Source organism: Salvelinus namaycush, chromosome 34 (assembly GCF_016432855.1).
Source record: "Salvelinus namaycush isolate Seneca chromosome 34, SaNama_1.0, whole genome shotgun sequence".
In the NCBI taxonomy this organism is placed as follows: Eukaryota; Metazoa; Chordata; class Actinopteri; order Salmoniformes; family Salmonidae; genus Salvelinus; species Salvelinus namaycush.
The window spans coordinates 8,322,402-8,610,759 of NC_052340.1; the positions used below are offsets into that span (position 1 = coordinate 8,322,402).

The following is a 288,358-nucleotide window of genomic DNA, read 5'->3' on the forward strand; positions in this document are numbered from 1 at the left end:
ACCACTTTACAATAGTGCATCTAACTCTTTTAAGGGGGGGGGGGGGGGGGGGGGTTAGAAGGATTACTTTATCCTATCCTAGGTATTCCTTAAAGAGGTGGGGTTTCAGGTGTCTCCGGAAGGTGGTGATTGACTCCGCTGACCTGGCGTCGTGAGGGAGTTTGTTCCACCATTGGGGTGCCAGAGCAGCAAACAGTTTTGACTGGGCTGAGCGGGAACTGTACTTCCTCAGAGGTAGGGAGGCGAGCAGGCCAGAGGTGGATGAACGCAGTGCCCTTGTTTGGGTGTAGGGCCTGATCAGAGCCTGAAGGTACGGAGGTGCCGTTCCCCTCACAGCTCCGTAGGCAAGCACCATGGTCTTGTAGCGGATGCGAGCTTCAACTGGAAGCCAGTGGAGAGAGCGGAGGAGCGGGGTGACGTGAGAGAACTTGGGAAGGTTGAACACCAGACGGGCTGCGGCGTTCTGGATGAGTTGTAGGGGTTTAATGGCACAGGCAGGGAGCCCAGCCAACAGCGAGTTGCAGTAATCCAGACGGGAGGTGACAAGTGCCTGGATTAGGACCTGCGCCGCTTCCTGTGTGAGGCAGGGTCGTACTCTGCGAATGTTGTAGAGCATGAACCTACAGGAACGGGACACCGCCTTGATGTTAGTCTATCCACCCACTTAAAGTCCAATCTCACTGATTTGGCATGTCTCGGTGTGTAGCCTACTCTTGAGGTGAGCCATATTGTCCACAATTTGTTTTCAGAACATTCAGGAACGTACAGGAAATAAAATGGATGTGTGTTATCTTTTATTGAAGAGCCCCTGACCAGGGAAATGCACTAGGAACAAGTGGCTGGATTTGGCCTGGAGCGAGGGGAGAAAGGATGGGGTACAGTCTTGTTTCACCCCACTTCTAAAAATGTCAACTGCACACTCATACACACACACACACACACACACACACACACACACACAGTTAGTGGTGTAATGTACTTAAGTGAAAATACTTTAAAGTACTATTTACAGTTGAAGTCGGAAGCTTACATACACCTTAGCCAAATACATTTAAACTCAGTATTTCACAATTCATGACATTTAATCCTTGTAAAAATTCCCTGTCTTAGGTCAGTTAGGATCACCACTTTATTTTAAGAATGTGAAATGTCAGAATAATAGTAGAGAGAATTATTTATTTCAGCTTTTATTTCTTTCATCACATTCCCAGTGGGTCAGAAGTTAACATACACTCAATTAGTATTTGGTAGCATTGCCTTTAAATTGTTTAACTTGGGTCAAACATTTCAGGTAGCCTTCCACAAGCTTACCACAATAAGTTGGGTGAATTTTGGCCCATTCCTCCAGACAGAGCTGGTGTAACTGAGTCAGGTTTTATAGGCCTCCTTGCTTGCACACGCTTTTTCAGTTCTTCCCACAAATTTTCTATAGGATTTAGGTCAGGGCTTTGTGATGGCCACTCCAATACCTTGACTTTGTTGTCCTTAAGCCATAACTTTGGAAGTATGCTTGGGGGTCATTGTCCATTTGGAAGACCCATTTGTGACCAAGCTTTAACTTCCTGACTGATGTCTTGAGATGTTGCTTCAATATAGCCACATAATTTTCCTCCCTCATGTTGTCATCTATTTTGTGAAGTGCACCAGCCCCTCCTGCAGCAAAGCACCCACACAACATGATGCTGCCACCACCGTGCTTCACGGTTGGGATGGTGTTCTTTGGCTTGCAAGCCTCCCCCTTTTTCCTCCAAACATAACAATGGTCATTATGGCCAAACAGTTCTATTTTTGTTTCATCAGACCAGAGGACATTTCTCCAAAAAGTACGATCTTTGTCCCCATGTGCAGTTGCAAACTGTAGTCTGGCTTTTTTATGGCGGTTTTGGAGCAGTGGCTTCTTCGTTGCTGAGCGGCCTTTCAGGTTATGTCGATATAGGACTCGTTTTACTGTGGATATAGATACTTTTGTACATGTTTCATCCAGCATCTTCACAAGGTCCTTTGCTGTCGTTCTGGGATTGAGTTGCACTTTTCACACCAAAGTACATTCATCTCTAGGAGACAGAACGCGTCTCCTTCCTAAGCGGTATGACAGCCGCGTGGTCCCATGGTGTTTATATTTGCGTACTATTGTTTGTAAAGATGAACGTGGTACCTTCATGCGTTTGGAAATTGCTCCCAAGGATGAACCAGACTTGTGGGGGTCTACAATTTTTTTTTTAGGTCTTGGCTGATTTCTTATGATTTTCCCATGATGTCAAGCAAAGAGGCACTGAGTTTGAAGGTAGGCCTTGAAATACATCCACAGCTACACCTCCAATTGACTCAAATTATGTCAATTAGCCTATCAGAAGCTTCTAAAGCCATGACATAATTTTCTGGAATTTTCCAAGCTGTTTAAATCACAGTCAACTTAGTGTATGTAAACTTCTGACCCACTGGAATTGTGATACAGTGAATTATAAGTGAAATAATCTGTCTGTAAACAATTGTTGGAAAAATTACTTGTGTCATGCACAAAGTAGCTGTCCAAACCGACCTTCCAAAACTATAGTTTGTTAACAAGAAATTTGTGGAGTGGTTGAAAAACGAGTTTTAATGACTCCAACATAAGTGTATGTAAACTTCAGAATTCAACTGTAAGTATTTTGTTGAGTTATCTGTACTTTACTATTTATATTTTGGAGAACTTTTACTTCACCACATTCCTAAACAAAATAAATGGACTTTTCACTGCATACATTTTCCCAGACACTCAAAAGTACTCGTTACATTTTGAATGCTTAACAGGACAGGAAAATAGCCAATTCATCACTTATCAAGTGAACACCCCTGCTCATCCATACTGCCTCTGATCTGGTGGACTCACTAAACACAAATGCTTAATTTGTAAATGCTGTCTGAGTGTTGGAGTGTGTCGCTGGCTATCAGTAAATTTAAAAAAACAAGAAAATGGTGGTGTCTGGTTTGCTTAATATTAGCAATTTGAAATTATTTATACTTCTACGTTTACTTTTGATACCTAAGTATATTTTTGCAATTACATTTACTTTTGATACTTAAGTATATTTAAAACCAAATAGTTTTAGACTTTTTACTGGATTACCTTCACTTATACTTGAGTCATTTTCTATTAAGGTATCTTTACTTCCACTCAAGTATGACAACTGGGTACTTTTTCAATCACTGATCACATACTCGCTCTTACACACACACACACACACACACACACACACACGCACACGCACACACGCACACGCACACACGCACACGCACACACACACACATCTTCCTACTCACTTTGATCACGTATGCCCTGAACATGGTCTATTCAGCTCAATTTGCTTACACCTTCCTCTGTTGAACTGACACACCAGCACTGTTAAGCTTTTCCACACATGCATGTTCATCATGCTTGAGAGAACTGCTGAGTTGAGAGCATCGCATGAGACGTATTTATATACATGTATACATTTCATTGGTGGGAGATGAGGCCGCTGCGCAAGCATTGTTTTGAGTTTCATCTAGTCATAATTGAACGGAACACTACGGTCCCTTGATTTCAGGTCAGGAGAAGCAGGATGTGATGATGCCCAATGGTTGTTCCATGTGATGGTGGTTAACCATGGTGATTGTCCTGTACTGAAGTAGCTCTCCTCGATTATTGGTGTGTATGTAAACCTATGGTCTGTATTAAGCACTGGGATAGAATGTCCATTCTGAGGGCATCAGATTCCCCTAATGCACCCTCATCTTCTCAACGCCTGAACAGCTCTTAAATCCTCCATCTCTTCTCTCATCCCAGTGAGCAGCACAAAGCACTGTGTCCATTACTCCACCTCTGTCAGATTATCTGGTGTGTGTGTGGACGGATGATCCCTTTTTTTCGCAAGGGAATTAACCGCAGATTATTTTTGTTAACACGGGGGTTTGTCATCTCCTCAAAACAGGGCTCTGGGTTATATAAGTAACTTCATCTGCTCCTCTTTGTTATCCCCTATTAATTGGACTGGTTTGCCATGCTATCGTCCCCGATGACATGAGAGAGCGCATTTATTTGATTGCCATTGTTTGGATCCCAAAGTGACGGGATCCGTCAAACTCGGACGCGCCAGTGCCCCTGGAGGTAAGATGGTACAGGGCTCTTCTCACTGGGTGGCTTAGGGGAGGAAGGCACTTTGCATGTCATCTAACTGTTTTCAATAAGAGTAGAGGGATGTAAAAGTCTCCTTTGGTTCCTCTAGTGTAGGGATGGGCAACTGGCAGCCTGCGGGCCATGCCCCCCTTTTGTTGGCCCGCGGTTCAATATCCCAAAAAAGGGAAAACAATATATACTGTACATCAACACTATTATCCCAGAAACCCTAGACCCACTCCAATTAGCATACCGCCACAACAGATCCACAGATGATGCAATCTCTATTGCACTCCACACTGCCCTTTCCCACCTGGACAAAAGGAACACCTACGTGAGAATGCTATTCATTGACTACAGCTCAGCGCTCAACACCATAGTGCCCTCAAAGCTCATCAATAAGCTAAGGACCCTGGGACTAAACACTTCCCTCTAACTGGATCCTGGACTTCCTGACGGGCCGCCCCCAGGTGGTAAGGGTAGGCAACAACATCTGCCACGCTGATCCTCAACACAGGGGCCCCTCGGGGGTGCATGCTCAGTACCCTCCTGTACTCCTTGTTCACTCATGACTGCACAGCCAGGCATGACTCCAACACCATCAATAAGTTTGCCGATAACACAACAGTGGTAGGCCTGATCACCGACAACGATGAGACAGCCTATAGGGAGTAGGTCAGAGACCTGGCCGAGTGGTGCCTAGACAACAACCTCTCCCTCAATGTGATCAAGACAAAGGAGATGATTGTGGACTACAGAAAAAGGAGGGCCGAGCATGCCCCCATTCTCATTGATGGGGCTATAGCGTAGCAGGTTGAGAGCTTCAAGTTCCTTGGTGTCCACATCACCAACAAACTAACATGGTCCAAGCACACCAAGACAGTCAGCTATGAAGAGGGCATGACAAAACCTATTCCCCCTCAGGAGACTGAAAATATTTGGCATGGGTCCTCAGATCCACAAAAAGTTCTACAGCTGCACCATCGAGAGCATCCTGACTGGTTGCATCACTGCCTGGTATGGCAACTGCTCGGCCTCCGACCACAAGGCACTACAGAGGGTAGTGCGTATGGCCCAGTACATCCCTAGGGCCAAGCTTCGTGCCATCCAGGACCTCTATACCAGGCGGTGTCAGAGGAAGGCCCTAAAAATTGTCAAAGACTCCAGCCACCCTAGTCATAGACTGTTCTATCTGCTACAACACAGCAAGGCTTCTAAACAGCTTCTACCCCAAAGCCAGAAGACTCCTGAACATCTAATCAAATGGCTACCAAGACTATTTGCAGTGACCTCCTCTTTTACGCCGCTGCTACTCTCTGTTATTATCTATGCATAGTCACTTTAATAACTCTACCTATTAGAGGTCGACCAGGTGAATATTAACCAGGTAAAATTGTGTCACTTCTCTTGCGTTCATTGCATGCAGAGTCAGGGTATATGCAACAGTTTGGGCCGCCTGGCTCGTTGCAAACTAATTTGCCAGAATTTTACGTAATTATGACATAACATTGAAGGTTGTACAATGTAATAGCGATATTTAGACTTAGGGTTGCCACCCGTTCGATGAAATACGGAACGGTTCCATATTTCACTAAAATAATAAACATTTTGTTTTCGAAATGATAGTTTCCAGATTTGACCATATTAATGACCAAAGGCTCGTATTTCTGTGTTTATTATATTATAATTAAGTCTATGATTTGATATTTGATGTAGCAGTCTGACAGCGGTGGTAGGCAGCAGCAGGCTTGTAAGCATTCATCCGAACTTTACTGTGTTTGCCGGTAGCTCTTAGCAATGCTTGATGAACAGCGCTGTTTATGACTTCAAGCTCCTGAATTAGGCTGGCAATACTAAAGTGCCTATTAGAACATCCAATAGTCAAAGGTATATGAATTACAAATGCTATAGAGAGAAATAGTCGACGCGTCATAATTCCTATAATAACTACAACCTAAAACTTCTTAACTGGGAATATTGAAGAACTGGGAATATTGAACCACCAGCTTTCATATGTTCTGAGGAAGGAACTTAAACGTTAGCATTTTTACATGGCACATTTGCACTTTTACTTTCTTCTCCAACACTGTGTTTTTGCATTATTTAAACCAAATTGAGCATATTTCATTATTTATTTGAGATTAAATAGATTTTATTTATGTATTATATTAAGTAAAAAATTGTGTTCATTGTTCATTCAGTATTGTTATAATTGTCATTATTACAAATATATATATATAAAAATCGGCTAATTAATCGGTATCGTCTTTTTTTGGTCCTCCAATAATCGGTTTTGGTATTGGCGTTGAAAAATCATAATCGGTCGACCTCTAATCTGAACTTGTAGCAATCATGGTCGAATTACCGACTGGGGGAAGCCATTTTTTTGTTGTCACTCTTGGTGATTAGGGCCCCCAAAAGGGTAGGGCTGGCTCCGACAGCATGTGTGGGTGTCACGCCCTGACCTTAGAGAGCCTTTTTATGTCTCTATTTGGTTTGGTCAGGGTGTGATTTGGGTGGGCATTCTATGTTCTTTATATCTATGTTTTGTATTTCTATGTTTTGGCCGGGTATGGTTCTCAATCAGGGACAGCTGTCATTCGTTGTCTCTGATTGGGAATCATACTTAGGCAGCCTTTTTTCCTTTGGTGTTTGTGGGTAGTTGACTTTGTTAGTGGCACTATAGCCCTAGTAAGCTTCACGGTCGTTTCTTTGTTTCTTGTTTTGTTGGCGACATTCTAAATAAAAGAAAATGTACGCTCACCACGCTGCACCTTGGTCCGGTCATTTCCACCCTGACGACGTCCGTGACAGTGGGTATGGATGTGGGTACGCAGAACCAGCAAGCCACTACAGCCCATCATGACGAGTTCAGATTTTTTGTGGCCCCCCCACTCCCATCAAAGTTACCCAACCCTTCTCCAGTGAGTCAGTGGATAATACACAACTTTCAGACATTCTTTTTCGATTTAAGAAGTTATCTGACCATTTTATCCACCACAAATACTCTGGAGACGTTAAACTCTCAGATAAAACAGTTCCCAAAAGGTAGAATATAACAATTGTATTGGCTGATTTGTTAAGATTGCCGTAAGCGGTTTACTTTTCATTATTATTCAAATTGTTAATGGCCTTGGTTCAGCTCCCAGAAAACAAAAGACATTAACTAAATCGAGTTGAAAGTAGCAAAGCTCTCTTTTACTAAAGTTATTATAGGAACATCTGAGTCATTTTGCATGAGATTAGCTTGCGGAAGCATTTAAAGTGCAACCAATTACATTTTCTATGGAGACTCAGATGTGTCGTTGTCAAACTTGACCATAAAGAATAACTAATTTTTTTTGTTTAAAGTAGGATATTACCACAAGCGAACATTTCCACTGTTAATGTGGATACTAAACATTTCTATGATCTTGTAACCCACCCCCTGATGAATTTGTATTAGGTGTTATGTCTAACTCAAGAGTCCCGGTTACATGGCCGTTAGGATAACAGTAGTTCAGCCACTATGTATCCCAATCCTTCTCAGCTGCAATGTGACTCATTTTGTTCCATTATTAATGCTTCATCACCCTATCCACCCCCAGTCCCCAACCCTCTCAATTATGCCCCCCATCCAAAAGTCCATGGAGCATAGAGGAATTACAGTCTGGACAGAGGATGTACTGTATATGGTTAAAAAAAAAACACTAAAAAAAACAGGGATGTCTGGTTCAATGCTTGTAAGCCACAATAATTGACTCTCCATCTGCTGCGATGGCCAGAGGACTGAGAACTAAGGACAGATGAAGCTGACCAGAAGTTCACATAAACCCGGTGAGATAAGGGCACACTGAAACATACACATCCTCACTGTTGCGTTGTTCTTATATCCTCAACCTCATTCACATATGCTCTGCACTCTCACGCACTTATTTGGTCACATGCATGCACATACACGCAAATGCAAGCATCTATGCACGCACGCACATTCTGAAGGGGATTGTTGGCCTGTGACAGTAAATCTCTTGAAAGAGGATGACCTAGTACATTTCAAGTGCAGTGAAGTTGCTGCACTTGACAGTCTCTGTCAGCTACCATCATCCTCCACCTTTATCTACTGTGTGCCTTGTTGTGCCACAGACATTATGGTAAAACTCTTTGGCTCAACTTTCTTCTTTCCTTCCATCACACTTAGGCATGATCTGTCAATACAAGCACAATTTGTCAATACAAAAAACAAAGCCACTGTTCCTCGTGGGCGGGCACACGTGGAGAAAAACATATTGAAAAAACGAAACATTTCCTCACTTCCAGTTCAAGAATGAGGACTATATACTAAATCAGTTTGAAACGGTGTCTATAGACATTTAATAAGCATAGCACTCGATGGCTTTTACTGTCAAACATTGTGTGTTTCTACAGTGTAACTATGCCAGCTTGGCAATGGAGCAGATGCTCAGTACATGTAAGCCTGTGCCCTACTTCAGGCATCTCATTGACATTCTGCCACTTGATTTTAAAAAAATGCAAAAGAAAGAAGTTAATTAAACTATTACCAGCTGCTTATGCCCTTCCATCAAGTTCACTCAGCTGTAAAATAATCAAAATAATGGAGGAGATTGTTTGAGCTTATATGCCTTAACTTTTGAAAATTCAAAACTTTCACACAACGTTTATCAAAGCAAGAAATTATTATGAAAGAAGAAGCAAAGTACTTTAAGCATATGTTCTCTTTTCAGCCTCCTCCATTTCCACTAACTATACTTAACTGTAAGGATTTTTTCCCTAATAATAGTGTAAAATTAACACCTGTACAGAAAGACTTGTGTGAGGGCCAAATTGCAGGGGAGGAACTTCTTGATGCAATTAAAGCCTTTAGGCCAGGGGAAAATCCAGGGCTGGATGGCATACCAGTTGAGGTAAATGAAACCTTTTTTGATCTACTCAAAGATCCACCATAAGCATGATTTAACCACTGCTATAAAAATGGTAAACTATTAGGTGCTCAGCAAGAAGGTTTGATTTCACTTTTACTGAAACAGGATAGAGGTGGTAAGTATAAAGATCCAGTCAAAACAAGAGGCCACTTCAGTGTTGTAATGAAAACATCCTCGCAAAATGTATAGCACATAAAATTAAAAAAGGTGTTGTCGGATATTATTCATCCTGATCAGACAGTTTTTTTACATGGAAGATATATTGACGATAATATAAGACAAGTCCTTGAAACAATAGATCACTCTAGGAAACCAGGTCTGGTATTCATAGCATATTCTGAAGTACAACTAGAATTTATATATAAATGCCTGGAGTATTTCAAGTTTAGGAGAATCTGTTAAAGTTACAGTGCATTCAGAAGGAGTATTCAGACCCCTTAACTTTTTCCACATTTTGTTACGTTGCAGCCTTATTCTGAAATGGAATACATAACACCCCCCCCCCCCCCCCCCCCCCCTCCCACACACACAAATCTACAAACAGCACATAATGACAGAATGAAAACAGATTTTTAGACATTTTTGCAAATTTAGTAAAAGTAAAACAGAAAACAAATTTACATAAGGTACAAACAAAAGTTTGGACACACCAACCATTCAAGGGTTTTTCTTAATTTTTACTATTTTCTACATTGTAGAATAATAGTGAAGACATCAAAACTATGAAATAACCCATATGGAATCATGTAGTAACTGAAAAAGCGTTCAACAAATTAAAATATATTTTATATTTGAGATTCTTAACATTAGCTACACCTCCAGGCTGTGCAAGGGTTATTTGACCAAGAAGGGTGATGGAGTGCTGCATCAGATGACCTGGCCTCAACAATCACCCGACCTCAACCCAATTGAGATGGTTTGGGAAGAGTTGGAGCGCAGAGTGAAGGAAAAGCAGTCAACAAGTGCTCAGCATATGTGGGAACTCATTCAAGACTGTTGGAAAAGCATTCCAAGTGAAGCTGGTTGAGAGAATGCCAAGAGTGTGCAAAGCTGTCATCAAGCCAAAGGGGGGCTACTTTGAGCAATCTCAAATATAAAATATATTATGATTTGTATAACACTTTTTTGGAGTTAAACAAAGGTGTATCCTGTTTCCATTGATCATCCTTGAGATGTTTCTACAACAGGATTGGAGTCCACCTGTAGTAAATTCAATTAATTGGGCATGATTTGGAAAGGCACACACCTGTTGTCTATATTAGGTCCCACAGTTGACAGTGCATGTCAGAGCATAAACCATGAGGTTGAGGTTGAAGGAATTGTCCATAGAGCTCCGAGACAGGATTGTGTGGAGGAACAGATCTGGGGAAAGGTACCCCAAAAAATTCTGCAGCATTGAATGTCCCCAAGAGCACAGTGGCCTCCATCATTCTTGAATGGAAAAAGCTTGGAACCACCAAGACTCTTCCTAGAGCTGTCCGCCAAGCCAAACTGAGCAATCGGGGGAGAAAGGCTTTGGTCAGGGAGATGACCAAGAACTCGATGGTCACTCTGACAGTGTTCCAGAGTTCCTCTGTGGAGATGGGAGAACCTTCCACAAGGACACCATCTCTGCAGCACTCCACCAATCAGGCCTTTATGGTAGAGTGGCCAGACGAAAGCCACTCCTCAGTAAAAGGAACATGACAGCCCACTTGGAGTTTGCCAAAAGGCATCTGGTCTAATGAAACTAAGATTGGACACTTTGGCCTGAATGCCAAGCTCACGTCTGGAGGAAACCTGGCACCATCCCTACGGTGAAGCATGGTTGTGGCAGCATCTTGCTGTGTTTTTCAGTTGCAAGGACTGGGAGACCAGTTAGGATCGAGGGAAAGATGACCGGAGCAAAGTACAGAGAGATCCTTGAGGAAAACCTGCTCCAGAGCGCTCAGGACCTCAGACTGGGGAGAGGTTTCACCTTCCAAAAGGACAATGACCCTAAGCACACAGCCAAGACAACGCAGGAGTGGCTTTGGGACAAGTCTCTGAATGTCATTGAGTGGCCCAGCCAGAGCCCGGACTTGAACCCGATCGAACATCTCTGGAGAGACCTGAAAATAGCTGTGCAGCGACGCTCCCCATCCAACCAGACAGAGCTTGAGAGGATCTGCAGAGAAGAATGGGAGAAACTCCCCAAATACAGGTGTGCCAAGCTTGCAGCGCCATACCCAAGAAGACTCGAGGCTGTAATCGCTGCCAAAGGTGCTTCATCAAAGTACTGAGTAAAGGGTCTGAATACTTATGTGAAAGTGATATCATTTTTTTGTTGATACATTTATAAAAATGTTTTCACTTTGTCATTATGGCGTAGTGTGTGTAGATTGATGATGACAAAAGATATTTCATAAATTTTAGAATAAAGGAACAAAATGTGGAAAAAGGGGTATGAATACTTTCTGAATGCACTGTATAATGGTTAGTACTTATACATTATAAATAATGTTTTTAGTCATATCTAGATGTACATTACATCAAAACATCAAATTACTTTATTTTTGCTGTAACTACTGAACATCTAAAAAGTGCCATGTATGTAAAAATGTGTGTAGAATGTACATGTACAAACAAAAGAAAAAGCTGTATTAACAAAATATGTTTTGAAATGACTTGCCTTTCTGTCGGTTTAGGATCTTAGCATCTAACATGAAATGTGATTCAAAGTAAATAATTGAGAATGCTATAGGCCTAAGTATGTCTGGCAGTGCAGTCAATGTTTTTTAAATTATATTTCCGCACTAGGAGGTTGAAATAACACTGAAATTGTTAAAATTATGATAATGCCCTTTTAGTGTAGGATATTTTATTACATTTTTTGCATGGAATTGTTTAGGTGGGAGTGAAGTTTTTGACCCAGAGCATGATATCCCAATCAGATCTGATTATTCTATGACCAGTCATCTTTTATTTGCTTATGTATTCTCCTACTTTGAAGGGGTTAGCGGGGTAGGCTCTAGAGTCTAGATGATCCGCAAATCAGGGCTGTTTATGTAAGTATTTAACATTTTTATCAACACGACAACACAATAAAAATTAGCATTTCAATGACAAAAGGGGGCTCAGGAAAATAAATGATAACTGGCAGCTTCATTAAATAGTACCCGCAAAACACCAGTCTCAACGTCAACAGTGAAGAGGCGACTCCGGGATGCTGGCCTTCTAGGCAGAGTTCCTCTGTCCAGTGTCTGTGTTCTTTTGCCCATCTTAATCTTTTATTTTTATTGGCCAGTCTGAGATATGGCTTTTCCTTTGCAACTCTGCCTAGAAGGCCAGCATCCCGGAGTCGCCACTTCACTGTTGACTGTGAGACTGGTGTTTTGCAGGTACTACTTAATGAAGCTGCCAGTTGAGGACTTGTGAGGCGTCTGTTTCTCAAACTAGACACTCTAATGTACTTGTCCTCTTGCTCAGTTGTGCACCGGGGCCTCCCACTCCTCTTTCTATTCTGGTTAGAGACAGTTTGCGCTGTTCTGTGACGTGAGTAGTACACAGCGTTGTATGAGATCTTCAGTTTCTTTGCAATTTCTCGCACGGAATAGCCTTCATTTTTCAGAACAAGAATAGACTGACGGGTTTCAGAACTGTCAAACTGCACAAACTGTCAGAAACCGTCTCAGGGAAGTGCATCTGCCTGCTCGTTGTCCTCACCAGGGTCTTGACCTGACTGCAGTTCGACGTCGTAAGAGACTTCAGTGGGCAAATGCTCACCTTCGATGGCCACTGGTATGCTGGAGATGTGTGTTCTTCACGGATTAATCCAGGTTTTAACTGTACCGGGCAGACGACAGACAGCATGTATGGAGTTGTGTGGGCGAGCGGTTTGCAGATAATGTTGTGAACAGAGTGCCCCATGCTGACGGTGGGGTTATGGTATGGGCAGGCATAAGCAATTTGAATGCACAGAGATACTGTGACGAGATGCTGAGGCCCATTGTCGTACCATTCATCCGCCATCATCACCTCATGTTTCAGCATGATAATGCACGGCCCCATGTCGCAAAGATCTGTACACATTTCCTGGAAGCTGAAAATGTCCCAGCTCTTCCATGGCCAGCATACTCACCAGATATGTCACCCATTGATTGAGCATGTTTGGGATGCTCTGGATTGACGTGTACAACAGCGTGTTCCAGTTCCCACCAATAACTTCACACAGCCATTGAAGAGGAGTGGGACAACATTCCACAATCAACAGCCTGATCAACTCTATGCAAAGGAGATGTGTCACGCTGTATAAGGTAAATGGTGGTCACACCAGATACTGACTGGTTTTCTAATCTACACACCCTTACTTCTTTTTTCAAGGTATCTGTGACCAACAGATGCATGTATGTATTCCCACTCATGTGAAATCCATAGATCAGGGCCTAATTAATTTATTTAAATTGACTGGTTTCCTTATATGAACTGTAACGCTGTAAAATATTTGAAATTGTTGCATGTTGTGTTTATGTTTGATCCGTGTACATAACCTTTCAAATAAACGATGAAGTGGGTAATGTAAATTGTTGCAATAACCAGCAGGAGTCCAGGAAATCTCTCAACTTCAAATGAAATAATGCATTAGCACTGGGTATGTACACACATGGATGTCAGTGAAAGATAAACGCAGTGACAAATCTGCATGATCATTAGGCTATAATTTCCATATCATTATAAATGTATGACAATGATTATGCTTAGTATTAGTCTGTTATTAGTAGTGGTGGTGGTAGGCTAGTAAAAGTAATAAGTTACCAGGTTTATACTCAATTTTAAAAAAGCACAATACTCCAGATGGAACAATTTGCCAGAGGTGATCATTTTCCCGCAGTCATTCATTTACCAACAGCAAGAAATAGCCTAATCCCTTTCAGCCCCTTTGCTGCACCTGATAGCCTACCCAGCACAACAGCGCGCATCATGTCGCTCACCTGTCTGCATCCAAACGCCATTCACCTGTGCTGAAGTAAGTGAGACACTGCAGGCTACTGTTGCGCCACACGTGCTATGACGTAGGCAACCTTGAAAAACACTAGCATACTTTGAAAAACAGTAGTCTGTCCGAAATCTCATAATAAGTGTTCACTACATTACTTGATTAGCGTAATTGTAGCCTTAAAACCGTGATGTCGTTGAGCTCTAAAATATTACAATTAGAGCGGAGGGTTTCTTACCTGCGCTGACATCAAGGATAACTCCATCATTGGGTTAATGGGGTTCGGGAATCGTCAGGCTGTTAGAAAATGCAATACACTAACAGTGTGTAAAATGTAAGATTGAGTACGAAAGCTTCGTATTCAGCGAGGTCTCATCCGTGGTGCACACTACTAGGCTTCGCTGGAACAGCACGATCTTGATTCGTCTAAACGCACTTAATGGAAGAGCCCACCCAGTGGATTCGTGCTGCAGGCGTGCAAGGCAACCTTGCAGAATTATTGATGCAAGTTTGCCTTTGACAGTTAAACTCTTTGACACTTCTACCCACTACATCCCCTTCCTCTTTTCCTTCATATGTTTTGAGGGGAGGACATTCTATTGGAGATGGATACTTGAATTATGTATTTATGTTTGAGTTCATTGACACAAGATAGGCAAGCTCTGTTATTCCCCCTTGTAAACAGGATTGGACTGGCCATTGGTATTTCGTGCAAATGCCAGATGGGCTGGTCCATTTTTAGCCTAATAGGCCTGTCTTAACTCGTTTTTGTTTTTTTGTTGCACAAAATGATCATTATCTGGCTAATAATCGGGGCCTCAAGGAACAAAATGGGCCAGTGTGGGGGCCTCAAGGGGGACAAAAATTGGCCCGTTTGTCAGAAATGCCAGAGATTGTCATTGCTCCCAGTCCGCCCGATTCTAACTCCGACAGAAAACATGTTGATGGCAGTGGTTTAAAAATACTTTAAAGTACTACTTAAGTAGTTTTCTTGGGTATCTATACTTTACTTTTTATATTTTTGACAACTTTTACTTCACTACATTCCTAAAGAAAAGAATATACTGTTTACTCCATACATTTTCACTGACACCCAAAAGTACTTGTTACATGATGAATGCTTAGCAGGTCAAGAAAATGGTCAAATTAAAGCACTTCAAGAGAATGCGTGGGCATCCCTACTGCCTCTGATCTGGCAGACTCACTAAATACAAATGCATTGTTGGAGTGTATCCCTGACTATCCGTAAAATGGTGCCATCTGCTTTTGTCACGCCCTGACCTTAGAGATCCTTTTTATGTCTCTATTTGGTTTGGTCAGGGTGTGATTTGGGGTGGGTATTCTATGTTCTATTATTTGTATTTCTATGTTTTGGCCGGGTAGGGTTCTCAATCAGGGACAGCTGTCTATCGTTGTCTCTGATTGAGAACCATACTTAGGTAGCCCTTTTCCCACCTGTCTTTGTGGGAGGTTAACTTTGTTAGTGGCACTTATGCCCTGTAAGCGTCACGGTCGTTTTTGTTATTTATTGTTTTGTTTGCCGACATTTTAACAAATAAAAAGATGTACACTCACCACGCTGCACCTTGGTCCACTTCATTCAACAGCCGTGACAGCTTTACTTAATATAAGGAATTTGAATTGATTTATACTTTTTATTTTGATACTTAAGTAGATTTTAGCAATTACACTTACTTTTGATACTTAAGTATATTTACTTTTAGACTTTTACTTAAGTAGTATTTTACTGGGTGACTTTCACTTTTACTTGAGTAACTTTCTATTATGGTATCTATACTTGTAACGTTCGTCTTGTGGTGATTGAACGGACCAAGGCGCAGCGGGTGATGAATACATACTGAATTTATTTAACAGACGAAACACTGACAAAACACTATAACAAACTACAAAACAATAAACGAAGGCAACAGACCTGAAACAAACGAACTTACATATAGACGAAGAACGCACGAACAGGAACAGACTACCTAAAACGAACGAACAAACGAAACAGTCCCATGTGGTATACACTGACACAGGAACAATCACCCACAAACAAACAGTGAGAACAACCTACCTTAATATGGCTCTCAATCAGAGGAAACGACACACACCTGCCTCTAATTGAGAACCATACCAGGCAAACCATTAACCCAACATAGAAAACACATAACATAGACTACCCACCCCAACTCACGCCCTGACCAATTAAACACATACAAAACAACAGAAAACAGGTCAGGAACGTGACAATACTTTTACTCAAGTATGACAATTGGGTACTTTTTCAACCACTGGTTGATGGGTTCAGTGTAGGCATGAGATTTAAGAAGGATATTACCTATATTTACCTTCCTTGACCTGTAGTAGGCTTGGGTCACACATGGATTAAGAAATGGTGGTGTATCATGCAGACCTACTACCGATCCAAAGTTTTAGAACACCTACTCATTCAAAGGTTTTTCTTTATTTTTACAATTTTTTTACATCATAGAATAATAGGGAAAACATCAAAACTATGAAATAACACATATGGGATCATGTAATAACCAAAAAAGTGTTAAACAAAATATATTTGAGATTTGAGATTCTTCAAAAAGCCACCCTTTGCCTTGATGACAGCTTTGCACACTCTTTGCATTATCTCAACCAGCTTCATGAGGTAGTCACCTGGAATGCATTTCAATTAACAGGTGTGCCTTCTTAAAAGTTAAATAAAAGTTAAACAAACCTGCCATGAATAATGCATAGAATAGGCTTTTTTATAGCAGTTTGGAGCAGTGGCTTCTTCCTTGCCGAGCGGCCTTTCAGGTTATGTCTATATAGGACTGGTTTTACTGTGGATATAGATACTTTTGTACATGTTTCCTCCAGCATCTTCACAGGGTCCTTTGCTGTTGTTCTGGGATTGATTTGCACTTTTCGCACCAGAGTGCGTTCATCTCTAGGAGACAGAACGCGTCTCCTACCTGAGTGGTATGACGGCTGCGTGGTCCCATGGTGTTTATACTTGCGTACTATTGTTTGTACAGATGAACGTGGTACCTTCAGGCGTTTGGAAATTGCTCCCAAGGATGAACCAGACTTGTGGAGGTCTACAATTTTTTTTCTGAGGACTTGGCTGATTTCTTTTGATTTTCCCATGATGTCAAACAAAGAGGCACTGAGTTTGAAGGTAGGCCTTGAAATACATCCACAGGTAAACCTCCAATTGACGCAAATGATGTCAATTAGCATATCAGAAGCTTCTAAAGCCATGATATCATTTCCTGGAATTTTCCAAGCTGTTTAAAGGCACAGGCAACTTAGTGTATGTAAACTTCTGACCCACTGGATTTGTGATACAGTGAATTATAAGTGAAATAATCTGTCTGTAAACAATTACTTGTGTCATGCACAAAGTAGATGTCCTAACTGACCTTCCAAAACTATAGTTTGTTAACAAGAAATTTGTGGAGTGGTTGAAAATTTGTTTTAATGACTCCAACCTAAGTGTATGTAAACTTCCGACTTCATCTGTATATACACACAGTACCAACAAAAGTTTGGACACACCTACTCATTCAAGTTTTTTTTCTACATTGTTGAATAGTGAAGACATCAAAACTATGAAATAACACATATGGAATCATGTAGTAACCAAAAAAGTGTTCAACAAATCTAAATATATTTTAGATTCTTCAAAGTAGCCACACTGTCACGGAATCCCCGGTACTGCTGCTCATTCCGTTTACCAGCTCTGTTGGTCTTGTGAGTACCTGTCCTCTGTTGTATCGGCTTGCGTCTATTTATTCGAGTTTTACACCTCGCTCTTTGTTTGGGTTACAGCCCTGTGTTATATATATATACACATGTTTGTTTTGGGCTTCGTCCATGTCATGTTCATGACGTACATTATTTTGGATAGAGAAATAAAACCTATTTCGTATTCCTGCTCCTATCTCCTATCATTATACAACGTGACACACCCTTTGCCTTGACAGCTTTCCACACTCTTGCCAATTTTCTCCACCAGCTTCATGAGGTAGTCACCTGGAATGTTTTTCCAACAGTCTTGGAGGAGTTCCCACATATGCTGAGCACTTGTTGGCTGCTTTTCCTTCACAATACCATGATTTTCACAAAATGTAATGCATAGAATAGTCCTTTTTTGCATAGAATAGGCTTAGAATAGGCTTTTATCATAAGACTCAAGCTCCTCCTCTCTCCCAGACGGCCGTAGCCCATTCCAATGCCCACCCAGTCAGCAGAGAAATACCCGTGGCAACCTTAGACCTCTCGTGGTGGGAGTTCCCATCTGATGTGCGAAATAGAGGGAGCACTGAAGGAGGAAGCCACGGCATTTGGATGGTGTCCCGTCATATTTCTCCGGGCCGGATAGACGGGCATCGCTGACCTGAGTGGGTTGCTGAATGGGCTGGTGTGCTGACTCGATAGACTGGCTCTAGAATATCCTCCGCTGTTGAGACGTTGTAGACTGAGGAGAACATCATGCATGGCCGTCCCCAGTTGAGCCAACTGATCATGTTGTTGATGAAGAAGGTCGCCTTGTTCATTGATCATCTGGGAGATGTCTGGTTGTCCTGCTGCTTCCATATTTTGAGTTGGTATTCTGTAATGATGGGGCGGTGAGTCGGAAGCAGGTGCAACGTTTTAATAAAACAACAAAACCAAGACCACAGCACTAACATAATGTAACGATCGTCGTAAGGATCGGACCAAAACGCAGCGTGGTATGTATCCATATTTATTTGAATACTTTAAACACGAACAAAAACAATAAACAGAAAGAAACCAACGACGCTACAGTCCTGAACTTGAGAACATAAAAACATGAACGCACGAACAGGAACAATCACCCACAAACAAACAGTGAGAACAGCCTACCTAAATATGGTTCCCAATCAGAGACAACGTAAAACACCTGCCTCTGATTGAGAACCATATCAGGCAAATCAGACAACCCTAAACCAAACATAGAAACGCATAACATAGAATGCCCACCCAGCTCACGTCCTGACCAACTAAACAAAGACTGAACAAAGGAAATAAGGTCAGGAACGTGACACATAAGGCAGTGTTTCCCGATACACAAGAACAATACCAACTGATGAGGTAACATGGGAGAGTGACATATAAAGGGGAGGAAATGATGAAGGTAATGGAGTACAGGTGTGAATCATAATGATTCACAGGTGCGTGTAATGATGAGTGCCAGGTGTGCATAATGATGAATCCCAGGACCGGTGGTTAGTACTCTGGCAACGTTGTATGCCGTAGGGGAGGAGCAGGAGCAGACGTGACAATAATAAGCTTCTGAACACTTCTACATTCATGTGGATGCTACCATTATTACGGATAATCCTAAAAGAATCGGGAATAATGATGAGTGAGAAAGTTAGAGGCACAAAGATCATACCCCCAAGACATGCTAACCTCTCACCATTACCAATAACAGGGAAGGTTTTCATTTCTCAGTCATTTACAATTTATTCATGATTATCCATAATCATGGTAGCATCCAGATTAACATATTCTATTCTTATTTAGATTATAAGTGACTCCAAAATGACAATATATTATTTACCATTCATTTCTATTGGCCACAATGTAATCTGAAACACAACCAAAACAAACTGCAAATGCATCCAACAAGTTTGCAGAGTAGACAAGCTTGATCTAGTCATTGCGTACTAGGAAAATGGGACCAAAAACTAAAATGTTGACTACTTTAATGCACATTTAAGTGAATTTGTCCAGATACTTATGACCTCTTCAAATAGGTGGACTAGATACATAAAGTGCTTTCATTTCTAAATGGTAAAACAGATATGTATTTTATTTATTCATTTATTTTATTTAACCTTTATTTAACTAGGCAAATGAACTAGTCGTATGAAAACACCCCCAAAAAATTTGACATTCTGTACTGTCTCCTCATATGAAACATTTGATCGAAAGTATAGAGCCAAATTAAAAGTTTTCGCTTCAATTTCCTGTAACACACATGTAACACACTGTGCTGCTGCTTCTAGTCTTGACATCCAATTGAAATACAGTATTTTGCCAATGTTTAGATACTTGAGATGGAGTCTGTCAGAGTGTGTCAGCCACAGCTTTAGACCTCTTCTCTTGCCATCATCTGTATCTCCCTTTCTGTCTAAGATGAATGGGATTCGGGTCAAACTCATTAAAACCTGAATCGATATCTGTCCTTAAGCTCTGTGCCAAGGGCACTGTATCCCTAAAGTAGGAGTGAGTGTCACAGGGCAAATTAGGATGGACTTCCCCTTTGGCAAACAGTAGTGTTTTGTTGAGTTTTCATTAGTACATATTCCCTATTTAGTCAAACACATTGTTACACCCACCAATAAGAATGAGCTACTACTATTAGTACTACAGTAGTACTATAGATAATGTGTATCAGTGCTGCTCCTTATGTACTATTACAGTACTACACATATTATTATACCAATAGTATATGACAACAAATCACATCTCTTCTCTCTACTGTATGTCCTGAATTACTAGACTCCAAGGGGATGACCTCGCTGCACTCTATCACAGTCACAGCATTCATAATGGTACTGTGTGGGATGCGTGGATGCTCGGCAGCTTATGCGTCATATGATTAAACACATACATTGGCAGGCGAACCGTAATAGGTACGAACCTGCCTCAACCACCCCACACTCCCCTAGCCGACAGATGTTTAACCTTTAACTGCAGTGGGCTAAATCAGGGTCACACAAAAGTGTTTCTTGGTAGTCTTAAACAAATCTAGTTTGAAACAAAAGTCTACACCTCACACGCATGCTTATGAGCTTTAAAAAAAGAAGACACCTGTACCATGTCAGATAGAGTTAAAATGTATAAAATGCTGATTTTGCATCCAAATATTACACTTTACATACACATCACAGAAGACTGAAACAAAACCGTTTGCCATAGAAACACCAGATTTTCTGCGTTTTTTTTGGAAAGAATGTTTATTCATTCTGAAAAATATTAATAACATTCCACTCATGAGCTCACTAGGTCATTTGACTGCAGGAAAGCGCTACACCTTTGCACCCGAGTCTGGACTGGGACAAGTGCTTGAGGAGGTTCTTGGGGAGGACTTGGACAATTATTCAAACAATCATCTTTATTCAACATCGATTAATTATTGCAATAATGAGGCTGGTCGACCCCCCACCCGTTGAACCGAGTAACCTAACCTTTACACAAATGCAGAGTACAATATATAGCTGACACTAACAATGCTCAGTCATGGTTGGTTCAACCCCCCTTTATTTAGACCAAGGAGCATCATAAGCCACTCTGGGTTCATCCTGTTGTTATCTGCACGTGGGTTGTTGTCTTAACCCCACCCTGACTTAGTTTCCCAGATGTAAGGATGATTTTGAGACAATGAGGGATTGTTCTACTCCTAAGCTATCTCTAGTAAAACACATTCTTGTCTCTGTAATGCAGTCTTTAACCCATTTGTTAGCTCAAGCCATCTCCAGTGACCATACGCCCAGATTAGCCGCAGGGAACTCGAGTGGAGCCCTTGAAAACACAGACACTAACAGGACAGAAATGTCTTACTATTAGTTAAATATTAATTGTTAACCATTAATATCAAATAAACCAGGTAAATATGTAATTATTCTATCGCAGGGGACACTTGGGAAGGCCAAATTTCTGTCTAAGTTCAAAATGCTATCTTTATATGGCACTAAACAGTGTTTTGCTCCAGCTAGTGCCATATTGTTGCATGGCTGGAGATCAAAGACGAAAAGAGTGTGTTGTACAGTACCATTAAATTGTCTTTAGTAGTTGCTCATGTTGCTCATGTACTGAAAAGGCATCAGCTGGAGCTTACAAAGTCCTTTGGGAGGAATTTAGCTCTACGAAATCTACAAGGGGAGACTCATATAGTTAAATTGAGTCTTTGTAGTTCAATAAAAAATGTACTGAAACATTTTGTAAACAATTCTTGCAGTCTTGTAGGCAATTCTAACATTGCCAAGCTGATAATGTTATCGATTTCTCTGTCAAGGGATGCGCAGTTATTGACAATTTTCCTACATCCTACTGTATCCACCCACATCCCAATTTCCCATTCCTTGCTGCTGGGGGATCAGAGTGCAGCGTGGCTATGCACTTCTCGAGCAAGAGTTATTTTCATCTTGGCTCGCATGCCAGCTATATTCACAAACCACCCGTGGCGGTGTACTTTTGCGTACATTTCTGAGAAAAGCATGATGCTCGCTGTAATTCGCCAGTCGTGCATCCTAGTGACATTATTTGTGTTTGGTTCGTGTTGCATTAGCACCAACGAACCAGTGGCAGAGAGGACACTCGGGTCGGGTTTCGGCCCCTTTCCATCATGCCCATCAACCTTCCTCCCCTTTTCCCCTGAAACAGCTCCCACCACCACCTCAGCTCATGATAATGCTTACAGTAATGTAGCTATAGCATGTGACCGGGAGAGTGCATGGAGTCTTGTTCAATGGAATGAGAACATAATGGGGGCTGATGCTGACTAATGTATTGTGGATGCACTGAGTGGCTTGTTACGTCCACTTGCACATCTGTAGGATTACTGCAACCATCACATCAAGTACACTCAGCAGAGTCAAACCCCACTCATGATGAATAATAGCCTCTCCAAAATAGATGGAGACTGGTTGGTTTTACGGTATATCCCTGTCATTGTACTGATGAACTTCACATCACTCCTGAGAACAACTCCGTGTGGATGGCTGCCTCTTCAAACCTCAATATGTCCACCAAGTTATGGTCACTTTGCCACGTTCATTTATCACATTGAGACCCAGTAATGCTACAGTGCACGTGCTATGGCGTGTTTGTCCCTCTCACGTAGGTAAAGCCATTGTTGGAGAGATGGATAGGACACTGTTACTAGGTCAGTTAGGGCAGTTTTCTCCTCTCTTAATGGATTTGACATGCAAATTCCTAATTTTGCTCTAGTAATGGGCAAAGAACTTCAAATAGAGCTTGTTACGGATTCTGATGACGGGAGGGATTTTCAGTTCATATGGGGTAATGAAGCCAAATAATCTTCTGAAACTTGCCCTAGGTCTTGAAAACAAAGATTATGCAGTGCAATTGTGCATTTCTCCTCATGTAGTACAAAAACGTAAATTAAAAAATCGTCAAGGTACTGTATTTCAAAAGTGGAAACACATTACATACAGTATCTATTATTCTCAAGTTCCTCTTGTGTCGTTAATCCATCAGGTTCAGGTCGAATTCATAATGAAATGGGAAAATATGAATTTCCTTTGCATGTGACTTCAAATTGAAGTAAGACTTTTAAGGTCACCTTTTTTGGGGGATTACCTCTAAGCCATTTAAAAATGAAAACATCTCATAATAGCGAACAAGGTGAAAGAGCTCAAGTGTAATGCTCACAGCACCATAGGACTAGCGGCGGTTCTTCTCTCAAAATAAAACACTATTTGGTTGTTAACAGGGTGACAAGAAAAAGTAACCTCCTTCCCATTTCTCTTTCCACCTCAAGACGATAACTGCACTGTGCAGAATGTGTCGTTTTGAAAGGCAGCTATGTCACAGCCCTCAGTTAAAGTACACCCACTGGCAAAGTGGTGTTTATTGTCAACAGAAATATAACAAAACACAATGTATGTTTGAGCTGGATTTGACATTATACATAGACATCAAACAGAACAAAACTATACAGTGCCCCTAACTTCCGGACGAGCACTTTTTGGAGCAGGGTTGAAGCAGGGTCAGGTTTTCAGCAGTAGTTGTGAAAGCAGCAGCATGATGTCTTCTCTCTGAGCCAGAGTGGCAGTTTAGCTTTAAAAAAGAACACCTCCTTTCTGGCACAGAGCGTGAATGTACCCTATTACTGAGGATGTTGCTGGTTCTGTGAAAACGGTTGCTGTTCATGAATTATACACTGAGTGGGAATGTGCTCTTTCCATGACAGACTGACCAACTGAAAAGGTATGATCCCTTATTTATGTCACTTGTTAAATCCACTTCAGTCAGTGTAGATGAAGGGGAATAGACAGGTTAAAGAAGGATGTTTAAGTCTTCGAGACCATTAAGACATGGGCTGCAGTCCAAACTCAATGTAGACATCCCTCGGCCTTAAAACCTCAGCCCTAAAATGACATTTTACATCATCACATCAGAGTGTACCTTAAATGTCCCTTGCCCAAGCTAGGGAGTGTGATGATCAGAGAGGCAACATCCTTGGTGGAAATCGTGAAGTTGAGTTTAGAAACACTCAACCTAAAGCTATTAAATGTAACTAGCAAGCTAACGTCGATAGCAAGCACTCCTGTCAGGTAGCTAGCTACAGTTACCCATGTGTCTCAAGAATGGTCCAAAGGACACCAGCCAACTTGACACAACAGTGGGAATTATTGGCGTCAACATGGGCCAGCATCCCTTTAGAATGCTTTAGACACCTTGTAGAGTCCATGGCCCGAATAATTGAGGCTGTTCTGAGGGCAAAATGGTGTGCCACTCAAAATTAGGAAGGTGTTCCTAATGTTTTGTACTCTTAGTACATGTTGAGTCTTCTCTATCACAGCTTCATAACAGCAGAACATAGTCCTCCTGAGGGACTCTATTCCCTGTATGCTGCTGTTGTGCCCTCAGATCAAGTTCAACTCTTTGTGAGAAATGTATGTTTTTCAAAGCAGAACCGTAGGGACCTTAGGGAATAAGTTGTGTTAGCTTAGAGGTGATGCTTCTACATCACTGGGTTCATCTGCACTCAAATGTCATGCAACTGCCATGACTGTCACCGCTCGCCAGATATCCTGCAGCAAATCAATGTGAACTCCTGACAAAGCGATGGTCTGTTAGTATATATTTTTTTTAAGTTAAACAAATTCACCATGCTTAAAGGCCAAAAGCAGCCATTTTTATTTCAATATCAAACCATTTTTGGGTAACAATTCAGGACTTTACTGTGATGTTTCTGTAACAGTATAACTTTAGTCTGTCCCCTCGCCCCGATCCGGGCGCGAACCAGGGACCCTCTGCACACATTAACAACTGACACCCACGAAGCATCGTTACCCATCGCTCCACAAAAGCCATGGCCCTTGCAGAGCAAGGGGAACCACTACTTCAAGGCCTCAGAGCAAGTGACGTCACCGATTGAAAGGCTATTAGCGCGCACCACCGCTAACTAGCTAGCCATTTCACATCCGTTACACTCACCCCCCTTTCGACCTCCTCCTTTTCCTCAGCAACCAGTGATCCGGGTCAACAGCATCAATGTAACAGTACAACTTTAGTCCTCCCCTCGCCCCGACCCGGGCGCGAACCAGGGACCCTCTGCACACATCAACAACAGTCACCCACGAAGCATCGTTACCCATCGCTCCACAAAAGCCGCGGCCCTTGCAGAGCAAGGGGAACCACTACTTCAAGGTCTCAGAGCAAGTGACGTCACTTTGAAGGGCTATTAGGCTATTAGCGCGCACCACCGCTAACTAGCTAGCCATTTCACATCCGTTACATTTCCATTAAAAACAATGGTCAAAAATTACTTTTAAGCAAAAAATACTTTAAAGCAAGAATTTTGTTAAGACTGTGTGGGAGTGGCCTGATAGAGGGGCCTAATTGGAGGGACTTAATGGGAGGGATATATAACCTGAAAACTAGCATTGGTAGAGAAATTTGGAATTATTTGTTTCAAGTTTTAATGTCACATGCACAAGTACTTTGAAATGTCTTTCTTGCAAACTCAAAACCTAACAATGCAATAATCAATACCGATGTATTACTAGAAAAAAAACACAAGAAATAAGAATAATAAATATGAAATACACAATAAAGTAAGTAAGTGAGCATACTAAATACCCTCCTTTGTTATTGGTCTATTAACTTATATTGGCTGGTGATGTCACCAGCCAAAACTCCACCCATGCAAAAACCTGCTGATTAGAAGGTCCTATCTAAATTATATTTTCAACCCGCAAATATATCACATTTTTCCACACTTTTACAGTGTTAGTTTCATCAGCTGTTGTACAATTGATACAAAACACAGGAAATACATAAGATTGACTGCACTGGGCCTTTAAATTATAAAAAATAAAAATAAACTCTACAGTTGGCACTTAACATTGACTTTGCTTTTCTTACTGTTGTCTAAAACACAAAGTTACCTTGTCATCTTAAAACACTTTGGGCCTGAGTCAAATGGACCAGCAGTTTGACTGCAGGGATATTACTACCTTCAAAGTTCTCTGCAGGTAGTCCCTTATCTAAGCTTTTATCCTTTAGAAATGCACCTAGTGCACCATAGAGACTGTAGAAAATAAAGGGGACTATAAGTTAATGCAGGGCAGGAGCAGAAAGACCAAACTAGTACTTCTGACCTGAGTCATTGACCACTGGGTGTCTAGACCCATGACAGTCAGGTGAATTTATTTTCAACCTCTGGTGCATCTCATTTTGTGTGTCCTTAGATTGACTCATTTCCCATGGACATTTCTCATTTCTCATGCACCCTCAAGTAACCTGACCTCACAAATATGTCAGCAGTAAGGATAGACATGACGGCTCCTGAACACACTTGGCCCGGCTAACACGTTAAAATGCATCTCTGGTTGGACATCGAACTGTCCCAAATGGCATGAATCATTGAACAAAGCTGGTTGAATGCTATCCCTAAACATCCAAAACATCCATGCCATGGATCTGTGCACTTACTCAGCGGGCTCCAGTACCTTCAAAAACAAACACACCCTAATAAGTCAGCAATGGGGGTAAGGATTGTCACGATCGTCAAAAGGACTGAGAGAGGAACAAGGCGCAGCGCGTGGAAAGTACATCTTCTTTTTATTTCAAGAAGGAAAAAACAAAACAACAAACGTGAAGATATCAAACATAAGTGCTGACACAAAACACTTCGACATAGACAATTCCCCACAAACAGCTAAAGCCTATGGTTGCCTTAAATATGGCTCCCAATCAGAGACAACAATAACCAGCTGTCTCTAATTGAGACCCAATTCAGGCAACCATAGACTTTCCTAGATACCTACACTCAACCATAGACACAGCTAGACTTCTATACTAAACATAAACCCAACTACTCTAATAAACCCCCTAAACCTTACAACCACCCTAGACACTACAAAAAACACATACATTCCCCATGTCACACCCTGACCTAACTAAAATAATTAAGAAAACAAAGAATACTAAGGCCAGGGCGTGACAAGGATGGACATGACTGCTCCTGTGAATGCCACCGTTCTGCACATTAAAACTGATTCGTACTCAGTTCCACACCATCAGAGAGGCTAAATTAACCTATCATGCTGTGCTTTCTACATGCCCACCAGGAGGCTCCTAGATGGGAGGATATCCCTCTCTCTGCTCTAGGCTATCATTCATTTATCCCTAACGACATACTGGAGAGAAGGACACATACAGTTGAAGTCGGAAGTTTACATACACTTACGTTGGAGTCATTAAAACTTGTTTTCAACCACTCCACAAATTTCTGGTAAATAAACTATAGTTTTGGCAAGTCGGTTTGGACAACTACTTTGTGCATGACACAAGTAATTTTTCCAACAATAGTTTACAGACAGATTATTTCACTTATAATTCACTGTATCACAAATCCAGTGGGTCAGAAGTTTACATACACTATGCCTGTGCCTTGAAATAGCTTGGAAAATTCCAGAAAATGATGTCCTGGCTTTAGAAGTTTATGATAGGCTAATTGACATAATTTGAGTCAATTGGAGGTGTACCTGTGGATGTATTTCAAGGCATACCTTTAAACTCAGTGCCTCTTTGCTTGACATCATGGGAATATCAAAAGAAATCAGCCAAGAAATTGCAAAAAATTGCAGACCTCCACAAGTCTGGTTCATCCTTGGGAGCAATTTCCAAATGCATGAAGGTACCACGTTCATCTGTACAAACAATAGTACGCAAGTATAAACACCATGGGACCACGCAACCGTCATACCACTCAGGAAGGATATGCGTTCTGTCTCCTAGAGATGAACGTACTTTGGTGCGAAAAGTGCAAATCAATCCCAGAACGGCAGCAAAGGACCTTGTGAAGATGCTGGATGAAACAGGTACAAAAGTATCTATATTCACAGTAAAACGAGTCCTATATCGACATAACCTGAAAGGCCGCTCAGCAAGGAAAAAGCCACTGCTCTAAAAGCGCCATAAAAAAGCCAGACTACGGTTTGCAACTGCACGAGGGGACAAAGATTGTAGTTTTGGAGAAATGTCCTCTGGTCTGATGAAACAAAAATAGAACTGTTTAGCCATAATGACCATTGTTATGTTTGGAGGAAAAAGGGGGAGCCTTGCAAGCCAAAGAACACCATCCTAACCGTGAAGCACGGGGGTGGCAGCATCATGTTGTGGGGGTGCTTTGCTGCAGGAGGGACTGGTGCATTTCACAAAATAGATGACATCATGTGAAAGGAAAATGATGTGGATATATTGAAGCAACATCTCAAGACATCAGTCAGGAAGTTAAAACTTGGTCACAAATGGGTCTTCCAAATGGACAATGACCCCAAGCATACTTCCAAAGTTGTGGCAAAATGGCTTAAGGACAACAAAGTCAAGGTATTGGAGTGGCCTTCACAAAGCCCTGACCTCAATCCTATAGAAAATGTGTGGGCAGAACTGAAAAAGCTGGTGCAAGCAAGGAGGCCTACAAACCTGACTCAGTTACACCAGCTCTGTCAGGAGGAATGGGCCAAAATTCACTGTACTTATTGTGGGAAGCTTGTGGAAGGCTACCCGAAACATTTGATTCAAGTTAAATAATTTAAAGGCAAATACTAATTGAGTGTATGTATACTTCTGACCCACTGGGAATGTGATGAACGAAATCAAAGCTGAAATAAAAGCTGAATAATCTACTATTAATCTGACATTTCACATTCTTAAAATAAAGTAGTGATCCTAACTGACCTAAGACAGGGAATTTCTACTAGGATTAAATGTCAGGAATTGTGAAAAACTGAGTTTAAATGTATTTGGCTAAGGTGTATGTACACTTCCGACTTCAACTGTATGCCTAAGGTGCATTGATTTTACTGTAGTGCAAAAAGGCTACACGCACACACACACAGTAAGACATACACAAACACAGAGTCATGCACTCATACAGTATACACACACAGACAAAAAGGGTCTCTAATGGTAAGCTGCACACAGTATCTTTCACAGATGAGCTGCTGCGCTCTCTCTTGTCTACGGTACAGCTCCAAATGTCACGACCATTCACATCATACCAACAAGCACAAAGCACTGATCCCAGGTCAGGTCCTACACAATGAAGAAGTCCAAAGGTACCAGGGTGGTTAGACAGAATAGACACCCTACTACATGACAGAGTGGTTGATGAAGACGAAGCAGGGTGGTTTTGGGGTCAAACGTTTGACAAGCAGGATCTACGATGGTTGAGGGAGAGTGTGACACTATAACCTCACGCGTAGGCTTGGTTAGACTGCAAGGCAGAGAGAATGGAGGAGACAAAGAGAAGGAAATCAAGTCACATTGTGCTGTTCTTTACCTGACTGGATACCCTGAGGAAGGAGGTTTCTCTCTCATCCCATTTTCTTTATAGTTGTCTGTCTTAGATGAATTAGAGGCTACAGTATACGCTGAAACAGCGCTTTCTTGTGTCGTTACTGTGAATGGAGACTTGTTAAACGAGAGGCTATGCAAATGGGACATTTGAGGCAGTGTTCATAGCGCTCACAGCAGGGTCACTTGACATGAACATGAAAATAAATGAATCTGAGAATGAGACTGATTCATCCAGATCCATTCATGTAACATTTACCAAAGAGAAGTAACACTGCTCACTATAAAATGCAATGAATCAAGCTTGATTCCATAGTATATCTCTTCACAAATCTACACAGGGGAAAAAACATGTTATGGCTCAGCTCTGTGCCCCCGGTTGTTGCAGTCGGCGACTGTACAGACCACCCCGGATGGATGGATGGAGGGAAGGGAAGGACGGGCAGCCATGGGCCTGGGGGTCTCAGTGGAGCAGAACGTCATCAGGTAGCTTCAGTCCCCTGAGCAGCAGCTCGGCTCCATCTGTTCCTGCTTGGGTCGCCTCACCACGCACGCACGTCACTGTTCCAAACGGAGATCCAGCACCCTCCGTCACCCTGATCTGTGTCCCAATGGGGGGGCTGGGTCGCGCTAACATCCATCTTTCACAGAGAAAGTGGCTGTGTGACATGACAGCATGAAGGAGTCTCTCATGCAATTAGAGGCAGTCAAGGCATCTGATTGATTTGTGCACGGCCAAAGAGAGCCCAAAATCCACGACAGCAATGTTTAAAATACTTGTTTTAACCACTTCGTCTTGAAAACTGTATTTTATCTTAGTGGGAATAGCCTCCTACATACATAAAGATTAGGCATGCGTGACCTCATTCGACCTACCCAAAACACCCATCATATCTCATTGCATTACATAACTAATTGATGGATGTAATCGACAGCTGTGGGAGTTTGCAGTTCATCACAAACACTACTATGTGGCACAGACGGTGAAAACAGAACCTTTCCAAGAACCACTAGAACTCTCTCTACTCAGAATCCATTTGTCCATTGACCTCATTCACTTCTTTTTCAGTGCTCTCCTGTGGCTGCCTCCTGCCTTCGCTGTGATGTAACCACTTAAATGTTTGCGTAGTGAATCAGGATGAGCCCGATTGGTGGGTTTAGGTCAACACATCTCAGGGACCAATCCACCTCATCCACCTCCTGATAAGCAATGTGAGGACAAGCCAACCAACCGATTTACCAGTCAGCTAAACTGATTAGTAGCCAACCCTAAGTCGACCAGATTCTCTCACACACACTTTTCCATACAGTTTTTATCACAAACCTTCAACTTTAATATTTTGACCAGCAGAGGGCAAGCATGCACTGTGTGTCTTTATCAAAGCCAATTTGTCATTTCATGTAATGTATTCTCCATTACTAACACTAGAGGGTGCAATGGCCCAATTTAACTCCCACATGTGTGTATTGATTAAAGTATAACCATGCAATACTGTAATAGTCATATACACTACCGTTCAAAAGTTTGGGGTCACTTAGAAATGTCCTTGTTTTTGAAAGGAAAGCAACATTTTTGTCCATTAAAATAACATCAAATTGATCAGAAATACACTGTAGACATTGTTAATGTTGTAACTGACTATTGTAGCTGGAAACGGCTCACAAGTCCTCAACTAGCAGCTTCATTAAATAGTACCCGCAAAACACCAGTCTCAACGTCAACAGTGAAGAGGCGACTCCGGGATGCTGGCCTTCGAGGCAGAGTTCCTCTGTCCAGTGTCTGTCCATCTTAATCTTTTGTTTTTATTGGCCAGTCTGAGATATGGCTTTTTCTTTGCAACTCTGCCTAGAAGGCCAGCATCCCGGAGTCGACTCTTCACTGTTGACGTTGAGACTGGTGTTTTGTGGGTACTATTTAATGAAGCTGCCAGCTGCCAGACTTGTGAGATGTCTGTATCTCAAACAAGACACTCTAATGTACTTGTCCTCTTGCTCAGTTGTGCACCGGGGCCTCCCACTCCTCTTTCTATTCTGGTTAGAGCCATTTTGCGTTGTTCTGTGAAGGGAGTAGTACACCGCGTTGTACGAGATCTTCAGTTTCTTTGCAATTTCTCACATGGAATAGCCTTCATTTCTCAGAACAAGAATAGACTGATGAGTTTCAGAAGAGAGTGCTTTGTTTCTGGCCATTTTGAGCCTGTAATCGAACCCACAAATGCTGATGCTCCAGATACTCAACTAGTCTAAAGAAGGACAGTTTATTGCTTCTTTAATCAGAACAGCAGTTTTCAGTTGTGCTAACATAATTGCAAAAAGGTTTTCTAATGATAAATTAGCCTTTTAAAATGATCAACTTGGATTAGCTAACACAACGTGCCATTGGAACACAGGAGTGATGGTTGCTGATAATGGGCCTCTGTATGCCTATGTAGATATTCCATAAAAATCAGCCGTTTTCAGCTACAATAGTCATTTACAACATTAACAATGTCTATACTGTATTTCTGATCAATTTGATGTTATTTTAATAACAAAAAAAGTGCTTTTCTTTCAAAAACAAGGACATTTCTAAGTGATCCCAAACTTTTGAATGGTAGTGTGTGTATATATATATATATATATATATATATATATATATATATATATATATATATATATATATATATATATATATATACACAGTATATATATATAGACAGAGAGATATTATATGCACACACACACACATGCTTCAACATGCAAGGCACTTAACTCCTAAACTGATCCTGCTCTCCAACCTCTGTGTCTCTCTCTCTCTCTCTCTCTCTCTCTCTCTCTCTCTCTCTCTCTCTCTCTCTCTCTCTCTCTCTCTCTCTCTCTCTCTCTCTCTCTCTCTCTCTCTCTCTCTCTCAGCAGGGTTGGAACAAAGGAAGACATTTCTGTGTCTGTGACAACTGACAATAAAGTATATCATATCAACACACTTACACAAGTTTCCCAAAAAGACTTCCAAAAATAGACTTGTGTGTAAATGCTTCCATGTCTGCACACATGCATGCGTCGCTCGGGATGGGGTGGTTAGGTTGTTATGCCTGATATATAAGTCACCCAGACAGCTATATTTTAAATCAATGCCATGGTAAACAGTCCGTCACATTATCACAGGCCTCTTCTTCTCCTTCATCTTCTGGGTCAGACAATCCATCCTCTCAAACTGAAAATAGTTCTTAAACTGATGATCCCCAGACATTCATCATATAATAGTGAAAACTATTGTCGTTCTTGTGGCTTACATCTTCAATGCCTATTTAGATGGAGAGATCAGTGAGCTGGCCCAAATGAAGGAAGGAATGAATGAAAGGAACTGTGTGATCACGTCATTGAGCAGCCCACTGAAGTGCTGCATACACAATGACCCCAGCTTCTTTCTCAAGGCCATCGGACTGTTTAACAGCCATCACTAACACACAGGGGCTGTTGCCTATATACAGATTTGAAATCATTGGCCACTTTAATAAATGGATCACTAGTCACTTTAATAATGCCACGTTCAGAAGTTGGGGGTCACTTAGAAATGTCCTTGTTTTTGAAAGAAAATATATGTTATATATGTTATATAAATTACTATCGTAGCTGGAAATGGCAGATGTTTTATGGAATATCTGGAACAAGGCAGTTAACCCACTGTTCCTAGGCTGTCATTGTAAAGAAGAATTTGTTCTTAAATGATTTGCTTAGTTAAATAAAAAATTATATCAATGTTGTGTTAGCTAATCCAAGCGAATCATTTTAAAAGGCTAATTGATCATTAGAAAACCCTTTTGCAATTATCTTAGCACAGCTGAAAAAGATTGTGCTGATTAAAGAAGCAATAAAAATTGCCTTATTTAGACTAGTTGAGTATCTGGAGCATCAGCATTTGTGGGATCGATCACATGCTCAAAATGGCCAGAAACAAAGCACTTTCTTCTGAAACTCGTCAGTCTATTCTTGTTCTGAGAAATGAAGGCTATTCAATGCGAGAAATTGCAAAGAAACTGAAGATCTGGTACTACGCTGTATACTAACTACTCCCTTCACAGAACAGCGCAAACTGACTCTAACCAGAATAGAAAGAGGAGTGGGAGGCCCCGGTGCAGAACTGAGCACGGTTTTTCTGATCAATTTGATGTTATTTTAATGGACAAAAAAAATACTTTTCTTTCAAAAACAAGGACATTTCTAAGTGACCCCAAACTATGTATATATTCTTATTCCATTCCTTTACTTAGATTTGTGTGTATTAGGTAGTTGTTGTGGAATTGTTAGATTACATGTTAGATATTGCTGCACTGTTGGAACTAGAACCACAAGCACTTTGCTACACTCGCAATAACATCTGCTTACCATGTGTGTGATCAATAAAATTTGATTTGATTTCTATGTGACTGAAGGTTATGACCTCCACGGCTATTCCCTACCCTGACGCGCTAACTCTCCATCGGTGAAACACCTCCACAGCTTTTCCGTAACGTTACAGTTACTCCTCTTCATTATGTAAACTGGCACAAGTCATATAAGCTTTTTCTATGTGTGTAGTTCTTGGCACGCAATGAACTACAGATCTAAAGGGTTAATGATATCAAAGTTATGTTTCATTATTTTTGCTGTAGCATCTAAAACATACTTTTTGCCTGCAGTCAATTTAAATCTCTGACAGATTCCGGGTTCTGTGAAATGACAGGGGATCAACACATGTACAGGATAAGTCCTGCCCACCTGCTCCTCTCATAGGGTATCTGAGACATCCATCATGATGGCAATAGAACACAGACCAAACCTTACTTCCCTATGTCTAGGGTTTGCTCTCACCACCATAGCCAGTCACAACTAAGCTGACAAGTGTATACAGATAGGCAATCAGGGTGGCTTTAGCCTCATGGTAAAGTGCACAAAGGGCATTCTATAGGCCAGCAAGCTGTGACAGGTCCACATATCAACTCTTGACCACAAACAATTGGAACATGATGGTGTCAGGGAGAAGGGGCGCTCCCATTTACTTTTCCCCCATTCTCTGATTGTTAACAGGCTCCTTGGGGATTTACTGATGTGACAGACAGACAGAGATCTGTAGCAGCTCTGTCATGCATTGACCAAAGCAGAAACAGTCTCTTAGGCTTTGTGTTGAAATCAATGACATGCAATTTGCTATGGTGACACACACAATGCACAAGACACAGGGCAAATACCTAAAAGCACACAGACCTCCATCTCAAAACCGGAATGGAACTAAACACTTTTCAGTGGTAGCTCATTTTTCTGAAAAACATCTGTTTGTGGACTCCAGCTTTGAGCCAGAGATCATTTTTACGCATGAGAAATAACTATAGATAAGAGTTAGGGACAACAAACTAATAGAGCCACAACAAGGGGAACTCGAATAAACACTTGCTGAAGATGGTAGACGGAACAGAAAGGAAAAACAGATCACATAAGATAAAATCGGGCAGCTCTTGAGTAGAAATACAATAGCTCTAGGGGTGGGGGTACAGGGTGCCTTCAATAATTTTTCAACTCGAACTAGCTAGCTAACATTAGCTAGCTAGCCAACTCATTTAAACTCAGACAATGATAGCTAACTAACCCAGATTTGCAAGTTAGGTAGCTAGCTAGCCAGCTAGCTGGGATTCAAGAGGCTTTGTTTTCTAACCCCAAACAACATACCAGTTCTCATACGTTTATCATGCATTTCCTAGGGCAAAAACAATTGAAGGATGGTACTTGTCTACTACACATATAGCTATGGCAGCAAATGGCAAAACATGTCCGCAATATCAAAGCATAGTAACGGCGTCAGAGTCACCGGCCTGAATCTATTAGTTACAGTCCCTCTATTACCATATATAATTACTTCCAAACTAGAGAAAGTTATTTCTCTTGCTATTATGTTTGAGTAATTATATTTTATTTCATTCACAGCCTATGTACAAAACCTGGTGTATTTGTTGTTCAGCAGCACCGTGGGAACCCACCTACCATATCAGGAGCTGTTACAGAAGGCGGAGGAAGTGGCCAGACACCAGCCCCGCTTCAGAGTAACGGAGGACACTTTGACAAGATCAGATGTTACCAACTTGATTAAAGGCAAAAATACTACCACTTTTCTGTCCTGGAATTCACCTAACCATCATAGATAATGATGTGATCAGTGCTGTGTGTGTTTGTATGCATATTTAACCAGGTAAGCTAGTTGAGAACAAGTTCTCATTTACAACTGCAACATGGCCAAGATAAAGCAAAGCAGTGTGACACAAATAACAACACAGAGTTACACATGCAATACACAAGCGTACATATCATGTATATGATATATGTGTACATACAGTGCTGTGAAAAAGTATTTGCCCCCTTCCTGATTTCTTATTTTTTGTCACAAAATGCAGTTTTTAAGTGCTAATTTTATTTATTAAGGGAAAAAAGCTAGCCGAACCTTCATGGCCCTATGTGAAAAAGTAATTGCCACCTAAACCTAATAACTGGTTGTGCCACCCTCAGCAGCAACAACTGCAATCAAGCGTTTGCGATAACTGGCAATGAGTCTTTCACATCGCTGTGGAGGAATTTTGGCCCACTCTTCTTTGCAGAATTGTTTTAATTCAGCCACATTGGAGGGTTTTCAAGCATGAACCGCCTTTTTAAGGTCACGCCACAGCATCTCAATCGGATTCAAGTCCGGACTTTGACTAGGCCACTCCAGAACCTTCATTTTGTTTTTTTAAGCCATTCAGAGGTGGACTTGCTGGTGTGTTTTGGATCATTGTCCTGCTGCAGAACCCAAGTGCGCTTCAGCTTGAGGTCATAAACTGATGGCCAGACATTCTCCTTCAGGATGTTTTGGTAGAGAGCAGAATTCATGGTTCCATCAATCACAGCAAGTCATCCAGGTCCTGAAGCAGCAAAGCAGCCCCAGACCATCACACTACCACCACCATCACCACCATCACCACCATCACTACCATCACTACCACCACCATCACACTACCACCACCACATTTGACTGTTGGTATGATGTTCTTTTCCGAAATGCTGTGTTACTTTTACACCAGATGTAACGGGACGCACACCATCCAACAAGTTCAACTTTTGTCTCGTCAGTCCACGGAATATTTTCCCAAAAGTCTTGGGGATCATCAAGATGTTTTTTGCCAAAAGTGAGACGAGCCTTTATGTTCTTTTTGGTCAGCAGTGGTTTTCGCCTTGGATCTCTGCCATGAATGCGATTTTTGCCCAGTCTCTTATGGTTGAGTCATGAACACTGACCTTAACTGAGGCCTGCAGTTCTTTAGCTGTTGTTGTGGGTTCTTTTGTGACCTCTTGGATGAGTCGTCGCTGCGCTCTTGGGGTAATTTTGGTAGGCCGGCCACTCCTGGGAAGGATCACCACTGTTCCAATTTTTCTCCATTTGTGGATAATGGCTCTCACGTGGTTCGCTGGAGTCCCAAAGCTTTCGAAATGGCTTTGTAACCCTTTTCAGACTAATAGATGTAAATTACTTTGTTTCTCATCTGTTCCTGAATTTCTTTGGATCGCGGCATGATGTCTTTGCTTTTTGAGATCTTTTGGCCTACTTCACTTTGTCAGACAGGTTCTATTTAAGTGATATATTGATTCAACAGGTCTGGCAGTAATCAGGTCTGGGTGTGGCTAGTGAAATTGAACTCAGATTTCCAAAAAATGTGATTAACCACAGGAAATTCATGATGTAACAAGGGGGGGGAAATTACTTAGTCACATAGGGCCATGAAGGTTTGGATAGCTTTTTTCCCTTAATAAATAAAATGATCACTTAAGAACTGCATTTAATGTTTACTTGGGTTATCTTTGTGTAATATTAAAATTTGTTTGATGATCTGAAACATTTAAGTGTGACAAATGTGCAAAAAAATAAGAAATCAGGAAGGGGCAAATACTTTTTCACAGCACTGTATATATGGTATGTGTACATATATATGATATGATATGATATGATATGTGGCTCTGTTCACGCCAGGGGAACTGAGCAGGAGTTAACAACTTCGGTGAAACTCCACATGATTTGATGTGTTGCACTTGCATTTAGTAGAGTCTATGAATCACATAATTAAGCATAGTACTTGCGTCAAACGGAAGAATCAAGGACACAGATGGTTCCTGATGGTGTGAGATTCTCTCTGGTGTTTACAGAACTGGTGCTGTGAGATTGGGATATCAGGATTCAAGGTTGCAATGAGATTATGATATCAGGATTCAAGGTTGCAATGAGATTATGATATCAGGATTCAAGGTTGCAATGAGATTAGGATATCAGGATTCAAGGTTGCAATGAGATTATGATATCAGGATTCAAGGTTGCAATGAGATTAGGATATCAGGATTCAAGGTTGCAATGAGATTATGATATCAGGATTCAAGGTTGCAATGAGATTAGGATATCAGGATTCAAGGTTGCAATGAGATTAGGATATCAGGATTCAAGGTTGCAATGAGATTATGATATCAGGATTCAAGGTTGCAATGAGATTATGATATCAGGATTCAAGGTTGCAATGAGATTATGATATCAGGATTCAAGGTTGCAATGAGATTAGGATATCAGGATTCAAGGTTGCTATGAGATTAGGATACCAGTACTTGCTTAGACAAAGCCATTGTAACAGTACAGCAAAGAATGCAATATATGGGAAGATTAATGGCTGCAGTATTGCCTTTAAAATGAGTACATGATGCATGGAATTCTAAGGCATGAATGTGTGAAAGTGTGTCTTCTTATTTTAAAATGTGTAGTTCTGGCCTTGTGCTGTACTTGTCTATTAATGTTATTTCTTTTGCTTTGTGTGCTACTTTAGTTAATGAGAATCCTAATAAAACTCAAAATCATGACCAATATCTGTGATGAGAGGGGCCTGGAGCTGATCTACGCTGCCATGCCCATCAGGCGCAGGTAAAATACCTCAGAAAGGACTATAGGTGATTAGTAATAAGACAGCACATCACAAGTGTTTAGTAATATCAGAATCCCATTTATTCGCCAAATACATTTGCATGTACAGGAATTTGACTCTGAAATTGTGCTGCCACAATAAAACATTGTAAAGATTGACAAATAGAATATACAGACAAGATAATACCACCCTTTCAATACATGTGTCACTAATAAACACTACCTTTATTTTGTACAGATGGAGGACAGGAGTGAGGCTTTGGTCATGGAGTCCTCTGACTGAAAGACAGGTTGATACTAATGTCTGAATTGGGAGAGACATTGCGCTCAGCATTGAAATTATACAAGACATAGTATATTACTTTAAAGGTCTTTCGTATGGTACTATCAATAGGGGGCAGGACCCTGTGTATTCTTCAAGCATGTCAGGGAACTCCTATTTTATACGGGAAACCATACAGGAAGGAATGACAAGTGACATGTTTGGCAAGGTAGCCCCAGCATGCACCAGACAAATTGCTGATGGGGGACAGTATCTGTATCAGCTGTGAATGACAATCGAAGATGAAAGACGTGTAATATTTGCACATTGTTATATTAGCAGAACACTGCTTCTACACTATAATGTAAAGGATGGTTTATTCGACATGGAACTGTGGCACGTAGAACTGTTACACGTAGAACTTCTCAAAACACTTTCCCGAATATCTACATACAGTAAGTTCAGCAATTGCACTCTTCTCATATTATTCTGTAGGCTACTGACATCCTGGAGGAAGCTTTGAATTGGTCAGTGGCCTACAGAGTGGCATGAGAAGTGTGCCATCCTCCTGCATCTCAGGATGGAGTGTAATGCTCTCCACCCCTTCTGCACCTGTCCATAACTTGTAATACACTAGAGACTTGAAGAAATAACCTCACCCAGTGAGCTGTGCATGTCACTAGCTATGTTTCCATGAACTTGTCCAGTGATTTTTTTTGTCAACATTTAGAAAGTTCTACACAACTGGATTAGCTGAGCATCTGGAGATGGCGAGTCAGTCAGGAGGGGGGAAAATCCAGCTTTGAAACGTTGTGCTCTCCATAGCAAAGCTAGCTTAGCTTACCTCGCTGTACTCACTACTGCACTTGTTTGTTGTGATTGATTGATAAAGACACACCCAAGACACACCCACATCAAACCATACCCCCAAGACAACTGTTGTTTGGCTTCAGTCATGGCCGCCAGCATTTCTTAATAAGCAAGCAAAAGAAAACGAGGCCATATCAGGAAGTTCAGACCCCACTTTAAATGGGCTGCTTTAGCGACCTAGCATTAGGACAAAAAAACAAGTAGGCATTAGAAAAGCCATCCACACTTTGTTAAGGTTATTGGAAGTCAAAAAAGGAAACTTCTGATAAGCAATACAACTTTTTTTGAGAAAGTTCTCACTTGAATGGAGTGAGAACTAAGCTTTAAAAACTATAAAACAGTTTCCTAGTTACCAAACATGTCTGACATGCAGCAGAGAGGAAGATAAAGGTGAAGTGAGAGAGTTTTCAAAATCAGTTCACAAAAATAAGTCCACAAAGTTTTATATGGGTATCAATGAGTGTTGAATTTGGTCAACAAAAAATAGAATTGCCAATTTTCCACCTGAGCCTTATTTGCTCGAATAGAAGTTTAGTAATGGTAAGGAATGCAGTGCATTCGGAAAGTATTCAGATCCCTTCACTTTTTCCACATTTTGTTATGTTACAGCCTTATTCTAAAATTGATTATTTTGTTGTTTTTTCCTTCATCAATCTACACACAATACCGCATAATGCCAAACCAAAAACAGTGGAGGGTTTGGCCAGGGTAGGCTGTCATTGAAAATAAGCATTTGTTCTTAACTGACTTGCCTAGTTAAACCACCTAGACCTGGCCGCCCAGCCACACTTTGCAATCGGGGGAGAAGGGCCTTGGTCAGGGAGGTGACCAAGAACCCGATGATCAATCTGACAGAGCTCCAGAGTTCCTCTGAGATGGGAGAACCTTCCAGAAGGACAACCATCTCTGCAGCACTCCACCAATCAGGCCTTTACGGTAGATTGGCCAGACGGAAGCCACTGCACAGAAAAAGGCACATGACAGTCCACTTGGAGTTTGCAAAAAGCCACCTAAGACTCTTAGACCATGAGAATCAACATTCTTTGGTCTGAAGAAACCAAGATTGAACTCTTTGGCCAGAATGCCAAGCGTCACATCTGGAGGAAACCTTGCACCATCCCTACGGTGAAGCATGGTTGTGGCAGCATCATGCTGTAAGGATGTTTTTCAGCGGCAGGTACTGGGAGACTAGTCAGGATTGAGGATAAGATGTACGGAGCAATGTACAGAGTGATTCTTGATGAAAACCTGTTACAGTGCTCAGGGCCTCAGACTTGGGCGAAGGTTCACCTTCCAACAGGACAATGACCCTAAGCACACAGCCAAGACAACGCAGGAGTGGCTTCGGGACAAGTCTCTGAATGTCCTTGAGCTGCCCAGCCAGAGCCCGGACTTGAACCCGATCGAACATCTCTAGAGACCTGAATATAGCTGTGCAGCGAGGCTCCATATCAAACCTAACAGAGCTTGAGAGGATCTGCAGAGAAGAATGGGAGAACCTCCCCAAATATAGTTGTGCCAAGCTTGTAGCGTCATACCCAAGAGGACTCAAGGCTGTAATCACTGCCAAAGGTGCTTCAAAGTAATGAGTATTTCCGGGTATTTTTTTTAATACATTTGCTAAAATTTCTAAAAACCTGTTTTTGCTTTGTCTTTATGGGGTATTGTGTGTAGATTGATGAGGGGGAAAAAACAATTTCATCCATTTTAGCATAAGGATTAAAGGCAAGGGGTCAGATTACTTTCAGAATGCACTGTGTGTATGGTATACTTGTCCTGTTGATTATGCTGCAAACATGGCCTTTGCTTTGGGCTTAATAACATTTTGCGAAGTGGTACCATTTTCCATTTTTATTTGAATACTCAATATAATATAAACAATACATGAAATATAGCACAATTTTGCAAACATTTCCAAACACTAATATAAAGAGTAGTAGTGCAGAGAAATGCAGGACTGTAATGCCCCATTCTCCTCTTTTAAACATTAACATGATGTATAACTCTGGCAAAAGTTGAGTTTCAATTGTTTGTATAGAACTAGCAATATTTCAGTTTTTCAATATTTCATAACTTGAAAATAATTAAGAGGGGTGAAAAATTTTCATCTTCATACACATCTGAATCCTCCACAAAAGATTCCCTTTAGTTCCAAAATGCAGGTCCCTCATACATCATGAATAAAGTTGGATTGTCATAGTTAAAGTTTAGGAAACAAAATAAAACCCATTGTACAGACGAAATATCTAATTCAATGAAACATACCCTGTGGAAAAATATCAGGTGCTGCAATGTGAAAAAAACAAAAGCTAATTTGGATTTGAATAAAAATATGCATTTTCATAGTGTACAAACTAAGTGATTTTTCTACCCTAATACTGTACACAAACTGGTAAAATGACTGGTGCTGAAAAAGTCTGAGCACACACAGGGCATTGAGGACACATTGTAAAAACTCACATTCTGAGGTTACATTTTACCCACAAGTCCCTGAATTTAAGTACTTCTGTCAGTTCAGTTTAAGTGGTGGAGTGATGAGAGGGATAAGGAAGCCAATTCTGGCTCTGGCTCTGTTCTGGGTTGAGGAGGTGCCACTGTCCACAGGGACAGCAGATGGTCTTGAGTCTGCTCCAGGCTCTTCCATCCCATTGGTCCCTGGTCACTTCTCGTCTGGTCCAAAGCAAAAGCTCTATAATGGCAGAAAGCCCTGCACTGCAGCTAACTAGAAAGGATGGTCAACTCCATGATTTTTCTAGCGGTGTGTTGCACTATAAAAAAATACTTGTTTGTTTAAACATTGTTATTCAGTGGTTAGCTGTGTGTTAACAGTGTTTCGGGAATGTTTAGCATGCTTACAGTCAATATCTTTGTTATGATATAGGACACAGTACAGCTGTGTGTTGTACTGTATCATTCAGTATACATCGCCATGCACTACAGCCTAGACCAGTGTTTCCCAACTCCGGTCCTTGAGTACCACCCGACAGTACATATTTTTGTTGTGGCCCCGGTCAAGTACACCTGATTCTACTTGTCAAATAATCAAGCCCTGGCAAGTTGAATCATGCGTTTTGTCCGGGGCTACAACACAAATGTGTGCCGTTGGGGATAGCCTACTCGAGGACTGGAGTTGGGAAACACTGGTCAAGACAGCAATCAGCCCAAACACGCCACAGTATTGGGTGGTTTAGGTAAGTATATCTGGAAGTCCATTCTGTCCATCCCCATTACTATTCACTCCGATTCACTTCACTGTGGACGGCATAGTGAACAGGAATCATGTCATTACACCAATATAAGTGATTGTGTTAAAGAAAAAAGCATCAGGAAGCATTTCCATTACAGCTACCAAAGTGTCTCTTCAATGACATCAGTAAGGCAAGTGTTTTTTCAAGGTGAGGAGTGTAGGTCTGTGTTCTGTTCAAGTAATGAACTCTTCTGGAAGCCCTGGAGATTGACTTGAGATGTAGTTTTGCAGCAAGGTTGGCAATTGGGGCAAAAACAACACGTGCTGTACTAGTGTATGAGTGAAACTCATGGAGGTGAACAGATAATGCATGTGCTGCACATCACAGCAGTATCGCAAAGCCACATCTGACACCCTACCGGTTAAATACTCGGACGTCGATTATGAATGGAAACCCAATATTTTGCTTTAACTGGTGCAGTGACAAGCCATATTCAGCTTTTCAGTTGAAAATGGCATGTTGCCTACAGTGGGAATGGGGGGGTCCGTTTCTGTGAATGTGTATTACATTACAATATTAAAATCTAATTAATTACAAAGTCATACATGAATGTGGGGAAATATAATGATCATCAATTGATAATAATGATACAAATTAGTTTTGACTCTTATCAGTCTCTTTTGTTATTGTAGTTAACACTTATAAATCACAAGATAAAATGTGTGGAAACAGGTGTATGAAACGAGCTCCAAGGATATTCTCTTGGTATCACATCTTCTCAGGTTTGAGCTTGTTAGTAGAAAAGAGTATATTGAGGATGAAATGAATATTGAGGCCTGCTCTTCGTCCAGCGCAGTGATATTGGGGTCTCAGTGAACGGCCTCTCACTATGTGAGGGTGCATGTCATATCCTTCAGCATTGGAATGTGGTCCAGGTGACAATGCCATTTTGACCAGGATTAAATCCTCCATCACTTCCTCAACGGACAGAGTCTTTGTGCTTGTTGACAAATGTTAACACTAGCGAACAATAAAGTGTGAATTCAGAACAAAAATGCCAACAAAAAAATTATAATTAGGTAAATATGTGTTGAATGACTAATCAAAACAGGGTGAATTTATCTAAAGATCTACAAATAATGCATGTGAGAGAGTCTGTACAAAACAATAGCCTTGTCATCGAAGAAATGGTGGAGGTTTCCCATGTTTCTGATATCAAAATGGCCATGTACATGAATTAACCTGCTCTTCCTCACCCTGCTGGGCCTAAAGATGGAAAGGATGGCGATATGGTCAGGCACTGCTTAGATTTTTTTTGGGGGGGTGAAGCGCGATAACACTGGTGGTCTTGACAGACTTGGTCCTACTCCTTCTTGGTCCACCTCCATTTTCGCCCTGTCGCTGCATGCGTTCCCCTCTCCCGTGGTGACATGTCAGCCTGGACCGTGGTCCAGTACTGGTTGGATGGTTGCGGTGGTAGTGGTCAGATGGTGGTGTATATGTAGACGAAGATGACCACCAGCAGGTTGAGCACGGTCCCGATGATCCCGAGCACGGCCAGGATGCGCTCCTCTCGGTCGTCCCCAGGGTCCTCGGCGTGGGCGTGGCAGACATGCCGGCCGTGGGGGACCATGTTTACCATCAGTAAGCCCCACCCCCACAGGGTGCTATGCCTACAGATAGGAGGAGAGAGATGAGTGGGATACTGCCATTTACCTGTTGTAAGTCATGTTTATGCTGTACCTTATGTAGAGGTCTCCAATTCTGATGTTAAAAGACAGACAGACATGTTCATATTACTCAAGGGATGAAAAAGTTAACGAAGAACAAAATCAAGCATTACTTTTTTCTTATGATGACCCATATTTGGGTAACCTTTTCTATGGTTCCAGCATAACAGTGAGAGGTTGAGCTGGGCAGCCCAGGGTCCCTGCTCCTCTCCATTTCCATGCAAGAGCCCCATGTGTTCATTCAACATGATGCCCATGTCAAACGGAAAGTTTTATCGTCCAATTCCAGCCTCATCATGGGACGACAGTACTGTGCTACTTTGTCATCGAGGGACCATTCAAGAGGACTGAAGTAGAGAGGACAGATTGTCGTGGGTGTCTATGGAGTGCTCTTACTGATACAGCTTACAATGTGGGTTCCCGTGTGGCGCAGCGGGGCTCCCGAGTGACCGCAGCAGTCTAAGGCACTGAATCTCAGTGCTAAGAGGCGTTACTACAGACCCTGGTTCAATTCCAGGCTGTATCACAACCGGCCATGCCTGGGAGTCCCATAGGGTGGCGCACAATTGTCCCAGAGTCATCCTGGTTAGGGTTGGGCCGGGGTAGGCCGTCATTGTAAATAAGAATTTGTTCTTAACTGACTTGCCTAGTTAAATAAAGGTTAAATAATAAAAAATTAAAACAAGAAGGGAGTCCTGGTCAGTTTGTGACAAAACAGAAACAAACTCTCTCCTGTACTGCACTTGTTGGCTTCTCGCTGCACAATAGAATAAACAGAATAAACAGAATAAACAATAGAGGAGCCAACAGATGTTGTAGCAGCATTGGGGGCCCCAGCGAGGCCTGGGAGACAGTAATGTCTCCCTCTCTCTGCTCTGATGTGACTTAGCCATTCAGCGGTGAAACACGATTATTTCCAACCCAATTAGGGGGAAATACATGTGGCATCTCCTCGCTCCAGGCCCCAGCCAGGGAGTCACTCACTCACACATGGCCCCGGTGAGTCCTCTCCACGCTGGCCTCTCAGAGGGGGAGGGAAAAAAGACTGTTCCCTGCCGAATGACGAGAGAGAGAGGGAATTAATAAATTAGAGAGAATGTGAGGAGGGAGAGAGAAGGAGAGAAAGGGGAGAAGAAGAGAAAGACAGGGATGAAAAAACGAGAGAGTATGATGAAAAGAGATAGTAGATGTGGCGGTCTCAAGCAGCGTTCTTAATAGATTCCACACTACCTCATGATGCAGCGGAAACGAACAGGCTACAATGGTTTTAAAGGGTCTCCTGTGGAACATAAACATTTAATGATGCTTCTCCTGCCTACACCCAGGTTTAGATTCTCAGTTCTGCACTCCCCTTTGACTCCTCCAGCTTCATTGGATCTCATCATAACCTAATTTCAATTTACGTGCAACTGGTAGCCGACTGACTCAGTTACTCACTCCATACCCATAAAAAGGGCCTCTCCCAAAGCCCCAGGTGTAACAGTGAGTCACTGGGTGTTGACAGTGGACAGGGATCTGATGGGATGGGTGGGGATCAGTCTCGGTATGTGCCCTCTAGCCCAGCTCCAGTGTCACTGAGAAAACCCATAGCAATGTGATGCCTATTTACCTGTAATCAAGGCATTACCAACCCAACAGATATTATCTTCTACAAGCATCAACCAGTATTGAAAATCATTTTGTGTAGATGGTATAAAAATACTTTCTTTAGGTATATTGGTCCTCATACAGGTTGCCGGTATACAGGTTCTTCATTTACCCACCACAGCATATGGATTACACTAACCTATTCTATAAGAACCACATTGAGGTAGATGATAGGAAATTGATGCTCTAGGGGCAGACCCCTCAATGGCCAGACACAGTGATTGACATGGCAGTCAGCCTATCAGAGGCATATCCACAATCATCATCATCAGTAAAAGATCACGTATAACCCACTTATTTTGAGTCCGTAGCAATGCTCGATCTTAGCCAGTCTGTACACAATACAGGCCGATTCAGAAAGCAAGTATTAGTGATGCTTCATAGGCTCGCTGAGATTACAAGACATCACCCTGCAACATTAATATCATAAGGGATCAGAGCGAGACGCCATCGATGATTAATGCACGTACATTTGCTCCTTAAAGAGCAACAGCACAGCGGAGTTAGAGACAGAGAGAACGCTACTGGAGCTACTTCAATGGAGGAGCCTGGCTGGACCTCCATTTCCAGTCCTCATTAGAGTCAACAGAAAACGATTAAGTTAAACAGCGTTCAAATGAGACCAAAATAGCAGCGTGTGCAGCTCAGTCCAGACACTTTCTCTGCAAGAGTCTAATGGAAACCTCTTGATCATTTATAGTTCCGAAACCTTTTTAAAGACGACCCCGCTCCGAAATCTCCAAGCTCAGACTCCTCCATTTCTTTAGGCTTTTCTGAAGACAGTCTACTAATGGACTGTGCATCTGAGCACTTTACATCTCAAGTGTAATGGGAAAGGTTTTGAGATATAAAGACAAATGTAATTGTGTGTACTCGTCTACAGTGCCAAGTACTTTGCCCCCCCTCCCATTTTCGCACTGGCAGGTAGAGTTGTACAGTATCGCCCTCTGTACACTGGGCTCGATAGGGAGCTAGCTATCTTTAAGATCATAAACAACTGCTGCTGGCTTCCAGCCAAACACTTTAATCTCTCTTTAGTGCTTAGAGATAGGTGTTGATGAAGTGTTGGCGACATCGGACCGTTCACCTTGGGGAACCATGCAAGCACGCACACGGCAGGGAGAGAACTCCGGGTCACCGCTGCTGAGAGAGAGAGGTCGATAACGGAATGTTCCCAGTTTCACGCAACACTAATTGCCAGTTAAATCACTGTCGCAGAGTAGAGATCCATTCTTATATAGTTTGTTACTACTATTGTAGTGTTACTGGCAAACAGGAGGAGAGAAGTGGTACTGCACACACGATCTAGAAAAACAGTTAGAAACATGTTCTAGCTCCTGGTACCACAACGTTATATATTTAGGAGTCAGTATCCACCCAGAGGTGTAAATATGAAGGAATAATGAAAGACGGAGCAGTGTAAAAAAAAAAAGAGAGGTATATTTAGGAGATGTCTTCAAACGGTGGTGTTTGTCTTGGAGGGACCATATTTAGGTCTTGTATTAACCTGGTCTATGCCTTCTGACATCCATAGATGCTGGAACTTGCTGCCCCATAACAGGATTAAAATAGCTCTCTCTCTCTCTCCAATAGAGGGATGCACACACACAACTCGTGTGGAGCCAAGTCCTTCAGAAATGGGGCAAAAATAAACCAGAAGCACAACGTACTGACATTGGATCAGAGTTGTGTTTGTCAGGGGAATGCTGCTGGCATGGAGGTATGGTTTGTGAGCGTAAGCGGGAGTAATGAGATGCCTCTGTTGTTCTTTCGATTGGTGTGTCAGTCACTGGCAACTATGTAGGCTGTCTCACTTGAAATGGATGAACACTCCCAAACCGCCTCCTACCATCATGTCAGCCATTACAGCCCGGATACCTGACTAATTCTGTATTCAACGCTGTTGTTGCTATGTCGTTTAGACGACAACATTGTCTTGGCACCACCATATTGTTGTCTTCTGACATTTTTGCAATATTCAAAAGCAGTCGTTCGTTTATGAATCGCTAAATATAGAAAAGTAGCCAAAATTTGATTAAACTGACCATGACTGTAAACGCTTCTCTTGTGGGATGAAACACTAAACTTTGTCAAAGAAAATTATTGTTCGATACAGTATGTGCTCCAAATAAATTATAAATGGCATGGTTACAGCCTTGAACACAGAGATAAAAACCGTAGAGATATGCCTAACCCCAGATTTTCTCCCCGCTCTATCTTTCATGGGTCTGTCACACATTGTGTCTGGTCTTAAAATAATCATGAGATTTGCATGTTGCACAATGCATATTTTCCAGAAGTACAACATATCACGGGCTCATCCTTCTGGCCTGAAATGCTGACCGACCACACGGTAACACACAGTAACTTAGAAACTCAATTTTAACTCAGCCCTGACACTTTAACTGAAGAATGCCGATGAGAATAGGTATTGTTTCAATAAATGCATATCAATACGTACTGTATATCTCTAATTAATGCTCAGGGAATGAGTTAGGACAATTCCAGGGGGGTGGAAAACAGGAAGCAAAAATCATATTTATAAAATGAAAATACAATTGAAAGAGCTGCAATTCAATATATTGCCTTATTGAATGCAAGAGTATTGGATTCTCAATTTAGATAACACTGTTATGCCACCCCATATGGAACGACAGATAATGTGGCCATAATGTAATTGTTCTAGGAAGAGTCTGGATGTCTCAGGCAAGTGAAAAAAAGTACACGTACCTCTTAAAGACATAGTGCTGACCTTTCCCCAAAACTAACACTATATTAGAACCCTTACTAAAACAGCACAGACACACTCACATACACACAACAAGATGAGTCACAGAGAGAGATGGCAGAGGAACCAGACCCTTATGACGGCCCAGACATCCACAGGCCTCGTTATAAGCTATGATGGACAGGCAGCGTGGGAGGGAAGAGTGGTGCCCGGGGCCAACGGATGACTGTCAGATCGCTTCCCATTCTTTCGCGCATCTTTCGCTTTTTCCCGCTCGGATTAGTGACTAACTGTCCTTCCGACCAGAGCATGTGGACTGACACTGGATTCAATTCCTCGCTTCCCCTTTTTCCGGTGTTATTCCCACTCCCATTCCCATTAGCTTCACCAGTGACCTCTTTTGGGATCTCTCCTTGATGTTCAAGAGGTCGCAGGTTAATTGTGCGCTTTCCCATTTTCCTCCCTTTCTCTGCAAATTAAATTGACATTTACTGGTAACACCTAGTGGCTGGGGGGGCAGCAATGCATTCCCTCTATCTCCACCTCTCCTCCAACCAATAAAACTGAGAGATGGTGGCTTAACTGACTTCATCTAATCAAATACAAGTTGATTGAGTGGTGTTTCAGAGAGAGATTGGGGGACAAAATGTGAAAGGCAGGGGGATATGTAGAGGCTCTTGAAGGAGAAAACAGACCAGAGACCACTCTGCTTTCCTGTGGCATCCAGCTACATTCTGATTGATCAATCCCTCCTCCCCTGGCTTTTCTGTGAATGAATCTGACTCGTGGGAATGGCCTGTGCAGCCACACATGTCTGGGATGAAAGCCCGTGTTGATAGTGATAGATGGACATGCTTCTCACTGACATAGGGACATACACCCAGGGGGCCAATTCACACCTGTCAGCCATGCAAAAACATTCAAATTGATGAGGGAATTCAGTACTGACACCAAACAGTTACATGGGAATTTTCAAAGTGGGAAAGTTACAGACACCGTATTTTGTACATGAATATGTCAAACAAATGTGCAACATCACATTACGATCATAATTCTTTATTTTTTTATATTTTTTTTAATGTTTCAAAAGTAAGGATATGGTTTAACAAAACAAAAAAAATTATGTCAAAAAGGAGTCCGAAGGTATAGCACAAGTGCAAGCATATGAGCATTATCCTACAGGATACGTGTGCTTACAAAACTATAGTACATTCTCTGCTTTAAGCGGAGGGCTTTTCAGCATGAAGCTATCTGACCGTGTGACCTATTGAAAACACTGACAGGACTCGCTATTGCAGATGCTGGAATTAACGTAGTGGACATTCTGGTTTTTGCCCTAGCACTACACAGCTGAATCAAATAATGAGAGCTTAATATTGAGTTGGTTATTTGAATCAGCTGTGTAGTCCTAGGGCAAAAACCAAAACGTGCACCAACGGGTGGCCCCAAGACCGAGTTTGGGAAACCCTGCTTTAGAGCAGGGATGGGCAACTCTAGTCCTCAGGGGCCTGACTGATGTCACACTTTTGCCCCAGCCCCAGCTAACACACCTGAATGCAATAATCAACTAATCATGATCTTCAGTTTAGAACACAATTTGTTTTAATCAGCTGCTAGGGATGGGGGAAAAGTTGGACACCACTCCGCCCCCGAAGACTGGAGTTCCCCATCCATGCTCTAGAGTAAACAACAACCTGACCTCTGACCCAGCTCACCTTCTAAACAAACCCCTGTGGGAAAATATAACACAATGAAGGTGAAAGGAAGTAACCGCCTCATTAATGGAGTCCCATGGGAGCAACATAGTACTCTTCAACAACATGTTCAGTGACTGTTTCTCTGTTTGGCTTTTTATCTATTCAATAAACATTAAGAAGTTGTATCGGATAACATCTTGCTCTCTTTTTCCTCTCATACAGTAGCACGACACAATGACACTCGTCATGCACAGACAGACAGGCAGACGCACGCACGCATGCACACATGTACGCACACATGCACATGCTCACACACACACACATCTCTGACTGTAATGTACAGTATGTCAACTAATGACTTGCATACTCACCACACATTGCACCAGCGGGGTAGCCAATATGCCCCTTCTTTTTTGCTATTCCAGTACCCTCTCCATGTCTCCACCTTCTTGCAAAGCTCCTTCTCCACCCCCTCCCTTTCCCCCTGCACACTTCTTTCTTCCTGGTCCAGGTCTCTCGCTGTTGGAAAATAGTTCAAAATGTCCTTCTGCAACACAGATTTGTTTGCAGTTAGTTTGTGTTTCACTGAAGCAGTCCCTCTGAAACTCTGATGCTTTTAAGTATTGCTTTGGCTTCTCAAGTAGAATAAAGTCCTTAACTTGGCTTTGTATATGGTTCGACTGTTTTTAGTTCAATCTCCAGAAGGAAGAGTCCCACCTGGTCTGATCTGAGCCTTTCCTCAGGTGTCACGAACCTCTTTCCACTGTGTCGGTAATGGAACATGGATGTATGCTTTTTCAACATGCCTGTCGCTATCAATATTTGATAGGAACTCTTGCGGTTAGAGCTTGATTCCCACTGTCTTTGTCGTGAGACTGTGGACAACGTTTACCCTCCTCTTCATATAGTCGAAGTCCCATCTTCTGTCCCAGAGGTCAGTCTGCTCAGTGTCAGTTCTGCGTCAAAGTCTTCACAAAACATCATCTGATCCTTTGCACTTGTTGTGGACCTTCAAAAGAGTCTTCCCGACCCCAAAATGATGTATTATTCAATTCTATCTTTCTATTTCTCTGAATAAGATCTGCTGCTGGTTGGAGCTGTATTCAAGTAGGAGGGGGTTCTCCATAGTGACAAAAAGGGCTGGGAATGTAGCCATAACACGAATCAGGCCAATGAGAATGGCACTGGATGAGAGGCGGATTGTGAGATAAACAAAAAAGAGAGACCCCTGAAGGAGCTGCTGAACTGACAGCAGAGGAGATAGTGAAGGAGCAGGTGAAGGAGGAGGAGGAGGGAGGAGGTTGCAGAAAAACATGTGGGGGTGGGATGGAGGGGAGGGGGACAGGTGGGTCAGGTTGCGTGTCTAGCTGTCCACTGGTCCTCTGTCACACCCATGGATTTCCTCAGAGGACACAAAGTTGTGAGTAACAGTCACAGAATCCCAGATAGGTCTTATATCGCTCTCTCTCTGAGGCTGTCAAAGTTACTCCATATGCTCATCCATCCATCATTCTCCCTCTCTTACCCTCGCTCTCTTCTTCGGTTCTTCTCTTGACTTCCCCTCGGTGTCAGGTGGTTGGCTGTCGGATACCCTGCTTCTCCTCTCACAGGAACGGATGAGGATTTAAAGCCTGGTGGTTAACCTGTAGTGGAATCCCTTTTTATTGCTTGTCCACGTTTTCATGATCCTCTGAAAGAGGATACACTATTTTTCTGTCCATCACTTTCAGGTTTACAGGTTTGCACCTTTTCACAATTCCACCGTCTCTCTGTTTCTCTCACTCCACATGCGTCTCTGTGTATCGCTGAGCAGTTCTCTTCCCCCTCCCTCTCTCGCTCTCTCCACTTTGAAGCTCCTAGAACAGCTACTAACTGGCAGCATCCAAAATCCATTCATAATCCTGCTTTATAAATGACCCATGTTCCTTGTCATGCACACACTAATACACAAAAAGATACCAGCACACACTCTGGGGAGACATAAATAATGGAGTGTTAGGTTTCAGTAGTATATAGTATGGTTATAAATAAAATACAACAAATGACACGAAATATCTGACTCAAAACAACAATTTGAGCACTACTCACAAGGACGTTACCACAGAACTAGTCTAAGTCTCAAGCAGCAGAATCAGTGCTGCTGTAATAACAGGTCCCATTTCTGGTATAGCACCAGTATGAGCTGCTGTATTCTCTACAGTCATCCAGTAACACCGGTGCCAATGTGCCTGGGACTGTGGCCCACTGGCCTCCAGCTCCATACCCACTACCCAACGCCACCATCTGGGCACTGGCACTGACAGCCAGCACACAGGCTGACAGATGGGGAAACATGCTAGCTGGAACCAAGGAGGAGGCATTACAGTTCTGCCGGTCTCTGTTTATGTTTGGGTGGATTTGTGGAGTTGGTGCCATTAGGTTGTTGAAATACAATGAACGGAACGGAACTTATACTGCAAAGTTACCTCACGTTCTTTGCTACATGTTCTAAATAGGTACAGCAAGTACACACACAGACACACACACACACACAGAGAAAAGTGCAAACATACATTATCGCATTATCAGAGATTTAAATGACATGAATGAATGCTTTGTTGCAAGGTGTGACGAATGAAAATCACTTCCTGTAGCTTAAGCTTTATTGACGAAAAACTTTTCAATCAACACCGTAGGTGGTGAAACTTCATTTATTTTATTTTTTAAATGTTCTCCGCCAACTGGAGCAAAGCCACCAAATAATTAACTGGAACCATGGCGATGGCGAGTAGGAGAATAACCCTTTCTGTAGGCTGAATGGGCACACTATCTTTCGATTAGCAGAACACAGGGGATAGACGACACTCACTGTGACATAGAAGGGCTAGTGTAATTGGAAAGTGTGTTGGCACTGGAAAGAAAGTAAGGGAGTGGGAGGTGGTTGGGGAGGGGGGGCAGTCAGAAGGGAGGCAGTCAGTCCTTTTATAATTATTTCCTCCTTTATTTAGGGGAAACTCCTCCATCTTTTTTTTACCTCGAGGAAAATTCTGATAAGAACACACACAGATGTGACAGATGTGCACACACACACACTCTACTCACCTCTTTCTCCCATTGCCGGATATCCTTGGGTCTGACTTAACCCATAATCAAGCAGCAGGTGGTTGCTAAGCATCTGCCTCTGTGGAGACCCCTGCTGCATCACAGCCAGCCTGCTGAAGACAATTCAGATGAGTAAAAAGTAAGAGAACGGAACGAGGGAGGACTGGTGAGGACTGGTGAGGACTGGTGAGGACTGGTGAGGCTGTTATAAAGCATTCAGCGTGTTATACTTTAGATGTTTAGGAACGGACTCCGGAGAAGTTACATAATATATGCATGCTGTCATGGCTGTCATGTCAAGTAATGTTATATTGACGCGCACCCTACGGATGTAGGCTGTTATGATGGAACATTCAAATGTTGTGCTGTCCCAGGTATACTCTCGTTCGCATATATCCCTCAGAAAACAACTTGACAACAAGAATCATTCTCCTAAAGCAACACGGTCTGAGTCATGCACCCTGGTGCCTCTGAAGGTAGAGAGACAGGCAGCAGCACCCCTCTCCATGAGTGACTCTGTGGGGATGTGACGGAAGAGGAAGTACAGCTAGTACAGCTAATAAAATGTTGACCTCTGAGGGACCTCTCTTTACAAGCATTCTACAGTAATCTTAGAGAACCTGCAGAGGGTGTATATCAGGAGACAAATACCCCAAAATAACATTAGGGAGCTACAGTATATCAGGTCATTCCACGAATAGAGTACATTTTTGGTAGTGTAACTTGGTACTCATTGAAGGGTTTTTCTTTATTTTTACTATTGTCTACATTGTAGAATAATGGTGAAGACATGAAAACTATGAAATAACACAAGGAATTATGTAGTAACCCAAAAGGTGTTAAATCATAATATATTTCTTCAAATAGCCACACTTTGCCTTGATGACAGCTTTGCACACTCTTGGCATTCTCTCACCCAGCTTCATGAGGTAGTCACCTGAAATGAATTTCAATTAACAGGGGTGCCTTCTTAAAAGTTAATTTGTGGAATTGCTTTCCTTCTTAATGCGTTTGAGCCAAAATCAGCCATAATTCCCCTTGTGACAGGGGGATTGGAAGCTCTTTGTGTGCAACAGGGAGGGGCAATTGAGTGCAAGCTTCACCAAAAAAATGTTGTAAAAAAATGTTGACACGCTATGCCTGACACGCTCTGTTTTCAACCACAAAACACCAGAAAATGGACAAAAAGAGTAGGACCAGCTCATCTGCTTTTACGCTATGATTTGACTATTATAGGTTTAATGTCCCGTTTGAAAAAGGAATAGTTTCAACGTATTAAAATAAGAGTTCAGTTCACATAACAGGGTTGACCTTAAAATGAGGGACAGTAAATTAATCACTAATCACATGAAATAAATAGTAATCTTCAGAAAGGACTTTGTCAAAGCAAAAACATGACTACCCACTGTGCACACACTTTGTTGAATGAACGTTGTTTCCATGTCATTTCAATGAAATTGTATTGAACCAACGTAGAATAGACATTGAATTGATGTCTGTGCCCAATGGGTAAGGTTTTACAATTGTAACGGATGTGAAATGGCTAGCTAGTTAGCGGGTACGCGCTACTAGCGTTTCAATCAGTTACGTCACTTGCTCTGAAACCTAGAAGTAGTGTTGCACCTTGCTCTGCAAGGGCCGTGGCTTTTGTGGAGCGATGGGTAACGATGCTTCGTGGGTGTCGGTTGTTGATGTGTGCAGAAGGTCCCTGGTTCGCGCCCGTGTCGGGGCGAGGGGACGGTTTAAAGTTATACTGTTACATTGATGCTGTTGACCCGGATCACTGGTTGCTGCGGAAAAGGAGGAGGTTGAAAGGGGGGTGGGTGTAACGGATGTGAAATGGCTAGCTAGTTAGCGGGTACGCGCTACTAGCGTTTCAATCAGTTACATCACTTGCTCTGAAACCTAGAAGTAGTGTTGCACCTTGCTCTGCAAGGGCCGCGGCTTTTGTGGAGCGATGGGTAACGATGCTTCGTGGGTGTCAGTTGTTGATGTGTGCAGAAGGTCCCTGGTTCGCGCCCGTGTCGGGGCGAGGGGACGGTTTAAAGTTATACTGTTACACAATGATGGTGAAAACTTAAAGAAACGTTGGCGTTAAGTGGGCTAAAATCTTCCTTGATGTTGGAAAAACATGATGAGGAATATGTAAAAACACTGCTTTTTGGCACTTTAACAATTCTTTATTCATATAAAACATCTGACATTGAAAGGGAGGCAAAAATGTACTCTATTCTTTTGAACAACCGATGTGTCATATTAATGTTAGACGTAACAAGACCTCAAAGTAGCACAATTTCCACATAATTCCACAGTAGAGAAGTGCAAATTCCCAAGAGGCAATTTTGTTTAATTTTGACCACTTCTATTCTAAGCTGTGCACGTAGATCAAGTTCCAGCATAAATTAAACCAATAAACTAATATTTATGAAAAGCCATAGAGTAGAAAAAAAAATTTCCTGGGGTTTGTGTAGCTCGAGGCTACCACCCACATCCCAACACACACCGTGACCTATACACAAACCATGTGCTGTATGCAAACAGACACACACAAATGCACGCCGCATACACAATCTCAAACTCACTCATGCACAATTACCATCTGCATCATTAGCCCTATCAAGCCTGTTGCACATTGAAAATCTCCTCGAGCAAAATGCTGCTCAGTTCTCCCAGTTTGCGACAATAAAAATCCCTGTTTCAACAGGAGGAGGAAGGAGAGATATGCTAAACTAATTAAAGCACTCACGTGGAACAGAAGACCGAGACCAGGGGGATAAAGAATAAAGCGTCTGTGCATACCAATAGTGGAGTGGGTGTGTGTACACCGTAGAGACTCATGGAACTCCATGCTATGTACATTTGCTCACAGTTCAACTCACTTCATCTTCGCCATACATAGTTCATCCACCTAGCTGGATCTGGAGTCATAGAGATCGCATTGGTCCAAGACGGCCAATAAAAGTTACCGTTGTTGCAGGGGCCTTTTTTTAGTCATGGGAGAAGTGAAACGTAATGTGAATGTAATTGACTTAATGGTATCATTACACAAAGAAATGTCAACGTGCCACTGCAATGCTAGTACTGATGCCTATCCTATCATATAGCCCATTGGCCTCCATCTTATCAATCAGATCAAAGGCCTGCTTTGCTCCACTGATTGTTAGCCATTTAATGATGGAGCCTGCAGCAATATAAGCTATATACAGTAGGATATCACAGGGTAATTCACTATTTCCACCACGGTCTTCATTAGCACATTTCCACGGCCCCAGGGAACGTGGCGTCTTACAGGCAGAGTACTGGGCAGGCCGGGGAAGCTCCCAGGCGTGAAACAGCCAGTGACTAAGATAACCAAGCTAGCTTTGATTGCTCAGGTTAATATCGAGAGATGGGGGAGGGTGTGTTTGGGTGATTATGATTATAGTTGGAGTCTAAGCTCATCAGAGTTACGTTAGAGGTTTGATAATAACATCTCTCTCATTTCCCTGGCCAGTGGTTACAGCTCTCCAATTCCCCTAGCTAACCCTAATCAACCCCCGGGGGGGCTATTCACACCATGCATGGGATTGTGGCAACCATGAGATTAGAGGTTCTTCCTCTCTAATTTCCAATTTTAGTCCAATGTCAGTCACATGTCACATCAAAAGGGAACTAGGATGTCGCTAGGCTTATATTTAGGTTTGGCTCTTAGGTTTTTAAAGCTGCAAAAACTTGATATCCATAGTGTGCCAGGCTGAGGCCCTCCCAATCTACACTGAGTGCACAAAACATTACGAACACCTTTCTAATATTGACACCCTTTTGCCCTTAGAATAGTCTCAATTTATCGGGGCATGGACCACAAGGCATCAAAAGTGTTCCACAGGGATGCTGGCCCATGTTGACTCCAATGCTTCCCACAGTTGTGTCATGTTGGCTGGATGTCCTTTGGGTGTTAGACCATTCTTAGTACACATGGGAAACTGTTGAGCTTGAAAACCCCAGCAGCGTTGCAGTTCTTGACACACTGAAACCAGTGCGCCTGGCACCTACTACCATACCCCGTCCAATGGCACTTAAATATTTTGTCTTGCCCATTCAACCTCTGAATGGCACACATACACAATCCATGTCTCAATTGTCTCGAGGCTTAAAAATTCTTCTTTAACTTTCATCTACACTGATTGAAGTGGATTTAACATGTAACATCAATAAGGGATTGTAGTTGTCACCAGGGTTCGCCTGGTCAGTCTGTCATGGAAAGCGTTCCTTATGTTTTGTACACTCAGTGTATTTGGACACACTCAGTGTCTAAGCATCTGAACAAGACCTAGAGGGAAACTATGACAGGCCATGTGATTGTGGGCTGGGTTGAGACGGTATCTACCCGCTCCCAAACGCAGATTTCCCCATGCTGTATAGTTTCATGGGTATTTATCTTATATTAAATTATCTCCCTGCAATATGTATTTATCATTGTCATTTCTCTGAAGCCTAGGCATTCATTTACAGCCTAGTTTCACATTAAAGGAAAAATCCACTCAAAAAGTATTGATATTTTTATTTAATTAGGCCACTGTTGATACAGTCACAAAATGTTTTGCATGTCAGCAGTCAAGTTTTCAAGATATAGGATTTTCAAGAAGCAAAGTGTCACTTGCCACATCATCATAACGATACGTTTTGCGTCATAATGATACGTTTTGCGTTATATGATGTATTTTGCTTCATTCTGCAAAATGCATTATATCGACTCTGCCAAAAACATACAATAGACTAAAACAAATACAGTATTTCAGATTACTGTCTCACTTGTCATTACTGGTGAAACAGCCTCTTTATCAAGCATGAACAATTATACAATCAGAAAGAATACAATCAGAAACGTGTCCTTTGCCTCAATTAGTTTGTATATCTGTACCATTGCTGCCATCTAGTGGCTTTTTGAATATCCTTCACCTCCGCACATTTTCAAATTCTTCTCCTATTTCAAATTCCTTTGCACCAAATCAATGGTGTACATGCTACAGCTTCAGAGTTTTTCAATACATTTTGGATATAGCCTGTCTGTCTCAGTCTGAGCAAAGCTTGAACTGTTCTAATCATGAACTTTCATTGTTTACCTAAAACAACATTTGGTCTGCAAATAAATGTTTATCTTCTCATTAACGCTTCCTTTTCCACTCCTTATTTATTTGTATTTATTTATCTGTTATTTTACCAGGTAAGTTGACTGAGAACACATTCTCATTTACAGCGACGACCTGGGGAATAGTTACAGGGGAGAGGAGGGGGATGAATGAGCCAATTGTAAGCTGGGGATGATTAGGTAGCCATGATGGTTTGAGGGCCAGATTGGGAATTTAGCCAGGACGCCGGTGTTAACACCCGTACTCTTAACATAAAGTGCCATGGGATCTTTAATGACCTCAGAGAGTCAGGACACCCATTTAACGTCCCATCCGAAAGACGGCACCCTACACAGGGCAGTGTCCCCAATCACTGCCCTGGGGCATTGGGATATTTTTTTAGACCAGAGGAACGAGTGCCTCCTACTGGCCCTCCAACACCACTTACAGCAGCATCTGGTCTCCCATCCAGGGACTGACCAGGACCATATTTCTTATTTCCTTATTTCTTTCAGGTAACAGAGCCAGTGAATATGCAGTACTGCCTATAGCCCTCCCCAGCTGCACAGGTGTTGGGTCCAGGAGGGACATGGAGGCATCCTTGGAATCATTGGGACAATGCTCCACCTTTTGGTGGTGGTGTTTGTGTATGTTTACACTCCAGTGCACCAAGCATCATGACAGAAAGAACTGCTCCCCTTAATTGCATAGATTGATTACTTATCCACACGCAAAGTCCACGCACAGGTAGCGGATAGCTCTCTTCAATAGCTTATCACTGACATGTATCACGCCACATATTAATCAGGGGTTAAGCAATATAATATTTGTGATCACTGCAAGGCATGATAGTCTACATGTTGCAAATCATGAAGGTCCACAGAGATAGAAAACATATGATGGGGTGGCAGGTAGTATAGGGGTTAAGAGCATTGGGCCAGAAACCAAAAGGTTGCAGGTTTGAATCCCTGACCTGACTAGGTGAAAAATCTGTTGATGTGCCCTTGAGCAAAGCACTTAATGATTACATACTGTTTTACCCACTTTACATGCATATACTGTATTCTAGTCAAGGCTCATCCTATGTATGCCTAACTACTGATGTACACACTTTTTCTATTCATATACTGTCCATAATGTCTATACACACCATCATATACATATTTATTTATATTCCAGACTGTGCCATTGCTTGTCCTGATATTTTTAAATTCCTTTCTTTTTATTTTGGGGATTTGTGTGTATTGTTTTTTATTATTAGGTATTGCTACACTTTTGGAGGTAGAAACAGGAGCATTTCGCTGCACCTGCGATAACATCTGCAAAATATGTGTATGTGACCAATTACATTTTATTTTATTTAATCGTAATTGCTCCTGTAAATCGCTCTGGGTAAGAGAGTCTGCTAAATGACTAAAATGAATAAATCAATTGCTTATTGAATCTTATTGTAATTATTTGAGTGTGCTGTTGCAAATTGTATTATTGTCAAACGTCCTGCCTCGAGGATGCTGGTAGCCTAGATACAGGCAGACTCTTCTGTAGGCTGTAGTGGTCACCCCTCTATTTCCATTTCTATGCACGGGTCCTACACATATCTGATTGGCTGTGCTGTTCTTATATTTTAGAACTCCTATCCAATTGGCTCAAAGTTTTTAAACCGAACTTTAAACCAGTTTATTTTCTATTTGAGAAGGAGATCATCTAGCCTATTAATTGCATTTGCAAAAACAGGCAAAACTAAGACATATGTGCTCTAATTTTATATGATTTTGTTTTGGCTCACCCATTGCATAAAATGTGTTGTATTTTTTAGTATCAACATTTTATTTTTGTTTTAAAAATTTCCTGGCAATTCCGTTGCTCTTGGATTATTTATAGGGTCGATGTGTAACGCAGAAGAGACCTCTAAAGATGTCAAGCAGGAGATATGCTAACTTATTCTTTCTTGGGGTGGCATTTATTTTATTTTTTACATTTTCGAAATTATCTGGGACACTAGTGAGGCGTTCAACCCATAAAAGAGTGCACGAGACGCAGCGGAGAACTGCGGGCAGGTACCACCATACGACCGTTAATTATCAAGTTTATCACACTCAGTGGAGGATGCCAACGACTTCAAAACCCACATTAAAACAGAAACAGTTCCATTTTAATGGAAAGAAACACTGGAAATACGCAACTAATGTGACACTACAGTTAAACGGGTGAGTAGCCTAGTGATAAATGTGATTTAAAAATGGTAGTACAGCCTACAACTCCGGACCACAACAGTCAAAAGCAGGTGGTTTACAATAGCTACATAATGTAGCCTATAGTATACATAATCAGTCCATGTTTGATAGCTTCATGAACATTTTGATTAAGACAGTAAACATTTGGGGGTTTATTATTTTGTCTAATAACGTGTCAATTATTGTCCTATGGAAAATCATACTACAGAACAGAATGCTTTGAAATACATTATTTTCCTGATGGGTAGTTTAAATTATCCATCAAAGTAGTAGACCACAATCCAATGTGAATGTTTTATGCTTGCACTAGTCCCTCTTGGAATGTGTGAAATTCTTCTATTTGACAAGAGTTATCAATGTATACGGTGACTTAACTGCACATTTGTTTCAAGTGCATGACAACAAGTGATAAATGGACCCAAAGTCAAATCACACCGGACTGGGAAATGGCACTTCATGCACAACAAACAGTTAATGGAGTTTGCCACTTTCTGAACTTTGGCCAGATTAGAGACAACACATTTATCATCCGGTGAAGTATTCCCCTGACCTGCAGAGGAAATGTTGATCATTAAAGCTAGGGGAGGAATTTTGATTATCCCATTGCATTGGCACATTACAGTACTTCGGGTCATGAGCGTGGAACCGTGTACAAGCTCTCTAAGCAATGAATAGGAGGAATCATTACTTCCCTTTTTCCAGACCGCCTAATCTGGATTATTTGAATGCCTCAACTCATGTTTTCATTAAGTGAAAAAACATTTCACTAATTGAGGTAAATTAGTTGTGTGTACTAGTATCACCAACAGGCCATTTCTCTTTGTGGGCCACGACAGTCCCACTCTGCTCTACTTAGCCCCAATGCACAGAAGGAGCCTGAATGAATGTCCAAAATAAACACTCGTTGTTCCGCTCAGGGGGCTCTGGGGTGAGGGTGCAGGCTGGGCCCGAGGGGGTAAATGGGAGAACTTTCACAGTCACTGGAGGGTGGACGAGGGGAGTTTGCGTTCAGGTTAGTCACGCTAGCTGGCCACAGAGTGGCGGTTCAGCAGTTCAACCCAGGCTTAGGGGATTGAACGGAGCGACAGACCTTCCCCAGAAACTGGCATCGCTTCAAAGCCTCTTTGATGAGGATCTTTAGCAGCCCACGTCATGTTAAAGAGGGTCAAATATATTATTGATCTGCTCTAAGGGGGTGAAGTGGAGGGAAGTGGGAAGAAATTCCTAAACTCTGCTAGAACAAGAGCATGAATTGACTTGGCGGAGCTGCAGTGAGCCCATAGTGTGTGACTGTAACTAAGGCTCTCTTTGTGTGAGCCTTTTTTATTCACAGCCACAGAGCTCCTCTGAAACATTGCGGTATTATGAGGTGCTTGTACTGTACGGCAGGCTATAGGCACTAACACAGCACATGCCGCAATACAGAAGATCTCGGACTCTCTCGTGTTCAAGAACATTAGTCCCGCTCCAGAGCAGAGAGATCCTAGAACTAAGGAGTCATCATTCAGTCTGAGCCTTTTAGAATAACTCCTCGAAGATGAGAGGATAGAAAGCCCAAGTCTAAGAGTCAGGCACTTCAGAATCAGTGCTCAGTCACCAGAAGAAAACAGTCAAGATAGAAAGATGGATGGCCTGTGGCAGTGGACGGGAGCTGTGTGAGTATGCAGGCTCTTAATAGGGGTGGCTCCTCCACCCAGACGACAGGTCCCACTTAGTTCTGTAAACACAGGGCCTGGGGATTCTTCTACTGTATTAGAGCAGTGTCAGCACTGCATTAAGACCCGACTAGAGACAAAACAGGCAGTAATTTTCCATAATCACCACTGCTGACAACTCCCTATTTGGAATGAAAGCACCGCCCCTTGTCTCAGTGGTTTCTGTATTCAGGTGTCAGGAGGAGACACTGACCACACTGAATGAACAACCCTCACCCCATCGCCTAGCTGACCCCTTCGTCATGTGACCCACACCCTATCTGTTGAGTGAGGCCATGTGCAAAAATTGACACATCCACTAGCTGGTATCTACATTTTAGTCATTGAGTAGATACTCTTATCCAGAGCGACTTACAGTAATGAGTGCATACATTTACATACTGTTCCCCTGTGGGAATCAAACCCACAACCCTGGCATTGCAAGCGCTATGCTCTACCACCTGAGCTGCACAGTAGGAGGACTAACACCCGTCTTCATAGTTGGAAAAACCCGGGTGGTGTACAGTTCAACACCGGCACTGAAGGGAACTGTCAGTCAGAGATGCTACAGCTATCACAGTCCTGTTTATGTGTTTGGGTAGGAAGTTTGCACATATTTTGTTGAGATCAGATGTCGCTGGTCAATTAAAAAATCCTTCATGATGGTGTCTAAACTGAAAGATCAGCAATTTAGCGGTGATGTTTTAGTAATTCCGGCGCAACAATGGTCTGGTAAAGTCTGTTTTGGCAGTGACATCTGCTGAATTAGCCTCCAACTTGGCCCTGGGGTTAAAGGTTATTCCCAGTCTCCCAGACAGGCTCACCTTCCTCTGGGTCAGTTCACTGCTGGGTATGAATAGGGGCCCTACCTCTTCTCCTTTGCAGACCCCCAGTCAGCCGCTGTTGGAAGAGGCTCCTGGCCCACTATTTGCAAACACACAATAAAGCCAGGAAACTGTAACTAATTAGCAAATCCCACAAAGACGGTATAAGGGGAGCTCGGTGGCGCGGGTCACGCTGAGCTGTCACTTTGAAGTGGGAGTCGTCACCCTTGCTTGTGTTGGCGTGCTAATTGCCTCTTCTCCCAGAAGCCCCCTGGATAAACAGGCGGGTGCCCCAGAAACGAGACGCTGCGGAGGACCCTTAATCCAGTTTTGTTTACCCAATCTGTGAAGGAGAGTGGCCAAGCGGCTGGCCCAGAGACAGACATATGGCCAGACCAGTGTGGGAACACAATATCTGTCATCCATTGTGCACGGTACGGACAGAGGCCCTTCTCACCCAGGGCAACCACACCATGGCCCCTCATTCATATTCATAGCTCCTGTTTTAAACACCCTGAATCGATTACGTCCAAAGGCAAGTGTAAAGACATGGAGGTGTTCATTGTTTCTCACTGAAGCAACCGTACATTTCTGGCCCAAGTAGTTTTTTTATGAATATCCAGGGAGTTGTGAAAATAGGACCGTGTTTAGATCCTTTTGTGATCAAATCAAGTGATTTATTTTGTATTCATGACCTTGAACTGTAATAAAGCAGTAGTGTCTGTGATTTTTGAGTATGTGGGGTTCCTGTCTTTAAGCATAATCTTAATTTATGACAGCCTAAACTATGTACTGTGATAACTGCTGCCAAGGGCGGACTTGCCATTGGCATTTCGGCAAATACCAGATGGGCTGGTCCATTTTTTGCCTAGTAGCTCTGTCTAACTTGGATTTTTTTTGCAAAATTATCATTATCTGGCTAATAATGGTGGCCTCAAGGAACAACATGGGCTGTTGTGGTGCCCTTGAGGGGGAAAAGGGTCCTGTTTGGGGGCCTTAAGGGAAAAATGATCAAGTGTTAGAAATGCCAGGGGACATTTTTGGTCCCAGTCCACCCCTGACTGCTGCAGTGATCTCATCCTGCTCAGATTCCTGTAGACTCAGCTATCTTTAACATGCTGTCTGTCTCCCATGCTCTCTGCAGGCCTAATGTATGTGGAAACAGGTGCTGCCACGGATGGACCGTTTCACCCAAGACTCAGAAATGCACCAAACGTAAGTTTTTCTTTCTCCAAACATAGCAGGACTGTCAGCCCTTCCATTATGTGTAATGTTGTTCCACATTGTTGTGGAAATATGATATAAAGATCTTGTCATACCGTATCATGGAATATCATGAATAGCCAAGTCCATTTTATTTTGTATTTTTTACTTTAGTTTATTTCGTAAATATTTTCTTAACTCTATTTCTTGAACTGCATTGTTTGGTTAAAGGCTTCTAAGTAAGCATTTCACGGTAAGGTCTACACCTGTTGTATTCGGTGCATGTGACAAATAAAATTTGATGCATGAATCAGTTTTTTTTCTTGCAAGAAGCCATTTCAGGCTGTCAATCAAGTTAAAGTAGCTAGCTTGTCTATCACCATCTTAGCTTGCATGCCTGCTGGCAAGGTTGGTAGACTTTAGAAAAGCAAGCAATAACTAAATATACTGACTACCATTCATTATTTTACCCAGATTTTATCAGAGATGAAGAGAAGCATATTTTTGGGTTTCTTAAAAAAAAAAGACAATGCAGGCCTAGCCCCCCTCCGGACCACCCCCCAGCCATCCTCATGTACTTTATGCCCCCTCAGATTTTTGGGCTTTATGACACCCGTGAAGACAGTCCCTATCATGGTACTTGTGAATGGTCTATTCCCAGTACTGTATATAGACGGCAAGCTGTTAATAGTTGGTTTAATAAGGAGCGAGAGAGCATCAATCATGCTCTATAGGACAATGGAATGTTCTCTCCACCCAGCTGGAAGTTGTAATGTCACATCCAACATCAGCAGAACCCAGTCCAACCTGTGTTTTCTCCCATTTCACTCAGGCATACATCTGGAGCATGTATGATTTCATTGTATCATCATTTTCTGATTATGGTGGATGTGTGGATGGCAAATATGAATTCCGGTCAAGACCTACACAGTTTACAGATATATCTTAATTTGACCTTTTTAAACCTCAAATACACTACAATTTTCATTTCCCACTGGAAAATTCTCTGCAACAACAGATTTATCAAATTAAAATAGGACACCTGTAGGCTTGCAGGGTGTAGCAAAAAGTGTCCGGTATCGATGTGTTTCGATAGGTTATAAAAGTGAATATGTCATGTGTGTTGACAGTGTTGAGCACCTCTGGTCTTAGAGAGCCTGTCTTAGGCTGCATCGACACAGGCAGCCCAATTCTGATATTTGTTTTCGCTAATTGGTCTTTTGACCGATCAGATCAGCTCTGAAAAAGATCTGATGTGATTGGTCAAAAGACCAATTAAGTGGGAAAAAATATCAGAAATTGGGCTGCCTGTGTAAACACAGCCATAGTGGTCTGTGATGGTGGCCAAACCTGGATTTGACCCTGGACCAGCAAGCCTTTAGCTAAACCCCTGACAGGCCTGGGCCAATATTCTTAAAGTGTCTCAGAGTAGGAGTGCTGATCTAGGATGTAGATACCCCCCTGTCCATTTAATCATGATCTAAAAGGCAGAACTGATTCTAGATCAGCAATGTAACTCTGAGACAGTTTATGAATACAGGCACTACTTTGTCTACACACCATGCTGTACACTGAGAAGAGGTCAGGACCTTTGAAGAAAGGAAGAGCTCCTATTCATGTCCGTCTCCAACACATCTCTGTGGTGTTATCATTATACTTTACACCTCCATAAGCCTTGTTTACAGGGATTTGAACACATTTACTTGATCCAACCACTTGACCCAGAGGATTTAAAGGGCCAGTGTCATGTCAAAACAACCTGGCTCAGCATTTCTGCATAGCTCTGCACTCTGTCAGGAAGCCCAAACTTACTGTGAATCTCACACAGTCACACACATTCATTCATGCACACACAAATAAACACCCATACTTCCTTTCCCCCTCTGAGGTTTAGTGATGCAAGATATAGCCACACTGAGAAGGAAACTCTGAATCTAGGCCTAAATCTGCTTCCACTTCAATCAGATCAAGCCTTAACCGCCGATAGCCGACACCCACATAGCTGATGTTTTGTCATTGTCGGAGGTGGAACTGCGTTGGAGCTGTCAAATCGGTGAGCAGCTGCTCTTCTGATCATCGTCATGAAACAACACCTGTCTCACTCGCGTTACAAGTTCAGAACGAGAAAGTGTAGGCCTAGTCTATATAGAAATATGAGTCTCAAATTGAAAATCATGAAACTAAATAATGAGGGTTTCTATCATCCTAATGGAGGTGTAGATACATCTCACATTCCAGTGTTCCATCTTGTAAACAAGACTGCATGGGATTTCTTTTAATGCGACTCAGTGCAGCCAATAGCAATGTCCGCATTAGGTATAACGCCAGGAGCCGCTTGTGCATTTGACAGCCCTTACGCAGTTCCACCTCCGGCACCGCCAAAACAACCGCTATGCGGATGTCGGCTAAAGCCGATCTGATTGAATAGAGCCCTTAGTTAGATTCAGTCCACTGTGCACTTTGAGTTTCACTTCTGTTTGAGCACATTGTGCTAGCCTTCATGCGAAAAAAATCCATGGAGAAAAAGTGTTTCCGTGCACAACTCCTGAAACAATGTCAGTAAGCGGTGCCCATCGCTGTTGATATTCATGGAGGCGGCCAGGAGATTTGTGGTAAGCTGCTGGGTTTGGGATACGCTGTTGTTGTCTGTGGCCAATGGGCCATTACTGGAGCCCTCCAGGGGGTTCGACCCGGGCACAATGACGCCCAGCCAGGGATGATGGGAGAAATCAAGAGCTAGGGGCCAGGGGTGGGGGCCTGGAGGAGCACGGAGCCCATAAACTTTGCATCGTGTATGCATGAATGCCCCCTCCCTTTATCCAGGACCATGGCTCTCTCCCTCCTCTCCCCTTTTAATTTCTTCATTTATTTCAGGGGAGTGAAATCTTGACATTCACCATTGGCTGTTTTCCTTGTTAAGTTACAATGCACATTAAGCTGTTTGTCCTACTGAGTTTTTACTGAGATTGTGCTGGTCAAACCAGTTATCCTCTTACGCTTGACTTTCTGCTCAGGTATCTTAGCCCTCTCAACCACAGTCCACTGTTCTGGTTTAATGAACATTCTCCTCCTCTCTCTCCTCTCACTTGAAGCAAGGTGCCTTCCACGCTGCCACAACGGAGCCGTGTGCAGGCAGCCCAACATCTGTGAATGCAGAACGGGCTTCTACGGGGCCCGCTGTGAGTTTGCAAGCGTGACGTACGGCCTCGTAGGCTTTCCCTGGGCCTTACTGCGCCCCACCAGCCCCATGGTCAGCACCACCACCACCTCAGCACCAAGCATCACCCTCCCACCAACCACCGTCATCCCCACCACCACCACCCCAGTGCCCGCTGAGACCACAGCTGCATGGAGGACAGAGGGGACACCAGCCAGCACCACCAACCCAGTGCCCGCTGAGACCACAGCTGCATGGAGGACAGAGGGGACACCAGCCAGCACCACCAACCCAGAGACCAAGAAATATTACGCTGTGCGCTGGCAACCTCTTACGTGAGTTTCTGACTTCTCTTTACTGTGCACTGCCTTGATTTACTGCATCACCAGCTTGTGCCATTTAGTCCCTTCTCTACTCCTCCATTTCCTCCTCCTCTCAGTTTGCTGGCTTTGAAGTGGCAGTCTCCAGTCAGAGGCCTGGGTTAGCCCAGCATGTGGGCCACAGGTGCAGTGTGTCTGTGGCACTTAGTTTGGTCCACCTGATGCAGCGCAGGTGTTAGAATCAGGGCACCTTTCCAAATGATTGAGAGGGTTGGCTCAGTGCCAGCCCAGGGGTTTATATAGAGTACAGTTAAGCAATAAGGCACGAGGGGGTGTGGTATATGGCCAATATACCACGGATAAGGGCTGTTCTTAGGCACGACACATCGGAGTGCCTGGATACAGCATTAGCTGTGGTATATTGGCCATATACCACAAACCCCTGAGGTGCCTTACTGCTATTATAAACTGGTTACTAAAGTAATTAGAGCAGTAAAAATAAATGTTTTGTCATAGCCATGGTATACTGTCTCATATACCACGACTGTCAGCCAATCAGCATTCAGGGCTGGAACCACCCAGTTTATAATATGAAATATAAGTTGACAAAAATATGAAGACTTATCGTTTTGTGCTGTAGACCAGATCATATTTTATTCATCATCAATATTTAATTTGGCAGCTAATTGAACCTTTAGTAAACAAATAAAAAGCCCACACTTAATCCAGTGGTGACAATATTTTGTAGTCTCAACTGATAGAGAGGTAACCCTTAAGTTTGCAGAATGTGAAAGCAGCCTTCTATTACAATTAACAGGTGGAGTTACCCATGATAGTCAGCAGGTGGAACTCTTCTCCAAATAAAATCTACTGTAAATCATAGTGGAACTAATACTGTACTGCAAATGGAGCGAGCAGCTGTGTGTGTGTGTGTGTGTGTGTGTGTGTGTGTGTGTGTGTGTGTGTGTGTGTGTGTGTGTGTGTGTGTGTGTGTGTGTGTGTGTGTGTGTGTGTGTGTGTGTTCTTGTTCATAGTAAAGAGATGTGGTTTCTACAAGTGGTCCTAGTATTTTATTTTCAAAACCGTTAATTATGCAGACAAAGGTCAAAATGAGTGACGGAAAGAGACCAAACAGCCCTTGAAGGCATGCAGGAGGATTGCCTGTGAAAGAAATACATCTTTATGCTCTGAAATGAAAAATAAAGCTTTTAGTCTCCATAAGTCTTTTGCCAAAATTAGAAAGTCATTGGTGGATGACTGCTGTTGGAAACTTTAATGTTCATCATTCATATAATAGTTCAGGGATTCTTCAACTTTTTCAGCCTGGGACCCAAATGAAAAAAATCTGTGTTTTCCTGGGACCCATGCTCATGAAAACATGGCACTTTTTTTTTTAGTGGCCCCCCTCTTGCCAGCATTTTGCAATGGGACGTAGAGGCAATATTGCCGTTTTAAAGCAAGTTCCATGAAATACTACAGATTTTTCCATGGGGCAGAAAGAAATCTTTGCAGATTTAAAGCTAATTTCCTGCAATTCAAATTGTACACATTTATGCCATGTTAATATGATATGAGTGAAAGTGACTAACAAAAATCTATGGCTAGACTAACTTAACATTCTAAACATTGTTAGCTGACAACGCTAATTGGAGTGACTGTCAGTGACTGACACAACCAAATGTCCGAAATTACACCTTGTGTATTCTACTATTCTAACTCTCAAAAGTAATTTACTCTGACATGTCACGACCCACTTTGGGTTCATGTGCCTCGTCAGAGTCGTCTTGTGGCGTTGATGTCTTTTTAACCAACTTCAACAATTCCCATGTTATTTTATGTATACAATACTGCAATTTTAGTTATTTCATGTGTACACCATATTGCCTTGTGTAGTGATTCAATTACTGCACAAGTCAGGTTTTTATATATTTGAGGAGCATTGTCTAGCTGTGTACAGGCTACAGTACTAGTCAAACGTTTGGACACACCTACTCATTCAAGGGTTTTTCTTTATTTTTACTATTTTCTACATTGTAGAATAATAGTGAAGACATCAAAACTATGAAATAACACATATGGAATCATGTAGTGTTAAACAAATCAAAATATATGTTATGTTTGAGATTCTTCAAAAGGAGCCACCCTTTGCCTTGATGACAGCTTTGCACACGCTTGGCATTCTCTCAACCAGCTGTTTTCCAACAGTCTTGAAGGAGTTCCCACAAATGCAGAGCATTTGTTGGCTGCTTTTCCTTCACTCTAAGGTCCAACTCATCCCAAACCATCTCAATTTGGTTGAGGTCAGGGAATTGTGGAGGCCAGGTCATCTGATGTAGCACTCCATCATTCTCCTTCTTGGTCAAATAGCCCTTACACAACCTAGAGGTGTGTTTTGGGTCATTGTCCTGTTGAAAATAAATGATTGTCCCACTAAGCGCAAACCAGTATTTTGTATTCTGTCTGTGTGGCGTATCGCTGCAGAATTCTGTGGTAGCCATGCTGGTTTAGTGTGCATTGAATTCTAAAAAAAAATCACTGACAGTGTCACCAGAAAAGCACCATCACACCACCTCCTCCATGCTTCACATTGGGAACCACACATGTGAAGATCATCTCACAAAGACAGTGCGATTGGAACCAAAAATCTCAAATTTGGACTCAGACTAAGGACAGATTTCCACCAGTCTAATGTCCATTGATCATGTTGGCCCAAGCAAGTCTCCTCTTATTATTGGTGTTCTTTAGTAGTGGTTTCTTTGCAGAAATTCAACCATGAAGGCCTGATTCACACAGCCTTCCTGAACAGTTGATGTTGAGATGTGTCTGTTACTTGAACTCTGAAGCATTTATTTGGGCTGCAATCTGAGGTGCAGTTAACTCTAATGGACTTATCCTCTGCAGCAGAGGTAACTCTGGGTCTTCCTTTCCTGTGGTGGTCCTCATGAGAGCCAGTTTCATCATAGCGCTTGATGGTTTTTGCGACGTTCTTGAAATGTCCCCGCATTGACTGACCTTCATGTCTTAAAGCAATTATGGACTGTTGTTTCTCTTTGCTTATTTGAGCTGTTCTTGCCATAATATGGACTTGATCTTTTACCACCCCTACCTTATCACAACACAACTGATTGCCTCAAACGCATTAAGAAGGAAAGAAATTCCACAAATTAACAAGGCACACCTGTTAATTGAAATGCATTCCAGGTGTCTACGTCATGAAGCTGGTTGAGAGAATGCCAAGAGCGTGCAAAGTTGGCATCAAGTCAAAGGGTGGCTACTTTGAAGTATCTCAAATATAAAACAAATTGTTTCACACTTTTTTGCTTACTACATGATTCCATATGTTATTTCATAGTTTTAATGTATTCACTATCATTATACATTGTAGAAAATAGTAAAAAATAAACTAAATCACTTGAATGAGTAGGTGTGTCCAAACTTTTGACTGGTACTGTATGTCTCCAATTAGGACTAATGAGGAAAACAGAGTTTCCCTTTACATCCCCCAGCATCCACTGCTACTCATTCACAAAAGCAGCAAAAACACTGTCTGCAAAATAGATATCCACTGGAGGCCTGAGGCCTCCAGCTCTGTGGGAATTTGGACCGAATCACCATAATCGTTTCTGATTATGTGTATAGTGAAATTGTATTGTTTCAGTGGCGACCTCAACATTGTTTTTTTTATACCAAGGCTGTTGACATTTACAACATAACAAATGTCTTCTTGATCACTACTTGATTTTGTGTCTTGTATTGTCGTGGCAAACCAACTTGCTGTTCCAGCCAAAGGTAGAGCATCACCACCCTATGTCACATGCATCACTACAAACAAAGCAACCTTTCAAAAGATTTAAGGGAGCTTTGTTTGATTTGAGCCTTGTGTTTGTGTCTGTGTACAATGAAATCATGTCTTCCTCAGATTAAAAAACACACAGTGGAGAAGTTAAACCCAGGAGTGATTTAAGGCATCTTGAAAAGGACGGAGCGTCTTCTCTCGTCTTTGGCTCTGCTTCTCGTCTCATTCCTGAGTTCACATTTCACTAACCCAGCTTCCTCATCCATGTAAACAGTTTGATCTCTGCAGGCCTCAACGCCGCAGTATGTTGGATTTAAACTAAATTACACCTCTATGATTTGTGTCCCAAATGGCACCATATTCCACATGTAGTGCACTACTTTTGACGCCCCTTGGTAAACAGTAGTGCACTACATAGGGGATAGGGTGACGTTTGGGACACAACCCATGTGGGGGCGTTAATCCACTGCTTTGACTCAAACCATGGAATGGAAGCATGTTTGTTTACTGTGAACCAAAGCCAAAGCTGTCTGATGTACAGTATGTATGCATTACTATGGCCATTCTATAGGATTACATGCAATCTGCTAGACTGTGCTGCTGTAGGTCAGATTGATGGAATAGGTACAACCACTGACCATCCATCTCTGCTCTGTTTGCTGTCCAGTCTAAGTCAAGTGAAATGCCTCAGACCACCAGACCGGCTCCCTGTCATCACACACACACACACACACACACGTCTGGGTTTAGTCTGGTTCCGAGACAGTTAGACATAAACTCTATTTGTTCTTAGGGTATGACCCCAGTGCCTCTTCATAGTTTGACTTCTCCTTATCTCTATTCTCATGGCTTTTAATCATTCTGCCCAGCAACAACACCCAGGGATCAGGATATTGGATAGAATTTTTGCGACGTGTCCAAATAGTTTCGTAATGTTTTTAGGTAAAACGAATTTTAAACCTTTTAAACCTCTTTTGGTAGCAATTTGCTTCTGCTTGGTTTCAAGTTACTCTGAGTTGATTTAGGCAACCTTTTTGGAACACGCTAAAAGGGGTCCTACTCCAACTATACTCATTGTTTTGCGTTCAACGATGCTAATGCTAAACTGTAACTAAGTAAATATCTTGGGTCACTGATTCACTAGATCCATGGTACTCAACAGGTTTCCATAAGAAGGTAAATGTAGTATGTAATGTAGGTAAATAGTCCTAACACGCCCATGCAGTTCTGTACTAGTGGCTCGGCCACAGGTAGACTCTGTAAGATCACTCTGTCTGCAGGCACAGTGCATTCAGAATTCCACAGAATGACATAGGCATCTGAAACGAGGCAGAACCGCTGTCTGTCTGAAAAAACAGTGCTGTAATCTGGGACCGGCATCGCGCGGACTGAAGTCTGCCCACACAGAGTGGGCTATGACACGACGGAGCGCTTACAACTAGGCAGAACGGAGCTGTGTGTGTGAAAGCAGTGCGGTAATCTAGGAGTGCCATCTTGCAGTGTTGACCTGGTTGCAGTGCACTGACTTCAGCCGGGGAAGGAAGAGGGTCGATCCTAGATAAACAGCATACACACAATAGACTATTGAAATGCCAGCACATTGCAGCCGGCACAGTAGGCTGACGTCCACCTCATGGACTAGTGACATACTAAATGTCAACATGCTTTTCACCCCGTTGTTGATCTATGTGTTGAGAGATTAGACTTTAAAAAAAATCTTTCAACATAATTGAACCACATCCTGTTCTAGATGTAGAGCTCATTCCTAGAGGTTTTCCACAGTGGTGTGTTGTTAAGTAAACAGTGATCGCATTAAAACATAGGGATTTTGACAGTCCTTATTAATGACTATGGGAGGTTCATGTACAGTACTATCTTGGTATGGTGGAGCCTGTAACAGACTGAGGTCTGTCACCCCAATGCTGATTTCTCAAGCTTGAATGAGCTGGCCTCCCATTTGTTTGATTTTGCATTCACCACACTCCTCACTGTAATGAAGAACACTGGCTTTATCCCTACTCCCACTATGCACATCCGCTGAATCTGTTTGATGTTGGATGTTTGTTTCAAGTTCTGTTCCCCCCCCCCCAAAAAAGTTATTGTCAGTCAAGTGCAGGTCAGGACTGCATGTTCAGCTGGGGAATATCAAAATGATGCTATCACCAAAACATATCCAACTTCAAGGTTCAAGTGTCTCTCAACTACTGAGAGATTCATACATGGCTGACCAAACCAGCTCCGTGCTTGTGCCATCGTGCGCATGTTGATTTTGTTTACGTCTACCAGATGCGTTCATGACACGCAGTTTTAAATACCAAAACCAACTCTGAACCAACTATATTAATTTGAGCACAGGTCAAAAAACACATGAAACATTCATGGACATTTAGCTAGCTTGCTGTTGCTAGCTAATTTGTTCTGGGAGATAAACATTGGGTTGTTATTTTACCTGAAATGCATATGGTCCTTTGTAGAATTCAAAACCATTTTTAGTCACACAAAATCATGTGTTCTCAACTCCGACAATTAATCTACAGATAAAAAGGGAAACATGGTTAGTTTTTAGGTATTTTTCTTTGATTAATCTTTCCTCATTTATTCTTCTTGTGTGAATTTGATATGGTGTTTGGTAACCAACTTTGAGGAGCATTACCGCCACCCACTGGACTGGAGTGTGGACCTCGTTCATCTTACAATCACCCACGTGCAGTTTGGATGAAATGATTGAATAACATGTATGTGTAAACTATTTCTTAGATGTTTTTCAATACATTTTAATATTTGTAGCTACTTTTTAAGTAAATACCTGTAGTCAACTTGTGCAATATGTTAGGAGATGAAGCAGATTGCATTCTTCATTTCACCTGTCACATTATTTTACATTGAGGCTTACCGTAGTTCCCCAGATCAGTTGAGATAGCTGTGTATTTGGTTTAACTTGCTAGTTAGCTAAGTAAGAGGCTAAATTAGTATGGAGACAGGGGATGATATAGTGTTAGCTTTCTGCCGTGTTTGAGAAGTCAAAGCTCTTTGTAGGAGTTATCTGTACAGCTGCCACTGCTATATTGATTTCCTCGAGTTTTTTTTCTCTCCTTCTTGGCCCCTCAGTCTGCTCCTCCATCTATTCTCTGAGCAGAGCAGGCCGGTAGATCATTGTCCTAGCGACTCCAGACTCCACACAGACACATCTTGTACACATGCTGCTCCAGAGCCAGTGTTGTTCCTTCAAACAAGCATGCGTCAAAACTTTGTTCATTTGCACAATGCCTCTCTTTCACATTTGCTTATAAATGTCCAAACTCAACAAAAAATGACATTTGGTAGCTACTACCTATATATGTATAACTTTATAAGCTGGATTTCCTGTCTTTGCAATTAGTTTATTTTCGTATGTGCTCGTTAGCATATTTAGCTAGCAGCCTCTATGGAAATTCGCTATTACTTGTGCTAATTTTGTTAGCATTCTGGTAATAGACACATTTTGTGCTTTTAGTGCCCCCTTGTGTACTAAACCGCAAATACCGTAAATCCTGGGATGTGTGAAGGACGGTATGACGATATAAAAATCTAGATACAGCCCAACACTAGAAGAGAGTGAGACAAATATATCATTTTAGTAATGACTAATTTGATATAGTGCCTCTCTCAAATAACAACCATCCACGATTGCCCTACTTTTACACAGGCTTTCCATTACGTAAAACTATATTTCAAACATCCATCTCCTGCTTTAGTGCAGTAAAACACTATTTAAGGTGAATGTTTAAGGTGAATGTTTTTATGTTTGTGTTATAGTCTACAGTACGTCAGACACATTGCTCTCATGGCTCACTTGAGACTCACTCATCCAGTGTGAAAAATATAAAGTCTGAGCAGACTTTTGGGGTGTGTTAGAAAAACAACTGCAGAGAAATACAAATAAAAACATCTAGGTTGCTGGCAATTCACGGTAATTGTAAGCACAAGGCGTACTAAAATGGTATTACTGTATGATTGAGTGGAAATAAGGTGGGTGAGGTTGTGTGTGTGTACTCTATTGAGAGTTCCGCAGGTACACTCGAATGCACTGTAAATACATGCTAGAAGGTTAACTTGGGCAATATCAAAAAAGTAATCCAGACCCTGCTTACAAAATTGGCTAAGCTCCTGCCCCTTTTTTCCCATGTTTTATCCATTTGCCATGGAAACCGTGAATTGCCAAACAACCCTGGGCCAAGAAGACGTTAGGGCTTGAGAAAGACATGGAGTCTGGCCGATAAGTCCCCGGCCTAGTCAGTGTGTCTGCCCCAACAAGCTGATAAACTGATAACTGTGTATAAAAAAAACATGGATGAACATGTCATGGGTTTTCTTTCATTTCTTGGCAGATGCTGTAGGAGAGTTGGTGCTGATCAAATAAGTCTCTAATTGAATTAACTAGCTATAGTTGCTTGCATAATACACTACAATAGTGTATCTGATGTACCCCCATGTAAACAATACAGTGAGTAAATCTTTAGGCCAGGGAGTTTATCTAGCTGCCAATCTAGTGTTCTAAATTGCTGTCAGTAGTAACAGACGCACGGCAATGAGTTATACTATACACACTCTTAGTTACCGTACTTATTGACATTCTGTCTGTTGTCTCTCCTGCCCAGTCTGAAGGAGGCCCAGTCTGTTGACTGTCTGTAGTCGCCTCTGTCCAAACTGAAGGAGGCGCAGTCTGTTGACTGTGTGTTGTGTCTCCTGTTCAGTCTGCAGGAGGCCCAGTTACTGCTACTAAAGAAGGCATTGGCCCGTGGCGGCCGAGGCGACAAGATGACCACCATCCTGATGAAACACATCGAGACAGAGAGGAAGAAGCTCCAATCAGCCTCACAGTCAGACCTACAGGGCACTCAGACCACAAATGTCAAGACCTTCCACAGCCAGAAGGGCCAGTACACTGTCCACGTGAGCCCACCTGCAGGTGAGTACAGACAGGCCCTTCACTTAGACACCCAGCCTCTCTTACTTTGACCACCCTATGTGCTGAAAACATGGGTTGTTGTGATGAGTAATATTATAATTGTCATGGCAGCAAATGATCAGATATCATATTGTGTTAGGTTGTGATTAACAGGGTGTTGATGTTGAATGCCTTGCTCCCAATGGACTGGTGGTGACAAAGTAATGTGTTTAGAATGGATATCGTGTGGGTACATCCATGAACATAGCATGGAATTTGCCACGAAAACTTTCCACATCAAAAATAAAACACCCTGACTTTATTTGAATGATTTAACCCATGTCCTAGTTGTTTACACTTTAGGAATAAGATAAGGTTATCGGTCAGACCGGTACGTACCCTCAAAACCCATTGTGACCAATTCCTGACATTGTTTTTCTTGGCCAACTGGCATAGGTACAGTAATGGCCCAGATGATGGACAATGTTTAACTAATGGGAACCCCCAAATCTCCTGCCAAAATGACCTCATGGCATGTGGGAACCAATCTAATCGAAGGGTTAAACTGGCATATTTTTTACGAGGGTGGACATAATCTCCCACAATGAGATTCCAGTCCCTTTAGCTCAGATTTTAACTCCATAGTAGCGGAATCTAATAGGAGAAAATGACCTGTTTGCAACTGGCATTAGTTGGCCTGCCATAATATGGCGAACCATATTTTAGTTATGTACTGCAAGTTCTCTGGTGTGGTATTCATTTTTATCTGCGACACATAGCTCTGACAACTTTACACTACTGATTTGTAGGGTAGTGTAATGTTTAGGCCTATCACTCAGCGCTATTTAAGACATGATCTCACAGCTAAATAGCACATTAGTTGCACTTACCCAACACCACAAGCAAGAGCACTATATTTCTCTCAGCAACCTGGTTTGCCTAACAATGTAAGGCCCATTCTAAATATTGTACAGCTGTATCTACATACCACTGCTGTGCCCTACTTTCTTTTAATATCCAAATGGTTAAAGTCACTCGAACAGAGCATGTTGTCTCGCATGGAGAGAGAGTATGACTCTATAATGCTTGATTTTCCCCTCAAAAGCCAATTTAAATATCTGCTACAAAACGTTACTCCAAGTTTCCAAATCAGAGAAGTAAGGGTCAGGTTTTTTATTTTTTCAGATTTTTTTCCCCAGAAGTGAGAAAGTGCTCAACATTTTCAAGGCAATCTGTCAACATTCCACAAGGGCTGATGGTCCTAGTTTTTTGTGTCCCCTAAGTACGCAAGCGCTTGGATGTTTTTTTTCCTGCAAATGTTTGTGTAAGAGGTCCTTCTCTAAATTCCTCCATCGGTTTAATCGTCCCGGGAGTCAGAGAGGGCTTCTCCTCTTTTGAGTGGCAAGCAGGAGCATTGTAGATGAACAGTTGCTGTGTATAAATAAAGTATTTGTTAACACAAGATAAATACTTAATTTTCCCTCCCTTTGCAATCCCCTATGGGCTAAGATTAAACAGGGCCATTGGCCACTGATGTGATCATTATACTGTAATTTCTGTTTTCACACCTGTCAATCACACTTGGTAATCTCACTAAAGAAATGTAATTTTAAAACCAACAAAGAGTTAGCACACCCCGTTTAAGGGTCATAAACCAAAGTCTGCTATGTAATGTGGGGAGTTATTTCCAATCGTTCAATCTCTTCATAATGTTGATCTGCTGATTCGCCTTGAACAAGGCTGGAGAAAAACCCTGCAAACATAAAGGCCATCATGCAGACGTATACACACTCAACCTCCATGAAGATAAACAACACACACACACACACATAGTTCCATTCTTGGTCCTTTACAGAGCCACTCGACTGATTCATAGTATTTTGGTAGCTGTTGCTTCCATGTGTGGAGGGGCAATCTGTTTTACATGGAGCAGAGCTTCCTGTTTGTAATTGGAATAATACTCCTATCTGGGGAACATGTGTGTGTGTGAGGAGGACTGGTCTGGACAACTGGCAGAGGGATTGAGTGCACTGAGACAGAGACCCAGGCTGCACTAAATGTCCTGCACCTGCAGGACCTAAACATAAAGGACGTGCTTCCTCCAAGGTGAAACTTCACGTTCGGATTCACATCATTTACTGGCTAACTAACAGCAATTTACTATAGCTAATAATCCCCAACCTTGGAGCATTTTTAGGGCAGTATTTGAAAGGTTATAAGTGAATGCTAATTGGACTACAGTTTTTATATTGACTAATATCCCTAATAAAACACTTAAAAAGGAGGCAAAACAACCTGAACTGTGACCTCATTGACCCATACAAGAAAACATTGTGAACAACACCTGTCCTGAGCAGACACCAATACCTCCTCCTCCCCCAGCAAGACAGGAACCCACAGTCCAGACCCAGACGGCTCGTCCCAGCGGTAGCATGGTCATTTACTGTGTGTCCTAGCCTACGCCAAGGCCCTCCCCTCTCGCTCTCTTTCTGGCAGTATATCCCAACTCCCAGCCTCCCAGTCCTGGCTCATAATGACTCACCACTCTGGGCCGGGCCAGGTTGAGCTACAGGTGCGGGTCAGACCAGCGGTGCGATGCCAAAGGGCTGTTACACAAACAGGGGAGCAGGGAGACTGCCTCCTCAGGTGGTTCAGACACTCCATATAAGTGATGACCACTGAGCAAAGTACCAGTGTACCTGTAGTTCCTTTCAGAACCCAGGAGGAGCTGTTACAGAATCCAGTTCTCTCTAAGTTCTAGCTTGGTCTGTTCCTATGACCTATATTAGGTCATTCTCCCTAATTTGTTGATGACCCGTAAGCTTCAAGTAAAACATCATTCTCTCAGCAAGTAACCTCACCTAGCCTTTGATGTGGTCTAGGGCCTTGGTGAAGTTGCCTAGCGTGTGCCTCACTCGCTGTCCTCCCATTCCTGTCTTCCAGGTTTTATACTGGTGAAACTGGAGATATTGCTGTAATGGGGCACCTGTGTTTGAGCCCAGTCCAACGCAGCTGTTTGTCTTCCAAACTGGACAAGGCATTTCTGCTCAGCTTTGCTTAGGGATTCTTTATTAGTGAATATAAAGAACAAGTCATGTTTGTAAATCTAACGACCATACAGTTTTAGCTCATAACGTTAGCATTACAATGAATCTCTTTGTAAATTGGTTTCTATATTTTCCATTCTTTACCATTCCTTTCCTAGCAAAATAATTGAGGTGTTTCCATCAACCTCCTTTTTCCCCGAATCGAGTTGGGATGTTTCTGGGGTTTATATGAATGACCATAAAAGGATTTTTTAACATTTGACTCCTATAGTTTTCTCATGTGATGTTTTAGTGAAAGTGATGTGATTTCACCCTAGTGGGCCTACAGGTCCAAGTGCTTACAGCGGTAAGACTGATGTGAGACAGTGCAACGTGGATGCAGCCCGTTTCTTTCCCCTGTTGCTCAGGAATGAGCTGGCTCGGTAAGGCAACAGGTTTAATGCACATTGTGTATGTCACGGAAGAGCCTGTGGGGCTTGTGAAATGACAGCTCTAAAAATGCGTAGAGAAAGGAAAATAACCCCCCCCCCCTTCCCCGCTCCCTTATGAGCAGAACGAGAGAGAGAAAGATGACTTCACCACCACAGTTTACAGCGCCAGCGAGGACCTGAAACTCAAACCTTGCATCACCCACCCAACTCCCTCCTTATGGTCTCTTCCTCAGATGACAGAACGGTCCATGTTATGAAACTAGAAGGGGGAGTGGGGAGTACAAGGAAAAGGTGGGGGGGGGGGAAACAAAACAGATTACGGTTACAGCATAACGGCAGGGTACAGAGAGAGGGTCAGGGGCCGCAGTGAAGAGTTCCCAGTACAGGGGGATGGATTGGATCCCTTATAAACATTGTGTTTGGAGGCTCGCCCAGAGCATTCTCGCTATACTGCTTCCAATTAAGTGGACAGGCACTCTCTCTTAAGAAAGCTTTTTTTTGTTGTAGCACTCACACACACGGATGCTTCCCTCCTCAAAGTTCATAATTTCTTTGGTTGGTGTGTTTAGGGAAAAAAGAAGGGAAGCGTTGGGTCTGTTTTTCTTTTTTTCCTCCTCTCTTCCTTCCCCTCCTCGTCCTGCGCCAGTTGCGAGAGAGTGTGAGAGAGAGAGAGAGAGAGAGTGTGATTGAAAGAAGCGTAAGAGTAAGCGTGGAATTCCCTGGTCTTCCCCTCACATCTCTTCCTGCCGTGCGTGGCAGCTCTTCTCGTGGATCTCTGTGGTGTCTCTTCTCCGTGGGATGCATCGTCAGTAAACGGACGGCACCATGCTCCAGCTCAGACCCAGACTCAGTCTCCTACCGCTGCTCTACCTCTGCTTCGTCTTCTTCCCCCTTCCAGCCAGCAACCAGACCGCCAGCCACCGAGGAGGAACGGCAGCAGGGGCAGGAAGGAGAGGAGCTGAGCGCATCAAGGTGCTCTTCACCCCGACCATCTGCAAGGTGCGCTGCACCCAGGGACGCTGCACCAACTTCTGCGAGCAGGGCAATGTGACCACCCTCTACAACAGTGAACAGGGGGGCCGGGCTGCGCTGGGACCGGGCTTCAGAGTCTGTAAGTTCTCTCACTTGTTATCTCTGTTTACCATCTCTCTCTGTAAGCATGTAGTATACTGTATTCTCTCCTAGCCATAAGTAGCCAGAGGACTCAACCCGGGCTTCATTGAGACCTCCCACTCTGGGGTCCAGACAGACTGACATTACGGGTAAGCCACTGGGAATGATGAGCTGGAGGTGTGGTTGTAGCATCACTGTGATTTTAGGTCAGTGGTGGAGACAGGTTTGGGAGAATGGTAAGGGCTAGACCTTAAATGTGGACAGGTTGGAGGGATGAGAGAGTAGCCCCTTGGCTCTGCTGGCCTCCTTTACAGGTATTCACACCGTCTTGAGAGGCGACCATCCAGACGTGCACATATTTACCCAGGCTCAGAGCACTGCATTGGGACCATGCTTACATGAGATCCACTTCAAATAGTGTGTGCGTGTGCAAGTGTGTGTGAGAGAGAGAGACAGAAAGATTGTCTCCCTTCCAGCACCTTGAGGAATGTATGACCAAACATCAAGGTTCATGTACTCTTTGATGGATCCATTCTACATGCCAGGGAATCTCTATCTCCTCTCAGACTGTGTGTGTGTAATGTGTGAGCTTATGACAGTGAATCATTTGTTCTTTGGATGTTCTTTCTGTCTGTTGCCATATTGATAGTGTTGCCATCTGTATGGGTGAGACCGACAGAGAGCTATCCGCTATCCGGTCTCAGACCATCCATGAAACATTATTATGTGTTTTCTTTCAAGATAATGGTCCATATTTCCATAGAAATGACACTGAACAAAAATATAAACTCAACGTGCAACAATTTCAAAGATTTGACTGAGTTACAGTTCATATATGGAAGTCAGTCAATTTAAATTCATTAGCTCCTAATCTATAGTTTTCACATGACTGGGAATACAGCTATGCATCTGTTGGTCACAGATACCTTCAAAGAAAAGTAGGGGCTTGGATCAGAAAACCAGTCATTATCTGGTGTGACCACCATTTGCCTCATGCCGCGCGACACATCTCTATTGCATAGAGTTGATCAGGCTGTTGATTGTGGCCTGTGGAATCCTTGTGACATGGAGCCGTGCATTGTAATGATGAATGGCACGACAATGGGCCTCAGGATCTTGTCACGGTATCTCTGTGCATTCAAATTTCCATCAGTAAAATGCAGTTGTGTTCATTGTCCGTAGCTTATGCCTGCCCATAGCTGTCCGGGTGGCTCGTCTCAGACGTTCCCGCAGGTGAAGAAGCTGGATGTGGAGGTCCTGGGCTAGCGTGGCTACACTTGGTCTGAGGTTGGGACATACTGCCAAATTCTCTAAAATGACGTTGGAGGCGGCTTATGGTAGAGAAATAAACATTCAATTATCTGGCAACAGCTCTGGTGGAAATTCCTGCAGTCAGCATTCCAATTGCATTCTCCATAAAAATTTGAGACATCTGTGGCCTTGTGTTGTGTGACAAAACTGCACATTTTAGAGTGGCCTTTTATTGTCCCCAGCACCCGTGTAATGATCATGCTGTTTAATCAGCTTCTTGATATGCCACACCTGTCAGGTGGATGGATTATCTTGGCAGAAGAAATGCTCACTAACAGGGATGTAAACTAATTTGTGCACCGAATTTGAGAGAAATTAGCATTTTTTGTGTATGGAAGAATTCTGAGATCTTATTTCAGCTCATGATACATGGGACCAACACTTTACATGTTGTGTTTATATTTTAGTTAATTTCATGTCTGACTTTCCCTTCAAGTCATTTTGACGGAAGTTATTCAAGTGTGGCTCTAGCGACCCACATTGAGACTCTAGGCATGCCAGAGAAGACATAAGGAGAAAAGTTTGAAATGTAGACCAGCTGGATTCAGCTGATTCTCTGTTTGTTATTCCTGAGTGTCAAGAAGATGCACAAGCCAAGTCTCCTACAGTATATCACTGGTCTCAGCATGCAGGTGCACAGAGGAGATATATCATGATGTCTTAAACCACATTTAGGGTTATATTCAATACAGGGTAGTAAATAAAGTGGTATTTTTACCACCCTCCCCCTTCTCTCTCGCTCTCGCTCTCTCTCTCCATCTTTCTTTATCCATCTCTCTCTCTCTCTTCATTTCTCTCTTTCTCTCTCTCTCTCTCTTCATTTCTCTCTCTCTCTCTCTCTCTCTCACCACCCCTCTCTCTCTTCATTTCTCTCTCTCTCTCTTCATTTCTCTCTCTCTCTTCATTTCTCTCTCTCTCTCTCTCTCTCTCTCACCATTACTCTCTCTCTCTTCATTTCTCTCTCTCTCTCTTCATTTCTCTCTCTCTCTCTCTCTCTCTCACCATCCCTCTCTCTCTCTCTCTTCATTTCTCTCTCTCTCCCTCTCTCTCTCACCATCTCTCTCACCCTTACGCCTGTTGTTTCTTCACCCTTCCTCTTGATCTTGTTGCCCTGCTTGTTGTAATCTTGCGGTACTCGTTTCTATAATGCAGTCATTCGGAGTGCGACTTCTTTACACACTCGCTGCCTCCTAGACTGAGACATTAAGGCAGACCGACACAAGACTCCAAATCCGTCCAAGGATTAAGTGGAGATTAGCTGCATTTGTTCAGTAATAAAACTAAACTTCAGTGACCAGACCAACACTGCCTCGTGTCTGGCTAATCAGAGAGATTGTGTGTTTTTGTCTGTGTTTTGATACACCGGCCCAGAGTAATTGTATTTCCTCATAGTTTCTGAACAAGCCTTAGTTTTATGTTCTGAGCCAGAGTGCCTTGACCCTAGACCGGGGGATTTTTAGATGTTTGAGAGTTGAGATGAGAGGAGTTAGTTGCATAATGTTTGGAAATGATGGACGGACGCGACTAGGGCCGTTGCATATGAAGCTAATCACAGCCACGTGTTTCCTGTACTACCATCATGTCCATCAGCGCTGGCTTGTTACCATCATCACATCATTTATATCCAGGCTCCATAACAACCTCTCTGGTTTATAGGGGGTGGTAAATGAATGCACAAGATGTGTTGCAATGTTTAAGACGACTGCCTTGGAGTTGGCTCTTGAATTACCTAGATGATATAATGCAATAAAATGCTACACCCTAATTATTGCCACGAAGAGCCATCTGTTTACTTGTGTAACAAATCAAATTGTATTGGTGTAGACTTTACTGTGAAATGCTTACTTGATATTTATTGGAAAGGATCACCACCTTGCACTTTCCCCACCCTGTGAAGTTAATAATAATGTATTTAATCTGTGGCCTAATAAACTGTTTAAAAGTGCGTGCGTGTGTGCGTGTGTACCGTCAATATGCATGTGTGTGAGCGTATGTAGTGTGTGGGTAGAATCTAGTGGGTGTGCATAGTGCCGGTGCAAGAGTCAGTGCAAAAAATACAATAAATAATAAAGCGGGTCAGTAACCAGGTTAACCTCCAACCTTTTTATGCGAGTAAAGTACATGTCCGATAAAAAATGTCATGACAGGCCTGATGGAAACATAATTTTTTCGGTAAACTTTTCAAATGTTGACAAAACAAAATACGCTAGATGGGATCTTTTTGTGTAGGTAAAATGCATTATGCGAGAAATGTTTGTGGAAATGCTTTTATGTGCATATACTGATATAATAACCATCATATGGAAGTAAACTCGGGAGTCACACGATGACATGTTGTGTGGTCCTCCCACTATGTCAAAGCATGCAGTTTATTAGGCTACAGATTAAATCAATTTATTATTAACTTCACAGTGTGGTGAAAGTGCAAGGTGGTGATCCTTTCCAATAAATATCAAGGGTCTTATTCTGGTGACATGATAATAATGCTTGGCTGCCGTTTGACAAATAAAAATGATCTCGCTCTTTTGTTCGTAGTAATTTCAACATGTAGGTTATACATGCGCTCTAGCCAACAGTGCCCAGATAGCGCTGTTGTCACGCCCTGACCTTAGAGAGCCATTTTATTTCTCTATTTGGTTAGGTCAGGGTGTGATTAGGGTGGGCATTCTATGTTTCCTATTTCATTGTTTTTGGCCGAGTGTGGTTCCCAATCAGAGGCAGCTGTCTATCGTTGTCTCTGATTGGGAATCATACTTAGGTAGCCTTTTTCCCACCTGTGTTTTGTGGGTAGTTATTTTCTGTTTAGTCTCTGTTACCTGACAGAACTGTTCGCTTTCGTTTTGTTACTTTGTTCGAGTGTTTTTTGATAATAATTTATATCATGAACACTTTTCACGCTGCGCTTTGGTCCACTCCTTCCGACGACAGGCGTTACAGCTGTTGGCTAGAGCACGCGTGCCAATTCCAGAGTTGGCACACTCGCTATATAACGCAACATTCTTTGTGAGAAAACCATCAGTAGAGTTGAAAATGCGATGGAAACCCATTTAACTTGTATTTTTATTCGGCACATGGGAATTTAACCGCAAAATGGATTTTTATGTGCACTACGTCATCACGTACAGCCTTTGATCTGCAAAAAGTACATATGATGGAAACATCTCTGGTGGGAATATGTGCATATTGTTTTTATGCAGATTTGAGAATATTAGCATTAAAATCTGTTGCCAATTGGATGGAAACCTAGCTAATGTAAATAGTCCGGGTAGGCATTTGATTAACTGTTCAGCAGTCTTATGGCTTGGGGGTAGAAACTGTTCAGGAGTGTTTTGGTCCCAGACTTGGTGTGCCGGTACAGCTTGCCATGCGGTAGCAGAGAGAATAGTCTATGACTTGTTTGGCTGGAGGCTTTACCAATTTTTAGGGCCTTCCTCTGACACCACCTGGTATAGAGGTCCTGGATGGTAGGGAGTTCGGCCCCGCTGATGTACTGGGCCGTACACACTACCCTCTGTAGCGCCTTGCGGTCAGATGCCGAGCAGCTGCCATACCAAGCGGTGATGCAGCCAGTCAAGATGCTCTCAATGGTGCCGCTGTAGTTCTTTTTGAGGATCTAAGGGCCGATGCTGTCACGAGAATTTTTATCCCAATGTTCTAACTGAACTATTTTATAGCTTTGACCAATTCCCAGAGGTTGTAAGGCTCTGGTTAATGAAGAATTAGACAAAGTCCCAGTCTGCAATAGATCAACACTTTATTCAGAGAGCGCTCTGACCCTCAAATGCAGAGCCAGTCTTTTTATACACATACACACACACAATTTCTTATCATAGGCTACTCCCTGCTTAGACAGGCAGTATTTATCTCACTACCCCCATGCATAGTTATCTCGTCTCACAGTTGCTCCCTGCTTGCATAGCTACAAAAGAATACAATGCCCTAGTTATAATTCTAACCAAGCTACACACATCATCAGATTATATTCTTATGATTCTAACACATTTCACACAGTCATACAGTTTCAGGGTGGAATACTTTAGTCATTATCTTAAACATACAAATTCTTCTATCAGATGCCAAACCTTTTCATCATCCTGAAGGGGAAGAGACATTGTCGTGCCCTCTTCACGACTGTGTTGTTGTGTTTGGGTCATGATAGGTCCTTCGTGAACTTGAAACTCTCGACCTGCTCTACTATAGCTGTGTCGATGTGACTGGGGGCGCGTTCGGTCCCCCCCCTATTTGCTGTAGTCCACGATAAACTCCTTTATCTTGCTGATATTGAGGGAGAGGTTGTTGTCCTAGCACCACCCTGCCAGGCCCTTGACCTCCTCCCTATAGGCTGTCTCATCGTCGTTGGTGATCAGTCAGGCCTACCACCGTTGTGTCGTCGGCAAACTTAATGATAGTGTTGGGAGTCGTGTGTACTGTAGTCATGTTTCTCAATGTAGACCTATGTCTACAGTCAACTTTGAACATTTCATTAATTCATAATAACCCAGACTTGGTAAGCTTTAAAAATCTGCCAAGCCAGTTGTTTGTTTTCCTATGACCTGAGTAATGCCCCATACAGTACCTTGTATAAACAGGCTCAGGGAAAGTCCCCTCCCCTTTTGTCCGCTTAGCATACGTCTGGTTTATAGGCTTGTTCCTAGACCAGGTCATTCAGATGATGTCAGCTCGAACTCAGACTTATGTACAAACAAGCCCCCCCCCCCCCCCCCCCCCCCCCCCCCAAATGCACACAGACCATGTCACTGGCCAGTCACATGTCCGGTGGGGTAGCATGAAACAGACAGACCAGTAACTCAGTAACCAGTGGCTCATTATCCCCTAGCACCATGCATGTTACATTAGACACTACACAGTGCTCAACTGTGTACTAGTGTAAAATATACTTGTTTTGTCTTGCCATACTTACAGTATACAGTGCATTTGGAAAGGTATTCAGACACCTTGCCTTTTTCCACATTTTGTTACGTTACAGACTTATTCTAAAATGGATTAAATCGTTTTTTTCCCTCATCAATCTACACACAATACCCCATAATGACAAACCAAAAAACGTTTTTTATAAATGTTTGCAAATTTATAAAAAGAAACCAACTGAAACATCACATTTACATAAGTATTCAGACCCTTTACTCAGTACTTTGTTGAAGCACCTTTGGCAGCGATTACAGCCTAGAGTCTTCTTGGGTATGACGCTACAAGCTTGGCACACCTGTATTTGGGGAGTTTCTCCATTCTTCTCTGCAGATCCTCTCAAGCTCTGTCAGGTTGGATGGGGAGCGTTGCAGCACGGCTATTTTCGGGTCTCTCCAGAGATGTTAGATCGGGTTCAGGTCTGGGCTCTGGTTGGGCCACTCAAGGACATTCAGAGACTTGTCCCGATGCCACTCCTGTGTTGTCTTGGCTGTGTACTCAGGGTCGTTGTCCTGTTCGAAGGTGAACCTTCGCCCCAGTCTGAGGTCCTGAGCGCTCTTGAGCAGGTTTTCATCAAGGATCTCTCTGTACTTTGCTCCGTTCATCTTTCCCTCAATCCTGACTGTTCTCCCAGTCCCTGTTGCTGAAAAACATCCCCACAGCATGATGCTGCCACCACCATGCTTCACAGTAGGGATGGTGCCAGGTTTCCTCCAGACGTGACACTTGGCCAAAGAGTTCAATCTTGGTAACATCAGACCAGAGAATCTTGTTTCTCATGGTCAGAGTCCTTGGCAAACTCCAAGCGGGCTGTCATGCATTTTACAGCTTCCGTCTGGCCACTCTACCATAAAGGCCTGATTGGTGGAGTGCTACAGAGATGGTTGTCCTTCTGGAAGGTTCTCCCATCTCCACAGACGAACTCTGGAGCTCTTTCAGAGTGATCATCAGGTTTTTGGTCACCTCCCTGACCAAGGCCCTTCTCCCCCGATTGTTCAGTTTGGCCGGGCGGCCAGCTCTAGGAAGAGTCTTAGTGGTTCCAAACTTCTTCCATTTAAGAATGATGTAGGCCACTGTGTTCTTTCGGACCTTCAATGCTGCAATGTTTTGGTACCCTTCGCCAGATCTGGGGCTAATGTTGTCTCTGAGCTCTACAGACAATTCCTTCGAACTCATGGCTTGGTTTTTGCTCTGACATGCACTGTCAACTGTGGGATCTTATATAGACAGGTGTGTGTCTTTCCAAATCATGTCCAATCAATTGAATTTACCACAGGTGGACTCCAATCAAGTTGTAGAAACATCTCAAGGAAGATCAATGGAAACAGGAGGCACCTGAGCTAAATTTCGCGACTCATAGCGAAGGGTCTGAATACTTATGTAAATAAGGTATTTCTGTTCTTCTAAAAAACTGTTTTTGCTTTGTCGTTATTGTGTGTAGATTGATGATGGGAAAAAAGTAATTTAATCAATTTTACAATAAGGCTGTAATGTAACAAAATGTTGGAAAAGTCAAGGGGTCTGAATACTTTCCGAATACACTGCAGTGTCACTCTCTGGTCCTATTTTCTACGACCCAGTCGATGCCCTCTGGCATGGACTTGTGAAAAATGTCTGTCAGGCAGATGTGGTCAACAGAGCCCAGAATATCTCTGTAAATATCTCAGAGCATATTTGACCGTTCAAAGAGAGACCTAACTTTCCAACTATTCAAAGCGAGGAGGTGCTATGGCAGTGTTGATCTGGGATGGTTTGGATAACTGCCATTATGATTAGTTTTATTGCTGCAGTTGAACCTCATGCTGATTGCTAGTGTAACAGTGTTGCTTTCGTCTCTCTCCTCGCCCCTACCTGGGCTCGAACCAGGGACCCTCTGCACACATCAACAACTGCCTCCCACGAAGCATCATTACCCATCGCTCCACAAAAGCCGCAAAATCAGCTACTTCAAGGTCTCAGAGCGAGTGACTTCACTGATTGAAACATTATTAGCGCGCACCCCGCTAACTAGCTAGCCATTTCACAACGGTTACACTCACCCCCCTTTTGACCTCCTCCTTTTCCGCAGCAACCAGTAATCCGGGTCAACAGCATCAATGTAACCGTGTTGCTTCCGTCCCTCTCCTCGCCCCTACCTGAGCTCAAACCATGGACCCTCTGCACACATCAACACCCTCGAAGCATCGTTACCCATCGCTCCACAAAAGCCGCGGCTGTTGCAGAGCAAGGGGAACAACTACTTCAAGGTCTCAGAGCGAGTGACGTCACCGATTGAAACGCTATTAGCGTGCACTCCGCTAACTAGCTAGCCATTTCACACCGGTTACACTAGCTGCACTGAGGCAAACTAGATGAAACACTACAGTGAGTCTATTTGCAAGTAAGCATTTCATTGTACCGTGTACACTATGCTGTATCCTGTGCATATGATAAATCAGCTTTGATTTCATTTGATTCCAAATGCCAGCTGCTTTATTTGAATCAAGTTGCATTCCTGGTATTAATAAAGCTTTCTGCTGTATTAATATCCTTCTCACCCATATTGAGGAGGGTTGTCTTGCTAAAGGTACAGGCCGGGGGTGCATGAGGACATCATGGGTTAAGCATCTCTGTGCAAGCTGTGGAAACTATGGCCAGCTGAACCTTCCTTCTCCTGCATGCAAAGAGGGAGCCCAAATGGCATGTGTCTTTGATTTGCCTCAAAACATTTCCCTGTACACACACACACACACACACTTTTTGATTATTTCCAGGGAGGGCTAATGCTGTCAACCTTGAAGTACATACACACACACACGCCCAGAATGTTTGAGTGATGACACCCATTTTTAAACCACCCTTTCGAGTGAAATCCTCTAAGGCCTAGCTGCAAAGCCTGGGGACACAGGAAGTGATGTCAGGGGGGTCCACTGGTGTCCCTCCATCATTTAGACAGGTATTGTGCCACTAAACACCAATAAAACAGCTTCTGGTGAAAACCAAAACTCTACATGGTGTGATGACCTGTTGTTCCATACTTGCCTGAGAGATGTACTCCATTACCTGGATATGAGTGCAGTGAAAGACATGGGGAACTTCTCTGAGAAGAGAGGGCTAACGTTGTGTGTCTCATGGAGGGCCTGAGGAGAACTGAGCAGCTGCTCAGTGCCTCTCAACAGCTCAGCTGACATCACTGTTTTTCATGGGAGGCACCTGCACCCTTGCCTGGCTACCCATCCACATCGCTCGGGCCAAACGCCACGCCCACTAACGTTTCTTCTCCACGATGAATCTGGTTTGCTTCCTCCCCGACGACTTCTCGAATGCGAACACATTCAAACCGTTCTGATTGGTCCCAGAAACCGATGGGTTGGACCAGAGCTGGTCTACATGAATCAGCACAAACGACTTCTGGGATGGTAGGTTCAGACTCATGTATGGAGCGATTGATAGAGCAGCCAAATTAAATTCAGGATGAGTCGTCAGGCAACTTTCTCTCCCTCTCTCTGTCTTTCTGCCTCTCTTTTCCCATTCTGTCCCTCTCTCTGTCTCTCTCCCTCTTTTTCTCTCTCTCTCTACCTAATTTCCCCTCTCCCTGTGTAAACTGGTGTGGATGGATCCGTTGCATCTGGAGGGACACACACGTCCGACTCGGAGCAAACAATTAGGTCACCTTCTCAGTTTGCACACTGTACATGACCTCATCACCACGGCTACGCCACAGCGGGGAGTACACACACTGATACACTGCATATGTTCCACACATGATTTCTCCACCGGAAACCTACTCCACACAGCGGAACGCTGCTGCTCTAACCCCGGGGGCCGGACACAGGTTCTCTGCGATAGGAACCTAGAAAACTCCGAAGCCACTGTACTGTAAATTCCTCTTGTAAAAGGCTTTTTCCTGACAAAACCACCAACCTTTTTCCTGTTCCTCACCGTGGCCTCTGGAACAATGGGCGAGAGCATGCCAGAAACTGAGAAAAGAGACCTGTACGGTAGTTACCCCGACGCTGACACGCTCACTGGAGCCCAGAGGACTTCGTATTCAGACGGAAAATCAATTCTGTGCCCCCCCTAGGGAAAGGAAGAACACTAAAAATGATGGATCAGTGTGTACTTTGGACAGCCTTCAGCTGCCGTCGTCTTTCCAAGTTCCGGGAAGGCTCGGGGAAAGGTGAAGGCCTATAATCAGTGTGACTGTCGGGACCTCGTACAGATCAATAGTTGTGTTTTACAGTATCCTCTCCAAACCACTCTGATGAGAGGAAACAGGTTCAGCTGAACCCTCTTACTTGATTGCAGGATCATTTGAGTGGTAAAATTACCACAGAACACAAACGCAAAGAGTGTTTAAGAGAGAGCAAGTTTATATTCTACCTAATTAAAATATGGATAGAAAGTCACACAAGCAAGTCCATCAGTACATCCATATTTTTCTCTCTCTCTCTCTCTCTCTCTCTCTCTCTCTCTCTCTCTCTCTCTCTCTCTCTCTCTCTCTCTCTCTCTCTCTCTCTCTCTCTCTCTCTCTCTCTCTCTCTCTCTCTCTCTCTCTCTCTCTCTCTCTCTCTCTCTCTCTCTCTCTCTCTCTCTCTCTCTCTCTCTCTCTCTCTCTCTCTCTCTCTCTCTCTCTCTCTCTCTCTCTCTCTCTCTCTCTCTCTCTCTCTCTCTCTCTCTCTCTCTCTCTCTCTCTCTCTCTCTCTCTCTCTCTCTCTCTCTCTCTCTCTCTCTCTGCCTAGCTGCAGTGCTGTTGTAAAGTAATTTCCATGGACTTGGGCATGGGCCAGGGCCAAGCTTTCCAATGTTATTATTATTATGAGCATTAATACAACACAGCCATGTGATATGGAAAGCATGTGCTGGTGGGCATAATAAGCAGAGACATGGTTTTCGTCAGAGTGCTGCTTGTTTTCCATTCATTGTGGTAAAAAAGGGGGACACAATGTAAAGATTGTATTTGTGTGCTCTGTAACCAATCAGTGTTGTTTTGAATGGCATTGTTTACAGTGTGCCCAAACGGTCTATCAATTATCTCTGTCACAAGGACATGTGTTGGAGGTTTTCCCTTGTTGTCTTGGTTGGCTAGGTAGGCGTAAAATTGTTTGACTCTGCCCTTGGTTTTGTAGTCGGATTGTATCTGAATTGTGAGTTTGTGTTGTTACATTTGAACCGCAACAGGGAGGAACTCTTGGCCCTAATTGTACCTGAACCATAGAAATCACTACAGGACATAAAACAAGAGGGTTATAGTTTCTCTAAGCTCCAGAGTTCTATTTCAGTTGTTGATGTCTTGGACTCCGTGTTTCTCCCTCAATCTGGTCACAGTTAACAGAGCCATTCTGTTTGTCTCTCCCCCTCCCTCCCTCCCTCCTCTGTTTCTCCTCTAGTCCTGTGCCCCATGTTGTGTCAAAATGGAGGGGTCTGCATCCAGAAGGACCGCTGCCTCTGCCCGCCAACCTTCACCGGCAAGTTCTGCCACATCCCCGTGGCCACGCCCTCCACCAATGACATTGAGAAGCCTCCGCGCATCCCCTCGGTGCTGGCCAGTCAGCAGCTGCTGACCCAGTCGGAGTACATTCTCCCCCTGCAGAGCCAGCAGCAGAGCCACAGTCAGCCCAGCGGTGGTAAGTGTGACAAGGCCAGCCTCATTTGTGGCAGCGGTGGGATCTGAATGGTGATGAATGAAACACAAGTTGCTCTTAAATTAATACATTAGACACAAATCTTTAAAGCAGAGACCAATGTCTCTAGTGAAGGATCCTCTCCTTGACAGTAAGACTGGGATTCATATAAAATAGAAGAAGGAAGAGCTCTTGAATGAGCACAACAACAGCTAATTCTCTGCATATTGAGGTGTGATTCTGACATGTTGATCAAATACATTTGACAATCATAGCTAACAGCATTTTTTCACATTTTCAAATGAACCATCATTAATTGCCTAATAATGCATTAAAAAATGATGCTTTCGTCTGACATTAGTCATCTGTGGTTTGGCTTTGAATGTGCAAAAATTATCAACTAAGGTTCACACGTCACACAGTTACACACGTCTTTCCTGTAGATGAATTACATTCAAACTGCACCGTGTGTGCTGAGCTAAAGATGACAGTTATACATGACTGTTTTCCCTTGGCCAGGACTCAAATTGTACCTCTCAGTGCCAATAGGTAATAAGCCTAGAAACACGGACAGGAATTCCTCTAGGTCTCTGAGACAATCACAAATTTCCCATTGTTTTAACATCATTACAATGCGTATGAGAACACTCCGATTCAGCTACTTACGAATACTCTCACTGTCTTGCCAAATGTGAATTTTGGATGTTATGACAGCCAGATGTTTCTGACCAAATTGTATCAGTTGACATACACTCTCAGATGGTGAAGTATATTTGTACAACATGAAGAAAAGGCAAACACTGACGTTTCCCTGCATGGCGGTATTGAGACCCTGGAAAATGTACGTCATCATATTCGCCAATCACTACTAACTACGCAGTCGGTGAACTCTGAAGCTTTAGCAGTTACCCTGCAGTTAGATGACACTTGTTTTAGGATGCAATATGGTTGGCAATCTTCTGCTGCCTTTAAAGATGTTATCATAAAAATGCAACTCTGAGTGCATGTGTATTTGTCCATGCTCTATAAAGCCCTACGACATCAGTGTGGCTTGTGATCGCTCCGAGGGGGGGGGAGGGGGGGGGGTTGGTGAAACACAACCAAAAGTTTATGACAGTGAAACCTAAACAATATGCTAAACTCATACTAACAAAAGAAATGTCGGGCTCAATTATGTTGACGAGCTGCTTCCAAAAGTCCACGCTCTGTTCCAGGGCTGGGAGAGTGTTTGGGAGTGGAGATCTGAGTGCTTACGCAACCTCACTGAGGAGACCTACGTTGATAGAGGGGTCTTAGACTTAGCTGGCCTGCCAATAGAGTACCACAGTATGAGTCATAATACCCATAAAGCCTAGCGGTCAAACAAGGAAATGGTTCCAATCATTTTTCCACCATTCATTTTTCCCATAGGGGATTTTAGAAACACTTAAAATAAGGGCTCTGTTTCGTGTATGCTTACCCTGGCGTGATGTTTTAATAACAGTGTAAATCTCTCTAGGACAAGGTGACTTTTATCAATATATTCGCCTGTATCTACTCCCCAAAAATGAAATGCTAATTAGCTGCTAATGTGACTATCATAAAGAACTACAAATGCCATGATTATATGGACGAGACTGCCGAATCGAGGCAAAGGTAAGAATCTCTGGATTAACTATCTAATGCTAGCTACATTTAGTAATGAATAAATTGGCAACATTTCTTTAAATTGAGAATTCTGTGAACTGTCTTGTGCAAGTTTTAAATTGACACAATATCTGTCAGCTAGAGGATCAGGTTTGAAGGTAAGACCCAGGTGCAGACAGTGTCGAAGTAACACAAGTTTATTAAATCGAACACGGACAGGCAAAGGTACAGGACGGCAGGCAGGCTCAGGTCAGGCAGAGGTCGGTAATCCAGAGTAGTGGTGCAAACAAAACGAAATGAACAAAACGAACTGGCAACAGATAAACAGAGAACACAGGTATAAATATACAGGGGATAATGGGGAAGATGGGTGAGACCTGGAGGGCGGTGGAGACAATTACAAAGACAGGTGAAACAGATCAGAACACAGCAGGGGCGTTGGTAAGGCCAAATGGCATGACCAAATACTCGTAGTGATCGCAGGCCATGTTGAAGGCGGTCTTCCACTTGTCCCCTTCCCGTATCCGCACCAGGTGGTAGGTGTTACGTAGATCCAGCTTGGAAAACACGGTGGCCCCCTGGAGCGGCTCGAATGCCGAGGAGATGAGGGGTAGCGGTTCTTCACCGTTATGTCATTGAGACCCCGGTAGTCGATGCACAGGCGCATCGTCCTTCTTCTCCACAAAGAAGAACCCTGCGCCAGCGGGAGAAGAAGAAGGTCGGATGAATCCTACAGCTAGGGAGTCCCCAATGTAGGTTTCCATCGCCTTGGTCTCTGATCCCGACAGAGAGTACAGTCATCCCCGGGGCGGAGTCATGCTAGGGTGAAGGTCAATCCCGCAGTCATAAGGTCGGTGCGGCGGAAGCGAAGTGGCCCGGGCCTTGTTGAACACCTCCCGGAGGTCCTGATACTCCGCGGGAATGGCGGAGAGGTCCGTAGCGACTTCCGAGCCCTCAGGAAGACATCCCGGGGCAGGTTGTGCTAACTTCAGGCAATGGGCGTGGCAGAACGGGCTCCAGCCCATGATGGCACCAGTAGACCAGTTAATGAGGGGATTGTGTCGCTGGAGCCAGGAGAATCCCAATACCACGGGAGTCTGAGGAGACTTAACGAGCAGGAACTGGATAGCCTCGCTGTGGTTCCCTGCCACACGTAAGTTGTATGGAGTGGTGTTGTGGGTGACCCGGGCTATAGAGCGCCTGTCCAGTGCTCTAACGTCCATGGGAATGGAAAGGGGCTGAGTGGGGATGCCCAGCTTGGAAGCCAGCGTAGAGTCCAAAAAGCTCTCATCGGCCCCAGAGTTGATGGGGACCCGGAGCGATCTCGACTGGTTCCCCCACAGCAAAATCGCATGAAAAGGGTTGCGAATAAGGGAAGAAGAAAAGTTCCCCATATGTCCCACCAGAGTACTCGCTCCTGCCAGTGAGCCTGGTTTTAGTGGACAGGTTGACTCAAATGATGACTCTTGGTTTTGAGCCTGTATAGCCGTTCAGCTGGAGACAACCCAGCTCTGCCTTGTTGCATAGGCTCGGGAAGAGGTGAATCGGCAGTCTTTGGCGACTCTCGGGGGAACTTGGGTAGCCTCGGGTTCTCTCGGCAACGGGGCCGTTGGGGACTTTCCGAGATGCCTCGTAGGCGAGGTGGAATTCTTGGACGGTGCAATCGAATCTCCTCTCCCTCCTTCGTTCCCGTAGTCGCCCATCAAGCCTGATGGTCAAGGCGATGAGGGAATCGCAATCCGTCTGTAGTTCCCAGGCTGCAAGCTCGTCCTTCAATTCTTCCGATACTCTGTGCAGGAACATGTCGAACAGCGCTTCCGTGTTCCAGGCACTTTCCGCTGCCAACGTGCGGAAATCCACCGCATAATCTGCAACACCTCAGGATTCCTGCCGAAGCTGGAGTTCTTCCGGGCAGCCTGTCTTCCGGAACATGGGGCATCAAAAACCTTCTTGACCTCCACCACAAACTCCTCCAGACTGAAGCATATGGCCGGCTGTTGTTCCCATACTGCCGTAGCTCAGGCAAGAGCCCTCCCGGACATCAGCGTGATGAGGTTCGCTATCTTAGAGCGGTCCGAGGGGAAGGAGGAGCGCTGAAGCTCGATGATGAGTGCACACTGAGCGAGAAACGTCCGACAGGTGCCCGGCTCTCCATCGAAGCGTTCCGGGGGAGGTAAGCGAGGTTCCCGGGAAACCAGGGATGACCGGTGAGGCGGCGCTGCTGACAGCTGGGCTACTGAGAAGATGTGAGATTACCATCGTGGTAGGCTGTCTCCCAGACAGCCCGCGGAATTGCCCCAGCAATGATTTCAACGTTTGATCATGGCGTTCGGCAAAGGTCTGGACCCCTTCCACAAGGCCACAAAGCAACTCCTCATGCCTAGCAATGGTGGCTCCTTGGGAGGAGATGGCGTTGCGAAGCTGGTCCAAGTCTGCTGGGTAAGTCATGGCCAGTTTGTACTATCACGTTTGAAGGTAAGACCCAGGTGTAGACAGTGTCGAAGTAACAAAAGTTTATTAAATCGAACACGGGCAGGCACAGGACGGCAGGCAGGCTCAGGGTCAGGTCAGGCAAAGGTCGGTAATCCAGAGTAGTGGGGCAAAGGTACAGAACGACAGGCAGGCTCATGGTCAGGGCAGGCAGAAAGGTCAAAACCGGGAAAACTAGAAAACCAGGAACTATAGACAAGACAATAGCAAGGGGAAAACCGCTGGTAGGTTTGATGAACAAAACGAACTGGCAACAGACAAACAGAGAACACAGGTATAAATACACAGGGGATAATGGGGAAGATGGGCGCCACCGGGAGGAAGGTGGAGACTATCACAAAGACAGGTGAAACAGATCAGGGTGTGACATAGAGATGATGTGCAGGAGCTTGCAGGGATATGTAATCTTTCCTGATGTCTACTTTGATGCTAATTAGCAGTTTCGAATCTGAGAGTAAATAGAGATGAATATATTGATAAAAATTGCCTTGTCTTTCTGAGAGAGATTTACACAGTTATCAAAACGTCACGCCAGGGTAAGCCTACACAAAACACAGCCCTTATGTTTCTAAAATTCCCCATGGGAAAAATTTCCCTGTTTGACCGCAAGGTTTTATGGGTATTACGACACCTCCACTGTGGGGCTCTATTCTGTAGTGTTTATCATAAAACATCGTTGTCCATGCACATCTCACAAATCCACTTGTATCAGAAATATACTGTACCTCTTTCTAATGGCAAGTGTGCTACACTGATATTTTTCTAGCGCAGCCAGGACTCTTACACTCTATTTCCTTGGCAACTTGTGATGCAATTTAGCATCACAACCGCAGTTTGACATCCATCAATTGTACCACCCCTAAGGGCTATTCAGCCTGTGGTGAACGTTTCCTCTCTTCGCTTGAGGTGGAGTGTATTTAGGAGGGCTGATGCCTGCTCTGTTTTCATCTCCTTGTGACTAAACGGCAAACTTTTCATGCGTGTACCTTGTGAGGTCACCTGTATTCTTTAGCGTGCTAAACAAAGGACACCTCTGTTATGCTGTCAGGACAAGCTGTGAGGACGAGGTCGGCCATTACTGCAATACTGGGCTGTATGTCACGGCCAGACAGTGTGAAATAGTGAATTGGCAATTAAAAACATCTGGTCACAACTCAAGTGGGGTGTAGACCATCAGCGAGTAAATTCCAAATGATCTCAGAGTTAGTCTATGAACAGTTATGGGAAATCCTGCAGGGGTGAGACAGTGGGATTGCTTGTTAACCACAGAGAGTGAACACCTGAGACATGTTTGGTTCCAAAACATTGTCTCTGATATGGTGCCATTGTCTCCGCTTTTTATAATTGATGCAGCCGTGTTGTGGAGTTCAGCAAGTGAGCCTTGTAAAATCCATAGCACGATCATAGAACAAAAGACCCATTTGCACTCTCATTGTTTTGGGGCAAATGTAAAAAAAACTTTCCAAACTGCATCTGTAAATGAAACATTATGTTGGCTGCATATCTCCAGGGCCCCCGTGTAAACAGTTGCGTAAAGCCCTGAATAGTAAACCAGGTCCTATGGGTCTGATATTACGGATAGCTAGGAGGTGAAGAGTCCAAGGTCCTGGGTCTTGATTTTAATGAGCCTTGTTTTTCGCATTCTCATTTTTTCAACCTAGAACAAACTGTACACAACTCTTCCTTTAGTACAAACAGATCTGGGACATTCAGTCACCCAGAGTTAACTCATTATCTCCTTGCCTTTTTAGTCTGTAAATAAAGCCCAAGAAAAGGTTGAGATATGAGTCAGGGTCTGGCCTTCCGCTCAGTCTGGGACTCTTGGCAGTGTAGTGGCTTCACCGTGGGGGAAACGTTGTGCCAACGTTTCCACTCCAGTCTTTAAACGATGAGAGGCTGCCATCATGACTCACAGCAATAGCATGTTTTAGGAGAACAACCACTCAATTTTCAGACATACAGGGGGGTGGATACCGCACACACACCCTCCTTTGATTCTTAAGATCTGCTATAGTAACAGGGCTTCACACTCGCTTCCTAACAAATGGACTGGCTAAAGACCGCCATTCAAAATGTAACTTTGAATTGAAACCACATCAAAGACTTTGTATCACGCACCAAAGGCACCTCACATACAGTACATGGCAGCTCACTCCCATTCATATCCACTTCCTTAGTTAGCCGTCAGCACAAAAATGCAAAGTCAACCATTCAGCTGTTGGCAAATGGGAACCACCAGGACAGAGTTCAAGTGAGAGGTCTGTCATAGGATGACCTCTGACCCCTGGAGGCACAACGGGTCAGGTCAGGCTCTGTGCAGAGACTGTATGGAGTCAGCAGTGTTTGCTAATGCTAACCCCCACTAGCTAACCCCTAAACCCCATTCCCGTCTCTCCCTCCCCCCAGCGTCTGGCTTATCCATGGTCAAGGTGCGGGTGCAGCACCCCCCAGAGGCAAGCGTGAAGATCCACCAGGTGCTGAAGGTGGGGTATGGGCCAGGCACAGTTAGGGAGCAGTCGGAGATGGTCACCTGGTCAGCAGGCCTCTCGGGGGCCAGGACCAGTGTTCTGCCAGGGGAGAGGGCCGAAGCCCCACCACCCAAACCCAGAGTCCAGGCCCAGACCCTCCACGGTGACTCCACCTACACAGAATCCTCCGGGTTCAAGTACTGCTTCAGGGAGGTCCGCAACGGCCAGGTGAGACTTCTCAAAATTACTTCTACTATTGATTCCTACAGATAACTGCCAAAATAAATGAAACACTTGAGTAAATGAGGGATACAAAGTATATTGGAAGCAGGTGCTTCCACACAGGTGTGGAATTAACATCCCATCGTGCTTAGGGTCGTGTATAAAAATGCTGAGCAGGCCCAGTTGCCCATTATTTTGGCTACCATGGCTAGAAGGTGCATTGAAGCTGTTCTGGTGCCTCGTGGTGGCCCAACACCCTATTAAGACACTTTATGTTGGTGTTTCCTTTATTTTGGCAGTTACCTGTAAATATGTAATATGCATTAAATGATGTAGCTAAGTCTTAAGCAAGCCAATAGAAATAGGTGACATTTCTCATTGTGGTTGTGCCAGTTTAAATCCAATGCTCTTCCTCCTCCTATACCCCTCAGTGCAGCTCACCTCTCCCAGGACTCAGGAGTCAGGACACCTGCTGCCGAGGGATTGGACTGGCCTGGGGCATCAACGAGTGTGTCCTATGTCCCCCTAACACAGGTAAAATCCCCCCCTCTGGTAGTCACCGACCTGACTTCTACAGTGTGCCCTGTCCCAGTTCTCCTTTAAAGTGAAGCTTGGCCTTTTGTCCGTATCTCTCTTTTCTTTTTTTACAAGGTTTTTGAATTGAACCTTTATTTAACTAGGCAAGTACACTTGTTCTCTCCTTTCAGTTTTTCTATCACAAAACGGGTTAATCCATTTTATCCCCCCACCTTCTGTCCCCTTTGTGTACCTACCCCTCCTCTCATCTCAAAACCAATCATTGTATACCAGAAACAAATGGGGAGGTCACTGCTGATTAGTAATCCCAGGTGCAACAATCAACAAATAGTAACACTTGTTGTACACTATGATCATATGCACTTTGTTTTTTGTTTATGTATACATGTGTAGATTAAGTAATGTATTGTAGATGACAGCTATGCCATGTTTGACTATGATTGTTTTTAGGGTCTCAAAACTTAATTTGAGTGGTCCATAATACATTTTTTGTATTATTGTGTGACACTTAAATAAAAATGTTAAACGGTAGGTCCCATGCTACAGTATAGTGGCTAGCCTAACAGCTTGTTCTTGTTAATCTCCTCTTCACTACCTTATTGACATTGACTTTGGTTTTTCGAAAGACAGGAGTGCTTCAGATTGGAGTGGAATTCCTTTTAGAAACCTTAAACCAGATGGCCTTGCTCTGTTGTCTGAAATTAAATAAGAACTTACGTATTACAGTATCAAATTATTAACTAGTTATAAACAGTACATACAGTTGTTGACATGTTTTACTCCAGACCTGACTAACCTGAATGGAATGTACTTTTCCCTTGGCCATATTTGTCATTAAGTTGGCTTTGCCCTCTCCCCTCCTAGACCATATCAACATCATGTCAAAAAGTAGTGAGCTAATGTTCTGTTTTCAACTTCTTTCATCACCACTATTCATTTGAACAGGAATCCAGACAGTCCTGAGAATGTTTTAGGTAACTCTCCTCAGCCATCCCGGTAAAAGAAAAATGACTTGTTTTAGATAGCAATGCCCAGAAATCAACATGGTCTTGTTTGTATCTGTTCCTGTTAACTAACAGGGAATTCATACTATTCCACATTATTATTGCTGTTATCAGTAATGGACATATTATGTAACAGATTGACTCCACGCTTAGCCAGAGCCCGTAAGAAATACAGAACATTATGTCGCCTGCTCTGTAGGGTCACTGATGAATACAAACACATGGAAGTAAATCACCAAACAAGGCATTTTTTCTTTCTGTTCGACAACCTGGAAGATATGCATGGTTTTCCTCATTTTGATTTAGACTACGAATGAAACCTCCTCAATTGCAATTTCTCCCTCCGTGCAAACAATTCTCCAAACATTACCATAAATAAATGGTTAATACCGAACAATAGAGGCCTTGTCCAAAACTCTGGCCTGGGATCACAGTCATTTGAAACACTAAGTACTTTCTCCTTTCCATTTCCTTTGAGGAATGTCCTTTGAATCTTTACTCTGCAACCTCAAGTTACTTCACAACTTCCCACTTGTCTCCCAAGACTGCAAAAGTCCTCCAAATAGAGCTTTGTTTGATGTGAGAGGAGAGACAGCTGGGAGGGAGATTGTTAGCAGACAGGTGACCAATATTGTGTGATTTAGGCTGCCAACAGTCCAGCAAACAATTGGGAGTAACATAGCTCGCTGGAGATGGGGTTGATAGCCAATGTTAGATGAGAGTGTATTTTCCACTCTAGACTCACGGTGAGTCATCACGCTCGTATGGTTAAAAAAACGTTATTTGCTTTGCTTGATTTAGTTGACCCAGAGCGCTCCGGTGTATCCCATGGCTCCTGTACGCTTGGCTCTCTCTCTGTGGCGCTACATGCTGCTCGTCTTCCATGGTGGGATCAGGAACTGTACAGTACACACAGATTGACCACTAAAAGTATCTGAAATCTCATCCAGGCTCTGCAGGAGAAAGACAGTCTAGAAAAGATTGACCCAGTGAATTTTGAGCCATCACTCTGGTTGTACTGTAGACACAGCTATTGGCACTACATGACTAGGTATCCCCTTTCCCTTTACAACATTAGGGCTCACACAGGGTCTCCCAAGTATTGCTATTTAAACATCATTATGTGAATTGCCATTTCAGGAAACGGAGTCGATGGGAGCTGTCCGGCTGGATTTGAGAGGATCAACGGCACCCAGTGTGTTGGTGAGTACCATCAGTCCCTCTGAGTACACCTGACTATACCACTTACTGTAGAATGATGGTGGTCTTCTACAATCTTAGAAAAAAGGGCTCCAAAAGGGTTTTTCTACTGTCCCCATACCTTTTTGTTTCCAGGTGGAACTATTTTGGGTTCCATGTAGAACCCTCTGTGGAAAGGGTTCTAAATGGAACTCGAAATGGTTCTACCTGGAAACAAAAAGGTTATAACTCGAACCAAAAAGGGTTCTTCAAAGGGTTTTCCTATGGGGACAGCCAAAGAACACTTTTTGGAACAGGAGAACTGACAGGAAGAGATGTGTGTTGAAATTATATTTGACAGTATTTATTTTTAAACAAATACCAGGTGAAATAGGGGTGGAAAAGAGAAGCATTGCAATGGTCTATCTTCATAATATGACCTCTCTCATTTTCATTTGATGTTTTGAGTGTAACAATGTATGATATCACTTCATCGAGTCAGCAGCTGTCTCCTTAGCTTGTCACACTGTATTCCATATAGGCTCAGCTCAAACACACACATAGAAAAGCTCTTTGAAGCAGCTCGTTATTCAACCCAGTCTTGTCACTTGGCCCAGAGATCTACTGTCGAACGCTGAAGAGTCTGAGGTGATAAGCTTTGAAACCACGAGCCATGCCTTGATTATCTGCCACTATGGAATGGCTGCTTCATCTGTCTCTGTAGAGCCTAATAAGATATGAGAGGGAACGGAGAAAACAGAGCACAAGTCTCCGCTGATGGTAACATGCAAATGCTATCATGCTGGCTATGAATCACTCAGGCTCGTCCAAACACATGGGATAGCGCTCAGATGGGGACATACCAATGTGGTTGTGGTCATTCATGGTGAATCTGCTATTGATCTGAGAGGTGCACATACCCAAGGGCAGGCCACAGTGACACCATGCCACTCATCCGTATGATGACATGCATGTAGTTTAAGTTGATAAATTACATATTGCAAAAACATCACCTGCGATTCTTCAGAATAGCATTTGAGGCCCCTGGTATTATATTGTACATGCACATTAGTTAGCAGCTGATATAAATGGAGTGAAAAAAAACTACATTGATCTGTAAGTTAAATTCAAGAACTTAAAGGAGCATACTGTATTCACCTCACTAACATGCCTCAATGGATACTCAATGGATATATATATTACTGTTATTTGGCAGGAGAAACTTTTTCACTCCTGCATCTATATAGAAAGATTTAACATAGTAACTCAAATGGATTAGGTTCTGACAGATGATGATACAAACCATATTTGCAACGCTGCCTTTAAATGTCTATTTGTAGCAAGAAGGTCTACAGTGAATTGGTGATGAGTTCAGCTCACTCCAATAACCCAATAGATGCAGCGTATGTTAGGCCAGTTGGTTGTATAACCTGACTGCTGGAAAACCATTTCTCCAGGAAGAGCCAGATAGTGTGAGAAGTAATGACTACACCAGGCCCTGTTGCATCACTCACTCAATCTCCCTAACTCCCTGAGAGTTACAGTACATCTCGTGTCGTAAGCTGCTACGATATTGATGAGGACGGGGTTGGATAAACACTGAAATGTTTATGTTATGGTTTTCGTTTACACTCACGTTGGATGTCGCCAGACATTTTAGTTGAGTGTTTCCAAGATTATGAGTTCAGGTTGGGGCTAGTTTTTCCAAGGTCTCAGCTAAAACTACAGTTTATAAAAATGTATTTGTTTCACATAGAATTAACTCTGAGCACAAATGTTTGTCATGTCTAACCATCCTCATTGGGTTTCAAGTCAGTCACTATTAATATCCCTAGAATATTAACGTCCTCTGTGACCAGGGTCTCCCCCTGCAGGTACAGTATATCAGTGGGGAGCCCTATTATCTCCCTGGCCTTCAGGAAGAGGGTTCATGACTATTTCCTGTTTGTGGATCCTATGGGTGGATGGGGTTAGGGAATAGGGATGTGACCGTAGTGTTTCCCTTCCTAGATGTTAATGAGTGTTTGCAGCCAGGCTTCTGTGAGAACGGCAACTGTGTGAACACTCGGGGGAGCTATAGTTGTGTCTGCAGGCAAGGATACATACTGGACGCCTCTCACGGGATCTGTATCTGTAAGTAGCCTACAGGGCACCCTGCTCAGAGGAGAGGAAGAGAATGCTGCGCTGCTATGCCGCGGTGTCTGGAATGAGCAGGAATAACGCATGGCCGAGGTGCTATGGAGCTGAACTGTACAAAACATTACACACAACCTCCCATACAAAAACAAGTTGAGTAAAGAGATAGAGGTAAATTGAATGTGTTTAGGATGTGTTGGATATTAGCCAACATACTGTAGCAGTGTTTCCCCAAGGATTTTCTTCCAGCAGCAGTGGCAAAGGTGGGGGGTGGGGGGGTAGTGGGCATGGCCAATGGCGCAAACCGACCCCAAACATTTTGTTTTACAGGTATTTTCAATAATTTCAAAAATATTTTGCCATTTGTGAAGTTTTTTTTTTTTACAGTTTTAAAGCTAGTTTCTTGCAATTCTACATATTTTGTCATGGGGCTGAGAGAATAAATTGTAGTTTTAAAGCTAGTTTCCTGCAATTCTACACATTTTGTCATGGCTTATGCCGTGTTCTTATGCTATCTGAGTGACTCAAACATTAGAACAAAATCAATGGGATACAAAAAGCAAAATCAATCATTATATTTTTATTTATTTTTTGATTCTCTCTAACTGTATAGTTTTTATTTTGGTGATTCTTAGTTCTCAAAGGTGGTCTTATTTTAAAAAGATATAACTCCATTATCTTTTCTTCATACTTTATATCAGGTTTTCGTCATTTAACTTTACACTGAAAACATTTTACCTACCAAAAAAAGTTTTCTATGTTTTGGAGTGGCGGCAACAGTTTAGCAGCTGCGGCTGGGGAAACACTGTGTAGGACAGGTAAACTACCTCATGTAATAAAAATGTCCATTATCTTTACTCATGCTGATCCCAAAAATTAGTTCAACTTTCACACACTTTTAGATTGAACATTATTCAGTAGTACTTTACATTAACTGTGCTGTATTATAAAACATACATTACACATCTATACGCACATCACAAACATCACACTACAGCGCCTGAAGTTCTGTGACACTCGGCCTGCTTATTCTAACTGGCATTTTACGATGGTCAGTGCTTCTGAAATGCTGGTTGGCCTGTGTGTTGCCTTTGGATCTGACGCAGTTTGCATCTGCTTGTCTGGGGCCACCCTCTCTATCCAGTCCGCCCCAGCTCTTGGCTCTAACTGTTGGAAGCTGTTTGTTTTGTGCATCGTTGACTCTGAGCGGTCATCTTTAAATAATGTGTTGCCAAAAAGTTCATGCGAATGCTTTCAGCTTTTCTGTTTTCTTGCTCTCTGAAGCGAGGGTTTAACAGCGATAAATTTCTTGTTGGCCAATTTCTTGTTTTTTCTGACGTGTGGTACTTCTGCAACTCATTGTCTGTCTTCAGTTGAATATTTCTGTTTCTTAACCCGACTAAAGCAACAGAATGCCTACCAGAAGTGACACAAATTGTGATACAAAAAGCAAAGACGAAGAGTACACCAGCATTATATTTCAAGATAATGTGTGAATCAACAATCAGCATGTGTTGGGCCTGCATGTTGGGTTTGGTGTCTTCTTTTGCTTGAGGCCTTTTGGGACATGAAGCTGTTTCAGTATGGCTATAATACCGCTATTTTCTCTCCACCATTCTCCCATTGGCATGTCCTCACCCTGTCTTCCTCTTGCAGCCCGTAAGGTGATCTCGGAGGATAAGGGCCAGTGCTATCGTATCCTAAACTCTGGCTCTGGCCGTGGTAGCTGCTCCGTGCCCATCCTCAGGAACATCACCAAGCAGATCTGCTGCTGCAGCCGTGTGGGCAAGGCCTGGGGCAAGAACTGTGAGAGGTGTCCCTACTTTGGATCAGGTGAGCATCCCTATTATGATTCAAACCTCCACATCATACTGGTCCGGCATTGGATAATCATAATGCAGCTAGTGCTACAGTGTTAACATCTGCCTAAGTCACAGTATGTACACTGAACAAAAATATAAACGCAACATGTAAAGTGTTGGTCCCATGTTTCATGAGCTGAAATAAAAGATCCCAGAACATTTCCATACGCACAAAAAGCTTATTTCTTTCAAATGTTGTGCACAAATTTGTTTAAATCCCTGTTAGTTAGCATTTCTCCTTTACCAAGATAATCCATCCACCTGACAGGTGTTGCATATCAAGAAGCTTGTTAAATAGCATGTTCATTACACAGGTGCACCTTGTGCTGGGGGCAACTGGCATGCTGACTGTAGGAATGTGCACCAGAGCTGTTGACAGAGAATTGAATGTTAATCTCTCTACCATAAGCCGCCTCCAACGTCATTGTAGAGAATTTGGCAGTACGTTCAACCGGCCTCACAACCGCAGACCACGTGTATGGCGTTGTGTGGGCGAGCGGTTTGCTTATGTCATGGTTGTGAACAGAGTGCCCCATGGTAGCGGTGCAGGTATGGTTAGGCATAAACTACGGACAATGAACACAATTTCATTTTATCGATGGCAATTTGAATACACAGAGATACCGTGACGAGATCCTGATGCCCATTGTCGTGCCATCATCTGCCGCCATCACCTCATGTTTCAGCATGATAATGCACAGCTCCATGTCGCAAGGATGTATTCAGACCCTTTGCTATGAGACTCAAAATTGAGATCAGGTGTATCCTGTTTCCATTGATCATCCTTGAGCTGTTTCTACAACTTGATTGGAGTCCACCTGGGGTAAATTCAATTGATTGGACATGATTTGGAAAGGCACACACCTGTCTCTATAAGGTCCCAAAGTTGACAATGCATGTTAGAGCAAAAAACCAAGCCATGAGGTTGAAGGAATTGTCTGTAGAGCCCTGAGACAAGATTGTGTCTAAGCGCAGCTCTGGGGAAGGGTACCAAAAAATGTCTGCAGCATTGAAGGTACCCAAGAACCCAGTGGCCTCCAAATGGAATAAGTTTGGAACCAACAAGACTCTTCCTAGAGCTGGCCTCTCAGCCAAACTGAGCAATCGGGGGAGAAGGGCCTTGGTCAGGGAGGTGACCAAGAACCCGATGGTCATTCTGATAGTGCTCCAGAGTTCCTCTGTGGAGGAGATGTGAGAAAACAGTTTTTTATCACATGTACCTAAGTATTCAGACCCTTTACTCAGTACTTTGTTGAAGGACCTTTGGCAGCGATGACAGCCTCTAGTCTTCTTGGGTATGACGCTACAAGCTTGGCACACCTGTATTTGGGGAGCTTCTCCTATTCTCTGCAGATCCTCTCAAGCTCTGTCAGGTTGGATGGGGAGCGTCACTGCACAGCTATTTTCAGGTCTCTCCAGAGATGTTCGAGTGGGTTCAAGTCCGAGCTCTGGCTGGGCAACTCAAGGACATTCAGACACTTGTCCCAAAGTCACTCCTGCGTTGTCGTGTGTAGATCTATAAGTGGAAAAAACGATTTAATACATTTTACAATAATGTTGTAATGTAACAAAATGTGGAAAAAGTCAATGGGTCTGAATACTTTCCGAATGCACTGTATATGGGTATGAAACACACTAACCAATTGAATCCTGCTTGTGGCGTTCTCTGTTTGCTCCTGACAGTTGCTTTCAAGGAGATCTGCCCAGCAGGGCCTGGCTACCACTACTCTGCCTCTGCCATCAAGTTCAACCAGAGGGTGGTGGAGCAGCACGGGACTGGAGGTCCTCCTGTCATATCCCAGAGCACTCCACAGACCAGGCCACAACAACCAGCCCAAACTAGTCCCCAACAATCTTTAAGCTCAGGCTCTCTCCCTCCCCAAACCAGGCCTCAACAACCAGGTAGCACTACTCTGCTCACCACTCTGACGAGACCTCAGCAACCATCAAGCTCAGGCCCTTACAATCCGCAAATTGGATCCCAACAGCCTTCAAGCAGTGGTGCACTGACTCCCCAAACTAGACCCCAACAGCCAGATGGTAGAGCTCTCACACCTCAGACCAGACCCCAGCAGCCATCGAGTGGAGGCTCCCTGTCCCCCCAGGGCAGACCACACATCCCAGCCATCTCTGTTACAGCAGGACCCACCCGGGTGGTGACAGGTGAGTAGAGAATAACTCATAGCAACCTTAAGGAGATTCCTCATCGTACAGTGAAGAGTTTCATTCCAAAACGCGATATAACCATTTTCAGAGCTGTTTGTAAATTGACATGAATTAAAAACACATCTTATGTAGGGCTGTTATGGTGACCGTATTACCGCCACACCGACCGCAGTCAAATTCCCCCTTCCCCTGTTCCGAGACAGGTGCATGATAACGGTCGATTTAAAATCAAAAATAATTTCACACATATATTATTTAGTATATGTAAAGACAAGATTAAATCAAGAATAGTCTGATGGGTGACAATATTAGCCTATCACTTGAGTGATAAGTGATATATATATATATATATATTGTGATATATTATCACTTGTAAATGATATACTATGATGCCCAGTTTGTGTGCGGTAAGGCAAGAAAACTTGCATGCCAAATCATGGTCACACACCTCATGTAGCCTAGCCCACAGGCCTATATGTTTTGATAAGGTTTGTATCGCAACTAAAGTGGACAAATAACTACTTAAAATGAAGCACATTAATCCGTAGAGCCTAACTGGCATACATAGGCGGCGCGTGAGTTTCAAGTTTGGGGATGATAATTTTCACCATAAAAATGCACCTTTATAACAAAGCATTACATGCGTAAATTGCGGTCACTTTTGAGAATGGTGTTTTCCCGCGAATTGATTACATTTTGGAACATTGGAGCTTATAGCCTAGTGTCCTGTGCGCATTGCCGCGCTTATAATGTAAAGAAATAGCCTAATTGTTTATCAACATTTTAAGCTAAACATGCTGATCTGTTGCATCAGCCTCATTGCTTTTAAAAGGTTTTTTGATGCGAGTTGTTGTATTAATTTGGGAATCTATCGCATCCCACAACTGCCCCAGACTATGTTTGGAATATTTCTTTCTCACACAGAAGGACAAGTTGACCAATATAATTGTAATGGTTGTTCTCCTCCTCGTCTGAGGAGGAGCATGGATCGGACCAAAACGCAGCTTGTGTGGAATACATTATGAATTTATTTAAACAAAACGAACACGAAGCACACTTGAGAAATTACAAAACAATAAACGACGTAGACCGACCTGAACATGAGGACTTACAGAACACGAAGAACGCACGAACAGGAACAGACTAGACAAACGAAACAGTCCCGTGTGGTACATACACTGACACAGAAGGCAATCACCCACAAACAAACGGTGTGAACAGCCTACCTTAATATGGTTCTCAATCAGAGGAAACGTAAAACACCTGCCCCTGATTGAGAACCATATCAGGCTAATTACCAATGATTCCAACATAGAAACACATAACATAGAATGCCCACCCAGCTCACGTCCTGACCAACTAAACACATACTAAACAAAGGAAAACAGGTCAGGAACGTGACAGAACCCCCCCCTCAAGGTGCGAACTCCGGGCGCACCACCTAAAACTCTAGGGGAGGGTCTGGGTGGGCATCTGTCCATGGTGGCGGCTCTGGCTCTGGACGTTGTCCCCACCCCACCATAGTCAATCCCCGCTTTCGTAGCCTCCTCCCAATGACCACCCTCCAAATTAACCCACCTGGATTAAGGGACAGCACCGGGATGAGGGGCAGCACCGGACTGAGGGGCAGCACCGGACTGAGGGGCAGCTCCGGACTGAGGGGCAGCTCCGGACTGAGGGGCAGCTCCGGACTGTCTAACGACTCTGGCTGGTCATGGCTGGCTGACGGCTCTGGCTGGTCATGGCTGGCTGACGGCTCTGGCTGGTCATGGCTGGCTGACGGCTCTGGCTGGTCATGGCTGGCTGACGGCTCTGGCTGGTCATGGCTGGCTGACGGCTCTAGCTGGTCATGGCTGGCTGACGGCTCTGGCTGGTCATGGCTGGCTGACGGCTCTGGCTGGTCATGGCTGGCTGACGGCTCTGGCTGGTCATGGCTGACGGGCGGCTCTGGCTGGTCATGGCTGACGGGCTGCTCCTGTCTGGCGGGCGGCTCTGGCTGCTCCTGTCTGGCGGGCGGCTCTGGCTGCTCCTGTCTGGCGGGCGGCTCTGGCTGCTCCTGTCGCTGCTCCTGTCTGGCGGGCGGCTCTGGCTGCTCCTGTCTGGCGGGCGGCTCTGGCTGCTACTGTCTGGCGGGCGGCTCTGGCTGCTCCTGTCTGGCGGGCGGCTCTGGCTGCTCCTGTCTGGCGGACGGCTCTGGCGGCTCCTGACTGACGGACGGCTCTAGCGGCTCCTGACTGACGGACGGCTCTGAAGGCTCGGGACAGACGGGCGGCTCTGGACAGACGGGCAGCTCTGACGGCTCGGGACAGACGGGCAGCTCTGACGGCTCGGGACAGACGGGCAGTTCAGACGGCGCTGGGCAGACGGATAGCACAGGCGGCGCTGGGCAGACGGGCAGTGCAGGCGGCACTGGGCAGACGGCAGACTCTGGCCGGCTGAGGCGCACAGTAGGCCTGGTGCGTGGTGCCGGAACTGGTGGTACCGGGCTAAGGTTACGCACCTTAAGGCTAGTGCGGGGAGCAGCAACAGGGCGCACAGGACTCTGGAGACGCACAGGAGGCTTGGTGCGTGGTGTAGGCACTGGTGGTAATGGGCTGGAGACACGCACCATAGGGCTAGTGCGTGGAGGAGGAACAGGGCTCTGGAGACGCACAGGAAGCCTGGTGCGTGGTGTTGGCACTGGTGGTACTGGGCTGGGGCGGGGAGGTGGCGCCGGATATACCGGACCGTGCAGGCGTACTGGCTCCCTTGAGCACCGAGCCTGCCCAACCTTACCTGGTTGAATGCTCCCCGTAGCCCGACCAGTGCGGGGAGGTGGAATAACCCGCACTGGGCTGTGTTGGCGAACCGGGGACACCATGCGTAAGGCTGGTGCCATGTATGCCGGCCCGAGGAGACGCACTGGAGACCAGACGCGTTGAGCCGGCTTCATGGCACCTGGCTCCATGCTCAATCTAGCCCTGCCAGTGCGGGGAGGTGGAATAACCCGCACCGGGCTATGCACACGTACAGGAGACACCGTGCGCTTTACCGCATAACACGGTGTCTGCCCGTACTCTCGCTCTCCACGGTAAGATCGGGAAGTTGGCGCAGGTCTCCTACCTGACTTCGCCACACTACCCTTTAGCCCCCCCCCCCCCCAAGAAATTTTTGGGCTTGACTCACAGGCTTCCGTGCTAGCCGCGTACCTTCGTAACGCCGGTTCCTCTCTCCGGTTGCCTCTGCTCTCCTAACTGCCCCTAGCTGTTCCCATGGGAGGCGATCTTTTCCAGCCAGGATCTCCTCCCATGTGTAGCAACCCTTGCCGTCCAAAACGTCCTCCCATGTCCATTCCTCCTTCTTGCGCTGCTGCTGCTTTTTTCCACGCTGCTTGATCCTTGGTTGGTGGGTGATTCTGTAATGTTCGTTCTCCTCCTCGTCTTAGGAGGAGCATGGATCGGACCAAAACGCAGCTTGTGTGGAATACATTATGAATTTATTTAAACAAAACGAACACGAAGCACACTTGAGAAATTACAAAACAATAAACGACGTAGACCGACCTGAACATGATGACTTACAGAACACGAAGAACGCACGAATAGGAACAGACTAGACAAACGAAACAGTCCCGTGTGGTACATACACTGACACGGAAGACAATCACCCACAAACAGACGGTGTGAACAGCCTACCTTAATATGGTTCTCAATCAGAGGAAACGTAAAACACCTGCCCCTGATTGAGAACCATATCAGGCTAATTACCAATGATCCCAACATAGAAACACATAACATAGAATGCCCACCCAGCTCACGTCCTGACCAACTAAACACATACTAAACAAAGGAAAACAGGTCAGGAACGTGACAATAATAGATCAACTTTTTTTATTATGGGGGATAGTAGATTGACATAGGCTAGTGCTTTTGCTTTTCGTTAGGCCTGCTCATCTTGTTGGCTGACAAAGTAAATGTGGACAGTTCTTCAATATGTCCCTCGGGATTTGATAAGAAGGACGTGCGCAGTTGCGTCCCTGACGTGTCTGTCTTCACCTGTAGCCTACTTCGGAGCTGAGATAGATGCCTGTGAGAAGAACCCGATCACATGACTGGTATTGGCTAATAAGAATTGAGATATCTGAGAGAACCACGTGAATGAGAGGTGCTTCGGAAACATGCAGCCAGGGGAAAGGAATTATAATTATTATATTCAGCCCAAGGGCAAAATGGCCACTGGCCGCAAAAGGCATGGATTTTTTAGTGTGCATTACGGCCACCCTAGGGGGATGCCGCCTGGAAATACGAGGCATTATCAAGTGCTTGTCAAATTGTGAATGAGAGACTGATGTAGCGTGTGCAGCCTGTGCAAGAAACAAAGCAGAGCTCATGCCTTTCATGTGACTTTTTTCAAATCATCATTATTTGCATCATCCAGCCTTAGAATGTATTAAAAATCTAAACATATAGCCCACGGTTGTATCACAACTAAAGTTGCATAAATATCTCTAAATTAAGCATATACTGTAGGAGTACCTGTTTCTTTGTTAACCACTCAACACTTGCATTTGCGCACTGCCTCAGAAATCGTTTGGAGAAAACATCCTTTCTATTTTATTCAGTTACAGTTGAAGTCGGAAGTTTACATACGCCTTACCCAAATAGATTTAACCTCAGTTTTTCACAATTCCTGACATTTCATCCTAGTAAACATTCCCTGTCTTATGTCAGTTAGGATCATCACTTTATTTTAAGAATATGAAATGTCAGAATAATAGTAGAGAGAATGATTTATTTCAGCTTTTATTTCTTTCATCACATTCCCAGTGGGTCAGAAGTTTACATACACTCAATTAGTATTTGATAGCATTGCCTTTAAATTGTTTAACTTGGGTCAAACGTTTCTGGCAGCCTTCCACAAGCTTCCCACAATTACATGGGTGAATTTTGGCCCATTCCTCCTGACAGAGCTGATGTAACGGAGTCAGGTTTGTAGGCCTCCTTGCTCGCACACACTTTTTCAGTTCTGCCCACAAATGTTCTATAGGATTAAGGTCAGGGCTTTGTGATGGCCACTTGTCACGAGAATTATGTTCTCAGTGTTCATAAACCCAATTGAATTGATTACTCAGCCTGAAACCCAGAATTTGTGGGTTTCAGGCCCAGCTACAAAGTCATGAATGTTTATTTAGAGAGCTCTGCTTATCATTTCCTGTACATTGGTTTATATACCTCACATTTCGTCATAAATGTCCCTCCTCCTCTCAGACAATGACAATATTTTACAAGTCTTCTCCTAAGCATACATTGCTTATCACATCCTGCAACATGTTACACAATCTACTACAAGCCCAAGGTCTCTCCCCTCCCTGGGTGGGGAGACTTCCTTCCCTGTTATCAGTTTCACAGTGGTCACAAGTTGTCTGCCAAGTTTCTTGCCTGCTAACAGTCCCTCTTTCTTATGGACAAACATTCTTCATCAGACAGGATATAATTCTGTTAGTTATATTTCTACGTTAAATGTATACATCATTTAGTCATTATTCATAAAAATCCCATAACACCACTCCAATACCTTGACTTTGTTGTCCTTAAGCCATTTTGCCACAACTTTGGAAGTATGCTTGGAGTCATTGTCCATTTCGAAGACCCATTTGCGACCAAGCTTTAACTTCCTGACTGATGTCTTGAGATGTTGCTTCAATATATCCACATAATTTTCCGTCCTCATGATGCCATCTATTTTGTGAAGTGCACCAGTCCCTCCTGCAGCAAAGCACCCCCACAACATGATGCTGACACCCCCGTGCTTCATGGTTGGGATGGTGTTCTTTGGCTTGCAAGCGTCCCCCTTTTTCCTCCAAACATATCGATGGTCATTATGGCCTAACAGTTCTATTTTTGTTTGTTTTCAGACCAGAGGACATTTCTCCAAAAAGTATGATATTTGTCCCCATGTGCAGTTGCAAACTGTAGTCTGGCTTTTTTACTAGGCGCTTTTGGAGCAGTGGCTTCTTCCTTGCTGAGCGGTTTTTCCGGTTATGTCGACATAGGACTCGTTTTACTGTGGATATAGATCCTTTTGTACCTGTTTCCTCCAGCATCTTCACAAGGTCCTTTGCTGTTGTTCTGGGATTGATTTGCACTTTTTGCACCAAAGTATGTTCATCTCCAGGAGACAGAACGCGTCTCCTTCCTGAGCGGTATGACGGCTGCATGGTCCCATGGTGTTTATACTTGCGCACTATTGTTTGTACAGATGAACCTTCAGGCGTTTGGAAATGGCTCCCAAGGAGGAACCAGACTTGATTTCTTTTGATTTTCCCATGATGTCAAGCAAAGAGGCGCTGAGTTTGAAGGTAGGCCTTGAAATACATCCACAGGTACACCTCCAATGACTCAAATGATGTCAATTAGCCTATCAGAAGCTTCTAAAGCCATGACATCATTTTCTGGAATTTTCCAAGCTCTTTAAAGGCACAGTCAACTTAGTGTATGTAAACTTCTGACCCAATGGAATTGTGATACAGTGAATTATAAGTAAAATAATCTGTCTGTAAACTATTGTTGGAAAAATTACTTGTGTCATGCACAAAGTAGATGTCCTAACCGACTTGCCAAAACTATAGTTTGTTAACAAGAAATTTGTGGAGTGGTTGAAAACTAGTTTTAATGACTCCAACCTAAGTGTATGTAAACTTCCGACTTCAACTGTATGTTCAATTGTATTCTTCATACTATAAAATAATAGAAAATATTGCCACGGAATTCTAAGCTAATCTTGTCTGCTAAATTAACTAGTGTAGCCGATCCGGGCCTAACATAAGGACAACTCAGAGTATGCTATTCTGTTCTTCTGAAATATACTACATTTTCTTCATATCATGTTTCTTTAGACCTGTCTAAAATAAATCAGAGTTATTGTGATAGTGTAGGCTATATTAAATTGATTTATTAAACTTTTTCAAATGTAGATGTTCCAAAGGTCTGCATCAGTGGCTTGTGTGGAAGTCAGGAGATGCTAAATGTGTTTATGTTAATTAACAATCAATAACCGTGAGATCGGAAGTTATTTGCTTGACAATAACCATCTGACAAGATTTCATGACCGCCATAGCCCTAGTCTTATGAAAGAAATCTATTATTTTTTCATCTTACCATGACATGGGTTAGTGAAAAGACATGATTCTGTTTGAAATATGTTGCAAGGTCATTTTCTTTTAGAGAGACAAATAATCATGTTTCGTGGCAAAACGCTATATATCCGTCCGACAGAACTCCAAAAGAAAAAGTTTCCCGATTGGGTTTTAAACAGTTACATGTAATTAAGTATAGATACACAAATAAATACATATTAAAATAATCTATTTGTTTCAACTAAATTATGCAAATATCATATAGCCGATGTATTGTATCCAGAGGGTGAACAGTGTACTGTAGTGTATGCAGTGTGTTTTCTTTTTGGACATTTAAGCAACTTTTGTAACAATTTTTGGGGGGTTTTAAAGTTTTTTTCATTCATTAGGATAAATCTAGGAAAGCTCTATGAGTTTGATTATATAAACTTTAGGGAAGGATTTAAGAAATAATAAGGACATTGAAAGTCTGTCGCAATTAATTTGCAAGGATGGGTTGATTGTTGTTGTCGGGGTGACAGCACGCTGTTTGCAGCCAGTAGCCTGTTTGCTGCCAGTTTACCTTTGCTGCATCTTGGCTCTCTCCTTTTCATGAGCTTGTTTATGAAGTTCCTCTTTCAGCCAACGGGAACAGATATAACAGGCTACAAAACTGTCGAAGGGATCCATAATCAAAAGGTCCGTGACACTCAAGAGCTCAACGCTAGCGTAACGCTCGGGAGCAACTAGCCAGCGCGCGAACAGCTGAGTGACAGCTGTCTATCGCCGCATCTAGCTGACTAAGCCAGGGGTTAGCCTAAATGGATAAGATACGGTTCTGATTACGTTCCTAGGTGTTGGAAAAATATTTAGCGAAACCTAATTTACGATTAAGCAGACAAATATCATGCAAATGACTCACTTTTGCACCAGTGGCAAATAAAAGCATATGGATTGTTTCAGCCATCTGTACAGTGGATATACCCAGATCAATATATTTAAAGAGTTGGACCAACTTTTTGAATTTTGTTCTAATTCTATACATTCAGTTACATATAAAAAACAATATATTCCACATGTAGCCTAATGTTAACCAGAGCTAACATGGCTGCCATAGAATGTTGTAGTGACATGTAAATGCGTCATACTGCAGAAATCCCAATGGCACAACTCTCTAACTGTAGCTCCCTCCAGTAACCACGAGCACAACCGTTCCTTGATTTTAACTGGCGGCTTTATTCTGTAGATTTGGTCAGAATTATCACCTTCCGTGAGAACTATAAAGTAAATGAAAATACAGTTAAGCACACTCTTACAACCTCCTTATCTTACGAGTGACTTATTAGCTTGGTATAACTCTGAAGTGCTTACATACATAAACAGTTTTTGCCGGCGCTATAACAGTATCAGATTAAACACATTAATAAAGGAAAAATACCTCATTGGCTGCTTATTACAGAAGGGAGGAAATCAAACTTCACACTTATTATTCCTGGCATGAATTCACACTTCATTCTTAATTATTATAACTTTACCATCCTAACATACATGCTTCAACGTTTACGAACTACACCCGATGACATGAAAACTTAGCTAACACAGCGCGGGATTGTCTTCCCTCCAAAAGTGTGTTGCTACAATAAGGATCCCCGTTACAACAGTTATTAGCTACGTAGTTCCGCTTGTCTTATCATTTTACCCGCACAGCGAACACGTAAACAATTCAAACAAAAAACGACATAACCTATAAGTCTAACTGTCAGTTACACTAAACACATGGCTCTGGATATAGCACGTTTTGGTATGAAACAATACGGATATTGCGTTTTGCAAAAAAATTAACTTTCTAAAGCACATCTAAAGTAAATGTTTTAAAAGTATGAGAACAGCCATAATTCATACACAGAAAAAATGCAAATGTGAAAAAGGAGCACTTATCACGTTTTGGAATCAAACCCTTCACATGCTCTTGTCATTTCCACATAGCAACATCAACTATTGAGACAGAATTGCAATGTTTAGTATTTTGATGTTTGTGTCCAGAAGGCTGTGAGAAAGACAATTCACATCAAGCTGCATCTTCTCAACAAGCGAAAGCTCTAATGCATCTAAACATTCTCAGTAAATGTTTATGTCCTGTTTTGGTTTCTCCAGCTCGACCCCCCACGAAGACCCAACGGCCTCCAGTTGACCGACGGCCAGTATCTCCAGTGAGACCCGCCCAGCCCCTCCCATCTCCGGTCACGCCCCGCCCACCCATCCCCAGGCCAGGTACCGTAAACCGTATACCACAGCCACAAAGTGTTTCATCTTGATACAGTAATGGCTCCAAGATTAGGTCAAATTCTGATAAACGCTGGTTCAACTTCCTGGCTTCTCACACTGCCAACTCCATGTCATTTCCTATTAGAACTCTTAACTATTGTACTCCACAACTGACTCAAGAACAAAGAAGCATATAGTTTGGAGTCTGTATTGTGGAGTGAGAAAAAGTTCAAAGTTCTCCATTGAAGTATGACAACTGGTCATCCTGTGTCTGTTCCGCTCTCATTTGATGTGACAGCACTTGAAAGCATGAGTTCACATTTCAAATGGACCAGAATAATGAGTGCTTAAGAATCTCAGGGAGGTGGAGTTGAATGTTCTGATGGCGTTGATTTTTACTGGCGGTTTTAGCCACCTTCAAATACATGTTTTATTTAACCTGTATTTAACTTAGACATCAGATGTGTATCTGGCTCTGGCCTTTTCTGTCTCCACTAGAGTACTTAGTCAACCCTGTCCCTCACACACACACACACATACACACACACACACACACACACACACACCCACACACACACACCCACACACACACACACACATGAACACACACACCTCAACTTCAAAGCCTCAGTCGATAAAAGGCGTTTTACATTCTTTAATGCACTTCTTTGCAATACAAAGAGAGATTCAAAGAGGGAATAACCTCACACAGACCAAGCCAGGAGCTCTGGCTCAAGATATAAGCAGTAACCAGATGGGTACAATGCTCTGTTTGTGCCGCAAAACTTTGCCTAATGTGAGCCAACTGTTCACCACCGGACTGTTCGTTTATCACGTTGTCAGGTTTGAATCTCAAGGCGGGGCGTCAACGAGCTGCTAACTTTTAGCTCGTGAGGGAGGTGTCAGGTTTGTGCTGTAACCTAGAATTGAACACTATTATGCCCACAGCCTTGAACCTGCCTCATAATAAGTGAGTTCTGAGACTATAAATCCTCATAATGGTCCCTGAGAAATATGTGAGCTGCACACTTAGAAGAAAGAAAAAGTGATCCTAAAAGGGTTGTCCCCATTTTAGAACCTTTTAAAGAACCCTTTTTGGTTCCAGGTAGAACCCTTTTGAGTTCCATTTTAGAACCCTTTCCACAGAGTTCTGCATGAAACCCAAAAGAGATCTATCTGGAACCAAAAAGGGTTCTCCTATGGTGACAGCCGAACAACCCTTTTGGAACCATTTTTTCAAAGTGTGAAATGGGATGAGTGTATGCCAGAGCTTCCTTGTTCAGCTCTCCAATGTAAGCAGAGATCAGGCACCCAGATGAGATCAGATCCTCCTCACACCATTCTCCGTGGCTGTGTTATCCCCTCTCACGTCCTCAGACGGCTGATATGGATGACATGACAGCTAAGATCCCACTTTGGAATCGTTTTTTTGAAACGGTGACAGACAAGCTAACTAAATGTGCATATCTGTCTACGTGTGCGTGCATGCGTGTGTACGTGCGTCTACGGCCATCTGATTGGGCGTCCAGTGCGGGGTGTGTGTGAGACCATGCCCCAGGTGTGTGGACAGGGCCGCTGTGTGGACCAGCCCGGAGGGAGACATACCTGCATCTGTAACGAGGGATACCAACACAATGCTCAGCAGACTCATTGTCAAGGTGAATGTTGTTTTGTTAGGGCACTGTTGCTCGTTAAACTACGTAACTACTATTAGGGAGCATCAAACACACAAATACACATACACATACACATCCCAATGTTGGCTGTTCCTGATGCTATACTGGCCCTCAGCTGTATTTATAGTGTGCGGTCGTTGAACATGATGATAGTCTTTATGGATGAGTCAGTTTCAGACTGGTTAGGTACCGCAAGCATCTCACTACAATCCCATCCCCTGAGAGGCAGCTTAATTACTGTAGGCTTGGTCATGCTCCTCTTGACCTCTTTAACTCCACTCATCCCCCTTTCCTTTCAGACATAGACGAGTGCAGGACGTCTCCCCCGCCCTGCGGCAGCGGCCGCTGCCAGAACACAGAAGGGGGCTACAGGTGCAGCTGCCCCTCTGGATACCAGCCGGGACCACGGGGCACCAGCTGTATAGGTACAGCCCTCCCCCCACTGTACACGCCACTCACACACACATAGTCGCTAGCCACAGCAGCTGTGCACTGGACGTTTATTCAGACAACAGCTACTCTGTCTCGTTGGGTATAGAGAAAGACCTTCTGGCGTTCCCCTGGAATGCTCTGTGTTCTACTTGGAAGTCAAGGATTAGGAAATCGTGTCTGGTACTCTGGCCACTGTTCTTTGAGAATCCCTCAAGTTGTTCTTTTCTCATCTGTATCTCTAGATGTCAATGAGTGCATCCAGGCTCCCAGTCCCTGTTCTGTTGGGGAGTGTGAGAATACACCAGGCCGCTACAGATGTGTGTGTCCTGCTGGCTTCAGAGCCAACTTCCAACAGACGCAGTGTCAAGGTAAGAGGGGACACGTACTCAACATAGTATTCCAACATCAGCAGTCAATAAGTACTATTGACATGATTGTGATTATTATAAGGAATATTATGTCGATTATGATAGCTGTGCAGAAGTCCTTGTGATCATTTTAGAAGAAACTAGATAACTGTTAACTGTCAAGTCTTTGAGTAAAGGACAAACTTTTTTTGTGGCACAGATATTGACGAGTGTCGTCAGGTTCCGAACCCCTGTAACAACGGCCGCTGTGAGAATAGCCCTGGTAGCTTCAAGTGTGTCTGCCGCACTGGGTACAAGCTAGAGGGCAACACGTGTAAAGGTAAGGAAGCTATCTCTGCATCTAGTCAACATTGTTTCACTACCGAAGCGACTGTACTGTATATCTTGCTATCTTCACTCACCAAAGATTGTGTGATGTTTGTGAAATTATACTATTGGTCAGTCGGATATATTAAACTTCCTGTCTATCATTCTCCCTTTCCCCAGATGTGGATGAGTGTGAGGACCCCTTGAAGTGTCCTGGTCAGGCCTGTGTCAACTCTCCAGGATCATACAAGTGTGTGTCTTGCCCACCAGGGTTTGGGCTGCTCAACGAACAATGCCGAGGTAACACTCCTTGTCCGGAAGCAGTTGTACACAAAACCAAATAATAACCTTTCTTCTGAAAATGTTGAGGTAATGACCAATGTTATAGGGAGTTTAAGTAGAATTCTCCACAGGCTGTTTGATAGAGGGCGCTAACGGTCTGTGTCGCCCCCCTGTTGTAGATGTTGACGAGTGCCGTCAGACCCCCAGCCTTTGCACCAATGGTCGTTGTGAGAACACTCCCGGGAGCTACAGGTGTGTTTGCCACACGGGATACAAACTACAAGGCAAGACCTGCGCAGGTACGAGCGATGACTGTCAGCGAAAGGAACTTTCAATCTATGGAAAACAAATTCTGCCGGACTTTTAATGTTCTGGCTCTTTTTCAGATGTGGATGAGTGTGAGGACCCTTTGAGGTGTCCTGGTCAGGCCTGTGTCAACTCTCAGGGTTCTTACAACTGTGTGTCTTGCAAGCCAGGCTTCAGCATGATCGATGGACAATGCTCAGGTAAAATGACATTGTCTCTGTGTGTGCTGAGGTATAGCTGTGTGTCTGTGATTTTTTTTTAAAATCCACCCATCCATTAATACATACATTTATAGTGTATTTCAAATTGGCATCTACCTTTCAGCAATCTCTTGTATCTCCTCTCCATTCCTACAGATATAGATGAGTGTCGTCAATTCCCCGGCCCATGCACCAACGGTCACTGCGAGAACACCCAGGGTAGCTACAGCTGTGCGTGTCTCACTGGCTACAGACTACACAGTGATACCTGTACAGACGCGGATGAATGCGCAGACCCGTCCCAGTGCCCTGGCCAGGAGTGTGTCAACTCCCAGGGCTCATACAAGTGTGTGTCCTGCAAGCCAGGCTTTGGGCTGGTCAACAGACGCTGCACAGGTAGGACACAACATGGTCTTTATCAACACCAGTACATTGGAGCGATTGCGGACAGTTCTTTCTCCTTCTTTTCTTTGCAGATGTTGACGAGTGCCTCCACAGCCCCACTCGCTGTGCTAACGGTCGTTGTGAGAATACGGCTGGAAGCTACAAGTGTGCGTGTCCATCTGGCTTCAGGCTACAGGGCAACACCTGCGGAGGTGAGACTGCGCCCTGCACGTACACATTACTTTTACACATTACACGTTACCAGCCGATAAAGAGCAGTCAAATGTATGACTTTCTTTAGCACAGAATAGAGTAAAATACAGCCAGAAATGGTCTTTGTTCTGTCAACTTTATTATGGGATTGTAAAGAATATCCTCTGTTGGCTTCTCCAGATGTCAATGAGTGTGAGAACGCTCTGCAGTGTCCTGGTCAGGAGTGTATCAACTCTGAGGGCTCCTTCAAATGTGTGGCCTGTAGCCCAGGCTTTGATGCTGGAAATGGACAGTGTACAGGTGAACAACCTTCTCAACCACACACACACACACAGAGACAAACACACACACACACCCATTTTGTATTCGATATTGATAATTGTATCAATACTGATATTGATACTTTCACACAGATATTGATGAGTGTCGCCAGACCTCCAACCTATGTACCAACGGCCTCTGTGAAAACACTCTCGGTAGCTACCGGTGCGCTTGTCGCCCCGGGTTCAAACTACGGGACAGCATCTGTATTGGTGAGGCTGCATATGTCTGACTTTTGCATCTCTTTACATGATGGTTCAAGGTCCATATCACTGTTTGATGTGTAACCTCCACTTGCTTCATTTTAGACGTTGATGAATGCGAAGACCCCTCACAGTGTCCTGGGCAACGGTGTGTGAATTCTGAAGGCTCCTACAAGTGTATCGCCTGCAAAGCTGGCCACAGTATGCAAGATGGGTTATGCGCAGGTAAGACTAGCTGTCTATTAGGCAGTGCATCAAGTCAATTCAAGGCATTCTGTCCATGTAGTCGACATGTTTTTCCAAGGCGTTTTGTTGCTCTCACACTTGCCTGCCGCATTTGTTTCTGGGAAGGAATGTCATGGCTCTTTTACGGCCAAGGAGAGGAGGGGATTTATGAACAACTGCACATTTCTGTCTAATGAGGAAACACATTTTTAAAGAGTTGAATTGTGTCAATGTTGCGGAATGTGACGCGAGACCGAAATTAGCACCCCAGCTCTTTTTCACACGCCTTCCACTTGAGATTGTATTCCGTTCATACTGCTTTACGGAATCAGACAATCACATCGCTAACACTGTTGGTGTTATTGGTGAGGCAGCTTGACTAAGACCGTCACCATGCTAAAGTTTGCTGAAGAATCAAGCTGTTACAACAGCTGTTTATATAAACTGCACAGGGCAGTGTGACCGGGCCGATTTTCATCATCTTACAGTAGGCGATGAGTGAGCAAAGGGGGTGGCCCTCTAGCCCCAGTTCCATACTGCAGTCAGGGCTCTCCTCTGCATTCCTCTCCTCTGCTCTCCTCACTTCACCTTTTCTGGCTTCTGTTACTTCTCTTACTCACTACCAAGCAGTTTTTTTCTGTGGGGCACACAAATAATCAGCCCGAGTATCATTAAAGGACACTGTGCTCCATCCCACCTGGGTGCATTGCCTCTACCTCAACAAAAAACACAGAGACCCCATAAACAATTCATATGAATGTACCGTTTCTTTCCCAGTTCACTGTCAGTCAGCACTTTACCCATGCTGCGATATCCAGAGCACATGAAAATCATCCGAGGTATCCAACGGATGTCTGGCTGTTGAACTGGTGCTGATGTGAACCAACAGAGTTTGCAGCAGATGTTTAGACTTCAAAGGGGATAGCGTGTAAATCAGAGACACCTTAGAAATGGATGTAACACTTGGGAATGGATGGATGTCTCGTTGGAGTGGTTTCACTGTCAAAAAGTTATATCCACAAGGGACTGAACCCATTTGTGGTGTGTTGATTTAAGAGAAACACTTGGAAGCTGTTTAACCTATTTTAGGGGGAACAGAAAGACCCTATACATGAAGCAGAGGTACCAATGAGCATTCCCCTCTCCCTTCCTCAGATGTGGATGAATGCCAGAGCCCTGACACCTGTGGTGCAGCGAGGCTATGTGTGAACACGGACGGCTCCTACCGCTGTGACTGTCAACCAGGCTACAGAACCACTGGCCTTGGACGCCAATGTAGAGGTCAGTATCGATGACGGTGATAATGATGGTGATGAATGCCACAATGTTGGTGATTTCTTTTGATGACGTGTATATACATGTTGGTGTTCTTTTCTGTCATATTTTAACGTGGTTGTCTTGTCTTTTCACAGACGTCAACGAGTGTCTAGAGGGGGAGTACTGCTTCCCCAAGGGAGAGTGTGTGAACACAGAGGGCTCCTACCGCTGTGTGTGTTCCCAGGGTTACACCACCAGCAGCGACGGCAGCTCCTGCCTAGGTGAGGCCTCACGACCATCTCTCACACACACACACACACCTCATACACACACCCAAGTCCCACTGGCCTTTCTGTAGGCTACTCTTAAACCTGCAGAATGGAGAAGTCTCTACTCATTACATATATTTACTGTTTACTCTGCAGTTTAAACTGCACAGCCCATTAACTTGGACAACTCTAATCCCTTATACAAATAATCCCTTATAGGCTACTTTACACAGATTATATTACTCATTGCCTCTCACACAGTGAGATTGCTTTGCTTGGCGATAGGCACCGCGGGGTTGTCTGTGGTGATGTAATGGCGTGTTGTCATTGCGTGCCCAGATGTGGATGAGTGTGCCAGGTCAGGCCCGGGGGCGTGCCAGGATGGGCACTGTGTCAACACAGAGGGCTCCTACCAGTGCCAGTGCCAAGTGGGATTCACCACCAACCCAGAGAAGACAGCCTGTCTGGGTAACTCAACACCTCAACTACTCTGCACTGTTCATCATCCACCGTAGACAGACCATTGAAACCATGTGTCCCTTTTATGTAACACGCACAGCTTTCGAGACTGCGCTATGGGGATGCTGACGTTTTTGTGTGTGTGCACGCGCTTGTGTGTGTGTGTAATCCCCACTCTCTCTCTCCCAGATGTAGATGAGTGCTCAGAGGGAGCAGTGTGTCGGTCACAACGTTGTGAGAACACCATTGGCTCCTACCGCTGTATCACCTCCTGTGAGCCGGGCTACCGGGTCACTCGCACCGGAGAGTGCGTCGGTCAGTTCCATCTCTTCATCAAACTCATCGACTTCATCCTTTACTAAATCTAGTTCACACATAAGAATCTACTTTTTATTATTCTCGTATTTATTAATCCACTTTGATTTATTTTTCAATGATCTGATTCTATGCTACAATAGAGATTGAATGCCATTCTCACTATACTGTCATACAGTTTAGCCATGATAGTTTATGTAGGAATGTTTGGCAGATTGGACACAGATGTGGGATCCAGGCTGAGGGCGGGGGGCGTAAGGGTTTGGTCGTCATGGCAGCTGTGTTTGATTGATGTGTCAGGTTGGAGGCTTTCACCTCGCAGATGCTCAGTCTCAAGAATGCCATTCGCCTTACCTTGCCAAGATATGCGTCTGTAACACGCAGACACACACAGACGTTGTGGAAAAGAGATAGGGATATATCTCACTGTACTGTCTTCACTGACTATTGCTTTATACCTTTAAATAATCTAATCAAGTTTATCCATCTAAATATAATGATGACAGTGATCATACTTGAGACCATACTTCAGATTCATTCAGGAGTGATGTCATCTCTCTCCACTTCTGTTTCTTCTTCTCGCTCACAGATATCAATGAGTGTGCCAATGAGACCGTATGCGGGGAGCATGCGTTCTGCCAGAACCTAATTGGAACATACCAGTGCATGTGTGACCAGGGCTACACAGCCACCAGCGATGGGAAGGGATGTGTGGGTACGTCTCAACTCAGATGCACGAGTCTCTGATAAGTGTACAAACGCTACCATTCTGCTGTCCTGTCATTTGTCTTTGCTTGATTTAGCCTACATGGTTATAACTTTTCACCCCATATTTCTCTTTCTTTCTTTCTCTCTCGCGCTCACGCTCTCTCTCACTCTCTTTCTCCTCTCTCTATTTCTCTATCTCTCTATTTCTCTATATTCTCTATCTCTCTGTCTCTCTCTCTCTCTCTCTCTCTAGATGAAAACGAGTGTGAGACTATGCAGGGTGTGTGTGGCGCGGCACGCTGTGAGAATGTGGATGGCTCCTTCATGTGTGAGTGTCCAGGAGAGGGGGAGGAGTTTGATACGCGCTCAGGACAGTGCCTCAGCACACCCCGACCAGGTACTGTACGCTGTCCAACACTATTGTGCTTTTCGAGGACTATCTAGATAAGCTTGTTTTTCCCCGTACGAAAATAAACATTTCTATTCCCTTATGGGAATAACACTTTCCCTGCTTCAAATGTTCATTCCTACACCATTTTAATGGCATTTAACACCAGTTTGTGCATGGTGAGTTTGGTGAGACCTCTTCAACAGGTGCCCATTCAAACAGCTTGGTGTTGCTGCCCCCTGCTGTTCATCAGGGAACAACACTATGTTGTCTTGGTGGTCAGCAGCGCAGCCATAACCACACACACCTCAACCCTCAAACGTCACGTCCACGTGACTCACAGGTCTTCCAGTGTTCCCTGGCGGCTCCTCCTCGTCTTCGTCTTCCTCCACCACCGGCCTCGGTCCCCAGCGTCGGCCCGATGCGTCCCAGCTGCCCCCTGCTCGGCCTGGCGAGTTGAGGGAGTGTTACTACAACACCGAGGAGCAGAGCTCGTGCAGCGTCCTGGCCCGCAACACCACTCAGCAGGAGTGCTGCTGCACCGTGGGCCAGGGCTGGGGCATGGGCTGCCAGTATGACCCCTGTCCTCAGCTAGGCACAGGTAGGGACCAGTGATCAACACTGATGTGAAGAGTATGTCTATGGTATGACTATATTGAGTATGTATCTAGCACAGGAGGTTGGTGGCACCGAAAAGGGGAGAATGGGCTCTTGGTGATGGCTGGAGCGGAGTCGGTGGAATGGAATCAAATTCATCAATCGCATGGTTCCCATGTGTTTGATGCCATTCCATTTGCTCCGTTTCGGCCATTATAATGAGCTGTTCTCCCGTCAGCAGCGTCCTGTGGTCTCCATGGGACATATGTATATGTATATGTATATGACTAAAGAGAGTATGTATGTCTTTGGTAGACTCCTGGAGTCAGCTCCACCTATCAACCCACTCATAAAAAGTTATCCCTGATGTCGTGAAGTGTTCCTCTCTGATATGTCGTGTTGTTGTTTCCTGTGGTTGCTGTTCAGCCGAGCACCAGGCGTTGTGCCCCAGCGGACGAGGATATGTGACTGGGCCAGGAGCGTTTAGCTACAAAGGTAACAGCTGTCTCACATACACACGCGGCAGGTAGCCTAGCGGTTAGAGCGTTGGGCCAGTAACCGAAAGGTTGCTAGTTCAAATCCCTGAGCTGACTAAATGAGCAAAGCACTTAACCCTAATTGTTCCAGGGTTGCTGTCGATAATGGCTGACCCCTGGCTGTGACCCCTCTCTCTGAGGGCAAAAAAACACATTTTCATTTCACACTTGTACATGTGTGAAACAGGACAAATATAAGCACCCCTATTTGACCTTCTTTTGACACGCATGGTTTGTAGTCATGCTTATTGCTTATACTGTACTGTACCTGTAATCCCGGCCTTTATCTGCTCTCACAGATGTGGATGAGTGTAAACTGTTCCACCCTGAGGTGTGTAAGAGCGGTGTATGTGTCAACAACATCCCTGGCTACTCCTGCTACTGCACCAGTGGCTACTACTACGACAACGTGTTTCTGGAGTGCATCGGTTAGTGGTATATCTTTATCAGTGATGTTGGGCCGTTTTGACCCAGTCTTCATAATTGTGGTTGAATTAGATGGATGTATATAATGGGTCGGTTCCTAAAATCTCATCTCTCTCTCTCTCTCTCTCTCTCTCTCTCTCTCTCTCTCTGTCTCTGTCTCTGTCCTCTCCTGGTAGATGTTGATGAGTGTGAGGCAGGGGAGGACAGCTGTCCAGGGGGAATCTGCGTCAACACATTAGGCTCACACTTCTGTACCTGCGTGCCTCCTCTTGTGTTGGACGACACTCAGCGCAGCTGTGTCAATTCCACTGGCCTCGCCGTGGGTAAGACTACACACACTGGGAGACGGGAGTGCCCAATCACTCACCTTATGAGTCCTCACTACTCATTTTTTACTTATTAGCTCAAACTGTGAGCTCTCTCTCTCACCGTCTGTTTTCAATCTATCTCTCGCTCCTGCTATCTTTCCCTCGTTTTTCCCACCTCCCTTTCTCCATCTTTCTTCGCCTCTCTTTCCATCTCACCCTTCCCCTCCTCATTCCTGTCCTCTCCCTCTTGTCTCCAGATGAGAACCTGTCCTTCTGCTGGCAGTATGTCACACCAGACCTGGTGTGTCAGAGCCCCCTGCTGGGCGGACAGGTCACCTTCACTGAGTGCTGCTGTCTGTATGGAGAGGGCTGGGGACTGCAGTGTGCTCTGTGTCCTGCCAGAGACTCAGGTATTACTAGACTGACCGCACACTCACTGATAAGCTACTACGGCCACGCTGATTGTGGATGAGTATTTACATTGAACATTCCACTGTGTTAGCATTTTGTCACGAGATACAAGCAAAATGTAGCTCTGTTGCGGAAGAGTTGTGTTTATGGTGTCATTTTTGGTCTACGCCTCTTTTCCTTCTCTCTCTCTGTCAGAGGACTATGAGGCTCGGTGTAACGTCTTCCTGAGGCCCCCAGAGTTTCCTCCCCCCTTCCCTGACCGCTACGGTCCGGACCCAGGGCCAGGTAGAGGAGGAGGGGGGGGGTATCGCGTGCCATATAGACCGGACTCCTTCCCAGACCCCATCCCCCGCAGGCCTGAGTACCCCCGGCCTGACTATGATGACTACACACCACCAGGGGGCAGCAGGCCTGGCTTCAGAGGCAGAACGCCCAGCACCTTCAGGGTCCCAGAGAGCCCATACAGACGGCCCTCAGGATACATGTAACACACTGCCCTATTCACTACACTCACTCATTCACATATATCATCACAAGACGCAACATATGTTCTCGACAAACATGTTGGATTTCTCCCTCCCAGTCCTGAGCGGTACTATGACGAGGACGACTACGGCCCGCCTGACGCGCCTCCGAGATCTCCCTTCCGCACCCTCCCAGACCCTCGTTCTGAGCTTGCCTTTGGGGCGAGGCCCCCTCTTCCCATCCCTGAGGGCCTCCCTCTGAGTCTGGCCCCCCTCCCGGACAGTGACCCCTACAGTGAGGAGGAGGAGGTGCCAGAACCCTGGCATGTGGAACCCCCGTTCCCTGACAGACGGGGGCCAGGTGGTGGAGGCGGAGGCCCAAGGAGAGTCTATGAGAGTAAGCCCTCTCTTTCTGTGCATTACTGCATTTACTGCATTACTGGCCTTTTGTCAATGCTGCTGCATTACCCAAAATATTTCACATTTATTTTATTTTAACTTAGCCTAGGCCCTGTGGGAAAATGTGTGTTTGATTAGCTATCTGTTCTTACTTCTGACCATCTCCTCCTCTCCCCGCTCCAGGACGATATGAGCCGTATGCAGGCCTGGGCACAGAGGACTGTGGGATACTGCACGGCTGTGAGAACGGCAGGTGTATCCGTGTGGCGGAGGGATACACGTGTGACTGCTACGAGGGATACGAGCTGGACATGACCTCCATGGCCTGCATAGGTAGGTATCCATCCTCACACAATCCACAGACAAACCTAATCGCAGTTGTCTATATGCAAAACTCCCTGCCTTTCACTAGTCCTTTGAACCTTATGCCTTTCAATCTACATACTGTATGCATCACATAGCAAGAGCCATTCTCTTATTCTCAGATTGACATTTATGTTACAGTAAAATCTGTAGATTTACCAGTGCAATAGAGAATCTAGAAATTTCCAGGGAAATGTATACATTTACCGATTTACACATCTACCGGAACATACAGTACCAGTCAAAAGTTTGGACACCTACTCATTCAAGGGTTTTTCTTTATTTTTGACTATTTTCTACATTGTAGAATAATTGTGAAGACATCAAAACTATGACATAACTGTAGTATGTAGTAACCAAAAAAAGAGTTAAACAAATCAAAATGTATTTTATATTTGAGATTCTTCAAAGTACCTGCGTGCCAAAAAGTAGCCACCTTTTGCCTTGATGACAGCTTTGCACACTCTTGGCATTCTCTCATCCAGCTTCATGAGGTAGTCACCTAGAATGCATTTCAATTAACAGGTGTGCCTTGTTAAAAGTGAATTTGTGGATTTTTTTCCCTTAATGCATTTGAGCCAATCAGTTGTGTTGTGACACTGGTTGGTATACAGAACATAACCCTATTTGGTAAAAGACCAAGTCGATATTATGGCAAGAACAGTGCAAATAAGCAAAGAGAAACGACAGCCCATCATTACTTTAAGACATGAAGGTCAGTCAATCCGGAAAATGTCAAGAACTTTGAAAGTTTCTTCAAGTGCAGTCGCAAAAACCATCAAGCGCTATGATGGAACTGGCTCTCATGAGGACCGCCACAGGAAAGGAAGACCCAGAGTTACCTCTGCTGCAGAGGATAAGTTCATTAGAGTTAACTGCACCTCAGATTGCAGCCCTATTAAATGCTTCACAGAGTTCAAGTAACAGACACATCTCAACATCAACTGTTCAGAGGAGACTGTGTGAATCGGGCCTTCATGGTCGAATTCCTTCAAATAAACCACTACTAAAGGACACCAATAAGAAGAAGGGACTTGCTTGGGCCAAGAAACACGAGCAATGGATATTAGACCGGTGGAAATCTATCCTTTGGTCTGATGAGTCCAAATTTGAGATTTTTGGTTCCAACAGCCGTGTCCTGGTGAGATGCAGAGTAAGTGAACGGATGATCTCTGCATATGTGGTTCCCACCATGAAGCATGGAGGAGGTGTTGTGATGGTGTGGGGGTGCTTTGCTGGTGACACTGCCTGTGATTTATTTAGAATTCAAGGCACACTTAACCAGATTGGCTACCACAGCATTCTGCAGCGTTACGCCATCCCATCTGGTTTACGCTTAGTGGGACAATAATTTGTTTTTCAACAGGACAATGACCCAAAACACACCTCCAGGCTGTGGAAGGGCTATTTGACCAAAGAGAGTGATGGAGTGCTGCATCAGATGACCTGGCCTCCACAAAGATGGTATGGGATGTTGGACCGCAGAGTGAATGAAAAGCAGCCAACAAGTGCTCAGCATATGTGGGAACTCCAAGACTGTTGGAAAAGCATTCCTCGTGAAACTAGTTGAAGGAATGCCAAGAGTGTGCAATGCTGTGATCAAGGCAAAGGGTGGCTACTTTGAAGAATCTCAAATATAAAATACATTTTGATTTGTTTAACTCTTGTTTGGTTACTACATGATTCCACGTGTCATTTTATAGTTTTGATGTCTTCACTATTATTCTTTAATGTAGAAAATAGTCCAAAATAAAGAAAAACCCTTGAATGAGTAGGTGTGTCCAAACTTTTGACTGGTACTGTATATACATTTGGATGTTCACTGATTCACATGTATGTGTTTTCACTTGTTTCCTTGTTCTGCTTCTATGCCCAGACATCAATGAATGTGAGGATCCTGACAACGTGTGTGCGAGCGGCCGATGCATCAACACAGACGGCTCCTATCGCTGTGTGTGTCACCGAGGCTACGTCATGTCCCGTCGGCCCAACCACTGTGTGGCAGCATAGCACAGCTACTACTTTGAACATTGTCTTCCCCCACTCAACAGTCACATCTGCTACTGGGGAAGTGCCAGGGGCCCACTAAAATACCTGTCCAAAAAAGCTGAGAGGGTTGTTCTCTGAAGAAACCGTCAACGTACTGACGTATCGTGTCTGAGAGAGATTTGAGTCCGTAGAACTCTGATATTAATACAGTTTGAGTCTTATACAGCACGCACAACTCATTATACATACACATGAGCTCAACTACACACACACACACTTGAGACTGATATTTTAAAGCAGGTAAATAAGTATGTCCTTTAGCCAACCTTTCCTTTGAAGTTGAAATGCATAGTGGGGAAAAAGAGGTTAATGTACATTGTCCAGAATCCTAACTATACGAACACGTATTTAAAGGTAGTATTCGGCCCATTGAGGTTGCTCACTTTGAGCTCGATCACAATCAACACACCGTGTTCTATGTCTAGACCTGAGGCAGATAGGAACCATTAAATGGGACCAGTGTAGTCTCCAAGACAAAGATGACACGCTACTGCTACAGACGAGCAGAGCCTTTGTCTAAGACAGAATCTCTGTCTGTGGATGTTTTGTTAACGAACGCTCTCTTCAGCTGGACTGTACAAAAAGCACAGCAACATCACGACATCGCTGAACCAAATTTGTATTCCTCTAAAATGTCAGTGACTTGTATTCTCTCCATTTGTTGATTTTACAACCCCACTGATGTTTTATGATTGCTTCTTGTATTAATTTATGCTGTTCAAAGTTAAATGACTCTTTATGTAATAATAACTTTTATTATTTTATAGAAATGTATATGCGGAAGAGGAAGCTACACATCACTGACATGTTTGTACATTTATTTCTTTAGACTTTTTTTTTTTTACATGAGAATCGAATGTACCTTAAAACTGATATAAGATAGTTGACTTTGTATTCACAATTTGAAATGTTGTTTGTGTGATCAATACAAAATCAGTGATAAAATACCATGTACATATTTACAATTGAGAAATAACTTTTTTTACCAAATGATATCTGTTTCAGTGAGTAGAACCATTTCTGTAAATGTTCCTTCCTGGTGTAGTTTACAAGCTGAAACAAACCCTAAAGCATTTCCACCTTTCAGCACCTAAAGATGTATAACACTATGCACTGTATTCATGGACGACGTAGCCGTTTTTTGTATTTGTTTCTGGTTAATTGTTTTGTCAGTGATTTTTTTAAAATCTTTATTGCTATGAAAACTATTTGAAAATATATTTGCACACTTTCCATTCCAAGTGACTTTTGGATCTCATTCTTTGTTACAGAATCACATTTATCGTATCCACCTTTACTCTACAAGGTTGTTGTTATAAAGTAGTAACATATTGGAAGCTAGTTCAGTATACATTAGGAGTAAACCAGTGGTGTAGGTATTACACAGTATTTTGATTTAGCCTGACGGCTCAAACTAAATTCTTCCGCTGCACTGTCGTTCGCTACATACTTAGTGTTGACGAGGGGCACAAGGGGCGTTGTACAAAACAAAGTCATCAGCGATTGGATCATCTCTAACCAATCAGCGTATCAAAGCCAATCACGAATTTCCAAACCACTACATTACCCATGTGTGTTCTAGCTTTGGCTCAACCTATTGGTTTCTGGACCAATCAGACGGCCCCGGATGTGTTTGCATTGGGTGAAGGGTTGCAGAGGTACTCAGATCCAGACTCATTGCGGAGAAGAAACTAACGTCTGTGGGCATGGTGTAGCGTTTGGCTGGAGAAAGGAGTGTGGGTAGCCAGGCAAATTTTGATTAGTATCATCACTGTCCCTATCTTACACGGTCATAACAGCAGTTTCCACCTCTCTCACACATGCTCTATGTGGCCAGGCCTCTAATCCATTTACCTGCTACTCTAACCCTAATTCCCAGTAGTGTTTATAAAGATCCCATGTCTAATCTCTTTTATAGGCCACTCCTTCTCCACCACACACTACAAAGCTGATTAAAGAGGTTCACTTCATACTTAATTATCTCTTGCGGATTGCAAGGGCTAGCCAAATATCCGTTTTTTCTGTTGGACTGTACAATCTCTGTTTTCTCTCCTCATGAACTATCCTGAATCTGGGCCAAATGACTGGAAGACCGGTGTTAACACTTACCACTTGCTGGCGAATACGATAAGTGGCAGCTTCAGAGTAATTGTAATGCCTCATTATTACTGTGTTCACCAATAACCAGCAACAACTACATTTGCTGTTCTTTTGTTTATTGCAAATATAGCCCACTTGAGTGGGTCTACAATTACATTATACCAAACATTAGGAACACCTTCCTAATATTGAGCTGCACCCCCAATTCAGCCTCAATTCGTTGGGGCATGGACTCTACAAGGTGTCGAAAGTGTTCCACAGGGATGCTGGCACATGTTGATTCCAATGCCCACAGTTGTGTCAAGTTGGCTGGATGTCCTTTGGGAGGTGGACCATTCTTGATACACACGGGAAAACCCAACAGTGTTGCAGTTCTTGACACAAACCGGTATTTTATTGTCTTGCCCATTCACCCTCTAAATGGCACACACAATCCATGTCTCAATTGTCTCAAGGCTTAAAAATCCTTCTTGAACCTGTCTCCTCTCCTCCATCTACACTGATCTGAAGTGGATTTAACAAGTGACATCAATAAGGGATCATAGCTTTCACCTGGATTCACCTGGTCAGTCTATGTCCTGGAAAGAACATGTGTTCTTAATGTTTTGTATACTCAGTGTATAACACTCAGCCTTAAAACATGTAGTGACTATGGAGTTTTTATAAAATGATCATTAAAGTGGTAAGATTACCTTAAAAACAGGCATTAGTATTATTATAGTTTTGTAAGCGGACTTTCAGCCTGTTACAATGTAATGATATGGGATCAGGACAAGGCACACGATGGGCTAATAGTAGGGTCCTGCTCCACTGGCTCCATCACATTGAGGGAGAGAGTTCAGTCCTGTCTGTACCATTGACCTGCACTGTAACAGAGCATGAAAACTGGACCCAGGCTGACCCGCGCCTCAGTACACACCCAGGGAGCTATAGAATCACTTGATTTCACCCATTAGCCCTGATGGTGCTGTTTGTGTTAACAAGGTCAACTGAGGCTCTCTCTCTCTCTCTGTGCGTGTGTGAGTGTCTGTGTGAGTGTGTGTGTGTGTGTGGGGGGGGGATATCTTGCTGATGTAGCTGTTGTTGGATTAGGGCTGAGGAGGAAGGAGAAGTGTCAAGTGGTGTCAGACTAGACAGTAATCTTATCTCCCTGTACTGGGGGCCTACCCTGGTCAGAACCGGGTCAGTGTGCTGCTGTGCTGTAATACATTTCACAGCTGGGGGATGACAAGGGCAGGGAATGTGTTCCAATAGAGAAGAGGCATCAGGGGTCCACTGTGGGAACCTTTCATCCCAAATAATTTTCATATGGTAGAATGCCATGTGTAAATGTATCAGGGAACTAGCTAAAATCATATTTGTTTGGAATATCCACAATTTAGAAGAAAAAAAGGAATCATAATGTATTGGTTATACAGAGCATTCGGGAAAGTATTCAGACCCCTTGACCTTTTCCACATTTTGTTACGTTACAGCCTTATTCTCAAATTAATTCAACAAAATGTTTTCCTCATCAATCTACACACAGTACCCCATAATGACAAAGTGTAAACAGGTTTTTAGACATTTTTGCAAATGTATTAAAAATAAAAAACAGAAATACCCTTTACTATGAGACTCGAAATTGAGCTCAGGTGTGTGTCCATTGATCATCCTTGACAACTTGATTGGAGTCCATCTGTGGTAAATTCAATTGATTGGACATGATTTGGAAAGGCACACACCTGTCTATATAAGGTCCCACAGTTGACAGTGCAGTTCAGAGAAGAAAAACAAGTCAAAGGAATTGTCCGTAGAGCTCCGAGACAGGATTGTGTCGAGGCATAGATCTGTGGAAGGGTACCCAAATAATTCTGCAGCATTGAAGGTCCCCAAGAACACAGTGACCGCCATCATTCTTAAATGGAAGAAGTTTGGAACCACCAAGACTCTTCCTAGAGCTGGCCGCCTGGACAAACTGAGCAATCGGGTGAGAAGGGCCTTGGTCAGGGAGGTGACCTGGAGTTGATGGTCACTCTGACAGAGCTCCAGAGTTCCTCTGTGGAGATGGGAGAACCTTCCAGATGGACAACCATCTCTGCAGCACTCCACCAATCAGGCCTTTATGGTAGAGTGGCCAGACAGAAGCTACTCCTCAGTAAAATGCACATGACAGCCCACTTGGAGTTTGCTAAAAGGCACCTAAAGGACTCTCAGACCATGAGAAACAAGATTCTCTGGTCTGATGAAACCAAGATTGAACTCTTTGGCCTGAATGCCAAGCGTCACATCTGGAGGAAACCTGGCACCATCCCTACGGTGAAGTATGGTAGTGCCAGCATCATGCTGTGGGGATGTTTTTCAGCGTCAGATACTGGGAGACTAGTCAGGATCGAGGGAAAGATGAACGGAGCAAAGTAAAGAGAGATCCTTGATGAAAACCTTCCCCAGAGCGCTCAGGACCTCAGACTGGGGCGAAGGTTTACCTTCCAACAGGACAACGATTCTAAGCACACAGCTAAGTGGCATGGGGACAAGTCTCTGAATGTCATAGAGTGGTCCAGCCAGAGCTCGGACTTGAACCCGATCTAACATCTCTGGAGAGACCTGAAAATAGCTGTGCAGCGACGCTCCCCATCCAACCTGACAGAGCTTGAGAGGATCTGCCGAAAAGAATGGGAGAAACTCCCCAAATACAGGTGTGCCAAGCTTGTAGCGTCATACCCAAGAAGACTCTAGGCTGTAATTGCTGCCAAAGGTGCTTCAACAAAGTACTGAGTAAAGTGTCTGAATACTTATGTAAATGTGATATTTCTGTTTTTATTTTTTATACATTTGCATACATTTCTAATAAACGTTTTTTGCTTTGTGTGTTGTGTGTAGATTGATGAGGGGGGGGGAAACGATTTAATCAATTTTAGAACAAGGCTGTAACATAACGAAATGTGGAAAAAGTCAAGGGGTCTGAATATTTTCCAATTGCACTGTATAATATGCCAAATGGATTGATTAATTTTTGTTTGATAATGTATTTTGAAACTTATTGGGATCCAGCTAATAGCAGTAACTCAAGTGAAGCAGGTATCTAGAACAGCATTTATACCTGGTTCTAACTTCCGTCTTTTGTCCTGATCTTGTTCGCATTCTGATCGTGCCGATATTTTTGGACAGGTGTAGACATCAAAAGATTGTGATCAGATCATCCTGCCCACCTCCGGAGGTAGTCAGACACACCTTGTGTGTGGATATCTTACAAGTGTAGACAGATATGGACAGAGAAACCACTTAAATCGTCATCATTCCGCCCTCTAAAATCATTGACAGGTGGCACCATTGAATGATTATATCAATATGTGTCTTACAAAAAATAAATACGTATTATTTTTGAAAGAATAGCTGTGAAATAATTTGCATAAAAGAAGGGACCAGGAAATGTGGTCACAATGCAGACACAGTAGATGGATAACCGACACATTTGAATACCGTGTGTGTAGACACATTTCTGGAAATGTGCGCACAATCAGAATGCAGACAAGATCAGGACAAAGGACCCATGTTAGCGCCAGGTATAAACTTGGCTAAGGTGTCTGGTGGCTGGATTTGGATGTTCTCGCTCCTCACAGGGTTTTCACACATCAGGGTTGTCCAAAACTGCTGCTTCAGCACCCCTGCCAACACTGGCACCGGATGGCTCCTAATCCTCACCCTCCAGCCACCCTAACCCTCCTACCTCATCACCACCTCCCCTTTCATCAGATGTAAGCCCTGTACTGTACACGTGTACCTGACCTACTGACCATTTCCAAGTAAGAATCCCCTCTCTCTTTCCACTACCTCCCTCCCCTCCCTTTCTCTAGTCTAATTCTATCCATTGGTTTTCCGGTCTGTTCTAATTCCCCCTGCCTGCCTCTCACTTTCTCTCAAGCTCACCTTACCTGACTTTCAAAGATTGACCATGAAAACACACTTCAAAGAGAAAGCCCTATGTGAGACTGGACAATCTTAATTCAAATACTTCAGGAATAGTGATGCATTTTGGTTCAGGAACTAGAATAGTACTGTCACCAATATGCAATTTATAGCTTTTAAAAGTGAGACATTGTTATGAGGAACAACAAATACCTGGAAGCAAAGGGGATGCTGTGTCCGTGAGTCTGTTCTGAGTGCTTTCTCTGTTTACACCAAACAGTATAAGAGGGAAATCCTGGTCCAACAATTACAGAGATGAGGGAGGGCAGAGTCTGGAAGAAAAGAATAGCAAAATGCATTTAATGACGGACATAGTGCATGGTGCTCCATCGTAAGCAATAGCGTTTCATGTTTTCACCTCGCTTTGATAACACTTTGTCAATAAGAGGTACCAGTGAAAATCCTCTTTAACAAATCTTGTTCATACTTTGACTAGTGTATCATGTATAAATGTTGCCTTCTGTGTAGTATGTAAATATGTAAATATGCATGTTGTATGCTCAACACAATGGAAGTGAGAAGAGAATGAAACCATCAACAAACGTTTAGTGCTTGTCAGGATTAGTCCTCCAGGCCCCGCCCCTTTGCAATGACACAAGTCTTCAGCTAAATAAACCTGCAACTATAACTGTGGCCCTTGTCTCAGTGTCCTCGCTCTGTCACTATTTCTCTACCTTTAGCTCCCAAACCAGAATACTAGAATACTACTACTGCCTTGACAACTATATTTCTCATTTCATCTCCTTTCTTCCTGGATATGGATCTAAAAGATTTTTGCCTGAGTGAAAATGTCCACTTCCTCAGCCAGCACAACCAGTAAGAATTATTGAGATTTATGTTTTTTTTTTACATTCATATTTGGTTTGAAAGTAGTGAACAATTTAATGTGATCATAGATACATTTTATTGGTCGTTAATCTGATTGCCACCAATTATGTGCTATTGATGTGTGTTTATTTTAATTTAAGCATGAGATAAGGCTTAATTTAGTTGAAAAAAAAGTTATTATTAATTGTCTGCAGAATAAATGCAAACGTTGGTTTCCTCCATAGGGAACATGAATAGAGTTGTTGGTCCTTGAGGTGGTCCACCCAATAGGCAGACTATATTGTGGTCAGCATGCCACACTGTTATCGTAGCAGTTCTATAAATAATAGGGTATTATTTCAGTGGGACTATACTGTTGGCATGATCATTTCAATTGTACCATCAGCCTGTTGGACTCCTCAAACACCGACGACGCTCCTTCACTAGATGATACATGTATCAAGACGGATCCCTCCAGCCCAACCTTCGCCCTGGACAGAACCACAGCATTCAGTCCCAGCTCGGACAGCAGTGGATACAGTTTATTCTCACCGGGTCACTCGCTGGACCCGGAATCCCCGAGTTCGAGCAGCAGCGGCAGCGGTGTCAGCGCAGCACCGGACTCTAGCAGCGCATCTCAGTTTTGCTCAGACCGCGGTTTGGCGCTCTCTGCGCACGTTGATTCTATCCTCAAATGTGACTACTTATCGTCGCTGGGCTCTGGACCTAAAAGGCTGTGTCTAGTTTGTGGCGACTTTGCATCGGGATATCACTACGGAGTAGCGTCGTGTGAGGCATGCAAGGCTTTCTTCAAGAGGACAATTCAAGGTAAACAAAAGTGTATATGTTTTTGCAAAAACCTGATAGAACATCAAATCAAGCAGTCTGTGATGGTGTGTGTTGCGTGCACTGTGTGCGAGCGTGCACGTGTGATTACATTTAGGACAAGGCAAAGTTCTGGGCTAGATCTTAATTCATAATATAATCAATAATCTATTAGAGGGGGAAGCGCAAATGAGGCTGATTGCAGCATACACAGATTTCCAATAGTTCTGTCAGCCGCAGACTCAGCTATGGGATTGATTTTCGTGTGAAGACTCAATGTGCTTCATATTGGTTGATGGCCCCAGAAATGCTTTATTGTCCCCCAAGATGAAATCGGGGAGGGGACTGTGGATCTATCTCGGTCCGTTCTTACGTTCGTTACACGCGATAGGCCAATCTGCTATCTCAGACAGCACTGGGCCGATTTTGATGCGTCTTGCCTTAGAGATCCGGCATTTACAATGTTACACTGATTGGCTTGAGAGCTATAGCCTAGTAGTTAACATAAGGGGGACGACAACGACATGTTTATTGTTGCCTTGTTTCTAAATGGGAAAAAATTGCTTCTGTATATTCTTTGGTTTTGATTTCTTAATATAATCCTGAATATTGGATTTTTGCAGTCTGAAACTAGAGAGGATTATTCTCTGCTACAAATGTTCCAAAAGAACTGACGCATGATATTGTTCCAATGGCGCTTGATGCGTTAACGACTGATTTTCAACATTATTTGACTAATGCGCCTAATTTCAAGTATGCTTGAAGTTGAATGAAAATACTTATTTTATTCTCATTTATCAAAAGTGGATTTTCATCATTCTTTTAGCAACAGTGCCCATCTCAAAGTATGAAACTGCAGCTTAAAAATGTGTTATTGTACTTATAACACCACACAACACATTTTAGTTTCTTGTGAACGACACTCTGAAGAGGTGCCAATCTCCTGTTAAAAGCTTGGAGCTGTATCTTGGATGCCCTAATCGCAGAGCCTCTTGTCCAGGGAACGGGGGGTTTAGGGGTGAGCTCATTGATCGAGGGCCCTTGGCCCCTAGATCACCCCCAGATCCAGACCCGCTTGTCTGGGTATAGATGGGTGGGAGAAATTAATCAATACTCTATTAAATCCCCTTTTTGTCTTGTGTGAGCCCAAACGTTGTAACACTTGTTGTGGTCTTTAGGCTCAGTGTGAAAAAGCCAATCAATATCTGTATTTTGTCTGGGCTTCTATTGATTGCTGTGTGAAAGCTCAGGGTGCCAGTGAACACAGAGGCAAATGACTTCTGTCATAGTGCCACAGACAGTGAAACTCAGTAAACCACCAGATGGCAAGGGTTAGCCATGGTGGCACACCCCCTAAAAACACACTTTGTTTTACAGCATGGCAATTTGACCTTTAGGCTTTCTGAAAAGTTAAGCATCAAGAATGCACTGTGAGAAAGATACTGTAAAATACAGCGTCACCATTTGGATTGCATTTTTGCGACATTGGCTTTTCTGACTGGTAACCTCAAGTATAGAGGGCGGGGTGTAAACAGAGCTGCGCTTTCTGTGTTTCCAGGTAACATTGAGTACAGCTGCCCTGTGGTGAACGATTGTGAGATCACCAAGCGTCGTAGGAAGTCGTGCCAAGCGTGCCGCTTCCGGAAGTGCCTGCATGCCGGCATGATGAAGGAAGGTGAGACTTGATGACCAACTCAACAACTCATCTCAGTGCAGTGGGCTCAATAAACAGACATGCTTATGTGTACAGGCCTGTAGAACACATACAGCCTGACTTAAGAGTTTTTAATTACTCAACCTCTATTTTCAATTCCCATTAGCTGTTGCCAAGGCAGCTGCTACTCTTCCTAGGGTCCTGCAACATTAAAGCAGTTTAAATGTTACACAACATTACATTTCATAACACTTTTCACAACACATTAAGTGTGTTCCCTTAGGTCACTACTCTTCTACCACATACACTACCGTTCAGAAGTTTGGGGTCACTTAGAAATGTATTTTCATCTCTTTAAAAAAATTGATTCTACTGCTCGCATCAGTTACCTGGTGTGGAATAGAGTTCAATGGCGCCACGACTCTATGTAGTACTGTGCACCTCCCATAGTCTGTTCTTGACTTGGGGATTGGGGATCAATCAATGAGCAAAGATGATGATCACTGATCATCATGTTTGTGTCACCACAGGTGTTCGCATGGACCGAGTAAGAGGAGGACGTCAGAAGTACAAGAGAAGGGGGGACTCTGGCCTCTCTCTTTATATGAAGGCCCCAGACACACACCCCGTCAAGGCCAACGGTGAGTACCCTCTGTCGTGCAGCACTTACACACTCCAATAAGAGCCTTGTCAGTCACAAACGGAGAGTACACTAGAGTACATTACTAATATATCTGTTTGACCTCTTTCAGGAAACAAAGTGATCTCCCAGCTCCTCTTGACAGAGTCAGCCCCCCTGTGTGCCACGCCGGACAACTCAACCAATGATGACAACCTTAAAGCCCTGCTGACGCTTTGTGACCTCCTAAACAGGGAACTCCTGGTCATGATTGGCTGGGCAAAGCATATCCCAGGTACCCACTCCCATTGTTCTTGTAGGTCATGTTAAATAAGCGTGACTCCCTGCTTAAAAATTCAAAATACTATGCCATTTTACACTGGTACAAAGGGACAAAGTTGACTTTTTATACTGTAAGAACTTATGGACTATTACATTTCCATATTTGCCCTTCCAGGCTTCTCTGCCCTTTCATTGGTGGACCAGATGGCCCTGCTGCAGAGTGGGTGGATGGAGACGCTGGTCCTGTCAGTGGTGTCTCAGTCTCTGGGCTATGGGGAGGAGCTGGTGTTTGCTGGGAACCTGCATCTGGACCAGGCCCAGTGCAGAGCGGCCGGACTCTCTGACCTCTACACTGCCCTGAGACAGCTGACCACCAAGTACAGGCAGATGAACCTGAGCCGAGAGGAAGTGGTCACTCTCAAGGCTATGGCCCTCGCCAACTCAGGTACTAACTACATGGCCGCCACTGGGTATCTGTTATCAGTAGTTCAGCTGTTTATTTATTATTTTATTTAACCTTTATTTAACTAGGCAAGTCAGTTAATAACAAATTCTTATTTACAATGACGGCCTACCACGGCCAAACCCTCCCCTAACCCGTACGACGCTGGGCCAATTGTGCGCAGCCCTATGGGACTCCTGATCACGGCCGGGTCTGTAGTGACGCCTCTAGCACAGCAGTGTCTTAGACCGCTGCGCCACTCAGGATCCTGTAACTGTGACAGAGCAAACTCAAGAGACCTAGTTGTACCCTTGTACAATCCCTCTTAGAAAGCATTATAAGAATGACAGAACTACCAAAAAGATATACTACCATCTAATCTGCCTGGCTACTGCTTACAATAAATAATTGTGTTAAATTCAGCTTTACAATACGCTGGCTTGGTACAAAATCGACTGCACCGTCTTCAGGCAGCCCTACATACAGCCACTCCTTCAGGACTGTGGAGAGAGTCAGGGCTCTATTCAATCCGTATCGTGGAAGTTCAGCGTTGCAGCGTGATTGAAATGTAAAGGCAATGTTACCGCGTTAGCGGAGACTGTAGTTACGTAAACGCTGCAGATGTCGGCTCGATCGGAAATGACCTTTACATGTCTAGCTTGCATTCTGTAACGCTTTAGCAATACAGATTGATTCAAGCCCCTAAGTGTGATCCACAGTGCCTTTCCCTCAGGGTGTGTCTTTGAATACACTTTTGCTCCAGGGTCAGGTTCCCTAGCAGGGCAAGGCTGTTAAATGATGGTCAATATCTTATAAAGCTACTAGCTGTCAGGGAAGGAATGAGTGGCTAGACCCCTCATATTGGCAAACGTCCCTCACAGGTCTCGTATTTTAGTAATGGGATTCTCTCAGCATTACCCCTGTCACTATCAGCCCTCCACTTTCTTTTAAACTACCATTAATAATTTGATATAATGACTAACATGTTGTATTTAGTTGATTGGATTCATAAATAAAGGGGTCATTATGTGAACGGTATTACCGATGCTATACTACATACTTGTGTGCTCCCAAAAATGTGTTGATGAATCATTTTTCAATCACCGCTGTACAAACTGCCAGTCTTCAGACCACCATGACAGAGAGTGGGGAGGTCTAGACGTCTGCCAAATCTGTTCTCCAACACCCACTTCTCTCACCCTTCCCTCCCCTCCCTTCCGGCTCCCGCTGTTATTCCCCAGGCCACAGCAAGTGGAAACTGATCAATATCCTAGCAGTGAGAAGGCTGCTTCTGCCCTAGCCCTGATCAATAAATCCATCTGCCTCCCAGCGCCCTGCAAATTATCACAGGAATTCAGAAATCCATTAGGCGAGTCTGGCTGCGTTAGCCTGACACTCCGGGGCAGTCACACCGCCTGAGGTGGCTAGAAGGATCAGAGGAGGGAGCCTTTGTTTTTACATTTACAGTCCTTTCAGGAAAAATGAGGGTCGGCTGCATGCAACTTAACCTTGGCCCGTCCATTAGCCCTCAATGGCGAAACAAATGAGGTGGTCAATGGGATCTGACACGCTGTCGTGTCGAAACAAGGGGAGGTTTATCACACAATTCCACCCACACCCAAACACCCACAGGCCTCCCTTGACCTTGTCTCTACCCACTCAGACGCAGAGAACCTGGAGAGTGTGGAGGCAGTGCAGCGGTTCCAGGACGGACTCCATGAAGCCCTGCAGGAGTACGAGAGCGCCCAGAACCCAGCAGAGCTCCACCGGGCAGGCAAACTTCTCATGACCCTGCCCCTGCTCCGGCAGTCTGCCAACCGTGCCGTGGACACCTTCTGCCGGCTCCACCTGGAGAGCCACGTGCCCATGCACAAACTCTTCCTGGAGATGCTGGATGCCAAAATATGACTGTTCTACACCTAACCTCCCATTGGCCCCTCACAAACCGTAACCAGGTGCCCCATTGTTGTGGGGTCAGAAGTTCAGGGTTTGGTGGGTCACAGTTTTATGACAAGTCATGGTGTCATGGAACGAGCCTGATAACTGCGTACTGTAGAACAACATATACAAGTGATAGATCTTGTTTCTCATTAGGGTAAAAGCCAAGGGCTCTATTCAATCCGTATCGCGGAAGTTCAGCGTTACAGTGTCATTGAAATACAAAGGCAATGTTCTTGCGTTAGCGGAGACTGCATTCACGGTAAACACTAGCTTATGTCGGCTCAATCAGAAATGACCTTTACATTGCTATCGCGCAATCTGGAACGCTTCAGCGATACAGTTTGAATAGAGTTCCAAGTCTAGTAGATTCATATATTTTGGTACTTTTTCCAGAGGAGAGTATGTACAGTACATTGTTGTTTTTTTATATCGTGGGGATTTTCCAGCCATTATATTCAGTCAATATGAAAGGATGTCACTCATGATGAAAACATAATAGCACTTATTGACGATGCATTCTGTTAGCTAGATATCACATAGCCGAAGGCCTCTGCAAGCTGTTAGCCAGGCTGAACCAAACTATTAGTACTGCTATCATTACAAACAGAACATTCTTTTGGACTTACCTGCCTTATAATGTACTAAGAAGGTGCATTGCCATGACATTTGTATTTGATTTATTTATTACATGATCGCTGTACAAAGACATGAACTGCTTTCCTACTAGTTTGTATGCGTTTGAATAAAATGCTTTTGGAATTAAATGCGTTTCGAGTGTGACAGACATTGGAGCGTGAACATTGTGTTTCATGTTGAACCACAAAGTAGGCTCACTGTAATTAGTTAATAGTTTTATTCGATTTATGAAGATCAGAATAGAAAAGTACAGTCATAAAAGCGAGAAACTCGAGAGTACTGTATATGAAATGCACTCACAGCATCCTCGGCTAACATTCTGCTACTGACAAAGCACTCCCACTGTTGCCAAAATAATAATTATTAGTTCATGGACAGACAGATGTACTTTGTACAGACAAACACAGAACATTCAAAGTTACATTTCCACTTAAGATATTTGTTACATAGATATAAATGAATTACTTAAAAATCATACAATGTGATTTTCTGGATTTTTGTTTTAGATTCTGTCTCTCACAGTTGAAGTGTACCTATGATAAACATTACAGACCTCTACATGCTTTGTAAGTAGGAAAACCTGCAAAATCAGCAGTGTTTCAAATACTTGTTCTCCCCACTGTATATACAGTTGAAGTCAGAAGTTTACATACACCTTAGCCAAATACATTTAAACTAAGTTTTTCACAATTCCTGACATTTAATCAGAGTAAAAATCCCCTGTCTTAGGTCAGTTAGGATCACCACTTTATTTTAAGAATGTGAAATGATTTATTTCAGCTTTTATTAATTTCATCACATTCCCAGTGGGTCAGAAGTTTACATACACTTAATTAGTATTTTGTAGCATTGCCTTTAAATTGTTTAACTTACGTCAAACGTTTCGGGTAGCCTTCCACAATCTTTCCAGAATAAGTTGGGTAAATTTTGGCCCATTCCCCTGACAGAGCTGGTGTAACTGAGTCAGGTTTGTAGGCCTCCTTGTTCGCACACGCTTTTTCAGTTCTGCCCACAAATTTTCTATGGAATTGAGGTCAGGGCTTTGTGATGGCCACTCCAATACCTTGACTTTGTTGTCCTTAGGCCATTTTGCCACAACTTTGGAAGTATGCTTGGGGTCATTGTCCATTTGGAAGACGCATTTGCGACCAAGCTTTAACTTCCTGACTGATGTCTTGAGATGTTGCTTCAATATATCCACATAATTTTCCGTCCTCATGATGCCATCTATTTTGTGAAGTGCACCAGTCCCTCCTGCAGCAAAGCACCTCCACAACATGATGCTGCCACCCCCGTGCTTCACGGTTGGGATGGTGTTCTTCGGCTTGCAAGCCTCCCCCTTTTTCCTCCAAACATAACGATGATCATTATGGCCAAACAGTTCTATTTTTGTTTCATCAGAACAGAGGACATTTCTCCAAAAAATCCAATCTTTGTCCCCATGTGCAGTTGCAAACCGTAGTCTGGCTTTTTTATGGCGCTTTTGGAGCAGTGGTTTCTTCCTTCCTGAGCGGCCTTTCAGGTTATGTCGATATAGGACTCGCTTTACTGTGGATATAGATACTTTTGTACCTGTTTCCTCCAGCATCTTCACAAGGTCCTTTGTTTTTGTTCTGGGTATGATTTGCACTTTTTGCACCAAAGTACGTTCATCTCTAGGAGACAGAACGCGTCTCCTTCCTGAGTGGTATGATGGCTGCGTGGTCCCATGGTGTTTATACTTGCGTACTATTGTTTGTACAGATGAACTTGGTACCTTCAGGCATTTGGAAATTGCTCCCAAGGAAGAACCAGACTTGTGGAGGTCTACAATTTTTTTTCTGACGTCTTGGCTGAGTTATTTTGATTTTCCCATGATGTCAAGCAAAGAGGCACTGAGTTTGAAGGTAGGCCTTGAAATGCATCCACAGGTACACCTTCAATTGACTCAAATGATGTCAATTACCCTATCAGAAGCTTCTAAAGCCATGACATAATTTTCTGGAATTTTCCAAGCTGTTTAAAGGCACAGTCAACTTAGTGTATGTAAACTTCTGACCCACTGGAATTGTGATAGTGAAATAATCTGTAAACAATTGTTGGAAAAATTACTTGTGTCATGCACAAAGTAGATGCAAAGTTTTAATGACTCCAACCTAAGTGTATGTAAACTTCCGACTTCAACTGTATGTATATATACACACACACACACACACACACACAGTACCAGTCAAAAGTTGACACACCTACACATTCCAGGGTTTTTCTTTATTTTTACTATTTTGTACATTGTTGAATAATAGGGAAGACATCAAAACTATGAAATAACACATATGGAATCACTTAGAGTAACCAAAAAAAGTGTTAATCAAATCAAAATATATTTTATATTTGAGATTCTTCAAAGTAGCCACCATTTGCCTTGATGACAGCTTTGATCACGCTTGGCATTTTCTCAACCAGCTTCATAAGGTTCTCACGTGGAATGCATTTCAATTAACAGGTATGCCTTGTTAAAAGTTCATTTGTGGAACTTCTTTCCTTCTTAAAGCGTGTGTTGGGTAATTGTCCTGTTGAAAAACAAATGATAGTGGGACCAACCAGATGGGATGGCGTCTCACTGTAGAATGCTGTACTAGCCATGCCAGTTAAGTGTGCCTTGAATTCTATATAAATCACAGACAGCGTCACCAGCAATGTTCTTGAAATTTTCCGTATTGACTGACCTTCATGTCAAAGTAATGATGGACTGTCATTCTCTTTGCTTATTTGAGCTGTTCTTCACATAATATGGACTTGGTCTTTAACCAAAGAGGGCTATCGTCTGTATACCACCCATACCTTTTCACAACACAATGCATTAAGGAAAGAAATTAATCAAATTAACAAGGCACACCTGTTAATTGAAATGCATTCCAGGTGAATACCTCATGAAGCTGGTTGAGAAAATGCCAAGCGTGGTCAAAGCTGTCAAGGCAAAGAAAGGGTGGCTACTTTGAAGAATCTCACATATAAAAAATACATCTTACTTTTTTGGTTACTACGTGATTCCAGGTGTTATTTCATAGTTTTAATGTCTTCACTATTTTCTACATTTGTAGAATAATAAAGAAAAACCCTTGAATGAGTTGGTGTGTCCAAACTTGACTGTTACTGTATATATAGTCAGTCAGAAAATGGCATTTAAAACATAAGATAATGGGTTAAAAGCCTACCTTTGAGTTTCTTACAATTCCACAAAACATTCAAGGTGCTGCCAGTTTAACCAATGACACGAACATACACATAAATGGAAGAGTTTGATTAATAGTATGACTTTCTGCTTCATTTATGTGACACAACATGGAATTGCAGAGGAAAAACAAACGCTACCAGAGTGAAAGACAAAAAAAAAAAAGTGACAAGTATTAGACAAGACAGTAACCAGAGACAAATTTGAACACGCCTCTTCATCTGAGCTATTGGTGCAACAGAAAATACTGCTCAACTACATTGTTGTCAGTGACATAGCAATTAACCCAGTTAACATTGCGACAGAAACCACTAAATACAAACATGTGAAAACAGGTTTATATTTTGTAAATATAGTAATCAAATGGTTCAGAAAAAGCACAGAGATAGACCTCTACCTACGTTTGGTAGAATCACTCCACAATCAAGTTGCTTGTCCTTGCAACAAAGTTTGGGTAAAATGGTAATAACCCATTAAAAAAAAGATAAAACACAGGTACGTGAGGCACTGGGTTGTGATCTGGAGGAAGACTTGAAAAATAATTATCCAAAATGGCAGTAAGTTAGTCAGACGTAACTAAACATATGAATGATAAAAAGTCTATCATTCATCTATAGATTCGACATCGGTTTCTTCTTCAACAATCATCACTACTGCGTGTGCAGTAGGCTTGTTGATTCATTTAAGGTACAGAAAGCCAACCGTAGTGCAAAGCAGGAAGACTGAAAGAGAAATCTGTAGAGGATATCAGAAACATTTAGAGGTGTAGGCCTATACATCACTTCAGCCCCTCAAGCCCATGATGGTGGATCCCAGTGCGGGGTAAAGACTATTACATGTATTTACAGTTCTCTTAAAAGAGCAACTTCACCACTTCTCAAAATCATTTTCATTATCTCCAGCACAAATCCAGGTTCAGCATATGAAAACTGCACATTTCTTAGTTTAGAAGAAAGAAAAAAAAAGTTAAAAGGTTTAAAATTGCATTTATTTAACCCTTATTTTACTAGGTAAGTTGGCTGATGATTCTCATTTACAGCAACGACCTGGGGAATAGTTACAGGGGGAGGAATGAGCCAATTGGAAGCTGGGGATGATTAGGTGGCCATGATGGTTTTATTTATTTATTTAACTAGGCAAGCCAGTTAAGAACAAATTCTTATTTACAATTACGGCCTATCGGGGAACAGTGGGTTAACTGCCTTGTTCAGGGGCAGAATGACAGATTTCTTTACCTTGTCAGCTCTGGGATTCGATCCAGCAACCTGGTACGAGGACCAGATTGGGAATTTAGCCAGGACACCGGTATTAAAATGCCCCTATTCTTACGAGAAGTTCCATGGGATCTTTAGTGACCACAGAGAATCAGGCCACCCGTTGAACGTCCCATCTGAAAGTTCTACACGATGGCATCATCAGAACAGTGATTTTCAGACACTATGAGATTCCGGGTGACGTGGGGAGCAAGAACATACCCTCCTTTGGGCTAAAAACTCATTGCAGATTTGGAAAGTCACTATTCTTTTCTTTAATCATAAACTTGACGTCACAGAAGCATTTTTTAGGAGCTTTCTTATCTTTTTAACTACATAATAATAGAGAACGCGCGGTTTTCACATATGTAGACACTGGTTTGGTGCTGAAGATGATGAAAATTGCCCTTTAAATTCAAATAACCATGATAAATATGTCATTTTTTGTAAAGCTGAACGTTATTGGCATGCTGACAGCAGGAATGTCCACCAGAATTGTTGCCAGATCATTGAATGCTCATTTATCAACTATAAGCCACGTCATTTTAGAGATTTTGGCAGTCCGTCCAAACTGGCCTCACAACCGCAGACGACGTGTAACCACGCCATCCCAGGTCCTCCACATCTGGCTTCTTCATCTGCGGGATCGTCTGAGACCAACCACCTGGACAGCTGACGAAACTGTGGTTTTGCACAACCAAATAATAGTTTCTGCAGAAATTGTATCGGAAACTGTCTCAGGGAAGCTCATCTGCGTGCTCATCCTAACCAGGGTGAAAACGACTTCAGTGGGCAAATGCTCACTTTTGATGGCCACACTGGAGAAGTGTTCTCTTAACGGATTAATCCTGGTTTCAACTGCACCGGGCAGATAGATGGCAGACAGGGTGTAGGGCGTTGTGTAGGCGAGAGGCTTGCTAATGTCAACGTTGTGAACAGAGTGCCCCATGGTGGCGGTGGGGTTACGGTATGGGCAGGTATAAGCTACGGACAACAAACAAAATAGCATTTTATCGATGCCAATTGCACGGCAATGGAGGCTGGTGGGAGTAGCTATAAGAGGACGGACACATTGTAATGGCTAGAATGGAAGAAATGGAACGGAGTCAAACATGTGGTTTCCATATATTTGATATATACACAGTTCCATTTATTCCATTCCAGCCATTACAATGAGCCCACCAGCCTCCACGGATGCACAGGGATACCGTGACGAGATCCTGAGGCCCATTGTCGTGCCATTCATCTGCCGCCATCACCTCATGTTTCAGCATGATAATACACTGACCCATGTGGCGAGGAGCTGTACACAAAATGTCCCAGTTCTTCCATGACTTGCATTCTCAGACATGTCACTCATTGAGCATGTTTCGGATGCTCTGGATCGATTTTGTACAACAGCGTGTTCCAGTTCCTGCCAATAGCCAGCGACGTCGCACAGCCATTGAAGCGGAGTGGGACAACATTCCACAATCAACAGCCTGATCAACTCTATGCGAAGGAGATGTGTGGTGCTGCATAAGGCAAATGGTGGTCAGACCATATACTCACTTGTTTTCTGACCACACTACAAAAATGTTTAAGGTATCTGTGACAAACAGATGCATATCTGTATTCCCAGCTATGTGAAATACATAGGCCCTAATCTAATGATTTTATTTCAATTGACTGATTTCCTTATATGAACTGTAACGCAGTAAAATCTTTGAAATTGTTGCATTTAGATTTTTGTTTAGTGTAATTTAATGAAATGGACTGCTCTACCAAACGCAACGAACAACTGTATACACGGCTAGATTTGCAACGTGTATCATCAACACATTGACAGTTTGGATATGTTGTATGTGAATCTTGCCTACATCACAGCTGGCCCTTTTGAAAACAGAGGAATGACATTTGATATGTGTCCCTGATGCTAAACAAGGAAATGTCCATAAATGTGACAATAGGTGCCGTCACTAAACCACACATGCTCAGAAACGCCAAAAGCGTCCATTGTTAGTCCACTCACTCATACATCACCGAGCCAGTCAGAAGCTGGTCTCATTCATAGGGGGTTTAGGACTGGTGGAGGGAACAGGGGAGGAGCTCTCTGGAGTGGCTGCTGCAGCCTCAGGGGGCGGGACTTCTGTAGTAGGGGAGGTGTCAGCTCGACGAGGCGACACGGGGGTCTGGGAGCGGGTTGGACTGACGATTGTAGCAGGGGCAGGGCTGGGTGAGGTGGGCTGTGGCCGGCGCGGCGATGAAGATGGGGAGGCTGCAGGGGGGCTGGAGAAAGAAGCGGGGGTCCGTAGGCCCAGTCTAGCCTCCAACTCCGAGCATACAGCCAGGCTGCGCCGCGTGCCCCCCTCCGCCCCTCCTGCAGAGTCCGAGACCTTGGCAAGCTCCTGACAACGCTCAACAAAACTACCCCTGCGCAGAGACCCCATGCCACCGTCCCGGTCTCTGTCCTGGGGGACGGTGCGGCTGGGCCGGGGGCTGCCACTGCTGCTGAGGGAGGCCTGGCTCAGACCCAGGTGGTGGGGCTGGATGCCCAACCCCGCCATGGAGAGAGCCATGTCCCGGGGCTTGGTGAGGGGCACCGGAGGGGCCTGGCGGGGCAGGCTACCAGAGAAGGGACCCGAGCTGCTCACACCTCCTCTGGTCCCACGCTCTCTGGAGCTCTCACTCAGCTGGGACTGCAAACTGCAGAGACAAGAAACAGAGAGAATATGATCATGGCCTAAAATGTACTTTTTGTTCCACCAGCCACTGTGGCAGGTAGATTTTTTTTATAAATTACCACTCAGATTTTTTTTACCAGCCCAAAAACATTTGCCATAATTACATGCTCTGGAATTCTTCTAAAACAAAAAATGTATTACTAAGAAGTAATGTGGTATATTGCTTAATTTCATTTTTTCTTATAACCAAAATATCAGATGAGACAATGTTCAGCTGCCCCTTTAAGGGCGGAAGGTTACCGTGGTAACGAGGCTACTTGAGTTATGTCATGTGTCTGTAAGATTTGGGATGTGACTAGTAGTAGACATCGTCTACAGCGTCTCTTCACTATCAGTTGAAGCAGCAAATTTAAACAAACATTGAAAAACAACCGCGCTTGCGAACCTAACAATGTAAATAGCCAAGAAACACGAGGACAAAGTCTCACTTTTCTGACTTGAGTAAATTAGACCAACTTTTATGCCTGTGCCAGCGCCTCATAAAAAATGAATCTATCAGGGGTTCACTTACATTGCACAAAGCTGTTGCTGCGTGAGGTGGGATTTGTATTCCTTTGTGCAATTAGAAACACTATACTTTGAAGGCACCTACTTCAGCATTTTTCACACATTCTCATACTTTACTTTTGATTCTATTTTTATTCACAAATGCAAATGCAATGCTCACACTATAGAGCCCTGCAAATTGACCGCCCCCCAAACTAAAGCTACCCGCATTCGGTGGGTGTTAATTTTATGCCCTGAATATGTACACTTGCAAAAAGGATAGCATCAGTGGGTTAATATACGCAGCTGTATGGGTCATGTAGCAGGTGCGTGATTACGTGGGAAGTCGGCAATGGTGGCTGGTGTACCTGGAGGTTGAGGCTCGGGGGGTGGAGGAGTGGGTGAAGGAGGCAGCGGGACTCATGTCAGGTGTACGGGTCAGAGCCAGGTCACACTGGTCTAACAGCTCCAGGAGCTCCTCTTCCGTAGGGCCGCCCAGCGCTGAGGGACAACCAGACAGAGACGGTCAGAGACCCAACTCAATGTCTAGAACACATCACTTAAGAAAACCAGTCGACACAAAAAGCCACGTGTGTAGAGCGGAGGTTGTCTTACCCCTGATGTCCACTTTCCCTGCGATCTCCATGGCGGTGGTCAGGTCCCACATCTGGATGCTACCGTTGGCGTGGCCACTGAAGAGGTAGCGGCGGGGACGTGAGCCGATGCGGCTGGACCCCTCGCACTCGTGCACCATGAAGGAGGTGATGGAGGTGCCGTCCACAGAGCGCACCTCACACACCCTCTTCCCGTTGGACGAGAGACGCACGTAGAGTTTGTCTGTGTCAGGAACGACCCTCTGGATAAATACCTGCTGGTCGTCTCGCTCACCATAGGGACCTGTTAGAGAGGAACGCGTACCCTTACAGTACGTACCCTTACAATCCCTTCCCATTGCATCTCTAAAATGTTAACAAACCAGTGTCCACTTTTGACCCCTGACCTCTGTCTGTTTACCTATCTCAGTGCCGGCAGCACAGCCCCCGTGGCCGTCGATGTCCTCCAGAGAGAGGATCTTGAAGGAGGTGAGGGGGGTGGAGCCTGGCTGGGTGGAGATCATGCCCCTGAAGCGAGTCACCGTCCAGGTCCGCACGTGGTTGTTGTCTGCACACACTGACGACACAACAGGGTTAGCCCAAAGACATCTGCATGATGGGGCCCATCTTCTGCACTAAACTTGGTGGACCAAGGTTTCTCTGTCAGCAACATCAATGTTTAACGTATCGCCATGTCAGCTGACATCCGAAAAGACAGAAATCAAATCAACCCCAATGAGAAATGTAGCTAAATTAATTCATTAGCATAACATCCAACAGCTTACAAGCGGAGACGGTAGAATAAACAGCGAAGTAACGACCATCCCTAAAACGCGGAGGCTCCTGGCCAACCACTCTCACCTGATATGAGGTGCTTCTCAGAGAGCATGATCTTGGTGACGGGGCTGCGGTGGACTGAGAAGGTCTGGAAGAGCTGGGGCCCAGAGCCCACGGTCTCCGGGTGCTGCACTATGACCCGCACTGTGCCCGAGCTGGTCCCGTAAGCGATCTCGATCCAGTTGCCACTGTCGCCTGATGACACATTGGGGACTTTTATCCCATACACTATTTTAGCCACAACGCATGCTGTGTTATGTAGCATGCATATCAAGAAATGGAAGTGGATAGTCAGCCGGTAGAAAAGGTTATGGTTGAGGTATTAGGATCGAAATTGGTTCAAGTTTGTATTCATGTTAGGGACGTGAGGTTAGGGTAAAGGTCAAGATTAGTTTAAAGGTTAAATTTAGGTAAAGAGTTAGCGAAACGCCACCGGGAACCATTCAAAATCTGCCAGCTGCCTATAAAATGACCATCGCTGACCATAAATGAAGTAACATGGCAAACAAGTTTTTCAGAAAATGATTGTTTTGCACCATGTATCTATTAAGTTTGTATTTCCAATAACCACGATTGACCAATTGATACTTGCTAATCCTTAAAAACACGCAGAAAAAAAGCTATTAATTTCAGTGAAGGTAAAAATGGAAACGGGCAGACATACTTGTTTTGGGCGTGAGGTAGACACTGAGAGCCGTGACGGCGTCCTCCGTGGGGTCGCGGTACAACTCTGTCACTAGGAGGTCATTGTCCTTCATCCTCAATGGAAACTTCTGAACATCTGTTGACAAGAACACATCCATGAGAGGTCTATATTTTGCTACTGTATTCATATACTGAATGATGTACTACAAAAACACCTTGTGACTGCATTCTTCGACACAGAAAAAATATTTCAATAGTTTTCCATTATTGCGTCATAGGTAGAAAAGATGACTTCCCTTACCTATATAATATATGGACCCATTGTTACAGCCTAGAATGAGGAAGGAACCGGCAGTATCATAGCTATTAATGGGAGCCACGTCTTGATTCTGAGAAGGGAAAGACAAAAAGGAAAACATGAAATGGTGTACAACACATATAATATATGCCATTTAGCCAACACAACTTACAGTCCTGTGTGCATACATTTTACATATGGGTGGCCCCGGGAATCGAACACACAATCCTGGCGTTGCAGCTGAGCCACACAGGACCACATATATTATTAATACACATAATATGCTCTTTTGACGTGACATTCTTACAGAACGTACGGACACAACTTTACCTGCCAATGTTTGGTCACTGCATTCCATACTCCCACTTTCCCTGTGTGGCTGGTGGCAATCAGCTGGTTCCCCACAAAGAAGAGAGCCTCCACGGGGACATTCAGACTGAACACACCTGGAGGGAAGCAGGTACAATGGAGACCTATTAGCACGGCCCTTACAATAAGCACCCACAACTACCCATGAAGTGGTCTCTTAAAATACTAAACGACAAGTCAACAAATAAACATTTTGAGCGATTAAAGACTATATCGCAGCTGTAATATTTGTTTTAACACTGTGCGTTCATTCGTTTGCAGACTGACCTATCTCGTTGCCGTTGCCGTCGGGACAGATAGTCCAGAGGATGATCTCTGTGCCCGAGGCCACGGCCACCATCTTGTCGTTGTCTCCCAGGGAGCCGCCCATCACCTTGGCGTTGAGCGCCACCCTGTCAATCACCCAGTCCAGACGGGGACTGGTGAACACCTGCTGCCAGCCCGTAGACTCCTTCACTCTGATAGAAGAGGAAAGCACAGTTTAACACCCTCTACGGTCCTTACCAAAAAGACTGCTTCATATGACGCTGTGATATCGTACATGGAAGTCCTGTGTTCTTACCTGTAGCAAACAACAAACTGGGCATAAGCCACAGCGATCCAGTTGTGGTGGCCACAGATGATGCGGACCATGCCTGGGTCTGCAAGCTGAGCTGTGTAGGAAGGGAAAGATGAACAGATGTGGGTGAAGGTGAACCCTCCGGTTGATAATATTCCCTTAACAAATAAATGGCTCCAGGTTAGAGCTTTTACTTTCAATCCATTGCAACCAGACAAAACATATTGATTGAAGCTAAATATAATAAATATATATATTGAAGCTAAATATAATGTAAAAATACTGGCCCGAAAGATCGTCAAGGTCTCGAGTCACGGACGGTTCACTCTAACCCTAGCGGTCTCCTTACACAGACCTGCACCTTGAGAATATCTGCACCTTAGAGACTGTTTGCACTGACTCCCCACACATCCAACCCCTTATACATAAACACAGTCCCGCACGGGTCAGTTTTTTGGAGCCACACTCACCCCGCGCCAGCCATATCAATTCTGAGCACCACCCAATATCCAACAACAGGACAGATTTCTCTGCAACCCCACCCACATATAATTATTAAGAGGGCTGATCCGTGACCCGCCAAATAACATCAATTTAGTTCATTGTTTTTATGACTCCAGAGGCTACTAGGCCACTCCCCTTCCCTGCATGAATGAATTTGTCTGCATCTCTATTCAACGTTAGGATAAAAGGAAACCATGCCATGAATTAAGAACGATAGGCCTATCTTCTTAGTTACACAATGCAACACATTGACAACCCAAATTGCTTTGAAAAAGAGCCTTCTAATTACCCAATGAAAGCCTATATAACAAAATGCAATTATATTAAATATTGTTTACATAATCAAATAGTTTAATTGAAACTTAGATAAACAATTCCCAAAATCAAAATCGGCTATAGGCTGCAAAAATAGCCTGTATTCAACCTTTACCAGCCGCAGGTGTTTAAACTTTATATAGCCTGCATACGGTCTAAATGAACGAAAGCCTGAATTAATTTAGCCTAATACTGAATGTTAGGAGTAGATTCCTAGAGGAAGAAGTATTTTCTATCTACTAAACATCTTGGTAAGTCACGGTATTTAAAAAAACTTTAAAGTACTTCTTTAGGAGAGTGGTCTGCTCGATTATTTGATTGACAGTTCTGGTCGCCTAGCGATGGACGTTAGTCCCGCTTCAAAAATCGGCATTCCTTTACAGACCAGTAAAATGCCCATTCAGTGGCTCTTCGAAACTATCTCCAGAGAAGGTTGTGTCGGCAAAGCCGTAGTGTACCCAGACATACAAACATGCCGTAGCCAAGGTGCTTTCAAGGGTACAGTGGCAAGAAAAAGTATGTGAACCCTTTGGAAATACCTGTATTTCTGCATAAATTGGTCATAAAATTTGATCTGATCTTCATCTAGGTCACAACAATAGACAAAGAGTCTGCTTAAACTAATAACACACAAACAATTATACGTTTTCATGTCTTTATTGAACACCTCATGTAAACATTCACAGTGCAGGGTGGAAAAATGTATGTGAACCCTTGGATTCAATAACTGGTTGACCCTCCTTTGGCAGCAATAACCTCAACCAAACTTATTTTTGTAGATGTGGATCAGACCTGCACAACTGTCAGGAGGAATTTTGGACCATTCCTCTTACAAAACTGTTTCAGCTCAGCAATACTCTTGGGATGTCTGGTGTGAACCGCTCTCGAGGTCATGCCACAGCATCTCAAATCGGGTTTAGGTCAGGACTCTGACTGGGCCACTCCAGAAGGCGTATTTTCTTCTGTTGAAGCCATTCTGTTGATTTACTTCTCTGTTTTGGGTCGTTGTCCTGTTGTATCACCCAACTTCTGTTGAGCTTCAATTGGCGGACAGATAGCCTACATTCTCCTGCAAAATGTCTTGATAAACTTTAAAATTCATTTTTCTGTCGATGATAGCAAGCTGTCCAGGCTGAGGCAGCTCCAAACCATGATGCTCCCTCCACCATACTTTACAGTTGGGTTGAGGGTTTTGATGTTGGCCGTGCCTTTTTTTATCCACACAGTGTTGTGTGTTCCTTCCAAACAACTCAACTGTAGTTTCATCTATCCACAGAATATTTAGCCAGTAGCGCTGTGGAACATCCAGGTATACTTCTGCAAACTTCAGACTTGCAGCAATGTTTTTTTTGGACATCAGTGGCTTCTTGTTCAGTGTTTTACGTATCGTAGACTTGTCAACAGAGATGTTAGCGTGTTCCAGAGATTTCTGTAAGTCTTTAACTGACACTCTAGGATTCTTCTTAAACATCATTGAGCATTCTGTGCCTAGCTCTTGCAGTCATCTTTGCAGGATGACCACTCCGAGGGAAAGTAGCAACAGTGCTGAACTTTCTCAATTTATAGACATTTTGACTTACTGTGGACTGATGAACATCAAGGCTTTTAGAGATACTTTTGTAACCCTTTCCAACTTTGTGCAAGTCAGCAATTCTTAGGTCTTCTGAGATCTCTTTTGTTCGAGGCATGGCTCACATAAGGCAAAGCTTCTTGTGAACAGCAAACTCAAATTTTGTGAGTGTTTTTTATAGGGCAAGGCAGCTCTAACCAACATCTCCAATCTCGTCTCAATGGTTGTACTCCGGGTTAGCTGACTCCTAACTCCAATTAGCTTCTGGAGAAGTCATTAGCCTAGGGGTTCACTTACTTTCCCCAAACTACACTGTGAATGTTTAAATGATGTATTCAATATAGACAAGAAAAATACAATAATTTCTGTGTTATTAGTTTAAGCACAGTATGTTTGTCTATTGCTGTGACTTAGCTTAAGATCAGATCAAATTTGATGACCAATTTATGCAGAAATCCAGGTAATTCCAAAGGGTTCACATACTTTTTCTTGCCACTGTATATGACTGCGGGAGATGAAACTTCATTGACCAGCCCTAGTTGTCATGCAGAATAATGTTCCTATTACATATGCATTGTAAATTGACGTGGATTTTTTTCATTTTTTTTTTTTTCAACAGTAACCCCCCCCCCTCCAAAAGGTTGAAACATTTGTCACATCCCTAATGCATACTACCTCTTCTATTAGTTATTTTCTACTTGACTCTTTCATTGTTATTACTGATGTTGATTGTACTGCACTATTGAGGAAACTACCACATAAGCATTTTGCTGCACCTTTTCAAATGACATTTTATTGGTCACATACACATATTTAGCAGATAATATTGCAGGTGTAGAGAAATGCTTGTAAAATGTGTATGCGTATGTTAAATGTGTATGTGATTCTGAGGCCTTACCACCACTTATCCTCTCCTCAATCATTGCTTTACCCAGTATGCCCGCGTTGCCCAGGTTGGGTGGCATGGTGTTGCTGCGTCTCACTGGAGCCCTCTCCATGGGCAAGGCACAGCCAGCCATATACTGAGGCCCCGCCACACTGTGGCGATTTCTCCGCTTCGCCGGGTACACTGGTGAACAAGAGGAGACGATCAGGAAATCAAACTTAACACACTTTGCCTGTCCTTGAAGTGAAGTCAAATCTACCTGGAGGTGGCAGATAGCCATTGAAGAGCACGTTTCCACAGGAGGATCGGTCCAGTTCATCACAAAGCTGCAGCTTACGCACTGAGGAAGAGAAAAAAGTAACCAAGGTACAGACACTAATACATACAAATAAAGACAGCCTCTCATTCACAGCTGTATTTGACTAGCTACTGGCCACTTTCTTACCCAACGGAGTGATTCCATAGAACTCTGCTTCATGCATGAGCAGGTGCACATTTATAGACCTAAAAAGAAAGATTAAGAAATCTAATTTGGAAAACAACTTGCCATCAAGGCTGAATAGATTCTTTTTTTTTTACTCTTTAATTGTAAACAAATGTAAACAAAGGAATCAGCACCTGGGAAACAACTCTTTGGTACGCAGGAAGTTCAGTATGGGAGTAAAGAGAGATGGGTCTCGATCTATGAAGATCTGTGGGAGATAAAGGTCAGCAGCACATTACAAATATGTTATAAGTAGGCCTAAGTGGTTGCCAATATCAAATAGGTTTATATACACATAGCCTAGGTTTTTCCATCGATTTCAGACAACTTACCGCTCCAGTTTCATCCTTCAAAGTTGAGATCCTCCCACTTAGAAGGCTGGCAGAGACAACACATCTCACTAGTTAGACCGTACTGAGCTACAGCAAATGACCACATGCCATCACTATGGTCGGTAATTAATGAGTTGGAATGAGTCATTATGAAGACACTTGTGAATTTAATAAAGGCATTGGTCTACAAAATAAAGAGTTACCTACCTTGAGAAAAAGGAGTCTGGGACCCATGTCAATGTCTGTCTGGAGGTGCTGAACCTGAAACAACATGATCACTCAAATGAGCATACACACCGACTCAAGTTTGATCAAGTTCAAAACCATTGAAAAGCTAGCAAGCTAACATCACCTAGCTAGCTAGCTTTGCACCTTCCGGCTGCACTGTGAAGTCAGTAGTTGCTAACGTTACTGTCAGAGACATAAGGTTTAGCTGGAAAAATATCTAACTAACAGTAGTTAGTTTGCTAACTTAAGACTGTTACTAACGTTATTTGATTAGTAAAAATAGCTGGTATCTAGTTAGCTAGCCAGCCAGCAACTTTTACATAGCTAGCTAGCATCCACCCAACAACAATAGCTAGCAGGCGGTAGCTAACTATTCAAAGTAATGCCAGTCCTCACCTTTTTCCTCCAACGTTTAAATGGATAATGTCTCCGGTCCTTGCTATATTAGCCATATTGTAAGCTGTGTGGATGTTCATGCATTGCCCACAAAGTAAACGTCTGAATTAATCATCACAAAAAGTATTTAGCCAACGACAACGTTAGCCACATAATTATTCCTGCTACAACTTCCTGAAACAGAACCTTCTTCTTCTGTGGTGTCTGACAGTCAACAACAACCAAATGTTCATCGTTGCCGCGCCACAAGGTGTTCTGGAGTGCTGTAGGCTACAAGTTTTTACTGTAGGCTACAAGCAACGTCTGACATAATACATGTGATCTGGTCAGTAAACACACTAAATGACCAAAGGTATGTGGACACCTGCTCGTCGAACATCCCATTCCAAAAGTATGGATTAATATAGAGTTGCTATAACAGCCTCCACTCTCTGGGAAGGCTTTCCACTAGATGTTGGAACATTGCTGCAGGGACTTACTTCCATTCAGCCACAAGGCACTGATGTTGGGCGATTAGGCCTGGCTCGCAGTCGGCGTTCCAATTCATCCCAAAGGAGTTCAATGGGTTTGAGGTCAGGGCTCTGTGCAGGCCAGTCAAGTTCTTCCACACCAATCTCGACAAACCATTTCTGTATGGACCTTGCTTTAGAATCATCTAGAATGTCATTGTATGCTGTAGCGTTAACATTTCCCTTCACTGGAACTAAGGGGCCTTGCCAGAACCATGAAAAACAGCCCCGGAACATTATTCCTCCTCCAGCAAACTTTACAGTCGGCACTATGCATTGGGGCAGGTAGCGTTCTCCTGGCATCCACCAAATCCAGATTTGTCCGTCGGACTGCCAGATGGTGGCGCGTAAAGCATCACTCCAGAGAACGCCTTTCCACTGCTCCAGAGTCCAATTGCGGAGAGCTTTACATCACTCCAGCCGACGCTTGGCATTGCGCATAGTGATCTTAGGCTTGTGTGCAGCTGCACAGCCATAGAAACTTGTTTCCTGAAGCTCCCGACGAACAGTTCTTGTGCTGACGTTGCTTCCAGAGGCAGTTTGGAACTTGGTCGTGAGTGTTGCAACCGAGGACAGACAATTTTTACACGCTACACACTTCAGCATGCGGCGATCCCGTTCTGTGAGCTCGTGTGGCCTACCACTTTGCGGCTAAGTCATTGTTGTTCCTAGATGTTTGCACTTCACAATAACAGCACTTACAGTTGGCAGGGGCAGCTCTAGCAGGGCAGCAATTTGACAACCTGCCTTGTTGGAAAGGTGGTATCCTATGACGGTGCCACGTTGAAAGTCACTGCGCTCTTAAGTAAGGCCATTCTACTGCCAATGTTTGTCTATGGAGATTGCATGGCAGTGTGCTCATTTTATACACCTGTCAGCAACGGGTGTGGCTGAAATTGCCGAATCCACTAATTTGAAGGGGTGTACATATTTTTGTACATATAGTGTATCTACTCAGGGTGTAGGTGACAGTGACATAACAGACAGAAAGTAGAAACAGAAAGTTGGGGCTCCAAGTTGCTAGGTACATTGTTCAGCATGTCTGTAAACCATTATCACAATTAATCAAAGCATTATTCATTCAATACATGTACAACTGTGTGAACAGATAAGATGTTTGAAGGTCTGTAGTTGTTAGCGTCAATAATGCTATGAGAACTCGCTGCTATTTTGTCCCTAACTGTAGTAGCAGTGATACATTCGTGTATGGTTTTATGCATGAGCAGTGTTAATACTAAAACATGTTGTATCAAATACAGGAAATACTGGACATATTTTTTAATTATGCAAAGAAGAGTGAATGTAACTGGAATTAGTATTGGTCCAACATGGCCTTTTGGCCTGCATATATTTGAAGAGCCAATTGACAAGACATTGGCATTGAACTTCACATGCAATCAAAATGAACAACACAGTGTTTTTTTCAATATCACAATTTGTATTTATCAATTCAAAGAAACGACTGTACACAGTCAATGATTTTAAGTTGGATCTGTTTTATACATTATTATTCATTCATTCACCTTTTCCATGTAAGCAAGTGTGTCACCCCATTATTGTACAGTGGTTGGCGGAATGAGACTTCAAAACATGCAGAGCAGTATCATAATAGGGACTATGTAATTCATGCAACTTCTTTGTCCTGATATTGTGATGTTTTCTGTTGATGTTGTACCAATGAACCATTTCTCCATGAATATTTCAATTTGTTGAACCCCCCCCCCCCCCCCCCCCAAAAAAAATCTCCCCTTCACAGCAGAACAGAAAAAAAACGTAAATCTTTCTTTACAGAAAATACTTTAAGCAATTACATTTTGTACAGGTCATCAAGCTGTTGAACTTTGCAAAACATCCATTCAGTAGTTCCCTAAAAACAGTGGTGCTCTAGGGTCAAAGGTCAGGAAATGAATGGTAGGTGTTGAGCATTGACTTGTCAACAAATAGCAGTGGAACATCTTGGATGAAACTGCAATGTAATTATTATTCCCTGAAATGAAACGTATTCTAGAAAATATGGATGTGAGTTTATAATGGCGTTACACTATTGATTTGTAACGGTTGAGGTGTGAATGCTTTCATGAAGGAAGCACTCCAGAACTTAATGCACATCACACACAACTGAAAAATCATGACTGCACGGCTAATACAGAGACATTGTATCAATAATGGGATTCCTTTCACAAGTCTCCCTATGACAACTTAATGCTTGTGTGTATATCCACTGTAGGTTATAAAATTGTGCTTTCTAGGTATTAACAACATTCCGCTGGTTTGTAATTTGAAAGTCTATAAACTCAAATTACCCTCTGTGAAACAGAAAATATAACATGGATCGGGCCTTGGCCATGACAACAGACTTGCTGGCCCACATTTGGAAAATGACTACTGGTAATTTATACAGATAGCTACTGAATGAAACCTTAGCAGGACTAAATGGATGAAATATTGTATAAGCATGTTTGGTTTTAGGATGTGATAGATTTGTGAAACTCGTACTTCATGCACTGTAGCTGGAATACCAGCTGTTTGTAATGTGTAACAAGCAAGAGAAGCATGAAAAACTGCAATGTGAAATATCTCATATCATGGTTGAACATGATCCTCTCATACTTTTCAGGCTAGTGTACTTAATGTTCATTCATGAAGATAATTCAAACCTCATTCTCCAGTAAGCAAATAAAACACATTTCCCTCTCGGACCCTTAAGCTCCACTGCTCCTCAATAGCACTGCGCAATGGGGGAACGTTTAAGTGCAAAGGATAAGTTGCATAAATTCTCTATTCGCATTCCTGTCAACCTCCCTAAGCCACCATAATACTTTGACTGCATACAATCTGTTTAGAGTGAGACTATGGCATACAAATAGGATATCTGTGACATCTGTACACAGATAGAGTACAATGGTAAGCAGCATTTCCAAACAAAGATACCATTCAGAGACATCCAAATTAGTGTTAAATCAGAACTAACACAATTACGTACATCAATTTGAAACCAACTCGTTTTTATTGAGCATATTGTTTTTGGAATGAGACATCCTCCATATGAGCTGCCCAGGCAAGATAAGTCTACTCTAAACAATAGATAGTAGTGAATGCACAGTGATACTCCTGAATGCAAGAATTCAGCAAACTAGCACTTTATTGCTAGTATCCTCCAACTACACTATGATAATTGTACTGTATGCCACTCAGTAAAGTGTGTCATACGAATCTAAGAATTCACCATAGAATCTCACAGATGTCCACAGTGCCCTATCTGAAAGTGTCCTATGTCATATATTGTACTGTATTTCACATTCCATGTGATAGTTATGTTCATTCAAAAATAAGTTCTGCTGATCCTTGCCTTGTTGTGTCCAACATGCGTTATGGATTGCATTGATTTGGAATTCAACGCCTATATAGATGCATAAAATGTGTTTAAAAAACAAGGTAGAAAAAGCTACTCAGGAAAGATTTCATGATATTTGCACTGTACTATCTCGTCGTCGTCCCTCCTCACCTCTGTACAAATCTCTGATGTAAGGAACAGGCAAAGGATTTGTCCACTAGCTTCCATAATGTAAGACTTCCCGTTACCAGATATGGCTTTGCAGTGCTATGACAAACAGATCATTTTATTGTATGATGCGTGGAGAGGAACAAACGTGAACATCGTCGCTGATAGCTACATACTGTGAGAGGAACATATGATCGGACTGCTATGCAAAGCCTATCAACAAGAGATTTATCTCAAGCAAGTCATGCATGTGTTTCATTCATCCAGAAGCTAGGAAGCTTTTGTTTACATCCATCTGACATCGACTTGCACTCCTGAGGCCTTGGAGTGACCAATCGGCACCGTGTCATTTCTGTGTGGCCCCTGATTCTTGCTGTGTCAACTCCTGTGGTTAGTTGAGCTGTTAAGAAGCCTGGCCTGTGGAATGGCAGTGCCTGGAAGACTGAGGGAGAACTGAGGACGCAGATGTGAACAAAAAAACCTGAGCTATGAAAACCCTGGGAGTGGTGAGAAGCTGAACAGACACACACATCCGCACACACATGCTCAGACACACACACAACTTAGTTTATCTTTTTTGACTGTCTATAAAAAGCATTGTGATGTTTTCTGAATGGACAAAAATAATGTTTACTGGGTATGTGGAGTGCGGTTACCACCATCTGATGGTCTTTGAGAAGGAAGGAGGTTTGAGGTCTTGCTAGATGGCTTCCAGTCCTGTCCCTCTGATGCTGGGTGGCTATGGCTGCTGGGTCCCTGGGGGCCTCTCGGGGGCCCCAGATGAAGGCATAGCTGAGTATGGCCATGGGGGCCAGCCTCCAGGTAAAGGTTCCAGCTCATCCATCCAAAAGCCAGAACAAGCTCTGTGAAGGCTGATGTTCTCTACCTCTTCTTTTTGTCCTCTGGCTCAATGTTGAATTGTACAAATTCAATTTGGATGAGTTTGATGACATTACAGTTTTGTACTGAAGAAAATCCAAAAAGTGAGAAAAGCGAGCCCAGAAAGGAATGAAGGCAAAGTGAATGAGCAGAAATACAAAAAGGAAACAACATAAAATAATTGTTCTCCAAAAAGAGGCCAGTTGTGAAAAACATTTAGGCATATTTCATTCTCTTTTGTTTGGGAGTATAAGATTGGATGTTCAATACATACAATACATAAATAGACAGACAAGAGTTACATACAGATACAGCTCATCTCTTACAAAAAAATTAACTTAAAACGTTATGAGCTACTTTTTCATACCACCAGTGATAACAACCCTCTTGTTCCATGTGTCAATCTCTCTCACACTGCTGCCCTGACTAGGAGCATCTGCTTTCTGCAGTGCACCAATGTCACCACCAGAGGGCAGAGGTGGAACAAGCCGGGCAATAAGTGTTAGTGCCCAGGTCTGACACCCTCAGAGCAACAGAGATAAAGAGAGAGAGCAACGAGGAGGGGCACACTGATATTCGTGCTTCAAATCCCTCACGTCAGGTCACCAGGGTGATTTTCCTGTATTTTTCGACACTAAACAGAACTGAAGCAGGTGGATGAGCTGAAAAGGATGGGTCTTGACTGGGAGTCTTGTAAACCTCTCTCCCTTTCACCCACCCAGCGCACATCAAACTCATTTCTTCCTGCTGGACTTTTCTGAACGCTTGGTGTCCGATTTGGTCTCACCCTTATCCGACCTCTCAGAGCGCTCGGCCCTCTCCGGCCTTTCCCCCCGGTCTGACTTTTCTCCCCGCTCTGACTTGTTATCGGCCTTGCTGCCGTCGCGGCGCGTGCCCTCGTCCGTGGATGAGGTAGTAGGCTGGGGCTGACCCCATTTGGCAATCTCCACATGCTCTGCGATGCTCTTGTTGATGTTGGTGGTCCAGGCCTTTAGATCATCCTGTGACTCGGAGAGAGAAAGGGAAATGAGAGAGAGCATGGAACAGGACGAATGATAAAGAACGAGAAAGGGAAGGAGAGAGGGCGAGAGACAGAAAGAAAGTTATTTGGCACATGGACAAACATTGCAGAATCACATCACTATTATATGACTGTATTTCCATGAAAGAGCAGTCAACTTTCGAACGCCTTTTACCTCATCCTTTGCATGGAACAGAAATTCACTTCCGTCTTTCGTTCTGAAACAGAAGGACAGAGAAGTTGAGGCTAACACACAAAATGGTAATCTATACAACATGTCCTCGATTGAAGGCAGAGTACTAACTTAAGTGTAAAGACGTTTTTCTTCTTCTTGTATCCAAGGGTGACGTCGCAGTGGCAGTGGCCGAGGTTGAGCATGGGCTCGTTGTTGTAAGGTGTGGTGGTGTTCTTAGCGTCCTTATAGAAGCCTATCTCTCCTTTGTTCAGCACACAGTACAGGTTGACCCAGGATCTGCTGTAGTGGGGGGGAAAACGGGGCGCGTTCAGCCAAAACCAACCACAGGCTTAATGCCACCTAACCTCACTCACCTGGGGGCGTTCAAGATGACTGGCCGCAGTGGGCCGAGGGAGAACAAACTGCCGAACAAACAAATGAACCGCCGACCGTAGCGTGCATAGGTGCATACACGTGGCTTACCTTTGTGGAGAGGTAGGAAGAACAGCCAGCAGCAAGGAGCAACAGGAGAGAGAAAAAAACAGAGACTTTGGTTAAATGACAGTATTGGTATTCATGAACTTTCATCTTTCCTCTTAAGACGATTGAGTGTAACACATAAAAAGCTAGCCTTTACCTTGGCATGTACATAGCATTACATGTACATCAGAAACATTCATCCAATTGGTGAGTGAGCAGTGGGACTCATTTGTGGGATGAGTCTGTTGCGTTGCGTGTCAGCCATGGCCTCCAGGGGGCAGTGCAGCAGCGAGAGGCGGACGGTTCAGTCTCTGGGGCCAGAGACCCATAGTAGGCCACCAAGCATGACCGACTGAACGAAACGTCTCTCGGGAGGAAGCGGGGTGATGTGTGGCCACTGCAGGGACCTGTGCGGGTAGCCTGGCTATGGCTGCATATCGTACTGGCTATGGGCCAGGCCAGAACCAGCACCAGGTTCGACCTAAGGCTCAGCAACAACATCCATCAACCAGACTGCTCTCCGTCAGGGCCAGTGTTGGTTAGGCACCATGCATGTTGCAAGCAGTGGAATGGCTGGTGGCTATCTCTTGGTTGAACTCTCATTCTGATACACTTCTGATCAGAAGCTAAACAAAGATCTGAAGTTTCAATAAAATGCTAGAAGAGCATATGTTAAAGCAAATAGCTATTTTCAAATAGGATGCTAGAACATATGTCAACCCAGAATTCTATTGTCAATAGGTTACAAGAACATATGTCAACTCGGGTCGTAAGCTCCAATAGGAATGTCTGAACACAGTATGTCAGACCAGCGCTAAAGCTCCAATAGGATGCTGGAGTATACGTCGACCGAGACCTACGGCACCAATCAGATGCTGGAACATATGTTAATGCCAGTGACATGCACCAATTGAACATTTCGTAGGTCAGTTGTTTTGTTAGCTTAGCATGCTCATAAGATCATGCCTGGTTGTAATATCATCATACTCCCCCGTTAGGAACCTGGATGCCCACCTGTTAGAGCTCTTCCTCATGGTCTCGATGTCCAGCTTGCGGAAGAGGAAGCCCTCGTGGTGGGCTGTGTGGCTGGGCGGCTGGGGGACTGAGGGGCTCACACTCTGGGCCATCCCTGGCTCTGGCGCCGAGCGTGACCGCCGGGTGGTGGCCTCTCCTGCAGAGTGGTCCTTGGGCCTGGGTCTCCGCCGGGGCTTAGGGCGGTCCCGTGCTCGCGGCCGGTCTGGACGTCCGGAAGACTTCTCTGGCACGCCGTTCGGCACTTTAGAGACCTCCCCTCGGGCCTGAGGAGAGAAGAGAGAGGGCAGAGCTTAGACTGTAAATACAACGTGTAGCTGTTAAACACCCTCATTAATAGCATTTATGTATAGATAACTCTATCTGTGTAATAAAGGCGGCATAGCTGGTGAACAGAAGACTCACCGTTGCTGCCTCTCTCTCTTTTAGCTGCTCCACTATGTCAAACAAGGTCTGGCCGCCTGACCTTTTCTCCCTGTAATCAACCAAGATAAAAAGTGATACACCTTTGTGCAAACAGTGTCGTGGAAATTCGAACCAAAAGGAGAGAGACTGTAGATTCTTCAAACAACGTAATTATAAGATTTACAAATCTGGAAAAGTTAGCAATCCCCTCAACAGTGCAGAGTTAAGAGCTCAACGAACAGAGTTGGCTCTCCGCTTTTATAGAAAGTACAACCTCTTTGTCTTCGTGGCAGTTCAGCAGGTGTGTGAGATCTTGGTGGGAACATAGTTTACAAACACGAGATAATGCCAGTTTTGTTACTATCTAGCTGCTGCTGCTCAAGCTAGCTTCTGATCTCTTCATATCTCCACACAGCTGTGCCCTTGAAAGATACCAAAATAACAGGATGGACTCAAACTGTGGTCACTCTCATATGGCCCTTTGTCTTCGGTCGCGTGACCAAGTTACACAAAGACAAGAGTGGAAGAACACTATCTTCTTCTTAAATGAGAGAAATAGACAGTGGAAAAATACAGGTTTAAGACGTATTCAGCGCATATGCATAACAGAGTTTGTAATTTTCCCACCATAACAGCACTTAACGACTCCAAGGCACAATGTAGTACTCACGTAGAACGTCTGTCTGACTGCTCCTTGGCTGTGTCGTGTTCACTGGACTCTTGTCTCTCCGTCCGGTGGCGGTCTTTCCTCCGGCCTTCGTGTCCGTGGCCCTCCTGCTCACTGGACGTCTGCCTCTCCAGCTTCCTCTCTTTGCGCTCGGCCCGTTCCCGCCACACCTCCTGGGGCAGCTCATCCCGCCGCGCCTGGATCATCAGCACCTCACTGGAGTGCTGGCGCTCCAGCCTGGCTTCCCTGTGACTGTCCCTACTGTCCCTACTGTCTCTGTCCCTATCTCTCTGCTGGGGCTCCGACCGGCTGCTCCCCGCCCGGTGGTCTCTGCTGCTGGGCTCGCTGTTCAGCCTCTCCCTGCCCATCCCCTCCCTCCCCATCTCCTGGAGCACCACCTCGGCCATCACCGGCATCACCGGCGCTGGCTCCATTAACACAATATCTCTCTCCCTCTCTCTCTGCTCCCTCTCTCTCGCCTCCTTCTCCCTCACCTCTTTCTCTCTTACCTTCTCCAGCCTACAGGCCACCAGCATGGGCGTCACCATGTCGTCCATGTGTTTGATCTTAGGCTGCCGGAGGTACTGTGAGGCTTTCACCTCCACTGCTGCGGCTGCACCAGTCACCAAGCTTGCAGCTATCCCTTTGGCCTCGACCGCGGGGGTGACCAATCCTACTGCCAACCCCCTGGCTTCCGAGGCGGCAGTCCCCAACCCTGTTGCCACCCCTCGGACCTCCATGGCGGTTGTGGTCCCTAAATTTGTTGCTACCCCTCTGGCCTCCATGGCGGTTGTTCCCAGGCCGGCTGCCACCCCCACTACACCTCCAACCACTCCCCCCATCCCGGGGATGGCCCAGGCCTCCAGGCTGCTGCGGTAGCCACTAGAGCCGTTCATGATGGGGGTGTAGTTGGCCACGGTGGATCCCAAGCGGCGGGCCACGGAGGAGGGCAAGGGTTCCTGGGAGGGCCTTTCAGCTCTGTGCTCGGCCTGCTCGTAAATGATCCGTCTCATCAGGGGGGAGCCCTGGCTCCGGGCAGGGGACGTCTCCTGGGGGTCCAGGAACACCTTTCGACCCAACAGGGGGGTGGGAGGGAGCTTACTTTGCTCTGCTTTCATCTTCTCCACCTGGAACCAAATCGAGGTTAACTAAACATCAGCACGTCATAGTAGAATCTCCTCCACAACAAAATTAAGCATACCGTAAACATGAAGCCATTTGACAAGTCACTTCAAACAAGCTGTGCTCTACAACCTCTTGTAAGCAACCAGAAGAAAGACGGCATCAGCTAAGGGGAGTGTTAGTTAGCTAGGGATAGTGACGGACCGTGGTGAGGCGTCGTAATGAGCTGAAGCGCTCCTCCCAGGTGGCGGCGGCCTTGCGGAAGGCCTCGTGGCGGCGGATGAGCTGCTCCACCTCGTCCACGCTGGCGCCCAGCTCCATGCTGTTGATGAAGGGCTCCTGGGCCGTGAGCCAGGCCTCAGCCACCACCGCTTCCTGCGCAAACTGGTGCACCTCCAGCACTGAGGCAGAGGAGAAAGAGGAACTCAGTGTCTGAGAACAATTGGAATCACATCCCTCACACTGTTGCTCAGTTGTAGCTTACTGTGGTTCCAAATTATGGAATGGCTTGGGATAATATCAAACAGAGACTTGAGGTGCCAGGTACTAGAGTAAGTTACATTCAGGTAAAGTCAGGGGGGACTCACTGTGCTGCAGGACCTCCCAGTGTTTGTCCCATTTCTCAGACAGCTCGTACTGCTTGGCCACCACCTTATCCAGCTTCTCCTTGATCTAAAAATACATTTCCATTGAGTTGAATCCAAACTAGTGACTGTAAATGTAATCTAAACTACAGTACCATCCTCTATGTTCTATGGCAGAACCCTGTCAACAGTGCTGTCACCTCCTCAGCAGCAGGGTTGCGCGCCGCCAGCAGCGTCTTGCCCATCTCGATGCACTGCAGCACACTCTTACTGCGCGCCTCCACCTCGCTCTTCAAGCCCTGGTGGTAGTTCATCAGTACCTCCACTGAGGACACATCCCTGAAAGGACCAGAGAGTCCAGAGCCCGTTATATCGCTGTGGGGAATGCTGACAGTGAGGAAGAAGAGCACAGGGTTACACACCCAGGAAGACAAGGGCCAGGTCAGCCCCATATACACCACCAGGCAGCCATTTTGAAAATAACACTGTTTATTGCTATATTAAAACATGCTTGCAGTGCATTGCTTGAAATGTGTTCATTATAACCGTTGCTCTCTGTGTGGTCTGTGCTCTCTCTGCATCTCTCTGTGTGGTCTGTGCTCTCTATGCATCTCTCTGTGTGGTCTGTGCTCTCTCTGCAGCTCTCCATATTAGGCCTTTTTGTAACGTAAATAAATTCCCTTATTTACTTAATGCCACAAAATCAAAACAGGCCTCTGAACTTGCAGATCAATCGCATCTGGTAGATGATAGATGAGACGGAGCAGTATGAGATACACCATACATACAAACTGTAAATATAGATAAGGCCATACACACTTAATTGAATGTTTAACGGATGCCCCCTTCACATTTAAAAAATACAATCTCCCAGGAAAGAGATACACAACTTCCTTCTGGATTATAGCTGAACTATCCGTCTTTCAGCCTATCCTAGGTCGCTAGGTGTTGAACTAACGTTGCTAGGCCTATAGTATTTTAACAAAAGAGTTCACTTTTTTCTCTTGCTCACCTCTCACTTTCATAAAATGTGTATGGCCTAAACCATAGAAACACAATTGTAACCATGTCCACTCATATACCTTGGATTGTCCCCTGTGCCGATCTGAGAGATGATGCTGTCCATCCACATGATCTGGTCTCGCACCACCCCAAAGAACCGCAGCTTGTCTGTTGCCGTGGTGATCTGCACTCGGCACTCCTCACAGGACGTCAAGAGCTCCTTCCAGCAATGCATCACTTCCTGTTCCCGGCCGGCGATGGCCTCAGCCTTCTGCCCGGCGTAGATGGTCCGGAGCTGACCCGCACTCTCCTGGAGCTGCCTCACCTGGACACAGACAGACAGGGACGGGTGGTAAATAACATAGGAATAACTAAAAGTACTGTGGAAAAGTACTTCCTGAACAAGTATGAGAGAAACTTCACGTGAAGTGTTACCACATTGACCTCTTGTTTTGTTCTGTCTTCCTTTTTAGTCTCATGTGCTCATAAAATAAAGTGATAGTGGGGGGGGCTCACCTGAGTGACGAGCAGCTGGATGTCGTGCTCGAAGCTGTGCATGAGCCTCTGCAGGGTGCTGGTGTTGGCAGTGCCACCCTGGCGCGCCCGTACCTCTGGCAGCCTCCGCTGCTTATCATCGATTTGGGCCAAGATCTGCAACACAAGGCGATAACAGACAATCAGAGACACATCAAAACACGACAAAGACCTATATCCCGTAGCACTTCTTATGGTAGAAATGCTACCTCGCGGCAGTCGGTGAAGAACTTGTGGAGCTGGTGCGAGGCGGCCAGCATCTGTGCCCGGGTCTCCATGAGCTCCAGGAGGTCGGCCCAGGCCTCGTTCACGCCGTCCTTCCACTCGGCGATGGTGGCGGCCTCGGCGTGGCCATAGTCGATCAGCTCGTCCACCATCTGGTTAACCGCCGTCACACGCTCCTGACCCAGACTGCCCGTCTCCGACGCAAACTCTGTGAACTTCTCCTGCAGGATCTGAAGAGAGGAGGAGGAGAGAGGAGGAGAGAGGAGAGGAATGAAGGGATGATCAATATCTATTTAGCCAAGCTAAGCACTGTTGCTAAAGCAGTAATAGGCTACTTATCAAAACTGCGTTGAAATACATACTACTTCCTTACTAAGCAATAATACAGTGTACTGTATGCCATTCTTTGAGCCATATTAACCCCCTTCCCAACAGGTTTTAGACAAACACTATATGCCATTTAGCAGACGCTTTTATCCAAAGCAACATACAGTCATGATCAAATACATTTACATATGGGTGGTCCCAGGAATCAAACCTACTATCCTGGCGTTGTAAGTGCCATGCTGTACCAACTGAGCTACAGAGGACCACCAGCCCTATCATATTGTTGAAGCCTTTGTCCATTCAGGCTCTGAGAGGGGTCCCACTGACCGTGACGTGTTCAAAGTCCTGTCCCAGTTCTGGCGAGCTGGCCACCACCTCCCTCTCAGCGATCCACTGCTCCAGCTCGTCCACCTCATGGTTGAGCTGGTAGAGCCAGTACTGCTGCTCCAGACGAGACTTCCTCTCCTCCACCAGGTCCTTCAGAGACACGTACAGCCGGTCCATCTGAGACTGACACTTACTGATCTGCTCACTGAGACACATACACACGCAGGCAGGTAGGCACGCAGACACACACACCAGAGACAGGGTTTGAGACACATAGTAAACACAGGGTGACATTGAGGGGGAATGTGTGGGAGCTGAGTGAAACACATTTTGACATGAAAAACCATGAGCTGGTTTTACGGGGTTGAGTTCGCAGGAGGAGTAAATGTGAGGAGAAGGCTTACAAAGCAAACTGAACAACATGAGACAAACATGGGCAACCCATAAAAACATTCATACCCTACTAGTGCAGAGACGCCGGCGTCGGCTAACAGCTAAGAGCTAAGATGATAGAGCCGTTAGCGTTAGCTCTGACACCAGAGACAGAGTAGTATTACAGACCCAGTGCTGACCCTGCTGTCACCATGATTCACTCTGCTGCCATAACAGAGCAACAGGAGTCCATGACTGGCCAACTTTACTGGACTACCTTCTCTACAGGGGTTATGTCGTTCAAGCCATTTACTACCGGGTTCCTCCTCAGCACCCAGAAGACAAAGACTGTAGAGGCCCTTGATCCTCTTCAATCAAGTCACAAACCGAGATCCTTGGTTCTCATATAGGGGATTTCCTTTAAGCTTTTAAGGCAGTATATTAAATGGGTATTTCATGGCACACTCACTTTAGAGCTGCTATAACCAACTTTCGATCCCACGAAAGCCTTGGTAATAGTGTGGTGACAGGTTTGTGGGGCACCAACACTGACCTGTCTGGATGTCCCATCTCCAGTAGCTGTCTGCACTGCTGGGAGAGAAGGCCTATCGTCTCAGCGTAGTCCTCTATCGTCTGCTCCAGTACCAGGTGCTTCTTCAGTAGCTGCAGGGTGCTGGGCTCATCCTGAGGGGGAGGCCACAACACACTTACAGTCCATTCTCACAAACCTTGACATGCTAACGATTCAAGTGCGTGCAGTGTTCATCACAGGACGTTGGTGGCACCTTAATTGGGGAGGACGGGCTCGTGGTAACGGCTGGAGCGGAATCAGTGGAATGGTATCAAACACGTGGTTTCCATGGTTTCCATGTGTTTGATGCCATTCCATTTACTCTGTTCCGGCCATTATTATGAGCCGTCCTCCCCTCAGCAGCCTCCACTTGTGTTCAAACACAGTTGCTGATATCTGGAGGGACACAATCACATTGCATTACACCTATGCAGATACAACCTTTTCCTCTTCCAAAAAGCCAATCATCTCTTACTGTAAAATGGTAACTGGGCAGATTAAGTACATCAGCGCTTGGTGATTGGCTCCTAGCCGCCTACCTTGCCCTTTTCCTCGTTCATCATGTGCAGCTCCTGTTCGCTGAGCCAGGCCTCCACCTCGGCCGTGTCAAAGTAGTACTGCTGGGCCTGGTACATGGCATCCAGCACCAGCTGTCTTCTCTCTGTCTCGGCCCACAGCAGACCCCACAGCCCGCTGAGCTGCTCCAGGCCCGCCCGCACACAGTCAGCCTCGGGGCTGCGGATGGAGGCGATGACATTAGCTCGTTCCAGGACGTCCTCCACCCTCGCCCGATGGCCCTGCAGCTCCCTCTGCAGAGTCTGGGGGGGGACAGAAAGACGATGTCCAGTTAGATATGATACAGTATGATAGACATGTACTGTAATGACGTGGTTAGCCTCAGCTAGCTGCCACTCACCTGGTTTTTCTTCATGAGGTGCTGCACAGCCTGTAGACTGGAGCCGTGCTCCTGAGACGTGGCGGCAGGCAGCCGCTCCTGCACCCACAGCTGCAAACACATCACAAGTGGAACTAGCAAAAGAGCACTTGCGAACACTGGTAACTTTTCGATGGTTATCACCAGCATGGTATTGCATCTGTTTAGTGTTACATACATCTTTTATCAAGATAACGTCTTTCACAAACAAAAAAGGGGGTTAGTCACCAACTTAAGCAACCCTTTTACCCTTGCCGATGACACTTGTAAGTCACATGTCTCTAAGTGTCTGTAAGTGTGTGTGGTGTGTGTGGGTATAACCGGAGGAGGATCAGGACGGCCACTCACTATCTCGTCCTCCAGGTCCCGGCCCACTTGGTGAACCTCCTTGGAGGCCAGAAGGATACGCCGGCGCTCCTTGAGCGGCTCGATGAGGCGGACGATGCGCGTCTCCACGGCGGCCTGGCGCTCGCCGACCGTGTCCATGACCTGGCCCTGCTGGGGGATGGAGGCCGCCGCCACCTGCAGCTCCCCCACCTCCTTATACCACTCCTCCATCTGACACTCCATCGTCTGGAGAGAGGGAGCGAGGGAATGGACAGGGAGTGAGAGAAGAGATAGAATGGAAGCAAAGGGGGATGGAATTCAAGCGTTTGAGGAGGGGTGAGTGAAGGAAGGAGGGAGGGAGGACGAATAGGTTAGGAACTAAAGAGAGGGAGGAAGTCCATGGGACAGCGAGAGGCCTGGTGAGTATGGAGAGGATACATTGGTCCCTATATCAATCACCTCTCACCAAAATATCCTGGCAACATCCAACTCAGGAGTCGGCCACCTAGGAAATCCATGGCTTTCCTAGGTGTACATGATAAGTTGTTCTATCTGTCAGTCTGTCATAACAATGTATGAGAAGTGTTTGGATGATAGCTGTTAGATCTACTGCAATTGACTACAAGGCAATTACTCCTCCAGAGTGGCCATATAGCTGTCAGGTAATTCAGAGGGGGATGGTGATTCTCACTAAGGCGGTGAAACTCATTTTGGGACAGAAACATCAGGTTAAGATCACCAGGGTGGTGGAGTAGTGTCACTGAGGCTAACTAATTTGAAAAGTGGGCCAGATGCAAAGAGCTGTTGTATGAGTGCCATGGTAAAGTGCATTAGAGTAGGAGGAAGAATGAGGCAGAATGAGGCCGATCAATCCCTTACGAATTCACATGATGATTTGACTTCTTAGGAATTGTGAGGAAAAGAGCCTTCGGGATGGCTGCCTCAATACCTCTATCTGGTTAAATGAATCCCCTAACATTTTCAGAGACCCATATCAGAGACTAGCACGATAATAAGCACACTCTCTATTTGCTTATACACAAATGTTACCCCAACACATATGCATTGAATCACCACTTTAGAGAAATAAAAGAAAACATGGGACTTGAACATTATTTCTAACTTTGACAGAAATGGTCCTTGAATTAATAGACAGGACAATTTCGCACAGTCGGGTGGGGATTTTCATACATTTCCATATGAAGCGAAAGGTTAGATTTTCAAGGATGAGACAGTGATTCTGCTCACACCATAGATCACAGAATGATCAGCAGGACAGGATGAGGTAGTGGATGGAAGGAAGCGGAAAGAAAGAAAAAAAGATCAAAACTAGAGTACGAAAGGGATAAAGAAAGAAATTAAGAGAGAAAGAAGGAAAGGACAGGTAGGTTAAAGAAAGGAAAGAAAGAACATTAAAGGAAAGAAAAGATAGGAAAGGAAAATAAATCAAAGGAAAGGAAATCAAAGGAAATTAAAGGAAAGGAAAGGAAAGGAAAGGAAAGGAAAGGAAAGGAAAGGAAAGGAAAGGAAAGGAAAGGAAAGGAAAGAAGATCAAAGTACCCATGAGAGAAATTAACTGAAGTGAAAAGGTTACTGTACCCCTGAATGGAGGTTGGGTGATGGAGCGTACTGTACACAAAGCACAATGGCAGGCTGAAAAGGAACTGTAAGCAGCCCTTAGCGGCAGCATGCTGTTGGAGAGGAGAATGAGAGATACATGATGAAATTATAAGCTGTGAGATGGACCCAGTAGTAGTGACAGAACAGGGGTAGAGCATCCCGGACAGGAAAAAATATGAACCTCTTCCTATTGTATCGGTTGTTGGCTAGCATCAACATTAGTGTTTATTAACATGTAGCATAGGCTACATTTTGTCTATAAGTAATTGTCCAGTGAAAATCTCACTTTTAACAGTTCATATTCTGTTAACTCATACCCAGATAATGTTGTTGACTCATCCTATACTCGTATTTGTGGCCAAAGAATAAAATAACATTTTAAAAATATATATATTTTTTTAACACCTCAAACTTGTATCTCAAACAGACCGTTTATAAAATGCTTGCTATTTCCTGAGGAGGATGAGCTGGCCAATCAGCGGTCTACTAGCATGAATATTCTTTAGGACCGGTATACGCCCACACCCTTCTGTTGTTGGGGTACACCCACACTATTCCAACACAGAAAATATGCTTTTTTACATACACAATTATTTTACTCATATTGTAATTAATTATAGGTCAGACTTCATAGAAGTCTGGAAACACTGGACAGTTACTTTAACCCAGTATGTATTGTAGAGCCATGCTTTTGGTGAAATGGTCTGACTCTCCAATGACAGCACATTGGAGTGCAGGCCAAGCTTACTGGTGACGCGTTGAGTGCCAATTGCTCTTGTTAAACAAAAGCCTATGGCAGCCTGGCTCATTTAAGGCACGTAAATGAAGAGAAAACAGCAAGGCATTCAGAGAAAATGGATGATAAAGGATTAGTCATTCACACAGAACAACCCTAGGTTTTTATATATAGAGATACACTGCGATATTCAACAGCTTAAACCTAACTAAGATACCATAGCAACACCATACCCAACGATATTCCCAACTATTCTAAACTGGTCACAAAAAACAAAAACTGTAACAGTAGTTGGATCATATAATGAATAGGAAGAGACCTGGAGCTTCTTGAGCTGCTTGTTGACGCTGGTCAGGTCCTGACCCTGGTCCACGTAGCACAGTTGTCCCTCCAGCTGGTGCAGCCGATGGTCCAGGCTGGTGTAGCTCTGCACCAGCAGGTCGGCCCGGTTGGCTTCAAACAGCTGGCGGGCCTTGGCCTGGGTAGTGCTCTCCAGGTCCTGCCAACACTCCCGGATCTCCCCCAGCTTCCTCCGCACCACCGGGCTCAGCTCGGGCTTCTCCTGGATCAACTGCTGGCCCTCCTGGAGGATGGAGAGGGAGGGTGGTGGGGGGTGGAGAGGGAGGGTGGAGGATAGGAAGAAGACGTTGAGAGAGAGAGATGTAGAATGGGGGGGTTGAAGGTTAGAGTAAGGGAGAGGGAACATGAGGAGGGGAGCATGAGGAGGGGAGCAGAGAGATAAAGGGAGAGGGGGGAAATAAGTTAGAGTGATTAGACATTGATGAGTGGAAATTATAATAACTTGAAAATAAAGTCATATTTATATCACTTATGGAACATGGGGTCATAAACAATCTACTGCCACAAATATTGGATTTTTTCCATTGAAATCATTCTGTAAATAGTTAATAGCCAGCAACAATTTGTGATTACCACGTTGGCAGTTTACCATATCGGAACATATATTTAAGCACTTTGTGACACGTGCTGATGTAAATTTGATTGACATGGAGTTGGCTATGGTTTCCCTATATCCTTAATCTGGCAGGTAAATAAAATGGATTCTAAGCAACCACATTAAATGACAAAGAAATTGTTCTATTTGTCTTCCATCGTTAGCTTGTAAGCATGAGCTGTGATTCAGTGGTACACCTTTAAGAGGCCTGAGTGCTACAGCCTGGGCTCCAGATCAGCTGCTCCTGACTCTGGTCCATCAGTGCACATCAAATTGGGTTAAAGGGCTGGCTCGGCCCTGGCAGCCCAGAAAACCACTTCAACTTTAGAGGTCAGGGCTCACAGATAAAATGCGCTTCTCTTATCATCATTTTACATCCTGATAGAATAATCTGGTACGAATCTCCTTTTTGTCTGTCTTCATCGGTTTGGTTTGGAGGATTTCAGGTTTGACTCATCTCTTGTTGACTTCATTCATTACACTCTCAGGTATTTTCAGAATAGATACAGACTCTTTCCAGTAAGCCCAACGTAATCGCATAACAACCGCAACCCCAGAGACTCAGCCAGCAAATGAGAGGAGAGCACACTGAGTTGCTGCCTGCCGTGACACACCATCAGACTCAGAGAGGGGAGAGGCAGACAGACATACACTTGCTCCCTTTCTCTGCAGCACTCTGCCCCCCCCCACCCCCACACTCTCTCTCTCTTTCTCTCTCCCAACATATGTGCTTTATTCCTTCCTCTATCTTCCCATCCCTCCACCTCTCTCCAACTGTCCTGTGCCCCTGAGTGCACGCAAGTGTTCCCGAGCACTGGGGGTTGTAAACTACGCAATCATATTCGCCGCCAGGGAGACACATCTGCCAATGACGACCAAAGAGGAGATTTAACCTACCCATGATCAAACACCCCCTCCCCCCATTGTAATTCACTCTCTGTCACCGTTTCCCCAAGGCACCATAAAGAGCCTATAGGACCGGTCGAAAAAAACCAAATCTATTTGCATTTTAAGCCCCTTTAATGTATTTCACTGATTGGAGATAAGTGTGCATTTCATGCGGAATGATTGAAACGCTAGTTAGTTAATTCACTTTGTGCTCAGCTAAAAACATCAGCGTCTCGTTCCTCTGAAACACATAACTGTTTCTGCTTAAGGCTCAGAACAAGAAAGCGTTGAAATATCTCTATTGCATATTCCAGTTGGGAGGACATTTGCTTTGCTACTGTGCTTAACGGCCGCACCATCAGTGGAGCTTCCTCTGTTCCCTCTCTCTGATCCCTCTGATCCCTCTCTGTCGGCCTTCTCATGATCTGTCCACACAAAGGATGTGCTCATTTGGAGACCACACCACAGCAGCACTGTGAAGGGACACACTCCCAACAGTGCCAAAATAGCACCGCATTCATATGTTGCTTTTTTGATCTCCAGATGAGTGGGGCAGCAAGAGTACTCAACCCAACTCGTAGATGTTGGCAGTATAATGTTCAAACCAAAGGACAGGGAAAAAGGAGAATTACCATAACGACCACAAAAATAACAGATGGCAACGAAAAAAAGAATCCTCACTATGAGATCACGTACGCAATACCAATCTGTTATTGAATGATAATTACATCATGTGTGGCCATTGCGTTTGGCTGGTTGTGTCCATGGAAGCTATTGTGTCAATACTACTACATGTGTGAAGGCCTGGAGGCATAAATCTGCCTGGGAGGACCAGACACAGTCACGTGATTCGGCTGGGGGGTGCAATGGCCAGCAGGCACCAAGAGGAGCCAACATGTATCAATGAGTGTTTTGAAGGAAATGTCAAGCTTTGTGAAGATTGTCCTACATCTTTCGTCACTTGATCTAAAGCCATGCCTTATAATGAAGCCAGACAATTGTCTATGAAACTGATTCTGGGAAGCACATTTATTCATGGAATATTTGTGTGGATAGTGATGTCCTTTTGATGGTTGATCACCTGGGGAAGTAAAGAAACATGTTAAAGATTGTGGTCGCTCGCCGACAATTGGTTGAGCGTGCAAACCTGTCGTTGTGCGTCGCCCAGGCCAGTATATAACTCTTTGGGCTCTATATTCGGCTGGCGTTAAGGGTGTCAAACACACGCTCTTTGGCAATATCGACTTGTAAAAGCCTGCACTCTTCTATTTTCCAACCCTGGCTGCAGAGTTGGTCATTTACCTGTCTAATATCAGCTTTCTTGCGCTGAGGTGGGAGGGGTGGAAATATTTGAGGCGTGACCCTAAAAACATGCGCCAATGTGCCAATTTCGAGCAGCGCTCCTGGTGATACTTAAGACTCACCAAAAGCTGGTCTTAGCAGTACCGCAATTGGTTTTGACATCGATTTTGCCAGCGGAGGCGCACAGTAGCGTAATCAGTAGCCTATAACCAATGTATTATGAATATATCAAGAGCAGCAAAACAGTCAGGCATCCTTCTGCCTAAGAGCCCTTAGGCCTACTGTACGTGTGCACATATTGCCTTATGCTCACGGAACGACAGATGCGATTCATGATATCATCACCGTCCACGGGTTAATGGTGAGAACGTCCATGGCTCAAATGCAATGCAATTTTGTCTGCTATTTCTGGAGATGTGCAAATATGATATGTAAGATGGTTCCATGATGTTTATAAAACATGACATTTGCGAGCAGTAAAACGGTGTGTGGACATTCCACCTTTTCTCTTTATATTGGATCTTTATCCAGCTCCTGTCAAAAGTTTGGGTGTCCGTAAAACCCTCCATAGTCTAAGTTGCCTTGTCTGTATTATACAACAGCGGGGAGAAATTATAGTGACTGTAACTATATTTAGAGATAGCCTATTTAAAATAAGTTGTTTCGTTTAATTAGAATTTGATTAGAATTATACACTGTCTTTATAGGCCTAGTGAATTTAATCTTACTTACTGACTACGTGGCATGTCCATGTCCAGACTGCAATTTACAGTAGTCCTAGCCCCTATATCAACGCAAATGCCTATTAAAAACAAAAAAGTATGTTTTATGTGAGAAGTAGGCATAAATGAAATTCACATGAGCACCACGATGAGTATTTCACCCATGCTCTAACAAGCTTATCCAGCACACAGCTTTGACCTACTACAGAAGCTACAGTGCATTCAGAAAGTATTCACACCGTTTGACCTAGTCCACATTTTGTTGTGTTACAGCCAGAATTCAAAACTGATTCATTTTATTATTTTGGGGGGTATTTCTTTGCCACTGTATTGAAAATTAAATATAGAAATATTTAAATTACAGTGCATTCGGAAAGTATTCAGACCCATTGACTTTTTCCACATTTTGTTACAGCCTTATTCAAAAATGTATTAAATCGTTTTTTCCCCCTCATCAATCTACACACAATACTAATGACAAACCAAATACAGGTTTTTATACATTTTTGCAAATGTATAAAAAAACAATAACTGAAATATCACATTTACATTAGTATTCAGACCCTTTACTCAGTACTTTGTTGAAGCACCTTTGGCAGCGATTACAACCTTGAATCTTCTTGGGTATGACGCTACCAGCTTAACACACTTGTATTTGGGGAGTTTCTCCCATTCTTCTCTGCAGATCCTCTTAAGCTCTGTCAGGTTGGATAGGGAGCGTCGCTGCACAGCTATTTTGAGGTCTCACCAGAGATGTTCTATCGGGTTCAAGTTTGGAATCTGGCTGGGCCACTGAAGGACATTCAGAGACTTGTCCCGAAACCATCCCTGCATTGTCTTGGCAGTGTGCTTAGGGTCATTGTCCTGTTGGAAGGTGAACCTTCGCCCCAGTCTGCGGTCTTGAGCGCTCCGGAGCAGATTTTCATCAAGGATCTCTCTGTACTTTCCTCCATTCATCTTTCCCTCGATTCTGACTAATCTCCCAGTCCCTGCCGCTGAAAAACATCCCCACAGCATGATGCTGCCACCACCATGCTTCACCGTAGGGATGGTGCCAGGTTTCATCCAGACCTGACGCTGAGCATTCCGGCCAAAGAGCTCAATCTTGGTTTAATCAGACCAGAGAATCTTGTTTCTCATGGTCTGAGTCCTTTAGGTGCCTTTTAGCAAACACCAAGTGGGCTGTCATGTGCATTTTACTGAGGAGTGGCTTCTGTCTGGCCACTCTACCATAAAGGCCTGATTGGTGAAGTGCTGCAGAGATGGTTGTCCTTCTGGACGGCTCTCCCATCTCCACAGAGGAACTCTGGAGCTCTGTCAGAGTGACAATCGGGTTCTTGGTCACCTCCCTGACCAAGGCCCTTCTCCCCCGATTTCTCAGTTTGGCCAAGCGGCCAGCTCTAGGAAGAGTCTTGGTGGTTCCAAACTTCTCCATTTAAGAATGATGGAAGCCACTACGTTCTTGGGGACCTTCAATGCTACAGAATTGTTTAAGTACCCCCAGATCTGTGCCTCAACACAATCCTTTCTCAGAGCTCCAAGGACAATTCCTTCGACCTCATGGCTTGGTTTTTGCTCTGACATGCACTGTCAACTGTGGGACCTTATATAGACAGGTGTGTGCCTTTCCAAATCATGTCCAATCAATTGAATTTACCACAAGTGGACTCCAATCAAGTTATAGAAACATCGCAAGGATGATCAATGGAAACAGGATGCACCTGAGCTCAATTTCGAGTCTCATAGCAAAGGGTCTGAATACTTATGTAAATAAGGTATTTCTCTTTTTAATTTGTAATACATTGCAGAAAATTATAAAACACTTTTTTTGTTTTTACATTATGGGGTATTGTGTGTAGATTGATGAGGGGGAAATAAATAAAAAATAATTCGAATAAGGATATAACGTAACAAAATCTGGAAAAAGGGAAGGGGTCTGAATACTTTACGAATGAACTGTACATACAGTAAGTATTCACACCACTGAGCCAATCAATATTATAATCACCTTTGGCAACAATTACAGATGTGAGTCTTTGTGGGTAAGTCTTTGCACACCTAGATTTCCAATTATTCTTTTTAATATTCTTCAAGTTCTGTCAAGTTGGTTGTTAATCATTTCTAGACAGCAAGTCTTGTCATAGATTTCTATTCCGATTTAAGTCAAAACTGTAACTATAGGCCACTCAATGTCATCTTGGTAAGCAACTCCAGTGTATATTTGGCCTTGGGTTTTAGGTTATTGTCCTGTTGAAAGGTGAATTTGTCTTCCAGTGTCTGATGGAAAACAGACTGAACAAGGTTTTCCTCTAGGATTTTACCTGTGCTTAGCTCTTCTGTTTATTTTTATCCTAACAAACTCCCTAGTCCTTGCCGATGACAAGAATATCCATAACACGATGTAGCCACCACCATACATGAAAATATGAAGAGTGGTACTTAGTGATGGGTTGTGTTGGAATTGTCTTAAACATAACCCTTTGCATTCAGAACGTAAAGTTCATTCCTTTGCCACATACTTTGGCAGTTGTACCTTGGCAGTTGTACAGGATGCATGTTTTGGAATATTCCTTCCTCTTCGGCAACTGCGTTAGGAGGGAAGCCTGTATCTTTGTAGTGATTGGGTGTATTGATACACCATCCAAAGTATAATTAATAACTTTACCATGCTCAAAGGGATATTCCGGTGCCCCCGCACATTGACTCTGTACCGGTGTCCCCTGTATATAGCCTCATTACTGTTATTGTACTGCTGCTCTTTAACGATTTGTTATTTTATTTTTTACTTAAAACGTATTTTTCTTAAAACTGCATTGTTCGTTAAAGGCTTGTAAGTAAGCATTTCACTGTTGTATTCGGCGCACGTGACATAACATTAGATTTGATTTGATATTCAATGCCTGCTTCTTTTTACCCAATGCCACGCCCTGACCATAGAGAGCTTTTTATTCTCTATGTTGGTTAGGTCGGGGTGTGACTAGGGTGGGTCATCTAGGTGAATAATGATCTATGTTGGCCTGGTATGGTTCCCAATCAGAGGCAGCTGTTTATCGTTGTCTCTGATCGGGGATCATATTTAGGCAGCCATTTCCCCCTTGTGCTTTGTGGGATCTTGTTTATGTTTAGTTGCCTGTTCGCACTGAATTGTCGTCACGGTTCGTTTATTCTTTATTTGTTTTTGTATTTACTTAAGTTTCACTTTCATTAAAATATGTGGAACTCAACATACGCTGCGCCTTGGTCCGACCTTCATTATTACGAACGACGTGACACCCAATCAATCCAATAGGTGCCTTCCTTTCCTAGGCAGTGAAAAAGCTCCCTTGTCTTTGTGGTTGAATCTCTGTTTGAAATTCATTGCTTCACTGAGGGACCTTTACAGATAATTGAACAGTACGTGTGGGGTAAAGAGGTGAGGTAGTCATTTAAAAATCATGTTAAACATGATTATTGCAAGCATAGAGTCCATACAACTTAGTATGTGACTTGTGAAGCGAATTTTTACTCCTCAACTTATTTAGGCCTGTCATAACAAAGGGGTTGAACACTTATTGACCCAAGACATTTCAGCTTTTCATTTTTAATTCATGTTTAAAAATGTCTAAAAACATCATTCCACTTTGACATTATGGGGTATTGTGTCTAGAGCCAGTGACACAAAATGTACATTTAATCCATTTTAAATTCAGGCTGTAACACAACAAAATGTGGAAAAAGTCAAGGGGTGTGAAAACTTTCTGAATGGACTGTATGTTGGTCTATTGTACTTCCAACAATGTGTACCTTCCTTTTCCTTCTCATCTAACCGGTGTTAGATAGCTAGCTACAGCTGCTAACCTTATACCAGCTAGATGCTACTGTTTCGCAGCAACCGAGTTGCACCCGGTTTTAGAACTCTGAGATTCGGCTGAAAAGATAGTCAGAAATGCTACAAAAAGGTAGCACATCATTGGTTTATATTGGGCAGAAATGTGCACGTGAGAGCGGTAAATTGTGAATTGAATCAAAACTGTTACACCTAAAAAAGGTATTCAGTCAAATGAATCTAAGTCTAATGGTCACCTTATGACGATGTATTGGCGTACACATGATGGTTGGGAGATTTGAATTTAACCTTGAGATTCAACAATGTTTGCACAACTATAATGTTTTACAATGTATTTCCATATTGAAGCACTGCAATTAGAATAATGTAGACTGCAAACATGTTAAACAATATTTAGCAAATATGGGGCAGGGTATTGAACGGAATAGGCTATAACGGTCTAATATTGAAATTGGAGTTGATGACAACGCTCTGATTGGCCAGTGAAGGGCCAAGCTTCGACGAACCCACAACTTGATTATTCATTAAAACCCAACCCTTTCACGCCACCGCCAGCTACTGCGCCCATAATTCTGGTTGTGAAAATGGCACAAATATTTCTGACACCCCGAACCTATAACGCTACCGCCAGCGCTAAGATTTACCATTGCTTTAGGTTTGTCAAAATAGATCCCTTTATGTTCACGTATTTATCGATCATAAAGTAGACCTACAATGTGAGCATGTTTGACAAATTAAACGTTAAGGTTCATCTAAATGTAAATTATTACATTGATTTTTCTTGTTGATTGAAGAGGGTTCTGTTCATTTCCTGGTCTGAGAATTAATGGGCAAATGGGCGCGTTCCAGCGCATGGTTAAAGGTACGGTTAATGCAGTAGTAGCTTATTCCGGGGGGACGTACATGTTTATATCCCAGATTGTGTTTCTGCTCTAAAGCATGGAATAGCACCTGTATTGAAGTGTGTGCTCGGAAAATACTTAGACGTTAGTTAACTGAACATGTTTGGTATTTCATGCCAACCGGTAATTGATCATGATGTCAATTGGGTTGCTCTCATTAGTTAAATGCATTATGGGTAGTGTTATTTAAACCCTGTCATTTCCTTGTTAGAGAGAGAGAGAAAGGGTAAAGCCGGCATACCTCTGGGTTTGCAGAAATCTGGGTTTTTGGTTTTGAGCTCTATTTGGATTTATGTTCCATGTACTGCAACGTCCAGTTTATTCTTTTTGTTTGTGTTGTACAGTCGCTGGCTAAGTCTTGCAAATAAAAAGCCTCAATCTGGCAAGAAAAATCTGATCTGTATTTCTGTCTCCTCACTGTGTCACGCCCTGGCCGTAGAGATCCTTTTTATGTCTCTATTTTGGTTGGTCAGGGCGTGAGTTTGGGTGGGCATTCTATGTCTGGTGTTCTATGTTGTCCTTGTTTTGTATTTCTATGTGTTTGGCCTGGTATGGTTCCCAATCAGAGGCAGCTGTCTATCGTTGTCTCTGATTGAGAACCATACTTAGGTAGCCTGTTCCCACCTGTGTTTGTGGGTGGTTGTTTTCTGTTTTGTGTGTCATCACCTTACAGGACTGTTCGTTTGTCGTTTTTGTTGTTTCGTCAAGTGTTTCGTATTTTATTAAAGGTAATATGAACACTTACCACGCTGCACCTTGGTCCTCTTCTCCTTCTCCCGACGACGTTCGTTACACACTGTTAAAATCCTACCACTGGTTCAACTTCACAAGCCTACATAATAAACTTGGCTTTCCGTAATATTGTAGCACAGTATCCTGTATTAAGAAAAGCAAAAATGTAGCCAATATATTGTTTAGAATTGGTGCTACAGCGTTACAGAAATGTTCCACTAACCGTTATGAGGACACTGTGATAGCTGGGTATTAGCAATGTCCTGAAAGTGTTGGAACATGGAGCTGTATGACATAATTGTCTATCTGCCTCCCTCTACCTCCCTGCTATGTGCTGTAGTCGAGGAGGCTCTGACTGTTCTCCCTCTCTGCCTGCTCTCTTCTCACTCTCCATCTCGGCTCACACGCCCTTTATATTGCAGCGCCGGCAAAAACACATGGGTCAAACTCCACTCCCAAAGGGGTTAAGAAAAGAGGGCGAGTGTGTGTGTAGGATGCTAGTTGTGGGACGCCAGGGACCTAAACAGATGGAGTTGCAATTATAAAATGCAGTGCTTATGTTGTTGTTATGGCATCACTAATAATGTAGTGTCAGGGTAGCTACTGGTAATGATGACTGCTTTCCATCATACATAATCCCGAACACACACACGCATGCAGGCATGCTCAATGCACACACCACACACACACCGAAACAAAAGAGAGAGAGTCACTTTTGCAACTTGTAAAATAGTAAGGGGCCAATGAACTAACTGAGAAACGAGGGGAAAGGGAAGAGGAAATAAGAGCCCTTTGGGCTTTGGGTAGCAATAGCTTTGAGAGAAACAGTGGCAGGCCCCATTTATAAAAAGTTATACACTGCAATTCTGCACTTCCAAAATTAGGTTAGACACCCACAGACACCGGTTGTTCTCACATCCAGTCTTCTCACCTGCAGCTGATCCGTGTAATTAACACCTCTATTTATATGATATTTTCTCACATTTTAGTCATTTAGCAGATGCTCTTTCCGGGAACATTTTCATACTTTTTCGTACTTTATCTGTACAGTCATACATTTTCTGATACTCTTCACGGTAGCCCTTTAATATGTCACTTCCTGCTGGTTTCACTTCCTGGTTTCAGAGATATGGGAGAGAAGCAGGACAAATGACCTTCATACACGAGGTACGCTGGGAGGGGACAGGCTGTTGCCTGGCAACCACTGCAAGCGCGGGCACATATCCGTCCACTTGGCAAAGTTGCACCTTCCAACAGCTGCCGGGCATGTGACGTCAGGGAGAAAATCCACCACGTAAAAATGTAAATCACCTGACAGTTACAGGGTAAGAGGGTCACCTGCATCAAAAGGCTGATTCTAGCTGCTATAAAGGCCTATACTTTAGCTACTCAAAACCTTGGAGACAGTCCTAGACCCTTTCATACAGTTGAAGTCGGAAGTTTACATACACTTAGGTTGGAGACATTAAAACTTGTTTTTCAACCACTCCACAAATTTCTTGTTAACAAACTATAGTTTTGGCAAGTCGGTTAGGACATCTACTTTGTGCATGACACAAGTCATTTTTCCAGCAATTGTTTACAGACAGATTATTTCACTTATAATTCACTGTATCACAATTCCAGTGGGTCAGAAGTTTACATACACTAAGTTGACTGTGCCTTTAAACAGCTTGGAAAATTCCAGAAAATGATGTCATGGCTTTAGAAGATTCTGATAGGCTAATTGACATCATTTGAGTCAATTGGAGGTGTACCTGTGGATGCATTTCAAGGCCTACCTTCAAACTCAGTGCCTCTTTGCTTGACATCATGGGAAAATCAAAAGAAATCAGCCAAGACCTCAGAAAAAAAATTGTAAACCTCCACAAGTCTGGTTCATCCTTGGGAGCAATTTCCAAACGCTTGAAGGTACCACGTTCATCTGTACAAACAATAATACGCAAGTATAAACACCATGGGACCACGCAGCCGTCATACCGCTCAGGAAAGAGACGCGTTCTGTCACCTAGAGATGAACGTATTTGGTGCGAAAAGTGCAAATCAATCCCAGAATAACAGCAAAGGACCTTGTGAAGATGCTGGAGGAAGTAGGTACAAAAGTATCTATATCCACTGTAAAACGAGTCCTATATCGACATAACCTGAAAGGCCGCTCAGCAAGGAAGAAGCCACTGCTCCAAAACCTACTTTTGGAGAAATGTCCTCTGATCTGATGAAGCAAAAATATAACTGTTTGGCCATAATGACCATCGTTATGTTTGAAGGAAAAAGGGGGACACTTGCAAGCCAAAGAACACCATCCCAACCGTGAAACACGGGGGTGGCAGCATCATGTTGTGGGGGTGCTTTGCTGCAGGAGGTACTGGTGCACTTCACAAAATAGATGGCATCATGAGGACAGAAAATTATGTGGATATATTGAAGCAACATCTCAAGACATCAGTCAGGAAGTTAAAGCTTGGTCGCAAATGGGTCTTCCAATTGGACAATTTTTATTTTTATTTTATTTCACCTTTATTTAACCAGGTAGGCAAGTTGAGAACACGTTCTCATTTACAATTGCGACCTGGCCAAGATAATGACTCCAAGCATACTTCCAAAGTTGTGGCAAAATGGCTTAAGGACAACAAAGTCAAGGTATTGGAGTGGCCATCACAAAGCCCTGACCTCATGGAAAATTTGTGGGCAGAACTGAAAAAGCGTGTGCGAGCAAGGAGGCCTATAAAACCTGACTCAGTTACACCAGTTCTGTCAGGAGGAATGGGCCAAAATTCACCCAACTTATTGTGGGAAGCTTGTGGAAGGCTACCTAAAACGTTTGACCCAAGTTAAACAATTTAAAGCCAATGCTACCAAATACTAATTGAGTATGTAAACTTCTGACCCACTGGGAATGTGATGAAATAAATAAAAGCTGAAATATATCATTCTCTCTACTATTATTCTTACATTTCACATTCTTATAATAAAGTGTTGATCCTAACTGACCTAAGACAGGGAATTTTTACTCGGATTAAATGTCAGGAATTGTGAAAAACTGAGTTTAAATGTATTCGGCTGTATGTAAACTTCCGACTTCAACTGTATATAACCAATTTGCTTTGGGTAAATTGTCGATAGAGAACACAGCTCTTGAAAATCCAGGAGGGGGAAAATAATGTTTCCCAGGACCACCCTAACTCAAACCAATATGGTTGTAACACTAGCGCCGACCCAACAGATTTATCACAGCTACAGCTTGCTAGGGCTGTCCCCTCAGGAAATCTTTGGGTAGTCTTATCTATACATTGGCTCTATGAAATAGTCTTGAACTCACATAAGACCACCAACTTGCCCTTTACAGAGGGCTACGTTCACCTACGGCGATCTCAGAGTGTTGCCGTTACTGAGGGAAATCTATTGTCAGGTCAGAGTGTACCAACACAAATGAGAAAATATATGAGACAGAATACCAGCGAAAACAGCCAGTATTACAAACAATTCTGATTTTATAGAAAAATGTAAGCTGTTTAAGTACAATAGAACGTTTTCATCCATGAAAAAAATTATAAATGCCAAATGTGAAACCTTTCCACTGTTATTCAATATTATGGTACAGCCTACATTATTAATATAAGCCATGCAGTGTAGGTTTAAATATTCAGAACAAAGGCTACTCTTTCTAAAATACTCTGATCTTTCAAAGGCATATCCGATATTCATTTCTCAATCTGAGAACAAAACCATGGTCATTATCCTGAATCGTTGGTCTGAGTTTGAAATTGTCAAGCAAAGATAGTGTATATTCATGAACCACTATGGTTCTAAACATGAACGGATTCCGACCTAGATTCATCCATAATATAAATATTAGATTTTTAATTAGATTATTCAGATATCAGGCATTCCAACCCCCAGACTCGCTCACACACAGAGCAGGTCACCAGTTGGCATGGCTTCAAATGACACACACACACACACACACACACACACACACACACACACACACACACACACACACACACACACACACACACACACACACACACACACACACACACAGTGCAGCTGTGTTACAGTGCATTTAGGGTGCCTGTCGCTCCGCGTTTCATTTGTTTTCCCACCAACGCTATGACAGAGCCCCGGGGGAGAAAACTGTGTTTCTGTTTGGGTACACAGCATCGCTGGGAGACGTGGCTAATCATACTGTACCTAGAAATACTTTACTGTAAGAGGAGCTATATACAGATAACATGCTGCTAATTATTCTACTGAGATCATAGGCATGCCAATGGGTGTGCCTCCAAGCGACCGTTCCCTTGTACAGCAGCTGCAGTAAGCACCTTCCAATAACACTCCAGTATCTATCTATGCAGATGACCTGAATTTTAATCCAAAATGGATCGTACCACTTAGACTCAGCCTCGATGACATCACTGCATTACAGTGGAGGCTGCTGAGGGGCTCATAATAATGGCTGGAATGGAGTCAATGGAATGACATCAAACACATCAAAGATGTGGTTTCCATGTGGTTGACACCATTCCATTGACTCCATTCCAGCCATTATTATGAGCCGTCCTCCCCTCAGCAGCCTCCACTGCTACATTACACTTCTGGATATACTTAGGCCTAATGGCAACCATGTTCCCAAATCCATTTGCACAGTGTACAAATGCACAGTGTACGAACGTTCAGTGAAAACGTTTGCTTTTCCACGTCATGTGCATCTAGTGCAGCCCTGTTCCGATTAGGGGGAATAGGATTGATATCACAGGGTATAATGAGCCACGTCCGAGCCAGTGGGTGTACTTGTACTACTTGCCTAAAGCAATTATCCCACTGATGTTACAGTTTGTATCAATCTGATAGGGCAGGCAGGGCCCACAGATATGATGTGGTGATGTGACCAGTGGAGATTTCAGGCAAAACTGTTCGTGCTCATAGGCTCATCAGGGCATCATCAGGGCATCTCTATTCACTGACACGCTCAACCATCAACTCTCAGTGCCTGTGATTGTCCTTTAATTCAACTAATGGTAAACCAAATGGCAATTCTCGTCAAGTTTATGCTCGTTTGCTGTGTCGCACTCGAAACAGGCTTAGAAATAATAATTTGCAAAATAAATCATTTAAGAGCATATCAAATCATTACGAACCACAAATATTGCAGATAATATTGTTATTTGATTACATACAGTATAAACGCTGGTCTGATCACATTTTAACAAGGAACGTTGTATTTTTTCATTCTACAAACAAAACAAATGACATAGCAACAATGAGTTGACACTAACTTTCCCCCCATCCCCAACCAGCACACACCCAAAACTCTGACGACACCACCACCATCAACAGAGCAGCCAGCTCAGTCTCCCCTTCCCCATTCCTGAGCATCAGCCCATGGTAGATACCCACCCCCGCCTCTGTGTAGAGCCCCAGTGGTGCTGTACTCTACTCTACTCACCCTCTCGATCTTCTCCAGCCACTCTTTGTTCTGGGCCAGCTCGGCCATGAAGGCCTGGTGCTTCAGCCACTTCTTGTGCAGCTTCTGCGTCTCATCGCGGGACGTGTCACGAGCCATGAGCATCTTCTCTGCCACCCAGTCTCCAAGCTGAGGGACAAGGGAGCTGTCAGTACAGGATGATCATGCCACTCAATGCATTTGTACTGTCATCTAGGTGGACAATATAGGCTACTAACAGACGCATGCAGAGTAGCATAGATGCCCACATACATAGAGACACACACACACATGCAGGCACGTGTCTGTACACACACACACACACACGCACACACACACACACACAATACCTGTACAAGCACACACAGAGATGTATTCAGGCTGACCAGTCATTTGAAAAACTAAAAGATCAATGTAAACAATGGGTCAAAAATAAACACACAGAGAAAGAATAGAAAAGCAATCATCCAAACACATGAACACAGAGACACACACAAGGTCAAGCACATGCATGTTAAACACATACAGCAGACACATGTATGCAGACACATGTGTTGTACCACACAAGCATACACCCGGTAACAGGAATTCATAAACACGGTAACAGGACATGTACACAGAACACGCAAAAGCACACCTCTACACAAGCACATAATCCATTGGCACATTTGGTACAAAAGTAAGCTGACCATTACATTCAAGGCCAAACATACAAAATAACTTATATCCCTGCCCATTCAACATCATCAGTACAAGCAATATAAAAAGAACAATATCTCTCTATCTCCTGCCTGCCTCCCACATATTTCCACCCCCATCTTCTGGACTAGGCTCTCCCGTCCTTGACTGCTACTCCCCTGACATCTAACGGGAAATCTGTTTAATTTACCGGCAGGCAGCGTTAACAGGAACGGCCTATAGGGTTGTGACGGGTGGCCGTACGTATCCACATCCTCGACCTGCCCGTCCAGGTAGGAATAAGGCACAAATCCTCCACAGTAAGAGAGGGAGATGCTGGAGGAATCAAAACAAACAAGCAGCAAGGCAAAGCTGCTCCTAAAAAAAAAACGGAGATAAGATGATGCAGAGGCTACACTAGCCTCTCTGCTGCTCCGTTGCCGTGGCGCGTTGCCGTGTTGCCGTGGCGCGTTGCCATGTTGCCGTGGCGCGTTGCCGTGGCTGGCATGTTCAATCCAGAGAAAGGGATAAGGATGAGGAGGAGGCGGACCAGTGACGAGAGCGAGAGAATGAGAAATGGAGAAATGAAAAATCTCCCCAAAACAATAAAATGGCAGGCTCCAGAAGCAGGTTTGCCCCTCCCCATGAACCCTCTCCTCTCCCCCTCATTCAGCCCCCACCTACAGCAAGCAGGCTGGTGGAGGACGGGCTGGGATTCAGAAGCATCAGCGATGGCCTGGAGGCTCAGTGGTTGTGGTTAGTGATGCTGTGAGGAGAGGGAGGGAGGGATGGGATATGGGAGGAGGGGGCTGGCGTTTGATAGTGTCAAGGAGGGAGGATGGTGGAGAGATTCTGCTCCTCTGGCTCCAAAGAAATCCAGACACGCTCATCGCTCTTCAGAGTACCTCACGACTCCTCTATCACATTCATATTGTCTTTCTTCTCCACCCCCAATCCCCAACCCTTTTCCTTTTGCCTGCCTGCCTCTCACTCTCTCTCTCGTTTGGTTTGTCCCTCTGCTGCAGTCCTTGCCTAATCCAGCTGCACAGGGCTGTATTCCGGGCTGTAACAAGCCCCAGTTTCCCCAACCCTGCTGCTGCTGCAGTGGCTGAGCAGAGCGAGGTAATAGAAAGCTTGCACTGGATCGAGCCAGCGAGTGAGAGCCAGAGAGGGAGAGCCAGCGAGGGAGAGCCAGAGAGGGAGAGCCAGCGAGGGAGAGCCAGAGAGGGAGAGCCAGAGAGGGAGAGCCAGAGAGGGAGAGCCAGCGAGGGAGAGAGGAGGGGCGAAAGGAAGGGAGGGGGAGTGGATGAGCAGCATAGAGAGAGCGAGAAAGAGAGAGAGAGAGATCCTACGCTGCTGTGAGGCGTCACCAGGGGGAATGCTCTGCACTTGAACATACATCACTGAGCGGGGGGGGGGGGATAAGGGGATAAGGGGACAGAGAAAGACGGAGGTAGGGAGGGAGAGATGATATATTTGTGGTTTGATAGATTTACTACTCTGCTTTCGTGTAAAGGGTCCATGGCATATTTCTCCTCAACCTCTCACCCCTGGATGCTGCCCTCCTGACCAGAGGAGCTCAGTGGGGATCACAGGCAGAAAGCACCCCTGGGACCCCAAATGGGCCCATGTGCAGACTGGGAGGCAGCAGCTTATGGAAATATAGGAATGGCGCTCATCAAATGGACTCCAGTGGTACCACTGCTATTAGAGATGATGACCCTCTGCCTCCAGTCCACAGTCAGGTCAATGTGATGTCCCTACATGGGGGTCATCACCAGGGTGACCAGGCCTCCTCCTCCTCCTCATGGCTCCATCTTACCATCTCTTACCAACAGGGCCATCTCATATCTATAGGGAAACTATTCAATTTAAAGTGTTTATTGCACTACGTTTTTGGGACGCTACCAATAGACAAGTGAACTAGCAAAGTCTAGAATTCTGCTAGAACTGTGGTTCAGAATGGAGCATGGTAAAAACCAGCCGCTGGATGTGCATCAACCCTTTGTTCCCAAGCCAGTACAGCTGTATAGAAAGCGTAAAAGTTAAGAACACACTACTGACTTGGTTCTGCACGTTCTTACAAACTGTCGCAGTGTGTGTCCCTCTCATACAGTAGGCCACACATGGGCAGGGAAGCCTTCTCACCCAGATACACCCCCTTTCCCCTGAACAAATGATGAAGGGAGGTGGTGGTGAATTATTCAATGCAGGGCAGGCAGAGAGAAAGTTGCAGAAACGGAATAAAGCTCTGGGTTAGGTAGGGTAGCTCTTGGGCACACTATAATACCCTTTCATTTAAAACATTTTATTAAACTAAGCAAGTCAGTTAAGAACAAATTCTTATTTACTACCCCGACCAAACCCTAACCCGGACGATGCTGGGCCAATTGTGCGCCACCCTATGGGACTCCGAATCACGGCCGCTTGCGATACAGCCCGGAATCGAACCAGGGTCTGTAGCGACGCTGCGCCACTCGGGAACCCCTGATACAGCTGATGCATCCAGGTTGGGCACTGGACACTGAATATGGCTGTCCTGACTCACAGCACAGCTTAAACATGGCAGTCAAAGTCCTGTCACAGCAAAGCATCATCTTCCTTTGCAACCAAATGACAACCGTATGACAAGTATCCACCGACTATCAACTAGGTCAGCCTCTCTCAACGGGTTCGCCAGAAGTTGACTGTCCTGTCAGAAAGATCCAGCAACATCCAATCACGTCTAAACTTCAGATGAGTCAAGTTCGTCTGTCACTCACATCCCCAAGTTAAGCATCTAACACAGCAGCCGGCTGGCTCAAATCCTTCAACTTACATAGAAAAAAATATACATTTTTGTCACCCCTGATATAAAGATTGAGGAAGAACAGGAACCCACTCCAGGTCTTTCAGATTTCATTCAATTTCAGCGAAGCAGAGTTTCAGTATATCCCTGAAGGATCCCGCAATATGATATTCACCTGGAGGTTTAAGCCTGACCCCCTGTGGTCCCAGGCAGAGACATGTACAGTACAGTATAGCTCTGAACCCAAGCCCTTTTTTGAACCCATACTACCTCCCATTGGTGATTCCATTGATATGCCAGTGTTGGTTATGACACTATTCGTGTTTCGTCCTACCTCGTGGCAGTCCTGTAGTAACCTCTGGAGCCCCCACTGGCCGTTGAGCCTCTCCAGCCACTGTTGGGCCAATTCCCGGTTCTGGTTGCCTCTGTGGAGGAGAGAAACATAAAGCAATTCATTCACACACTGCTCAATTCATTCACACACTGCATCAATCACTCTACTGGTATCTGCAACTGTAACTCTATGATGTAGATGGCTTTGGTGCAGCACACCGAGCAACAATGAACAACAGTCCATTGTAAAGACATGAGTCGGCCAACGGTCTCATCTAAATATCTCCCTAACATGTGGTCGCCCCATGCTATTGTTGGGGTGGAGAGTTGAATACGGGGTAACTAGGCCCCTCCTTGCCTCACCCATCAGTATGAATGTCATGCTCTGCTGTTAAAGAAAGTATCAACGAGGGGAGTTTCTTTTCGGTCGCTTATGCTTTGTCTCCTCTGTGTACCATTGTGTTTGTGAAGCCCACCTGCTACCAAGACCACTTCGTTATCACTATAGTATAACTAACTCATATTTGAACAGCATTTTATATTTCAATATCCATGGTGCATTCATATAATGTACCAGTCAAAAGTTTGGACACACCCACTCATTCAAGGGTTTTTCTTAATTTTCACTATTTTCAACATTGTAGAATAATAGTGACGACATCAAAACTATGAAACTACGAATCATGTAGTAACCAACAAAAAGTGTTAAACTGTCACGCCCTGACCATAGAGAGCTTTTTATTCTCTATGTTGGTTAGGTCGGGGTGTGACTTGGGTGGGTCATCTAGGTGATTTATATTTCTATGTTGGCCTGGTATGGTTCCCAATCAGAGGCAGCTGTTTTTCGTTGTCTCTGATTGGGGATCATATTTAGGCAGCCATTTCCCCTTTGTGGGATCTTGACTATGTATAGTTGCCTGTGAGCACAATTGTAGCGTCACGTTTCGTTTTGTGATTTATTGTTTTCTTTGAGTTTCACTACCTAATAAAGAGGATGGAACCATACCATGCTGCATCTTGGTCCACTCATTCTAACGTTCGTGACATAAACAAATCAAAGTAAGTTTTCTAACTTAGAAATTCCACAAATTAACTTTTAACAAGGCACACCTGTTAATTGAAAGGCATTTCAGGTGACTACCTCATGAAGCTGGTTGAGAGAAGTGTGCAAAGCTGTCATCAAGGCAAAGGGTGGCTATTTTGAAGAATCTAAAATACAAAATATATTTCGATTTTTTTAAACACTTTTGGTTGCTACACGATTCCATATGTGTTATTGCATAGTTTTGATATTTTCACTATTATTCTACAATGTAGAAAATAGTCAAAAATAAAGAAAAACCCTGGAAAGAGTAGGTGAGTCCAAACTTTCAACTGGTACTGTACGGTATTGTGCCTCTGCTAAGTGACAAGTGATACCTCTACCTTTACCTCATGCGTTTCAGACTTTACCACAGCACCCTCCCCTGTATAAATAAGGACAGGTGAATATTCAGTCATGCTGCTATATGGATCGGATGCCTCCGTGCTCTTCTATGTATAGTCAAAGATGTTAAAGAAAGATTGTACATGGCTTTGACATACAATAGCATGGTCAGACAAGAACAATCCTATGTCGCCCCCCACCTGTTAGCGAGGGTGTCCACACGCTCCTTGATGCGGTCCGAGTAGATGTTGCTCTGGCTAATAAGGCTCTCTCCGGCCTCGATGACAGCCTTGATGCGATGCAAGTTGAGCTCCATGGTGGTGGTAAAGTCCTTGTGTTTCTTGATGGCAGCCTCCACCGTCTCCACAGTGGTGGGCAGCTCAACATGGGCCAAGGCTGACTCCTGGAGGGGGACAGGGAGAATGGACAGAGTCAGAACCCCACGTCAGTGAAGAGTTTATAAATGTACAAGAGAGTAGAGGGAATATAAGTAAAACTGAGAGAGAAAATGGGAATATTACTGTAGTAAGCTCTTATGTAGTATGTGGGGGAAAACCTTGCTCACAGACATGGGTATCATCTCATGGCATTTTATCAATAACTACATTAGCGTGTTTAGTACATGCAAAAGGTGCAGATTCTATTTTGCTGAATGACAAATAAACGGATCTATAATGAGGTCAGGTTTCAGTCATTATTGGCAAGGAACCCGACAATGTTTTCCTGATCAATGAATGGCATGAAAATAGCAACCCTCTCAGGCTCTATTTCATACTACAAAGCTCTGCCAAGATGTCTGAATGCTGAATTGTTGTGTTCAACACAATGACATGTAAAGTAAAGTGATAGTGTAAGGACATTCCTACATGTATGGTACTGTCATGACGTTGGCCTGGGGGTAGGTTTAACTAATACAAAAACGTGACGCTACACAAACTACGTGCACACATGCAACATAGACAATTACCCACAACCTGCCTAATGCCTATGGCTGCCTAAATATGACTCCCAATCAGAGACAACAATAGACAGCTGTCTCTAATTGAGAACCAAACTAGGCAACCATAGACTTACCTAAACACCTACACTGAACACAACCCCATGAACTCTACCAAAACCCCCTAGACAATACACACACCCTAGACTAGACAAAAACACATACATCCCCCATGTCACACCCTGACCTAACTAAAATAATAAAGAAAACAAAGATAACTAAGGCCAGGGCGTGACACCACCAGAGACATTCTTCAAAGGACAGAGGACTCGGTTTGGCAACACGGTCCATCTACCACCAACCTACTGAAGCGCAGCTCAGAGTAAATATTTATTGCATTTTCCTTTTCCAAATGGGCGGTAATTTAGAATGCATAAGATACTGTATTTACGATAGCACAGCTTCGCCTCTGTTCCAGTCTCCCGCTCTTTCACTAAAATCCCGCCCCTTTCCTTTGTGTAACAAGCTGTCATATCTGTTCCGCCCGCTAGGGACGTTTTCCTTTATGACGGCAATTTGTAATCAAGTTATGATTTAATTGTGTATGTGTGATTCTGTGTGATTAGTTAGGTATTTAGTAAATAAATAATTAAACCCAATTTTGTATTGCTGATTCAACTTGTTAGCCAGGATTCTTGCAGATAACCAAGAATTTACAACTTTCAGAATATGAGACTGAAGTAAGATGACGATTAATATTGACGGCTATGGATGTAAAATATTACTAAATCTTTAAGAGTTTATTCGGAAGATAACAGCTCTATAAATATTATTTTGTGGTGTCCCTCTCTAGTTAATTACATTTACATGATTAGTTCAATCAGGTGATATTAATTACGGAGAAATTATTTTATAGAATAGCATGTCATAGCAATTAATCTGGCATAGCCAAAGACACGACAGTACACAGGTTGAGATAAACATGGGTCGAAAGACCAAAAACAAGTCCACGGCACCCTGTTTGACAATTATTCAAAAAGAAATCCGTTGGCCTGTAGTTCTGTGCCTGTGGGGTCTAAAGGGAAAACTGGGTCTGTGGTAAAGGTCTGTTAGCAAACCAGAACAGACATGCTGTCACGGTTTTCTTCCATAGGTGAAGGAGAGGACCAAACTGCAGCGCGGCTAGTGTTCAACATGTTTAATTAGACGAATAAACGGTAACACTAATACAAATAACAAAATAACAAATGTGAAAATCGAGACAGCCCTATCTGGTGCAGACAAAACACAGAGACAGGAAACAATCACCCACAAAATCCCAACACAAAACAAGCCTCCTATATATGATTCTCAATCAGGGACAACGATTGACAGCTGCCTCTGATTGAGAACCATATTAGGCTGGACACAGAAACAGACAAACTAGACACACAACATAGAATTCCCACCCAGCTCACGTCCTGACCAACACTAAACAAGCAAAACACATAAGAACTCTGGTCAGGACGTTACAGTACCCCCCTCCTGAGGTGCGGACTCCGAACGCACCCCTAAAACTCAAGAGGAGGGTCTGGGTGGGCATCTGTCCGCGGTGGCGGCTCCGGCGCAGGACAAGGACACCACTCCACCATTGTCTTTGTCCCCCTCCTTAGCGTCCTTTGAGTGGCGACCCTCGCCCCCGACCCTGGTCTAGGAACCTTCACAAAGGTCCCCCCTAGATAGAGGAGACAGCTCAGGACAGAGAGGTAGCTCAAGACAGAGAGGTAGCTCAGGACAGAGGGGCAACTCAGGACAGAATGGCAGCTCCGGACTGAATGGCAGCTCCGGACTGAATGGCAGCTCCGGACCGAATGGCAGCTCCGGACCGAATGGCAGCTCCGGACCGAATGGCAGCTCCGGACCGAGTGGCAGCTCCGGACCGAGTGGCAGCTCCGGACCGAGTGGCAGCTCCGGACCGAGTGGCAGCTCCGGACCGAGTGGCAGCTCATGACTGGAGGGCAGCTCATGACTGGAGGGCAGCTCATGACTGGAAGGCAGCTCATGACTGGAGGGCAGCTCATGACTGGCGGGCAGCTCATGACTGGAGGGCAGCTCATGACTGGAGTGCAGCTCATGACTGGAGGGCAGCTCATGACTGGAAGGCGGCTCTGGCAGCTCCTGACTGGCTGGCGGCTCTGGCAGCTCCTGACTGGCTGACGGCTCTGGCAGCTCCTGACTGGCTGGCGGCTCTGGCGGCTCCTGACTGGCTGGCGGCTCTGGCGGCTCCTGACTGGCTGGCGGCTCTGGCGGCTCCTGACTGGCTGGCGGCTCTGGCGGCTCCTGACTGACGGACGGCTCAGATGGCGCTGGGCAGACGGATGGCTCAGACGGCGCTGGGCAGACGGATGGCTCAGATGGCGCTGGGCAGACGGATGGCTCAGATGACGCTGGGCAGACGGATGGCTCAGACGGCGCTGGGCAGACGGATGGCTCAGATGGCGCTGGGCAGACGGATGGCTCAGATGACGCTGGGCAGACGGATGGCTCAGACGGCGCTGGGCAGACGGATGGCTCAGACGGCACTGGGCAGGCGGGCAGTGCAGGCGGCGTTGGACAGACGACCGACTCTGACCTGCTGAGGCGCACAGTAGGCCTGGTGCGTGGTGCCGGAACTGGTGGTACCGGACTGAGGGCACCCACCTCAGGGCGAGTGCGGTGAGAAGGAACAGTGCGTACAGGGTTCTGGAGACGCACAGGAGGCTTGGTGCGTGGTGCCGGAACTGGAGGTACTGGGCTGGAGACACGCACCACAGGGAGAGTGCGTGGAGGAGGAACAGGGCTCTGGAGATGCACTGGAAGCCTGGTGCGTGGTGTAGGCACTGGTGGTACTGGGCTGGGGCGGGAAGGTGGCACCGGATATACCGGACCGTGAAGGAGTACACGAGCTCGTGAGCACCGAGCCTGCCCAACCTTACCTGGTTGAATGGTCCCCGTAGCCCTGCCAGTGCGGCGAGGTGGAATAGCCCGCACTGGGCTATGCTGGCGAACCGGGGACACCATTTGTAAGGCTGGTGCCATGTACACCGGCCCGAGGAGACGTACTGGAGGCCAGATATGTTGAGCCGGCTTCATGGCACTTGGCTCAATGCTCACTCTAGCCCGGCTAGTGCGGGGAGATGGAATAACCCGCACCGGGCTAAGCACACGTACAGGAGACTCCGTGCGCTCTTCCGCACAACACGGTGTCTGCCCGTACTCTCGCTCTCCACGGTAAGCCCGGGAAGTTGGCGCAGGTCTCCTACCTGACTTCACCACACTCCCCTTTAGCCCCCCCCCCAAGAAATTTTTGGGTGAGCCTCTCGGGCTTCCAGCCGCTCTGCCTTGCTAGCGCCTCATAATGCTGCCTCTCCGCTTTTGCTGCCTCCAGCTCCGCTTTGGGGCGGCGACACTCCTCTGGCTCTGCCCAGGGTCCTTTACCGTCCAGAATTTCCTCCCATGTCCATTCCTCCTGGTACCGCTGCTGCTGTCGCTGCTGCCCGTTGCCACGCTGCTTGGTCCGGGTTTGGTGGGTGATTCTGTCACGGTTTTCTTCCATAGGTGAAGGAGAGGACCAAACTGCAGCGCGGCTAGTGTTCAACATGTTTAATTAGACGAATAAACGGTAACACTAATACAAATAACAAAATAACAAATGTGAAAACCGAGACAGCCCTATCTGGTGCAGACAAAACACAGAGACAGGAAACAATCACCCACAAAATCCCAACACAAAACAAGCCTCTTATATATGATTCTCAATCAGGGACAACGATTGACATTTACATTACATTTAAGTCATTTAGCAGACGCTCTTATCCAGAGCGACTTACAAATTTACCTTTTTTATATTTAACTAGGCAAGTCAGTTAAGAACAAATTCTTATTTTTCAATGACGGCCTAGGAACAGTGGGTTAACTGCCTGTTCAGGGGCAGAACGACAGATTTGTACCTTATCAGCTCGGGGATTTGAACTTGCAACCTTTCGGTTACTAGTCCAACGCTCTAACCACTAGGCTACCCTGCCGCCCCGAGCTGACAGCTGCCTCTGATTGAGAACCATATTAGGCTGGACACAGAAACAGACAAACTAGACACACAACATAGAATTCCCACCCAGCTCACGTCCTGACCAACACTAAACAAGCAAAACACATAAGAACTCTGGTCAGGACGTTACACATGCTCTGACACACGGACAGAGAAGTCAGGGGAAATGCATGCCTTTTGACATTTCAACTGGAATCTTCTGCATGCAAAGACCCTGCAATGGAGTGCACTTTATAAAGTATGTATATATTCCAGCATGCAGAGCATAGCCTATAGATTATACTGTACATAGTCGCACACATGACACAATAAAGGAATAAATACTGTGCATGAATATAAATGCAAAACAATGTACCAAAAATGTTACATTTTTTACCTTTTAACATTATCAATTGTACTGTATAAACACCCACATACAGACACTCAAGCCTGTGAACTCTTAATAGGCACAGTGAAGACCAAATTGCCAAAGCGTTGCCTCCCTCACAATAGTGTGCAAGAAGATAGCTACTAGTTTTGCTGCAGGTCTTCAATGTTGCAGGTTTACGACTGGTCGTTGGTTGTGCTGTCATATCCAATAGCACATCTTGCTGGGATTTCCTGCTATAGAGCCACCTATAAATTCTACATCTAGGCTAGGGATCACAGGCATACTGTATACTGTGCTGTGTGTATAAACATCCCTCTGATCATTTCAACAATGCCCTTTCCCACACCCTTTTTGATTCCAGGTAGAACCCTTTTTGGTTCCAGTTAGAACTCTGTTGTGTTCCATGTAGAACCCTCTGTGTAAAGGGCTCTAAATGGAACTCAAAAGGGATCTACTTGGAACAAAAAATAATGATTCAAAGGGTTCTCCTATGGGGACAGCCGAAGAACCCATTTAGGTTCTAGATAGCACCTTGTTTTCTAAGATTGCATTCCTGGGGTTTTCCCTGCCAGCAAAACATCTATAGAATGCTGGCCACTCACTGTAATAGCACTGACCCTCACTGTAATAGCACTGACCCTCACTGTAACAGCACTGATCCTCACTGTAATAGCACTGACCCTCACTGTAATAGCACTGACCCTCACTGTAATAGCACTGACCCTCACTGTAATAGCACTGATCCTCACTGTAATAGCACTGATCCTCACTGTAATACAGTGGCCCTCACTGTAATAGCACTGACCCTCACTGTAACAGCACTGATCCTGACTGTAATAGCACTGACCCTCAATGTAATAGCACTGACCCTCACTGTAATAGCACTGACCCTCACTGTAATAGCACTGATCCTCACTGTAATAGCACTGATCCTCACTGTAACAGCACTGATCCTCACTGTAATAGCACTGACCCTCACTGTAACAGCACTGACCCTCACTGTAATAGCACTGACCCTCACTGTAATAGCACTGATCCTCACTGTAATAGCACTGACCCTCACTGTAATAGCACTGACCCTCACTGTAATAGCACTGATCCTCACTGTAACAGCACTGATCCTCACTGTAATAGCACTGACCCTCACTGTAATAGCACTGATCCTCCCTGTAATAGCACTGATCCTCCCTGTAATAGCACTGATCCTCACTGTAATACAGTGGCCCTCACTGTAATAGCACTGATCCTCACTGTAATAGCACTGATCCTCACTGTAATAGCACTGACCCTCACTGTAATAGCACTGACCCTCACTGTAATAGCACTGATCCTCACTGTAATAGCACTGACCCTCACTGCAATAACACTGCGCTTCCACAGCATCCATATCTAGTACAGTCAGAAGTCATATTGTACAGTCTTTAGCTATTCATGTTTAATAAGAATTACTGACTAATAACACAGATTAGCTAAAGATGATTTGGGATGAATTGACTCAGCACATAACACTCGGCACTTTTCTCAGCACATAACAGGCCTAACTACTAGATATTGCTGATATATATATTGGTGTTGGGATGTCCAACAAGAGGTTAACTGACCTGGTTGTTGAGGAAGGCCTCGGCCTGCTTGACATCCCTCAGGAAGAGGTGGAAGATGTGCGCCTGCACCAGCACCTCCCTCCGGCTCTCCCACATCTCCAGCAGCTTGTTCCAGCCCACATCCAGCTTCTGGAGCCACTGCTGCAGCGCCGCATATGGCAGCGGCGCCTCCTCAGCCTCCAGCAGCTCGTTGACCGCCTGCAGCCGCTCGTAGTCCTCCTCGTACCTCCCGATCTCCTCCTTCAGTGCCGCGTGGCGGTTGATCAGCCTCTCGGCCTCCTCCAGCGCGTTGGGCAGCTCGTCGCTAGCTGCCGCCGTCTGCGTCTGCACTAGCCACGTCAGGAAGGAGTCCAGGTCCTGGATGAACTGCTGCAGCCGCCCCGCCACCATCAGAGAGTCCTCACAGCCCTGCAGCGTGCGCTTCAGCTCCTCCCACTCCACACTAATGCCCTCGAAGTGCTCCAGGACCTCCATGGCCTTGGCCGGGTGCGAGATAGCCAGCTCCTCTGCCTCCTGCTGCAGGTGAAGCAGCTTGGGCTCCAGCACGGCCAGGGCCCCCTCCATGGTGGAGAGTCGGCGCTGCAGGGCCAGGACCCCGCCCAGGTCACTGCCCACGTACTGAGTGGCGTCGATGGCCTTGCGCTTCTCCTGGATCTGGGACTTGATCTCAGCACACTCCAGCAGGTAGTTCTGGAGACGGAGGACAGAGTCCAGGTGATCCTTTTTCTGCTCCACCATCTCCACGATGCGGTTCCATCTAGAGGGGACAGACAGGGGGCACAGGGGTGGGGAGGTCAGGCAGGGGCACATAAGTGGGGAGCGGGACGTAACAGACAGGGGCCCAGGGGTGGGGAGGTCAGACAAGGCCACAGGGGTGGGGAGGGGGACGTAACAGACAGGGGCCCAGGGGTGGGGAGGTCAGACAAGGCCACAGGGGTGGGGAGGGGGACGTAACAGACAGGGGCCCAGGGGTGGGGAGGTCAGACAAGGCCACAGGGGTGGGGAGGGGGACGTAACAGACAGGGGCCCAGGGGTGGGGAGGTCAGACAAGGCCACAGGGGTGGGGAGGGGGACGTAACAGACAGGGGCCCAGGGGTGGGGAGTGGGCAGACAGGGGCCCAGGGGTGGGGAGGTCAGACAAGGCCACAGGGGTGGGGAGGGGGACGTAACAGACAGGGGCCCAGGGGTGGGGAGTGGGCAGACAGGGGCCCAGGGGTGGGGAGGTCAGACAAGGCCACAGGGGTGGGGAGGGGGACGTAACAGACAGGGGCCCAGGGGTGGGGAGGTCAGACAAGGCCACAGGGGTGGGGAGGGGGACGTAACAGACAGGGGCCCAGGGGTGGGGAGGTCAGACAAGGCCACAGGGGTGGGGAGGGGGACGTAACAGACAGGGGCACAGTGGTGGGGAGTGGGCAGACAGGGGCCCAGGGGTGTGGGTGGGGGGTTAATAGGACGGGGCACAGTGGGGGGGACAGACAGGGGCGCATGGGTGGGGAAGGGGCCTGGGTCAGTCTGCATCTGTTTGAAGCTTTTAATTCATATATAATTCAGTCAGTATACTAAAACATACACTAAGTATTAACTATTGTTACAATTGTCACAATTCATGTTTGAAAAATATATAGACTATTAAAATATATATTATTTTCATTTACCAACAGAGCCCAAGAGGATGGAATCAATATTGCAATTGATCGAATGCATTAATAAGCGACATTGGTTTTGTTTGTTAGTTGTCATTTGCATCTCAAAGGGTTTTGTCTTTGTCTTGACACAGGCTGTGTCTAGCTTGTTTCCACGCCAAGTAATATGGTCCCCATGCAAAAGAACAGGCATGAATTATACTCATTCAGCAAAGCATATCCAACATGACGTCATGCCAAAACCCCCAAGCCAGAGGCTTCAACGGGTAGCAATATTATATAGGACCATTGACCAGATATGATCAAAACATGAAGCAAACCTGAACAAGAGAGGACAAAGTCTACCGAAACTATGTCATAGAGATGTACAATATCCATGAATGCTATACTTAGTCATAACTAAAACCATAACAGTTTGAGACTGAGGGAGAATATAGTAAAGCCAAAGAGAACACATTTTGGGCAGGTTGGTCTTGCACCCGGTGTGGTAGGCAGTCGACACAGATGGTCACCCTGAGATAGGCTCTGTATGCCAAGGTCAGGAGGAACTGGGCCACTGTAGCATTTCACCAAAACCATCCTCCACTAACCTGGCCCTGGCCTCAGATCTGTCTGCCTGTGTCACCATGGTGTCACTAGGGTCTCTGGTCCCCTTCCAGTTCTATCAGCAGGGAGCATGTGATCATCATGGCTTCTGTTGCTCCCGAATCTGTACCCCCCCCTTCCCTTATTTGGCAGGATATTAGCTAAGAATGAGGTAACTGGGACACTTTGGGAAAATAAATCAATGCACTACGCACCATGTGCTGTACATGGATTGACAGATGTGTTTCTATGGCTGTGTTTACACAGGCATCCCAATTCTGATCTTTATTTTTATTTTTTACTAATTGGTCTTTTGACCAATCAGTTCAGCTATTTTAAGAATTGGGCTGCCTGTATAAACGCAGCATATGTAGTGTTTAGTTTTGTAATAAATGACCTGTGTTGATGAATCTCTATCCAACTAAACATAATTCCCATGTTATTTCGCAACGCAGATAAGTCACATTTTCATCACATATTGTCTTGTTGTGGAGTAGACCTGGGGTGCATTCTTTGCTGCACACCATAGCAAACTGTAACAAAACATTCTTGTTGGTAAAGTTCAGGTTAGTCATTCCCCATTTTGACCTTTTGCTTCTGTTTGGTTCCTAGTGAAATACACCCCAGTGTTGGTCAGTCAGAGAACAGTGGGGTGGGTTACCTGCTATTGAGGTGGTCCTGACAGCCTCTGACCTCTGTAGAGCTGGGGTGACCATTGTCCAGGAGCTGCTGCACTATCTGGTTAACGTCCAGGATCCTTCCCATCAGGCTGTTCATCTCCTGGTCCAGGCCCTCAAACCTAAAGAGTGTAAGATAAGAGGATGGAGAATGTGTGTTTTAAACGCAATAGAGCCATCAGCTAGATATGACTGATTATGACATTGCTATGACAGTGTTATGTCGCCCTTATGAGGGGAGGGTTCAAGCAACGGATTCCCGAAAAACACATGACTAACTTTAGAACTAAAAGCATGACTTAAATCTAACATTCTCCCTATGATCTCCACCACAGACGGGAGCTGTACCTATGGGCTATGACCTCTACGTCCTCCAGCCTCTCTGGAACCTCCATCTTGTTGAGCCACTGCTCCTTCTCGTCGATCCACACCTCGCAGGCGTTGACCTCGCTGAACATGAGGTAGACGGCCAGCGCGTCGTGCAGCCACTGCTGCCTCAGGACGGCCACCTCGGCCACCTCGGTGTACAGCTGCTCCGCCTCGCCCATCCTCGACTGCACCTCGTCCAGCTCCCGGTAGTGCAGTGGCAGCACCACCATGTGTTTGCGCAGAGTTACCACGTGCATCCGGTGCTTGTCCACGGCCTCGCACACACCCCGGTGCTTCTTGAGCAGTGACTGGGTGGAGTACTCATCGTGACCAAAGTCCTCGCTGGATACCAGGCGGTAGGCGTCCTGCAGCCAGGCCAGCAGGTCGTCCGTCTCTGTGCTGAACTGGAAGAAGTTGAGTGCCTCCTGCAGGTGGCCCAGTCTCTGCGCCGCCTGGTCCTCCAGCCTTTTCCACTCCCCTTTCACCTCCATGATGCGCTCCTGGATGCCCCCCGTGCCGAAACTCTTCTCCATCAGGATCTGCTTGCCCTTCTTCATGGTCTGTTGGAGGAGGGAGCGGTGGGCCAGCAGCTCCCCAGCCAGGGTCTTGTGTTTCTGGAGCAGCCGCAGCACGCTGCTCAGGTCCTTGCCGCAGGTCTGGGCGACCAGGATGGAGCTCTTCTCGCGGATCCAGGCCTCGGACTCCTCCACCTCCTGGAAGAAGGCCCAGAGGTGCTGAGACTCCTCCAGCTCCGAGCACCGCTTGGCCGCCAGCTGCTTGAGCTCCTCCAGGCAAGTGCTGACATGGTTGACCCGGTTGCAGATCACCTGGGGGTCACAGGGCTGGTAGCCTGGGAAGGAGAGAGAATAGGGGACAGGGGACAGCACTCAATATACATGTCTGTATTAGAGATGTATATGGCGGACTGTATCTAAACACTCAATGAACTTTGCATGTAAACAAAACCCTATTACTGATATAAAATGAGCATAAAGTTTTCCAAAATAACTATGTAATATCCACAAAATGTAAATAACCTTCACTTTTGTATTGTAAATGGATCTTCAGAAAATATGTTGTGGAAAGTCATGCTTGCCCTCTTGTGGGTCTCTCTGGAAGTGCCATGGCCAACTTCACCACTCAATGTACAGTAAACTATACTCCTACACACTCTTAATATAAAACATTTGTTTTTTTTAACTGTGCATTTTTCCAGGACCAAGGGATACATAACAGCACAGTCAGTATTTCTAATCCTATCAAATCCAAATATGTCATCCCTCAAAATCACCAAGTTGTTATCAAAGCACATTCCACTTCTCACTAAAGCTGATCTGTGAACATAGCCATCTGATGTCTTACCTTCAATGGTGGTGAATTTGAGAGCGGCTGAGTTAAGGGTCTGCACCCTATCTGCCTGCGCTGTGATGTCAGCTTCCTGGAGGCTGTGTTTCTGCAGCAGGTCGTCCACCTCCAGCAGATGCTTGCCGAAGTCTTTGGACAGGAGCTGGACCTGTGGTGAGAGGGAGCTTGGTCACCTTCCTGACACTCCACTGACCAGCCTGCCTGTACTAAAACTTAAAAGTCAACGTCTCAAGGATTTCTCACTGTTTTTTCATGTATTGTATCTCCACATTATCATTTCATGTGCACACAAATGTCAACCCACAGTCTATGCTGTTGAGTCGACACAACTTAGAGACAGTATAGTGTTCATGTAACGTAAAATGCATGACAAAATACTTGTCTCACCTGCATGTCCTCCATCCAGTCGATCATGTAGACCATGTCCTGGAAGGTCTTCTGCAGAGCCAGGTTCTTCTCCAACCGGGCCTTCCTCCCCACCACCAGCTCCTTCAGCAGGCTCCACTGGCCCAGGATGTTCTCCTTGCGGGCCGAGATACGCCGAATGTCGTAGTAGCCCTCCGTCTCCATCTCCCCAGCCAGCTCCACCACCACCCCGATGCGCTCCTCGTACGACGAGATGTCTGCCTCAATGGCCTCGTGCTTCTTCATGGCGGCTTCCACCGCTGGCAGGTCGTAGCCAAAGTTATCCTGGTGGGACGGGACATTCAGTCAGGCAGAGGATCACTTAACTACAGGCAGGTGATTGTGGAAGGGTTTACTCAGTCAGGGCAATGCAGTCATATGAAAATAAATCTTAATATACCACTGTCCATTACAAAGTCATTCATGTTATACAATACTTTGCCATTGGTTCTTAAAAGACATTCTAAAGACATTTCATTCTCAATCCACAGCTACATTATAAAACTATTGCTATAAGACTGTTAGGATATGGCCCCTGTCTGATATGTTAGAGACACTAGTCACTGTGGCCCTGTGGTCCCTACCTGAGACACGAGGCGCTGGTTCTCGTTGAGCCACGCCTGTCTCATGGTGGTCTTGTGGTCAAACCGCTGGGCCAGCAGCTCCAGCTTCTCCTGGCGAATCAGCTCCTGACGTAGGGCCACGCCTTTCTCATGCTCCGCCTTCTCCAGCCTCTCCCACGCCTAGCCAAATGAAAAACAGAGGAAAGTGTACCCATAATGCAGCATAATGCAGTTTGCATAATGCAAACATAAAGAGGAGTAATTTGCACTGATTTGCTACATTTAAAAAAAACTGATACTGATAAAGAAGGATTTTATATTTGCCAAGACATGGCCAGCTATTGCATTATCTGTTCAGGCATTTGAGACAATCCTTATTCCCACTTATACCAGTATTCATTACCTTATTGATATCAGAGATGAGTTTCCCTTCATGAGGCACGTATGGTTTCTGGTTGTTAGCTCTGAGCTTGCTTTGGATAGTAAAGAGGAGCACTTCCAGGTTCCCCTTCTCCTGGAACCTAGCACAAGACAGAAAGTGTGTTTCACAAATATCCTGAGACACAATACTTTGCACAAGGTGGGATCCGTTTGAAATGTAAAATTACAGGTGTCATATCCTAGATCCTTAAAATAACCATCTGCTCAAAAACTGATAAAATACATGCATTGTTTCCTATTATTACGTTACTAGGATTGTGACAGTCATGGGATTTTGGATGGCGGTTATTGGTCAGCCAAATGACCGCGGTCACCGTTATAATCGTTTGAATAGCAAAAATGTTCTCCTTTCCTCCTGCCCTGACTGCATGTGCTGCTGCAGGGAGGGGCCGTTGCCTAGGCAACCAAAGACTTGTTTGCTACAACACCTCGCTAGTTTCAGCAAGGAGCAACACAGTTACATCACGTTGTAAAGAGTCCACGTTACCGCGGAAACGGACACAACTGCACGAATGCCCGGGCCGCCCCATCTTCGGTCAGCTGTTCGTTCCACACCAAAAAAAACGGTTATGGCGGTTATTTTCTTCTCATGACGGTCTTCATCCATAATCGTCGGTTACACAATCATACAGTCATTGTGCCAGCCCTGTAAGTTACCCTACTCATCCATATATTCTCTGTGACATTGCCTGCAGGCTTGACCTTCACCGCAAAGGCATTCATTATTACATGTGGCCTAGCTCCACACACTGTATAATTGTAACCTAATTCTAAATAATAAGTGGTCATCACTGAGAAGACTTCAGAGTCATATGATGACCACCTCTGGCCATCGAGGGCTGCCAGGGCAACTAGGCTGGGTGAGAAGCCGGGTAAGGCCTCAGAGTTACTAGTCACCAGAGGAGATGTCTATCCTCTAGCCACAGAGAGAAAGGGTCTGGAGACACATTTGGGTGTCACATCACTTAGATCCAGTCCCTTTTGGTCAAATAGGTCATGAGTCACATGGCACGGCTAACTGGGTGCTTAGTTACGCCAGACATGCCAGCTTGGGGCCTCATGCTGGGCCTCATGCTAGTGCTACTGTGCCCACACCCATCAATGTGTAGGTTTTAGTTGAATACTGCAACAGTTATGGTATATTCCACACATCAAATGGGAATCAGACCAATCAAAAGCATTTGTCTGGGGGCATTCTCTGAGAAAATAACATCAAACTATAAGCTATAAGAACTATAAAAGGCTGCAACTATTGACTCAACCTAAATCCTGTCCTAAAACTAAAGCAACCAAAATGATTTAGTGATAATTTGTATAAAACAAAAGTTTTAAGTTTAAAAACCTCTGGTGTATGAATAGGACCACTATAGAATGAAAAAGAATTGATGCAATATAATTCATGCTTTTATGTTTCATTGCACAGTGTTGCCTTACTTGATGGGCTTCTCGATGGTGCAGTAGGTGGTGAAGGCTTGAAGCTGTTGCTGGACACCCGTTAAGGAGTTGGCAAACTTCTGGTTGCTGATGATGCCTATGGTCTTCTCGATCCACTCCAGGAGCTCCGAGGCCAGAGCCTCATATCGATCGATCATCTTCTGGCCCTCGATGGCATTGTCCAACACCTGTATAACACGTAAACATTTAGCATTGATGGATATTACTTAGGAGTGATTTAATTCATAACTTTTGTTTATTAGCATTTGATAATGGATTGAATCGTTATCGGTTTGTTTTCACCTACACAACTATACTCATGTGTGCAAAACATAAAGTATGATATACACTACCGTTCAAAAGTTTCGGTCACTTAGAAATATCCTTGTTTTTGAAAGAAAACCAACATTTTTTGTCCATTAAAATAACATCAAATTGATCAGAAATGTAGTGTAGACATTGTTAATGTTGTAAATGGCTATTGTAGCTTGAAACAGCTACAACAGAGGCACATTATCAGCAACCATCACTCCTGTGTTCCAATGGCACGTTGTGTTAGCTAATCCAAGTTTATCATTTTAAAGGGCTGTTGTGCTGATTAAAGAAGCAATAAAACTGGCCTTCTTTAGACTAGTTGAGTATCTGGAGCATCAGCATTTGTGGGTTTGATTACAGGCTCAAAATGCCTAGAAACAAATAACTTTCTTCTGAAACTCGTCAGTCTATTCTTGTTCTGAGAAATTATGGCTATTCCATGCGAATAATTGCCAAGAAACGGAAGATCTCGTACAACGCTGTGTACTACTTCCTTCACAGAACAGAACAGCGCAAACTGGCTCTAACCAGAATAGAAAGAGGAGTGGGAGGCCCCGGTGCACAACTGAGCAAGAGGACAAGTATATTAGTGTCTTGTTTGAGGAAGTGTGTCAGCATCCTCCTACCTTTCCCACTCTCTTGCCCTCTACTCGAAGGGCTTTCATCTTGGAGAAGTAATGGTAGTAGGACACAACATAGGTTATTATCGACTTCTCGTCTGGGTTCTCCGTATTCACGTCTGCAGAGTCACACAGGAAGGACAACAATACACAAACATTTACAGCACACACATACAATATAACATAATCACACCTTGACATGAAATAATTTCAGTAGTGAAAAATATAAACTACGGTCACTGTCGCTGAAAGTCTGTGAAGGTTTGCAAGTCTGAGATACATGTAACCAAATGTCCATGAACTGTTGAGGAGGTTGTCTAGTCGCTATTTCAATTCTCCGTGCGGTCTTACCTTCAGGGTCCAGGAGTTTGGTGAGCCCCAGGTTCTGCTCAGCAATGTTGAAGGCTTGCTGGAGGTTGTGTGTGGCATTTGACCGGATCAGCTTATGGAATTCAATGAAATCAGGCCTGTAGTAATGCAACGTAGGTCATTTAGTTCACTTTCTATATGGTCACATAAATACATGTTTTAAAATGTAAAGACTTGATTGTTTAGCCAATGCTGACCTGTGTCGGTGAATGAGAGCGTTGAAGGCGAGACCATCTCTCCAGCAGGTGGTGAAGTTCTGGATGTGGACCTCAGAGTACCTGTGGGACAGTTGACACAGAACACACTCACATCTATTGGTCCAATACATATATGCTATCCAACTAAAGACATTGCATGTAACAACAGTAGTAAAACAACAGTCAACATCCTTTAAGACATGTACGGAAAGTGGAAACTGTTCACAAAGTTTGACGTTCAATTTTGGCTTTTGGTTAAATGAAGACATTCACCCAGCAGTTTTCATCTGGCACCAGAGTAGCAGGGCATCCTTTGCCGACCGCGTCTCCCTGTTGTCGTCACACTCAATCTTAATCACCTGGATCTGTATGCACAGGGAGCGAGACCAGACGACAAACAACCTTGGTCAAGGAAACCAGCCTCAAAACTGTCCTCAGTTCAGTAAGATCACCAGATTACTATGAGGTTGAGAAGAAAACAGTTAGGAAACACGCCCATGTTGCTGATCAGTTTCAAACACACTGAACACAAAACCCGGTTCCATTCAACAGCCACACCAGGAGTGTATTCATTACACCGATTCTGTTGCAAACAGTTTGGGCTGTTTCAAAACGCTTTGCAACAGAAACCGTTTACTCTAAACGGAAAACGTTTTGCAACGAAAACAAGAGTTTCTAATGGACATATTCAAGTAGGTTCCTCCCTCCCCATTTCGTTACATTTGCTCTGTTTGGTTCTTAAATAGTAAACAGTTTCTGTTGCAAGACGTAATGAATACACCGCAATAGTCACACAACTGCATTGCATGTCTCGTCACTAACTCGCACACAGACATGTGCCTGTCATGTTGGGAGGAAGGCCACAGAATCATGACAAGATCAATGTGCGCCCACATCTATGACAGCCATTGGCCCAATCATGTCACGGTGACATGATACATATTAATGGGAGGGTTGACACCCTAGTATCTGCTAGACCACCCATGTCAACAAATCGCACCTCATCCACACACATACATGCTCACTCACACTGGAAAGCAACTGGAGGCTTATAGGACTCTACTGCATGTATACGCGGTTTAGTCTCCACCTACAGGGAACGGTTATTTGTGATTCAATTATGGTAGGATAACACTACTAATTACAAGGAGAAGGACTAGTCATTGTCCAACTGAACAACTGTAGTTCAAATGAACTGCTGCCTAGAACCAAACTGACTTTTCACAAGAGCCAATGAGGACATTCCATCTCTAAAATGTACCTTATCTGCTCATACTTCAGATCAGGCAGATTTTAAATAGCCTTGATCGCAGTGCATATCATCCAACAGTAAACAAGATGCTTGAGAGAAACAAACCGTCTGGCAGTGACAGAGAGGCATACATCACGCAGGTCACAATTAGGTAGCATGAACACAACGACACTGTGCGAAGCAACTAGAAAGGATAGTGAAGTTACTAATTGTAATGGAGGTGTCAAGTGTTTATTCGAGTCTTAAAATCGGCTCCTGGTGAACATTTACCTCCTGGAGGCCTCTATTCCTCCTTTCCTTTCCTCTCTTTCCCCCCTTTCTCTCGCTGTGTCTGCTGCCTGCTGCAGTGGCTAGGCCTTACCTGCTGACTGGGCAAAGTCACCTGAAACAGTCCAAGGGTAGGGGAGGGGTGGAAGAGAGGGAGAGAGAAAGGAATAGAGAGAAAGAAAGAGAGAGGGAAACAGAAAGGGAGGAGAGACGTAGTAAACTAAAAGAGGAGTGTGAGGAGAGAGGGGTGAGACAACCACAGACGGTGGCAGAATCGGTGACAGTGAAGGAAGGAGGAGTGGCAGAGAGAGAAGAGGGGGAAGGTGAGGGAGGAGAATAGGTGCTGACTGCATCTTGCCCTGCCCGGAGCCCCACCCCTTGCTCCCAAAAGCACAATCAGTTTCCAATAACGCGCTCCTTCTCTTTCACTGCATGCAAAATTTAAGAGGCCATCGACTCACTGGCTCCACAGTCGGTGCAGTAGAATGGGATGCCGGCCAAAAGTGCCCCAGCTAACCTGTAATCACTGTTAGAAGGCAGAGCGATAAGCTATGCCATGCTAGCCTCTCCTCTCCTCCATAGGCACCACTAGCCTACGTCCCTGAATCATATTTACAGAGTGACGCTGATTTGAATAATGCAAGACATGCGTTTATGCTGAGACCACCACTGTCCTGAAGCGACAACAAAAGCCAAACGATTTTGTGCTACTTACATGCCTGTCACTTGTCTGTGGTATCGCGTCCTGTAAGGCCTTGTGCCCACTGTATGCGTATGTCTCTGAGGCGGATGTCAGACAGTATGTCCTTGTTTGAGATCCAACTACGATCGGGACCAGAGTGACATTGCTCGTAACGTCACACAGTGATGATGCGGCATGTTTCAAGGCTTCTCCATACAGTCTTTTGGCCCGTCTATAAATCAGTCTGATTTCTGCCCCTACTCTCCTAAATTAAGACAGTGCTGAAACCAGCATGCCTGTTGTGTCAAAATCATGACAATAATATACACAGAATGTTGGCCTACTTCTGTTTACCGCTGGGACACAAGAAGTGGATACCTTTATCCAACAGTGCAAAATCTGTCTTAGCTCAAAGACTGATGAAAAAGAGTGACAAAAAGTAGGATAAGACTTTGTTCTTGTGTTTGAAGGTGTATTACAACCAATCATCCACCGGGCTATTGCGCACAGCGCGTATAAGCCTGGGCTATCAACGATTCAAAGTTGGCGTTAGTGCAGCGTTTCCCAAATTAGGGGTCGCACCTGATTTTAAAATGGGTTCGCGAGAGAAACTCAGCTTTTTTTTTATTTTTTATGTGCTTGGTTCATAGAACCGGGGTTACGTCAGTAACCTCCGATAGCTGCTAGATGCGGTTGTAGTAAACCAAGCGGTTTCTGTTTTCTTCGTACAAATGTGGCTCTATCGTTTGAACCGTTTAAGCCCACCAAGCCGCGCAGGACTCATTAGAACAGAGTGGACAAGACCAGGCACTAATTCAATGATGGTGTTCTTTTCTACACAGAAGATCATACACAATTATTGCCTGATGATCTTCTGAACTTCCCAATACCTTTCTGAGGGTTTTCAGTCACTTCAAACCATACTTCCTTCAGAAATACTGTCAAAAGTACTGTCAGACTGATTTTTAATAGACTATCATAGCCCCAATTAAAAAAGCAAACATTGGCAGTTGATTACATCCCTTTTTTTACATATTTAAAAAAAATAATGATTGAACCTTATTTAACTAGGCAAGTCAGTTAAGAACAAATTCTTATTTACAATGACGGCCTACCCCGGCCAGATGACGCTGGGCCAATTGTGTGCCGCCATATGGGACTCTCAATCACGGCCGGATGTGATGCAGCCTGGATTCAATCCAGGGACTGCAGTGATGCCTCTTGCACTGAGATGCAGTGCCTTAGACCGGTGTGCCACTTGGTGCCCCCACCATGGGGTCGCACATTTTTTTAAATATCAAAATAGGGTCACGAGCCAAATCAAGTTTGGGGACCCCTGCCTTAGAAGGAGTGCCCATAGAATTCTATGGGAGTGACCTACTGAGTAAAGTACTTGTCATCATTTAATTTTAGCGAATCACACGACTGCGAGGCATGGGGAGGGTTAGGGGGAAGGTGTAGTGGGAGACTAAGCTAATGCCTATGCGCCGGGAGTTTCTCCCGGTCATTCTGTATTGGCTAAAGAAGGCCAACTTTAATCCATTGATCCACCTGACTCTTCCTGACTATTTGGGCGGAAGTGTCTGGAGACAAAATTAGATGTATTAGAACTGCAGCAGACTGGCTATGATGACATGCACCAGTCAGAAACAAGAGTTTGTAGAAACAATGATGCACACCCACGTAAGCTTCATCATCCACATGCTGACTGAGTTCAAAAGTACCCCCAGAGGGACAAAGATGGAATAGAGCTACACAGCACTAGAACATACCGTCCCCAACATGAGACACACACAGGCCTGCAGGAACTGGAAGCCAAAAATACCTCAGAAGAGGTTAAGCTAGCAGCAGGTCTTAAGGACAATCCCAACAGGGGACAGGAACGTCCCCACAGGAGTTGGCTGCATGACAAAATACAACCACAACAGAAGCCACAGAGACAGACAACACCATGCACCAGGACGGGTGGGCTAGGTCACTACCTGGAAGCGAAGGATGATGGTCCAGATGAGGCCAAGGGTGAGGCGGTGGTTGCCGTCGACGATGTCGTGAGAGCCAACGTTCTCCAGGTGGACCCTCTGCTCCTTGAGGAACTGCAGGGCCTTGTCCACGTTCTCCAGGCAGTGGATACGCATGCGACCCCGCGTGGGCCTCGGCTAGGGGAGGGAGGGATGGGGGAGGGAATGAGGGAGGGAGAGAAGGGTGAGAGGACAGCGAGGTAAGGAGTTAGAGGGAATGAGAGAGGGAACAAGAGTGGAATGGTGAGAGGAGTAATTGATTGGTCAAAGCAATCTGCAGGGGAAATATAAGCTTTGATCTCAATGCCTTTATATTAAAACAATATTATTCTCATTAAAAACACAATGGCGTGCAAATGCTGTTCCCATCCAATTGTCAAACCCCATTATGCTGACTACTATTCTCATACGATTACACATGACATATAGCTGCAGTGCTGACAACATTCATGAAACATTTAGACATGAATGAATAATATTTGGTACAAAAATAACTACAATGCAGAGCTCTTTGTTGAATAGTTTGCGCTTGTTCTCCTAGCATCTACTGACTGAAAGGTAGACTGAGGTTGGGAACCAGAGAATGGGTTGACCAACCAGCATCTCCCCAGACAGGACCTCCAGCAGCCTGGTGAGCATGTAGCCGTCCCGGAGGTCGTTGTAGAGGTCAGCGATTCGACAGGACACTCTTGCCAGGTGGGAGTTCACCCACTTAGTGAAGGTCTTCTTCTGGACAGCATCTCTCTCTTCTGCAGGAGAGATGAGATAAACACAGGGCTTACAGATGTAGGATCTTAATTTGAGCCAGTTTGCTACAGCAGGAAAATAAAATTGCAGCAAGCGGAAATGTGAATTATTATGTGGAATTTAATGGACATTTTTGTAGGAGTCTGACATTTTAAAGTTGAAATTACAAACTTTTTAAACCTGGAATACACTACAAGTTTGCATTTCCTGCTCTGCAGGAAAATTCTCAGAAACAAAAGAGTGATCAAATGAAGATCCTACATTTGTAGTTCATCAGGATAGAGCTCTGATCAGTGATGTAGTTACTAAACCTCACATCTGAGTTATTTCCCCAGTCACTACTGGTCCACTCAGAGTCCGAGTCCAAGTCTGAGTCACCGCTGGTCCAGTCCGAGTCCTGGACTCAAGTACTATAGCACTGGCTCTGATATATCAACCATACCCCCTTGTCAGTAGCCCCTGTATGATAGATCATGAATCAAGTCCTTCTACAACTTTGAACCTCCATCAGGTATACAGGGAAGTCTATAAAGCTTGTGTCTTTTGTGAGTGATGGAGCTGTGACTGAGACAGGTGAAGGTGCTCTTGTTCCTCTAGTCCAGTATAGTCTCTCTATCCACCCACCTGCCAAGGCCTTGATGCGGGAACACTCAAACAGCTTGGAGCTGGTGACTTCGGTTTCCCAGTGTCCGGAGCTGCCGGCCAGACGGGTGTTGTTGTTGTTGAGCTGGCGTTGGGCCTCCGCGTTGTCCAGGTCTGTGGAGGCATTGGCCATCGCGCCTGTTTCCCTGAGCGACCCTACAGACACACAGTGGGAGAGTTAGGTAGAGTACAGTACATTTAGGATGTGGATCACATGCACCCTTTATCACCCCCATAGAAACAAATGATACTATACAAAGGTAAATACATCATCTCGAACACCATGCAGGAAATCTGAATCACAACAGCTGTGTTTAAGGGCAAAGCGCATGCATGTTTTGATAGAGCTCCAGTCCACACCAGATAGTTAGTAATCCAGGGAGGGCTATGAACAGCCATAGATATCTACGACTTCTGAAGCACAAATCACGCATTGAATCAAACCCATTTGCTAATGTTAATGATAATTCCTCATTCACGACTCATCCGTTTACTTATCAAAAACATTTGTGATTCTTATGAATCATTTATCATTCATTGCTAATTTGCATAACATACATTAAATAGAGGGAGTTTGGCACAGTCTTCTTCTCTGATCATGTCTTATAAAAATAACTTTATTGAAACAACTGGCTCATACTGCGTCTCTTTCACATCAAGTGAGATGAGATCAGAGCAGTGCCCTCAGTACTCAGCACAATGCATCAACCAGAGAGCTGCTGCCCTTATCCCCCATCCCTCTGGCTCTTTGTCATGTTACACTCATGTCAGTATGAAGATGGACATGTAAAAGTATAAGTGTGCAGGGAATCTGTGAGGGGAAAAATGGACTTTCTTTGCAATGGGAGACTGAGTGAGGTTGAACTCTTTCCTGTTACAACACCAGCTATTGTCCTCGAGGCACTTCACAAAGCGCAAAGCTTTAAAAGCAGTCAAGACGTGAAAGGCAGGAGTAAACACTAAATACATGCTCAGCACTCTTAAAGGTTGAAATATTCTAGTCTGGCTGGAAATCACATTTTCAGAGGATTATGGAATTAAGATCATCATTCAATATGAAGCTGGGAGGGGTCTGTGTAACTGTAACGTCCTGACCAGAGTTCTTATGTGTTTTGCTTGTTTAGTGTTGGTCAGGACGTGAGCTGGGTGGGAATTCTATGTTGTGTGTCTAGTTTGTCTGTTTCTGTGTCCAGCCTAATATGGTTCTCAATCAGAGGCAGCTGTCAATCGTTGTCCCTGATTGAGAATCATATATAGGTGGTTTGTTTTGTGTTGGGAATTGTGGGTGGTTGTTTCCTGTCTTTGTGTTTTGTCTGCACCAGCTAGGACTGTGACGGTTAGTTTGTTTTGTCATTTTGTATAGTGTCTTGTTTTGTGTTAATTAAATAATGGAAAATTACCACGCTGCACATTGGTCCTCAGATCCTTCTCGCCTCTCCTCGTCTGAGGAGGAGGACGACTTAAAAATTGCAACAAATATTGGACAACTAAGCAGCCATATGAGACATACAAAAGAAAATGTCAAAAAAGCCTCACAGACATTTACATGTCACCAGAGGGACCTCCACTATCAGCTTCTATAGAAGTATGAGCCCAACATACAGACATTCTGAAAAATATGAACGCAACACACCAATCAGGAGAGTATTCTCAATTCCAGAAACGAGGTCATCAATAAATAAAAAATATAATATTTCAGGAAACAATTGGAAATGTATAGTAAATACATATCATACTGAGATCATACTGTGGTAGGCAGGTAGCCTCGTGGTTAGAGCGTTGGACTAGTAACCGAAAGGTTGCAAGATTGAATCCCTGAGCTGACAAGGTCAAAATCTGTTGTTCTGCCCCTGAACAAGGCAGTTAACCCACTAATCCTAGGCTGTAGTTGAAAATAAGAATTTGTTCTTAACTGACTTGCCTAGTTAAATAAAGGTAACATTTAAAAAATACTGGGCTCATACTTACACATCTTTCTACATGATCTTAATCTGTATCAGATCGGGTCAAAGTATCGATGCAATGCTCAGTGAAATTCATATTTAGAGAAAGATACTGTAACAATCACACCACCGATGTGTGTGTGTGTGTGTGTGTGTGTGTGTGTGTGTGTGTGTGTGTGTGTGTGTGTGTGTGTGTGTGTGTGTGTGTGTGTGTGTGTGTGTGTGTGTGCTAGCGTCTATGTGTGGGTGTGCGGGAGACGCAGAGGAGGGTGTGGTGAAGCATGAGTCTGATGTGTCACAGCTCAACGCGTTCCAGTTGGTTGTCTCATTCCCCAGCAGAATGTCCCCTGGATACCCAGAATGCCTCCTACAGCAGCTCCAAAGACTGCACCCGGAGGCGCAGGCAGTACATCTCCATCATGACCGCTCAAGAAGCTGGTGTGTCCTACAATCACATACTACCAGATACTACTAGCCTCTTGAGCCACGAAACGGGTGGTACTGTGCGTCACATACTTACTGAACAACATCACCTTTATACAGAAAGACCCCACATGTTACAAAAATGAACACACAACCCACTTCCTTTTCAAGGGACCGCACGCACATTATAATTCCAAGGTCATGTACAGTATAGTGAAGGATGTCACATTGACAGAAGGCCACCATACAGCCACAATGGTCGCCAATGCATTAAGGCCCCATCCAAACTGTCAACACTGTCATATATGTCAAACGTACTGGCCTGTGCTGTTGTCAGCTCTAGGTCGCCCCGGCAGGCCTTTCCTAGACCCACCACCTGGGGTCCCTCTAATAAGACAGTCTTTTAGCTTAAGGATCCCACTGACTGACGTGATGTGGTTCTTCCTGGTAAACAAACACAGCTGTCAGTGTCTCAGCGTACCAGAGGCCCCTCTCACATATCCAAGACGCTCTGCACTGAAACAACAACACTGTTGCTCTCCAGCAATAATCCAGCCCACATATGCTTCTGCTGCTACGGGGACAATTCACTGACAATTCACTGACGAATCTCATCTATCCGGGGTGCCTGACTGTTTCTACCGTCAACAACAGCAGCCTACATAGCCTACATCTAGCTGGGTAACAGCTAGCGTGGTGATCAGGCTAGCCCTCAACAGAGAATCCAATGACGATCAGACTAAAATGAAGCAAAAACAGATTCTGGCAAACAAGGGACGACACAGGGTCCCATACATGTCCATGACACCTCCACAAGAGACACGACAAGGCAACATGCCTAAGCCCTTTGATCCCTCTGGTGCTGGGAGAAGGTCAGAGACAGTCGACTGCACCTTTGACAACACAACCACCATGGTGTAACCATTGAAGTTTAGTAAACACTGAGTCCTTACTGTTTCTTGCTACACCTTGTGCATAGTACAGGGCGGGAGAAGTCATGCTGTGGCCACAATTCAGACCACAAGAGTTTGAACATACATTTAGGATTCTCTTTATGGGTCAGTCTTGCCCTGATCATTTTCTGTGTCGCTGTGTTCTGCTGCTTCTGTTCTTTACAGACCGCCTCATCCCTTTATAGCTCAAATCAATTGTAGATACTGCAATACCCTGTAGTGACATAGGCACAATTCAGATAGGCCATCTTTGTTTTCACCAGTTTGTTTCTGGCTCTTGTTCAGCATTCTCCTCCAAAGCACTCAACATTATTATTGCTCTTTGGCTACACCATGTCACCCGGCTACAACTATAAATCTCCAGCCGGCATGGAGTAAGACTCAGGCTGTATCCCCCCACCCATCCCCTTTTCCCACTGCCCCAAACATGCTTCTGGAAAGGAGGGCTCTGGTACAGTAATAAACAACACCTAACACCACCTCAATCTCCTCACCAGAGAATTCCCAGGCAACAAGCCAGGTGCTCCAGTAGCGCTCTGTCTGTGACCTTCTCACTTCCTACTTCCTGTCAGAGAGAAGCAGAGGTCCTTTGAGGAGCTATGAAAACCATTGCAGAAATGTCACGAACTGCCCTTTATTTAAGATGTTTGTAAATGCAGAATTATTTTATGGATCTCTTTCGGCTGCATTAAATCTGATTGGGTTTATTCTATCCTGAGTAGCCCCTCTTTGCAAAAATATGTCATTGGTCTTGATTACATTTGTGTCCCCTTGGCAAACATTGATACTGTAAAGGATACAGAACATTTTAAAACCTAAATGTATCATAGTAGTGCTGCTAAATATTGTGAACATATTTCTCTTCCTGAAAATCCGCCTCCAGTACACGATCAAATGAACACATCTTGACAATCATCAAAGTGAAGCAGTTCGGTTTTGTTGTCAATAATTTCAGCTCCAGGAATAGATACGAGAGTGACACCCTGACCCCAAGCTCTCTTCGCTGTGTGAGGAGTTAGTGGGCTAAAGAAACTAAGCCACTATGGGAAGGAGAGGATAGAAGAGGAGAAGAGAGGGAGAAGTTCCTGTGAGGATAGACAGATGCCACACCACATTACACACCACAGAATTGAGGACCTTTAATTCTGTCCCCCTCAGGCTGGGGACTGGTCTTACTGGTTCCCCCTGCTTTTTCATTCAGTTTGTCATCAATCTTTTACACAGATTTGTGTATCAGAGGACATTTTTTACTTTGACCTTTACTTTCCACATGATATTGCGGTCAATTGTCGTACATTTGAGAAAACTGGGAGTATTGGCTATATGGCTAGGTCATTTTCTGAAGGCACACTTCTGTAGTATCAGTAGAGACCCAGGTCTTTTATTGTGTTTAAATGTAAAGACAATAGGTCATCTACTGTGTTCAAGGGACAGAAGACCCAGAACACACAAAAAACAAACACCAGTTCCCGTAAGCCCTTTATCTGAAACAACTTCACTTTAGCTTATCAGATGTTATACTGCATCACATTTCCAGAAGTAGGCCAATTGGCTATATCAATGGCGTGTATCACTGTCTCACCACAGGGAAATGTAGCCTTCCAGTAGTGTCCGTTTGGATGGCTAGCAGAGGCCCACTAGTAGGCCTTGTTAAACGATAATTTTCAGTCATGCAACATTGGCCTATAAGACTGGATGTCAAAATATGCTAATGTTAAACCATAAATTCTCATTTGCATTCAGAATAAATTAGTTCTTGACATCCTTTTTGCCTTTGCACACAAACTTTGCTGAAGTGTCTGAATTTGACATTTTTGCGTCCCATGACAGATCCGTACAATGGACAGCCGGTAGTAGCGTGACGTCACAGCACGCCACTGACTGTGTTGCAACTGATCGCTCTAGTCATGTCACAATTTAAACAGCTGTGTGTGACCAACTGTAACAACACTGACATCCGTAGAACAGGCTACGCCCAGCTCTACGGTCGACAAAAAATATATATAGTTCAGTGAACAGAATTTAGGCATGATCCACACAAACGCTCTGCACATTAGATAAATATTTCTCATTTCAAAGCTGCATGATTAGGCTATCATTAATAATTGTGCCTGGTGGTGGTTATCCATGGTGATGATGAGGTGGGCTACTACAGTGGAGACGCAATTGTCTGTGCATGCCTATGTGTAAGAAGGCAGGGCAAACGAGAATATCAATGACAGATATTTTGTTATGGAATATGCGTGGAAAGGTAAAAATGTTGTCGGGCTGCTTAATAACTCCCTATTGTGCTATCGCTTTTAACCTTAAAATGATACATGCGACGTGCATCCCTACCAACACCGTCTCTTTGGTCCAATCCGCACGCAGGCTATGATCACCGTCCCCTGCACCATCCCATATCAAGTGCATGGTGCGTTTCTTTGGATTAACACTTTTTTTTAAGCAAGAAAGTGGCTACATTAAGATTACATAGTCTATGCTATAATTGTCATATGGCTAATCTGCTGCTGGATCAAATAGCTTTTACATTTTAACTACTTTTAATGTAGTTGCGGTCCAATAAAGTAGTGTAGGCTCCATATGGCTATAGACTACTATATGTACAAGCATGTTATTTAGTGCTCTCTTGGGCTACTTCTTTCAAGAATAAGGCTTCATTGTGAGATTCAATGAATTCTCTAAAAGTGTCATGCAAATCTGATACACTTATGTGCGTTTAATGATCAGGAACATGCGCGGACCAATACTAAATAATTCAACATTGTATAAGGCCTATCCTAACCGGTCCACATTTGCTATTCAAAGCCCATGCACAAATAGTAGCCTAACTAGTATGTATGGCAAACTGCGATCTAAACAAAAGCATATGCCTAATATCCAGAAAAATAAAATGAAACAGCATAAAATACGGCCCTATAGAATCACTGCAGTAGCCTTAGCCAATGCAGGCCGGTGTTGCTGCATCTCCCACGAAAACAGGCACCTCGAATTGTTCATGCTCAATTACATTGGAAATGTTATTTTTATATACATATAGACATGCAGCATATGCTACAACGACCTTACCTTAACCCCAATTCCAGGTATGGGTTTGTTTTTCACCGATATAGACGTAAAATCAGTCGATTAGGTGCCTGTATCAATGAACCAGTGGGAAATTATGAACAGAGCCTCGCGACGCCGTGTTTCTTCGCTGGCATAGTAGTCAAGTAGCCTATACAAATATATATACAACGGACTGTGGGATCAGTATAAAGATCTGGCTAATAAAGCCATTTAATGCGATAATACATGTAAATTCCCTGCTGTGGCTAGTGGGACCACGAGACTGCCATGAAAGGTGTCTTGCAACCAGGCAAAGATGCTTGATCAAATAATCCAAGCCGGTGGGCTCCGATATCCTGTCCACTTGATATCCTACGCGCTCGCACTCCCTCTCCCGCCACTCGTGATACTGCTAGAAAGATTTCGGCATTAGTGCGGCGAAGGAACTCACCTCGGTATAGCGAGAGAGAAAGAAAGAGAGAAGTATTATCTACTTCACTTGCTTTGGCAATGTTAACACATGTTTCCCATGTCAATAAAAATTGAAATTTTAATTGAATTGAGAGAGAGACAGAAAGGGGGGGGGGGGGGGGGGGACTTTAGCCGTTATAAATGGTGCCAGGGGTTTACAGATAGAAATAGAGATGCCCTAGGATTATTTTCCTTAGAAATAGAGATGCATTAAAATTATTTTCCTATCTCTATGAAATTGTTTGAATGTGTTAGATGCCCCCTTCCATTCCCCGTGGACATATTTCATTTGAGAACATGTAGTTTGCAACTATTGGAAGGTAGTTTATGTCATACCGGGATTTTTTGTTGTTGTAATTGTTGAATTTAATTTTTTATTATTAGTTTATTTTTATTTAACCAATATTTAACTAGGCAAGTCAGTTAAGAACAAATAATGATTTACAATGCGCTGGGCCAATTGTGTGCCGCCCTATGGGACTCCCAATCACGGCCGGATGTGATACAGCCTGGATTCGAACCAGGGACTGTAGTGACGCCTCTTGCACGAGATGCAGTGCCACTGCGCCACTCCGGAAGTGGAATTATTGGCAAGTAGGCATATTATTAAAAGTGAATTCACATAAACTCATTGTATTACTGGTATATAAACGAATAATAAACAGTTAACTACAGAGCGGGAAGTAGGAGGGCTAAGGGTGCTGCAGCACCCCATGAAAATCTGAATTAAAAAACTATATATTTTTTTTAAAAGCACACCCACCTATGGATACATCTATGGATAACTAAATAAAAGATTTGTACCTGAAGTGACATTAAAATGAATCTACTTCAACCTACAGTAATTGTTCTCTCCTCATCTATTAATAACATGAATGTCACCTAATGAAGAGCCTTTCATACAGGGAGCATCTTATGGAATGCATCTATTAAGGAAAAGTGGGCCTATGTTATGTAACAGAGGTGGTTCTCTGAACCGTCTCTTCCCCCAGCAACTGTATCGCCATGAGTCTGACGAGGGAAGACTATGTGAACCACATTCACAACCTTGCCAGAGACCTGAAGATGTGTGATAGTGAAAAGGACATCAGTGTGCTGCTAACAGTTTAGCTTTCTCCACTGTTCCTGTCCCCATATCAGACTCAAACTAGTGATCCTCTGCTTCCCAACACACATGAGCTAAACAAAAGGTACCAATTGGATAGCTTCATCGGCGACATCTCATGCTAGATGTGGAGTGAGTTACGGCACGTTCTTAACTCCGTTACAATAGCACCTCCCCAAACTAATTCCTGCAGGATTTAGGTTAGTGGGCTACCACATTCTTGTAGCTCACAATGTGGAACACAGGAGGCAGTTCGAATCCCTGTCAGTCACATTGGTGCCTTAACCGGATGGATGTCGCGAGGTGGGGTTGGTTGAAGTGCAATGAAGGTGATTTGGCAAGAGGTAACTAGGACTAGGCTTGCAATTTGATCTCCTTATCATGACACAAGGCGAGACCCAAATACAGACACAGGAGGCAGATGGTTGGAGTCTTACAATGTTTATTAATCCAAAAGGAGTAGGCAAGAGAATGGTCGTGGACAGGCAAAAGGTCAAATCCAGATCAGAGTCCAGGAGGTACAGAGTGGCAGACAAAGTCCAGAAACAGGCAAGGGTCAAAACCAGGAGGACTAGAAAAAGGAGAAATGCAAAAAGCAGGAGAACGGAAAACCGCTTGTTGTCTTGGAAACATACAAGACAAACTGGCACAGAGAGACAGGAAACACAGGAATAAATACACTGGGGAAAATAAGCGACACCTGGAGGGGGTGGAGACAATCACAGGGACAGGTGAAACAGATCAGGGCATGACACTCTTGACATATTTTTGGGAAATGCCAACCTTTCAGAACTTTGGATCTCCAGACAGAGAACGAAAACAGAATACATGACTTGAAATTCTCTAAAAGGAATATATCTTGCCATGAAAATCAACCGTGCGCTATGGTTGATCTGGATAGATCAACTGACAATAAAGTTTTGAAATTCACACAAAAAGCAGGACTCCTGCACAATGTAGCCCTGTTGTGACTGTGTGCGTTTTCCTTTAATTGATGGGGCTGGGAGGATCTTTTGCGGAAGTGAGCATTTTTTGTTTATCTAAAAGGGGCGTTCCCCAAAGTGTCAAAGAGGTTCATTCTGCATGTGTGCTTTCGGATATTGTTGCACACGATCAACGAAGCAAGAAATTGTAACATTCTTCTGTGACCAGTGATATTTTCTCAATCTGTTATGTCAGAATCGATCAAGAATGTTGCAATATTTGGGGCCACGGGAATGACCGGACTGGTGACCTTACCACTGGCTGTTGCAGCGGGTAGGCAACGTTTCTAAATGACATCATTTACAAATGATTGTAGGAGATGATTAATGATATGAGTGATATGATATGATTAGGTTAATGATATGTTATTTACACAATCCCTCATATAGCATTTGCTGTGTAGACTGGTCCAAAGGTGATCGGAGTGTTTTGCAATGTTTCTAAACTAGCAGACATCTGTCATTAACATATGCTATGCTAGTGTAATTGGAAGTATCAACGGTTAGCTGAGCTATTTGCGACAGCCTTCCTCTGGGAAAAAACAGGTCTTCTATATTGTGCTGTTATTTTATATTCTATTCCAATCTGAACTATGCTATTAATTACATAGTTTCAAATTAATATAAACATTTATATAAAATGCACACTCAATCACATGTGACAAACGTGCTAAAATAAGCAGATATAATTTGGCTTATTTGATTCCCAAGCGTTTTCGTTTCCTTGCTCTGAGATCACGAGACAAAGGTGTTGAGTCATGCAAGTCGTTATAGGGTTCTGCTGACACGTGATTGTGATGAGTGCATAGCAGATACGTGATAAAGTCCGCTGTCTGCTTATCGTGCTTATCCAGAACACTGGATAACATCAATTCGATCCATGGCCGTGCTCTAGAATTGAGATCGATTCGTCAAAAATGAACCAGTTGCCTGCATTACATATTCCACTCATCTTCAGATTCCCATCAGACTCAAATTCTTCTGGATCAGTGGTAGATGATAAGATAAGATGAGTCAACAAATTCACAAATCTTCTTTGTTCATCATTGTCCACAGGTTACAATGTGACAGTGCTGGTGAGGGACCCTGCCAGGCTGCCTGCAGAACACAAAGCCTGCAGGGTGGTGGTGGGAGATGTCCTCAATAAGGAGGATGTGAAGAAGACCATAGAGGGTCAGGATGTTGTTATCATCGTTCTAGGCACCAGGAGTGACCTCAGTAAGTTTAGGCAATCTTTCATTAGTAAGTTATAGGAATGTTAAGTTAGTAAAAACATATGTGCAGTTGTGTGAATAAAACCAAGTTAGAACAGATATGTTATAGGGGTTGGGTTAAATGCAGAAGACACATTTCAGTTGAAGGCATTCAGTTGTACAACTGACTAGGTATCCCCCTTTCCCTTTATACTGAAATCAATCTTGAAGTGAAAATCAAAATGTGTTCAGGAGTCTCATTAAAACATGTTTTCTGCTCTGAGGTAAAAATATGTTTTGTAATAATATTCAGGGTGAGTTGCAGTAACTAACTGCACTAGTGGTTGCTTAGGCCAGGATAATGGTCAGTATGTTCATGTTTAAGTTGTAATCCACAGGTCCCACAACAATGATGTCAGAAGGAACCAGAAACATCCTAGACGCCATGAAGGCTCGGGGGATCCGCAAAGTAGTTGGCTGCATGTCGGGTACAGAGGAATCTTGGACAGTCAGGGTTACAGAATCTTTCCAACTTCCAATAAACCACCATAAAGAAACCATATCCTTATATCGTCCCCCTCTCTGCTTCACAGCCTTCCTTCTATGGGACCGGTCTAAAGTGCCACCCAGGCTCCTGCCGGTCACGGAGGACCATGATAGGATGTACATGGTGTTGAAGGAGTCAGGGCTGGATTTTGTGGCTGTCATGCCCCCTCACATCGACGGTTAGTCATCGCCCTTCCTCATTTCCTGAATCAGTAGAAATGTAATACTGTACTACCATTACTGTAAGTGATTCCAGTAATGACATGATAGGCCTATCATCCTTCCTCACACTCTAACCCACTGGGCACAGATTCAACATCTATTCCACATTGGTTCAATGTAATTTTATTGAAATTATGTGGGAAAAATGTTCAAAGTGTGTGCCCAGTGGGTATGTACTGGATGGATTAGTGTTATTCAACTGATATTAAAATAAATAGTCGCACACTCAATAATTTTTTTAAATAGTTTACAGTTTATTCGCCATTGGTCAGCACCTGTATATTAAATATGTTCTCTGGGGGTGCTCCAGCTCATGCTTTTAATTCAACTGATATTAAACATGATAAACATATTGAGTAAACATTTTCTGAATAATATAAATGCACTGCTATTCCCAACAGATAACTTCCCTTTGACTGAGAAGTACACAGTGACAGAGAACATGCTGAAAGGGCGCGTCATTTCCAAATATGACCTGGGACACTTCTTCGTCAAGTGCTTGTCCATCTCTGACTGGGACAGGAAGACCGTTGGGGTTTGCGGGGAGTACAGTTAACCCGAACAAGACAGAGCCCTCCTCCTTCCCTGTTTCCATGAAGCAGTTACCACAGCTGGCCTATCAGACACCGCAACTTAGATCTTATTTCTACAGGCCAATCATTCTTGCTTGAAAGAAATGGCAGCTTTGGCTTTTGCTAATGTTTTGTAATTATTTTCATTATCTTGACAATGGATATTATAATGTAGGAAAAACATAATATGTTAATCATCTTTGTAGTTGTGTGTGGGTCTCAGACTTTGTGCAGACCTATATCGTTCAAAAAAAAAAAAAAAAATCCTAACAGCAATTTAATGTTGAATGTACAGTATGAGTGCAAAGTGAGTCAGCAAGTAGGCCTATGTGCTATTGATAGCCTAGGACTACTTGTAGCCTGATCGTGTGCTGTGCAAACAAATGTAGACTACAAATGTATATATTCCTAAGAATCATATCATATGTCATCATTTTATAGCTTGCTTTTGAAATAAAGGGTTGCCAGTCTTTGTGTCACTCTCTCTAGAAAACCATGTCAACAATGTTTATCAGAGGTATTTGCTGGCACTATGTTGCTATTGAGGGTGAACAGCTGAAATGGAGCTTGAACCAATAACTGGTTATAGGTGAACTAGCACCTGACCTGTGCCATGAAGGTCTCAAAGTCTTCTTGGCAGAGGCAGTAGTACACTCACATACAGAGTCACTATTTCCGATATCTAGAAGTGTCGCGTACACAACCCCTTCTGTGAACACTTCAAACAAAAGCTTAGAGACTGCTGGGACTATCCCACCACTGTCAACACCATAGACGACATTTCCTTTATCTACTGCAATTCTGACTAGTTTGAATTTCTAATTTGGCGATTGAGACAAACATTTGAGAAGCGTTCTGCTTGAATATAGAGACAAACAGGTAGGCATGCAATGACTTGCGTAGCCTAATATCACAGTATCATGGGTATGCAAAGCATTCAGTAACTTGTTGAGCAAAGTACCTCGTGACAGTCCATAGCTGGCTTTGTCAAAATAGGCCAGCCTACTGTAAACCCAAAGAAAGTTGCTTGCTTATCATAAACTCATGTTTTTTTAAAACTTGTAATACAGGACATATTTTAATTTAGTATTATTTGAGAAATGTTATCCGATTCACATGCATTAGTAATTTGCCTTAAATATGTATTTTTTGTTCTTATGTAGGCTACCCTAGTGATGTAATGCACTCATGTAACTCGCCGCTTGTCACTATTTCCAGCACGCAGGGAAAAGACTACAGTATGAAGATAAGCTAAAACTGTTCCTCCAATAGAAATCGTTGATCACACTTGGGGTGCGTTGGTAAATTAATTCTGGCTATCTACTCCGATTTCAGCGCATGCTTATCTGAATTAAATCAGTTATTCTGCGCTCTGGCACACTCAGACCAGAGTGCACTGATAGCCAAAATCAATTTACGAAAGACCCAAAGATTGACAACGCTCTGAATTTAAGAACGACCTGAGCACACTGCAACACTGGAGGCAATTTACGAACGCACCCTTGTAGATGAATGCATGACGACGTTGGCTAGCTAAACTCATGCGTAGAAACACGTTATCGGGTCTAACGGTCGTCTCGCGACAAATCACAGGCAAAAGTTGTTTTGACGAAAATTAAAACGTTTCAGTTTGTCACGAGGTTGGAGTAATAATATGTTCAACTACTTAAGATATTGGTTCGAATCTAGCGTGTGCTTTTAGATTTCGAGAAAATTAAGAACTAATGAAGAATTGTTCACTTCTCTCCTTGACTTGATTGTGGCGAGAGTCAAACCTCTCGCTTCGCCTTTTCCTCTGGTGAAACTTAAATCTCGGGCGGGAACAAGTTCACGTTTTAGTTTGCCGGTTGGCGAGCTAGGCAAACAAATATATTTGGAGCTAACAGCATTCTTTACATTTGTATATTGAAAAGATACCTGGAGCCAGAAGAACAGTTGCGCACGACAGGTTTGTTGTTTTGTCAAATTTCGACAAAGTAACGTTAGGAAGTGGAGAGAAAGCTATTAGCTAGCTAAGTTACCTAGCTAACCAACGTTAGCTACTGTACTAACGTTAGTTATCTAGGCATTTATTTACTAGCCAATTATCACTGGGACATAGCTATATTACTAGCTAAGTATTATCCCACAACTGCAGTCAACTCACCATGTAACGTGATGTGATCTTTAAAGATTCTTATCATGTTTTGTGTTCTCCCTCTAGCTAACAGTAACTTCGTTTGGTCGAGGAGGATGATGATATCCAAGGGACAGAAGCGCAAACTCCATGATGATGTCGTGGGGGGCATGCGTAGCGCCACTTGGGAGAGCCAGCGGCAATCAGTGCTGGTCATCTCCCTCGACAAGTACCACCGCGGGAAGGCACTGGTGGAGCCTAGTTTGCGCCGCTCCGTGTTGATAACCAACACCCTTCGGCAGATACACATAGAAAACAAGCCTCCATCTGGGTTAGTTAACCTGTCAGGACCTGTGCCACCCATGGTCCCATCTAACCCCTGCACCCACCGGGAGTCTGGTCTGGGTGTTGTAAACAGTGTCGAGGACATGGAGGAGGTCTGGATGTCCTCAGAGAGTGACTTCTCCCTGTCAGCTGCTGTCTCCTCCATCCTGAAAGAACTAGACTTGGCCGTTGATGGAGGGCCAGGGCCTCAGGCACCTCAGAGGACACCTTTCATGTCCATTGAGAACCTACCTGGAGACCTGGGGTTCAAACAGGCCCCCACATGGCACTGGAGTTCTGAGTGGCGCCCTGAGGGTTCTAGAACCTCAGAGGGGGTGGCATTTGGTAGTGTGGAGGAGGTCATGCATTCCAGCTACCTGCAGGATGTGAAACTGGATGAACTTTTCCATGACATTGACACATCTGTGTTTGACAGGGAGATGGGGGTCCGAGCACTCTCTGCTGCAGCCAGTGACGAGCTGCTTAAGTACTTACCCTCTCTGTCCTCCGTTCCGTCCACTTTGCCCTCTCCCTTCTCCCTCAACCAGAGCTTCAGGGACCTGAATGAGCTGGAGCACATCATGGAAATACTGGTAGAGTCTTGATCACCAGAACGTTGAGGAAATTATTACATTATAAAGAGAACAAGACGTTGAAATGTAGTGTTTACTCTGTCCAATTGATCACATGGATTAATGACTGAAATGCGCTGTTTTTATACAAAAGAAGAAAAGGCTGAATGAGAGACTAGCCTACGTTTTCTATTAGTGGTGTTTTAAATGTTAAATGTAATATCCCTTATGCCTAGCTATATCAAGAGATTATATTGTAAGATGTTCCTAATAGCAAAGCAGTTCAGATTGATGTCCAATAAATTAATTAGTGGGTAGGATTGACTCAAACAGTTGGAATTTTGGAATACCATTACATGCCTCAGGCATCTACTGAAGGGAAGATAGATGACTGTTTTTAAATGTGGGGGGGGGGGGGAAACTAACCTGAGGGGAAATGTCTTCTGTGAAGAAATCCCTTTCATTGGTCTCACTCTAGTAAGTCACAGGTTAATGTTGAACACATTCTCACATCCTTCAATATCACAAAAGTACATCTGAACTACAATAATACTGCATTGTATTTGTCAGAATGTTCTTTAGTAGTAGTCTACTTTGCCTAACCAGTATGCATAATTAGGCTACATATTGAGCTGTGCCACTAGCTTACAGCTAGCTTCAGCCATTAGGAAATACAAATATTACCTTAACACGAGTTACTGGCTGTGAAATGTCATGGTGCTTACCAGTAGTTCAATATCCGGTTATAACAGCTGGAGTTAATATAGAGGAATTCCTCAATTTGGTTCTGTTGTGTGTGCAATGATGTCTAAGGGGGAAAATTGTGTTTGCTTACAGTAACTTGGTTGTTGTAATATTCCAAACAGATGTGGCAGTTTCATCATTAAGGATTTCATTATGAAAGAAAATGTCTAACCAGTGTCAGAAATGGTTCAAAGGATGAGTTATTTATAGAAACATCATAGTTAAATGTTCAGCTAAATATGTAATCTTTGTTACACAATTGGTTTGTTTTATATTCTTGTTTATATAATGTATTTTTGGCTTAATGCCCTGAAAAAGGAAATTATGCTGACATTTTACAATAAAAGACATGTAAGTGCACTGTCTAATTTATGCCCGTTGACGTAGCATAAATTCAGAAATTAAATAATTAAATGGGTTTGTGCCAATCTTTTCGAACAGTTACACTTGTCTAAACTGTGCGACAGTAGAATCACACCTCTTCGGTGGGGATCCTGCTGCAGAACACTAGCAAGCAGCCAGAGAAAAATACTCAGTGTACGGTGTTGACCCCTAGTGGACATGTGTCAGAACAATGCAAGTGCAGCTGGATCATGTGCTGTTGAATTGTTAAAGTGCATGTGAAAAGTTTAATAAGTTTGTAGCAACTGATAATGTATTAACTAACTGCCAATAATGTAATCGCTGCTAATGTAATAACTTTTGTATTTATAATGCAATAAATATACTGAACGCATAACGTGATAGCGTTTTTGCGCGTAATGTAATCATTATTACATTATGCATTGATTGCAGACATTAAAACCAATAGATAGCGCTGACGACATCTAAGTATTCCTATGGAAAACTCCTGATGGCTCATAAAGCCGAAAGAATTTGAATTTCAAGCGTGCCATATTGGTGAATGGGCCCAGAGAAAGGAGACGGAATCTCATTGGGTAATGAATTGAACGTTTAACGCCTCACCCAGCAGACGCTACCAATCTCGTTCACGTTGTTATGCAGCGTCACACGGTTGCTAAAATAATCATCACAATCTCTTCTCAATGTCAGGGTATGAGTCGAGAAACGGCTGTTTTCCTCGACAGTACTTAATGTCACGACTCCAAAGCTATATAGTATTACATATAGCAAGTTAAATAGCTCATATCATGGAAACTATTAGTAATATTGTACATCTTGTTGACGAAATTCATGCTAATGTTTACTTTTTGAGCTAGCGCCCAATTGACTCCCATTCACCCATTGAAGGAGGAGCGCTTATTGTCCCATAATAATAGTCCAGCATGCACCTCGTGGCCCAGTGCCTTAGTATGGGCAACGTTTTCCATCTCCTCAAAGTATATCTGCCCTTGCGAATGTCAGACTCCACTCTGTGAGGCTCATCAATCTGCAGGTTGAACATGGTGAGACTAGACTCCTAAATTGATAGTGTAGTTTGTTTAAGCGATTTCACAGCTAAATAGCTACTTTACATGATGATATTGTCTTTGGTATTATTGTGTGTAGCCAGCCCATAGAGCAAGCATTGCATTGTGAACTTAGATTTCCACAACGATGTTCCATATTGCTACCAACCTTATTATAATGCCATAATGAAACATTTGTTCACAATTTTTTTAAATCACATATGTGTTATTTAACACTGTAAATTAAAGGAATTAGTGGTTTTGGGTGAACTTTTTCTTTAATGTATATGGTATATGGGTACAAGCTTCCTCATAGCCTGTCGGCCAGTGATTGGGCTGTGTTAGCACGTGGTCTTGTGTGACGGAAAATGTATACTGAACAAAAACAAACGCAACATGCAACAATTTCAAAGATTTTACTAAGTACAGTTCATATAAGGAAATCAGTCAATTTAAATCAATACATTAGGCCCTAATCTATTGATTCCACATGACTGAGAATACAGATATGCATATGTTGGTCAGAGATACCCAGTGGTGGAAAAAGTACCCAATTGTCATACTTGAGTAAAAGTATAGATACCTTAATAGAAAGTTACTCAAGTGAAAATGAAAGTCAGACAGTAAAATATATCTCTAGTAAAAGTCTAAAAGTATTTGGTTTTAAACATACTTAAGTATCAAAAGTAAAAGTATAAATCATTTGAAATTCCTTATATTAAGCAAAGCAGAGCGCACCATTTTCTTGTTTTTAAAATGTATGGACATTATTTACAAAATATGCATTTGTGTTTAGTGAGTCCACCAGGCCAGAGGCAGTACGGATGACCATGTGTTTAACCATTTTCCTGTCCTGCTAAGCATTCAAAATGTAACGAGTACTTTTGGTTGTCAGGGAAAATGTATCGAGTAAAAAGTACAGTATTTTCTTTAGGAATGTAGTGAAGTAAAAGTAGTCAAAAATATATAAATAGTAAAGTACAGTTACCCAAACTTCACATTTTAGTGTCCTTTTATTGTCCCCATCACAAGGTGCACCTGTGTAATGATCATGCTGTTTAATCAGCCTCTTGTTATGCCACACCTGTCAGGTTGATGGATTATTTTGGCAAAGGAGACATGCTCACTAACATGTATGGCCGTTGCTGCTTTGTGTGATGTATTGTTGTCTCTACCTTTTTGCTGTTGTCTGTGCCCAACAATGTTCGTATTATGTTTGTGCTGTATCATGTTGTGCTGCTACCGTGTTGTCATGATGTGTTGCTACCATGCTGTGTTGTCATGTTTCTGCCATGCTGTTGTTGCCTTTGGTCTCTTTTTATGTAGTGTTGTGGTGTTTCTCTTGTCGTGATGTGTGTTTTGACCTACATTTTTAATTCCTGCCCCCGTCCCCGCAGGAGGCCTTTTTGCCTCTTGGTAGGCGGTCATTGTAAATAAGAATTTGTTCTTAACTGACTTGCCTAGTTAAATAAAGGTTAATTATTTTTAAAAGCAAACAAATTTGTTCACAAAATTTGAGAGAAATACACTTTTTGTGCATATGGAACATTTCTGGGATCGTTTATTTCAGCACGTTACATGTTACGTTTATATTTTTGTTCAGTGTAGTAGTCAGAATGGATCACTGTTTTATTAAATATCTCCATTTGTAGCGAACTTTAAAATAATTCACTGTGGGGATCGAAGTTGATATTTTTTTTGCCAAAAAGTACAAAAATGTGGTTTGGCCATTCTGGCAATCTTAATTTAATGTAGGCTTTTGGCACACGTAACCGGCCAGCAGAGTAACCGGCCAGCAGAGTTTGTGACACTGGTTGATTAGTAAAACATTTTCATCAATAGTGTAATAACTTAAACCAATCACTTATTTTATATTTTTTACCCATTTTTCTCCCCAATTGGTACTTAGTCTTAGTCTCATCGCTGCAACTATCGTACAGACTCGGGAGAGGCGAAGGTCGAGAGCCGTACATCCTCCCAAACACGACCCAACCAAGCCGCACTGCTTCTTGACACAATGCCCACTTAACCCGGAAGCCAGCCGCACAAATGTGTGGCTGGCGACAGTGTCAGCATGCACTGCGCCCGGCCCGCCACAGAAGTCGCTAGTGCGTGATGCTGGCCAAACCCTCCCCTAACCTGGACGACGCTGGGCCAATTGTGCGCCGCCCCATGGGTCTCCAGGTCGACTTCGACAGAGCCTGGACTCGAACCCAGAATCTCTAGTGGCACAGCTAGTGCGTTAGACCACTGCGCCACTCGGGATGCCCAAAATCACTTAAAAAAAAAAATGAAATGCATATTAATAAACACTGCATTTGCATCCATTGCCACAACAGACTTGCACTTCCATTCTGACCTTCCAGTGTCGTCTGTAAAGAAAAAAACAACTGCTCAATTTGAAGAGACAGCTTTCAGTCATGCGATTAGACAAATTGTAATTATCGCAAAAATATTAAACAGCAGTTTCACTCCTTATCCCAGGATTGACCAGGCTTTACAGAGATGGAGATGGGACCAGACTCATGTTAGACACTCACTCCTCTCAATCACCCTTAACCCATCGGTCCAAGGCCAAAATCAGTATTTTCCCCCCACTACTTTCAATGATCTGCTTTACAGTCCTCGTATGAGCCTCACATATGGAAGTCTTACCTTTCAGCTCAACCAGTACAAGAAACATTTTAATACAAAGTTGCCTTCATGGCTCTATTTTACATACAGTGCATTCGGAAAGTTTTCAGACCCCTTGACTACTCCCACATTTTCTTACGTTACAGCCTTATTCTAAAATAAGGCTGTCCCGAAGCCACTCCACTCCCACTTGTCCCGAAGCCACTCCTGCGTTGTCTTGGCTGTGTGCTTAGGGTCATTGTCCTGTTAGAAGGTGAACCTTTGCCCCAGTCTGAGGTGCTGACCGCTCTGGAGCAGGTTTTCATCAAGGATCTCTGTACTCTGCTCTGTTCCTCTTTCCCTCGTTCATGACTAGTCTCCCAGTCCCTGCCGCTGAAAAACATCCCCACAGCATGCTGCCACCACCATGCTTCACCGTAGGGATGGTACCAGGTTTCCTCCAGACATGACGCTTGGCATTCAGGCCAAAGAGCTCAATCAGATAAGAGCATCTTTTTTACTCATGGTCTGAGAGTCCTTTAGGTGCCTTTTGGCAAACTCCAAGCGGGCTGTCATGTGCCTTTTTCTGTGCAGTGGCTTTTATCTGGCCACTACCATAAAGGCCTGATTGGTGGAGTGCTGCAGAGATGGTTGTCCTTCTGGAAGGTTCTCCCATCGCCATCAAGGAAGTCTGGAGCTCTGTCAGAGTGACCATTGGGTTCTTGGTCACCTCCCTGACCAAGGCCCTTCTCACCCAATTGCTCAGTTTGGCCAGGCAGCCAGCTCTAGGAAGTCTTGGTGGTTTCAAACTTCTTCCATTTTAGAATGATGGAGGCCACTGTGTTCTTGGGGACCTTCAATGCTGCAGACATTTTTTGGTACCCTTCACAAGATCTGTACCGACACAAGCCTGTCTCAGAGCTCTACGGACAATTCCTTCGATCTCATGGCTTGGTTTTTGCTTTGACATGCACTGTCAACTGTGGGACCTTATATAGACAGGTGTGTGCCTTTCCAAATCATATCCAATCAATTGAATTCACCACAGGTGGACTCCAATCAAGTTGTAGAAACATCAAGGGTGATCAATGGAAACAGGATGCACCTGGGCGAAATAAGGTATGTTTTTTTATTTGAATAAATTTGCACAAATTTCTAAACCTGTTTTCGCTTTGTCATTAAGGGGTATTGTGTGTAGATTCATGAGGAAAAGGGAAGGGGTCTGAATACTTTCCGAATGCCCTGTATGTTCAGGTCATGTGTAGATATTACAGATAACAGTCCCAAATTAATTAAAATGCCACGATCTTCCCATTTGTGTCTGCTGGGAAACATGAGTTTGGGCCCTCCAACATTAGTCCACAGGTTTAATGAACTGGACAATTACGTTCCCTTAGTAATATCAAAAAAGGATTCAGGAATGTGGTGCGTTGTCCACTATTACTGAAGCATGACACTTGATATGCATGAACAAACAAGAGTGAATTTAGTTTAGTAATTGTGTTATTACATTGGTTAAAATTATTACATTCATAAAAAGTGACCCACTTCATTTTGTAATAATCAACACAATGTAATAATTATTACATTATGCACAAACTTTTAGCAATTTATTATCAGCATTTATAACAAATGCAGAAGTTATTACATTAGCAACCATTACATTATTGGCAGATATTACATTGTCAATGTACGTAGTAGCAAATGACAAACTTCATACATGCTAATCCTGAACAATCTGTCACACTGACACTTCCTAACATTGAACAAATGACAACTACACATCAGAACACAGATACTTGGTTTTTATTTTCAATCCTTTTGTTCCCTAAATTTGTTATCCTTCAGATGATATCCTTATCTTTTTTTAAAACACATGACCATGTCACACCACATGCAAAAACAAAGCCGGGAAGGCCCACGCTAGTCCTGGGAATGTGCTCCATCATATGACTCAAGACAAAGTCTCAAGCAATGGCTTTTTCATAGTTACAAGGGAGGGGCAACAAACTCCTTCAAAAGATGGCCACTATAACGAGTTTGTTTAGTTTTGAAATATCAGATATTTCTGTATGACCTTCCTTGATCAACCCTGACCTAAAACCACAAAAGGGTACATGAAAATACATCCACAAGAAAATGTCAGTATATGATACTTAAATATTTTTTGGTCTGAAACAAAAAAAGTGATAAATAATCAGAATCAGTCCCGACCAGAAGTGTTCTCTGCAGGTTATGGAATAACAACCTTCTCCCACCTTGACGCACAACCCTCGCCAAGTGTCAACTGGGTACACTGGTGCATCTGTAGAGTTCTTGTTTCTCTTTGGTTTAGTTGAGCTGTCGTAGCAGGAAGGTCTGACCTGACCCATGAGTTGCCTCACAGTGGTAAAGATGGTCTTTGGTGCCTATATAGTGTCAGGTTTTAAACTCCTCCCTGTGTTGCTGTAAAACAGTGACTGTTGTTTAGCTGTTTGACCTGACTGATGTAAAGGAGAACGGGCCAGTGGAGTGAGTCCTTATCGGTTGATGGTGTTATAGGAGGTCTGGGAGGCCGGATCCAGGGGCTTGGCCGAGGCCTCCACCTCATGCTGGTCCTCATGGCCGGCCTCGATGATGGGCTCCCTGTCCTCCTCTATATCCTCGTCACAGTGGGGGAGCTGGAAGAAAGAAGTCAGGCCATGCAGGTCGGCCATCCGGTGGAAGGCACGCAGGACCAGGTACATCATCATCAGCCCTACAAACAGGTACACTGCAAAGGACAGAGAGTACAACATCAGCAAGTAGACGCTGTGGGAAGAAGCATTATACATGGACACAGTCACTTGTCTAACAAAGCGCAAACTCACCACACTGGTGTGCTCGAGGTGTATTCCTGCTGGACAAGAAGACCAGCTATTCAACAGGCTTCCTCACCATACAGTTATGCTTATATGCCATATCATGGTTCATTTGTTTCAACAGTTGTTTCAGTGCAGCTCATTAAGCAGAGTAGACTTACACCTCCCTTGTGACTTAAATTCTGTCATGCCATGTTGTGGGTGTATTTTTTGACAGGAAAAGTATATTCCGATATGAGCAAAACAACCTAATTTCCCAGTAGTTTTTGCAATTGTCTGAGAATGGTGCTGGACCATATGACATATATATATTTTTTTAAGGGTAAAGTGTGATGAACAAGCTTTAAATAAAAGTTAAAATCCAGGTCATGTGACATGATCAACCAAAACAGGCCCTAAAACAAGGTATTTAGACAATGCCACAGAGTACAACAAATACCACTAGGCTCTAAACAGCGAGGTTATTTTGAGAGGATAAAAAGGGTAATTCCAGTAATTCAATTATACCATAACTCTGACAAATGTCATGTGACAATATGAAATCCCTCCAAGTACAAGTTGGGTAGATGGTGTGGTATCCTTGACTCCCTACTGCAACATGCCCTTGAGATGAGAGCAATTTCACCAGACATTACACTCTTCCCAAAACAAGAAGCCAAATTCAAATTCACCCATCCAGTATACCAACCAAATCACAGACATTGTGAGATACATGGAGGGGGCAGTGGAGCGACACTTTAGTTTCCTCCTGAAAACCACAAGGGTGCCTCCTCAGACTTATACAAATGTACAGTACAAATATACTCAAAACGATAAACCGTACTGCATATTTGCAGTATCAGAATTACATGTCTAGGGTCAATACAGGGATAAGGAATGCATCCATTTTCTTTCATCGGGAGACTCATGCAGTCTCTGCATTCTGACTAATATCTTCTGACATTTGGCCCACAAATGTTGTCTCAGGACATTGAGCACAATGAAGAGCAGAGGTGTCCTGTCATCTTCAAATTACGAGTATTGCAAACATATCTTACATAAGCACATTTAAAAACTAAAACAAAACAGCATTTACTAGTTCTTCAAATTGCTTCCTTGGACGTTATAGATCCTTCTGACCAGAGTGCACTACTTGAGAGGAGGAGGAGCACTCAGGAAGCGCCAGTTCTCACAACCGAGGTGTGAAAGTTCCTGCGGTTTCACAGAGACACAACACCATATTCCACCAGAGGGCCTAGCGATCTCAGTGCTGGACAAGATGTCACATTCTGGCTTCTCTAATGTGAGGTGGTGTTGGGGCCGAGCGTCACCCACTTCACTCAAGTGTCTGCACACGGTCAAAATTGTCAAGTCCACTTATTCCTATGCACATCCCTCTGTTTAAAACATTGATGCAAACTGTCCCTGTTCACACTTATTTCCTGGTTTTCTATTCAAAAAAGGGGAAAAACAATTCTAACTCGAAATCATGAACACCAATATTTAAGTTGAATGGGTAATGACTATCACGGAATGTATATGACATTAGTCTGAGCTGTGTCATGAGCCATGTCAGGGTGCCTTGCCCTGTTATCAAACGCACTCAGACTAGAAACACACTCAGACTAGTTCATGACTCACCCATCACAGAGATCTTATACAGCGACCTGAAATTCTGTCCGGGCTTCTCGCCGGGCACGTAGTCGCCCAGGCCGATGGTACACAGCGTGATGAAGCAGAAGTATATGGCGTCCAGGAAGGACCAGGTGTCCTCGATGTAGCTGAACACCACAGCGGGTACCACAAAGAAGCCCAGCACCACCACCAGCAGCAGGATGGCGAAGTGGACGGCAGTGGCGGCGAGAGGGTCCAGGCCGATCTTCTGGCGGAACATGCTGATGGGTCCGTAGGTCACCAGGTGCATGAGCCTCTGGACGCAGGCGGTGAGCACCAGCATGGTGAAGGGCACTCCCAGCAGGGCGTAGAAGATGGAGAAGGCTTTGCCCGTGTCCGACAGGGGCGTAGTGTGCCCATATCCTGGGGAGGGTGGAGAGAAAAAGAGTGAGACAGAGCGCAAGTTTATAGAGCTAAGAAATTATTAGGATCCCATACAAGCAAACAGTACAATAGCAGATAGCATGCTGTTGCCAGAGAGGTAAGTGATCTCACCATCTAGAAAATTAAAGCTATGATGGGAACAAGTCAGTTATCATTGAACAAAATGAAAGTCAAAACAATCCACTGTAACTAGGCCACTCAGGAACATTCAATGTCATCTTGGTAAGCAACTCCAGTGTATATTTTGACTTGTGTTTTAGATTATCGTCCTGCTGAAAGGTGACCGAACCAGGTTTTCCTCTAAGATTTTGCCTGTGCTTAGCTATTCCGTTTCTTTTTATTTAAAAAAAACTCCCTCGTTCTTGCAGATGACAAGCATACCCATAACATGATGCAGCCACCACCATGTTTGAATAGTAGTATAAGTGATGTGTTGGATTTGCCCAAAACATAACGCTTCGTATTCAGGGCAAAAAGTTCATTACTTTGCCACATTTTTTGCAGTATTACTTAAGTGCCTTACTGCAAACAGGATGCATGTTTTACAATATTTTTATTCTGTAAAGGCGTCCTTCTTTCACTCTTAATTAGGTTAGTATTGAAGAGTAACTACAATGTTGTTGACCCATCCTTAGTTATCTCCTATTACAGTCATTAAACTCTGTTTTAAAAACACCATTGGCCTCATGGTGAAATCCCTGAGCGGTTTCCTTCCTCTCCGGCAACTGAGTTAGGTAGGGTGCCCTTATCTTAGTAGTGACTGGGTGTATTGATACACCATCCAAAGTGTGATTCATAACTTTTTTACCCATCTACCATTAGGTGTCCTTATTAGTTCTCCTGGCGTCCGCCAAACCCAGAGTTGTCCGTCAGACTGCCAGATTGTGAAGAGTTATTCATCACACACAATAGTTATTCATCACACACAGAGAATGCATTTCCACTGCTCCAGAGTCCAATGGCGGCGAGCTTTACACCACTCCAGCCGAGGCTTGATATTGCGCATCATGATCTTAGGCTTGCGTGCGGCTGCTCGGCCATGGAAACCCATTACATGAAGCTCCCGACCAACAGTTCTTGTGCTGATGTTGCTTCCAGAGGCAGTTTGGAACTCAGCAGTGAGTGTTGCAACCAAGGACAGACAGTGCATTCGGAAAGTATTCAGACCCCTTTACTTTTTCCACATTTTGTTACATTACAATAACCCTAAGCACACAGCCAAGACAACGCAGGAGTGGCTTCGGGACAAGTTTCTGAATGTCCTGGAGTGGCACAGACCGAGCCCGGACTTGAACCCAATCTAACATATCTGGAAAGATCTGAAAATAGCTTTGCAGCGACGCTCCCCATCCAACGTCGTGGACTTCAGGAAACCCCTATCCACATCGACAGCAGTGGAGAAGGTTTTAAGTTCCTCGGTGTACACATCACTGACAAACTGAAATGGTCCACGCACACAGACAGTGTGGTGAAGAATGCGCAACACTGCCTCTTCAACCTCAGGAGGCTGAAAAATGTTGGCTTGTCACCGAAAACCCTCACTAACTTTTACAGGTGCACAATTGAGAGCATCCTGTCGGGCTGCATCACCGCCTGGTACGGCAACTGCACCTCCCACAACCGCAGGGCTCTCCAGAGAGTGGTGCGGTCTGCACATCGCATCACCGGGGGCAAACTACCTGCCCTCCAGGACACCTACAACACCCGATGTCACAGGCAAAAAAGGCAAAAAAGATCATCAAGGACAATAACAACCCAAGCCACTACCTGTTCACCCCGCTTCAATCCAGAAGGCGAGCTCAGTACAGGTGCATCAAAACTGGGACAGAGAGAGATTGAAAAACAGCTTCTATCTCAAGGCCATCAGATTGTTAAACAGCCACCACTAACACAGAGAGGCTGCTGCCTACCTACAGACTTGATATCATTAGCCACTTTAATAAATGGAACACAAGTCACTTTAATAATGCCACTTTAAGAATGTTTACATATCTCACATTACTCATCTCATATGTATATCCTGTATCCTTCACTATCTATTCTTTGCTATCTATTGCATCTTAGCCGCCCTGTCACTGCTCATCCATATATTTTATACTTATTTATTCTCATCCCATTCCTTTACTAGATTGTGTGTATTAGGTTTTGTTGTGGAATTGTTAGATATTACCTGTTAGATACTGCTGCACTGTCGGATCTAGAAGCATAAGCATTTCGCTACACTCGCAATAACATCTGCTAACCATGTGTATGTGACCAATAAAATGTGATTTGATCTGACCTGACAGCGCTTGAGGGGGATCTGCAGAGAAGAATGGGAGAAACTCCCCAAATACAAGTGTGCCAAGCTTGTAGCGTCATGACTCTAGGCTGTAATTGCTGCCAAAAGGTGCTTCAACAAAGTACTGAGTAAAGGGTCTGAATACTTATGTAAATGTGACATTTAATTTTTTATACATTTGAAAAAAAATCTACACCTGTTTTTGCTCTGTCATTATGGGGTATTGTGTGTGGATTGATGACGGGGAAAAAACAATTTTATCAATTTTATAATAAGGCAGTAACGTAACCTAACAAAATGTGGAAAAAGTCAAGGGGTCTGAATACTTTCCGAATGCACTATATGTCAGACGGATGGAGAAATCAGACAGGATAAAGTACACAAAAATATATTCATGAATATGTTCATAGATGGGTCAGATTATAACCATAAAGGCTAGATAGGGTACACACACTTCAAGACTCATGGTGAGATTACATTTCATAGATTGACTTCTTACAAAGTGGCACAACAGTTTACAGATTCAACACATCAACTACTGTTTATTTAGGATGTTGAAAGTAAAATATTAAAGATGACACTGTGCAATTTAGCCAGACAGGTTTAGAATAATTCCTCATCTATTTTGATGGGCAAACAAAGTTAGCTGGTTGTCTTTGTAGGGAAGGAGTGAGACGATCACATGACAGTGTCGCGAGTCAAGCACAATGGTCCATACAACTATTGTTTTCTTGCCTGACAGACAAACTACAGAGTTTGCCAAATGTTAGCTGGAGCAGTTTCCAAATGAATTGCATTGGTAGAAACAGGACAAAACAAGCAACTTGTTAGCTGGCTATGTATAGCTTTACCTTGCGAACGTGGCAAACCATGACCTAAATCCAACAGATTAACACAAATTACTATAATCTCCATTTCGGTAGCTAGTTAGCTGTATGTATGGATAGCTAGTAAAAGTGACAGCTGAGGTTGACGCTTCACAAGCGAAGCCCAAATTTACAGCCACACAACGTTCCTTGCCTGACAGACTAGCTAGCTACCTATAGCAAGCAGCTTGGGCCATATGAAATACATCTGTAAAAACAAGACAAAATAACCAGATAGTTAGCTGACTATATACAGCTAAACACTGCAACTATGAGACAGAGAGTAATCATTCCAGCTCCTCTGATGATGATCACTTGATTGGAACAGGTGAGCACATGACAGGATTTGCTAATCTGAGCGCTATGCCTCAAATTTCTCAGCATCCAACATATCTGCTGTTTTCTCATTTCTTTCAACATCACGGGTCGGAATCCGTATCACCAACCAACATAGATACAGGCTCTTATACAGTGAAAAGTCGTGGACGCATTGGCACCGTCATTTTGAGGAAATAAGTGATTTTTTTTCTGTTAAAAGGTCAAAATGACAGCATAACCTGTTTCTGGTTGATGACAACAGCCACGCAAATAAGACAACAGGTTGTTAGGAAGTTAATTCTGCGATATGGATGCAGATATTGTTAGAAAAACAAGGCCGTTCGCAGCCGCTATAGTATATATATATTTTTTAAAGGCAGTTGACGACCGCTATGGGTTCTAAAGGGTTAACCAACTAACCGAGGATTTAAATTTAGCCTTGCATAATCCCCTAGACGCAGTCACACCGTTAAAAACAAACTAAATTGTCACAAGAAACTAGCTCCCTGGGATACAGAAAATACGAGCCGTAAACCAAGTTTACAAAAATTGGAAAGGAAATGGCGCTCCACCAAATTGGAAGTCTTCCAACTAGCTAGGAAAGTACCGTGCAATATCGAAAATCCCTCACTGCTGCTCGATCACCCTATTTTTGATACTGTTGAAAAGCTAACTAAAAAGCAGCATTCCTTCCCCAAGTGAGGATTGCCTTCACTTCAGCAGTGATGAATTCATGAACTTCTTAGAGGAAAACATCCTGATCATTAGAAAACAAATTAGACTCCTCTTTGTATTTGCGTATTTCTCCAAAACTCAGTTATCCCGAGTCTGCACAGAACAGCCAGGACCTCGGATCAATTTAATTCTGTGTCATTTTGACACATTCACAAAAATAGTCATGGCCTCTAAACCTTATTCCAACTAAACTACTGAAAGAGCTACTTCCTGTGCTTGGCCCTCCTATGTTGAACATAATAAACGGCTCCCTAGCCTCCAGATGTATACCAAGCTCACTAAAAGTGGAAGTAATAATGCCTCCCCTGAAAAAGCCAAACCTTTAACCCCAAAAATATATTTTTAAAAAAATAAAGAAATCTGACTATATCAAATCTCTCATTCCTCTAAAAATGTTTAGAAAAATCTGTTGCTCAGCAACTAACTGCCTTCCTGAAGACATAATTACTACGAAACCATCCAGTCTGGTTTTAGACACCATTATAGTTCTGAAACTGCTCTCGTGAAGGTGGTAAATTACCTTCTAATGGCATCAGACCATTAGAAGGCTCTGCGTCTGTCCTTGTGCACCTAGACCTTTATGCCGCTTTCAACACCATCGATCACCACATTATTTTGGAAAGATTTGAAACCCTAATTGGTCTACATGGACAGGTTCTTGCCTGGTTGAGATCTTATCTGTTGGAATGACATAAGTTTGTCTCTGGATGGTTTGTCCACTGGCAAATCAATGGTAAGTTTGTGTTCCTCAAGGTTCCGTTCTATGACCACTACTGTTTTCACTACACACACACACACACACACACACACACACACACACACACACACACACAGAGTATATCAAGCATTAGGCACACCTTCCTAATATTGAGTTGCACCCCACCCTCCTTGCCCTCAGAACAGCCTCAATCTGTCAGGAATGGACTCTACAAGGTGTCAAAAGTGTTTCACAGGGATGCTGGCCAATGTTGACTCCAATGCTTCCCACAGTTGTGTCAAATTGGCTGGATGTCCTTTGGGTGGTGGACCATTCCATTCTTGATACACAGGAAACTTGAGCGTGAAAACCCCAGCAGCGTTGCAGTTCTTGACACAAACCGGTGTGCCTAGCACCTACTACCATACCCAGTTCAAAGGCACTTAAATCTGAACTCATAATGAGAGGCTGCAGTTGCTCGTGGGTCTGCTCACCCACATATTTTTTAATTTTAGAGTTAATTTCCTGCAATTATACACATTTAGTCATTGCGTGAAGCGACATTTTTGCAGTTTTTAATGATATCTGAGTGAGTCTAATTTAGAAAATCAATGGGGGAGCTCGCCAGGTAATTCAACCATGATAACAATATTAGATAGCTGGCCGCTAAACTAAGTTAGGAATCTAAAAAATGTTAGCTGACATGGGCTAATTGACTGACTATCAGTGATTGACATAACAAGTGTAAAACTCCTGATTTCGAAATTGCACCATGTCAGTCTACTAATCTAGATTGCAACGGTAAATTGAGACCCTGACTTAGTCAGTGGAAATGGATCTGAGGGCTTTCAAAAGGAGGACCACCAGTTGCCCATCCCTGCTTTAACGACTTTGAAGCACTGATACTGGGGCAGTTACCTGAAAAATCACATGGCCCATTGATGCTGGCATGTTTTGGTCACTGAATACAAAAAAATGCCCAGCTACAACTGTAATTTGTAACCAATCAGTGTTTCCTTGAGTATCTTGCAATATTAGCAATTAAATTGTTTAGAAATGTCTACATGGATTTGTCTTACACGGACCAGCCGAAACAAAACGAAAACAATGTAGGCCTAACAAAGACAAGTGACGTTAACGTTATAGGCTATTTACTTACCGACTGTCGTTACTAAAGTGTTGGCGAAGAACAAAGAGGAAGCCAAGTCCCAATTAGAACTCGCAGAAGAATTCGGAAGGATAGAAACCCCATACTTATTGGCTTGTAAAACTCTCTCCAAAAAGTTTTCAAGTGATGTTGCATTGACGCAACTTTGGTTGAGAAACTCTTCCTTCAGGACTTGTATGTCTCTTTTTAGTTTGTCCTCCACCGGCCGTTCGATGGTGGAGAAAACGAACGCTCCAAACAACAGATAAGCAACATAGAACAGTATAAAACCTGTAAGCAGTATCCAAGATTTGTACCACGAAGACATTTCTCTGCTTTCAATGTCATCCGCCAAACTGTGACTTTGTAGCCTACTTCCCTGCCTCCGTCCGCTCAAGTTGTACGTGTCGGCAGTCCTCTAACCCACTGTTACAATTTTGACAAGGATGTGTTCAAACGCCTAGAACTCTGCAAATAAACATGTTGAGAATACACTGCACCCTACTGTTCCTCATGATAACAGCATGTCCTTAGTCCTTTACGTTCTATTTCTATCTGCAATAATGTGAACGTTTCAATCACCTGAATATAAGCCCCAGAGAATAGTCCAAGAGCTGTTAGGAAACAGTTAGGTGAGCTACAACACATTTCCTTTTCTGCCCCCTTCATTACCCTTTTCTCTGTGGTGTTTACAAGACTGGATAAGGAAAATATAGGGAAAAGGCTCAAACAATCCCTAGGTGAAACTATAGACTAAATGATCCAGTCAGTCTCAGATCTGGATCTGCAGACTAAAGTGAAGAGCTATGGGGTGGGCCAAAAAGGAACTAGAGTATACTGCCTCACTCTCCTAGTTTCATATGTCCATAATGGCTTCATATAGTTGTTATTGCAGACAGAGATTGCTTCGCCTTGAGCTTTTACGTAAAACTAATACATGTGATTAGGGGAGCCATCGTATCACATGCTGCAGCTGAAGAAAATAGCAACACCAGGATATGTTTTTCTTCTTGCCAACCATGCACTGAACTATACCAGGGCAATGTGCACAGTGCACATTAGGCAAACAAACTGTTGACTTTATTTGATAGCTTGCCAAAAGGTCATCTAAGGCCACTTGCATATTTTCACTTAAACACAGTCAATACCACAATATCTGGTGAAAATAGATCCTCTGACTCAGCAACTTCCTATTAACCAATTCAGCACTACTGACAGCCCCAGATTACCGCATTTGGGGCCCCGGGGCACCTACTTAAAAACAAAAAGGAAAACAGCTAACTTCCTGCATTTCAACACATTTTGCCATTGTGCAGAGAACAAAATAGCAGTTTTATAATGCTATTTTACATTTTATCATGAGGCTGAGAGGTAATTTTGCAGTTTTAAAGCTAATTTCCTGTTTTTCTACATTTTGTGCCATGGGAAAGAGAAGAATGTGCTGTTTTACAGCTCATCTCATGCTATTCTTCACATTTTGCCATGAAGCTGAGAGAAAATTGTGCAGTTTTAAAGCAAATTTCCTGGAGGTCATGGGCCCCAGGTCACCTGTCCTGCGTGACTGATCGGTAATCCGGCCGTGGCCACAGACCAAAATCTTGTACATGACCTCCTTTTGGGCCCTTTACCTGTCATCATCATACATGGGAGACGTTACAAATTTGCCATTCTGGTAGGGGGCATTCTTGGCCACAAGGTTAGAGTGGGTAATGAACTGAGAATAGCATTGCTCTGTCAGTTTTCCACATTAGCAGTCTTAGGTAATGACTTGAAGGCTTTGCACAGTCTTGCCAGTGGTTACAGCTGATTGTGTGCTAATTCAAAGTATGTCACTTGTAAGTGTTGATTTGCCAGTGTGGTTGCCTTTTGACCCATGAAAATGTTTTGAAACGCCGTAGGCCATTCTAATTGACTGACATGTGTAGCCTGTAGAGTATTATTTTCTCCCCTTTCTTTTGTTGTTTGCTGTTTTGGTTTATAGTGAGTATTGCATCAAACACCCAAATAAGATGACTGTTTAGGTACTTCAAAAACTATACAGTATATCATAACATGAGCAAAAGCTTTGAGGATGGAAAACAGCAATCAACGTATCATTTTATTACATGAATTAACAAGTTGACTATCTATTTTTATCAATTTGAACAACTCGGGAAATCTGTATTTTTCTTGAGGAATACATATTATGTACAAATGACAAACATTCACTACATTTTCTGTAGGCCTACTGAGTTGCCCTGGGTTACCCACAAACAACAATCAAGAGAGAAACAAATAGAATCTAAATATGACTTGACTGCTTTTTGTGATCTAAAACAAACGTGTACTGGTAAAATAACACGTTTTCTCTTTGCCAGCACAAAACAACTGTATTCTGACAGCCAGAAACACCCCAATTTAAAGGTAATCATTTCAGAAAACATGGTCATTATTTACTATGGTAATAAGAAAAGGAGCTGTGATCCATGTGAGCTCCAATGTTTGCTAAACCTACAGTATATTCTGCTCCAGAGTTGTCACAGGCACGTTTGAGCCAGATCACGTGACGGGAGAGGATAGTGTGTGTTTGTTGTTTGTGTCCATGTCAGTGTGTGTGTGAGAAAGAGGGTGGGAGTGAACAAAGGGGGGGTAGGGGTATAGCCATCCACTTCTCCGGGCAAACACCAATTACTTTAACATTTCCTATAGTCCATAAGAATAAGATTTATAAGAATGTTAACATTTGCATGTATTTTAAAAATATCTGTGAGACAAAAATTACAATTAGTGCTTAATTTTATCAAATTTGTCACAGGTATGCATCGGTGATCTAACTCCAGCGAAGGTAAAGCAAAACAGGGCATTATTAAGGGTCACCATATAGTCAGGTGGTCCAGTCGGCCCAAGGAGAGCATCCTCTGAGTTCCCGAATCTTGTGAAATGTTTAGTTATTTCTCCCCATGGAGATGAAGACTGTGTCCCATTAGTGGTTTGGCATGGACAGGCATAGAAAAGGCTAAATGTGTTGTTGAAGGTCAGGGAAAGTGGACATTTTGGTTATTCCATGATGTTCTTGTTGACATACGATAAACGTCTCTTCCCACAGGCCTGTGCATGCTGACTGGACGAGGGGAGGCCAAGAGAGGGACTGTAGTTGGCTGCTCGGTGCCCAGTCATATTTTCCTACAGAGGTGAATAAATGATAACTCTTCTAAATTGACATAAACTTTACATCAATTTACATGAACTGTAGTCAGTTGTTATCTGAGTGCCAGTGCAGAGAACAGTCAAATGACTATGTCATACTATGATGCGTGACCCATTATACATTCTATAATTATAGGCACTTCAGTTTGGTTTAACATGCTGTAGCATTTGTCATGGTGATAGAGCCTTATGTTAAAATTGTTATACTAACATAAGATAAGGCTGTATCATTTCAGCCTCATAATATGAAACAGAGTAGGCCTGTTATTACTTTTAACAGCCCATTACACTAGCATTACAGATGTAAATACTCACCGTGTTACACTGGCGCAAATGCAGCGACTGTAGAAGACGTTCGCGGGAAACCGCATTTGCCCTCTTATATTTCAAGCCAAACATCTTATTCAAGTCATGGAACCCATCGAGTAAGCTACAAGACAAACACAGATACGTAAAGTAAATTAATGGCAGAAGTACGCACCACAGTTATGAATAACACCACAGCCTATTAAATAATTGTGAAACGGTGAATCTATCACTAAAGCAATACTGATTCAGTGCGTGAAATATTGCCTAATATGCAGCTTATCATGGGTTCAAACAGCAGGGTAATTGTTCAGTGGTGGTGACATTTCATGCAATCTCTGGCGCTATCTTGAAGGTCATCATTTCTTCCACTAGATGGCAATATATAACAACTATGTCAGAACGTTCCTTATCGTTCCAATTTCATGAATTATAAAACTGTCTAGATTATGCTTCTAACTGATTTAAAATCCGAGCTGAAAGGAAATATAAGTAGGATTTTCTGCTAATACAGGATCAAACTTCCAAATCAGTCCCTGAGCTGGATTTTAATAAAATATCATTATGGTTTCTTGACCCACTTACCCATGATCCTCTGCAGAGCTTTCATGATCCAAGACGCCTCTGAGGAGCTGGCTGAGTGTGGGAACAGCATCACGATCATACAGGGCAGTAGACAGTGACGGGAAGGCCTCCACAAACACTTTGTTCTGAAAGATGGAAATAATGAAAAATGAAGAACAAATGTGTATGTCTATCATTTCCAGTCAGTCCCATGGACCATGTCCTCCTGGAGATACAGGAATATGCAATAAATTGACTCCTTGTCTTTTGTAGTCACTTCTGAGGAAAGATGGAAAGATTTAAAGGCCTACCACATTTTGCGTGGCAGAGAATCTGCCCCTTGTCTCCTCCACAGCATTTGTGGGCCACCACTGTTCTCTTGTGTCTTGCCCTTCTCCCACTGTATCCTTTGGGAAGGCTGTCCAGGCATCCTCTGATTGTTGGAATGAGCTGTCTGTCCAACCTGAGGTCCAATGGGTAGACTCATTGGTAATAGAATGGTTTTCAAGTGCAGCATGGAAACATTAAGAAGGCATCAGAAATGAATCATTAGACACTAGCTAGATTCTATTGGTTCTATATGATCTGTATTCCATGCACTGAGTCGACCTTAAAGTGCAGGGACCTGGTGTATGCTCCAAATAGACAGATATTTTGCATACTGTCCTCATTCAAATGGCCTGAATGGGCAACAAATAAAGTTGTTTTTTTTTGGTAGTTGACCTGTTTTTTTACCTTCTATAATCTGACAACTATTTTTGAAACTTTGATTTATACACTTGGTTAAAAGTCACTGCAAGTGCCATTGCTTTAACTGACATAATCATGACAACAACAATGATTAGACCTTTGTTATTACCATTAGACACTAATGATTGGGAGTTTTGTCTTTGCATGATGTTTGAGGTTACATGGGGATGGAACGTTGGGATGGATGGGCTGTCACCCTGCATGGTCTCTCCCAATCACGGAGGAGCTGCCTGCCTAGGTCTCTGTCTCTTTAAACATGGAACCCCATGTCCTGAGGCTAACACGCCTTACATCCCAAAGCAGAGAGCACTAGCACTACCTTCACATGAGTTTGAGAGAGGAGGGCCCTCAAGAATCCAGGTCAGACCAGACTAACTGATTATTTATTTGATTTAACTCGGCAAGTCAGTTAAGAACAAATTCTTATTTACAATGGCGGCCTACCCCAGCCAAACCCGGACGGCGCTGGGCCAATTATGCGCCGCCCTAAGTGACTCCAAATCACGGCCGGTTGTGACACAGCCTGGAATCAAACCAGGGTCTGTAGTGACGCCTCTAGCACTGAGACGCAGTGCCTTAGACCGCTGCGCCACTCGGGCATTGGGAACAACGTGTCTACATGCCCTGGCTGCTGCATGGTGCAAACCACAACAAAGAGAGTTACCGCTACTGTTCACATCAGAGCTCTTGTCTTTGTGGTTTTCAAAAACCTTTTCATGTTTTGCGTTACTGCTGCCTCTGTCACATTTGCATAATCTAACTGGAGGATGTGATAGTCATAAGAAGTTTCTGTTATGTGTGTGTAGTGTCTGGATGTCTTTAAAAAGAGCTCCTGTCACATTTCTGAGGTGCCGTAGGCTGGGGACTTACCAACACTCTCACTTTTCCCAGAAGGCACTAGGGGTGATGCAGTGAAGCTGTCGTCCCAGGGCGGCTGCTCCTCTGCCTGCATGAAAAGCCCAAAGTCATCCTCCCCCTCTGGCCCCCCATCCAGGAACCCCCTGTTGGAGGCCACCTTGCTCTCGTCCGTGCCCCTCTTCCACTCCTGCTCCCCTGGGCTCCGTAGCAGAGGCACCAGAGCCCCACCTCCAGCGTCTGTCTGCCCCCCATTCGGAGCAGGGAGGCCTGTTGCCATGGCTCTTGAGGAGGCCGGATTAGGTGGCGAGTGTGTGACAGAGATAGCAGGGCCAGCAACAGCAGAGCCTTGTAAAAGGGAATTAAACTGCCTAGTCCCTGCCTTCCTCCACCCTACTACGGCCTCTTCAGTTAGGTTAGCTGGTAAATCTGAAAAACACCTCGCTTCCATCCTACATGTCTCCTCGGACTCATGTTCCTCCGTTGCCCAGTGAGGCCCTCGCTCAGTTCTCTGGGATATGATGTCTCCCCTTACTAGCGTGGCCTCATCATCTGTGCTCCTGACCTCGGGCAGTATCTCTCCATGCTCCCCACAGAGCTCCCTAATTTCTGGTACTGTTGACTGGATTCCCTCCTCCCCCTCTATCTCCTCTTCCTCACAGAGGCCATGTACAGATTCCTGTAAACCTTCTTTATCCACTGCCACAGGATCTTTTTCTTCTGGCTGACATTTCTCACAAAGCTTATTGTATTTATCTGACTTAGTTTCCTGATTTATCTGACCATAGCCAGTCTCATCGGTAGCAGTATAAATGCTGCCCTCTACTGGTCTGGGTGGTTGAGTGGAGCAGTCTTTGAGGCAGCTTCTCTCAGAGCAGCAGTGGCTCTCTGAGGTTTGAACATCGATCCACCTGTTGGGCAGCTCCCCCTCAGCTATCTCCCCGGTCCCCCTTAGCCTCTCTGAATCACACTCTGCGGACTTGATATGATCCACAAACCCAATCACAGCACCCACCATGCCATCAAAGTCTTCCACATGTCTCATGATACCACTGGCCACATCGTTGCCTCCAGTATGGATGTCTTTATCCCATAGTTTGTCCTGGAAGTGCTCCTTGTTGAGAGAAGTTTCAGGATGCAGCCCCTCCTGTGTGTGTGCGCTGTCTGGCTTTCCCCGGTCCCCGACGTCACTGCTGCAGTTTTCTGGGTCAGCATTGTCTGGAGGCAGGCAGGAGTCACAGGGCTTTGACCGGGTGAGACCAGTGCCATCCTGTACTTTCCCCTCCTCCTTCTCCTTAATCCCCTCCACACCGCAGCTCGACTGATCCTGCTCAAATACAGAGGCAGCTTCCCTCTGACCCCCGCTGCTCCCCTGCCCTCCTCTCCGCCCGTGACACTGGGTGCAGGTCTTGGTCTGAGCGTGACTGCATTTGGGGCTTCTAGTACTCCCTCGGTCTTGTTTTCCACTCGGAGTGTCCTGACCAGCTTTGGGAAACTCCCCTTTGTCCCTGCTTTCCTGGCTCCCTTCCAGGGTATGCTCGCCAGCATTCTCCCTGTTCCGGAGTGTTCTCCCCTGGATGGAAACCACAGGCTTGCAGGATGTTCTCCACCTCTGGGCTGACCTCGATTTGACCTGGTATGACCCCAAGGCCCCTTCCATATCCCGCACCCCCATTTTCCCCACCGTGGAGGAGTCCCTGACCCCTCCCACTTTATCCCTCAGCCAGCTGCCCACCAGCGTGGAGGGGGACTGAGGGACCAGACCTTGAGTGCAGGGCTTTGGGCTGCCTGTAGAGTAGAGGCACCGTCCACCCTCCGTCTTGAGGAACAGACAACTTGTCTGAGTCTGACCACCTCCCTCAGAGGCCTTCAATGTGGCCACAGTCACCAGTGCCCCCAGGCCTGTCTGTCTGGGGTTGGAGGCATAGTTGGAGTCCAGCGGTTGCCCCAGACCATAACCCAGCCTGCCCCACTGTCCCACTGGGTAGACATCTGCAGGCCTGGGGCACGTTCCTTGGGACCTGGGGGGAGGTGCTGCCCTCCTGCGGTTCTTGGAGCACGCAGCCCAGGCCCGAAGGCCCTTTACTAAGGGCATGTCCCCAAGCTCCAAGTGTCTGGTGAAGGGAAGATTGCTTTTTTGGCACTTCTGCAGCACCTCCCTGGGGGAGCCAGACATCTCCAGGCATGGGTAGTTGTTGTTATTGTTCTGCTGGATCATTGTTGCAGCCGTCAGATGATTAAGATAGTATCAAAAAATAGTAGCTAATGTGCAATCTTCAAACTTGTATGTAGCTTAACAAGGAGGCTTCAACACATGAAGAATAGACACTCAAAGTAATGACGCGGAGTGTATTTCCGAGTAATATTCTGTGACAGTGCTGTCAACAGTGTTCTCCATCCAGATACGCAGCATCAGAGTATTTCTATCAACGGGTGTCAGGCATGTAAACCAATTCAGTCTACCTAAACAACCTAGAGGAGAAACAAACATTGATCAGATATATCATTGAAAACATGATACAATACCTCATTTCATTTTGGAAAGGATGTTACTGTACAAAGACTCTCATAATCAAATAAGGCTACAAATCAATATCTGCTAGAGCCCACAAGAGAGATTGAATGGCTGGCATTGTGTGAGAACCATGTATCGATTCTCTCGCACAATCTTAACTACCCACTTTGATTGGTGTTTTGGGGCTCAATCAAATGTTTATTTGTTCGTGTTTTATGTGTTCATGTAAGATGTATAGTTATAGTGGACATTATCATGATATATTATGAAGTGGAGGTTCTTGACCAAACAAAAAATGTAATTCATATAGGCCATGGAAAATAGGGTATAGTAGGCTATATGGGTGATGCACGTAACAGTTGTAATAGACTATGCTGCGCAAACGGTCATTCCACATGCATAAATTGTTTCAAAGCCTACCAGTATGAATATTTAATAGGGAAGGTGCCTATTCAGACAATAAAATCATCAACAGGGTACCCAAAACAGTCACAATATTTTTCGATTTTAAATGACGCTGTTAAATAGCAACCACAGTTCAATATTGTCATCATCGTCCTTGCTTGCTTCTCTTACCATTTCATACTCAGATTCTCCGAGCTAGACGTTGCCAGACATCTAATTGCGGTTGGATGTTGTCTGCTTGACGTTAACCTTCATTTCATAATTGTCGTATTTGACTCGCGTCTCTCTGTAGGATCATTTTATGCGTCTCCCACGAACACGACTCAATGAGCATCGACCGACGAGGGTTTATTTAGGCTACTATACATACATTTAAAGGTGGAAAAGGTCCCCTATACCTGCATCGAAGTCAAAAGGCTGTTTTAAAAATACAATCATATTTTTCTGTGAGTCTCTTTGCTCATCTTATTCGAGCCAGTCAGCAGACGCATCCTTACCGCAGTAGCCTACCGTGCGTGCAACCAGCAACCAGAATGTCGGCGGCAAGCTACTTGCATCCCACTCACACGTAGCCTACGCAGCATCGCATCATCACTGTAGCCCACTCTTGAGGTATGCCGCGTTCACGTTCTAGTCGGAACAAATGCAGTATCATGCATAACTACAACCAGTTAGAGCAAGTCGCAAACTCGGAAATGTTCGACGTGTAGTTATTCACGTGCTGCGTTCAACCAGTTAGCAAGTCGAAATGTCCGAGTTTCCTTGTTACGACTAGCACTTGAACGCGGCATAAAATCGAGTAGACACAATAGCGACACGTGATGATGGTTACAATACCAGCCTAGACTAGACTTGAATATAATTGTACATGAGCACATGATACTGCATTAGGATGTATGCCTATGCACTAATAACTAATGTAAGCCTTGGAAATAGTGTGATTGTGGAGCATGCATGTTATGGCACATAATATTCAGTGGTGTAAAGTACTTAAGTAAAAATACTTTAAACTATTACTTAAGTCGTTTTGGGGGGGTATCTGTAGTTTAATATTTATATTTTTGACTACTTTTACTTCTACTTCACAACATTCCTAAAGAAAATAATGTACTTTTTACTCCATACATTTTCCCTGACACCCAAAAGTACTTGTTACATTTTGAATGCTTAGCATGACAGAAAAATTGTCAAATTCACACACTTATCAAGAGACCATCCCTGGTCTACCCTACTGCCTCTGATCTGGCGGACTCACGAAACACAAATGCTTCATTTGTAAATTATGTCTGAGTGTTTGAGTGTGCCCCTGGCTATCCGTAAATAAAATAAAAACAAGAAAAGTGTACTGTCTGGTTTGCTTAATATAAGCATTTTGAAATGATTTATACTTTTACTTTTGATACTAATGTATATTTTTGCAATTACATTTACTTTTGATACTTAAGTAAGTTTAAAACCAAATACTTAGACTTTTACTCAAGTAGTATTTTACTGTGTGACTTTCACTGCTACTTGAGTCATTTTCTATTAAGGTATCTTAACTTTTACTCAAGTATGACAATTGGGTACTTTTTCCACCACTGATGATATTCATTTAGGCCTAATATTACAACACAAAACAGGGATTTGAAAATGATGTTTTGGGAAAAGTAGGCCACTGAGTGTAAATAACATTATGACAGACTAACCAGATGAATCCAGGTGAAAGCTATGATCCCTTATTGATGTCACTTGTTAAATCAACTTAAATCAGTGTAGCTGAAGGGCAGAAGACAGGTTAAAGAAGGATTTTTGAGACATGCATTGTGTATGTGTGCCGTTCAGAGGATGAATGGGCAAGACAAAATATTTAAGTGCCTTTGATGTGGAGTATGGTAGTAGGTGCCAGGCGCACCGGTTTGTGTCAAAAACTGCAGTGGTGCTGGGTTTTTCATGCTCAACAGTTTCCCATGTGTATCAAGAATGGTCTACCATCCAAAGGACATTCAGCCAACTTGGCACAACTGTGGGAAGCATTGGAGTCAACATGGGCCAGCATTCCTGTGGAACGCTTTTAACACCTTAGACTCCATGCCCTGACGAATTGAGGCTGTTCTGAGGGCAAAAGTGGGGGTGCAACTCAATATTAGGAAGGTGTTCCTAATGTTTTGTACACTCAGTGTAAGCAGACAAGCCACATGTTGCCAGCAAAATAATCTAAAAATAATATGATATAACTCAATCTGCAGTGCCTTAGGAAAGGCGTAAACGTAACATATCATACTAATTTAAGTGTCCCGGATTTACGTTTACTATGTTACGTCTAGTCTATGAAACCAGGCTGGGGGAGAAAGACCATCTCATTTCAAGCAAGCACATTTCCATCCATGTTTACTCTACTCGCTGACTCTCCTCAATTAACTTTGACCTTTTTCAAAAGGAGGCGAGAGGGGACAGAGGAGAGAGGATGCAGGACAAATCGAATTGATAAAAGGCCCATGACTATGTTGTGATAAGGCGAGGGAGTATGTTTGAAATGTCTGCTGTATTTGACAGGAGAGGGTGCTGTTCGCCTAGAAAGAGAATAATTTGGAAGACGATACAACTTTAATTTTTTTTTAGGAATATTAGGTTTATTAATAATATGATCTCTTAACAACATTATTGATAATGCCACTTTGATAACACTTTGCTTTGAAAACTGCTTATTGTGAAGCCATAAGCACTGAAAACATAAGCACAAAGGTATTTGTAAAAAATCTCTCTACGTATAAACACTGTTAAACTGTGTTATCTGGTCATGTACATGTTCTCTCCTTGTCATGCACCATTCTATATAGTTATTTCAAATTTCCAGCTCCAACAGGTGTTAAATCTGGTTAAGGAAAATTTTGTAAACTTGATTGACAGAGGATTGCTGGGACTCTTCCCATGCAGTAGAACACACACATTGAATTCCTACTTCCTAACTCACCAAAAAAGAAAAGGAAAATGGAGACATTGAGACATTGTTTTGTTCAAGAGGTTTTGCATTCATTTTGAAATATTTCAATCTGTTTCTTTAAACCATGGCTTAATATCAGATGATAGTTTCCTATTCTTTTGGGTTTTGTCTACTTATCTTGATTCTCATAGAGTGTTGAAATGGATTGCATTGTAGAAGCCTTTAATCTTACATTTCAATGTATGGTATAATTACAAAAAATCTTCATATATCAAAAAGAAAAAACAAGCTGAAGTAAGTAAATGATAAAACCACAAATCTCACACCATCCTCAAGCCTCAGTTACATTAACACAAATCACTACTATCCTTATTACTATTCCAATCATCGGTAATATGAAAATAATTACATGTTTCATTAAGTAAGCAGGCAACATGTCAATGTATTTACATACAAATTGCTTTTGGTAAATTGGTTTGTGTTCTCTGTCAGTCTAATTCTGCAATCATGCCAAAGTAAATGTCGGTATATCAAATGGGAAGGCATTGAAAATAGACATTTCCTTTGGGAAATTAAAATGTGTGGTATTTTTGCATAAAAAAGATATCAACAACAATACATAATGAATTGACATTCAGATTTAAACCACTCAAATTATCAAAGATGATCAAGACTAAAATAGAAAGAAAACATGGAGGAACATTTACAAAAACAGTCGTCACATCAGGACAGAGGGAAAATATATTACTCTCACATCTCTTCGGACTTCAGTAATTACAATGGGATAGCGATGTGTGGGTTTGACCAGTTCTGGACTCTGTTACCGTATTTTTTGTCGTCTTTGTCACCACAGTTACGGTTCCCTTCTTTGTTGTGGTAACATTCTCCTCAGACACCTCCTGCGTGGAGAACCCCGTGCTTGGCATCTGGAGCCGGAAGGTACCACCAGTTTCATCGACACCCTGGCACTGGAGCGAGGATCTGCTGCCCTGGGGAGAACCTTCTGGTGTAATGAGGAGGATTCCTGTTGAGTTGGGTTTCAGGTTGAATTTGGGGGCCTTGAACCAGGTCGACTGCTTTCCTTCCAGCTCCTTCTTTCTGCTCTCAGCCTCTGCCTGCTCCCTAGACTTCCCTGGAACAAAGCCAATGGAGACCATGGGCGTTGGTGATTCTGAACTATCCTGATCTAGCATTTCTGTCCTGGCCGATGAGGACACCACATTGTCTTGAGTTTCCTCCTCTCCTTTTGATGTCTTCTTCTTAAATCCCGGGAAGGACATTTTGCCTGATTTCACTTTCTTCCTCTTGGTTTCTCCGTCAGTTCCTGAGGACTCATTGACAAGCTTAGCACTCATTTCAAGGTCCTCTTCTCCACTGCCTATTTTTGAATATGGCGAGGACAACTCTATCTTTGGAAGCTTGAGCTTCACAAACTTAGCTTTATCCTCCTTGGATCCGTTCTGGAATGTTGAAACTTTCTCACCATTGAGGCTGGAACTAGACCCCTCACCTTTTAGGGTTACATCAAATGAACCTGTTTTGCCTGGAGAGAAGGTGACTTTGGGAATTTTTTGCTTTGCTCCCTTTGACTTGTCAGCTCCATCCACGTCTCCTTCAATGCTCAAAGCAACACCTTTTTCCTTGGATCCTGACTTTCCAAATGATGGCTTCGTTTTGATCTTTGGCATTCTGATTTTAGCCTCTCCAGACTCTACACTTGCTTCACATATAGTGGACATAGTGGAGTGGTCTGTTTGGGGATTCACCAAAACAAATACAGCTTTTTTAACTTTGGGCATTTTAGGGCCTTCATACTCAACCTCTGGGTCCTTCAAATGTACTCTAGCTTCAGGTGAAAAAATAGCAGGTAAAGCCACCCCGAACTTGGGTATTTTGATTTTTTGTCTTGTACTTGTATCTGCCCCTTGGTCCTCAGCTTGAGATGCTCCAATATCAAAGTCTATATCTGGTAATTTGGGGACTTTGATTCCAAGATGAGGTAATGTGAATCCATTCTCTGTGCTGGCATCTGTGCCAGTGGGCTCGGCAGAGCCTTGTTTGCTCTTCAGCCCCACAGACGGTAGAGTAACCTTTGGCATTTGAAACTTGATACCATCTTTGTTTTCTTGTTGTCCGCTGTTGATTTGTGCTCCTCCTTGGCCAGTCATTGAAGGACCTGAGATCTCCACGTTAGGGAGTTTGAATTTTGGCAATTTAGCACTCATCTCTGGACCATGACGTTCATCCTCTTGGCTGACTCCTTTGGATACTGAGAAGCCCACATCTGGGAGGGAGATGTTTGGCAACACAGAACCACCTGCCATCGCATCTGCCGCCACATCTGCACCTTTGCCAAGCTTTGTCTTCTTAATCATGAATCTACCACTGGCCCCTTCATTCTCTTTCCCTGTCTTCTTTGTGGCTGCATCTAATGCTTGATCTCCAGTGTTCTTCATTTTTGGCATTCCAATTTTGAATTTGGTGCCTTTGACTTTTGGCCCCTTACCTTTGGTACCAGAAGTTTTAAGGTCTAAGTCAGGCAACTCTATTATTTTTCTGTCCTTCTTTCCCTCAGCTTTATGGAAGCCTATATCCAGCTCCAGATCTCCTTTTGGGCACTCTATGTCTATTGTTGGCATTTTGATTTTCATCTTATGGTCTCCCTCAGAATGTGAACCAGTTGTGTCTGAATTTTTCCCATGAACCTCAGCTCCATGGTTGGGTTTTCCAACATTTATGTCCAAATCAAGGTTGGGAGTTGTAAACTTTGGTAAACCAATCAAAGGCATTTTTATCTTTCCTTCTGCCTCAGCGTTGGGCTGTTTGATTTCAGCATCAATGTCACCAGAATTTCCCTTTGGCATTGTAATATCTATATTTGGCAGTTTGATTTCTGGCATCTTATATCTTCCACCCTCACCATCCATTTCCAATTCAGGTGCATTAACATCTCCAGTTTTTCCTTTTGGAAGTGATATATCAACATTTGGCATTTTCATATGTGGCATCTTTAATTTTCTGCCCCCTCCTTCAATTTCCATCTCTGGTTCTTCAGTTTCTCCACCTTTTCCTTTGGGAAGTGCTATATCAATGTTTGGCATTTTCATATGTGGCATCTTACATTTTCCTCCTCCTTCCATTTCTGGTGTACTGATGTCTCCACTTTTTCCTTTGGGAAGTGATATACCAATATTTGGCATTTTCATATGTGGCATCTGGAATTTTCCTCCATCTCCCTCAATTTCCGATTCAGTTGCATTAACATCACCAGTTTTTCCTTTTGGAAGTGATATATGAATATTTGGCATTTTCATATGTGGCCTCTTGAATTGATCTCCTTCCATTTCCATTGCTGGTGCACTGATGTCTCCAGACTTTCCCTTCGTAATTGATAAGTCTACCTTTGGTATTTTCATATGTGGCATCTTCAATTTTCCTCCCTCTCCCTGAATTTCCATGTCTGGTCCTTCAATCTCTCCACTTTTTCCTTTGGGAAGTGATATGGCAATATTTGGCATTTTCATATGTGGCATATTGAATTTTCCTCCTCCTTCCATTTCCATTTCTGGTGTACTGATGTCTCCATACTTTCCCTTCGGAAGTGATAAGTCTACCTTTGGCATTTTCATATGTGGCATTTTGAATTTTCCGCCCCCTCCTTCAATTTCCATCTCTGGCCCTTCAATCCCTCCACTTTTTCCTTTGGTAAGTGATATATCAACATTTGGAATTTCCATATGTGGCATCTTGAATTTTACACCTTCTCCTTCATTTTCCACTGTGGATACATCCATTGCTCTATGTTTTCCTGTTGGAAGTGATAGGTCAACCTTTGGCATTTTAATGACAGGCATCTTGAATTTTCCACCCCTTCCCTCAATTTCAACCTTGGATGCATCAATGTCACCAGTTTTTTCTTTAGGAAGTGATAAATCTATATCAGGCATTTTGATGTTTGGCATCTTAAATTTGCCTCCTATCCCCTCAATTTTTGTTTCATGCTTGATTTTAGGCAGAGTTACATCAAGGTCAATTTTGGGTGCTGATACATCAATAGTTGGCATTTTAGGGATTTTCAGGTTTCCTTCATAACCTCTGATGTCAGCCTCAGACACATCCACCTCAGCCTTTGGGAGTAACACTTCTTGCTCAGATTTCTTGGCATCTGGCAGGGATATCTCCACTGGTGGTATTTTTACCTTTCCTTTGACATCTAGTTCAGCACTGGGCCCACTCCTGTCAAAGTCTATCTCCTGTGAGCCAAACCCTGGCATGGAGAACCTTTGCATTTTGATTGTATCATCGGGTGCATGAATGCCACCTTTCCCTTCCATTCCACTATCCATTGAGACATCTATCTCTCCCTCTGGTAGTTTACCTTTAGGAGATGACTTCTTAAACTTTGGGAATTTTAGTCTATATTTTCTATTTGTTTTGTCCTCTGGATGTTCTACACTGATCCCTGGCTTTGGAATGTCCACTTTCCCTTTTTTTGTCTTGATTTCCACATCAGGGCTGGCTATTGATACATCTTTCTTGGATATTCCAAACATTGGCATTTTTATTTTGGGCTTCTTTAGTTTACCTTCTATTTTTCCCTCTCCGCGTATTTCCGCTGATGCTGGTCTGCCCTCACTATCCGCTCGTGGGGGGCTGATATCAATATCATCCTCTGTCCCATATCCTTCCAGGTTTACATCTCCACTAGACTTTCCACCAAATTTAGAGAGAGAAAATCTTGGCATTTTAAGAGAGACATCTGGCATGTCAAAACTTGACCCAGAGGATGGCCTATCACCCTCCGCTTTTAGTAGCTCCATCTCTTCCCTATCATCTCCTTTAGCTTTTGACAGGCCAGAGTCTAAGTCAACCTTTGGTGCAGATATGTCTACTGTTGGCCGTTTAACAGTTGGTAACTTGACTCCACTCCTACCCTCTGCTTCGATTTTGGGCATTTTAAACTTCCCCCCTTTGACTTCAAGGCCTTCTTTGACATCACCCACTGGGTGCTTCATCTTTGGTAGTGACACATCAAAGGAGGTCATATGAAACTTTCCTCCATTTCCAGAATGTTCTTCAATGTCAGTTTCTCCCTCTGTTTTTCCTTTTGGAAGTGAAATATCAATCTTTGGCATTTCAAACTTCCCTCCTTTGACGTCCGGTCCTTCTAAACTGACATCTGGTTCTAGTGACTTCATTTTTGGAAGGGAAACGTCAAATGTAGGCATATGAAATCTTCCTTCTTTTCCAGAATGAACTTCAATGTCAATTTCCCCCTCCATCTTTCCTTTGGGAAGTGAAATATCAATCAATGGCATCTGAATGTTTCCACCTTTGGCTTCGGGGCCTTCTACTTTGACTTCACCTTCAGGCAACTTCATTTTTGGAGGAGAAATGTCAATTGAGGGCATATGGAACTTTCCCCCTTTGCCACCATGCCCCTCAACCTCAATATCTCCTTCAGTTTTCCCTTTAGGAAGAGAAATGTCAATGTTAGGTATATGTATTTTGTTGCCTTTCCCTTCCGGTCCCTCTAGTTTGATGTCACCCTCTGGGAGCTTCATTTTTGGTAGCGATACATCAAACTTTGGCATATGAAACTTTCCTCCTTTTCCAGAATGTCCTTCCATGTCAATTTCTCCCTCTGCTTTTCCTTTTTGAAGTGAAATATCAATTGTTGGAATTTCAAACTTTCCACCTTTGGCTTCAGGGCCTTCAACTTTGACTTCACCCTCAGGCAACTTCATTTTTGGAAGAGAAATGTCAATTGAGGGCATATGGAACTTTCCCCCTTTGCCACCATGCCCGTCAACCTGAAGATCACATTCTGCCTTCCCCTTTGGAAGAGAATTGTCAATGGCAGGCATATGTATTTTACTACCTTTCACTTCTGGCCCCTCTAATTTCATGTCACCATCATTTGACTTCATTTTTGGCAAGGACATGTCGAATGTGGGCATGTGAAACTTTCCTTTTTTCCCCAAATGTCCTTCAATGTCTATTTCCCCTTCTGTTTTTCCTTTTGGAAGTGAAATATCAATCTTTGGCATTTCAAACTTTCCACCTTTCACCTCAGGGCCTTCTAGGCTGACTTCTCCTTCTGGTGTCTTCATTTTTGGAAGTGATATATCCAATGCTGGCATTTGGAACTTGCCTCCTTTTCCAGAATGTCCTGGAGTGTCAATCTCACCCTTTTCCTTGGAAAGGGAAAAGTCAATTGTTGGCATATGAAACTTCCCTCCTTTGACGTCCGGTCCTTCTAAACTGACATCTGGTTCTAGTGACTTCATTTTTGGAAGGGAAACGTCAAATGTAGGCATATGAAATCTTCCTCCTTTTCCAGAATGTCCTTCAATGTCAATTTCCCCCTCCATTTTTCCTTTGGGAAGTGAAATATCAATCGATGGCATTTCAATCTTTCCCCCTCTGGCTCCGGGGCCTTCTACTTTGACTTCACCTTCAGGCAACTTCATTTTTGGAAGGGAAATGTCAATTGAGGGCATGTGAAATTTGCCCCCTTTGCTTGCATGTCCCTTAGCTTCTCCTTCCATTTTTCCTTTTGGAAGAGAAATGTTCATTGTTGGCATATTAATGTTCCCCCCTTTGACTTCAGGGCCTTCTAGGCTGACTTCACCATCTGGTGTCTTCATTTTTGGAAGTGATATATCGAATGCTGGCATTTGGAACTTGCCTCCTTTCCCAGAATGTCCTTCAGTGTCAATTGCTCCCTTTCCCTTGGGAAGGGAAAGGTCAATTGTTGGCATGTGACACTTTCCTCCTTTGACTTCTGGTCCTTCTAAACTGATATCTGCTTCTAGTGACTTCATTTTTGGAAGGGAAACGTCAAATGTAGGCATATGAAATCTTCCTCCTTTTCCAGAATGTCCTTCAATGTCAATTTCCCCCTTAATTTTTCCTTTTGGAAGTGAAATATCAATCGATGGCATTTCAATCTTTCCCCCTCTGGCTTCGGGGCCTTCTACATTGACTTCACCTTCAGGCAACTTCATTTTTGGAAGGGAAAGGTCAATTGTTGGCATGTGACACTTTCCTCCTTTGACTTCTGGTCCTTCTAAACTGATATCTGCTTCTGGTGACTTCATTTTTGGAAGAGAAATGTCACATGTGGGCATATGAAATTTGCCTCCTGCTTCAGAATCTCCTTCAACATTGATGTCACCTTCCGATTTTCCTTTTGGTATTGAAATGCCAATTGTAGGCATTATAAACTTCCCTTCTTTGACTTCAGGTCCCTCTGTGTTGACCTTAACCTCTGGTGACTTCAATTTCGGGAAAGAAATGCCGAATTTGGGCATCTTAAACTTGCCCCCTTTACTGACATGGCCTTCAATGTTAACTTCTTCCGCTGTTTTGCCTTTTGGAAGGGAAACATCCATTTTTGGCATTTCAACCTTTCCACCTTTAATTTCAGGGCCTTCTACTACGGCTTTACCCTCTGGTAACTTCACTCTTGGAGCAGAAATATCAAGTGAAGGCATGTGAAACTTTCCGCCTTTATATGCATCTCCTTCAACGCTCATGTCTCCTTCTGTTTTTCCTGTTGGAAGTGAACAATCTATAGTGGGCATATGAAATGTGATGCCTTTCACATCAGATCCTTCTATTTTCATGTCACCCTTTGGTAACTTTATTTTTGGAAGAGAGAACTTTCCTTCTTTTCCTACATTTGCATCAATGTTGACTTCACCCTCTGTTTTTCCTTTGGCAAGGGAAATATCAAGTGTGGGCATTTCAAACTTTCCCCCTTTCAATTCAGGTCCCTCTAAACTAGCATCACCCTTCATTTTAGGAGGAGAAATGTCACATGAGGGCATTTTGAACTTGCCTCCTTTTCCAGAATGTCCCTCAATGTTAATATTCCCCTCTGCTTTTCCTTTAGGGAGAGATATGTCAATAGAGGGCATTTTAATTTTGCCACCCTTCACTTCAGGTCGTTCTACATTCATTTCTCTCTCTGATGACTTCATTTTTGGTAGAGAAATGTCAAATGTGGGCATCTGAAATTGACCTCCTTTTCCTAAGTATCCTTCAATGTCCACCTCTCCCTCTGCTTTACCTTTTGGGCGTAAAAGGTCAACTTTTGGCATTTTGAACTCCCCTTTGACTTCAGGCCCCTCTATATTCATATGCTCCTCTGGAGACAGGAATTTTGGAAGAGAAACATCAAAAGTTGGCATTTTGAACTTGCCTCCTTTTCCAATGTGTCCTTCCACATCAACATTTGCTTCTGCTCGTATCATCTTTGGCAGTGAAATGTCAACAATTGGCAGGCAAATTTTTCCACCCTTTTCTGGACCTTCAATATCCATGTTAGATGATCCAATCTTCGGTAATGAGATGTCAGTTTTGGGCATGGATATATTTGGCCCTTTAAAAAAGGGTCCCTCTATCTCGTCTGGCACTGTACGCCGGGTGTCCAGCTGCAGATCTATGTTGGGTGCAGAGATGTCAATAGCTGGCATCTTAATGCCAGATAGGCCTGTTAACCCTTCAACTCCTTCAGCTAAACCTTTTGCTTTTATCTCACCATCAATTTCATCAGAGTGACAGGCTGAGGGGAGTCCTAATGAAAGCTCTACCTCTCGGTGCATCAATTTTGACCCCTCCTTGACTTTCACTTCTGGTTTCTGTAGGTCAACGTCCTTGTTTCCAGATGGCAAAATGAATTCCACTGAGGGTGGTGTGAATTTGACATCAGGAGGTTTCAGGTCCAGGGACCCTCCAGACAAGGCAGTGTCCGATTTAGTCTTTTTTGTTTTAGGGAACTGAATTCCGAACCTGTGGCCCTTTCCTTTGACTTTGACTTTAGCTCCAGGCACGTCTGGCAGGGAGACATCAGCCTGTCCCGCTGGTTCTGTTATGTCAACTTCTCCTGTAGCCACCTCAGCACCATTTGCTTTCATCCTGGGACACCTTATCATCCTCTTCTTCCTGCCAGTGGCGACCACTCCTCCATGCTGCTCAGTTCCCTCTGCCTTCCCATCCTTCCTCAGCTTGAACTTTGGGAAGGCAAACTCCACGTCAATGGGGTTGAGCTCCACCTTGGAAGGGGATCCCTCCATCTCTAACTCTGCTCCAGTGCTCCCTTTCTTGTTTTCCTTCAGCCTTTTCAATCCAAAACGTCCTCCCCTCTTTTTCTTCGCTTTGAAAGGTTTGATGCTCTTGACACTCTGCAACAGAGATGCAAGTATGAGTTAGGTGGACATGAAGCTGATGAATCTGGAATACCCAGTTGTATATCTCATTATCAAATTGGCAATTACAAATACTATCATAGCCGTACCATTTTCTGCATCTTGGTTTTGGGTCCTTTCAGTTCCAAGCTGGTGGCGCCAGGGTGCATGGTGACATCAGCGCCAGGGTGCATGGTGACATCAGCGCCGGCGATGGTCCTCTTCAGGAAAAAGGAGACTTTATAAGGCTCTGCACACTGCAAGATCTTCAGGGCATCTTCATACTTCACATTGTCAAAGTAGACTCTTGCACTGAGCAACTGATCTCCTGCAAGGACACCAATCAACCAGACAAAAGTGAATATGAGATAAAGAGAACTGAGGGAAATATTCAAGTCTTGTGGTTGTGGTTTGCTTTTGACAATCAAAGGGAGGATATAAAAGGGCATGGCATTTTTGAATGTTTCCATTTTATTTGCACAATATAATGTACAGTATGCACGTCAAAACAAGGTGATTGATCGATGACATTACTTACAATAAATTACACAATACACTTAATGGAAGTTACACAAGGAAGGGATGCTGATGGGGAGAAACAAGATGGTTTCAACATTTTCAGTTATTTCTAGTATGGAATTAATGATATGTTTTAATAGTTTACTGTTTGACATTCTCATTTCTATTTCTATCTATTAAACTAGTCCATAACTACTTTACCTCAGCTGTGTCGCATAGCTTTATATTCATGCAACTCTAATTTCCCAGTCCAGTTACCTTGCTGGAGGCTAAGATGCTTTGCTGCAGTGGAGTCTTTAAGGACGTCCTTAATGAAGATGCCTCGCTCCCCTCCACCTGTGACACTGTAGCCACTGGCTCCGGCCTCAGGCTCTGTCTCCATCACAACCTCCACCACCTCAGATGCAGTCTCCTCCTGTAAAGACACACCAGAGGAGAGGGTTTCCTCACAAGTCTCTTGTCTTCAAACGTGAACGGTAGAATGGCACGCGATTCTGAGTGTTTTCTAGGCATGTGTAAATATCTACAGTGATATCACCAAACAACGTGGTTACTGTTTCATGAGTATTAGTTGTTTCTTGGCTCTTTACCACTGCTCGGGCCTCTGTTGAAGAATCCATCTCCGGTTGGGCCAAATGAGACGTCTCTTTCAGGTGGCTTCTCTTCAGACTCAGCACCTGCTTCAGCTCTGCATGCAGTTTCTCTTTCTGAACCTAAAAGGAAGGAAGCATTGTATCTGTGTTGATGGCTCAGTTGATTGGACCGTGATAGTAATGATAATAGTTCCGTCATGGGTTCAAATCCAGCATGGGCCACACACAATATAGGTAATTGTGTGTTAAATGTAAGTCCTTTGGATAAAAGTATTTGGCAGGTAAATGACCTTGTAAGCATAGGGGATTGAACCCCAATGAGCTTGATGCGTGTGTTTGTGTGTGTGTGTGTGTGTGTGTGTGTTTGTGTTTGTGCTTGCACCAATGAAATTAGCCTATGAATACTTTGGGATATGGAGAGAAAATGCCTATTAGGGATTGACAGAATACCTTCATTATAGCCACACTCATTCTGAGATTAGAGACATAATTTCTCTAATCACATGGGCTTGGACATACTCTATAAGCTTTGTGTTAGCTGCAGCCCTGACCCCAACCTCACTGACTGAAGTACAATGACACAGTCAAAACCTGCTGAGGTCATTCTCTCTCCCGGTCACTTCTCTCAACCTAAACAACCATTCATTTAGCCAAGCTCTGCAGAGATGCCACTGTTTTCATACGGTAGGTGGCAGGGCACAGTGGCAACAACAATTGACATCTTGTGTTAGCACACCAGGTGTTGGGGACTAGAGGACATGTCATAAACATTATTATAATGCATAATACTGTTGTCAATTCTGAAATGCTTCAACCTTGAAGTTCACCATTGAAGTTCACCATATCCTATCCTTCCCTGGCTTGAGTGTGTTAGGGTATCCAAACAGTCGCCACTCACCACTCTCTCTGGGCTCTCCTGGTCCTCTGGGGAGGCACTGTGGTGAGGGTTGGCGTGGGGGGCGGTGGGAGGCCTGTCCGAAGGGGGAGACCGCCTTTTGTCTTTCACCTGGCTCAGTAGAGGAGATACCAAGTTTAACAGGTCAGTAAATAGCACTGCAGTACACCACTTCATATATGGTATATAGCATCTCCTGAACAAGTGAAAGCCAGATAGTGGCTACTCACGGCTGGTTCTCTGGCCTGGGTAAATACATGACTTTCTTCCAATTCTCTGTCAGAGTCTGCAGACAGAAGGAGATTGGGTCAATGTTGGCATGTTATGCACTGACAGAGGACAGATCAGAGATCTCAACCAGACTACATCACTTCATAGATATCATCAATGGCTTTACTTTGTCTGCTTTGACCCCACTTCTACATTGGCATGACATAATGTCATGGATACAACACATGGATACAAGATGATACGTTCTCTATTTGAAATGTTTTAGCTTGCGGCATGCTCATCGATTTCCAACCATTTGATTTAGTGACCGGCCTCTCAGACTGCGGTGCATTGCTATGGCACTCTTGGAATTATTTCCCCGGTTTTGCATTTCCCTGCACCACCCACCCTAGCCCCTCAATACCCTGCTACTTATAGGTAGGAGGCACTTGACTTTTTTCCTACTATATGGTTTGGTCCCCAGCAATGTCATGCATGTCCTACCCTTTTGGGTTTCATGTGATGGCTTTTTGATCTTCTTTGGTGTGTGTGTTTATGCGTGTGTGCGTGTTTGTCAAGGGGGATCCAGTATTCAGTGTCAGCATATTTCTCATGCCTCTATGGCTGGTGTCAGAGTGTCGGGTGTCTCAGCCGGTCACGAGAACAAATTACAGACATTCAGAGTGCTCCTGTACAAGATGGCTAAACGGTGTGAAAGCAGCGACACCCGCCTTGGATAGTATGCTTCATGAATACTGGACATTTCAATAAATAAGGGTGTTACGCATCTGATCTTTTATGATCTATATAACGTTAATACCAGTATCAAGAAATAGCTAAATGACTCTAACTTCTTGACATAGCTAAATTAAACAAACCTTTGAGCTTGTGTCCATAATACCCAGGTTAAACATAGTTCAAATTATACCGTGACATTCGGGGGAAGTCTCTATTTTTTTCATGGGACCCCCTAGTCTCTGTGTGCACGAGCTTGAAATTTATTGATGGGCCTAATCATAAAGATGTAATTTAACGGTAAAAATGTATTACCTTTTAATGTGCCATGAACACATGAACACAACCAGTCATGATGTTTCACCTGATTGTCAAAACAAATCACTTAAAAAGTAGGCTACCTGCGCATGTTCGTCCACTCTAAAATGATTTCAGCATCCAAACAGTGCACTGTGCACCCATTTGATATATGGAAAGAGACATCTGTTACAAAACACCAATAAGTGTAATGCCATTAGGCGATTGTCATTAGGTCTACACTCTTGTAGCCTGAATTATTTGATGCGGTTTGCTGACAAAAAAAATGTGTAGAAAGAAAAGTCGGGGCTGAATACAAGACTGTTCCGGGATGACAAATGCAGCCACATTATTATAATTTTTAAAACCATGACACAGAAGTGGGGGTGTTTGTTTAATTCGGGATTAAGCTATTATTTGAATATTTACCACTGTAGCAGTATGCTACAAATTGCATTTTAAACAAATAGGAGAATGGCTAAATTAGCATTATTTAGAGACCCCCCCCCCCCCTAAAGTTTGACTTTTGTTGCATTTAGGGGGGCTCCCCCAATTAGATTTGATAATTAGGTAACAGACCTTGACTTGGGGGTCAGGTATTTGCTTCTAGGATATGGGAAAGGACAGGACAGTTCACTAACATTCTCCCAACATCAAACAGCCTGATCCCAGACTCAGCAGAGTGTCAGTCAGGACACTAGGTAAGAATGGGATAAGAATGGGATCTTGTGATGTGTGGCCTTGTTTTCGGCGGATTGTGCAACAACAACAATGCCAGAGGAATGAAAGCGATATGAACTATCTAATCTCCAATTGAGCAACATCTAATCGAATTATAATTTAAATATGTTTCTACTGTGGAGTGGTTATGAAGTCAGGTTTCTGCCATTGGTATTGTGCCCTTAGTATCGTACTCTGCATTGCTTTCATAAATATATCCTTTTAAATATACCTGCACAACTGAGTTCTTAGCATAGACCTACCCTTTTCCATCATAGTGTTTGATACTGGAATTGTCTCTCTGAAGAAGAATATTGCTCAAGGACTACAAGCAAATAGAACACGCAGATCTAGAGTGGTCACAGGGAGATGCTTTCAGCAGTGGAGACCAGACTGTTTCACTCGCAGAGTTCCAACAAATACACAGTGTGTGTGTGTACTATGTAGTATAAAATGGGCCTAATATATTCACCTTATGAATATTTAAATATCCCCACATATAGTAAACATAGCTCTGATAGGAAGCGCTGTGTGTCTCGTTTGCTCTGTATATATTTTGCAGTAGTTGAGTCCTAGGGGCTTCCAGGTCAGTCACTTTGGACACTGATTTGGCTAGTCATCGAGACACCATGTCCAAATACTAATAGAATTCTGCAGAGGATAAATTGTGTTTGTTTTTCTCCATCATTTCGAAAAGTTACAGTAATTGGGTTAGCAACTAGGCAACTAAAAGAGAGTCCTCTAAAGTGGGAAGAAAATCAATTTCACTTGGACTGAAAACATTGGAGAGTCCTCTACAGTAACCATCACATTGACAGTCTACCACCAGTTACCCCATATGTACAGCCATAGTATGTAGTATTAAGACACACACAGAGCAGCTACAGACCTGCTGTGTGGAGAAAGCTAACCCGATTGGTGCTAATTTAATGAATGTCATGACACCCAGGATGAAGAGGAAGGACTCTTTGTGTACGCTATTAATCAATACTATTCCTGTAATAAGTTGACGTGCAAATATATCAACCAAATAGCATCACGATTTACAGAGAAAAAGTGGTTAGTGTGTGTACAACTCGGGGATAAAGTTATTCTAAAGCTATTGAATTTTGGAGAAACAGTTTATTCAAACAGTTCAATGCCGGGGCATGTTATGATTCATGAAGAGACCTCATTAAACTGCTACACATAGATTTAAGTGTTCCCAAATGCCCCCATCTGTTTTCGTCAGTTATTGATCTCTACTTTCCCATGAAGATGGACTACTTCCATTAGAGGGGACCTATGCCAACTTGAGTTGTGGTGGTGAAAAAAAATACAAAAAAATCTATTCCCCCAAACTGTGTCCAAAACAAACCCACGTTAGACTCCACAACGTTAATTACTGGATGTTGTCAATTCCCTGTTTATCAGGCCAATGAAGGGGAAGCCCTACTCTGCATAGCTGGCATTCCCAGAAATGTTTGAGACTTTAAACCATACAGATTATTTAGTTTCATCTGTCCACAGAATATTTTGCCAGTAGCGCTGTGGAACATCCAGGTGCACTTTTGCAAACTTCAGATGTGCAGCAAGGTTTTTTTTGGACAGTAGTGGCTTCTTCAATGGTGCCCTCCCATGAACACCATTCTTGTTTAGTGTTTTACATATTGTAGACTCATCAACAGAGATGTTAGCATGTGTTCCAGAGATTTCCATAAGTCTTTAACTGACACTAGGATTCTTCTTAACCTCATTGAGCATTCTGTGCTGTGCTCTTAAAGTCATCTTTGCAGGACGGCCACTCCTAGGGAGAGTAGCAACAGTGCTGAACAACAGTGCTGAACAATTTATCTTACCGTGGACTGATGAACATCAAGGCTTTTAGAGATACTTTTGTAACCCTTTCCAGCTTTACGCAAGTCAACAATTCTTAATCTTGGGTCTTCTGAGATCTCTTTTGTTCGAGGCATGGTTCACATCAACACAATGCTTCTTGTGAATAGCAAACTCAAATTTTGTAAGTGTTTTTTATAGGGCATGGCAGCTCTAACCAACATCTCCAATCTCGTCTCAATGATTGTACTTCAGGTTAGCTAACTTCTGACTCCAATTAGCTTTTGGAGAAGTCATTAGCCTAGGGGTTCAAATACTTTCCCCAACCTACAGTACACTGTGAATGTTTAAATGATGTATTCAATATAGACAAGAAAAATACAATAATTTGTGTATTATTAGTTTAAGCAGACTGTGTTTGTCTGTTGTTGTGACTTAGACGAAGATCAGATCTAATTTGATGACCAATTTATGCAGAAATCCAGCTCATTCCAAAGGGTTCACATACTTTTTCTTACCGCTGTACAGATATCTCAGATACAATATCCTATTTAAAAACCGAACTTTATGAAACAGGAGACATCTATAATTTATCGTGGTATATTCTATTCTTCACTAGCAGTTGCCTTGGACTGTTAATAATTCAGCATGTGGACAAAATATGGTTTCAGTGTCTGTGTGACTTGTGAATACATACATACAAACATACATGTCTGGTCTAAACATGGATATTATCAGTCTTATGACTCTGGTGAGAGGTATGGTATAGTAGTACCCAACGTGGATTCCTAAAGCATCATGTGCTCCCTGAACATAAATCAGACATTAGAGTATTAGCAGAGTCTGTAGTCAGGTAATGCACAACCTGAATACACAAAACTAACATGTAACAGTGAACTGAAAATGGGATTGTCTTAGACAGAGATGTCTGTCTTTGAAGAGAACTATGGGAACTGAAGTTCAGACATAGAGAGGATCTTATTGTCCTTTGAAAGCTCAGATGGAAAAATCAGCCACACCCTTGAGCGGACAGGAAATATCTCTTTGTAAACAGGAAACTGGGATATTTTGTGAGATAACTACTCAACAAGGAGGGCAAGACACAAAAAACGTTCCTTCTCCCATGATAATTAAGCAATAAGGCCCAAGGGGGTGTGGCATATGGCCAATATAACACGGCTAAGGGCTGTTTTTAGGCACGACGCAAAACTCTGAGGTGCATGTTTACTATTGTAAACTAGTTACCAACGTAATTAGAGCAGTAAAAATAACTGTTTCATCATACCCCAATCAGCATTTAGGGCTCGAACCACCCAGTTTATAATGTCAAATATAGCACTGTTAGGTGATGAATAATGTATTCAAAGCATTGGCATGCATCTTAAATCCAGCTTTTATCTGTGTACTTTGATGGCAGTTTCCCTGTGTCAAACTGTGTTTCCTTGTGAGTTTCCCCAGCTTCCTCCAAATCGCCCAATCACCTCTTGACCCTACTACTTCCTCATCTACGACCGACCCGCCCACTGCTCAAGAAACCTGTCGCTAGGAAACTGTCCTAATTAGTTTTCTGATACACATAATAACTCTGTCACACTCCCCTACAGCTCAAACAGGATAGGATTCCTATGATATTATACCACGGAATCCTACCATTTCCCAGTAAATAAAAACTCCCATAAATGTTCATATTTCCATTCAAATCCTTCTTATGATATATCTATAACCCTCTGGCTTGGCTGAATCCACAGCATTGTAGAGGGTCCCATACAGTCTCCCTATTTCAGACGTGATTTTGGGAGGGTTAGCTGCCTGCATTAGCCTTCGCTATGCAGTAGTATAAACATCTATCCATAGTATAACAGGTCCGTGCAGTGACGTTAACTCCAGAGCAGACTGTACCCCCCACCCCCATGGATGGTGCTGGTGTCCCATTAACACATTTGACCCCCCCCCCCCCTCAGAGGAATGGCAGGGGGATCACACACACAGACATTCAACACATGCCATCAAAGGGAGGAGAGGGCTTTGGGAACACGACCCCACCAAGCCGCACTGCTTCTTGACACAGTGCTCGCTCAACCCGTAAGCCAGCTGCACCAATGTGTCGGAGGAAATGCTGTACAGCTGGCGACCGGAGTCAGCGTGCACTGCGCCCGGCCCGCCACAAGGAGTCGCTAGAGCGCGATGGGACAAGAACATCCCAGCCGGCCAAACCCTCCCCTAACCCGGACGACGCTGGGCCAATTGTGTGCCACCTCATGGGTCTCCCGGTCGCGGCTGGCTGGGACACAGCCCAGGATCAAACCCGGGTCTGTAGTGACGTCTTTAGTACTACGATGCAGTGCCTTAAACCACTGCGCCACTTGGGAGGCCAGCTTATACTTTTACACAATACTTATATGTCTGTTATTGTCATTCCAACCTAACCTTAACCTTGGCTGGGTCTTGCCCTCAATAGCGGGTTTGCCATTCTACCCACCTTGCCATGGCATCCCAAGCTGTTGGGCTGGGGAGCAACACTCAGATCCTGTGACCGGCAGGTTGCAGCTGTTGCCCGTGTGTAAAAGTAAGACGAAGTGTTTGAAACAACCGCGCGCTGCTGCTACTTATCAGTAGTCTATGCACGCGGGAACAGCAGCAGGCAGCAGCAACCATGCTGAGCATATTGTGTGGTGACATAGCCCTGTGTTATCAACAATACAAGTGGCATTTGTCCTTCTAAATGGCCTGTGCACTTATCCAACAAACAATAGCTATGTTCTCAAAACCTAAGGGTGTGCAGTCTCCAGACTGCAGTCTATGCTGCACAACCCTTTGCACAGTTGGACAAACTTTTCTATAAAATAAGGGGGAAAGAACATTCTCAAACAACGATGCAGATAACTAGATGAAAAGATATGACATGAACAATACTTAAGTATATTACCACCAGTGATCTTGATTCCATTCTGCACAATGTACAAACATTTGAACAGCCATAACACAGAGGTTAAAAAAGTCTTGCCACTATCCGAACCTGAGATACATGCACCACAGGCCCCTACCCACTGCAACAATCCCCCTCTTCCACATGAACTGTCCACAAACTCTCAGATCTAAGAAGTCATAAGGAGTCAGATGTCAGACAATTCCACTGTAGTGAGATTGAGACTCATCCTACCTGGTTGATACCACTGTCTCAGTGTGCTTCCTCCCTGGGTAGAGGGGAGAGATTCACCAGGCTGATGAGCTGAAATCACACACTGTTCTCTGTCAAACTCTCACTCACTCTCTCCTGATCACCCTGTTACCAGTCAGCCTGTCCCTTCACTGAAACCTCAGTGGGGAAATCTCTAGGTGGGACGTAACGAGAGCACTGATTGGACGAGGGCAAAGGGATGCCCCCATATTAGGAAGGTGAGGGGCAGGACTATCCAGATAGGAGGAGGAGGAAGGGGCCAAAAACTTTGACAGGACTCAGTCAGAGTTGCATGAGCTTTCTCCTGCTGCAGATTTGAGAAAAAGACAGGGGACTACTCTTCTTCAGCGACATGTAAATTGCCTGACTGGCTGGCTGCTGGTGACACTGTTTAAATTCCCTGAGGAGTCAAACAAAGTGGTGGAATAACAAAAGGAATTGTCTTCAGATCTGGGGTACCGGAGCTGATGTTGTGGGGCTATTTTTATCCCTAGAGCTCCAAATAAGAACAGGCCTGGGGTCTTCATTTAGAGAAAGTGTGACTCTTCTGGGGAGAGCAGCTGTTGTTTTGAGCTTAACACTGAGTGTGCTGTGTGCATGGTCTGTTAAACTGCCCTGCTTGCAGAGCTGAGATAGTCAAAGTGAGTGCTGTGGTGGTTAGTAACCACCACACCTGCATAGACATGGAGTAATAGCCTCCATTCTGCCAGCTGGACCCCCATGTGAGCCACACAGGTGGTCCCAGTGAGACCAGACCCTGGCCAGGGAGCCAAGCCCACTGCTGAAGGCTGCCAGGGGGATCAGGCCGCTTGCATTGTCCTAACGATGTCATTGTTGCATTATGCCGCGAACACAAAACCATGATTTAGACAGGGGGGTGAGGAGCATTGGGGGGTGAGGTGAGGCGGGCAACTGGCTTGGCACGGGACAGATTGTCCCAGCGGCACAGCAATCCCTTCGTGTCAGCAGTTCACTGTGCCAGGGCCAGGGAAACCGGAGCTGGCTGGCTGTGGGGGGCTACAGGGGAAAACAACCACACTGGGATCTGGGATGGGCTCTGCGGACAGCTGCAGCCCATAGTATTGACTGACTCCAGAGGTTGGTCACATATGGCCACATGATCTGTCTGGTCCTTAACCGTGTGTGTGTGTGTGTGTGTGTGTGTGTGTGTGTGTGTGTGTGTGTGCGTGTGCGTGTGCGTGTGCGTGTGCGTGTGCGTGTGCGTGCGCGTGCGTGTGCGTGTACATGTGTGTACTGAAAAAAACATAGACCGAGCAGTCACAAGCCCAACATCTATAGATGATGGGAAGAAAAGCATTTCTTCAAGCTAGCTAATATTACTGCACTATGTGAGGACAGAAACCCAGACATTTGATATGGTAAAGCTAATATGAAATGTACAAACATGGCAACCAGAAAACATATATATGCTAAGCGTCCCCTCCAACTATGGATCCCTGTCTCAGACCAGGACAAAATCCAAGCATTTATTAAGAAGACACAAGGAGGAAACAGATCTCAGTAGATAAGCCAGCACAGACGTCATATAACACCAGGCATGTCTGCCAGATAAGGTTATACTATCTTAACACAACTGTCAGCTAAACAATGCTCATATCCTCTTCTCATTTCACCATGACCAGGCTCTCCGTCTAGGTGTATTTATAGTCAAGAGACTCGGTGGGGAACCACCCTTTAACATAAATAACAAGAGCAAGAGATGGAATTTTCCTGTGATATGTTTCAGAAGGGAGGTCAACTGGAGTGGTAGGGGTTGCTAGTGCTACCACACAGCACGACATTGAAGCAAGTGGATGGTTAAAACTAAGAATTGATTTGAGTTGCATCTCTTCATCTCTTCAACTGTTCATGTGAAATAAAAGCCACTTTGGAACACACATTTCTTCCAATAAAAATAGATTGGATTAACCAATAGATTTGATTCAAGACAGAATAAGTCAATGTTGTTACTCATCAATATTGTGTCACTAGAGACTCATCTATTGAATGCAACTCAACAAAGCAATGTCTATCACAACGGGGCTAATGAATAGCAGATCCCTCATCACTCGTCCCCCATCCCTACTGACCTGCATTGGAAGACGGTGTCCAGGTGACTCTGAATATCCCACGTAGACACTCACACATGGTCCGAAGAGACGCAAACCCACAGAGCACACACACACAAACACACTTGACACACTGAGAAACTAACAAAAAAAGAGAGATGGGTGCAACTGGATGGACAGATAATTATCTGAAGGTTAGCACTCTGTCTGTCAGTAGGCTGGTGGAAGACCTGGCTGTTGCTGGGCTAGTGTGTAGACAGAGGGTCCCAGGCTGGGAAAAAGAGAGCGAGAGGGATAGATAGAGAGGGAGGGATAGATGGATGGATGGATGGATGGATGGATGGATGGATGGATGGATGGATGGATGGATGGATGGATGGATGGATGGATGGATGGATGGATGGATGGATGGATGGATGGATGGAGAGAGAGAGAGGCCGACAGGAGCGAGACGGGACAGAATGGGGCCGCATTAGCTCAAGTTGAGAGTCAGCAGTTTGGGTGTCCCCCTGGTAAAGCCCTACTCTTTTGTTCGGTGGCGGGATGGCTTTAGCCCCAGCCCAACACGGCCTTGTAAGCAGGCTTAGTGTTAACTGGCCAATGGACACCATGTCAGACAAAGCTCAAAATCAGCCACAATATAATCAAAAGAAAAACACATTCCCCCTGCCTATTCTGTGGTTAACAGGCCAACAGGTAGCCTAGTAAGATTATCATACTGTACAGTCAGTCACACACTAGTACCACTACTAACTATGAGCATGAGGCTGGAGGGACAACTTGAGAACTTGGGGAAAGAGTTCAACAATCGTTTTCAAGCTTGATTCCAAATAGTGTAATCACTTTAGAGGGACTGAGAGCTGAGTCCTTATCAATGCAGTGAAGTACTACCAGAGCATATTGTTGATCGTGTAAGGCGTCTGAAGCATGCCCAGTGGCGATTTTAGCATGTAAATCTTGGTGGGGCAAAAAAACAAGTGGGGTGCATGCCAGCAAAGCCACTACACAACACAACACTGAATAATACATTAACTGGACTATAACAGTGACAAACGGTTCCCACAAACTGTTAGGGCCTACATAAAGCTGTCCCAACAGCAGAGTCCCAACAGTAGTTCCAAAACCTTACCACTGTTACACCTTGTTATCAGCGAAGCCTTGTCTGGCAGCGAAACAGTTCATTCAGCAACATTTACTGCCTTTTAAAAAAACAGCTGATATGGCTGACTTGCTTAAACAAATGTGGTTTCTACTGACAACTGAGATGTACAAACTATGGCCTAAGGGGACGACAAGCACATAAGAGGCAATCCGTAATTTTGATTAAGACATTAATGAGCGAGCTAGGACGGGCGTAGTTAATATAACTATTTGTTCAGCACTTTTGAAATGTACAGCAACAGAATTCAGAACATGGGCCGATCTTACAGTGTTCTCCCTGTACACCAAGTCAGAACCGTAGGATAAATAAAGGGGGCATATAAGCAGACATTGAAAGCTCTTACAATATTAGATTATGACATTTCTCAAAAACAGGTTATAGGCTACATGTGCACCACCAAGTCAGAACAGTAAGCAAAATTAAGAGGTGAAAATAGACCAAATTATTAGGGTGAGGCACAAGGGCTACTAACAGCTTACTACACAACATACACTTAGTATTACTTTCTTAGCTACAGTATACATATCTCCCTGGCATATTACATAATTTATGCAGTAGCATACAAGACATTTTTGGACTCACCTTGTTCTGCTGTGCTCACTTGAACAGGAAGGTGGCGCGGCGGTCCTTCTTGTGGGCAAATTTTGTCATCAAACTTTGTCATCAAAGTCTGACATTCTCTGGATTTATGGTGCTTTCAAGACAACTGGGAACTCAAAATAACAAAATGTTGAATCATGATGACGTCAGTGATCTTCAGGTCGTAGCTCTTGAAAGAAGCCCGAGTTCCGAATTTACAATTCTGAGTGGGAGGAAAGTTTTTCCTGAGTTCCCAGTTGTCTTGAACTAACTAAAGTCAGATTTTGTAGTTCCGAGTTAACAGTTGTTTTGAGCGCGGCACAAATAATGCTATATGTTGAATGTTAATCATTTTAAACTAGGAAAAGACACCCTTATTCTTAGACTTGGGACCACACAGCCACTCCACTGAATAGCAGGCTAAGGATTGCGTTGCAATGCTTGCAATTATCCACACGGATTCCTCCCTTAACCACTCATTGTAGAATTTGCAATTTCCAACTTTTTGTGGAATGTTTATGTCCAATGGCCGATGAGCACCGATACGTTTTATCTATAATTTTTCTTCATATGACAAGGATTAAAAAGGATTTGCCAGTAGATTGTCGACTTAATTCATGATGTTGACTGCTAGTTAAGATTTTGAAAGTATGATATTGATATGATCAGTCCAATCAAAGCAACTGTAGATATAATGTGATTTGACGTCATTTTATCTGTGGCCAATAACCTTGATTCCTTCTTGGATGGGAACTTCTAATCTAACTCTATGGCAGAACCCAAGGGGCTAAAATTTTCTAGCTCTATCCTTAGACTTGGAGGTGACACAGCATCCCCATGAGTGACAGAACACTGAGCCAAGTCACGGTGCAACGCCACATATTTTCTGCTGGTTTGCCCCACCACTACAGAAAGCACTGAGCTAGAGTGAAACACTTGCATTTTGGAGCTGCCTTACTCAAGAAAACAAAAAAGAGACCATGTTTGTATGCGACTTTAACTTAATGATATATACAGTTGAAGTCGGAAGTTGACATACACTTAGGTTGGAGTCATTAAAACTTGTTTTTCAACCACTCCACACATTTCTTGTTAACAAACTATAGTTTTGGCAAGTTGGTTAGGACATCTACTTTGTGCATGACACAAGTCATTTTTCCAACAATTGTTTACAGAGAAATTATTTCACTTATAATTCACTGTATCACAATTCCAGTGAGTCAGAAGTTCACATACACTAAGTTGACTGTGCCTTTAAACAGCTTGCAAAATTCCAGAAAATTATGTCATGGCTTTAGAAGCTTCTGATAGACTAATTGACATCATTTGAGTCAATTGGAGGTGTACCTATGGATGTATTTCAAGGCCTACCTTCAAAGGCAGTGCCTCTTTGCTTGACATCATGGGAAAATCCAAATAAATAGACAGAAAAAAAATGGTAGACCTCCACAAGTCTGGTTCATCCTTGGGAGCAATTTCCAAACGCCTGAAGGTACCACGTTCATCTGTACAAACAATAGTACGCAAGTATAAACACCATGGGACCACGCAGACATCATACCGCTCAGGAAGGAGACGCGTTCTGTCTCCTAGAGATGAACGTACTTTGGTGCGAAAATTGCAAATCAATCCCAGAATAACAGCAAAGGACCTTGTGAAGATGCTTGAGGAAACAGGTACAAAGTATCGACATAACATGAAATGCCGCTCAGCAAGGAAGAAACCACTGCTCCAAAACCGCCATAAAAAAGCCAGACTACGGTTTGCAACTGCACATGGGGACTAAGATCGTACTTTTTTGAGAAATGTCCTCTGGTCTGATGAAACAAAAATAGAACTGTTTGGCCATAATGACCATCGTTATGTTTGGAGGGAAAAGGGGGAGGCTTGCAAGCCGAAGAACACCATCTCAACCGTGGAGCACAGGGGTGGCAGCATCATGTTGTGTGGGTGCTTTGCTGTAGGAGGGACTGGTGCACTTCACAAAATAGATGGCATCATGAGGTAGGAAGATTATGTGGATATATTGATGCAACATCTCAAGACATCAGTCAGAAAGTTAAAGCTTGGTCGCAAATGGGTCTTCCAACTGGACAATGACCACAAGCATACTTCCAAATACTAATTGAGTGTATGTAAACTTCTGTCCCACTGGGAATGTGATGAAAGAAATATAAGCTGAAATAAATAATTCTCTCTATTATTTTGACATTTCACGGTCCTGTGGCGGTCCTCATGAAAGCCAGTTTCATAGCGCTTGATGGTTTTTGCGACTGCACTTAAAGAAACTTTCAAACTTCTTGAAATTTTCCATATTGACTGACCATGTCTTAAAGTAATGATGTACTGTCGTTTCACTTTGCTTATTTGAGCTGTTCTTGACATATGGACTTGGTCTTTTACCAAATATGGCTATCTTCTGTATACCACCCCTACTGTACACAACACAACTGATTGGCTCAAACGCATTAAGGAGATCATTTCCACAAAATAACTTAAGGCACACATGTAATTGAAATGCATTCCAGGTGACTACCTCATGAAGCTGGTTGAGAGAATGTCAAGGCAAAGGGTGGATACTTTGAAGAAATATATTTTGATTCGTTGAAAACTTTGGGTTTCTACATGATTTCATAAGTTATTTCATAGTTGATGTCATCACTATTATTCTGCAATGTAGAAAATAGTACAAAATAAAGAAAAACCCTTGAGGTGTTCTAAAACATATTATTTATTTAACATACAATAAAATCCCCAGTCCGCCAGTTGGAGAACCTTGGTTTAGACTGAGTCTGAGCTTTACATTTAAACACAAGCACATTCATCACACATGATTCCAATGATTCAATGACTATAAGTTGGTGGAAACTTGATTCATCCATCCTTGCTGAGAGGACTGAAGATGCCCTGACAGAGAGAGAGAAAGAGCCCCAGGAAGGCAACCAAAGCAGCTCCCCATTCAAAGACACCAACTCAAGACATTAACAACCAGATAAAAGTACTGAGGGGTTTCTATTTCTAATGAACTGTGAATAGTTCAATCATGTGAGCCATTTCCCACAGGAACTTATAAATTACACAATATACTCAGGACGCTAATCATCCAAACATAACATCCTGACATAATTGGAGACATTGTTGGGCAACTACAGTATATTAACATTTCTAATAATCATACCAATATTCTGCAATAAATGTTACACCCTAAAATGAACACATTAAGTAATACAAGGCTATTGAAGATATTTAAAAAAAAATCCACACTTGATTAGTTATAGACCAACGCAACTTTCACCTGGTGGTATCAGAATTGAGTTTGAATCCACTCCGCCGCTTACCTGATTTGCTGTCACTTGGGAAGCATGAGAATATCCCCTGAATGTGATGAAATCTAAGTGTTGCTGCTGACCATTCATAACTGCCAACCCAATAACACTTGAAGTGGTTAAAAGGAGGTATCCTAATTGCATGATGTCATTCAAAAGCACGAGGAGACAAGGAACAGAAGTTCAGGGTCAAAACAGTACTTTACTTCCCACAAGTGTAGTATAAACTTGGCAGCAAATCCAAAGGTCACACATAGTCCTGATGGCACTTCCATAAACAATCTGTTTATAACAAATAATGTCAACATTGTCACTGCTATGAACAGGACGAATTGTTAGTGATCTTACTTTTATTGGCTGAGCTACTCATCTCAATAATAGATTTGTGCTGGACATCGTGTTAGAAAGGATTGGTCAATAGACCAGGGCTTTGATCCTCTGGTCCTCAGCAATGCCTTTTCAATCCCACTTGCTTGCAGCTCCTCCAGCCACTGGTCCTACAGCTACACAATAACAGACATTAGAGTCAACAAGCAGAATACACAACTAAGGAAAACATGAAGGGGTAGGGAACATCAGCAAACAGCAAACCATGACAATAGTTTGAATGAATAAAATCATCCATAATGAAAGAAACCATTGTGGCTACAAACCAAATCCTCCGGGACCAAATGCAGCCCACCATGTCTAAGTGTGTGGATTGGAAACTGTGTAAATGGAACTAATTGATGTAACTGGAAGAGAAATGTGGTTCCTGGGCTATAGGCTGGGATAGAGGGAAGCCAACTCGCAGTGGAAGAGGAACCCACCTCAAAGTCATCTGCTGCCCACGGTGGAGCCAGACACCACCGATGGAGACATCACAGACAGTCCCCTGCGGTACCAGCACGGCAAAGGCATGCCCCTCTGGCCCAGCCTAAAGAATCTGGAAAGGGAGAGGACTGGAGAGGATCATAGGGGTAGAAAATGAGAGCTAAAATAATAGAGACAGAGGGGGTGAAAAACTACAGCCCAGTAACTACACTTTCCATAGAGGGACAAAAGGAGAGATCAGGCTTGGGTTCTGAATGCTATGTTAGATTACATGGCTAGATATCAATTAAGATAGAGATCTCATTCCAGGCCATTTGGAAAGAGTACACCCCAAACCCACCCCTTGCCCATACTCCCCAGGGTGAATAGAACCACCCAGATGGGTGGGCCACT

The 288,358-nt window shown here is 43.9% G+C and overlaps 9 protein-coding genes across 10 annotated transcripts; 4 read left to right on the top strand and 5 right to left on the bottom strand.

Annotated features, from left to right (window-relative positions):
* Positions 1-80,925: 80,925 nt before the first annotated feature.
* LOC120028359 (latent-transforming growth factor beta-binding protein 4-like) lies at positions 80,926-133,582 on the top strand. Of its 2 annotated transcripts, XM_038973577.1 has the most exons (36): positions 80,926-81,586; positions 93,195-93,431; positions 99,951-100,240; positions 100,666-100,768; positions 102,916-102,978; positions 104,965-105,087; positions 106,747-106,923; positions 108,636-109,115; positions 118,366-118,482; positions 120,006-120,134; positions 120,452-120,577; positions 120,827-120,952; positions 121,152-121,271; positions 121,439-121,558; positions 121,720-121,839; positions 121,927-122,046; positions 122,203-122,442; positions 122,523-122,642; positions 122,824-122,943; positions 123,057-123,176; positions 123,273-123,392; positions 124,548-124,673; positions 124,805-124,930; positions 125,258-125,386; positions 125,567-125,692; positions 126,282-126,407; positions 126,654-126,797; positions 127,132-127,389; positions 127,812-127,880; positions 128,221-128,349; positions 128,524-128,670; positions 128,913-129,065; positions 129,262-129,550; positions 129,650-129,927; positions 130,113-130,262; positions 132,169-133,582. In XM_038973577.1, exons 1-36 carry the CDS (start codon positions 81,301-81,303, stop codon positions 132,300-132,302), a joined length of 5,841 nt encoding a protein of 1,946 aa, XP_038829505.1. In that variant the 5' UTR covers positions 80,926-81,300; the 3' UTR covers positions 132,303-133,582. The 2 variants fall into 2 exon arrangements, with proteins under 2 accessions (XP_038829505.1, XP_038829506.1); XM_038973578.1 differs by lacking the exon at positions 104,965-105,087 and having other exon boundaries at positions 80,927-81,586.
* Positions 133,583-139,146: 5,564 nt separating this feature from the next.
* LOC120029153 (estrogen-related receptor gamma-like) lies at positions 139,147-144,926 on the top strand. Its single transcript, XM_038974458.1, has 7 exons — positions 139,147-139,205; positions 139,603-140,024; positions 141,580-141,696; positions 142,206-142,316; positions 142,428-142,589; positions 142,752-143,021; positions 144,682-144,926. The coding sequence occupies exons 1-7, from the start codon at positions 139,147-139,149 to the stop codon at positions 144,924-144,926; spliced, it is 1,386 nt and encodes a 461-aa protein (XP_038830386.1).
* A 6,591-nt stretch (positions 144,927-151,517) lies between these two features.
* Positions 151,518-161,453, bottom strand: LOC120029006 (SH3KBP1-binding protein 1-like). The gene is made up of 17 exons (XM_038974291.1): positions 161,285-161,453; positions 160,868-160,921; positions 160,661-160,706; positions 160,463-160,536; positions 160,290-160,348; positions 160,104-160,184; positions 159,857-160,027; positions 156,573-156,663; positions 156,278-156,468; positions 155,972-156,087; positions 155,645-155,732; positions 155,363-155,479; positions 154,723-154,893; positions 154,283-154,438; positions 153,884-154,165; positions 153,637-153,769; positions 151,518-152,744 (listed from the first exon to the last, which is right to left on the bottom strand). The coding sequence occupies exons 1-17, from the start codon at positions 161,362-161,364 to the stop codon at positions 152,090-152,092; spliced, it is 2,565 nt and encodes an 854-aa protein (XP_038830219.1). The 5' UTR covers positions 161,365-161,453; the 3' UTR covers positions 151,518-152,089.
* Positions 161,454-166,908: 5,455 nt separating this feature from the next.
* Positions 166,909-220,331, bottom strand: LOC120029154 (spectrin beta chain, non-erythrocytic 4-like). Its single transcript, XM_038974459.1, is given in 37 exon segments — positions 166,909-167,175; positions 167,371-167,413; positions 167,500-167,667; positions 168,865-169,180; positions 169,284-169,357; positions 169,958-170,352; positions 170,464-171,081; positions 171,281-171,477; positions 171,664-171,748; positions 171,861-171,999; positions 172,743-172,987; positions 173,179-173,313; positions 173,406-173,651; positions 174,076-174,280; positions 175,001-175,131; positions 175,558-175,836; positions 175,935-176,024; positions 176,301-176,525; positions 178,955-179,218; positions 193,412-193,558; positions 197,209-197,299; positions 198,834-199,036; positions 205,608-206,364; positions 208,497-208,634; positions 208,861-209,731; positions 210,244-210,394; positions 210,634-210,936; positions 211,236-211,394; positions 211,618-211,735; positions 213,090-213,277; positions 214,031-214,143; positions 214,376-214,491; positions 214,591-214,671; positions 214,864-214,955; positions 218,774-218,947; positions 219,407-219,558; positions 220,181-220,331. Coding segments are annotated over 37 exon segments (8,127 nt in total).
* An 8,861-nt stretch (positions 220,332-229,192) lies between these two features.
* On the top strand, positions 229,193-232,127 carry LOC120028367 (flavin reductase (NADPH)-like). Its single transcript, XM_038973586.1, has 5 exons — positions 229,193-229,398; positions 230,181-230,342; positions 230,716-230,805; positions 230,911-231,042; positions 231,487-232,127. The coding sequence occupies exons 1-5, from the start codon at positions 229,314-229,316 to the stop codon at positions 231,639-231,641; spliced, it is 624 nt and encodes a 207-aa protein (XP_038829514.1). The 5' UTR covers positions 229,193-229,313; the 3' UTR covers positions 231,642-232,127.
* A 1,096-nt stretch (positions 232,128-233,223) lies between these two features.
* Positions 233,224-235,055, top strand: LOC120028882 (cell division cycle-associated protein 4-like). The gene is made up of 2 exons (XM_038974134.1): positions 233,224-233,605; positions 233,861-235,055. Exon 2 carries the CDS (start codon positions 233,890-233,892, stop codon positions 234,700-234,702), a length of 813 nt encoding a protein of 270 aa, XP_038830062.1. The 5' UTR covers positions 233,224-233,605; positions 233,861-233,889; the 3' UTR covers positions 234,703-235,055.
* Positions 235,056-241,225: 6,170 nt separating this feature from the next.
* On the bottom strand, positions 241,226-250,871 carry LOC120028855 (potassium channel subfamily K member 6-like). The gene is made up of 3 exons (XM_038974104.1): positions 250,369-250,871; positions 243,896-244,291; positions 241,226-242,187 (listed from the first exon to the last, which is right to left on the bottom strand). The coding sequence occupies exons 1-3, from the start codon at positions 250,682-250,684 to the stop codon at positions 241,955-241,957; spliced, it is 945 nt and encodes a 314-aa protein (XP_038830032.1). The 5' UTR covers positions 250,685-250,871; the 3' UTR covers positions 241,226-241,954.
* Positions 250,872-252,433: 1,562 nt separating this feature from the next.
* On the bottom strand, positions 252,434-258,480 carry LOC120029133. Its single transcript, XM_038974439.1, has 5 exons — positions 256,033-258,480; positions 254,724-254,875; positions 254,434-254,558; positions 253,858-253,972; positions 252,434-253,518 (listed from the first exon to the last, which is right to left on the bottom strand). The coding sequence occupies exons 1-5, from the start codon at positions 258,233-258,235 to the stop codon at positions 253,393-253,395; spliced, it is 2,721 nt and encodes a 906-aa protein (XP_038830367.1). The 5' UTR covers positions 258,236-258,480; the 3' UTR covers positions 252,434-253,392.
* Positions 258,481-261,522: 3,042 nt separating this feature from the next.
* On the bottom strand, positions 261,523-267,819 carry LOC120028866 (neuroblast differentiation-associated protein AHNAK-like). Its single transcript, XM_038974118.1, has one exon. It carries the CDS (start codon positions 267,803-267,805, stop codon positions 262,628-262,630), a length of 5,178 nt encoding a protein of 1,725 aa, XP_038830046.1. The 5' UTR covers positions 267,806-267,819; the 3' UTR covers positions 261,523-262,627.
* Between the last annotated feature and the right edge of the window lie 20,539 nt (positions 267,820-288,358).

What these genes read in the sequence shown, in the direction of transcription:
- LOC120029133 (XM_038974439.1), bottom strand. Translation starts at nt 258,235, where the DNA reads ATGATCCAGCAGAACAATAACAACAACTACCCATGCCTGGAGATGTCT. An exon ending in TGGGAAAAGTGAGAGTGTTG is followed by an intron (nt 254,876 to 256,032) that starts GTAAGTCCCCAG and finishes ATTGGACCTCAG; the next exon opens with GTTGGACAGACAGCTCATTC. An exon ending in ATTTGCGCCAGTGTAACACG is followed by an intron (nt 253,519 to 253,857) that starts GTGAGTATTTAC and finishes TCACCTCTGTAG; the next exon opens with GAAAATATGACTGGGCACCG.
- LOC120028367 (XM_038973586.1), top strand. Translation starts at nt 229,314, where the DNA reads ATGTCAGAATCGATCAAGAATGTTGCAATATTTGGGGCCACGGGAATG. An exon ending in ACCACTGGCTGTTGCAGCGG is followed by an intron (nt 229,399 to 230,180) that starts GTAGGCAACGTT and finishes CATTGTCCACAG; the next exon opens with GTTACAATGTGACAGTGCTG. An exon ending in CATGCCCCCTCACATCGACG is followed by an intron (nt 231,043 to 231,486) that starts GTTAGTCATCGC and finishes TATTCCCAACAG; the next exon opens with ATAACTTCCCTTTGACTGAG.
- LOC120028855 (XM_038974104.1), bottom strand. Translation starts at nt 250,684, where the DNA reads ATGTCTTCGTGGTACAAATCTTGGATACTGCTTACAGGTTTTATACTG. An exon ending in CACTTTAGTAACGACAGTCG is followed by an intron (nt 244,292 to 250,368) that starts GTAAGTAAATAG and finishes CACCCTCCCCAG; the next exon opens with GATATGGGCACACTACGCCC. An exon ending in GTATAAGATCTCTGTGATGG is followed by an intron (nt 242,188 to 243,895) that starts GTGAGTCATGAA and finishes TGTCCTTTGCAG; the next exon opens with TGTACCTGTTTGTAGGGCTG.
- LOC120028882 (XM_038974134.1), top strand. Translation starts at nt 233,890, where the DNA reads ATGATGATATCCAAGGGACAGAAGCGCAAACTCCATGATGATGTCGTG.
- LOC120028359 (XM_038973577.1), top strand. Translation starts at nt 81,301, where the DNA reads ATGCTCCAGCTCAGACCCAGACTCAGTCTCCTACCGCTGCTCTACCTC. An exon ending in GGTCAACAGACGCTGCACAG is followed by an intron (nt 122,443 to 122,522) that starts GTAGGACACAAC and finishes TTTTCTTTGCAG; the next exon opens with ATGTTGACGAGTGCCTCCAC. An exon ending in AGAGAAGACAGCCTGTCTGG is followed by an intron (nt 125,387 to 125,566) that starts GTAACTCAACAC and finishes TCTCTCTCCCAG; the next exon opens with ATGTAGATGAGTGCTCAGAG.
- LOC120029153 (XM_038974458.1), top strand. Translation starts at nt 139,147, where the DNA reads ATGGATCTAAAAGATTTTTGCCTGAGTGAAAATGTCCACTTCCTCAGC. An exon ending in CTTCAAGAGGACAATTCAAG is followed by an intron (nt 140,025 to 141,579) that starts GTAAACAAAAGT and finishes CTGTGTTTCCAG; the next exon opens with GTAACATTGAGTACAGCTGC. An exon ending in TATGGCCCTCGCCAACTCAG is followed by an intron (nt 143,022 to 144,681) that starts GTACTAACTACA and finishes CTACCCACTCAG; the next exon opens with ACGCAGAGAACCTGGAGAGT.
- LOC120028866 (XM_038974118.1), bottom strand. Translation starts at nt 267,805, where the DNA reads ATGTCCTTGCCAAAAATGAAGTCAAATGATGGTGACATGAAATTAGAG.
- LOC120029006 (XM_038974291.1), bottom strand. Translation starts at nt 161,364, where the DNA reads ATGAACATCCACACAGCTTACAATATGGCTAATATAGCAAGGACCGGA. An exon ending in TTAAACGTTGGAGGAAAAAG is followed by an intron (nt 160,922 to 161,284) that starts GTGAGGACTGGC and finishes ATGTTGTTTCAG; the next exon opens with GTTCAGCACCTCCAGACAGA. An exon ending in TGAGAAGCACCTCATATCAG is followed by an intron (nt 154,439 to 154,722) that starts GTGAGAGTGGTT and finishes TTGTGTCGTCAG; the next exon opens with TGTGTGCAGACAACAACCAC.